The sequence below is a fragment of the Cheilinus undulatus genome, linkage group 3, assembly GCF_018320785.1.
Source record: "Cheilinus undulatus linkage group 3, ASM1832078v1, whole genome shotgun sequence".
In the NCBI taxonomy this organism is placed as follows: Eukaryota; Metazoa; Chordata; class Actinopteri; order Labriformes; family Labridae; genus Cheilinus; species Cheilinus undulatus.
Window position 1 is genome coordinate 39,310,364 of NC_054867.1, and position 246,820 is coordinate 39,557,183.

Consider the following 246,820-nt stretch of genomic DNA (forward strand, 5'->3'; position numbering starts at 1 on the left):
TGGCGGATTTCTTCTTTTAAACGCTGCAAAAACAAACGCTGTCCGTGGCGCTGAAATCCAAATCACGTCTTGCCTGTGAAATGATTTTCCCCTCTCTGCTTTTTTTAAAAAACGATTTGCACGAATCAGCTCGGCTCAGACGACACATAATCTCGCCGATAACACGGGCAGCGTGCTACCTGTGATTGTGATGCAAATGTTAATGGACTCTGAGGTCCTCTGATTAGCCTGATGTGGGCTAATTTCCCCTCCTCTCAGTCCCAGGAGAGGGCAGAGAGCCTTTTCACTGTCACTTATTAAGTGAGGAGTGTTGCTGCTGTTTTTCTGCCTCGCTGCGCACACAGACACCGGCCAATGAAGGGTTAAATGACAGATAATGTTGCACAGGACCGAAGCTGAGGTTTCAAGAGAAAAATATAGATACCTTGTATACCAAATATCGTTTAGCCCTCTCTTTCCGAATCATTCCTTTCTGTTGGCTCAGTCAGGGTCGTGCGTAAAACCATTCATGTTGCACTCTCCCTTCTCCCTGCACACTCGTCATTACCTTGTCTCTGAAAACATTTAATGGATGAGGTAATGATAGCCTCCAATGAAAGTCACTGTGGACCTACAGTACATAATTGCCTTCAGCACCATGGAAACAAGAAACCCAGTTTACCCTGCTTTGCACGGAATGATTATGATAATAAAAACACATTGCAGCAGCATAAAACATTAAAATCATACACTCACACGCAGATTTTATGACTTATTTTTGTTTAAAATAAAATAATCAGGTTTGAGACCAAGCTTTCCAGTTCTTTGTTCCTCCAAGGAGAGAGATTTCCCTCCTTCATGACTAAAATGATGCTTTTATTTTGATCATGACGAGAATAAAAAATTATGGGGGGGGGGGGGGGCTGGGTTGATGTAGTTGGAGGAGGAGGGGGGGGGGGGGGGGTTAACGGTGGGGGGGAACCTTGTGCCAGCTCACCCATGTGTGTAATGTGAAAACGGAGAGCCGGGGGTGAAATAGTGAGGAGTGAGAGTAGGAGGAGGAGGGAAAAGTGTGCGTGGGGGTGGGTGTGTACAATGGAGGAAAATGAGTTTGAGATCACAATGGCCGTTTTTGGATTTTCCTCTCCATCACTGTGCAGGTGAAAGATAAAAAACACTTTGCACAGATAAAGAGCTGTGATTGGCTATTTTCCGTATCGACAGAGAGCAGGAGCCTCCTGGGACGTGGCACCCTGACCCCCTGATGACTGTCAGGGTGGGTGATAAACGGAGAAAATCACTTTCCTGCTTTTGGGAGATGAATGATAATGTGCGGTTCCCACAGATCTGAGACACGTGCGTGCTTAGCTTAGACTGTAACAGGATGTTAAATCAAAAGACAATTTAGTGAAGAATTTGAAGATTTTAAGATTTAATCAGTTTTAGGCTGTTTTTACGTGAATGAGGGAAAATTCATGTTGAACCAAAAGCAACTACAAAGCTATTGCTTTGGGATTCCAGCAAACCACACCGAGAGCCATTACCCACAAATGGGGAAAATTTGAGAAAAGTGGTGAACCTTCCCAAGAGTGGCTGTTCTATCAAAATTACTTCAAGAGCACATTAACAAGTTATCGAGGAGGTCAGGAAAGCACCCAAAACAGTGTCTGAAAATCCGCAGGCTTCACTTTACCTCATTTGCAAGAATAATAGGGAAAATTCTACACCAGCGGTTCTCATGTGGAGGAGCCTCAGGATCCACTACCACCTTCTAAGAGAGATTTTTTTTCAAGCAAAATATACTAAGGATTGTTACAAAGTAAATTTATCTAATGAAAAATATTGCAAGTTGGACCTTAGATGGAATAAAACATACTGTAATAAAATAAAATGCTTTATAACGGAGGCCCTAAAAGGATGTGCGTGCTTAATGGTATGTTTAGTTTCACTCCAATTTCCTGACATTTTTAGGCTGTTTTCTAAAGATTTTAATAAATAAATCTGACAAAGGAAATCCTGCTTTACTGTTCCTATTAACAAGGATAAATACATAGGTAGAAATTTAAAGAAAAGATGCAAACTTTACTTATCATAGTAGAGTAATGATAACTATCTGGATCATAAATCAGACATTTTGCCTGATTTTCGTTCCAGATTCACATCTGTGACCCCCTAAAAACAGCTCCTCAACCCGCTTTTGGGTCCCGATCCACCAGCTGCTTTAAGCCATGTGGCAGAGGCCTGTGACAGTCTGTGAAGGGTTAAAGCCATGTCCTTGTGCTTTGGGACTCAGCTGAAACACCGTGAGAGCCGTTACCCACAAATGGAGAAAAACTGGAACAGTGGTGAACCTTCCCGGGAGCGGCCGGCTCACCAAAATCACTCCAAGAGTGCATCGATGACTCATCCAGGGGGTCGGGACAGAACCCAGAACGTCTAAAGACCTGCAGGCCACACTTGATTCATTTTAAAGAACAATAGGGGCGATTCACAGTTTTACACCAGAGGTCCTCACGTAGGGGAGCCTCAGGATCAAAAAATTTAGAAAAGGTAATTTATGTAATGAAAAATGTTGCAGGTTGGACCTTGGATGGAATTAAAGATATGGACTGGGCAAAACAAATTAAAACGCATTATTACAAAAGCCCTGAAGGACATGCATGCATATATTTTACTTTACATAAACTTCCTGATAATTTTAGGCTGTTTTCTAAAGATTTGAAGAAAAAAAACTGATGCAGGAAAATCCTGCTTTGTTTTTCCAGTTAAAGATAAATCAAATTGTTGAAATTTAAAGAAAAGATGACCTGTAATGGGAGAAATCATGAATTAAACATATGGATCATTAATGGTAGACTTTTTGTAATATTTTCTTTCCAGGTTCCAGATTTGTGACCCCCTAAAAAAAGCTCCCTGGCCCACTTTTGGGTCCCAGCCCACCAGCTGAGAACCATTTTTAAGCCAAGTGGCAGAGGCCTAGAACAAGTAGATCCTTCCTGTGATTATTTAAAAAGAACAGTCATGTCGTAGTCTCAGTGGGAATGCCTCCACGGTGCTGACAGGCTGACTGTCCTTTTATTATTGTTATTGTCGTGTGTACAGCAGGTCGCGAGAGGGTCTGCAGGCTGCCGGTGTCACGGCTGCTCTCTTCATCCTGCAGCAGCCTCCATCAGACAGCGCTGAGCGCAGATCAGAGCAGGGCTGCAGCGCGCTGATAACAGACTCTGTCATTAACTCTTTCAGTCAGGGCTGAGAGGGGAGAGAGAGCAGCCATTTTCGATCCCACGAATGAAAATTTAAAGAAGCTTTGGATGGAGCGATCCGTGTGGTGCGTATTTTTGTTCAAAACAGGCTGGAGATGCGCAGGCCTGATAGGCTACACCTCGGCCTCCATCTGCTTAAAACATTTCACTGTGACACAGCTTAGATTCACAAGTTAAAAATCAGGAAATTATGTAAACCTGAAAACCTTAAAATTAAAAAAAAAAATTAAATTTAAGCGGTCCTCTGTGTGTGTTAAAGGATGGATGCGCACTTGAGGGAAGCGCCAAATGCTGCTCTACATTCTTGAAATATTAGGGCTCTCATCCAGCTTTGGCACTGCTTTAAATCTCAGAAACTCACTCTTAAGCCTGTTATAAAAATAATAAACCTTTTCATGTGAGGTTGATCTTTCCAGCGTCTCCTATCAGGTTACAGCTCATTGAATAAAGCATGTTCAGCGCGTTTAAGAGGCCATGTGATTATTTGATCCCAGAGCAAACAGTCTGAGTGTTTGCAGCAGAGCAGGTTACAGTAAAGTGTTAGTGTTGTAGTTCAGACAGTGTTTGTAGGCCGCGGCTTTGTATCACATGATGGTGCAGTCTGCAGCCTGAGGAAACACTGCGCACGCTGGACATGGAGTACTACTGACAGAGCAATGTCAACAAACTGTTTGAGGCTGGTTTAGGCTTACAGTGATGCAAAGCAGAATCACCACTGCTTTATATGAATACAACAAGGAAAACTCAATCAAATGGCATTAAAGAAAATGCACCTGTTTTTTTCTTTTTGCATTCAGGCATAAAAGTCTACAAAGATTTTTTTTTCAGGTGTCAAACTGGGAAAATAATCCAAATACTCACGATTCCAAAGAATCAAAATCAAACATTTGCGCATTTTCACGAAACAAAACATGACTCACTTCCTCTCCGTCAAGGAAATTTTATTTCAAAATGCTTTCCCTGAGTTTTGGATGTACAAATGTAAAGGCATGCACATTTTTTCTCAACGGAAACTCCGCCATGTCTCAGACAGCATCTTTACTACCCACTGAATGAGTAAATGGATGAATGAGAGTCCTGAATGAAGACTTCACTGAAAACAGAGCCGGAGGGATAAAAGTAGACCCAACTAAATGCGCAATCTTATGTCAAAAACTGTAAATAATGCATTTCATTATAAAAATAATCCCTGCTGTTTCAAATTAAAACCTTACCATCTTTACGCACAGAAAAAAACGCACGGAAATATTTTTCCACAATAAGCGCATCATTTTGAAATCGATCCCTGTAATCCAGAGACAACATGAGGAACTATTTTGATGCTCCGCGTCCTCTCCTTGAATATAAATTCGATCGAGGTCAAATAAAAAAAAAGATTGATATTTTTGTTATTTTATAGGTTCCATAGAGTTTGTGTTTTCTCCAAATTCCAGCCCTCTTTTATACGCGTAAAGTTATGCAAGATTTGAGGCCCCCGGAATGTCATTGGATGTTTGGATGAGGTATTATAGATTATGGGTTGGGGAAGGGGTGGTGGGGGTACTACAAGCACCTCCCCTAGAAATGCAGCAAATCTCTCCCGTTTTCTCCTGGTGGGGCACTGGGAGGGCTGGAGACGTGCTTTGCATTGGCAGGCTGATGAGGACACGTGTCTCCTCCCTGCCTCCCCCCCCCCCCCAGGCTCCACGGTACCGCATTGGCATCAGTAAAGGCACCTGAAAGCCGACAACCGACTCCTAGAAACGCCGCCTGCCACCTTATAACCCGAAAGAAAGCGATCTTATAGCCCCTACAGAAACCTGTGGCTCGCCTTTTTTCGTGCGTAAAGCTTTTGCGCACACCGCCAAACTGCCTCAGAGACTGAAAAGGTGCGCTACTTGTCAAGCATCAGAGCGCAGTGCCAAGATGCAGAAACGGAGCAGCGACGTCTGAAGGTGACATGAACCTCGGGAAAATCAAAAGCAGCAGGCGTTCACTGAGCAAGAAGTGGAGATAGCAACTGAAAACCTTCAGTGTCTTCAAACTCAACTTGTGCTTTTTTTTTCGCCCCCCCCCCGCGTGGCTTTATCTGATGCAGAGAGTCCAGAGCTGCCACCCAAAGTAGCCTCACATTTCTACTGTCTGGAGGAGAAAAACACTTAATTAAACTGCGGACAGATCCAGGAGAGGAGCGAAAATGGCGACGTTAATCAAAAGCAAGCTTTCTAATAAACTGTCAAATGCAGCCACCGCGGTCAGCAACAAATCCCAGGCGAAGGTGAGCGGCATGTTCGCCAGGATGGGCTTCCAGGCCGCCACAGACGAGGAGGCTCTGGGCTTCGCCGCCTGCGATGACCTGGACTACGACCACCGGCAGGGCATGCAGATGGACATTTTGACAAGCGAAGAGATGGGAGGAGAGGGCGCCGGGGATGGAGACGCGCTGGAGGGGGACAGCCACTACCAGAGGGACGGCACCGGTCCGCCGCACTCTGCCTCTAAGGACGGAGGTCCGACGAACGAGCTGTCTGAAGTCAAACCAAAAATCACCGCTTGGGAGGCGGGCTGGAACGTCACGAACGCGATCCAGGTAAAGACGCCATGCACGGATTGTAACCGGGCGGGTCCGGTGCGCGGTTCTAATTGGCTGTGCGCCTCTGGAGGAGCTGTGAAATTCGACATAAACGCACACCTGCGCCAACAGTCTTAATAAAATATTCCCAACAAAACCCTTAAGATTTCCCCCTTTAAAGCAACTATTTTCATAATCTTGAGTAATACTAACATTTTATTAGTGCGTTTAATAGCAGAGTTTGACTTTTTATTCCAACATATTTCAGCAGTGTAAGGCAGAGATTTTAGAGCAGCTAAGGCGCTGGAAAAAAGGAGGTATTTGATGCCCTGTGCCCCCTTCCTGTTTTTTTTCTCCTCCTCCTCCTCTTCATCACACACATTCTTTGTCTGCAGGTGTAAGTCCAATGTCACAATGCCTGTGCCTGATAACAGCTCACCTAGTAATACGCATGGCAACGAATAAATGACACCAGATGAAGGGAAGCCTGCCTTTCCAATCATTTTGGATCATTTCGTGGCATCATAGACTCTCATATCACATGGGCCTACATTTTACGCATCGCATTATAAAGTGTACCGAGTCATGTTAACTCCAACTCTGTTTTATTATGTCTGTACAGAGACAAAAGCCGCAGAAAAGACTTTTACGCATGAAAAATTACGCACAGGGAGCCAACTTTGCGCACAGTGATTTTGTCCAAAGGTGAGAATCTGATGTGAAAATAGATCTGCCATAGTTAAAGGCGCAGATTTACTCGAGAGTGGAGTCCCTGGTGTGTGTAGGCTATGCGACAAAAATCCCTCGACGCAATCCTTTTCATGCCTTATCACGGCTGTGGTCACGGCAGTCACTGTGACGCAAGAGTGTGTCTCCTCCAGCTTTTGGTGACGTCAGAGGCGGGCGGATGTGCTGAAAGCGAAGTGGAAAACCCACAACATGAAAACGGGAGTGACATCCTCTGCTGAGGAGTCAAAGCCAAAATTTAATGATGATGCGATTTAAATAAAATGATCAGATATTTGGAAAAATAACTGAATGGTTGATGACTGCATTTTAACTCCTTTATGATGTGTTTCACCCTCTTTTTTAATGTTTCTAGGGGATGTTCGTTCTTGGGTTGCCCTACGCCATCCTGCATGGAGGATACCTCGGACTCTTTCTCATTATTTTCGCCGCCGTGGTATGCTGCTACACGGGGAAAATCCTCATTGCTTGCCTGTACGAGGAGGACGAAGACGGGCAGCTGGTCCGTGTGAGGGACTCCTATGTGGACATTGCCAACGCCTGTTGCCAGCCCAGGTTCCCGTCTTTAGGTGGCCATGTCGTGAATGTAGCCCAAATCATAGAGCTCGTGATGACTTGCATCCTGTATGTGGTGGTTAGTGGAAACCTCATGTACAACAGCTTCCCCAACATGCCCATCTCCCAGAAGTCCTGGGCCATCATCGCCACCGCCGCTCTGCTCCCCTGCGCCTTCCTCAAGAACCTGAAAGCCGTCTCCAAGTTCAGCTTGCTGTGCACGTTGGCTCACTTCGTCATCAACGTCCTGGTGATTGCGTACTGCCTCTCCAGAGCGCGGGACTGGGCCTGGGACAAGGTTAAGTTTTACATCGATGTCAAGAAGTTCCCCATCTCCATTGGGATTATCGTGTTCAGCTACACCTCGCAGATCTTCCTGCCGTCCCTGGAGGGGAACATGCAGAAACCGAGCGAGTTCCACTGCATGATGAACTGGACTCACATTGCTGCCTGCATCCTCAAGGGCCTGTTCGCCCTCGTGGCCTACCTGACCTGGGCTGACGAAACCAAGGAGGTCATCACAGACAACCTGCCCCCTGGCATCCGAGCCGTCGTTAACATCTTCCTCGTGGCCAAAGCTTTGCTGTCGTATCCGTTGCCGTTTTTCGCTGCCGTAGAGGTTTTAGAGAAAAGCTTTTTTCAGGAAGGGGGACGCGCGTACTTCCCAGATTGCTACGGAGGCGATGGACGCCTAAAATCCTGGGGACTCACTCTCCGATGTAGCCTTGTTGTGTTCACCTTGCTCATGGCTATCTATGTGCCACATTTCGCCCTCCTCATGGGTCTCACCGGCAGCCTGACGGGTGCAGGCCTGTGCTTTCTGCTTCCCAGTCTCTTCCACCTCAAGCTTTTATGGAGAAAGCTGCAGTGGCACCAGGTTTTCTTTGATGTCGCCATCTTTGTAATAGGAGGTATATGCAGCATATCCGGCTTTATCCACTCCATGGAGGGGCTCATAGAAGCTTTCAAATATAACATAGAAGAGTAGATCCAAGCCATTGCCGGGAATAGATGTTATTTGCAACTCCCCATTTAGTGAGAAAAATTAAGTCACGACTTTGCAGCAAGCGCAGCCCCCACCCCCTTCTGCTTAATCCATGCGTAAAAGCGCGCACAGACCACATTTACGCACACATACAGTCTTGCATCATTTAAGAAATAATGCGCGCGCACACAGAGAAGTAGACCCGGTGGCAGCGAGGGAATCTAATGCATCCACAACACACTATATGGACAGTTCATGTTGTATAAATATGCGAACAAACGTACATAGACATACTTTCCAGTGGAGTGAACGTTTACAATATCGACCTAAACAAAATTTGGAAGAAGGGCAGATTGTCTCCTCGTCGCTCTTGTGGTGCTTCCCCACATGAGACTTCACTTAGTGTAACGCTCCAGTTTGTGATGGATGGATATTTGACGACATAATGTGATTGAATGAGGATTAAGATATTTAAAACGGAAAATAAAACTCACAACGAAATGCCACCCTCTTCTTCTATAGGTTATTTTAAAGTGATTATGGGCAGTGAATGTGGCGTTAGGAGGGAATTAAACAAAACAAAGGCAATAACCAGCAGTTAAACACGTCAGTGCATCTTGACGTGTGTTAAATAGATAGAAATAAGGAAATTGGACCTTTCCCCGAGCAGTTTAAAATAGTAAAAATGCAAAATATCAAAGTAAACAGCAGCTATACAAACTATGCATTGAATGTATATTTCAGACACATAAAAGATATAAAAATGGGAAGTAAGAATTCAAGAGAATTTTCGATTCCTCTGTTTTAAAGTGTCAAAGCTTTGATATTTTTCTTTTTCCAAAGTGAAAATTTAATTTAAATCGGCAATACTGAAATTCACCTCCAAAAGAAACCCCCACATCTTGGCTCAAATTCAGCCATAGAGGGGAGGCTATTTGAAATCGTGCACACTCAATTTCCCACAATGCTTTCCGATACTGTAAAAGAAAAACACGGCCTGTTCAGAATTAATTTGAAAGACTATTGTGTCGCAATTTTGGTGTCTGAAAATCTGGGGGGGGGGGGGGGGGAAAAGATCATTAAAGAGGAAAATGTGCATACAGACATTTTTCATTCTGTGCAATGCAATGGGTCCTGTGGAAATGTTATAAAACCGTATGTGTAGTGTGTTATTGTGGTTTCAAAAAGATGGAATGTATATCTCAAAGTCGTTATCATATATCGTGAAATTAATATTAAAGAATAAAGACATAAGTGAAATTATATTGTAAAAATGTGTGTGGTTTTATGTAAAACGACAAACGGTCAGAACATGTATTTTTTTTTTCTCTCTATAATAAAAGACAGAAAATGTTGGAGACAATAGTTGCATTCAGATGTATTCTTTTAGTTAGAAACTGAGCTTAACTGACATCCTGGAAAGGCCTTGAGGATAAAAAAAAAGACATGAGTGTATGTTGGTGTCTGTGAGAAAGTGATTGGGGTCGATACAGGCCTTTTGTCTGTTCATAATCCCATTAGACATCACTCCGCACATTAGTGCAACCATATTGAGTTTTATTTTTAGAGCAAATTTAAGCATGCATATTGTCAGTTGGGCCTTGTGTTTCTACATGCTCTAATAAAGAGCACTTGGACAGATTTTCTGCTGCAGGCATGAGGCCTTATGCTCGACCTGTTCATCCACTGTGTTGATTTTTTTTTCATGCGCAACATCTGGACAATTCTGAGAGGGGCTAATGCAGCTGTTGAATCATCAAACTACACGGTGCGTAGTTAAACATTTCACCAAGAACAGGGTGTAACGAAATTATTATTAAGGGTCAGTTCACATGCTACGAAATGCGTTGGTTTCAAAGAGATAACCGGATAAACCGCTGAAAAAAAAAATAATAATAAGGAACTCACTGTTCGTACATCAATAATTTCGATGTGGCTTAACCCGAGCTTCAAACTAATTCAGTGTTAAAAATGAGTCGTTTTTAATCATACGCATAAAACACACGTATTTCATTAACAGGAAGTGTTGATAATTCATGCACAAAACGAAGTAAATAAAAAATAACTTACTGTAGGCAAAAATTAAAGTAAATTTATAAAGATACGAACACGTAAAAGACGTCTCCATTTAACTGAGCATTTCCCTGCCTGTAGAGCCCCCTAGTGGACAGGGGAATGATTAAAACACATCAGGCCCGCATACAACATAGGCAAGTTCAGTCATGTTAGTGTTTTTTTTTAATTCAAAATATGATAAGTTTTTGCTGCCTCAATATTGTGATCTCATATGCTATCATATTTGTTTTTGTAAGACAGATTTGTGCAAATCATGAGGGGATTCAAGTCCCTGCCTTGGGTTCAAACAGGTTTCTTTATCAAATTTGTAGACAGAGTTGCAAATGTCTTAGTTGTACTACATTATTTACTGAAAGCTCACTCCTGATAGTTCCTGTCCTGATTTGGAAAACCTATAAGCAGAGACAGACAAACCATCTGGACTGTGTGCAAATACCAAAAGGGCCACCCAACATTTGGCCACGCATAGTGGCTTACTGCTTCAGTAATTTAAAGACAATCCTGAAAAATACATTTTAAAAGTTGATACTACTAATCTTCTCACCAATGCTTGCCAAAAAAGGCATCAGATATTTGTTTCTCAAACAGAAATGTATTAAATGACAAGACAGACAAATAAATACCGCTGTTGAGACTGGATGATGTCATAATAGGGAGAGAGAAAAAGATATCTTGAAGAATTTTCTGTAAAATCTAAACAATATAGGGCCGAGGCTTTAACCATAAATTAAGCTATTTGCAAAATGCAGGCCATCCAGTTTTGCTTATTCCAAATTTTCAATCCAAATATTTGTTTTTCGATTTTATTTTATTTTATTTATTTTTAGTTGATCCAGTCTGTCACTGCCTATAAGTATGCTTTCCAGAAAATACCAACAGAAATATAATTTTTGAAAAATAAAAAGCAGCCCTCTGACGGTATCTTGTACATTAGAAGAGAAACCAAATATTAAGACATAATAACCTTACTGGAGTAACATTAATGTCTTCCATGTGTACCTTATGCAAAGACACACTGTTGCCCTCTATTAAAACTACAAATAGGTATCAAATTAAGAGGTTTTAAGGATAGTCCTCCATAGGATGGTTTGTTATATCTTATGACTGTATTCTTCCTATAGAATGCCATCATTAAAACCTTTAATTTTAAACTAAAACGCAGTTTTGACAAGGACAATGAGGAAGAAGTTATGTAGATCAGGGTGAATACGATGAGAAAGAAGTGGTAAGAAAAACCACAAAAATGTCAGCCTACATGTAATATATTTAAAACAAACTTTATAAAGTAGAAATTGTTTCTTTGTACAACACACAAATAAATACTTGTGTTAATTGAATAAAGTGGATATGTCTTAATACACAGGCTTACTTTGAACAATTTTGTATCTGTTGAGGCAGATGTTGGCAGAGTAGTCTTACTAGATAATTAAACCTTTTAAAAGTGTGCCAAATGACGTGGTGTTCTTACCATGTGCTGCAAGAATTTGTTTGAACATATAGTACTACTAAAACCGTACAACTAGAAATACTGTAACATGTTAAAGAGGCTATTTTGCGTAGACATCAATATGATGTGCCATGAGATTTTGGCCCGAGCTTAAGTATGCCTTGGGTAAAAGCTTGAAAACCACTGATCTAAAGCAGTAACTTGTGAGTTTATACACTTGAATTCCCTCTAAGAGCAACATAACTACTTTCAAATTTTTATTTAAGCAGAAATTGAATTTCATAACAATGAACAGAGTAATAATCAGTAACAGCAGGATTAATACTCCCTAAAATCTGCAATATGCTCCCAGCTCAGCTTGAATGGTACACTGGCGCCCCTTAGTGGCCAAACACCAGAAAGAGCGTCAGACCACAGTGTTCATCTCGCTCATTATTGGACATCAGTGCAAAGTCTCTCTTATCAAGATCATTTATCAATTAAGACAAAAATGGAGAGCTAAAGATTCAAATTGGACATAACATTAAAACACAACCACTGACAGGAAAACAGCTTGTTTCCAAAGTGACATACTCCACAAATGATAAATTATTTATTTCAAGTAATGGAATATTTGAAAAGTTCAATAAAACTTTCATAATTATACAACACAGTGAAATATTTACAGGCAAGAGACGCCATTGATAAGAAAAAGTTAAAAAGTAGATTAAGGATGAGAAAAAAAGATATCCAAGTGGCTCAAGATGTCTGCAGACAAGGACATCCTCATGAAGGTTTTTTTAGTCAGCAAAGTAGCACAAGCAGATTCCAATCTACAGCAGTACACTGATGCTAATGTTTTCACCTTTGAACTGATGGTGCTGTGCATGACTCCACACTCGCATGTAAAGCCCTCTGATGCAGGGTTGAAGCCAAAGACAAAGGCTTATTGGCCTGGCTCTTCGTTGACCAGGGCTGTGGGCGTCTTAGTGGACTTCTCAACCACCCAGGGGTGGGACAGGACCCCTTGAATGGGCAGTCTTTGCATGGGATTGTGCTTCAGCAGCCTGGCAACCAAGTCTTTGGCTCCATCACTGATATTAGATTGTGGCGGGTAAGTGTACTCCACCTAGAAGGAAAAGCCAGAAAGCCACTGGAAAGGTTAACCAAAGTCCAGGCTTAAGATCAAAGAACAGGTAACTATTCCTACTAAAGAAAACTAATCAGATTCTGCACTATAACATGAAAAAAATCATGACTTTTGAAGCCTAGTTATCCTTCACTTACCCTCGATATCCTACGGTAGGTCTCTTCATGAGATTTGGCCTCGAATGGAGGTTTTCCAACCAAAAACTCATAGCAAAGGACGCCCAGACTCCAAAGGTCGACCTTTTCATCATGAGTTTTCCCCTCAATCATCTCAGGAGGCAGGTAGTCTAGAGTTCCACACAGAGTGGATCTCCTGAATCAAATTAGAGAAATATAGGTAATTTTAAAGAAAATTAGAGAAATAGATGAAAAGACCTGTTAAACCATCAAGTATGATAGATGTCATGAGTGAAGTACATACATGAAAGCCAGACTAGCACAACGAAAATGCTGCCCAAAATCTTATTCTCATCAAAACATACCATAAAATCTGATTTACAAGGTACACCTTTTAATAATTTTTTTTGGTATGTTATGTTTTTATTAACTGAGGAGGACAGTAGATATAAACAATGATGAAAGGGTGAGATATGATATGCTGAAAGGGAGGCACAGGTCAGACCTGAACCCAGGCCCACATACATGGGGTGTGGCCTAACTGCTAAGCCATCGGTGCCCCAAAGGCTCATTTATACTCTACATTTGAAACACAGTACAGGAATGAAGCTTTCTGTCTGTACTCTGCGTTCCTTCAGTACACACAATTCTGCATTCTCTAAAAACTTACGGATATGGACTAAACGTTGTGATACCACTGCCAATCATGAGGGAAGTGTTGAGCAATGCAGCAAGCAGTTCAAGGCAAAGCAGCAAAAACTACTTAGAATCTTTTGAACAATGATCTGAGTCAAAGTCTGAGAAAATATGAGTAGATATTATGTGTGTTTCTATAAACTTCAAAGATAGACCCTTTCCCCACCAAGAAAGTTGCCAAGTCCTATATACTGATGCAGCCAATATTACAGATTAAAATGCAGAGACTTTTATGACCGTAAGTGTTCAGCTACACACTGTATGAGACCTAATGTGATAGAAAATATACCCCGTTTGTGTATTGCAAGAAGCTGCTTAATGTTCAGGACTTGCTGAAAGATATCACAACACTAACCAGACGGGAGGGGGTCGTGCCTCTTTTTCAACCACTTTTCTCCCATGTTCGATTATAATTCTTTACTTCAAGAAAATGGCGGGCATACTATTAAGTAAATAAAGCTCCTAGAGCACTAGTTTGGCTATAAAGACCCCTCAGAGGAGGACAAAGCAACTTCTGGGCCAGGAGGCACTCTCACAACAATCAGCTGACAGCTCAACAGCAGCACTAAGGCTTGTAGATATGCAAACTCCATTTGGCAAAAACAAAATGGTGCTATGAGAGCAATACAGCTGCACAGATAACTGCATGTTGTGGACTTTGCTGAACAAAATGGAAATTTTCACGCAGGAAGAGAGTTTAAAATGTTTTTCCATTAAAGAAACTCCAATAAACAGACTGTAAATCATATACTGGGGTAGCTTGCATTTCTAATTTTACAGTAATATTAGTCTGTTTCAGGCTCAATAGATAATACTTTACAAAAAAAGACTGGAAGCGACATGCAATTAATCAAGCATATGTGCATACCTGGAGGAAGGTGTGTGAACAGACCAGCCAAAATCTGCAATCTTGAGCTCCCCGTTGACCCCCAGTAACAGATTCTCTGGTTTGATGTCCCTGTGGATCACCTTCTTGGAGTGGCAATAGGTGAGGGCATCTGCCAGCTCCATGATGTACTAGTCAAGCAAATGAATCATCATCATTACTTAACACATCATTCATCAAGATTTATTTAAGAGTATCCTCTTCCATTTGAAATTCACCAAAAACTCAGTAAAAGGATTGTAAACCCCAATATGTTTGTGGAATTAAAACCCAGCTTTCCATCAAACACTTAATTTTAAAGCAAAGTTATAGTTGCAGAGAATCTAAAGCCAGCAGACTTACTGTTGCACTCCTCTCCTCAGAAAAATGTCCACAGCGCTGCAGCTCACCGTACAATTCACCTTTGGGTGCAAACTCAAGGATGAGATACACACGAGATGCATCGTGGAAGTAACCGTAGAGACGCAGGATATTGGGGTGCCTGCGGGTTGCCGATGCAGAAGTGTTCTGAGAAATTTTGTCAAAACTTAACTGACATTTAATGACAATAGAAAAGGCTGGAAACTATATGAACAATGGCACAGGCTAACACATCAGCTGATGTTTGGTACAACAGTCAAAGTCTGTGCATGAAGTTTTAATAACTGCAAAATGTAACCAAATTTGAGATTAGCTAAGAGAGGAGACATGCAAAGAACCAAAGATGACTCAAGCATGATTCTGTTGATTTATAAACTGCCTGGTTCAACAAGTTATCAAGAAACAAATTTTAGGATCTCCAGGCCTTACTGCTACTTGTCATGTGGCACATGAGCACAGCCAAATGAAGATCAAGAAGCATTCACAATTTCTGCCATACAGGTGAGATAAACTGGGAGAGTCTGACCTTTACTGGTCAGTGTTCTGCTCCATTTGGTATGCACTAAGAACTATATATACTCAATATTTATCCAAGCAGTCTGTTTTAGTTTGGCAAGCTTTTTTTCTTATTTTTTTTAAACAATTCAAATAATAAACTTCAGCAACAACTAGTTGCTAAAGTTATCCGACTGGTTAATTGAATCTCTTTTCCTGTCCCTTCAAATCAAAGCAACATCAGCTTTGGACTGGCTATCAAAAGTAAGAAGTCTTTTCTTTGGAATATCAGTAAAGAATCGACAGTAATAGACATCTACCATTCCTTATAACCTAACAATTTTGATGATCACTTTATCAAATCTTCATTTAGTTGATGAAGATAAAGTCAGGGCTTATATCATCTATCAGTTATGCAATTTACTTTACCTGAGATGAGACTGGATTTCTACTTCTCTCCTCAGCTGGTGCTCCACCCCAGCCTTCTCCAACTGCTTCTTGAAGAGCACCTTCAGGGCCAAGATAAATTTACTCTGTCGCTCTCTAGCCAGATACACATTGCCAAATTTACCCTTTCCTAAGGGGCGGCCAATGTCAAAGTTTTCCAAGCTCCATCGTTTGCTGTGTGAGCAGAAATGTACATGGTTACGAAATATGGCTACAAAGTCTTAAATTTTAAAGCTTATATTAAAGAAATTATTTAGAATCAAACAAACCTTGCTGCAGAAGTTTTTGCAGAATCAATCTTGGCTGGTTTGTCTGTAAAAAAAGATGATAGGCGAGGTTAAGCCACCCACTCCACAAAAGAACCACTTTTTTCATGTATAACTACATATTATTAAGCTTACCCTGTGGCTTGTCCTCCTTTGCTGGTTCTGATGGTGGTTTTGCCATCTCAGAGTTCACCTTAGGAACATCTGTCTTTGGCTGGTTTTGCTGTGGAGCACGTTTAGGCTGAGGTGCAGGATTTCCATTCTGAGTAGCAGGGTTCACATTCTGACTGGTGGGGTTTGAGGGCTTGGCAGTAGCAGAGACATGAGACGCTGATTTCTGATGGCTCACAGGCCGCTGAACGCGCTGCGGTCCATTTGACACACCTAGGACACGCTGATGTGCTATTGGTGTAACTACTGCCACCTGGGATTGTTGGGAGACTGGAATCCGTTTTGGCCCATTACTGATCGTCTGCAATTAAAGGAAAACAAACACTTAAAAAACAGTCTTTAATACGGTTTACTGATCATCACTGCAACAAGGATGCTGCATCCTTTTGTTTGTGAATGCTTTAGTTCAACAGCCAAACAATTTTCTAACCTCAACTCTTAGCTGTATGTTTGGAGTACTACCTGTATGTGCACATCTCCCACCTCAATGGTATGTCAGATATTTATGAAATAAGCATTCATCCATTTCTTAGTCCCCATGATAATTTGTGTGAATTCTGGCCTGGGTGTGACTGCAGTTGCCTTTTGTCAAACCTGCGTTTTCCATAAGTAATAAGATGCCTGATTATCAGAGCAATTCAAAGATTTTTTTTACATTAAACCTTGTCTGTTACACCTCAAACAGTATGATGTTATTATTTCTCTGCTCTTTACTGTTGAGGAATGAGAGGGCAATATGAAGAAATGACCTCAAATAATGCAGATAGCAAGTATATTAAGCTAACTTTGATAGCCATGCATCAGTATTTGCATTGTAATAATAATGATGATTGTGTTTTTTTAAAGGAGGCCTGAGACAACCTCATACTTTAAAGCAGATGCAGTGCCCATTCAGAGTCTTAATATTCCTCCCTTTAGTTTTTAGTTTATTATTTCACAAACTAGTCCCTCTTTTAGTATGCATTTTCAATAATCTCCATGATTTGCAGGGTCACCTCTTCATGTCTGTAAATCTGAAATTTGTTTTGAAGAATCCTTGATGCATTTAGACGGTAAACAGCATTTTAAAACACAGCTATTGAGGATACATATTTACCATTATCTGCTTGTTTGTATGACAAAGAAGAGAGCAACAAGTACCAGAACTCAGACATTTCAGAAAAATACAACGAATACTTGGAACTTTTAACAACTTACGGTTGGTTGTTTGATTCAAAAAAGGATGCAGTATTTGCTAAAAAGAGTTGGTATTCCTTTCAAAACAACTGCTGTTGGTGGTTTGCCACTGGGAGAAACATTTATTTATGCGTCCTCTTTATCACAGGAAGCTCCACCCATAATGGTATCTATTGTAGAGGCAACAGGAATATGGTGGACAGTGTGCTGTGCAGAGACATTTTGCATTTCTATTAACTCAAAAATAAATACATAAAGAAATAAGATGCGTCTGTCATACTGTGACAGCAATGGTTGTGCCATACTATGAGGGACGTGATTGGCAAATGGGGAGAAATAGAAGTTCCCCTCAACCACTCACACACAGAAGGAAAAAAAAAACAAAAAACAAAGCTACACCACAGATATACTATTAACAAAATAACATTTGACATTCCTGTTGGTCAATGCTATCAGATAAATATTTGCCATCTCTTCCTGCAGTCTGCTCAATGCACCATTGTGTGCTTTTCCTGAATCATTTTTATATTTAAAATCTAATCCTTCAGCCTTCTTTGATTGACCTCAGAGGTTACATTTTTAAACAAAGGTAGGGCTGTGATAAGTTTTATGATTTTGCTTATTTAAGCCCTATAGAATCACTAAAACTGCTGCTGAATACAAATAGCCTATGTGTAGTCCATATTAGGCATGCACAATATTAAGATTTTTGTTGATATTTGATATACCAGTATTTCCAAGTTCATTTTAGCTGATACTGATATACCTTTTTATTATTCAAAAAATAAAAACACTGTGTGTGCACAGTGTAAAGAGAGGCTGAGCCAAGCTGAGAGAGGAGCAATTTCTGTCGTTTTATGCTTAGGGATTCATTTAAAATGTTCAGGGCTCACGAAAGGCCACAATGATTGTATAGCACCCTAAGCAACCACCCATACCTGATGGCACACTTGTGCTGATCAGGATTGGAAATTAGCACCTGCCACCAGCTGGTGTTTATGTGCGGTGGAGGGTGGCAGGTGCTCAACCTACCAGCCACAGTGGCAGGTAAATAAAAGTCATGCAGCAGAGTGAAAAATAACAGAAAACCATGCAATTTAAATCCAGGTCTTTGTGGTTGTGGTTGAGGTTTGGTGACAGTATCAACCTTTGTAGACATAGTTGCAATTAAGACTCTAAAAAGCCTCAAATCTATAACACACAAGAAAAATAATGTCTTTTTCATTTTGAGCCAGTATTAGAGGATGGATTTCTATTATAGTTAACATTAATAAGATATCTACACTTTAAGCCTTAATTAAAATGTTATACACCATTACATATACAGCCAGTAAAAAATGTGGCTTGTTAAAACATGTGATTGGCTGATAATTTTTTACACATTCAGCAGCAGCAGTGGCAGGTAGACAAGGTGGTACCATGAACATATAATGTATGCTGTAAATATGCATGCCAATATATTGCCAGTAAATATTTGCAGAAATTATATATTGGCCCTACACATTACATTGGAACTAAAATATTCATATCAGTCTATTCCAATATCGTGCTGATAATGTGGGACATCCTTTGTCTGTTTGAAGTGGCATTACTGGGTTAGGGCTCAGGTTCTGGACTTCTTATGATGGTAAACGATTGGAAAATTCAAACATAATCCAGTGTAACATGTTCAACTTAATTCTCAGTGTATTATTGTGCATTACCTTTACTTCAGGCTTCTGAGGTTTTATGTCTTTTGTCATCTTGAGCCTGGCAGCAGAGTCCATACTCTGAGAGAAAGAAGAGTGTGAGTCGTTTCTTCAGTATTAACACTGATCAAAGTGTTGGGTCAAAATATAAGCTTCAGATCAAATACACCAGCATAAAAAGTGTATAATAGATTTAGCCGCTATTCAAGATGTCTCATCTGACATTGCGTTAAAATCAACATTGGCGCTTCACTCTAAAAAAGCTGTGTGACTGATCGTGGATGCTTCTTGGATATCTATAACATTTAATAAAAGAAAAAAAGAAGAAGAAACGTCAGACTTCATGCCCGCCAGCCTTAGAGGCTCAAACGTTAGCAATCTCTGTCGCGTGGATAACGTTGCCGTGGGTAACGTTTTCAACCAAGAGCGTTAAATTTACAACAAATGTTTGCTCCAGGGAGACCAAAACAGAGAAAATGCAATATACGAATAAAGTTCTGTAAGAAAATGCAACTTACCTTAAACTGTTGCCGGTATTGCACAAAGGCCGAGCGAAAACGTATCCCTAATTCAAACCAATATAAGCCCAGAGTCGCTAACGTTAGCTAGCAGCTACGTCGGCCCGTTGACAAGAGCTGGTGTTCGTGGCTAACTACATGAATATTCGTTATTACTGATGATACAAGACGAGGCTGTCGAAATATAATTCCTCCAAAAGCCGGTCCAATAATTTAAATGCGTAATAGCGCGTGAATGAGGATAAAAAGAGACCGCAAAGTAATGTAAATTCACAGCTACAATAGTTTCCTCACATTTCCTCCCTTCACTGCTTGTTTGATTTCAAACGTCCCTCCGTTTAAAACCTTTAAATATACCGTGGACTCCCATTGGCTCACGGGATGCTCGTGCTAGCCCACCATTGGCTGCGGCGAAACAGTGCAACGGCAAAGATAGTCCTCCTAAACGGTAGAGGGAAGCATCATGGCTGACAGGAGGAAACTCTTTCCGGTCCCAAGATGGGAGGAAGTGATGGGGGGGCATGTAGGCCTAATGCAAAGGTATAACCCAGAGAATGGATCATTTCTGGGCAAGGATTTACAGTTTAAGATGTAGTTTATACACTAGGACAAAGCGAAATATTTTTTAAAATTGAGAAGAAATTCGGTGCTCGGACTTCATCTTGCTTATCGAAAACGTTTTGAATTATGAAGGACAAAATAAACCAAAATTGGACAGATAATCCACATTCATATTCTCTCTGCCAGAGCGTTAGTAAAGAATATTTGGGTGGGTGACATTTTGGGTTGAAATTTTGATTGTTTTTTAAACTTTGAAATTTAGAAATGGAATTTTTGAGAAGTGTTGTACGAAAGCAGATTTTTTTCTGACAAATACATGAAATTTCCATTGGATTTTGAATTTATTTAGGAATTTGTAACTTAGGTACCCAAATTTGTCATGAGGTGTGACATGAATATTTGTGTGTATTAAACGTTATTCAGTTGGGTTTTCTTATTTGACCCATGCTGTCAGAATTATTTGCCATTACTTTCTTTAGATACAAAATTTCATTTTTCCATTTTTTTTGCATGATTGCACAAAATCCTGTCACACTACATGATATCTATTTTTGGATCAAATGTTTCTATTTTTTTTTATCACAAATGACACAAAATTTAAAGTTTTTTAAAATATCTGTTGTTTTGATATCCTGCACGAGGGAGATTTTTGCACGATTTTTGTTCGTTTAAATTAAGTTTGACATTTTTGAAACTTGCCTGGGGCAGTCACACTGAATGAGCTTTTCCATGTTTGGCTGAAAACTGTGCAAAAAGGGGTTTAGTAAATGGAGAATACATTAGTATACAGCGGCATGTCATGTACAGTTTTAGAACACTTTTGATAGTTGAATTTTTATTATTTTAAGATGGACACATGGAACCAAAAATAGCCATGTCACGTCACCCACCCATTTACATGTAAAGAAGTCTTGTTGAAAACACTCAAGGTTAGACCTGGCTGTGATAGACATGTAACATTTAATAAAATCTTGAACAGTTGTCCTGCACCTCAGATTGCATGTTTGGTGTTTGTCCACAGAGTGGCAGCATGTTGCTCTTGCATTTTAAACGCTCAGCATTCAGTCATAAATGAACAATGCAAAAAGAATGCAGCTGAACTAGTGCACGCCTACTGCAGGGGTTTCAGCTATGGAAGACTAAGCTCTCAGATCCACAAGTAAAAGTCATGATAATACTCGATAACAATTAAAGTCTGGCATTTCATATATATATATTTTTTAAAAGTACAAATATAAAAGCATCTAGAGGTATGTAGGGTACAAAAGAGAAAGCAGAAATCACATAGAAGTTTGAAATGATATAATGCAGATCACCTGAAGTGATAAATGATGCAATGCTATGTAAGCACCACCTCTATTGCATGTGGTAAAGATGGACCTAATCTATTTTGTATACAGCAGGATGGCTTAGTAATGAGTAAATGTTTTTGTTAATGAACAATAGAATACATTTTTGTGAAATAATGGTAGAGAACAAGAAATTCAAATCATAGCAGTGTAAGAAAAGAGAAACATTGAAATAAAATCTAAGAGATTAACACCTTCAAAATGTATTCAAATCCATTACTTTAGTAAGTTAAGTTACATAAAAACCTGTTAAAATATGAAAACTTTGACAGATGTTGAACTTAACCATTAAATGGAGTGAAACAATCTTCATGCCTTTTGAAAATTGCAAATTTCACATTCTACTCGTGTGTCAAGCAAGCTACTGTTGCATGTATGAATGTACTTCATGATCAGCCCTGTTGCATTTATAAATTATTTGGAGGAGTATAACTGTGTGGTAATGGCATTTTTTCTCATAGCTGTCATATTTCAAGAAAATGATGGAGAAGTCTTTTTGGAAGAGGTTAAAACACAAAACTTTATTACCACATTCTGCAGTTAGACATTTTTTTAACATAGGCACAAAATTCACAAAATCATATTTATTAACTAAGCATCTGATATCACATTTCTCAAGGGTTAACCAAAGCCATAACTTACTACTCCAAAACCAACAGTTTCTCTGAATAAATATTTCGTTTACATGTAAAAAAATAAATTAAAGAAACTAAACTTCCACCATCACCACGTTGCTGTCTGTTACATGAAGGAAACCTTGTCAAATGCTTAATGTAACTACGTTTTAAGGTCTCAAACAATGCTATCAAAATTTCAAAACTAAAGGCAGTCTCGACCAGCGCAGTAGCTTATCTTTGTTTGAATATAATTTCTTAAGTGTAAATATAAGCCTCAGCCTTTCATAGAGAGGACAGGTGAGGAGTTTTTGTTATAACTGAGGGACTACAGTGCTGTGTATTTTAACAATACTGTTTAAGCTAAGCAGACGTGATCAGGTATCAAGTGTAAAGCCTGATTTGTGTCAAATTTATGCAGCAGCAAATCCCATAGGTCCATGAAGTGTGGAGCCTGACATGCACGTCCTTAAGCTGTAAAAGTTCTAACTGGTCTACACATTGGATTGAATGTAACAGCATTTGACAAAGTGTCCTTCAAAAACATAAATACGGCATGTACCTTGATCCCTTCATTTCACTTAAATACCTTAATAGCAACATTTTTATCACGTAATAACAAAATACAGTTTACATTCAGGCTGACAAACTATGCCTGTTAGAGTGTCTTGTTATTACTGCGGTCCCACAAGAAAACACTGTTGAGGAGACAGCTCTCTTACAGTTCTGGTGCTAACCCAAGCTTCTACTGTCATCTGACACCACTCCCATGTGCGCTTTAACACGCAGCACATTTTACCCCTGCCTTTACACCACATTGTTGCTGTTAGAACAGAATCAATGTCATTATGTTCCTCTTGCAACGGCTGGTTTTATAACTTTGTTGTTGTTAGCACAAAGTACATGCTAGAGGAGACTTACAGGTGCTCTGATGAAAACATATTTGGCATAGGTGCTTGAAAGAGGCTGGATAAGAAGGGCAAGTGCTTTGGCACTTTGTTATTTTCAGTACACCCAGTGCTTCTGCTACCTTGTGCCAGTGCTACATGTTTCCAAACACACCATTCCAATGGTGTTTAAACTTGTCCCTGAGCTTGCCACCTACTTATCTTTGCCTCCCCAAGTCTCTTGATCGCTGCACTCCTGCGAGGCAGCATCCACTGAAAACATTCCACAGAATCCTTTTCTGTTGTAGTCTGCTGTTAAAAATATATCTAATGTAGATAGTAAAGTTTATGAGATGAATGAAGTTTACCCTCAAATAATACAAAAACTCCGGAGCACCAAAACAGCACCAGATTGTCACAAAGGGATGCTGGTTTAAATGGCGTGTAGTTTCTCTCTGTTTGAAAAGAGAGGTGGCTGTCATTTCTCTGTGACTGCAGCAGCCATTGGGGTGCGTATGGTCGTGCGTGCTGTTGCTGCCAACTCTTCGATTTCTTCATTCAGTCGCCTGATCACCCACTCCATGGCTTCACGGCCCTGAACAGAAAAACAAAAAGAATTAGACAACAGAAGGGGACATAAAATTATCCATACAAGATAAGACAAGAACTATCAAGACAGTGGTCCCAGCTACAGCAACTGGATCCTTCAAAAGGGTCAACATGGGGTGTAATTTCAGGGAAATTTTAAGGGATAATGAGGCAGGCTTAATAAATGGTACTGTCAAAAGCATATGAAACACCATCCTCTCACACTTTCCAGATATTGGATATTGAAGGGCCAAGTAAGACAGACAACCCAAAATGTTGATATACAAAAGTAATAGTTTATAACAAAACAGTCATGTACCCCTTTATAATGTCAGTCTCCTCTTCTGATGCCCACTCCTAGAGGCGTCAGCATATCCTGCATTTTAACTAGTTCACCCACTTGAATTTTAAGAGTTTTTCTGTGTGTCGTTTCGAGGACTACCCTTTCAGGTGACCTGTAATTGTAAATCTGTTTTATGCTTTAAACAATTACCTTGCTGAGGACAATGGATAGAATAAAGCTTTTGTGCTATTTCAGTCTCATTTACATTGATGTGCATTATGGATGTGTTGATTAATCTGCGCTGTCCTAATGCAATAAACTTAATAGATAAATAAGAACATCCATAAGGTAGTAACTGACCATTAGAGAGTTTAGAAGTATTCAGCCCAAAACACACCGGCGTCATCACACGTCCAGGAGATTGCCCTCATTACTTTCTATGAACAAACCCACACCAGTGGCAGCCAGACTTGTGTGTCTGCACCGTGGCACTTAACGCCACTGCTTAATTCCAAGTGCGACTGGTGGAGTGTTTCTCAAGAAAACAGCTTTTTTTTTTTTTTTTTTTACATCTTAGCTCGAGAGCACAGAAAAATATATTCAGTACCACCTTCTTTTCGAGATGTAGAATAATTGGGAGGCCTCGATAAGAGAAGTGGTGTTTTGGTGAAATACCACTTTTCTTATTTCTTTCCATTCAACCAATTCAGTGGGGAGATGAGCCCCGAGCAGGCTCTCCTTTCTGGTATCAAGGCCCTGGCCCATGAGTGGCTGGTGGGGAGTTTGACTGTTGACGCACTGCTACCAGCGTGTATTAGGGATGGCACTTAAGGTGTGTCATATGAAGCAACGAGGCGCTGCGGCATCAGTGTGTTTTAGGCTTTATAGCCAGGACAGTCTACACATTTTACAGTTTTTATAAAAATTTAAACAGACTTTTACCTAAAGATGTAAAGTAGACATTTTTGGTAACACGTCTGCGGCTACCCTGCTTTATAAATAAAGGTTATTATCATTATTATTATATTATTACCCATAATTTTAGAGCCATGTTGTAAATATTAACTGTAATATGAATGTATGTCACTAAATATTTGTATTTACATATATTATCTTTGATGAAAAAGCAAAAGCTTTCTCTTGAAGTATAACTTTATGCATATCTACCCTTTTGTCTCTTGGATTCCATTGGAGGTATACCTCCTCTCAGCGTTTAATGGTTCTTTTGTTGTAAATATGAATTTAAGTGACCTAACTACTGTGTAAAGTCAAAAAGTTTATTATAATTCCTGTAAAAATCCTAACAACTGGAGAAGTTTGTATGACATTTAGTGACATTACTCTTGTTTCACATGACCATGTAAAAATAGGGTATTGTAACATGTTTCTCATCTTTAATCCTAGTATTTATATAATTTTCTTGTGCAATATTTGCTACTTTTACTTCTTAAGGCCCAGAAAAATCAGTGATGGGAAACCTGACTTCACACAGCTTGATTCCACAAGAAAGGGGCCACAACTGGCTTGGTGTTGTAAATAAATACAGCACGGTTTGTTGTTTTACAAGCAGTAAGTTGGGATAAAGCCTAAACTATGGGATAATAAATTCTGATATATTTGAAACATCTCAATTGTTTTGTAAGTGAAGGGCCCAAGAAATGAGTTAAACGTGTTTAGATAAATATTATATTCATCATTAATGTCTGAAGACATTCCTGAGTGATTTCTTACCTTCCCAGCGTTGGCAGAGATAGTACTGGCCATAACTCCCTCCAGGTAACTGCTGAGACTGACTCCTTTCACAGAGATGATAGCTTCTTGAGTCAGTATTGTCCTAGAGTTTAGGAAGGTTAGAAACGTCCATTATAAAGCTTGATTCAGACATCAGTTCAACTTATCAACAATACATTTTCTAAATAAAGAATACTTACTTGTCTTTATCCTCAGGGTGTGGTTTGTATGTTAACTTCTCATCCACAGACACCATGTTTGTGAAAGTGATCTTTAGAGGAAATGAGACAGATATAGGAAATTAATTTTGAGGTATAGCCACGGTGAGAGCATAAAAACACAGCATTATTTTAACTGTTCATTGTTGAACTATAAGCTGTGACCCGTGGAGCAAGTACGACTACATTCCTGAGACAATTGAACGTTAGCACGCTAAGCTTTGTGTTCAGACAAACAGAACCCACAACACGTACTGGACAGGTAATGGTTGTTTGAGGTTGACACAGAATTTGATTGTTTCATAAACAGATGAAATGGTTTCATAAAGATCTGTACTATAAAAAGGTAGATAAAAATCTTGCAGTTATGTCATCAGTACTCACATTTGTTGACTGAAGTTCAAAAGTCTTCTCTTTGGGATCAACAACTGAGTGTTCCTGGACGTATGTGTATGTCCGTGCATTTCCAATGATCTGAAGACAAAGATGGCCACATTACAACAAACTGAAATAAAACCATACACAGATCATGCATTCTTGACTTTGGCTTGATTCCCCCATTAGGAACACTGACACTTTATGAAGTGGTTTCAATGGAAACGAAATAATGCAAGCTGAAATTGCAGATTAATCATATGGGGTAGTCCTGAATTTGTAGTATTTACCCAGATACACCACACACAGACATTTTCAAATTTTCTCTTGAACAATAAAAAGTTGCTTGTGGTAAATTTTAATCCCAGCTTGATTTGTGGAAAAGGCTCTTTGTTGCATTGTTTAACTAAATAACAGATTACAGTGCTTTATGAATAGCTGACGACGACAAAAACTTGGGTGTCCTTAAATTTAACAGAGCTTTTTTTGGAAGCATTTGTTTACAAAAGAACTATTTCAAGGAGTGACCCAGCATTCTTTGTTTTAATGTACAGGGAGGCATACAATAATCAGGTTAATTAAATAGATTAGCCTACTGACCTTTTATTTCGGAAGCATATCAACAGGAACCTGACGTCATAATACATCCAATTAATAGTCTGTGCACATAGGCTCAGGATTGATTTGATTAGAAACAATCTGATTAAGGATTGAGTTAATATGCTATCATTTACTGGGACACTATTTCATTGACGGCCTTGGTGTTATAGGGTCTAATCATAACTACGGCCACTGCCTACAGCCTTATCCTTAAACATTTAGCTGGACGTTTGTGCTAAAGAAGAGCCACTGATTGGCCAACATTTACACAGGTTCAAACTTGAATGAGAAGCTGTAGGTTATCTCCCTCTCCTTATCATTGCTGAGCTCAGAGAGCAAAAGAAGAAGGGGAAAAGTTCACGTGACAAGTTGCAGAAATTCAGAGGACTCCGTCACTACATTGCATTCCACTGACCTCTAGTTTAAACCAGAGTAGACAGCGATGGAAAGTTACATCACACACTGTCAGGGGTTACATCCCAGCAATGACAGAAATGGCACTACCATGTCCCGTACAACACGAGCCAAGGAACAGAGCAATAAACTGGCAAGGGGCTTCAGTCAGCCACTGGATCTGCTGCCCTCACCCCTGGACAGAAATAACCATGTGAGGTTAAGGTCTTATTCCCTGGCTGGAAAGCTTTAACCGCTATCACCGGTGCATAGCTAACTAAGGTCACACTGCTTTGATTTAACAGTCAAAGAGAAGCACCCAGACCACGAGCAGAGGCTTTCTGCTGCAGATCATGTGCTTCTCCATTTAGTGTCACATGCGTTCATTGTTAGCATGTCAAATGGCAAGGTGGCTGCAGCAAAGAATTTCACAGTGATGTCTGACGTCAGTCCTATACGGCTGAAAGAGTCTGAAACTCACCGATTTCACTATAGATGGAAGACCCCACTCTGTGCTCAGCAGTCTTGTACTGTGAAGGCGTCCCTGTTTATCTATGTCTCTGTCTAACACATCCACACCAATCACACTAGGGTTCATGGGGTTGGGGTATTTCTGCATGGCAGCTTTGGTCACCGTCTCCCAGGGATGGCTGCAGAGGAAAAGGAGAAGAAGAATTACATTATGGCATGAGCTAAGTCAATGGTGGCAAGTTACATTTGCAAGCATACAATAAGCCTTCAGGATACATTATTTACAATTACAAGACAGAAAATAGAAACTGAATAAATTTCTTCATTTCATGTTTCAATAAGGGGTGCACAATATTGGATTTTTGCACATATCAAATATGGGAAATGAATCGAACTTTAGATTAAGTTGCACTATGTCCTGCTGCAATTTTAAACTGCAGAATGTTCAATATTTCTGATATGAAATGTGTGTCAAACTACCAGTTTGATAATTTTTTGAGGCAGAGACATTATGCTCTGCACATAATGAAAACATTCAAGTGTCAATTTACTCTAGAGTAATATGCAAAAACATCCTATTTTCCTTGTCCTGCTGCATATTAAATCACATTCACATTATTGGAGGGTAAAAAAATCTCAATTATATTTTCCTAAATCGTTTTACCCTAGTTCAAAACTTCTGTCCTTAAAATACACAATTTAAAGTTTGAGGATGGACAAATTAACAAGTTCAGTCCTTTAAATGTACGTTAAAGTGTAAGGATGACTAAAGAAAAATATTTCAGCTTATATAGGTCTGTTGGTCCAGCCTTAAACTACACTAAAGTCTTGCTTGGTATGGCCAACTATTTACAGCTATAAAGGAAAGTTTATATTGCCAAAAGATTGGCAGTAAATGTCTGCAGAAATGTTAATATCTGCCAATGCTACTGTTTTCCTTTTTAAGTAAATATCTGCAAAAACCATATCATGCCAATAATATAGTACATCCCTAGTTTTAGAGGTACATTAGTCACAAAACAGGGCAGAAATATGGAAACAGAATATAAAATGGCTCTTTTTCATACAACCATGTTTACTCAAAGCTCAACATCCTTCATTCTTCATTTTCTTTCTTTGTAGAATTTACATGGCATATTGAAGTCATTTTAAAGTACTTTCACAATGTATTGGATTGGAAAGACCAACTTACATTGCAGACATGGCAAACAAAAAGGCTTGGTTGAACTTTGGCAGCCATAGAAAAAAATATTATAGAAGTTAGAAATGTTGGCTTCAGCTGAAAGGAAGTTAAAAAAAATGTAGGTATTTTGTTATGTTTTGAACATTTTTGAATTTTTTAAATTATTAATTTAAGCAAACATTTTTTTTTTAATTTAAAGGAACATGCAATTTTAGACTGAGTGTGCATGTATATGTATGAGTTTATACATCTGTATTGGTCATTTTGTGTTCTACGTTTTTGATTTCAAACTGTTCAGTACATGTAATATGCTTGGCAATAATAAAAAGTCAATAAATACATCTGAAAAAAATAGTAAGTATTGTTTTCTAAATTTATTTTATTACATTTTAAGTATTGATATGACTATAATATTCAATATTCCAACAACGGTGCTCACACTGGCTCTACTTTGACTACTTGGATGGAAAAAAAACAACCACCGGAAATATTTTTTGAAATATTCTCCACAGTGGGTTTTCTATGCAACTTTAAAATTGTCCAATAATTCAAAGTTAAATGCAAAATAAGGAGCTAAATTTTAATGAGTATTTTAATCGTTGTGTAACCTTTATTTAGGAAAAATCACATCCACGGAGCTAAATATTAATTAACTTTAAGCTCAAGCTGTTCTGTGAAAGGCGATTATAATGTCGGCAATTTTGACTCCCCTGTAACGGCATCCAGACGTTCTATGGATTTAATTAGCATCAACTTTGTCAGATTAAACTTTGATGAAGTATTTTTCATTGAAATAAAAGGCAAACGATGAAATCGAAGATAACGGTGGCCGGTTGCCACGGGGACGCGTGAATGCGCCATCTTTGTCCAGTGACGTAAGCACCACGGCGGCAAAATGTAGAGGAAAGGTCGCTAGCTGGGGGCTGGTCCTGACCGGCAGATTATGCAATATGGCAGCATTTTTTCTGCAACGACAAATTGAAGGGCTTGTATTAAACGTTAATAGTTTAAATTTCGAACATTAAAAAGATGTCCATCGTCGATATTGTGTATAACTTATTTCCTTGTAGTAACCGTTTCAAAAGTCCTCATACACGGTAAGTTTCGTAACGGTTAAAGCCATCATGGCGTACAGTGTCAGCAAATTTGACAGTTACAAAAGTCAGCCGCTTTCAAGCCTCGCTCTTCTGTCATAAACAATGTCCTGCAGATTAAATACGAAGCCAGCTGGCGTTACCTAACAGCCTGAACCAGACAGTGAACCTCCGACAGGCGGACTGCCCCTGAACACATGACCACGTTATAGTTTTAAAAGTGTTTACATTGTCAAACAACTTACTTGAATATGTGCTCTGACGTCCAGATCTTCATGTTTTACGTTGTTGGTTGACAGAGTTTGGTGATGAGGAGTGGATAAGCCGGTAGGCAGGCACAGTCACACTGAATGAAATCTATGAACCACGTTCAAAGACACCCGTCAGCCTCCTCCCACAGACTGAAGCACAGCAGTCACATGAGTAGTATTAGTGACGCACTTCCGCTAGTCAGTGTGTATGCCGCATGAGTGCTGCTGATACAGATGATAGCCGAAAAAAGTCATATTTTATTCATTTATCAACTGAAAAATATAACCCGAAATTGCACTATTTCTCACTTACATGTGTTTCCTGCATTCAAGTCAAATTCAGCTCCACAACCTTCAGTACAGAGATGTCGTTCATTTAACCTTGGTTGCACAATTCTGCTCAGCGAAGGTTGACAGATTTCTGCAACCTTGGCATAATGAGAGAAGACTCAAAATGAACGATTATGAACTTAGTTATTTATGCATAGTCATCGATATTGCACTTTACTATTTCTGTCTTGATAATTGTTTATTACAGCTATAACAGCTTACCAGATGATATGATTTATATTACATAATCAACCCTGGACGACTTTCAAAAAATGGTCTACCACAGGATGAGGCATGAATATGAGAGGCGTTCAGACGATTAATGCAACAAGAAAAAAAACCCAAACAGGTGTTCCTTTTACAGGTTTTGGCTAAAGTTCCTATTTCTCTTAATAATACAGGCTCCTTTTGAGTCCTGAAAGAAAGTTGTGATCCTTAGCCTACGACCTCTGGACTCTGGAATTAATTTAGATAAAAATTACCCTTAAGTCATGATATGCACCAACATGTCAGGTTCACTGTACAGTTTTGCACAACACAATGCTTCTTACAATTTTGGTTCTTTAGACACAAGACTGAAGTCAGCTTATGAATACCTCTAGCAAGTTCTCTGGCAATACAGTTGCAATACAAAACTTCATTTATTTAAAACGGTTAAAGTATTTTGAAATTTTGAGGTTCTATAGGTATTAACTAGTTAAACATTATTTGCAGCTGGTATTGCAATGTACACTTTTGTCACATTAATTCATAACGTCCATATCAGTACCAGTTTTGAATTTTGGCATGTTGCTGTGTCTTACCGTTATACTAAACTGTGCCAAAATGTAGCAGACTGAAAGCACTTCCTTTGTAGGTGAACTTTTGGATCTACTGCTCTACTGAAGTCTGCCTGTTGAGTAAGAGCATGCCTCTTGCCCTCATTGTGACCTTTGTAACTCTGAGCACATTGGCCTATTAGGCAACACTTCCTCCGCCACAATAACCTATATGCACATATGTGTGACATGTTTTATCTTCTCTTTTATCCCAGCTCATGAGTGTCTTTTAACTTCTTTGTCATAGTGCAGCTGAGGCAACACCATGTCGTGTGCTTATCTCGGCAAGGGAGCAGACACTCTGGCCGAGTAAAGTGTAATCTCTATGTCCCAGATTCTTAAGAACAGGAGGAAACTGTGACAGCCTTCAACTGTGTCACTGTGCTGTCAGAGATGTGTCCATCACTGCAGCTAAGTTTAGTTTTAGTCCTGTTTAACTTTAAATGATAAAACTGGATGAGAAGGAAGGTATTATTACTTTTATTATGGTGATCTTACACAAAACTGGCAATACAATATTTATTGTTGAAAAAGAGACAGTTTTACCTTCAAACTTTAATTAATATAGCTGTGAATACTTAAAGCTAGCATAACAGAACAGTTTTATATTTACATACATTTCCAAAATCTTCAAATACAAACTATAAAACCTCATGATAATCATATTTTAAACAAACATACAAGCCTTCATACTGAAAAAGAAACACAAAATACAAAAAGCACTTTTTAAAAAGTCACACTCCCTTTTAACAAGTAGAAGCTATTTAAACAGTTAGACATTGATTAAAATAAAAAAAGTTCCCTTTCTGTGCCATATTTTTCAGCATCCTATAAACTCCGTGCCAAATCAACACATCACTGTGCCTTTACATCCTATTAATCTACAGTTTCTTGGCTTGTTTCAGTCACTGTTTCCATTGGAACTCCCACCCTAGACTCCACCTTCGTTGTCACTTTTGATGAGGGTCCCTCCTCTTCTTCTTCCTCTACATCCCATTCTTGTTCAGCTGTGGCGTCTTGGTACTGCTGGTACTCCGAAACCAGGTCGTTAAGGTTGCTTTCGGCCTCTGTGAACTCCATTTCATCCATACCCTCGCCTGTGTACCAGTGGAGAAAAGCCTTTCGTCTGAACATCAATGAGAACTGCTCCCCTACACGGCGGAATATTTCCTGAATGGCTGTGTTATTGCCGATGAAGGTGGAGGCCATTTTCAGGCCTCGGGGTGGGATGTCGCACACAGCGACCTTGACATTATGAGGGATCCAGTCGACAAAGTAGTTGGTGTTTCTTTTCTGGATTGCAAGCATTTGCTCATCTACTTCTTTGGTGGACATCCGCCCACGGAAGATGCCAGCAACAGTGAGGTATCGCCCCCGTCTTGGGTCGCATGCCGTCATCATGTTGCGGGCATCAAACATCTGCTGGGTGAGCTCCGGCACTGTCAGGGCTCTATACTGTGTGCTTCTACGGGGCGTTAGAGGGGCAAAGCCTGGCATGAAGAAGTGTAGGCGAGGGAAAGGCACCATGTTGACAGCAAGCTTCCTCAGGTCTGCGTTGAGCTGTCCAGGGAATCTCAGGGAGGTCGTGACCCCGCTCATAGTCATGGAGACTAAGTGGTTGAGGTCCCCATAAGTTGGCGTGGTCAGTTTAAGAGTGCGGAAACAGATGTCGTAGAGGGCCTCATTGTCAATGCAGAAAGTCTCATCTGTGTTCTCCAGGAGCTGGTGGACTGACAGGGTGGCGTTGTACGGCTCCACCACAGTGTCAGAGACTTTAGGGGAGGGCATGATGCTGAAGCTGTTTATGATGCGGTCAGGGTACTCCTCCCGGATCTTGTTTATGAGGAGGGTTCCCATGCCAGAACCAGTGCCACCTCCTAAGGAGTGAACAAACTGGAAGCCCTGGAGGCAGTCACAGCTTTCACTCTCATTCCTCACTCGATCTATAACCTGCTCCACCAGTTCTGCTCCCTCCGTGTAGTGGCCCTTCGCCCAGTTATTACCAGCGCCTGAGTTACCTGGAACACCAAAATAAAACTATGTAGGTCAATCTAATTCTATAAGTTGACTGCAGAATAAGTGGGGGAGCCATACAAACACTGTTACAATGAAACAGCTCAACAGTTTTAGCATCACTTTACAGAGGGAACAATGAATTACATTCAGATTCTTAATAAGTAGTGCTAAGTATATTCATTTTGAAATGTTTTGACCTTTCTCTAGTTTCCTCTGCCAAGGAGGTTATGTGATCGGCAGGGTTTGTTAGTTAGTTAGTTAGTTTGTTAGCAACATAACTCAAAAAGTTCTGGACAGATTTTGATGAAATTTTCAGGAAATGTCAGAAATGGCATAAGGAAGAACTGATTAGATTTTGGGAGTGATCCAGATCACCGTCTGGATCCAGGAATTTTCTAAAAGATTCTGTACTATTGGGAGATATAGCTAATGGTGGAGGTCTGTGCTCTCCGAGTGCTTTTCTAGTTTTCTCATGCAACAAAGCCAGAGAACCACTGACAGGCACCCAAATTTGAAATATAAATACCCAACAGTAGTTGCTCATCACCTCATCATAACTCACATTATTGTAACATTTCTCCAGGCCTGATGTAACTTAAGAGGATATATGCAAACTATTGATGAAATATCACAAATAATATATATATATTTTAAAATATTTGTCTGCCATTTTAACTCATAGAAATCCACTGACTCATAGTTGAAATTCAATATTTCTATTGCGATCCAACTGTAATTTGCTTGATGTAAAGACATTTGGGCTTGGAGTTGGGCTCTATTTCATTCACTCCTGGCAACTCATTTGTATTCATAATACATGTTTTAATCACTGAAAGTAATTGTTGACGTTTACCTCATGTTCAGTGCAAATCTACAGAAAAAGGACTATGTATTAAGACTCCTTGGTGTAAATACAACTATTTCTTTTAACTTAAAGGCTGTAATTTACAACTTTTTCAAAGTATACTGCCATGATTCAACTTAAACCAGGGATTTATTCATACAGCAACTGGGTGCAGTTAGTAGCCAAAGCAAAGGTTATGTAGCTTTAACAATGGAATTATCAAGAACCTGCCTTACTAGCTGTGACAAATTTACCTGATTTATGTCAAACCAATCACAACCATTTATCTAAAACAGTGGTTTCCAACCCTTTTGCCTTAGAGTCCCCCTTACTTGTATCTAACCAAAGCTAAGCCCACCCAAGACCCACAGAAAAATAACATAGACATTGCCATCAAAAATGATAGTCAAAACTTAAAATTTTATCGATTATTTATTAAGATAAACTTTCTGTGCAAAAACTTTTGTTTCAACTAGCCACTAAATCTGCCACTAGTATTAGGAAGGCTAATGTGCAAATATAATTTCGACAACCTCAGACCAGACAAAGCCTCCAACCCCCCTGAGATTTCTGACATGACCCCAAGGGGCCCAGACCCCAGATTTGGTTGATATAAGAAGAAGCTTTTATTGCATCAGTTTTAAACAAACTGGATTGTAATTCTTGCAAGGTAAAAATGCAAGCATTTTTCCAAATGTTACGTTTTTAATGTCAAATGTGTTGAAAAAGAAGCCAGAATAAGTGGTTGTTAATCATTTGCCCATATATGAAGCCTACAGTTAAACCTTAAATCACCACCTGTTGATTACGCCTCTTGGATTCACATGTGTGAATTGGTCTGATGATTTCCTACTAATTGTTATTGCAGTGCCAGGTATGATTACAGTTTAAAAGTGTATAAATGACTCTAATTTTACCATAAAGAGGCAGGAAAACCATAGCAATTATTTTCTGATACAGCTCCTACGTCATCTGTCTCACCATGGATGAAGTTGTCCGGTCTGAAAAGAGGCCCAATGCGACTTCCTCTGACACTGTCCATCGTACCAGGCTCCAAGTCAACAAGCAGGGCCCTCGGGACATATTTACCACCTACACACAATAAAAATGTAACAATATGATAGATGCAAACAGCCATAACAAACATTTGAAAGCATTCAAACACTGTGAATGTGTTTGCAGTCAGTGCATTTTTACCATGTGCCTCATTGAAGTAGACGTTGACCCTCTCCAGTTGGAGGGCGCTGTCTCCTTCATAGAGGCCTGTTGCGTTGAGTCCATGTTCTTCACTGATCACTTCCCAAAACTTAGAGGAGAAAGACATTAACAAGACAGCAGGTGTTCACTGACAGATACATTGCAAACACTTCAAGAGTATATTTGTAGAAATGCAAGAATTCCTCTGAAAATGAAGACTCCAGCAGTTTTTCCATGTTCTTTTTGTCTTTCACATTAATGGGCACTTTCTTCATGGACATATCTGTGCGGAGTTTTCATGCAGTCTGATTGTTCATCCCTACTTATTCAGTTGTCTGATGGTCACCAGATAATAAATCTCTGCTATTAAAGATTAATTGGCAAAGATTATTAGGGGAATAGTCACTTAAATAAATGCTTGATTCATAAATAGATGTGTTTCTGGTGTCAAAAAAGCAACATTTGGCTTGATTATCTTGTAGCCGTCCTCGCTTGTTTTGTGGTTGCCATGATAAAAAAGACCCACCCATGCCAGTCTTGCTTTTGCGCCTTATCTTTTCCCTGAACACTTGACAGGGAACACCCTGAGTCACTCAACTGTCATTGGCACCATACAAATGAACAGAATGTGTCAAACTTTGCATCATTATTAAGAAAAAAAACAAACTTGAACAGAGTAGATGACTCATTTTCAGTCTAAACAATAACACTTAAAATGATTTGTCCAAACATTTCTCTATTTTACTCAAGTGAGTGGGACACAATTTGTTTTAAAAATCCCTTACATTATTCAGCAGATATGAGACAACTTGAACATATTTCTATAACTTCTCAAAAAACAATTGATTGGGACTAGGTGCAGGCAAAGAGAGAGGGTTATATCACATGTCACATAATATTTTCAAATGACTAAGTCCTAAAATGCCCAGATATTGACCAGAGGAAAAGGATTTTAATTGATTACCTTTGAGCCGATCTGGTTGCCACATTGTCCAATTTGCAGATGCACAATTTCACGCATGATGACCGTGGCTACAGTACACAGAGCAGCTGGGGGTCTCTGATAGGCTTCACTGTCCAGCTTGTCTTTTATACAGTGACAGAAATGATGTCATCAGTGATGTCAGGGAGTCATTAAGACAGAGTACACAAGGGCGGCCTAATACACCATGTCAAGGGTTGTTCAGACATAGACCAAAAAGATGTAAATATACCTGTCATCTAAATTTATAAAGACGACAGGGATGCTTTATATTCACAGTAAATTTGCCCGAGCAAATTCTACTCAAATTGAATAAAATTTGACTCTAAAAACTATAACATTTGGTCTCAGTCTATTTGGTGTAAAACTGACTCTGCTTGCAGAGTAATGTTTTCAGAGTTGTTTTTACTCTAAAAAGTGTTTTTATTTAACTCTAAATGACGATTATGTGCTCCATGATGAACAAAATAAAAACAACTCTGCAGCAACTGTACTCACTCCAGAGTAATACAGACCTTAGTTTACTCATTATAGAGCTTTTTTCTCAATATAAAGTGATATTTAGTCCTTTCAGAGTTGTTTTTCATTCCTTTTAGAAATGTTCTCCCCTCCTTATGGTACAATTTCTCCTCTATTTACAATCGGGTAACACTAATGTAGAACTGTATCTTATTCTAAACAAACTGATCTTCCTCTTTATAAAGAGCTACATTTTCCTCTTAATAGATCATTCTTCCTTTCCACCTATAAAGGGCATGACACAAAAGAGGGTTTTTTTGCTTATACATATTAGACATAATCTAATATTACAGAAACAACTGTGATGAACATATGACAAGGACCCAGGAGCAGAGCACAAGCTGAGGTAGTCAGGTTAAAGAAGTTTATTTGACAACAACATTGCAAATGATGGTGAGCTGGCTGGTGGTTGGTGGAATCACTGGCAGTGAGATGGAGACACTGCAAAAAAAAAAAAAAAAGAGGACAAAATGGAATTAGACAAGGCAAAAACTCACCTAAAATCACTAGATTATCAAAGGTTGAAGAGGAGCCACGTTACCTGATTAGAAGCTGTAGTACACAGGTGTCTGAAAGTTCATCACCAGGTGAGGAGGTCTTGATTGCAAAGGATTAGCTGCAGCAGGGACAGCTAACGAGCTGCAGCCGTGACCGGCCATGAGTGACACCAGGTGAGCTGGAACTTAAGTGGGTGTGGTTAAAGTTTTACTCCAGCAGAATTTACTCTGTGTTTTTTCTCCAACTCTGGCAGTGGCTGGTAATAAATACACTCAAAAAAGAGTAAATTTTTACTACTTTTGAGTAAAACATTTGTTACCCTGGGAAAGTTACTCCCCAGATTTTCCTGTGTAACTCATCCTTAGTGATCTGAAGATGGTAAAAACAATACAACTCAAGAGATATTCTAAGTTATTGAATAGAACAGCCAACATCAGTGTTTCTCATTAATATAAGATGAGGCAAATTGCCATTCATTTGGGGTGGTCAATCAGTCTGGGGGGGTTGGCTTTTGGGAGTTTTAATGCTTGAATGCTTTTAATGAGTTTTAATGTTTACTCCTAATGTTATATGCTATGTAAACTGGACCTTGAGGCAGAGCAGGTAGAAACAGATGATGCAATTCTTGTGCTGTTGTTCCTGTAATCGTTTTGTCTTGACTATCAGAGTATTATAAATTGAGATATCTTTATGATTTTGGTTGTCAGTCGTCCCTGTTTATATCCATCCATCCATCCATCCATCCATCTCCAAAAGAGGGTGCCTAGGAAGAATCCTAATAAGATGCCTGAACCACCTCAAGTGGCTTGTTTTGATGTGAAGGAGCAGCGACTCTACTGCTAGTTGAGGTGGTTCAGGCATCTTATTAGTGTCCTTAGTATCCTGTATCCTTTATGTTCTGCAAAGAAAGTCGTTTAATTGCCTTATAAATTAATTGGTAATGGTGGGAAAGTCACTTATCACAAGGCACTCATACCTAAACTTATTAACTTCTGTTTAATTGTAAATGTATTGAAGAATTCAACAGTTACATAATAAAACATCTAAAAAGATTACATTTTATAATTGCTCTGGAGTTATTCTATTCGATGATCTTAAGCAACAGTTTTAGGTGATCTGCGATGTGAAGTCAAACTTAATGGTCGTCTGCAAAAGAATACTGCAAGGATCCATTTCATTCTGGACCATTTAAGTTACAATACACATAAGCAGGGGCGTAGCCAGGGATTTAGGGCCCCCAGAAAGAATATTACACAGGGCCCCCCGTACCCGCTAGCCAAGCAACAAATGTGTCATTTTTTTTTTTACAAATATCTGTGCATTCTAATGTATTTTCAAGCCGTTATTTCTTATGAGCAATATTTTTACTATGGTTGAATTAAATTCACTTGCATTATTTCGCAGGTGTGGACTACAACATTTGGACATTTTGAAGGGAGGAGCAGGGGCCCCCCAGTATTTTATTTTATTCTATTTGATACAAATTTCAGTCTGTTGACTGATTCATTTAGTCGCTTTTGATCCAATTATGACACTAGTTACTCAGAAAACAAATAAAAACACTCTTTTCATTGCAGGCTTCTCAACGGCCCCTCCCTACTGTGGGCCTGGGTAATCAGTACCCCCCCCCCCCCCCCCCCCGTGTTACACCCATGCACATAAGTTAGACTGACACAACACAAAGTTATCAAAATGGCTCTTGATGCCTTTAAACTCTGCTGTAAGTCTTACCACCAACCACAAACAGAAAGGACATGTTGAGGAGATGAATGGAAGACATGTTTTTCTGTTCAGTGTCAGATAACAATACAATAGGATGATAAAGTTTTAATTTCATTCTTATGTAAACACACAAAACAGGCAATAAAAAAAAAACAAGGCATGTTAACATGCAAGAAAATATTGTTTTTAATATATTGCCTCAAAAGACCGAACTGCAGAGTTCTCACAACATATTCTAATTACACTGTTCTGAATGTGAAGATATTAAGAACTTAAATGTTTCTATCTCCAGCCTCAGTCATTGTGTTTGTAATAATAATTGTATTTGTAGTAATTCAGTAAAATGTGCAGCAGTGATGAGAGTCTGCATGACCGATGCTACCATCTAGAGGGCTTTAACAGACATAGCATGATATCTCTGAGGCAGCCATTGTTGTAGACCAGCAAGCTCATTGGATACTAGTAGTTATTTACCCCATATGAACTTAAAGCCTCTTATAAAAGCATGTGAAATAACAACATATAAACCTGTATAATAATAATCTTTTACTTTCATTGCACCAAATATCATGTTTAGTTGATGGGTTGTACTTTTAAGTTTTCGCTTAGTTTGATGATATCAGAGAAACCAAAAAATTCTAAAATTACATGCAGATTATTATCATTTTCCTTTTTACAACTTTTGATCCAGAAACTACATAAATACAGATCTTTTTGAATAACAAGCTGTTATGTGATTTTGCTTGACAAAAACAGACAAAATTCTGTTTTCCCAGCCACCAGCAGTGTGACAAAAAGGCAAACAAAAAACCATGAAGCAGTGATGGACTGATTATCTGGAATTTGGGCGAATCCCTAAGAGCCAACTATGGGCTGTTTGGACCGCTCAGAATTGCTCATAATTCCACTGATAAAAAGACATGAATAACATGTATAAAAATACCAAAATACAAATTGTATCAGTTTTTTTTTTAGTTAGAAAGTGTTATTGATGAAGCCAAAAACACAGACCCAACCTGCTGTCTTAACAATATTCTCACATCTTCTCCTCACAGTAGTGAGAGTGAAAAGGTCAAAATGTTTAAAGGAACAACAGAAAGCGAATGTTAACACGCAGAAAAAGATGCCAGTGGTATTAAGAGCAAAGACAAAAAAATCAAATAAAAATTGTGGTCATTAGGATAGCTGTTGCAGAAGAACTGGTGTAAACAGTGTTTTTAAGAAGGTGTCGCAAAGGTAATGAGAACTGAAAATGATCTTCTCATGTGTTGTTTGTGCTGAAGGTTTCCCTTTATGGGACCATAACACGTCATGTCTCCTTATTCTCTCTGATTGTGTTAAATCCTTGTCGGCATAGATCAACCACTGTAGTGATTATACTATATTTGATGTAATTTTTGTGTTCTTTGTCAGGCATTTTGTCTTTTTTGGTTAATTTTTAGGTTGGTGTTGGTTTTGAAAAAAACAGGACCCATCTATTGCAAATGCTAGGGCCTCTTTATGACCTCAGTCCATCAGTGCGACTAAGGAATTAAACCAAATTTGTCTGACACACCTATTTGACATTGTGGCCAATCTTTTCAATATGTTTAATATAGAGAGACCTCAGTAAAAGGTTGGTAAACAGAAGTTGAAAGAGAAGAAACTGTTTTCGAAAGCATGATGTCCCAGCAGAGAACGCCAAACCTACTGTGCCAAAATCAGTGGGTCATGTTTCACCGAGTCTTTTGACATTGTGGACATTGCAAATAATTCACTGTGAACCCCTTGGTAGCCTTATTCTAGATCATGAGGTCCTAAGTGTTCAGTTTGCTGATACGCTATATTAAAATGGCTGATTCCCACCGGTTCATTCTCAAGGTGGGAAATATGTTTTACTTCGGTGTGTTATAATTTAGCTGCTTCTAAAATGATCAAAAGACATGTGAAGATCATGCCATATTTTGAGCTAAATAACTTCTCTTATTCTTTAAAAGCTTCCAAAAGCTCGCAAAATTTGCACACCAGAGCACACCCCTGTTAAGAACTGCACATTTCTGCAAGGCCATCCATACAAGTGAAAAAAGTAAAGGCTTTCTGGGGCTCAGAATCATGGAGGTTAGCAATGGCATGTTCCATCCTGAATGCAAACAATAATTACATTTTATTTACTCCTAAATACCCAATTTACTTATTAAAGCAACAAAAATATACATTTTATATATTATTGCCTGTTTCAAAATGTTATCCCCCTCCTATTCATATAATATATTCTTTTGTACTATGAAAGCAATGGGTGGGCCCACCGGACTAGGACAACAGTGAAAGTGTGGGCCCATTTACAGAGTCTTTCAAGGATCCAGCCATTGTTTCTGGCAGGCCTGCATTTCTGTTGGCTTGATAACATCACTCCTAGATTGCTAAACTCACCGCTAGCTAGCTAAATCATGCTGATAGCAAGATAAGACTTAATGCTTATACTAACTGTTGTCTAGAACAGGTCAAGAATAAATACAGTCGCTAGAAAAAGTATGTGAACCCTTTGAGATTTCTTGGATTTCTGCATAAATTGGTCATCAAATGTGCTCCGATCTTCATCTAATTCACAACAATAGACAAACACAGTCTGCTTAAACTAATACTGCACAAAAAATGATATGTTTTCATGTTTTTATTGAACAAAACATGTAAACTTTCACAGTGCAGGGTGGAAAAAGTATGTGAACCCCTAGGCTAATGACTTCTCCAAGAGCTAATTGGAGCCAGGAGTCAGCCAACCTGGAGTCCAATCAATGTGATGAGATTGGATGTGTCGGTTAAAGCTGCCCTACCCTATAAAAACACACACCAGTTTTGAGTTTGCTGTTCTCAAGAAGCATTGCCTGATGTGAACCATGCCTGGCACAAAAGAGCTCAGAAGACCTACGATCAAGAATTGTTGATTCGCATGAAGTTGGAAAGGGTTACAAAAGTATCTCTAAAAGCCTTGATGTTCATGTGTCCACAGTAAGACAGACTGTCTACAAATGGAGAAGGTTCAGCACTGTTGCTACTCCCCCCAGGCGTGGTTGTCCTGTAAAGACGGCTGCAAGAACACAGCACAGAAAGCTCAGTGAGGCGAAGAAGAATCCTAGAGTGTCAGCTAAAGACTTACAGAAGTCTCTGGCACATGCCAACATTTGTGTTGACAAATCTACAATAAGTAAAACATTAAACAAGAATGGCGTTAATGGGAGGACACCACGGAGGAAGCCACTGCTGTCCAAAAAAAACATTGCTGCACATTTGAAGTTTACAAAAGAGCACCTGGATGTTCCACAGCACTACTGGCAAAATATTCTGTCCATAGATGAAACCAAAATTGAGTTGTTTGGAAGGAACACACAACGCTATGTGTGGAGAAAAAAAAGGCACAGCACACCAACATCAAAACCTCATCCCAACTGTGAAATATGGTGGAGGGGCCATCATGGTTTGGGGCTACTTTGCTGCCTCAGGGCCTGGACGGATTGCTGTCATTGATGGAAAAATGAATTCCGAATTTTATCAAAACATTTTACAGGAAGACTTAAGACCATCTGTCCGCCAACTGAAGCCCAACAGAGGATGGGTGATGCAACAGGACAACGACCCAAAGCATAGATGTAAATCAACAACAGAATGGCCTCAACAGAAGAAAATACGCCTTCTAGAGTGGCCCAGTCAGAGTCCTGACCTCAACTTGATTGAGATGCTGTGGCATGACCTCAAGAGAGCGATGCACACCAGACATCGGAATAATATTGCTGAACTGGAACAGTTTTGTAAAGAGGAATGGTCCAAAATTCCTCCTGACTGTTGTGCAGGTCTGATCTACAACTACAGGAAACGTTTGGTTGAGGTTATTGCTGCCAAAGGAGGGTCAACCCGTTATTACTTTTTCCACCCTGCACTGTGAAAGTTTACATGTTTTGTTCAATAAAAACATGAAAACATATCATTTTTTGTGCAGTATTAGTTTAAGCAGACTGTGTTTGTCTATTGTTGTGAATTAGATGAAGATCGGAGCACATTTGATGACCAATTTATGCAGAAATCCAAGAAATCTCAAAGGGTTCACATACTTTTTCTAGCGACTGTATGTCATTATTTCTTTAGAGGGGCAATGTTTCCTTTATTAGAGTTTTAGCATGACTTAACTGTTTGATAAAATTAACTTTTTTATCATTATAAGACAGTAGATTATCAGAAATAGGTGTACTGCCTTGTTATCCATACAGTGCTGTGGAAAATTTTGCCCTCTCCTTGTTTTTTTTTTTTTTTTTTTCATATTTGTTTGCATGATAATCAAAGTAAATACAAAATGCAGTTTTTAAACAGTTATTTCATTTATTAAGGGAAACAGTCATGCAAACCTACCTGGTCCTAAAAAAGTAATTACCCCTCAACCTAATAACTGGTTTGTGGAATTGCAGAACTGCTTTCATTTAGCCACATAAGAGGATTTTTGAGCATGAACAGCCTGTTTCAGCTCATGCCATATCATCTCAATCAAATCTAAGTCCAGACTTTGACTAGGCCACTCCAAAAATGTTATTTTCTTCTTCTTCTTCTTCTTCTTATTATTATTATTAAATTCATTCAGAGGTGGACTTGCTGTGGTGTTTTGGCTCAATGTCCCGCTGCGCTTAAGCTTGAGGCCACAAACTGATGGCCAGGCATCCTCCTTCAGGATTTTCTGGTAGAGAGCAGATTTCATGATTCCATCAATCACAGTGGTTTTGGCCTTGGAAATCTCTTATGGATGGCATTGTTGCCCAGTCTCTATTTTTTTTTAATTGTTGTATCATGAACACAGACCTTAACTGAGTTATGTAAGGCCTGCAGGTCTTGAGATGTTCTGGGTTCACCACTTTCCCAAGTCTCCCCCATTTGTGGTTAATGGCTCTCACAGTGGAGTCCTAAAGCCTCAGAAATGGCTTTGTAACCCTTTCCAAACTGATAGATGTCACTGACTTTCACATTGGTTCTTAAATTTCTTTAGATCGCTGCATGATGTGTTGCTTTTTGTTTTTGAAGATATATTTATGGGCTTTTTTAAAAGTTTATTAATGGGTTTTTTCATGCCTTTTATTCTATAGAGGAGGACAACAGAGTTTGAAACATAAGAGAGTGGGGAGAGACATGCGGCAAAGGGCCACAGGCAGTATTCGAACCCAGGGTGCCCGTGTACATGGGTAGCACCTTAGACTGCTAGGCTATCTGTATGCCTTTATTCGTAGAGTGACATGCTGGAAAGTAGCCACATGTTGGACTTGAACCCGGGCCACCTGCATACATGGGACGCGCCTCTAACCATGCGGCCATCTGCACCCAGATGTGTTGCTTTTTGAGCTCTTTCAGCCTACCTCACTTTGTCAGACAAGTTCTATTCAAATAATTTCTTGATTCAACATGCCTGGGGGGGGGGGGGGGTGACTGTCTAATATTAAAACTTGTTTGATGATCTGAAACATTTAAATGTAACAAATATACACAAAATAAGAAATCAGGAAGGAAGAGAACACTTTTTCCCAGAACTGTAAATGTAAATGTAAATGTACATTTTAAGGACAAGTAGAAGATGGCTCTTTGCCTCAGCACTAAATATCCTGTTCATTTTCATAAAAGTAAGGTAAGGGCAGACTAACTTCCTCATCTGTGACCAAATAACCCCACAGTTTTAGATGCTCATTTGTTAATCAGAGAGATTTAAACATCACCTTTAACCTGCCTTTTAGATTTCAATCATTACATCTTCCACTCATTCAGTTGTCTATTTGAGTTCATTAGAGAGTCACAGTAGCATTTAGTTGTCGTTGATGACCTTTACGTGTTTTGCCCCGAGCTTCTTTCCCCTGCCTTATGACGTATTTGTGGAGGAAGGTGTTTCCTTCTTTGTGTGTGTATGATTTTTCATGCACACAGTGTTTCTGTGCAGGCATGTAAGAGCTACAGTATAGGGTGAAAAGGCAGGGGGGCATTTCAAAATTCAGATCACCAGCTGATGAGTTACAGAACAAGCAGGTTGCATTGCATATATTCCCAAAATGATGGTGATCAGTGTAGCAATGTATTGAGTAAAATGGGATGAAAAGGGAATCAAAAGAGACACTTCTGCTTTTCAAAGGCAAACTAATATATTGTGCTATTATAAGAAAAAATAAAGGTTTACTATCTTTGAACCCAGGGGTCATCAACTACATTTTGGCAGAATGTTGATGCGTAAAAGCATAGGTTTAATCAAGTATGTACTAATAAGCATGTGTTTATCATGCCAGACTAATGAAATGTTAAACCTGTTTGCCTTGTTTGATAAGTTTGATAACCTGAAGGTTGTCATTTTGCCTTTATAAAAAAGTTTAACAATGCCATGATTAAAACAGTGCTAAATAGCAACAGCATGGGAAACTGAGAAAAATATATCAGAAAAGAATTGCCAGTTTATCTTCATTCTAGAGAGGATAAAGTACAAGCATTATTTCAGTCATAAAAGAGGAGGGTTTTTTAGCTTTACAGATTCTCTACTACTATTCACTGCACAATCGGCGCCCTGGAGGTTAGCAATGACACACTCATCCTAAATTCAAACAATTTAGTTTATGCCTAATATCCATTTTGCTTATCAAATCAACATAAATATAACTCTAATATATTATTGCCTGTTTCAAAATTTAAACCACCTCCTCTTTAACATAATATAAGCTTTTATTTTTGCAATATTAAGGGAGTGGGTGGGCCCACTGGACTAGGACAGTAATGTCCGTATTTTTTGTTTTTCCGATTCGTTCCTAAACTGTATGGAGCTAGGCCCAGGATGCTAATGTCAAACGGGGCTAGTGCTAACGCTTTCCAATGTTCATGCATTGATATTATTAAATAGTATCTAGGGAGAGCCCATTTACAGAGTCTTTTAGGGGTCCAGCCGTTGTTTCTGGCAGGGTTTCTGTACGCTTGATGACATCACTCCTAGCTAAACTTAAAGTGCTAGCTAGCCAAACATGCTGATAGCAGGATAAGATTTAATGGTTTTGTTAAAGGTTGTCTTCAGTTGGTCAAGAAAAAATATGTCACTGTTTCTTCAGAGGGGCAAAATTTCCTTCAGTGAAGTTTTAGCATGACCTGATTGTTTGATAAAATGCCAATTCTTTGTAATCCATACAGTGCTGTGATAAAAAGTATTCACCCCCTTTTTGTTTTTCTTTTGCTTATTGTTTGCATAATCAAGCCAGCAACTCTTTTTTGAGAGTGGTAGCTCACAGTCCTTGCTGAATAGTCACTAATAATAACTAATGAATTCTGTAAAAAACATGAAATGTCAAATCAATTGAATTGACTGATTAAACTGTTCCAATCTTAATGGGTTTTGCAGGTGCACACCTGAATGGGGCTTTATTTTACTGTGCAACAAGTGGATTTTGTTAGTACATTTTATTTTTATAGCATGACAGAATGTCACAAAGTGCTTCACAATAGTTAAAATCACTACAAATCAACAGCATCAAAAATATGAAACACCACAGATAAACTTGCAAATATCCATATTGATGTTCTAGATGTTCAAAAGCCAGTGTAAAAAGAGGTGTCTAAAGCATCTGCTGATGCAGCTGATCACAACTGAAGTGGAAGAGATTTCCAAAGAGTTGGCGCCACAAATTCAAAAGCAAGGTCACCTAAACGAACTCGAGGGACCTTAAGAAGATTCTGTTCAGAAGACCTGAGGGATCGACCAGGGATGTAGGGATGGAGCAGGCCTAAGATTTAACCAGGCTCCTGCCCATGAAGAGCTTTATAGACATAAACAAGGATCTTAAAATTAATTCAGATGTTAACTGGGAGCCAGTGTAAGGACAATAAAATTGGAGTGGTGTGAGTTGTCCAACAGGGATCCCAAACATTTTACAACATGAGAGGATATGTTCTTGGAGGCAATGATACGAGTCATATCAGTATTTAACTGAAGAAAGTTATCGCTCATCCAATCTTTAATGGCGGTCAAAAAAAATCAAGTAACATAATAATATATACAGATATATACAGTTGAATGTCATAGGCATACAAGTGGTATGACACTCTTTTGAAATTACCTGTAACACTGCTCAGGGGAAGCATGGAAAGGGAAAATAAAAAAAGGCCCCAAGACAGATCCTTGGGTTGGAGCACACCACAAGACAAGGCAGCACATTTGGATAAATATGGACCAACTGATAGAGAGAAGCTCCTATTTGACACGTAGCTGGAGAACCAGCACTGAACAGTGCTCCAGTGCTGTACAACAGTTTAACAAATTTGTTTTTAGATTTTAAAAATACCCTAAACCACATCATATTTTTTCCTCCTCACATATTTTGAATTTGATCACCTTTTAAGGGCCAGATGGGAAGCTGTTGCTGCCCTGATGTGGCATGCAGGCCGCTAATTGATGACCACTCTCATATGCGATATATGGCCCATGATGATATCACAGGACAACTATTCTGTAAATACTGGTATATTGCAAGACAATCATATTACGTTTAGGGCTGTCAAGATTGATCACAACTAGTTGAGATCCACAGTTAGTGGATTATTTCTTTTAAATCAGAATTGATTACATGCTTTCCCTTTCAGCCCACTTTGGTTAGGCTACTGCAGTGTCTTCCAGCAGTCACAGTGATGTAAAAGAAGTCATCCTGCTCCTTGTCTCATTTCACTCAGTGGACAAGTCAAAAGTCATAAAACATTTATAGTTTTACTGTAAGCTTATTTGCTTTTAATCCATGACAAGTTCTATTTTCCATGGGTAAGTTCATGTCATTATCTTTAATCTTTAAATAAATACAGGACTGTATCAAAAGAAATTTAAAAAAATGAAGTTTAGGATGAATGTATGTAGGCCTACCTGCACTTTGCTGTCAGTTTCATCATCCTCTAGCTCCCCCTCACAGTTATCTAAGATTACCCCACTGTCCTCTTCATCTTCTACTTTTATCCTACATCTTCTTCCTTGACTGTTCAAATCCGTTGCACTGCCTTGATTCATATCAGAAGTGCCACTACTGGGAGTCATGAAACCAGCCTAGTTTGCAGGGAAATCTGTTTAGAGAGTTATAAAGATATTTTTAATTAAATTGCAGACATTTGGCACTAGCAATATAATTATTGTATCACAATAGTCAGGGTGAGAGCATATTGTTGTTGAGTCAGTATTTTGTCAACCTTCTATTATTGGTTGTTTTCCATCTCATTCAAACAAAGCTGAAGATACAGTGGGTGTGATTTGTTTCCCCATAAAGGCCAAAGAGCTGAGACCCCACTCTAAAATAAGTCATAAATCTACAAAATAATCATTCCCATGTAATATGAAACACCCACATTAATGGAGTAAAGGCAGGGTAACAAAATAACCTTGGTGGAAGATAGACTGCATGAAAACACCAGAAATTGGCCTTGATTTGGTAGGACTTAGAAAGAACACAGTAACATTTTGGACTTAAAACACAGAGTTTGTTCCTCAACTTGGGACCAGCCCGGAGTCCTGACCTGAGACAAAGCAATGACTTTTTTCCATCTGTACCTGGCCCTCATCACCTGCATGGAACAACAAGACTGAAGAGGTTCACTGAAGAAGGCATCCTTCACTTTGTAATGTCACAAGTTTGAGTCTATGATTGCAGCTGAACGAATGTGCATCAACTGTGTGAGCATATGGGTACGGATAACTTCAGATAAATGTGCTCAGCGTTATTGATTAATGCTTTTCTTTGACGATCGGTTGATTACCATTTTGCTTCAAAGAGGGCGCCTCTCCCCTTCTGTACCTCTGCTTCATGACGCTCCGGGCAATCATGTGATCCGAGCCTGCTTCAGTCCAGATCAGTAAAGCGTCAGCAAAAAGGAAACCGGGAGTACAGTGCTCTGCACTTCAAAATAAAAGCACGACGTTATTCCGTCTTCACAGGTGGAAACACCTCGAAAGGCCTATTGTCTTGATATTCGTTGAATCATTCATTTTTGCAATACATTTTGTTCTGTTTATATGAACATGGGGATGTTCAAGCTTGACTCAGCTATGCTATGTAGGATATGGTGTCTTTTAAGGACGGTTTTGCTTTCATTTTTGTTGTAATGTTTTCTAACACCTGATGTAGCTATTCCATTGTTTCTTGTTGCTGAGTTTGTGTGATTGTGCTTCTATGTTTTATAGTTTTACCTGTCTGTGAAGGTGGTTGAGAATTTCCCTCAGGGGTTGTCGACAAAGTTGAAGCTATATATTATTATCAATTATGTCTGTGATGTCAGTGAACAGTTGATACATTTAAAATAGCTGTTAGCACAAAATAGCACAAAAGTGTCCTTTTTAATGCCATTTTGGCAGATACAAATGATGAAATAAAGTCTGGTGCCCTCTGAGTAGACAAAAGTTAATTAAGTGTCCTCTAAATAGAAAAAAAAATCGAAAAGTGTCCTTTTTGGTGTCCTATAAATCAGTGTTTCTGAACTGGTTGGACTCTAGGACCCACCACAACCTCCTTAAGAGAAATTGTGGCCCATTTTTTGAAAATATTCAACCACTCAAATGTATTTAATAATAATAGTTTGGAACTTAAATGATAAAAAAACACATATTGAACAAAGAGACGGGACAAAACAAACATGTTTAAAAGGGACATCATTACAAAAGGACACGCAAACAACTTACTTTACTCCATTTTCCTGAGACAGTGTGGCAATTTGGTAACTTTATTTGGATTAACTCAGTATCTTAGGGAAACCAGCTATTTCCAAAGAAAATGAGATACATAAGTAGACAGCTTGACAATAACTGAAATTTACTCAGAACCATAGGAAAAGCCCAAAGAATACTTGCATGAATTTACTGTATGTCCACTTAGGGCTTCCATACAGATCCTTTTCATCACATTGTTTTTTCCTGAACACATTTACAACCCAATGGAAAGAGCTTTGCCACCCATTTTTGAGTTGTGACTAACTAGTTGAGAACCACAGCTCTAAATGAACAGAACGTGACAAAGAGCCCCTTTAGTGTCCTGTAAATGGACAAAATTTGACAAAGTGCCCATTTGGCACATATCAAATAGTGGAGAAATGCAATAACGTGTCGTAAGTGCTTCTGTATTATGTTAACAGTAATACAACTTTGTATTACAACATTTTTCGTGTACAGCAGGTGCCCTTTTTATAATTTTCACCCCAGCCCCTCAAACATCCTTAGTCCACCCCTGTTGACCAGTTGGTTTTAAACCAATACATCAATTTTTAATCACAATTACAGCCTGTTTTCTTTTAACTTCCTTTCTCAATATATATGTTGTCTTCTTTCTACTATCTTCTTTTATTCATTTAATTTTTTTTTTTAATAGCGTTAATGTCTATTAGGAGTAAGTTGTAAGGAGAGACATGCTTATTTTTACTCTAAGATCATTTAAAAAATAACTAAACCCCCATGTAGGCTGCCATTGTTGTGAAATGTTCTCTGGGTAGTGATGTGTTATAGTTGCATTTTCGTCTTCCAGTGGAGTGTCATCTTTTACCGTTTTAATTTTAATGCGAGTGAAGTTTTTGTGAAGAGGATAAAGAGTTACTGTAATGTGAGTAAAATCAGTGAGATGTAAAAAGAACAATGCAGCCATATGACATGACTAGCCAGGGCGAATTACATAACAATGGCTGCCTACGTGTGACTGTTATTTAAATTTTCTCAGCGTGTAAAAAACTAGTGTGCTCCTTGTACGACATACATATAAAAGACGGTTATGTTAATCAAATAAGGTCAATATGTCGTAGTTGACAGAGCTCCTTTAATGCTGTGTCATTTTTTTCCCTGTTTAATAAACATTAATCTTTTCATCAAGCATAAACTCGGTAGTTAAAACAAGAAAAATGACATTTTAGCTTCGTTACAGAAATTAATTAGCTTGTGTTAGAAACATAGTTGGCCACCGGGGCTTTATTGTGAAAGTCCAAACAGGAAGTTTAAATTCTCGTCTCGAGGAGCTTGACCGCCTTTCTTCGTTCTCAGGGTTCCGTGAGAGCCGTTTGCCCCACCCCACCTCTTCAACGCTATCTATCTCAATGTACAATTCTGAGAGAAAAAAGGGGGCAAAAATAATTCAGAGTAACGCCGCAAAGAAACGATTCTCGTCCCCTCCGCCGGTTCAGTGGAGCAGACGCGGCCTCTCGGTGGTTAAAAACAAACGTCTCGCCGTTGGATCAGTGATTGAAAACACCGCGGTATGTTCATGTATCATGCACATGTAACCGTAATCTACCATACGGATTCAAAGGGAATACAAAAAGCTGAGGGACTTGACAGCGGGCTGTAACGTTACCTGCGCCAAACGGGGGAAATAACGGAGGAATTTCCACCAATATCACCTGGATATCGCGTTATATTCAAGGACATCCAACTGCCAAACACCGCCTTCGCTCGCCCAGAGAAGCTTCCCGATGTGAGGAGAAATACAAATTAACGTAACAGAGAGAAAAAGGACGGAGAAGGGGCCTTTTTGGGTCTGGGCAAACCCTCCGAAAAAGAAGCAAGCAACATCATCTGTTGACCGGGGGAGGAAATACATTTGACATCGACTAAAAAGAGGATATTATCGATAACAACGACAACCCCTCCTTCCTAAAAACGGTGTATAATGTGACGGATTTGTGATAGAGAAAGAAGCCCCGGTGTAGCCTGATGATTCACATGCCGTCATTTTAAGAGGAAATATTTATTTTTTATTTTTTTCACCCGCTCTCTGCTTCATGGTGGAAGGATTGCTAACATATCGTAGCTATTTAACCTAAAATATCTATTTAAAGGTGGCAGAAAAGAAGAAAAATAGGGCTTTGGTTGTGAGTGGAAATGAATTGAGAGGCAGTGTGAGATATCTGCCGAAGATGGGCTCCGGAGGAGACATTTGCTAAGAAATTTAAGCATAAAAGCGTGGAAATATATACGTTTTAGAAAGCAGCCGTGTCGATTTTAACGCCTGTAAGGAAATAGGACCACCATTCACGTACATCGCAAGGCTGGTAATCTCACATCCACTCTCATATCAATGTTGATGACTTCATTGCGGATTTACAGTGAAAAACACAAGAACCAAGCGTCTGAGAGGGCGGCATCGTTGCTCTGCTCCTTTCTGAGGGATCTCTTGTTGATAAATCGCCAGTAAATAGCCACATCCATCCTTACATTCACGTCTCCAAAAGCCTGGTGGAGCCTGACATTTTTGAAAATCTGTGTCAGCTGCATCTGGCAACATAAATGTCACCCATTTTGAGCCAGGTGTTCCTCTGCTGGTCCAGTCTAGGAATTTTGGATTGATTGATTTTTTTTTTTCTTCTGATCAACACCCTCCCTCCTTCCTCCTTCCCACCCTCCCTACACCCAGCCACCAAACATCCACCCACCCACCTACCCTCCTTGCCTGCCTGCCTGCCTGCCTGCTTGCCTGCCTCCCCCCCTTGAACCTATCACTGGGTTTTTGGGAAAAGATGGGCTGTCTTGGCAATAGTAAGACTGAAGACCAACGAAATGAGGAGAAGGCACAGAGGGAAGCCAACAAAAAGATAGAGAAGCAGCTCCAAAAAGACAAACAGATATACCGGGCCACTCACCGGCTACTACTATTAGGTAGGTCTTCTAAAATCCATCCTTTTAAATGTATATTTTCACCATTTTGAGCTTGAAAATTGTACAATGATTGCATCTGTTCAAACAAAATGTTCATATTCTGACACATCTCTGCTATTAATATCCATGTTTCACCACATAAAACAAGCATTGTATGATGTCACCATGCGACCATATTTACAGTGTTTTACACAGGCCTGTCTCCTGCACTCATGGCTCATTATAGAGCATTATTACAGAACATGTGAGCCACACAGGACAGCCCGTTTGTGCAGCATTGAGAGGCCACAAAAAGGCCTCTTTGCTTGCTTTTTCCGTTTCTCCACACAAGATGGTCAACATTTCGGATGTTTTTGTGAAGATCCCACACTGTTTTTAATTCAGTAAAGTCACTTCTGGCTTTATCATCCAGGCCTCCATGTCACGATACAAGTCTGAACCTCAAGGCCAGGGCTAGTATCCTGCTAAGCCTCTAAGAGCAAATTAGGATTACTATTAGGATTACTAGCTAGCTTCCCTTGAATCACTGTCCCGTTCATTCTAATCTGAAATTGATCCGAGATTTGAACACTTACACTCAGGCGTTATAAAGCAGGCCTGTAGCCCAGATCCTTGTGTCCAGGCTAAGAGACGTTATGGCCTGGTTTCTTCCATTTCTAGTCAGGTAGGTAGGGCATATGTAGACACAGATTTACCATGTCAGAATTATGGAAAATTAAACTGTATTGATTGATAATAGTGTTAATTAAGAACATTTTTGATTTGTCATCAACAATTTAATGCTAAGACAATATTGTAAGCATTTTGTAGCTATACCAAATCTTCCTTGATGCTGGAAGCCCTTCACTTATTCAGCAGCATTAAAGCTAAAATACTCATATTTCAGAAAAACATAGGACGTTGTAAAATTCTTTAGGTTGTTTAGTTTTTACTTGTTGGACTTACCTCTTCTGCTTTAGGGCAATTTTTTTTACCACCTTTATCATGCAGCAGTTATTTTGATGCCACCACCTGTGAATTTAAGCCGTTAACATTTCTTTTTGATGGAATCTCTTACAACTGAGACATCTTCAACATGACAAGGGACCTCATTTGCTTTTCCTGCATGGGTTCAGTGCAGAAAAGGCATGCAAACACTAGTTTAATCATCAAAATAGCTTTTATTTATCAGATTAGCATGTAAGACCTTTATGAATTGTAAGTGTAGCAGTCAGCTCAACACATTTTTTTCTTAAATTGGTCAGAGCAAAGCTATGAAAGTTCAGATATGGTATGGTGTCAGAAGAACTTTACGACTTCCTACCACTGAGTAGAATAAGCCAACAGGATGCAGACTCACCTGCACCTTTTGATCAGTCATTTTGTTCCCTTCATGTCTCTGTTTGTCCTTTAGTGTTGCATATAGCTTTAAATAGATATAAGAGTTGTAGGTGCAAGGACGATGCTGACAAAAAAAAAGCCTAAGGTTACAGTAACTCATGGATTATCTTCATGTTTTTTCTCTTTTACTTTGTCTTTAACCGGCCTGGTCTTCTATCAACATATAGATCCCCTAACATTGCTGGATCCTTTAATCAGTGACACACTTAAACCATTTCAACTAAATCCAGGATATTTGCTGGCACTATGTAAAGTCGCTCTATCAAGTTTTGATGCACATTTTCTGACTTACTTTATCTTTTGTCATCTCTCTCTGCTTTAAGGGGCCGGTGAATCCGGGAAAAGCACGATAGTCAAGCAGATGCGAATATTGCACGTAAATGGCTTCAATGCAGAGTAAGTGTTTCCTCCATGTTTTATTATGTATCTCTGTTATCAAGCACACATACACTTACAGCATTTTTAATCACTACACTTTTGAGTCTAATTAAGGATATCAAACAATATTTAGGTCTAGTGGCTGCTTACATCATCTGATATTAAAATATTTGTCGGAGAAATACCTGAAATGATGTTTTGGGGAAGATTATTGGAGTATAACAAATAGAAGGAATGACCTCAAGTGGTGCTAATGTCATGCAGGTAAAGGTCTGTTGGTCCACTTTACTTGGACATCAGGTAATTGAATAATAGCATATGTTTTAAAAGACACGAATATGATACATTCTATTGTTCCAATAAACACAAACAATACTTGGGTGGGCCACCCAGGTATACTTACAGACACCCATGCATATTTTTGGACTTTTTTTGTTTTACTTGTATGATATTATCTTCTTTGTGTGCCAGGGAGTCATCCACTAATACATTCCTCTTGTAAATGCACTGATCGAGGTGCCACATCTTATGTTAAAAATCTTAACTTTTTTCATCATGTTCTTGCTTCTGATACTATTCTGCACTCTAGGGTGATGGTTGCAATAGGCTGCCTCATCAACATTACGCCTTCACACATGCAGTTCATCTGCTATGATTGTGGACTACCACCAAGTGGAACCTTTCAAAAGGCTAGTGATGTTATCTGTGCATTTTTATATAACATACTGCTGATGAATATGCTCAAAAGACCAGACACATAAAAAATAAAAAGTACAGAATGAGGCATGTACGGGATGGTCATCCCTACTGTGGGAACCACTGTTGTATTGGACTTGAACTGCTGCATACACACAGCACTCACAAATGAAAAAAACATTATGTAATTTGCAAGAATTTGCAGGAAAACCAGGCAGCTTTATGTAAGATTTGGGCAGGAATTACCTCCTCTATATGCAAGTAAATTAAGTTGTACATGCAGCTTTTAGGTCTCAGCTAAATAACACAATACTAGAACTAAAATAAACATGAAGAAAATCATTTGACTGAAAAAGGTTTTAAAACTCCCAGAGTTATTAATGAAGCAAAAATGTTCAATTTCTCCGGTTTTGGCCTCTCAAATGTCAAGATTTTCCATTTTTAGAGTGTTTAAATCTCATATTGTCAAATGGTTTCACAGTAAATTAAGTTTCTTTGGGGTTTGAAGTTGTCATCAGACAAAATTAGACACTTGAAGAGCATGTGATGGGTAGTTTTTCTTCACTCCTTTTCCTCTTTTTATAGACTAACTAATCCAATCCATCAATCCAGTGATAGTTTTGGGATTAATCATCAAGCCTTGGTGATTGATGGGCTAAATCATAGGCCTTGTCCTCACATTATCCTACACAACAAATGCAGACAACCAATTAAGTATACAAGGGCAAGAAAAAAGAGAAAAATGCACAATTCTTGTAGTTAAGAATTGAATTTAGAATTAGTGTATTGTACATTTTTGATTTGCTTTGTGTGTAAATAATACAAGCAGCACTAGTACAAAGTAGAATATGAGTGTTTGTGCCTTGATCTGTAAAGCAGACTTTCAGGACGTCCAAAAGTAGGGCTTTTTTCTTCAACCAAAAAGAAAATTCACATTTTCTCTTGTTTTTTAACAAAAGAACTTATGTGAATTTGTGGACATGAAAGGATCTGAATTGGTTAAAAATGTTTGCTTGTTAGCTATAATCAAATGTTTCCTTATTCCACTGGCGTATCATTTATAAATAAAACTTTCAAATTAAAACGTATTGATATCTCTAGTGCAAGCTTTTGTGATGTTTTAGAGTAAATACTGAAAAGTTAGTGTGACACAAGAAGAGAGCTTTTATCTGTTTCAGGTTTTTCATGGAAACATTGCCCTGGGTGTTTTCAAACCACCCCGTCTTGTGAATGTCATAAAAGTCAATCCCAAATTGATGCAATGGAAACTAAAGTCACATTTTTCTCTTCTTAATCATGGGTTTCCTAAGAGGGATATTGGGGTAGGAGCATCATCATGTGCTTATTTTTGGGTCAGGTCAAACAGATGCTCCTCACAGACACAGACGCTGTGGTGTCAGGACAAACCCACTGTCAGCCGTCGCTCATTTAGATCTGAGGGTTTGTTTCTGTCTTTGTGCCGCAGAGATTCGCCCTGCTGGGCGTCCCCTCAGGGTGCAGGACAGTGCCAGTGTCAGTCAGTACAGGGTGGTAGGAAGTGATTAAAATCAGTTTTTATCAGAGTATCCAGATGTAAGGATTCTCTGTCTCTCTTTTTATTGTACTGTAGTTTCTGTGAATAAAATAAAGGATGAAGAGAAGTGGGAAGCTCTCTGTAGCTGTTTTATGAAGTTCAATCGCCTCTTACTGTCGAGGAAGTAATCAGATTGATGGGGTTTCGCTTCTTGTTTTTCAGGTAATTTAGATTTAAAAGTAAATCTTAAATGTGAGAACTATTTGTGATAGATCAGTTTGATCAAACTTATATCAATGAAACAAAGCTTTCTTTACTTTCTTTTTGTTTTTTGGCATTGATACCAACACTAATTATTTCCTTATGTAATCATTTGGTGTTTTAAATGTGAAAAAATCTTACAAGTGTCACAGTTACTCATAGCCAGAACTGGACACACATCGGTTGATTGATAATCATCACTTTTATTTATTTTTTTAATAATTTGTAATGTGAATTTGTAAAGTATAGAAGCATTTAATAGTTTATTGCTTCCTCTGCTTTAAATAACTTATTGTATACCCAACCAAAATGCTTGTCTCTGCCCCATGTGCTTTTATTCTGAAATTCTGCTTGTCATATATGAAGTTAGGTATTTCCAGAGCTCTGCTATGGACCATAAAATCTGAAAAAAAAGTTTTTATCATTTGTAGATTTGAAGTGATCTATGAGCTTGGATTGAGTTTCGCTGGATTTGGATTATGGGACCCCTTATCAATGCAGCAAGGCTCTTTTTGTTCAAATATTATGATCAAGAGAATACAGGTGAGCTTAAAATGGGAAGTGACATGGCTTGGCAGTTTGTCAGTAGTCTGGCGGATGCGTAAATTGTGGCTGCTGTCTTAGTTAGATCTTGACATGGTTTACAACTTCTAGTAATGTATGGCATAGTACTTATAGACCTTATAAGATACAGGGATACAGAGTGGATATCAGTTTTAAATGAATACTTTTTTACCCTATAATAGTAATATTTGTAGTGCACATTTTATACACAGAAAGTTTGAAATGCTTGAAATGTCACTAGTAGCCTGTAAATAATTTATAAAGCATTAAACAGCAGTTTTCCACAGTAATGTGTCATTTGTAACAGAAGCCCTGAATGTGCTAATGCTAGCGCTACTGGACACCGATTTACAGTTTAAAATGCTGCCCTGTTTATGGGTGACTTTCAACTGAACGAGGAGTTTAAAACAGAGTATGGCCCTTGAATGTGTTGTCTGATGAGCATATTTTGATATTTTAATGAAATGCTAAACAAAGTGATACTCATGTGGACAGCTACATGGACATCAAGGCTTTTGCTTTATGCTCCATTCAGTCTTTACAAGTCTCTCTTTTTTGTGAATGACTTAGCTTTTTGACAAATTTGCTGACGCTTGTGTCAAGGAAGTTAATTCTATTCTGTCCAAAATACACCTCAAATGTACTTACTGACTAAAATGCACAGTAGCCTAATGTCAACAGTGGCACTTCTGGTAATAATAATGATTATAAGGAGAAAACACAGATGCCAAGGTGGGGCCGTTTGACTTTCAACAATAACGTTAACTCTTGTTAAGTTTGAACAGAATTATACGACTTACAGCTTCCAAAGTTAACATCTTTGTCAATGGATAAATGGTTAACAGAGTGAAATTTTAATCGACTAAGCCCACCTTTTGTCATCGACCAATTAGACAACATTTGCCAGAACTGTGGTGAAAAAGGGAACTAACTGGACCAAAAAGTAACAACTTCAGTTTATCAATTTATGCAGAAGTAATGGGACCTCAGATAACTCAATCTTTCCTTTAAGCAAATTTTGTGCCTTTTTTGGTCTGAAAATATAGCTTAATGAAATTACTCAGTCTCTTATAAAAACAGTCATATTGTTTTCTTAATCAGTCTTTTTTAGGTATTCAGTTAAAATATTGAGCAAGTCCACATTGTGTCTTTCAAACCATAAAAAGACATTTAAATGTTCTCCAACTGTTAGCATTTAAAGGTTGAAAGTCCAAGAAACATCCCAGATTAGAGTTACTAGTATTCTTAGTTACAGCAGACTGCAGGGTAAAATAGTGTGTGTTTTTTTTAACAAATCTTTTAACTGGTATTCGTTTGTCAAGGCTGATCATGATACCAATTATTCCTAAGTTATTGGACAGATCCCTAGTATTATAATCTATAAGCATTAATATTAAAATGAGATTTTAGTAAGCCTTTAGTTTCAGTAGTTTAATTTCTTGATTTACAGCATTTGATAGAACATAAACCTGCCGTTGAATAATTCTAGGCTTCTTCATTACTCAAGACTAAAGATGGATGTTTACAACAGCAGTAGAGTGGAGGTTTTGTCTCTAAAGATGGCTCAATTTTTACACCTCAAATTTTTATTAACAATTACAGCTCAGATTTTTCTCTTTCGTAGGTGGAGCAATACCACAGCATAGAAATACTAATACAAGTATAAGTCTTACATTCAAAACCTTACTCATGTAATTATGACAAACAAAATACACTTTTTACAAAATTGACTTTCATCATAACACAGGATTATATCTACTGTTGCATTAATGTGTTCATCATGTAATTGTTCTAGATAGTGAAGACTGAGCTTCGTTAGATTGATTCAGATTGTGACTGTGGAGAGTAAAAACAGCCAGAGGGTAGGAGACACCTCACAGGGGAGCTTAGGTTGCAGACTTTTTAATTAATTGATTTTATCGGGTATTGGCTAATCAAAATGCCAATAATTGGTCAACCCCAAGAAGAACAACTCCTTCATCAAAAAATATATTCATACATGCTTTAAATTCAAACTCCTCCTACTCTTTTGAGCTCAAGTCTTCAATCACCCTTGATTGGGATTCTGTATTGGCCTAAATCTCTCAATATATCACGGTACATAGAGTAGGATTCTTTCTGTTGTGATTAAACTTGAAACATTTTTAAAACTTTTACTCTCCCATTCCATTAAAGAAAAGTTACAATCTCTATTATTTTAACAGAATGATAGACTAGTCTCCATATCTGCTGTCATATTAAATACTTGAAAGCCTGCCAGACCCCATCAACCATGGCACATTTAAAGTCACTTAAATCACCTTTCATCCCCATTCTGGTGCTTGGTTTGAACTTCACCACATCGTCTTGACTGTACCCACAAAGGCTGAGCAGCTGATCGAAATCAAGATTAAATCGCAAATTTTCAGATTGCAGAAGGTGCAATACTTCTTTGACCTGAAATGTGTCAAAATACGAGTTTATTAAAATGTTTTTACAGCTGAGAAAAAAATATTGCACTTCATAACATGCAGACTTTCAAGTGTCATTTTTTCTAGAATACGTTGTAAAAAATCCTACTTTCCTTACTTTGTATTTTTATTTATTTTTCTAAATAAAAATGAGATGCTATAAAAAATATCATTCCCTTCAATGCAATAATTCATATTGCATTTGCCATAATAATTGATCAATTGAATGGGTGTACCTAATGAATTGATCAGTGAAACTTTGCCATCATATTTAGGCAGTTGGGCAGAGTGCAGGGGTTTGAGTTTGAGAACAGAAATGTCCCAAAACGGTGTGACTTGGATGTCTATTTTTTGGTTGCTGTGGTATAAAACAGGTACATATATATCATTTGGTTATTACTAGTATCATTTTGAAGTAAAATACTCTAGTATCATGACAGCATTAGTTTTGATAAAGTCAGTACTGTCTGCAAAGGGATATTAAGTTGTTTTTTTTTTAACTAGCAATTGTTAAAACTGTGTGAATAACAAAGCAACATGTGTAAGAAATGTGACTGTAATATTAATGCAGTCTAAAAAGTCCAAATATCTACATTTGTCTTTAACACAGCCCCTTTTACATCCCACGTCATAGCTCAGCTTTTTGAGCTATAAGTTTGAAGGATTAAACTTTGATGAATAGATGTCTAAAACCAAACCTCGGCACGTAAACTGTCATTAAGATATTGCAGCAGTATCACCCATTAAACTAAAGTTTCTAAAGGGATGTATAGATGGTGCTGATTAGAGCCTCTACTGCTGTAATGTGAGCACATATGCTGCACAGGGAACTCAAACATGAACCATGTGGGTTTGTAAAAGCTCAGTATTGTTCTGATAAACAAAGATATTTTTCCACTGGTCATTCACAAGAAATCACACCATGCAGGTACCTGATTGTGTAAGCAGCACTTAACCTCAGGTTGATTCATTTTGGGGAATTTCAGTATCAAATCTGACATTTCACTTGTCACATTTTTTAAAGAATTTCACTCTCACTTTGGCTGGTTTCTGAAATACCTGCATGACTCTAAGACTTTTACTATTGCTATCAGTGACAGCAACAAACTGAAGAAAACAGGGCCATGCTAGGGCTGGGCGATAAAAACCAATAATCCTATCTTTATATATGTGTTTTTTTTTTTCTTTTGCTAAATGGCATTACACTGTATATATGCTCATATTTTTTTTCTGTAAACAAGCTACTAAAACTAAGTTTGTTCTAAAGGAAATCCACATTGGCCAAATGCTACGTGTCACACAGGTTCTCACATTACCAGCCAGCTGCATAATATTAACACACGTGAAAATGACACAAGATAAAGATGACATAAATGCTCCTTTTAATAGCATTTAAAAAAACCAAGAATCAACATTTAGATAGACATTTAAAATAGATAATCTCATAGTATGAGTTTTCTTAAAGTGAACCTTTTTTAGTGAGAGTTGGGCTGTGTGCTACTTAGTATTATATTGATATCGGCTGATATGAACATTTCTGCAGTTATTTACAACCAATAAATCGCCTGTTAATATCGGCCTTTATCCACTGAAAATACTGGCCTCCACAACTTTGTGGAGTTTTATGCAGGACCAAGAGAGCCATATCAGATGAGGTCTTTTTCTTTGTTTATCCTCATTTTTAATCTTAAAGTGTTTTTTAAGGACCATAGTTCTTCATAGTTCTTCTTCACGTATTACGATATGTTTTAGGTCTGAACTATGTATTTAAATATTAGTATCAATATAAATAATCAGCATATCAGCTATTGGCAAAATCCAATATTGTTCTTCCCTAGCTGAGAGCCACCTCGTTTATCCTCATTTACCATATCAGTTTTATCTAGAGATGCACAATATTTGCTTATATTCCTGAACTTGATTTTACCGATACCAGTTGATTTCAATCTGGACAAGGTTCTGCCTTAAAGTCCTTAAAATTAATGCTTGTCTTATAAGGTAAGGTAAAGGACGGGCAGTGTTTTTCAAATATACAGTCATTAGTATTAATACGTTGGCTGTAGTGTATCTGAAAACTGCTTGCTAACCACCATTAAATGACAAAAGAAGAAGAAAGCAGTGATGTCTGGTGACATAACCGAAGTGCTAAGAAACGAAATTCCATCTTTTAACTCAAGAAACAATGTGTTTTCCTGAATATTACCAATATAAGTTAAAAATAAATCCATTTGGTTCCAATCTGGGGTCTGTGACCCCAAACCCAAGGTAAGAACCAAACCGTGAACTCTGTGAACCCGTTACACCCCTGATGTTTTGTTCCTCCATGTGGGTTCTGGTGGGCTTAGCTTTTCTGAGAGGGGAACCACTGAGTTAAATTATCTATTTACTCTTGGTGTTTTTAGGTAAAAAAAAAAAAAAAAGATCATTTCTTGTGTTAAAATTAGCACAAAGGAATTCTCAATCTATCAGCCTGTTAACGGAAATTTCCATTATGTGTTAGCATCAAGCTAACATACATAGGTGCATCTCCCAGTCCAATCTTTTGTATTCAATCTTTCTTAAAAGTGACTTTCAAATAGTAATTTTCTCTGAAGTGCAGAACCTTTACTGCAGGTCTGTTCAGCCTGTAAATCTGCTGTGTTTTATATCTGCCAATAATCTACTTTTTAAGCTATAATCTGCTGATACTAATATTATTCTCATAATAGGGTGCATCTGTAATATCAATGATTCTTTTGCACAATACATCTTGGTTGAAGATACACTTAATATGTCTTAAAAACGTGATGTATTACCCAGCACCAGGCCATTCTGAAACTATGACTTAACCAAAAATGTAAGCATTAGGGAGAATTTCATGCTGTTTGCTAATAGTTTGGATTCATTTTTTACACATATGGAAAGTCTTAGTCAAAACTGAACACTAAACACATCTTGTGAATGTGTACAAGTTACATTTTTCTTTTTATAAATGTGTTAACAAAGAAATGCCACATAACAATCTTAAACCAAAGCCACTGGTGCTAACACAAAATATACTTTTTTTTAAACACATATTGTCCAATAATACATTTATCTTTCAACTTTACTTGATAAAAATATCTTCAAAAAATACAGCTATGTGTATTGAATTTAGGCTTTTTCAGTTCGTCACTGAATTGTTTTCTTTCTTTGAATAAAGTTTATTTGAAATGTCCTAACTGAAGTTGGTGATGCTCCTTTTATTTCCGATCTGCCTTTGTGTGAGCTAAAAAAACTCAACATGACCCTGTCTTTGTTCTTTACAGGGAGAAAAAGCAGAAAATCAATGATATTAAAAACAACATTAAAGAGGCTATAGAGGTGAGTAACCAACCTTTCCACTTGCTTTGACCCAGTTCTTCATCAGTAATCTTTGGCATGTTGTGGGTTGAGATTAGTTGCAGTGTGACTGCAAACCAATGTTAGGAGAATTTTTACCTCTACATTTTTCATATCAGAGTTAAGTATCTCAGTATCGAAGCTGAAATGATCATTAACTATTACTACCATACTACAAGGCAATACAAGGACTTTGCTATAAGTTTGATTAAATTCTTTGATAGGATTTTAAAGCTACATTTTTCTTTTCAAAATCAATGTCTTGCATTCAAATAAATCTATTGATTTGATGAAGATTCAAAGATCACATTGTTGTGCAGTATTGTTTATAGTTTTCTTCTTCTGTGCTCTCCATCCAGACGATCGTGGCTGCGATGGCGGTGCTCACACCACCATGCCAGTTAGCCTGCCCTGCAAACCAATGCCGAATCGATTATGTCCTGAACCAAGTCAACCAGAAGGACTTTGAGTTTCCTTCAGTAAGTTCTCCCTCGTCTCTTTATTTCTGATTATCATGTTGTTGACTTGATTTTTCTCCTCTTCTAACCATGCAACCGAGCAAGCTCTCAGTCAAGACATTATCTGAGGTTAACAAAATATAACGCCAGTGAATGGAATACATTGGCGGACCCTAACAGTTCTCTGAAAATATCTTAAAGCGAATGATTGGGTACTTAAAGTTATAGATAATTTATGTTTTCTTAAGGTAATTCTACGCTGACACCGTCCATAGCACTTCTTGTGACGGGGTTGTCTCAGAAACACTTTTGAGTAACTCAAGTATAAATGCCCTAATTATTAGACATATTCCCCAAAATGTCTTGTAGGATAAAATGGTAAGATTTTATGTTTTTCTTACCCCAATGATCAACTTTAATGTAAGATGAAACAACAGATATCAACAAATTTGGTAAACACTTCCACTAACTTGTAAGCTTGACCTGAGTTGATTTGTTTTCCGGGGTCAAAGATCGAGATGATTATGACCAAACATCTGTCTTGTCTGGGTAAATGAAAATATCACAGCGATGCAGTGAGGTAAATCTATGACATCTGGGTTAATTACACAATTATTTCAGCAGAGAGAGTGGCAACTGTAGCATGCAATAGTACTCTTCTTTCAACATCGTTTTTTTTTTGTACTAGATAAGATCTAAAGCAATTAGTTTATTCTTTTCACAATGAAGTACAGGAAAGTGTTTGGCAAAAAGTAAAAAAATAATGAAATTCCTTAAACAACTGGCTTAAGCTACTAGGCTGTCGGATTTAAGGCATTAAGCGGGACACGGTTAAGGTCTGAAATTTAAGCTTTGTCTGTTTTGATCACATTGATGTTGTGTCATTCTGTTGTTGTAGGTACACCTTAGTTAAGCTGCTGTAGCATGGCAGCAATTGGATACTACTTCCCGTAGCACCTCCCCTATGTTAACAGCTATGAAAAATAAGGACAGTAGGAGCATTCAGCAGAAATATGCACCTTGTCAATCAATCAGTTTTACTTTTTACTATTCTCTTTAGCTATTGTTATTTTACAAGTTATTTTGTTCCATATCATACCTGCACTCCTGCATACTTTTTAAAGTATAACAGAGTCAAACTGTATTTTTCAGAATTAGCCCTTTGAAGCTGTTCCTACCTTTTAGTCTAGGTTTCAGACTACACTGATACAGCAGTGAAGCACTTATTTAAATAGTAAATCTAAAAATATTTGTTCCATTTATTTAATTTACAAATAAAGATACTGATAAGAATCACATCAACATGGAGTTCAACATTTTTAAAAAGCAAAACAACTTGATTTTAGACATAAAGTTAATAATATAATTAGTTGTAGTTAGCTATTGAAATTCAGCGATTAATCACGGTTTTGATCAAGTTTTATTAATCATTTAACAGCCCTTGTATTATCATATGATGTGCTAGTGCTGGGCAATTATTTAAGTTTCAATTTCAATCAGAAATTTTGGTTCCAGTGATTAAAAAAACAAAATATTGTGAGTGAACAGTTTAGGATTTGTCTTGTGGTGAAAGTTTCAGTGTCTGTTGTTCTACTTTGGCCATAAAAGTAGTAGTTTTTGTTGATGAGTTGTTATTATATCATTATTTGATATATTTGTTTTTTTCTCTTTCTTATTTAGTTTCATTTATCGCTTTTTTTTTTTCAGAGTAAGTTTGAACAATGCATGTGTTGCAGATGTTGTGAAATCAACAAGAAATCCTCATCATAATTTACAATCATGATGTTAATACCAGTCAAAATAATTGCGATTTTTATTTTTGCCATAATCGAGCAGTCTGTGAGATGTTTGAATGTCAGGCATGTTGCTTATCAAAACAAGAATAGAATAGATAGAATAGATAGTAGGATAGATTGACAGTGAAAATTATTATGAAATATTTCCATTATAAACTTTTTTAAAATCAAGAATTAAAAATGCTGCAAATCTTAGTCCTAGCTTGTTTTGTTTGTCTAATGTTTGGAAGTGATTAAGCTTCAGTTTCTAAATATCTAGATTTTTTTTAGATGTCTTGTCATCTGTCAAAACTGTTCTCAGATTCTTATTCTAAGTGCTCGTCTCCGTCATAGAGGATCAGATGTAGCTGCTGAATGCTGCAGATCTCCTGGTTAGTAGCTCTGGAGGTGAGTTAGTTCCTCGTACAGTGGCTCGGCGTGTTCGCTCGCTGATTCAGTAATTAGCAGGTGTGCCTCTGCTCGGGAGGCAGTGAATTGAATGAGCCTCTCACCTGAGAGATCCACACCGCCTATTAGCACTGATTGTCTGTAATAACCCTAAATGTGTCCGGAGGGACCTGTCCTCCAGAAACACACAGACTCAGGGGGTTCCTACCTGCGCTGCAGTCTGCTCCCATCGGCCTGTTAGGCACTCAGTGCAGGTCCTGCTGCTGGGTCACATATCTGTTTACTCAAGGCCTTAGGATGTATTTTTTTAATATCATAGATTAGTTTATCTAAAATGTGTGATAGTATGCTCACTTGATAGCAAATAATATTCATCCTAACACTGCAAGATGTTTACATGTAATGCTTGAGATCTGGTATCTCCAAGTGATAAAAATCAAGGTTGAAATATCCATGCACCAAAATTGTCTTGAATTTTAATCATGTATAACACTCAGTCCCTTGGTTCCATTGGTTATCCAGTTGGCCACTTATCAAAACAGGTAATAAGACAAAGTAATGCTGTACTTTTTGTTCATATATCATCAAAAATCTTCGAATCAAATTAGCATATTTCAGTTTGATTAGGCTTAAATGTGTGATGTATGGCAAAAATTCAACAGTATAAATTTGATTAATTATTGATATTTTCAGTCATTTTTTAATTCAATCTTTATTTAACAAAAACATTTTAAAAACTTTGTTGAGAGGAAAAATCTTTTTTTCAAGAGTCTCCTCTTGCAGGCAGCAACAGTTAGTTGCCAAAAAGTGAGCAGCCATACTCAGAAAACATAATACAAGATGAATAATCAAAAATTCAATAAGAGATACAAGATAACAAATTTAAACAGCAAATACTTAGGCAATTTGTAAATTAACCAGAGCATCTGCAGCCAAATGTGTATACCTCAGACTCCACACCAAGGGAGCAGCAAACTTAGTGACTGTAATGTATTTGCATTCCTTCAAATGTTAAATTTACAGCATACCCACTTAATTCATGTCAGATCATCCCTCTGAAAAAAAGAGGAATAATACAAGAATGTCCTTTTTATGCCAGCTTAATAGCTCTTTGGCTGTTTGCTGATATGGAAAAGTTTCATGTAGAGGAAGAAGAAGAACACCGTGTCTTCCCTGTTTTTTTTCCCAGCATGATCACTTCAGTGTTTATACTGGTTGTTTCCAGTGACGAGTGTGTGTATTTGTGTGTAAGCAAAAAGAAGTCTCCTGATATTGTCTCTGTTACTTCACGGCAAATTTATCATGAGGGCCGGTCTGCAGCTGACCCTGCCCTCAGGCTGTGGGTCGGTCTGTAGACTTCCACTGAAGACCTGCAGGGTCTTTGTGGAGGGAGAGCCCAGAGCCCAGTTCTGACTCTGCTATGTATCACTGAGTCTGGTTATTTCCGTGTTGGCTGTCATGTGGTGTCAGAGTCTTCGGAGCATAATTAGTATTTAAAAAAACGTTTTAAAAAAAAAAGCATTTGGCTTTGTTTTCACTGATTCTTCCTATTCAATCAAACTCGTGGTTAAGATTCAGTCAACTATCTGAAGCTCGGCCTCTTCTCCAGCTCCTCCTCCTCCTCCTCCTGTGCTCTCCCCCCGCCTGCCCTCAGGGCCGACTGGAAACCAGTCAGACTGGTTGACTCTGCCTTTAGCAGAGGAGGAAGAGAGAGAGAAAGAGAGAACAAGCACAAGGCTTCAATCAAAGCTCTGTGCTTGTTTCTTGATTTCCTTTCAAGCGTCATATCTGATCAGTATCAATCTGTCAATCAATTAAACTTTATTTACATAGCACTTATTGGACAAATTCAGCTGCAGTTCAAAATGCTCTACGTGAGAACAGAAAAGGGGATTGACAGAAGGTAAGATGTTAAAAAATGATTTTGAGGCTAGTGCAGACTAATAGAATTCAATGAAATGTCACTAAAACAAAATATAATTAATAAAAATATTAATAAATGACAAATATAAGAGCTACCATGAAACATTAAAAACTTTATTGAATATGATGAAAAAATATTAAAAAGGTAAAAAAGTCTAAAATAATAGTAGGTTAGACTGAGGTTTTCATGATGTTAAGAAGTAAATAAAACTACTATAAAGTTTAAACGTTAGAATGTGAATTTCAAAGTAGAGTAGGGAAAAATTATGTAATTTTGGAGAAAATTCCTGAATTGTTAATGGACAACATGTGTCTGATTTAAGGCCTTTCATTTCTTGGTTAAGTCGGTTTTATTCAATCACAAATTTACCTCCACTGGAAGTTTGAGACAAGGAAGGATTTTGTTAAATAACTTGAATCTCTTAAAACATTTTGACCTGTTGTACTTTTTATTGCTATGCACATGAAGGACATGTAAAAATGTATATAGTCCCAGAAATTGATGTAGAGTCATAGTTTCCACTCAGAATAGTTCAAAATTTGTAAAAATGTTCCAATATTTCAATGTCAAATATGTAAAAACCATCACATGTGAAACCAACTGCTGATATGTCACATACATTTCTGATGTATCTTTTTCTCAGTTGAGTTCTTTAAAGTCAAACTGAAATTAAAGTAAATCTTCAGATTATACTCCACGCCCTAAGTGCATGGCTTGAAGTTATTCTGAACTCAGAGCTGTTCCTATTCTTAAACTTCCACTGAGCTGCACAATAACTGCAAAGTACATGAAATAGCTTTCTTCTTCTTCCTCCATCAGACTTTTGGAGTTACACATTTAACTTTATGAACAAAAACATTTCCTTTTGATTGAAGAGGATACAAAAAAACAGATGAAGGTGACCTCATTGACCTCTGGAAACAGGAACACAAACTAAATGTTTATCTGGCAATTCATTTTATTTTCTGAGTTTATAATCGTGAAGTTTTTACAGTGTGCATTCTTGATACCGTGATGATGAGCATATGACAGAGTTTCACTTTTACAGCTCTTCATTGAGCTAAATTTACTCTCTGTCTTTGATATTCTTTTACAATGAAGTGATTCAATTTACTGATTGAATTCAGCCAATTACAAAATATATATCTTTTTTTAAATTTCTCATTGGTGTTATTTTAAAAATATATCGTTTAACCGTACCAGAACAAGAAGCATATAACACATCCTTGTTTTCAGTTTTTAAATGAGTAATTTTATTACAGTATCCATATTTGTTAATCCTTGTTATTAAATGATTCGATTATGGAGCTCAGTCTGGAATAAATGCCTTTAATTCTTCTTTTTTCTCAGTAAAATTAGTACTGAACCAAGAGTTCAGCTCTGTGATTTATATGTCAACACAATATTTAAACTAAATGAAAACTAAACGTTCACAGGCTCTGCTACATCTGCTTTCTTTTATAGGCTGCTGAATGAAAAAAAAATGCTTTACAATGTGTTAAAAAGATATTTTTCTTTATTTTCTCACTCATTCACATACACAAACACTTCAAGATCATACTGATAACAATACGGGCACACTTTGAATAAAGGTCTTTACGGAGGCCTATAATGGGATACTGTCACTGCATAAGTCTGAGAGTACTTTAACTACTACCCTGGATAATAGCAACAGATTTAACCAATCAATTGACTTTTATACACGTTTATGAAGGTAAGCCTGTCTTCTTTTTTTTCCCATGAGAAAGACTTGACTCAGACTAGCCAAAGATAGATCTTTGATTACTAAATCTAAATAAAAGTAAGTTTAGTTTTCATCAAGATTACAAAAATGAGACTAAAATATAATTTGGTTTTTCGTCATACATTCGAAACCAACGATATCTCTCCACTGTGAGTAAATCTGTCAAAATACAAAACATCTGCATCTCTTTTGCTTCTCAGCTGTAGAAAGCAGGGACCCCAGGCCTGGCAGGGTGCATAGAACACAATACCATGACTTAGTACCAGATTTGAAATTAAAGACTACAATGTGAGGAGTTTTTATGGACTAAAACTAGACTAAAATGTTTTTGAGTTTATTTTACCTAAAACTATAAAGGGAGAAATGACAAAAATGTAACTAAAAGTTAAAGACATTTCATTTAAAGACTAAGACTGAGACTAAAGTTAAACATAGCTGTCAAAATTAACTCTGTGGCCAAGCTATCGTTAGATGTTTCTAATATTCCCCAGTTTTTGCACACTGCACCTTTAAGATCCGTCTTCATACTACAGATATCTATTTTTAGGTCAGTCACTTGTCTCCGTTGTAGTGAAGCAGTAATAGATGAACATTTACATCATAATGGTCCGGCCTGTGGCTACTTTCCCGCATGTCTCTCCCCCACTCTCCCTGTTTCTAACTCGGTCCTCCTCAATGAATGAAGGCAGAAAAAGCCCCAAAAATAAATCTTTCCAAAATAATTTTAATAATCTTTAAACTTTGCTCCAAATCCATTCTGACTCAAGGATAAAGTGACTAGATATTAGAGGTCAAAAGTCAGGGTCATTGGGCTTCATCTTCACCCCTTGATTATGAATAAAATATGTAACAAAGGCTTTGAGGCGTTGTTTGATAGAACTTGGCAAAAATGTCCACCCAGACTGAAGGATGAACTGATGGTTCATTACAGCAGAAACCACCCCCGCCCTTCTGCTTGACCCACCGCTGTACTTACACCGTCTAGGAATAGTATACTTCATAGAGATATTTTAACACCAGGCATTAGTTCTAGCTGTGACATTGAACTTTGATGCTTGATTTTCTACTGCTGGCAAAGATGGCTGAAAATGGTAAAACTGTGAGTGACAGATGTCTTATCTTGTTACCTGTTGTAGCTTTTCAGTTGCAGCACTGATTGTTAATAATAACATAATCATTTTTTAAATTAAAGTATGATAGTATACTTACTTCTACTTCAGTTTGGTTCTTTTTCTTTTCCTGTTGTGAAAGTTAAAGGACAACAAAGAGAACAAAATGCCTTCCCCCACTCGTGTCTCCTTTTTAAAACTTCAGTTTGAAATCTGAGGGTTTCCTTCCCAGCAGCATAAGGACAGTCTCCATCGCTGCTCGGAGAAACTGGAAAAAACTAACATTCTTCATGGTGTCGTTGAGCATGAGTGACTCCGCATGTTTGAAAACTTTGTGTTGGAAAAATAAGTGACTGCTTCTTCTAAACAAGTGTCACCTTGCCTCCTATGTCCACAGCTTCCAAATTTCTGCTCCTGCAAAACCTGTTCCCTTTAAACACTCCAAATGAAATAATTTTAAGGGTTAACAGCGCTCTCGTTGCTCATAATGGCTTATTTGTGTTTGATCGCTGTGTATGTGACCGACTGAAGATCGTACTGAAGAGATAGGCCCCTGCACAGTGACAGCCAGGCCTTGTGTCAGTACAAAGCTGTCCATTTCTTCATGAACTCGGTGAACTGTTCTGTTTCCGGCCTCAGTCAGAGTCCGCTCATCTGCTGCTGCCGCTGCCGCTCTTGGAGCCAGCCTTTAACTCCAAGCTGCAGGCCGGGGAGTCTCTGTGCCTCTAAACAATCTCTCCTTAACAATTCCACAATAGGATGAGAAATCTGGTTCTAAACATGCGACATATATCATCCAAAGACACCAGCAAACCATAGATGTTTCTTTTTCAATCATCAATGTGCTCTTGATTTTTGTTTTATGCTTCTTTCAGAGTAGTTTATGTCTGATCAGGGACAACTTTTTAACATTCTTTATCTTTCATCTTTATGTTTATTAGGGGTGCACCAATTGCAATTTTTTGGCCGATCACTGATCACTGATCTTTAAAAAGCCTGACCTGCTGATTCCGATTTTGGCCAATACTGATTTTTTTATAACTGACAGCATACACCTTCAATGTTCCAATATTATTTCATTGAATAACATTAAACAATACCCGTGAAACAATACAAACTTATTGTTTTAACTACACATGAGGTAGTTCTCTCAAATATAAATGAAAAGTTTAAAGCATTTCTGTCCAAACTACTAAATTATATCAGTTCCTTTAGTCTTTCATTTTTCACATTTTAGTAGGTAGAGGCATATGAAACCGATCTTATCCACCGATCTTATTTACAAGGATCGGCCGATCGCTGATCTCCTAATATTAAGGAAATCGGCACCGATACCGATTTTGGCCAATCAGTCGGTGCACCCCTAATGTTTATGCTGCAACTAAAGATGATTTTACTGTCATTTAATCTTTTGTCTATAAAATCTCATAAAGCAGCGGGAAAGTGATTCTTATTGGTTCCCATAGCCCAGGATATTTTCCTAAAATAAGTTTTGTTTCAACCAACAGAAAAAAGTAAAACATTTTCAATTAATTATTCAAGAACATTCCTGAAAGACCTTATGGACAACCAAAAGACCAAAGCTTGACTTAAAACCAAAACATCTTAATTTATTTGACTTTTGAACAGCAATGTATGATTAGATATTTTGACTTTAGGGAATTTAACTGTGTTTTATTGCAAAAGTAATTTTACCCTCTCAGGGTCCCCTTGTCCAAGGATTCATGGCAACTCAGTGTTTTTTCGATTAGGACAAAGCAACACATTTGATCAGATTTGAGGTCCAATTGTTATTACTATTATTTATTTTAACTGGTTTAACTGGTCAAAAAGGAAAAGGAAAAGAAATGATTAATCAAAACATTATTTCCAACGCATAATTCATAAGTCTAACAAAGGTCAACTTGAACATTTGTAAATAAAAAATAGAACCTTAACAAACACAGACTTGATAGAATATCAACAATTTAAATGCTGCTGTCATTTTGAACTCAAAGAAACTTGCAGTTATAGCACTCAGTTAAAGCAGCAGCAAGCGATGAGGCATCCACATGCAGTCAGCCAGCTCCATGTCCACAAAGAGTTCTCAGCAGGTGAGCTGGCTGATCTGGAGCTCCACCCATCCAGGAAACAAGAGGCCAGGTAGAGGGGAATAAGAGGAGTTGTAAAACATTAGTTTTTCAAGTATATAAACAAGTTTGCCTGAAGTAGGAAAGTTATGGTCAGCTAAATGAGTTAGAAACAGACTCTCTATGAGGTAGTTAACAACAAAAAGAGTGTAGAGTAAATAAATGGAAAGTATTAGCCCTAATGATGCAGAAGTGCTGACTGAAATCTAGCCTCTAATTGCAAAATGATGCCAAAACACAGAGGATGAAGTTTTTGTCCAGCTGGTGGTATTCTGCATTATGTTGTGATAATTCTCAGTGATATTGACACTGATTTTTTTTTCATTAACCTCATTTAACTTTCTTATGGAAAAACACAAGAGATAAAAATCTGCTGATCATCTGACATCCCAGTCTACTCCAACACAAGCAATCTTAACTTGCACAGCAACCTACTGTCCATAGGCATTTGTGTACATGCACTCCTGAAGTTTAAGGGTAACCCTCTCAGAAAATCTCCTGACATGTTTGTTCACTCCTGTCCCTCACAGATGGAAGTTTTCCTGCGGTTTGCCTTGGTGGGGGAAGGGGAAAATACTAGGGGGGGCTAACAGGAAAATTCAGGGTTAACCGTGCAGTGATGAACCACTCAGCTCTACCCATCTCAAATGCTGACTTGCTCTTTCAAATTGAAGAATCTTCTCAATAAAAAATCACTTTATAAGGGACATTTACCAAACATTCAACCATAAACTCTGTTTCATGGATGAATTTCACATATTGAAAGAGAAAAAATACTTAAAAGTGGTGCTGCCTTACAACCTTATGCTGGTGCGCACTCCCAAAATGCTTTGCATGTAGTAGCGCTGCACAATTTGGTGATGATGTGTGATCCTCATTAAACTGGATAATATTGTGATTTGCAGTTGTGATACGATATAATTCTTTGTGCCATGAGTCTACTTATGAAGGGAAATGCAGGGAATAATGATAGTTTTGAAGTGTGTTTCTACTGAAAACAAACACATTTTAAGTGGCATAAAGATAATGTAAAATCTTAAGTTTTTAATGTACTTCTTTCAAAATAACTTAATATTTCCGACAAATGCAGTAGTGAACCTATTGTCAACATAAAGGCCTTTCTGCAGGCATCTTTGCCAACCTTTCAAGTACTACATAATACAAAAGTAATTGCACTCTTTGATGCACAGCCTGAATGAGTGATTGTGATTCGATTATTTATACAGGACTAGCATGTAGCTCTCACTGCAAAAACAAAATGTGCCGCCACTTTTAAAATGGCTTTTCTCCCTTTAGGTGTGACTTTCATCCATGAATTGATAATGGTGGTATCATGATGAGTCATGATGAGTTAATACACATCACTTAGTGCAGTTTTTATAGAAAAGACACCTCGATTCCAAAAAGCAAGTAAGATGGAGGCAGGCAGCGCTGAGTGTTTTACTGTAGATGCCAAGATCCATTCAGAGGGCTGTACTGATAGTCTGAGTGAAAAATGTTTCTGTTTGCATTCAATAATACAATCATTAAAGGGATGGAAAACCAAAACACTCACCTCTTCCACAGGAAAAGAAAGCAGGGAGAGGGGAAAATGAATGGATAGAGATGATACCAGAATTGGCGGATATTAGCATAAAGGTGCAGTGAGTGCTATTTAGCTTTGTAGCATTTAACAAGGCCAACTTTGTAAAAATGGAACATAATATTTCTGATTAAGCCTCTCTTAATGAGTGTTTAAACACCTAGATGTATAAAATAGTTTTATCTTTATTTACCTAGAATAAACCTTTTATTTATACATGGGGAGGGTCCCCTCCATGGACTCTGCTGTCTTGAAATTTTTGCATCTTGAATCTCTCTACAGTACAACAGAAGGGACCAAACCATAATATAAGAATTTATTTATTCATTTATTTATTTTAATTTATTTAACCAGGAAAACCTCATTGAGATCAAAAATCTCATCTACAAGACTGTCCTGGACAAGAAGGGCAGCAGCACAATGAACAGAGTTACAGACATGAAATATAACAGTTAAAAACACAGGTAAAAATGGCAAATCCCACAGCACAAAGTCATTGGTCAAAACATCTTAATTTGTTATTACTTATTATGTTCAGGTGATTAAACAATGGTTTAGACATGCCTACTTATAAATGTTAAGTTCTAGTTTTGAAAAGTTTGTTCCAATAAATGCTACTAGGGTGATTATTAAACATTGCACCTTTAAAGAGTGAATTATCAGTACTGACAGATAAGAAAATTTCTGCTGATAAATCTGCCAATATCAGCTGTAAATACTGGGCATTGAACACGAGTTAGTGGAGTTTGAGGCTGAACCAACAGAACTACATCAGCTGAAGTTTTTTCTTTATTCATCATCATTCCTTACACTTTAAAGTCCGCTTGAAGGGCGGACATTTGTACATTTGTTCAGCTTTAATCTTGAAATTTTGTGTTTAAAGGGCTGAAGTTTTAGGTCTGAATTATATTTAGAATATTGGTGTTAATATCTGTACCGGCTAAAATTAATTTGTAAGTATCAGCATAATGGATATCAGCAAAAATCCAGTATTATTCATTCCTTGTAGCCACAGAAGAAGAAACCAGCGTTTATTGCGTTGAAAATGTTCAAAACTCCTCAGTACTTTTCACCTACATAAAGGTGAACTCCTTTATTCAGAAGGCCTTTGCTTTAACACTTCTTTCCTTTTAATCCATAATCCTGAAAAAACCCCAGAGAAGTATAGGAGACGAAGGACAAAAATGGCATTGTTTTGAGGATGTCACTCTCAGCTGCTATTTCTTGGAAAGATTCTTATTTTCCTCACACATTCACTTTCCTTTAGCTCTGTTTGGACTATCATATCTTTATTTCAGAGAACCGTAAACAGGAGTCTGACTTGCAGTTATTTCTAGTGGAGGTATGTTGTTAATCCAGACCCCTCTTTCTCTTTCCAGGAGTTTTACGACCATTCAAAGATCCTCTGGCAGGACGAGGGTGTGCGGGCCTGCTGGGAAAGATCCAACGAATATCAGCTCATCGACTGCGCACAGTAGTAAGTTTCTTTTTGTTTTTAATTAATTTTCTTTTTTACCTAATACACAGCTGCTGTTAGACATACTAATAATTCACAGCACAGCGGCACACTGTAGGGTGTTTTGGTGTGTGTTTGATGTGACCTAAAACAGATAAGGTTCATGAGGTCACATTGATTCCTGTACTACCTACACTGATTGTGTAATTGCTCTAAATAGTACATATTGGTGGTTGGTTTGTAGGAAGATGCCAAGAAAATACTTTTCAGGATCTACTAACAGTTAAGTCTGTTTCATCTAAAATGGCTCTGTAGAGCAGCGTTTGTAGTCGTGATATTCCAGGTTTTGGTTGATGTCAGTAGCTCCAGTGAAAATACCAAATCAAATTTTCTTGCCATCCCAAGCTCCTCAGTAAAAGTTACATACTGTATTGCCATGTTGATGTCTTTATCCTTATATTTTTAACATGTTAGCATGTTGATGACTAGTCCTAGCTTAAAGCACCACTGTACCAAAGAAAAGCTTCACAAAGCTGTTAGCGATCGTTGCATAGTCATGATGAACGGTAGAAGAGGTTCATGGTGAATTTATTAGGTTTCTGCTGGAAAGGTAATAATTATTTTTTGGATACGTTATTTTTTATGTGGCATTAGAAAATCAGAGAAACATATTACCATTACCATCATGTAATTTTTATGCATATGAATGTATGAATGTTTGTCCAACAGGGCCATCCTTGATGAACTGATTAGATTTTAGGACTGCAGTAATAGATTCTTTTTTCAATCGAGTACTCTATCGATTCTTCTGATGATTAATTGAGTACTCTGATAAGAAATATTGCATTTTTTTTAATCAGTCAGTTTTGCTTTTTCAAGAGAAGTAGTTCTAGAGAAATGCGAAAAGTAGCTGGGCCCTTTAAATGAACAACTTCTTTATTAAAAATTGGTATTGACAGATTCTCTAGAGAAAATATATTTTAAAAATTGCTATAAAGTCCTGATGACAATTTACATTTCTTAAAGTTACAAGAACATGAAGTTAAATAATGACATTAGATTATGCCATATTTAGTGTTTTAGGGATCCTCTCCCAGGAAATTTTGGGTGCTTACACTTTATTTCTTCTATAAAAGTTTATTTTTATTTTCCAATTTGTCATTAAAGTAAAGGGACACTTAATCATTTTAACATCCTCTATTTTATGCATAAATCTAATACTTCACATTATAGCAACGAAAAAAGTTCCATCATTCACACAGTGGTCTGATGATGTCTGAAAGGTCAACCTTTAGATTACATGAATATGGTCTATTTTTTCAAAGGCTGTTCACTTTTAATGTTTTGCACATTTTTGTTTGTGAGTTCATCCACCATAAAAATCTGACCTTTTCAGACCATCCACTGACATGGAGAACACATTTAAGGGATAAAGCTGCCTCTGTGGCCTGTTGAATCCTGACTATATGGTGATGAACTTTGACCTATTTAGTCTCAGTCACTGTATGTGGCAATAGTGTGTCTCTATTTTATTGGTGTCAATTCATCATCAATGTAAGTCTTATCAAATTATTCGGGATGCTGAAGCTTTTTGAAAAATACGCTACAATCAAGGCGTCAGTGCGCTGAATTTAAATAATTTATAATTGAATGTATTACGTGTGCACACAGAAGAGAGAGAGAGGGGGGGAAAGCACCAAAACAGGACTTGAAACATGTAGCCTGTCTTCTGTGAAACCTTCAGGTCAATCAGAGAAGTTTATGAAATTCCCTGAAGTCGGCAGACGCAAACTGAGCGCTGTCTCACACCAGCGAGTCATGCAGGCAGCGCGTGAACTCGGAGATCTGCGTAGGTTCACCTGTGCAGGCATAGTGCCATATTTACTATAAAACCATGGCCAGTGGCTGCGTAAAAACGCAGGACAAGTGCCTGTAAACATCAGTGCATCAACTTCTCTTCCCTTGTGATTTTCACACCTCAAGTCATGCATGTTACATCACAGTAACAGCGAAAATGAGTACATTGTGCTTAGGGATGGGTCCCGAATTGGTTACTTTTATAGGCACCGACCGAATTCTGTCAATACTACTGAGTACCGATTCACATAAAATCAAACAGTACCATGTTTTGGTACCTAAACGCATCCTTGTGACTGCAAGAGAGTGGAAGAGTAGTCAATTTTCCATGCCGGATGCAAACGCAGCATTGCACGCACGAGAGTGATGACGTCGGTAGCAGCTAACTGAATCAACAAAACAAGCATGGCTGATCAGCTCCCGCTGTTTCCTGCTCATTCGCCTCCCTCCCTCTCTCTCTCTCTCATACCAAATCCTCACTTTCAACCATGGAAATATAGTAGATAAAGGGATACGTTTGTTCGCTCAGTCACCAAGGCACGGTGTGGACTGCCTAGAGTGAGTGCGTCCTAAAAGTAGCTCTCCTTCTCTCTAACTTGGCGCAGCTGGCGCCGTATGAAGCGCTCTGTTAGGATGGATGGATTCAGAGTGATTTTGAAGGAGTGACAGAGCCACAGGCTCATCCTCACTGCTTATTTCATCGCAGAATGAAACAATTTGCCACTCTCTGTTAACTTTTTGCAATAAATACAAATATAACGTAACAGACCCTGTGCGTGACGTTTATGCTTCTGCTTGGACGAGCGCATGATTATTTGATGAGTGAGGAACAGACTCTGCTCCTACCAGGGAAAAATGACATCTTAGTTTTGTTGAAAACAGACCTGCATGAGGAAAGAAGATATGCAGTATATGTAGTTCCTGGTAGCGGAAGTTGTTTTCTTTACTACTTAATACCAATTAATACTTTAATTGGTAAAATTTTATACCTTTTATTTATTTATTGAGTTATTTTGACTCCATACTCTATTGTTCATTTGTTTTAAACTTATTCGCCCTCTATGGACCTCAACACACAATTTTCCAAGAGGGGAAATCAGAAGACTAGGAGGTAGTGGGTTAGGTTTTAATTTGTGCAATATAAAGAAAAGCACTAGGTAGTTATAGTAGTTTAGGTTTTCCATGTTGGATTAATTTTTTAAAAACACTTTTTTTTTTAAACACTGATATTTGATAGTGTTTTGATATTGAAAATTCAGAAGTTTTGAGGTTATATAACATTTATTATTGCATATTATTCACACTTGAAAGTACCAAAAATGGGTACCACTGTGTACCAGTATCCTTTCACAGGTACCGGGAATCGGTATCGTACCGGTTCAAATGTGAAAGGTAGCCATTCCTAATTGTGCCACACATATAGCTGTCCGTGTGAAACACAGCCTGCTTTGCAACACACGGCGTTACGTCCAAGCTCACAGCATGGGCGTATATGGACACATATCGGGGTCACGTGATTACACAATAGTGCTACTTTTGCACTTTGCAGACTTTCCTTGATTTGCAAAACAGGAAAAACTTATTTTTCTGAAAATATTATATGCTATATGTCACATACTGAAAGTAGCATTGAGAAAATACACCCTTCAGAGCAATCATTGTCAGCATTTTCCTTGATAACCAAACAAGTAGACTCATGATACCAATTTTGTATTATATTGTAATTGCAAATTTCAGTATTGTCCAATATAAGTGCAATAGTACATTATTACCAAATCCTGCAGCGCTAGTCTAAAGGCACCGCAAATAGATCTCAAAGTAAATGAACTCACTTTAGAGCACATGTGAGTGTGGGAGCAAAGAAAAAAAAATGAACAAGATTTTTCTCAGATCTTTTCTGTGAAATCTTTACTTTAGCCAGGGATGAACAATATGATTGGCACAATAATGATAACGACAGATAATAGCTCAAGAACTCAATCATCTGTTTTGGCAGGTCTAGAAATTTCTGCTCATATTTACAGCAGATAAATTGGAAAAATGTACAAATGAATTAACGTAAAATAAGATAAGATAAGAGAAGATATTCCTTTATGAGTCCCAGGAGGGGAAATTCCAATTGAAAAAAAATCAAGAATTTATGCAGTTAAAGCAGAATGAATAGACCTATATCAGCTGAAGTCTGTTATTTTATTTATTACGTATTTGTTATACCTTAAAGGTTGATCTAAGGATTGAAGTTTTATCTTTGAACTTTATCTAGTTTTATTTTTGAGCTTGAGAAGAATGTATTTTTGTGTTATTTCAAATGCTTTGTCAGGAATGCCTCAGGGAACCACCATGCCTATCTTCTGTTATATTCAGAGAAGTGATTTTAATAGCAAGTCGGTTGTACCCGGTGTTTTTTTTCCAATAAAAAAGTTTTCTGTGTACCCATAACAATAATGGTAATGGTTAAAATGAGCCTGGAATATCTGCTAATCAGATATTGGCAGAATCCAATGTTATACATCCCTTACTTCTTAAAGTCCCAATCAAATACTTTATCTAAAACAGACTTTGGCCATCAGTCTTTGGTGAATCTGCGTACTGATAGACATCTAAAAGCAGGACTGTCATGATATGCAAATTAAAACTTTGATCTTATAAGGTCAAAATCAGAAATACCTATACCTCAGCACTAAAATACAAATCCTTGGATTATTTCTTGTTTATAGCAATGAAAAATTGCTATTGTACTCCAGCATGCTGGTTACGTTGCATAACTTGATTGGTAAAAAAAAATACAATGACACAGTTATTTGTACAATTTATTGAGTTAAAGAGTTTGCATGCAACTTGCAGTGGACTCATTCTGCTCCTGCACACCTGTCATATGAAAGTGGGATGCATAGTATTTGTCTACTTAGTTTTTAATGAGCAACTTACACATTTTTTTACACATTGCTGCAACTTAACTGTAGCTTTTTTAGATTAAAAAAGGACTTTAGAAAGGTCGGTATTAGCTGATAAGTTATGTCTTTCACTTTGAGCAGCCTCTGGTTAAAAACATGACTGAAAATGTGATTGAAACTCGAAACTGTACTTTTTAATACCTCCTATCCTTAAAATACATGTATTACATAATTTGAAAAATAAATAAAAAGAGTAACACTACATAGTCCAGTATTGAAAATTTTGACAACCTTGCATAAAATGACATTTCTACTTTTTGTAAAAGTTCTTAGACATAAAGACTGAAGACCCTCAGAGTAATCTTGAGCAGTTCAAATGATCTTAATGTAACTCTTAATGTGCTCATAACACTTACACAGTGCACCCAATACAACATGTATTATGCTGCTTTTCCTTTCCTTTAAACATGTCTTTGTGATAAACTGGAAATAGATTAAATTAAAGCCACCCTTGTAAGATGTGATTGTGGATATTGCATGCTAACGGTGAGACAGACCAACTAAAAAAGAGAAAGGCTTGAAGAGACAGACGGAAATAGAGAAAAAGAGGGCTTCCCTGCATTGCGGGACCTCTCCTCTCCTCTCCTCTCCTCTCCTCTCCTCTCCTCTCTTCTTCTCTCCTCTCCTCTCCTCTCCCACACCCAGCAGCTCCAGTGTTATGGATCAGATGCTGGGCTGGGTGGCCAGACCGGAAGTGCTCCCCTCCCCCCTCTGTGTGCTTATGTAAACGGAGAAGCAGAGAAAGAGAGAGGGGAGAGCTATTTTTAACCCAGGCGGGCTGCAGAAGGAGAAAGAATGAGCGAGTGTGTTAGCAGAGAGACAACTTCAGCATTATTGATGAAGGTTGTTAGCATTAAATGAAAATGTCAGGCTGGGATCAGCGCAGGAAAGTCAGGGCCACCCCACACATCCACGCCTCTCCCTTTTTGTGTAAAACACCAATTATATCATCTGATTCGTGTGGTGATAAAATACAAAAGAGAAGAAGAAGTTGATGGGCGGTGATGCTTTGCTGTCTTTGTCTGATGAAGAGGAAGTCACAGGAGCTTCCCTCGCTGTGTTTCTGCTCTGTCATGATTCTCTATGATGGGTTTTGTTGTAGTTGTTCATATATCTTAACACTTCCTGGCTCCTTATACAGTCACACACGTTAGTGTTAGTGAGGATGTTTTGGTTGATTTGACCTTTGATTACATGTTGTGTTCAGTTTTTTGGTGTTGTGTTGGTTACTTTGACTGTAGAGTTTTATTTTGTCCTACAACAGGACAAAAGCAAAGGAGTTTGAGATTGCCATAGAAGTGTGATTTTTATTTTTTCCTTTTCCATAGAGACAAAACCTGAAATATTTAGGCATTTTCAACTTAAAGATTACTTTTAAGGAGGGATCCATGATTTTTCTGTTAACTTTCCAAAGGATAAACACATTTTATCAAGAAGTGTTAAAAAAACTTGTGTTTTTACATCACCATGATTAAGTTGGGTAGCTAACCTTATCTGGAGAACTGTAAGCTCATTGGCTAGTTAACTGATGTCACAAAATCAAAACACTTAAACTTAAAACTGACCCAAGCTCTTGTTTTTACAACAAAGCAAGCTCTAGAGCGAGGGCACACCTCATTGCGACGTCCTAATTTTTGTGACAAGTATATGAAAAAAAAAGGAAAAAAGAAATATATAAAAGAATTTATTGCAGTATATGAAAATATTTAATGTAAAAAATACTGCTCTTTCACTCTTGATTAAATTTAACCTGTTGGATAAAGGCCTGGGCATTATGACCATTCTTTTCCACCATTTCAGTGCAGCTAAATGATCAGGGTGTCTGCAGGGTCTTAAAGTTGATAAATCAATTTAGCAAAAATTTTGGTTTCTAAAAAGTAAAGAAAGTCTTAAATGCACAACTATAAGGTTGTAAATTTTGTGTCTGATTTCAGTTTTTGATATTTGTCAAAATAAGTTGTTGGCTAGATACTCTGCTTTTGTTTTGAAATTTAGTTTTAAGATTCAGAGCCTCGTTACAGTGACAACAAAACCTTCCCTATGAAAGGGCAGGACTGTCGAGCAGACCAGACTCATGTCGACAGCCCTCTGCCAAAGCTGAGCTTGGGTTGGAAAGAGCTAGTAGGAGGGGTAGAAGTGGGAGAAAAGCAGGAAGAGGAGAGGGACAAGAGAAACAACAAAACATCAAAAGACAAATTCATGGCCGTTGTGGCCATAAACGTATCTCCTAGTTTACAGGAAATTACTTTAACTTTTGATGCCAGCAATATGTGGAAAATTAGCACAACTGTGATTGAAACAAAACAGCACAATGCAGTATGCAGTATTGTAAGCAGCTTGGGTGGTAATGAAATGTTGAAAACTATTATTAATAATTATAACAGTAAAGTAGTTTTGCCCTTGGATTCAATTAAACTGATCTAGTAATGATAATAAAAGTAAGGATGATGTTAATAGGTGAAGCAATGATCTCTGTAATACTAGCATTTGCAAAAATAATGGCAGTGAAGAGAAAAAATATGTGTAATATATGCATTTCTTGACTATCTTGTCACATTTTTTTCTTACAGTTTTCACAAAATTGCACATAATTTTTACTGATGTAACTGATTAGAATTTAAAGATGCAGTGGAGTCTTACAATATATTTAGAGGTCCCTGAAAAAGGTCTCAACAAGTATTTAATTTGATGACAGATTTTCTGTATATACCGTGATGAAGCTCAAGCTAACTACCAGATACCCTCAGACTATTAAGGGCCAATTGCATTATGGGTAAAAAAAAAAAAAAAGCTTTATTTATTTAGAAGGTCTGAGAGAAAGTCTTTGTCTACACTGCATAACAGCTTTGTGGGAGCGCAAAAACGCACAGCACAGGGGGAGCTCCACATATGCAGCACTGCACTCCCCAACTGGCTCTGCTGATCCTGTTTTTAAATTCTTTTTTTTTTTTTTTTTTTTTCACCTCTGCGATATCCTCTGAGAAATCTGTCTCTTTTAGAGATCTGGATAATGTGGCTCAGCTCAATAATAAGAAAAGCCAAACAGCTCTTCATGTGTAAGCAGTTTGGCTTTTTAATTGTGTATTAAATAACATCAAAAATGGAGGAAAGGAAATTATCCGTCAAATGGGAGCTGTGGTTTAGGTAAAAGAGCTGGCTTGTACATCAGGCTTGTTTGTGAACAACACAGTCATTTAACCAAAGGTTTATTGGGCAAATAGTACACAACTATTTCTTTTAAAATTATGTTAATGACAAAAAGGAGGAAAAGCTGTTAAATGGGTGCAGCTAGCCTCTTAGCTCAGTACAAGACTCCTCAAGACTCATGTCTCCCTTCATCTGAATAGACTTGTAAGCAGGACAAAGTCATTTGTGGTATGGATGCCAGGAAAATTGGTCAACCTGTGGGATGTGGGCATTTTCTAATGATAATTGCAGCGTCCAGGTCTCCGTTCCTGGTGGTTCCTAAGTGGTGTTTTTTACTTCCTGCCCCCCCATCTGGCTTTCATGTCATCGTGATCACATGACTGTAACAACATATTTCAAAGGCTATTTGAAGGTTTGAAAGCTTATTGTACTCACTTGAAAAAATACAATACTAACTGTTTTGTATATTTTCCTTAATTAATAATAGTAATAATGGAATAAGGGAAGAGAAAAACCCACAGATCTTCATATTTCTGACCAAAAGCTCCTGTACGTTCAAAAACGAAACTCTACTTAAACACTGGAAAAGTTTATATTACATTAAAGCTGTAGAAGTTCACCTCCAACAGCTATTGCTTCAGAGAATTGTAGCGTTTTAGATTTTTTCCTTAAGGCCTTCTTGTAACTCTGAGCTTCATTCTCGATAACTTAACTCACTTAAGTGAGTTATATATATTTTATGGTGGACAGACCTCCCTCTGTCATTGACTTGCATTTATTTTGAGCTCAAAATGGCGCCAACATGTGTTAGAAGCTTAAGATTGGCATCTATGGCGGACACAGTAAGACGGTAGAAACATTTAAATATTTAAAATCAAACCATGCCTGAAACACATACCAAAGTAAACACAAACCCACCAAAATGATGTAAATGTCTGGGTTTTTTCACATAAGGAAAAGTGCAGATTTTCAGTTTTTTTCTGTTTCAGTGATGAACACTGTAGTTGTAATCCACTGATTATTTAAGTTTCATCCCAGGGATAGTTTGCGTCCGAGTAGCCCTCATTTACTTCTCCAGCATCCTCCCCTAAGCCTCTTTTTCCTCTCTCCCCTCTTCCTCCTCCTCCTCCTCTTCTCTCTCTTTCTCCTTCTCCTCCACTCTCTCTCTTTCTCACCCCCCCTTCTCCCCCTCTCTCCCTCTGATTTGTGGCGCTGTGTCTGCAGACAGAAAATGGCTCAGATTGAGTCTCTGACTCATCGCAAAGAGAGGGAGTGAAGAGGGGATGAGGATAGAAGACAAACTGGTTATTTTTTGGGTGGGTGGGGGTGTTGTAGTGTTAATACTTGGTCTAATGTGAGTCTGGATGTGTTTACATGTTGAACGTGCTCTTGATGTGCATCATGACTCAGGTCTGTTTTAAAGTTGGGAGCTGCTGTAATCTGATCGTGATGTGATTTTGTGAAAGCGTCGTGTATTCCACGTTTGTGCGTCTGATCCCGACATTCAGATGCTGTTTAACAGGCCAGAGTTCCTATTATGAAGACGACTCCTTTCTCTCCACATCTGCTTTTCAATACTGTCTCTTTTGGTCTTTTTACTCTTCGTAAAATGGTATTTCATTATTTCCTGGATTTGTGCAATTATAACCTTTGCCTGTGTATTTTATTTAAAGTATGTATGTTCATTATCTCTGTTTTTTTCTTATTATTCCTTTATGCTTTGTTTCAGTCTTTTATAAGTTTATCCATTTTCAGACTTTTGTCCAGGTGTATTTTTTATTTATATATTTTTTTGCCCCTTTTCTTTACTCTGATATTGTTATTCCCCTAATTTTTGTCTTTTATTGCTTTTCCCGACTTTTTTCTGCATTTAATCCAATATTAATTAAAATCATAAAAAACTGCTCTCTATGTTTATTTATTTATTTTTTTGCTTTATGAAACTTATCATATTTTTTTTTTCTTTACACATTTCATTCATCAATCATTTTAAGATGATAACAGTACATTTCAGTCAATCTGTCTTTTGTTTTTTGATTTATTGAGTCTTTATTTCTTTGTTGCTCTTATTTTTTTCTGTTTTTGTTTTCTATTTTGTTTATATCTCCATTATTCTAGTCCTCTACAGTTTTTTGTTCGTTATATTTTTTTCTTTTATTTCTTGTTCTTTTTTTATTACATTTCGTGTCTTTGTTGCTCTTTTTCTATTTTGTTCTTTCTACTTTGATTATTTTTCCACTCTTCTAGTCATATCATGTTCTTTTTTCATTTTGTTGTTTTTCTTTTTCTATTTTACTTTATTTTTGTTTTTCTCTTTTATTACATTTTCTTTCTTTCTATTTTGCTCTTTTTTCATTTTCCCTTTTCTTTTGTTTTCATATTTCCCTTTCTTTGTAAATATTTCTCAGTTTCATCTCTTGTCTCTTTTTCTATTTTTCCCCCTCTTCTAGTCCTCTCCAGTTCTTTGTCAATTTTTGTAATCTTTTTCCTTTTTTCCTTGTTGTGTTTTAATATTTCTTTCTTTGTGAATCTTTCTTTTTAAAGTTTTTCTATTCTTGTTTTCTATTTTGTTTATTTTTCACCTCTTCTAGTCATCTTCACTTCTTTGTTCATTTTATTCATTTCTGTCTTTCTCTGTCTTGCACGTCTTCCTCTGTTCTCTCTTTCCCACTCCATTCCCTGCATTTCTCTCTCTCTGAATCTCTTTGTTCGCTCGTTCTTTTTTCTCTTCTTTCTATCTGTCGCTCATTGTTTCTTCCTTTCCCTCACCCTCTTTCTTTCTTTCTCTTTCTCTCTTTTTCTCCTCCCTCTCCCGTCTGTCTCTCCCTCTTTCTGGCCTCTCTCCAGTCGCACAAGATTTGGAGCCGATTGTCTATTTATAGCGCCTGTGGTTCTGTCACCATGACAACCAAGCTGGAGGCCAGGGCGCCAGGGAGCTATTTTTGGAGCAGCGCTGTAATGTCAGACACAGCCTTCTCTCTCTTTTCTTTCTCTTCCTCTCTCTCTCTCTCTCATTGGATGTGAGTCTGTATGTTTGATTAAGGATCGGCTCCCGAAGCTTCAGGTTTAGTCGGCCTGCAGAGTCAAATGTGGAAAGGAGCTGTTAAACCGCCTCCAATCGTCCCATTCGCGATCTTTCTCTTCTTTTAGAGGCATCAGAGATTGTTTTCTGAGCTGATCAATTTTTGCAGGCTTATGTAGCCCAGGGTTTTCTCAATCATACAGATGTTGAATCTGAATAACAAAATCAAACAACAAAATGAATTATCTTTTGGGTTTTCTTTTATTTCTTTAAATTTTGTTTTACAACATAGCTCTTGTACCCTCTGAATAAACGTCCTCATAATGACTCAGTTTACTGTTGAATAGTGAACTTGTTGTACAAGATCCACCTTATGTAACTTGACTCTTTATAGATAAGGGAAAATCTTTACGGCACATATCTAAAGTGTTGGGAACGTTTGCACAAAATTCTTTTCTTGTTTTAATCACGCTTGCAACTCTTTTAATATTTCTTAAACAAAAACAAATTTCAGATCTTTTATTGTACATTTCTTTAAGATTTCTAATTTGTCCTTTTTGTTTATTTTTCTTCTCTGTTGTGTCCAAAAACACACAAATTAAATGCCTTGAATTTGAAATAAAATAACTTCTAGGTAATAAATGTAATTCTTATTCTGGGAAGGATTACATATAATCTGATTTTAGCTCATTTTGTTAGATTTTTTATTATTTGTCTTGCTGATTACACAAGTTTAGCACTGGTGCTTAAAATCTTTGAAAATGCTTGTTTATGTTCACCTTTATAAGGTTTGGAAAGTGCTTGTATTTTGGATAAAGTGCTTGAAATTGTCTCTTGTGATAAAAGTAGCCATCTGACTGAACTCTTTGCTGGCTATATTGAGTAATTAAATAAATCTAAGGGTCTTCCACAAAAAATAATGAAATAAGAAGGAGAATAATTCTGGGAAAAATCCAGTTTCACTTAAGAAACTGTAACCTAGTAAACTTGAGTTAACAGCCATGATTTTTCATGGGTCATGACATTCACATTTTCATAAAGAACTTCTCGAAAATTGTGTTTTTTTTGGGGGGGGGCAGATGCTTTATATCTTCTCAGCTGTGTTTGCCATTGAAGTGTCATGAAATCGATAGCATCTGTTGAATACTAAAACCCTACGAAGTTTTTTCATTCATAGCCAGATATCTGTTTTAGATGACAGGGAAGTGAAATATTTTCAAGTTTACATGCATTCATATAAATAAAGACTAACAGCTGTACGGTTGTGAAAATGCATCTTGAAAGTGCTTGAATTTGGCTTTAGAGAAACCCTGATTATAACCTCCACAAGGTTGAACACTGTTTGAAATAATTGCATTGTAATCCCACATCTTACCTCCATATTAACAATGTACGAGAACGAGTAACATCAATAGTAAACTATTTTTAACTGGGCTGTGACTCATCACAGATTTATGTAGGAGATCCTCTTTTTAACCCTCCTACCTGTTGCCTGCTTTTATTTATGTAACATGAACAGCTGCTCCTTTTCAGGCGGAGCTTTATTGAGGTAAATTTACTCATCTCTCAGTTTGACAGAAAGATAAAATTAGCTTTTCTGTTAATGTTAAAGTCTTTTTTGAGATCATCTTGAATAGTGATGATTTAAAATCCTGTTATGCTTTTTGGAGATCTGTGGGACGTGAGTGGACGATAGGGAAAGGGGCACTTTCTGGGGAGGTGATCCTGCTGGTCAGCGTGAACGTGTTTGTGTGAGTGTGTCACAGCAGCGGTCAGCAGACTCTGTTGGATTCAGGGCAAAGGTTCCCAGATGTTATGTATGCATGTTTCACATTTAAACCTAAACTAACAGCATTTTTTAAAATTTTCTTTTTAATAGAGTAATTAAAAACAGATCAGACAGGGTCAGTCATTTTAAGTATCAAGATAGAAACCAGAAAATACAAATTGAGTGATTTTATGTTGTTCAAAGTCATGTTATTTCATATATAAAGTTAAGTGTGTTTTGAATCTCAGTAAATGAAGTTTGTAATAATCTGTAATCCAACCCAGATGAGTTGGTGCAGCTCTCAGTAACCTAATCCCACGTAGAGCTGAAGATGTGTACAGGACTAGCTCATAATCTGGGTAATCCTTTGTCCGTAATGCTGCCACTTTAACAAGATGAATGCATTATGGGAGTGTTAGTAGATTTGTATGACCAGATGTTGGTGCTGACGCCTCTCATGTCCGTACAAGTGAACGTCTAAGATTAATTTCTGAAGTTAGAAGAAATGCTAGGATATAAGAGGAAAGAAGTAGTGATCAGTATCAACTGATATAAAAGTAATGGTGATGCTTACAGCTAATGCATTAGCAGGGCATATCAGATAAATGTATGAATGTATTTGTGGATTTTTTTTTAGCAGACCTAGCAGCTAAACCTCAGCTCAAGTTGTTGCAGTTTTTTCCATCCTCATTACTTAAAGTGTGCCATAAGGACTGGAGTTTTAGGTTTGGACTACAGCTACTTTGATTTTTGACACTTGAGCAGAATGTGTTTTTGTGTCATTTCAAGCACCTTGTCAGGATCGTCTTACTGAAGCACCTTGCTGTTAAACCTGTTCTTTAATTAAGAGAAGTAATTTAGTTGTAACGTTCAGCTCTATAAAAAGGGTCACATGTTTATTTAGTGCTCTACAGATCTCACTGTCAGGTTGTTATAGTGCTGCCTGTAGGTCTCAAAAAGACAGATGAATCTTTTTTATTGTTAAAATGCATTTATATGTAATGCACAAGCTATCCAAAGCTGGCGTGTTTGTCTTGTTTTCTTTCTGTTTCAAAAACTAATAGACTTTCAAAGTAAGAGGAACGTGCATCCTTACTACAGGAGGGACTTTGTGTTCTTAATTATTTATCTATTTTACCTTCATTTAAATGGAAGAGAATAGAAGATAGAGTCGATACACCAATCGTAGAAATTAGAGCTAATGTGGATATGGATATATCAGATAAGGATCTATCTCGTGTCAAATCTTTTGGTGCTAACATTTTCCCTAATGTTTGAACATGACAACAGAGGGTTTGTCCAACAGGTCACAACTTCTGGCCAATAAGAAATCACCTCTCTGAATCAGCCATTAGGTGTGCTAAATGTTAGCATTAAATTGACCTGACACAACAGATAAACATCTGCTGCTGACGTCAGTTATACACACATTATTTGCCAATGATTTTTGATGATGATGTTTTTACTGATGCATCTTTGCATCCCTAAAACAAACAAAAAAACATCTTCATATATCTGTGCACCACTAATTGGCAAAAAAACTACACTGGGCATTCCTAACTAAAGCTCTACTCTTACTTACACAGCTGCTGACATTTTACTGAATTTACTAGGATGAGCTGCAGGTTTGAATGCAGACAGATTTTTTTCAACCTGATGTAGCGCTGAAGTCTTCTGCCTGACCCTCCCCCTCCCCTCCATTGACTGACAAGAGACCTGCAGGTAACATCCTGCTGTGACGAACAAGTGTAACAGTGCAAGTCAGGAAATTTTCAGAAAAATTTCAGGATTTTCACATAAGAAAAGGGCTTTAAACCAGCTTTTAAGCTAAAGCTATTTTACAAATGTATCTTTATTGTTTAATTAATTTAAAAGTTGCTGTCTTTGACTAGAATTTTTTTTAGATAAAAAATGCTTTAAATTTGACAAGATAAAATGAGACTAAATCACAAGTTTAAACTTCTATTTTTTACCATTTAAACTCAAAATGAAGCATTAAAATCAGTTATAACTTTGTTTTGAAACTCATGTGGAGAGTGTCTAATGTTTTAGTCACATTTCTGTGGCACAGAAATTATTGGATAATTACATTGAAGGGAATAAAAGGAACTCCATGTTGTTCAGATGATTCATGATGACTTTCGTTTGTTCATCTTGCCAACTTGCAAAGCTCATACTAACTTAAAATAATCCAGTCAGAAGTTAAAAATACACTTTATCTTTTCTTATAAATACTGTGTTATTTTCACTCACCAGACGAGAGCGATGTGTGTATTTCCAGAGTTGAAGTCAGCGTGTCTGCAGCCCCAGAATAACCCTGACAGGTTAAACATAACACCGCAGCCCTCTCTGTTACCGGGGCAGCCACTATTATTTAGTTCAACTTACTCTGTGAGGTTATTATTGGCACTTCTCCTATTAATAGGGAGAACTGCTAAAAATTGAGCCCTGTGTGTTTGTCCTGGGCGTGTCGTCGCCTCAGACCGGCGCTGTAGATAAACAAGAGTTTGGCCTCGGCAGATGTCGGCGTCGGCCATGTTAACTCTGTCACTGTAGATCTGTGGGTTTAGATTCTGTCACTTCAGGTTATTTATGAGTTTGGGGGATCAGTGGGGATGTTTTTGGGGGGGGCGGAGTAAGACGATTGCAGAGTCGGAGCTGTGGATTCAGGGCTGGACTTTTTCGCTGCTTAATTGCCTCAGTGTGTTTTTTTTCTATGAATATCTGTGTCAGATACGCTCGTGGGCGTCTCTTTGTTCCCCAAAATGTTTCTCCTCTTCTGGTTCTCTTTCTGCCGCACACCCACTGCCTTTCCCCCCTAATTCAGAGCCATTTCCCTCTCTTTCTACCCCGTCTTCTGTCTGTTCAGCCCCCTCTTCCTCACTCTCTGTGCGTGTTACCTGCAGCCCTCCTGTCACATTTCACCCCTGCCTGCCACATTCCTGGTTATCTCACAGGGGGTTACATACCTCTGCCCTGAGAGGCCGAACCAGCCAGCGTAATCTCTTTCTGCTTGTAAGTGTGGAGGGTGGATGATCAGTAAAAACATAACACTACAGGAATCAAGCCACTGACCAGCCAGGTAACCTTTCAAATAAAGGGGACAAACTTTTTATTCACATGATCAAATAAGTCACCAGTCGACCCTAAAAGGGATTAATTTACTCATCTTATAAGCATCTTCTCTCTGTGGGATAAGTTAGATTTTTTAACGAAAAACACAAGAAGAACCTGTAGTAGAAACCTGTTCATTGAAATTAGAAATAAATTCATTTGGAGCTATTTTATTTTTCAAACATTGCCATCTAGCTTTAAGCAGGGAAGAAATCAATTCAAGATGTAAATCGGGTTTGGTTTGGAAAATCTGAGATTTAATATTTAGGCCATATCACCCAGCCCCAATAGCAAAAAATATAAACACCAAAGTTATCTGAACAAAATGAAAATCAACACAATAAAATGAAATAACAACTGAAATATAGAGTAGTTAATAATGAGACCTGGAAACGAGCAAGCATTTTAGCTTTTCTGATTCTGTTATCAAAGTCTATGGTTTAAAAAAATCGTAGGTCTTTGGTAAACACAAGAGATTTAAAGGTATTTTTGTATAGAACATGAATACATCTAGAAGTGCCCCACTTATTAACTTTGAAACTTTTTTACATCTTATAGAAAGCGTTTGCTAACAGGTGGATTTGCCTTCTTCATCAGATGTTCCTCATCCCTCCACTTGATAATTTATCAGTGCATAGTTGTAATCCTCCTCTACTTCTGTCATCCTCATTTATGTAAAGATAGCACCAAAATGCTGACATGGATCCAATTTTGACTAAATACTCACATAATGAGAGGCTATTATCCTGCTTAAAAATGATCCTGAGTACAGCACTGGTAGTGTTTTATGAGTACATCTAGTCAGCATCCTTGCACCTTTGCATCTTGCAACCATACTTTAAATGCTCAGGGACTTTTGTTTGGTAAAAATAATACCTACCAGAGCTTGTACATATACTGTACTTTTTTATACCTGTGTCGGTTTGTTCATTTATATATTTAATGTTTAATTCCTGTACACTGAGAGCAAAGCTAACCAGAGTCAAATTCCTGTTGTGTAAGCAGTCTTGGCCAATAAAGCTGATTTTGATTCTGAGTACGAGCAAGGCCACACATAAGGGGGGAAAAAGGGGAGAGCTTTCAAGGGCCCATCTGCGGGGGGGGGGGGGCATGGAGGTTAACAAAAACATGTCCTGTTGAAAATTAAGCTCCGACAACCATATTTTATTTTGAACCTAAGTAGTAGCCATTCTCATCAAAGCAACTAAATTAAACAATTAGTTTATTGGTGCAACGGTAAGGTGTAAAACCCATTTTCTTAGAATTTAATGAGCCTTTTCCCTTTCTATTTTAGAAATGTTTACAATATAAGAGGATTTATAAACCAAACCATTTTGCTTGTGATGTCAGACTTCATAGCTAAGCCATGGTCTGCAAAGAAGTCAGAAACAAAAGAAGAAACTGAAGCAATGTCAAACCCAGTGATGATTTGTTAGTGTACTTTTCAGTTCCAAAAGAGGTGATATTCATAAATCACACCTGTGGGGGTCCTTTTACTTGACTTTTCAACTGCCCAGCCATTTTTACGGGCAGGCCTAAGTACGAGTACTTCGGCTTGGTATAGAAACCGGTACCCTCTACTTAAAATTGTCTGTGCATCCCAGCAGTCACACATGACAACTGTGAAACAGACCCTAGATTCCTTTTTATTATCAACCTCTATACCACAGATGTACACCGTATTAAGATATTCAGGGGATGTACAATATTATTGATATCAGCAGAAAATATCCTAAAATGTAACGTAACATACATTCAGCTTATAGATCATACATATCAGCAGTGTACAATGTGTACCACAATGAAAGGTGAAAGTTTTAGTTGGAATGAACAGACCTAACTGAGTTGAAGTTGGTTTCATTTTTTATCCTCATTCCCTAAATTTTAAAGTGTGGTCAAAGTCTGAAGTTTAAGGTCTGAACTTCAGCTAGTTAAATATTTCATACTTGTAAACAATGTGTTTTTCCATCATGCCAAGCACTATGTCAGGGAACCACCCTGCTTTTAAGTCTGTTGTGTACCTCAGAGAATTAATTTATAATTGCAGTATAAGCTGAGTTAAAGGGTCACATTTTTATTTAAATCTCTGTGTTGCCTACTCTGTCTGCTGGTTATTACAGGGCTGTTTGTAGATCCCAGCAAGGGACATGAAGTTTGGTTAGATACTTTAAAAAATATATTTCACATATATGATACATGTAATTCCGAGATATTAATTTCTGTTTTTCCTTACTGTATTTGTATTTGAAAAGAGTACGTTAACTGTCTGTAGTTAGACGAAAGTATGTATTGTTTTTTTGGGCCATCTTTTTTTTTTGTTTTTTGAGGGCGATTAATCCCAGAATCTCTGGATTTTTTTTATTTTTCTACTGTTTTAAACTTAGGGGTAATTGATGTCCTGTTTGAATACATATCTTTTTTAAAGGTATATTTTAACATGAATTTAAATACAGAAGAAGGAACTTGTTATGGATTTTAAAGAAATTAATGGAACAGTAGTAAAACGAGACAGTAAGGACTCATTTTATATCACTGTTGCTGCTGACGTAGTTTAACACAAGTGAGCTTTAAGGGACAATGAAGCACGCAGTTAATCGTGGTTTTAAAAAATTAGCGCACTAATTGTGGACCTTGATTAATCATATTTAATGACAGGAATCTGGAAAGCCCTATGTGTTTTAATATAAACTGTCAGAAAAAGAGAGACAGTTCAATTCTACCACAGGACAGACTTAATCTGTATAAAGGTGCATTTATGTCATTACCAGCTAGAATGAGTTTGGAAATACAGGCATAATGTATATTGGCAAAAAAAAAAAAAAAAAAAAAAAATTGAGCATCCCTATGATATTCATTTGCACTTGACCTAAGACACTATAAACAAAATAAAAATAAAAGTACACAAACATTTATTTGGTACATATTGTCAAGATTACTGTGATTGATAATGGGATTAATTTGTCATTAATTTGTCCACTCTTTATTCTTATAATTCTGAACTCTTGGAAAATAAGGACATAAGTAAATAAATAAGTCAGAAATCAATTTATAAAAATGGTCATACAAGTAATTTTGATGCATATATAAAATAAACTGTGTTTTTGTTAGTGGGGATTTTCTCCTATGGCCAAAATATAACATCAAACCCTTTTATTGTAACAATTCTTCAAAACAAAATCTGTGGACCAAATCTTCAAATTAAATTTCGGTTAATTGGCCATGACTAACATATACACGTTTGCTAAAACGAGGTTCAGTAAAAGGAATAAGATATAATGTCACTGATTTGGATTTGAGCTTTTCCTGCTTTTATCTTAACCATTTAAAAATGTGTTAAAATATTAGATTACGTTTTTCTTTTCTCCCCTAAGTAAATTTGAAGATTACAAAACTGCTTCAAAAATGTTTTTATTTTGTGAAATTTGGTCGTATGTTTCTATTCTTTTTTTTTTTTTTTCAAGGGTGTGTCAAAAAATCTGTTCTTTATTTTATTCTACTAAATAATTTTTCAATTAAATAATAAAGTGAATTAATTATTTGGTGGGTTAAACATTGAATAAATGTAGCTCCAAGAATCCACCATGACCTCCCAGTTTCATTTCACTGCTGTCTGCTGTAGTTTAATTTCCTGTTTGTAACCAAACTGACGTCAGATTGAACTCTTGACGCTGATAGAAAACAAAATACAGCCAGACAGGTAGTTTACACAGAATGATGAGATAGTTTTATCTCCTAATGTTTAATGTTAGTGTCATGATGTTGTATCTTACGGTAGTGTGGCCTACTTTCTTAAATCTGGGGGTGGTACTAACAACCAAATGAAACCTGTTCATAGAGGCCTTAGAAGTTTAACTGCTGATGTTTTGTTGCCTTGTTCGGTGGAATTGTCGAAGGAAAATCTGTGTTGTTTCTGATCAATGCAGGTTAGTAGAACACTTAATCAGCTTTTCCTCTCTGAGACCGTTTAGTTCAACCCGATCCTCTTTCCACTGTCAGAGCAGGGCAGCTCCTGCTTTTCTCCTACATAGAAAAACAGTCTTTACATTGGAGAGCTTGTCAGGACAGGAGGAGTGTTTAAATTTCTGTCTTTAAGTCCTGTAACATCATCTAGCCGTTCACTGTTTTTCAGAGTTTTTGCACCGGTTTTCTGTTCAGAAGAGGAGGAATTTTTGGGTTGATTTTTCTTTAATAAACATATAATTTTTCATCTTGAGGAACACAAGAGAATGTAGTTTTTCTGTTTGTAAACAGATGCCTGTATATATGGGACAGAGGTCTTTCTTGAGCTCTGACTTGTTGCATCAGACACCTCCAGCAGGTCACCCTCAAACAGTCATCATGAAACCATCAGCGTGGCTCACACACCTTAAAAAAAGCAGCAGCAACAATGTAGGCCACTTCTCCGGAACAATTAACATGCATTCAGGCCGGCGCCGTGCAAAGCTGAACTCACTGTAGGCCTGCATACCCACCCACGCACACACCCTCTGCCACCGCGCACAGATGTGCACGCACGCTCACACTCTCACAGCGCTCCTCCTGTGCACAGTACTACTACAGCAGCTCCATTGACGAGACTCCTCCGGTCTGACAGAGCAAACGGCTGCTGGTGACTCAGACCGGCTGCCTCTGATCTCTCTGTGAATTAAAACACACGCCCCCTGGTGGCTGACAGGAGAGCAGCATCCTCTATCTTTCTTCTGCAACCATTAATGTATCAGGATGCCTGGTGTGTCTGTGTGGGTTAGGATGCCATACTCTTTTAACCCCATATGTACTGTTTATAATAGCACATATGAATTTAAATAGTATGATGGGATTTTTAGATGTTGCTGTAAATTTACACTGTCATGTAAAATTCTGTGACTCTAAAAATAATATTTACATTGTGTAATTATTATGTGATCATAATAAGCTTTAACTGTCTGTTTTTATTTGTTCTTTTTGTAGTTTCCTGGACAGGATTGATGTTGTCAGGCAGAGTGACTACACACCCACTGATCAGGTGAGACGTTCACCACACAAACACAATCTCCATGCTAACACAGTGAGCATTTTAGGACATGCAAACATGAGATAAAAATCAGGGATTTTTGTAAGTACAACCCCAAATCCCAAAAAGTTTGGGCTCTGTACAAAATATAAATAAAAACAGAATCTTAATCATGAATAGAAAAATGGGATCTCATAATCCCATTTTCTATTCATAATAGAACATAAATAACATATCAGGTGTTGAAACTAAGACATTTTTTGATTTCATGAAAAATATTAGCTCATTTTTTTATTTAATAGCAGGCACACATCTCATAAAAGGGAAGACAAGGAACAAGACAACAAAAGGCAAGAAAATTAAGTAGTACGAATAGAAAAACAGCCAGAGAAGCATTTTGCAACTAATTAGGTTAATCTCTCAGAAGTAAAGATGGGCAGAGGTTCACCAATCTGCAATAAACTGTGTAATATTTTGGAGCAGTTTCAAAAGATTTAGAGAATCTGGAGAAATATCTATGATCAAGGGACAAGGCAAAAGCCCAATACTGACTGATCATGACCACTAGGTGGCACTGCATTAAAAACAGGCATGATTCTATACAGGAAATCACTGCATGGGCTCAGGAAGAAGTCCAGAAATCACTGTCTGACAACATAGTTTGCTGTGGCATCCACAACGCAAGTTAAAGCTGTATCATGCAAAGAAGAATCTGAGTCTTCTCTGGGTAAAAGATCATCTAAAATGGACTGAGGCAAAATGGAAAACTGTTCTGTGGTCACATGAATCAGAGTTTGAATTTATTTTTGGAGACCATGAATGTTGTGCCCTTTGAACTAAAGAGGAGAGGGACCATCCAGCTTGTTATCAGCATACTGTCCGGCCTGCATCTGTGATGGTTTGGGGGTTGCATTAGTGCCTTTGGCGTAGTCTCCTCACTTCACAGCGGTTCACGGACTGTTGTTAGATGAAGAGGGCTGCTACACAATGGGAAGTGTTGCCCTACTTTCTCAAGATGTGTTGCTGCCATCAAATTCATAATTAGCTAATATTTTTCATGAAATGGTCAAATGTCTCAGTTCAAATGTCTGATATGTTGTTTATGTCTATTGTGAATGAAATATTGGTTTATTAGATGTGCAAATCATTGCTTCTTTTACACAGCCCCAACATTTTTGGGAATTAGGGTTGCATGTTGTGCAAAGCAACAAACTATAGATGACTACATTCTGAGAGTATTTAAGACAACACATTCATATGTAGGCTGCCATTGTTGGCACCAATGCATTCTGAGTAGTGATTTGAAATGGCTGCATTGTTCTTCCGATAGAGTGTCATCCATACTCTTTAATTATACCAGAGTGTAGTAAGAGAACAACAAGGAAGAAGTTAGGGTAATGTAGACTCAGATAAGTACGACCACTAAGACATGGGAAGAAGAACAATGCAACCACTTGACATGAATACCAAGAATCGATTGCAGAATAATTGCAGACTACATGTGAGTCTTTTTATTACATTTTCTCAAAATGGAGAAGTCTAGTGTTTTTCAGGATAGTGGTGTTGTGTACAGTGCCTCAGTGTTATAGCTGATATTCCAACAGACTGGAGTCACTGGGCCTCACCTACCAACCATTTTTGAGGAGGAAATCTGATCTTAAAATAAAATTGTGCAGTTTTTAAGAAGATTCTTACATTCCCTAATGTTTCCTTATGTAAGATTTGGTTTTCCTTGTTAAAAACAAAATCTACACACTCTGGAGAGTACTCCATATTTCATATGCTAGGGAACAGCAAAATGTTAATGTAATGTCTGATTTTAGCACATATGTAATAGCATAAATAAATATATAGCTTATATTTTACTTATACAGTGTTATATACTTGTTAAACAACACATTTAAACTAAGCACTGAGGTATTTTTTTAAACATATGTTGAAAAGAGCACTTTCATTCACAACATGATAACCTACTGTCTGTCAGTGTCCCCAGATCTACAAGTCTGTCACTTCATTCATTGTTTTAGAATACTAGCTTTAAAATGAACAAACCATCAAATCCTAATAATTCTGAAAAATATGAGAAAAGCTTGTTTCTTATCTATTTTTAGGATTTTTTTTCTGCCTTAATTTAAACAATACAGTTTATAGAGTAAGATACCAGGGAGAGAGATTGGGGTCTCACATGCAGGAAAGGAGCCAAAAGCTGGGCTTGAGTCCAAGCCATCTGCATGGAGGAATATAGCCCTTGAATGTAGGCCATGGCCTAAACATAGGGACATACTGTATGTGCTTCCTCTTTTAATTGCAGCCTGATGTACCTCATTTCTGAGGACAACGCTGTTGAAATAGTGATACCATTCAAAATGTTTTTATGTTTCATATTCACTGCTGGTGCTAAATATCACATCATTAAATCAACCTGTACTTCCTCTTTAGATCTATTCAAGTGTTTGTTATGATTGGAGTGCATTTGTGTTTATAGCCCACTATTAGTTTTGGTAACATTTCCCTATTTCTGTTCTTGATACCATATGACTTCTGTATGCACACAGCAATGCAGTCTTATGCCCTTATATGGGCATTAAAGTGGGTGTTTCTCTATGCTCATTAAGGGATCTAGCATTCACTAATTGAAGAACACTGGTGCAAACAATTCTGCAGTGACATAAATTTGTCTGAGACTCTTCCTATGATCTTTTTATGAACAGATTGAAGGTAATTACTAGGAAGGTATTGGTAAATAAGGCCCATTGTTTATGTAATTTGTAACTCTGTTTAAACCCATGATGAAAAAATAAATCCCCTTGAATTTTGCTACATAGCATAGGCCACTTTGCATTATGGGATAAACACATTCATATATATTTGAATGCACCACAGATTTTGTACATTTTCCAGGTAAAGTTTAGACCTTTCATTTAATGGTAGAGTTTAAAAAATTGTACAATAAAGGAACTAAAGAGTGAATGAAACAGTTGTAAAAGGTTGATCAAATGTGGCTCTATTAATAGATGTTTGATAAACTGTAATGTTCAACAATTAGTAGCATTCCTTATTATTTATCAATAATGATCAGAAATAATGGGAAGTTTAATGTGTTAGTATGCTCTCTAGCAGCTTAACTCTCTTTAAGTTGGATATTATCCAAAGCCTAATCATGTGAGTGTGAGCCTGATTATTATGTTTAATCAAAAATGTTGTCCGTCCATTTTGTTTTTCTTTCATTTTATTGATCCAAATTTATCCTGCTCTTATGTAAAAACACGCTTTAAAGTCTTATTTTTCCATTATCCTCCTCTCTTTTATGTTTGTCTATATGCCGTGCCCCTTTCTGTGTTTTATCTTCAACTAGTTCTCATTCTGTTGGTTTTCAGGACCTGTTGAGATGCAGAGTACTGACATCTGGGATCTTCGAGACAAGATTTCAAATAGACAAAGTCAATTTCCAGTGAGTAAACATAAAGTATTCACTGAGCTGTGAGGAATTCAGTATTTTAAAAATAAAGTAAATGGAAAAAACAAGACGTTCCCGGCATGTCTCAAAAATGTAGAAATATAAGACAATAACAGTTTTAATTTGTAATTTAAACGCATATCCTCATTTACCTGTGATAGCTGTTAAATGTGTTAACCCCACTTTAATGAAACTTTCAACTTCTCTCTCACAGTATGTTTGATGTTGGAGGTCAGAGGGATGAACGTCGGAAATGGATCCAGTGTTTCAACGGTATGACACGTGTTAACTGGACTGTTATTCTTTCTTTGGTCATGTATACATTTGGGTGCTAAATTCCCAGATGTATGACTCCAGTTTGTTTATTTAAATCACCAAGATGAACAAGACTGCATGAGTTTTCTGGCACTTTCATCCATCTGTGGTGTGTTAAACCTTGGCTCTGATGTGTGTTTGTGTGTGACAGATGTGACAGCTATCATCTTTGTGGTGGCAAGTAGCAGCTACAACATGGTGATCAGAGAAGACAATCAGACCAACAGACTACAGGAAGCCCTCAACCTTTTCAAGAACATCTGGAACAACAGGTAAGCAACAACTCAGCTTTCATTTAACATAAAATTAGTAGAAATTCTCCTTTTTACCATCAGTTACAGTTCAGTATTGGACAAGAGATGAAAAGAGATTCAAAAGATGTACTTGGCACAAAAGAGTAACTACAGTACCTAAACTTTTAAACATGTAATTAGTGGTCTATGCTCTGTGCTCCTCTTTACACAAAAAAGCAAACCCAGGTTTCATTAGAATTTAAACACACATACATACTAATACCAGTCTGTACTGTGCCCTATTAGTTGACTTATCAGCGATTTGAGATCTTGTTTCTTATTTTAGCTCTTATATATAAAGTATTTTGATGGTTTGACCCTCTGCTTATGTCTTTTATGTACAACTTGCTTCAAAACAATTCATGTTTGCAGGATTTCATAAATTAGCTAATTGAATGTAAATGGATTTGCGAAATGGAAATTATTGCATAGATAAAGTAAAGAGGCTGTAAGGCCTGACTTACTACACAACACAACTCTTTTTGAAATCATAACAGTTTTATCTGGTACAATACTCACTCAGAAGTCAACGTTCATGTCGCTGTGGTCATTTTGGGAACATTGACATGCAGACAGCAGAGGGGGCTACCCAAGGCAAGATAATAATAGCAGGTTTTTACACACGAATCAAATTCTGCACTCTCTGTCTGATAAATCCAGCCCAGTCACCGCTCAGTAACAGAGGAGCTTTTTTTGGGTGCTAAATGGAAGTTAAGAAAAGTGATGCTCTGAGCTCATTCTTGGTTTCCTTCTCACAGGTGGCTACGGACCATATCTGTAATCCTCTTCCTGAACAAGCAGGACCTGCTCGCTGAGAAAGTTTTGGCAGGAAAATCAAAAATTGAGGATTACTTCCCGGAGTTTGCTCGCTACACTACACCAGATGATGGTAAGAATTTGATACTGATGACTTTCAGGGATAGTCAAAATCTACTCATCCCTTTTGCTTGTAATAAGTGATGATGTCAGACCTTGATATTGTAATGCTGCTATTTTTCAAGGTCTTCACCTTTTAGCAAACTGATCCACACTATAGTTAGCATTAGGAAAGTGAGTATCCAAACCTGGAAAATGCATTTTCCTTTTTTGAAGGAAGCCATTCAAGATAATATTCCATTAAGTGCCATCATTAGCATTAAGGATGTACCACATTATCGGCCTTTTATTGGTATTGGGAGATATTAGCTTAAAGAGGCTGTTATCACTCTTAGCAGATATCAACATTTCTTCTGATATTTACAACTAGTATTTTGGTTGTTGAATATAGGCATGTATTGACTGTAAATTTTGGGCATATGTACTAAAAGTTTGTGGAATTCTAGGCTGAACCAACAGACCTGTCATTTTTCTTTTCATTGCTCATCATGATTCTTAGCACTTAAAGTGTGTTTTAAGGACTCTGGTTTGTTTCTTTCTTCATCCTTACACATTAAAATGTGTTAAAAGGACTGAAAATTCAGATCTGAAAAAACAACATTAAAGTATTGGAATCAATCCATATCAGCTTATATGAATCTGTAAATATGGTAAGATATACAATTTCATATATCCCTAATTTTCATCTTTAGCAGCTCTAAGCCCTCAGGTTAATGTCGCTGTTCAGTAGGAGCGCTTGGTGGTACAGAGCAGAAGTCATTTAATGTTTTTTTTCCTCTCTCTCTCTCTCTGACAGCAATACCGGAGCCCGGCGAGGATCCACGCGTCACAAGGGCAAAGTATTTCATCAGAGATGAGTTTCTGGTATGTTCAAAGCTCCATTTTTACCCATTTGTATGTGTATTTAAAATGATTGTTTATAAACAGTTTACTTTTGGGTGTGATTTATTTATATCATCAGTGGCTTACATAGAAGTGTTTACACCTTTAATCCATTTCACTTCTCCCTATGAATACTGAACAATGGAACAATAACTGTCAGAGATCATTGGTTTGCGTTCAATATGTTGTAGCGTAAGGCCAGCGGCATTAACAAACCTCATACGAAGCAACCTTTTAACTAAAAATCTGTCTGTCTTTGATTTTTATAAATTTGTTTCACATGAATCTCACCTTCAGGCAAAGAGAAGTTAAGACAGAAATATTGTTCAGTTTTACACAATGATTTGTTTTGATGTAATTAAAAATGTTGCTGCATGTGTTAATGCGTGCTTTGTAGGTAATTCAAGAAGCAGCAACAGTTAACAGAAAATCCAAATTGGAGACATCAGTTACTGTACATCCAAACTGTGCGACTGGAAAATGCTTTTCTTCTGACAATGTGACGAAACAAATGTCACCAAAATCAATTTTATGTTTAATATAATGTCTTTGTAAGGGATATTTAACAATATATTCTTAATAATTAAGTTTGAGATAACGTATAAAGTTTAATAAAGGTACAATATATCCTTAAGTAGTTTAAATAGTTACCAGTAGCTAAAAGGGTTAGATTATGGTTTAAATTGTTCACTGAAAGCAGTACAAAGAACAAACAAAGATGTAGTACGCTAAAGCTTTTTGACAAATAGTTGAATAAGATAGCTTAAAGTAATGAGCAAGAGTAGTTTCCTAAGAATAATTGTTGAAATAGTCAGCTTGGATTAATTGTAAATTAAGTTTTTGCTGGTAATAAAAAAAACACTGAAATTAATACTGATTATCACTGTATGCTATAAATGCCTACAGGTCTTCGGTGAGAAGTTCAAATTATTTCAGTTCTTTATTTTATTTATTTTAAAATGGCGCGGGGATAGGACAGACGATAGAGTCGGAAACAGGGATAGGGGGAGAGACATGCAGGAAAGGAGCTGCAGGCTGGACTTGAACCCAACCCACCCATGTACATGGGGCTTCACGTGACCATCTGCACCCCCAAAGATTCATGTTTACTTACATGTGAGATATTAAAATGGGTCAAATGATTTTTGTTAGAAAACTCTAACCTACTCATGCACAGGTTAAGATCGCCATGGATGCTAAAATACCTCCAGAAAGTTTCTCATAGCTCACTTAAACAGTTTGATAAATAGTTTAAATAGCTAGCATTAAGATATTTGTGACGGTTCAGATACTTAGCTTAAATGAACTGATAAATGGCAAAGCAGGAAAAAATGGTTAAAATAGTAAAAGTAATGGCTACATAATTTTGGATAACTTTATGTAAGCTACTTAAACTGTAAATGTAATATAAACTGAATCAAACTTTAATTGTTTAAATAAAAAGTGGTCGCCAGTCCTATTATTAAGTCACTGAACACTTTTCTGTTTTTCTTTTTTCAGAGGATCAGCACAGCCAGCGGAGACGGACGACATTACTGCTACCCCCACTTCACCTGCGCTGTTGACACAGAAAACATCCGCCGCGTCTTCAATGACTGTCGGGACATCATACAGAGGATGCACCTACGGCAGTATGAGCTCTTGTGATGGGCAACGGCGTCTGGCCTACTTATCTACCTACCAACCTACCTATCTACGACCCCACGACCAGTTAGCCAATCTACCCCTCCACTTTGACCCAAACTCCACCAAACAACCGAGAGAGTGACTGACAGACGGCCTGCCCTCCCTCCCCTCCAACCCAATAGAACCTTTCGGATTTCAAAGAGACACAACAATGGGACAGCTTTCTTTTTTTTTAAAGGAAACACTTACTAATACAACATCATCATGTTTAGCCTGGACAAACTGCTGTATTCAGCTACATTTTGACCCAGGATTAAGGGTCAGGACTGGAATCCCTCAGTGCAGGCTTTCCCTCCTTTAAGCGATCTTTGTCTCTCAGATTTATGAACACAAACACACTCGCAGGTACACACACACACTACACATTAAGACATTCAGAGCCCATCGGTGGGTTTTAATGTCTCATATCAAGCCACACACCAACACACAGACCCTTTTAACATCTAAGTCCTGCTTTAAACAGATGGCAGAGGCTGAGTTAAATAATGTATTCTGAGAGAGAGTGGAGTTTATTCACCACGTGCTGAAGAAGGAGCCGAAGGAGGAGGAGGAGAAGAAGAAAACGATGGACACGGAGGGCGGCGAACTGATACAGAGGAGGGCTGTGAGCCTTTTTGTGCCAGAACAGACAAACTAATTGACTAACGGCTGCCTGTGGACGTGAGCGTGACTCGAACTTTACACCACGCAGCTCACATATCCTGCTCTTAAAACTAATCGAGAAGGAATGGCAGAAACCAACTTAAAAAAATAGAAAAGGAAAAAAAATAAGAAAAATATCATACAATGCATAAATTCATGCATACCAGTGAACTTCATGCAGTGCAAAAAATCCAAGCTATATATATAGATATTTATATATGTGTGTATATAAATATGTATATATATAAATATAAATATTATATATTCCTGTAATAACACGATTCAACTTCTACGTTTTTGTTAGTTTTTACCCCATGTTGTGTGTCGGTGTACACTGTGTGTGTGATCTGCCTTTGTGCACCATTTAAACCCCGCTACCTACACACACAAACACATATTTACACAAACGCATACATCTTTGCGCCCCCTGCCCCTGCTGCTATTTGAAATCTATTCAACATATGGGAAATAAAGAAGAGGCTTTATTTAATGAGGAAAAATATCAACACAAAAGGAAAGCATGAAGTGAAAGAAATGACATTATCAAGACTGGATGCAACATTTTACCTTGGAATACCCACACTGACACGTACATACACGCTCAAGCCCTCATCAGCCCCCGACGTCCTTCCCATCCATAACTTTCGTCTTACTCTCTCACCTCTCCCAGTCCCACGTTCCTCCCCTCCTCCAGGCTTTAAGTACGTCTGTCTTTATTTTACTGCTGGACTATTATTCTTGTACAGACTGTAAAATGTATTATTTTGTACAACTTTATTGAAGAAAAAAATAACTTGTAGAAGATCCCTGTGCCTTGATCACGACTGTACGTGTAAAAATGAGCTAATATGTAAGTTATGTTTCACTGCGCTGTACAGCTGGACGGGTCTGTCCCACCTCGTCCGTGCTAGCTCGTCCCCCCTGCAGGATGGAGGCTGGGGGGGAAGGGCATCGGATCGGGGCGGAGGCCTTTTGTCTGTTGCTTAGTCCCCCCCCCCCCCCCCCCCCCCACATTTGTTTGTTCGTTGATTCATTTGTTTTGCTTTGACTCTCCTCTGATTCTGATTTATATAATAGGATTTGAAAAAAATGAAGAAAAAAAAGATAATCAGACACACCACCTTAATGATGTGTAGTGAAAGATACTGAACCCTAACACGATTTAATATATATAAAATATATTTCAGATTTTATATTTTATATATATGTACTGTACACTTATATCTATGTCCCCTATGTGAGCTGTCCCCCAGGTTTCCTTTGCCTTTTGTCAGTAACATCTGCATACATTTCAGGAAGGTGGCGATTCTGGGAGCAACGGGATGGGTATACATTTCCTTATTTTTTATTTTTAGCTTTAACTCTTTTGAAGGAGACGGGAATATCCAGTTGCAAAACATTGCTTGTTTCTACATAAACCAAATTCTTTTTGCTTAAAGAAGAAGAAACAGTTGTTTAAGTGTTTGGGTCGTTTTTAGGCTGGGTACACAAGCTCCTCTCATGAGAGGTCTACATCACACGCTCACTTTATAAGGTACACATCTTGTGCAGTAAATGCAGCTTCATACAGTAGTCTTGCATGGATCCTCACTTAATGGAGGTAATAATGGGCTGTGACATCAGTTGCCTTCATCCTTCAACAACTGAGCTGTAACATCTGCAAACATAAAAACTCCTAGCAAATATAATAAACCACAAATGTACAGATCTGCAGCTTTTAATGTAATAATCCCACAAACAAAATATATTTCCCACAAATGTAATAGCACTTTCCTACTGCAGACGTTGTAACTTTTACATTTGCAGGAATTTATTACGTTTGTGGGAAGGTAAAAATCAGCGTTCTCAAATTGTATTAACTTCCCATAAATGCAATGTGAACATGAAAAATGAAAGTTGTGGTCATTGTTTGCTATAGCCTTTTTATTACTGCTGGTGGATTCAAGTCAGCTTAAGCATCAAAAGTCATGGTGATTTTTGTTCACTATAAAGCACGAAGTTGTTTCCAGAGTCTTAAAACCAGAGCCATGAATCTTAGCACAACATTTTTGAATGAGAAAAGGAAAGGTTTCATATCAATTTTTGAAAATTCTGCAATATCCAAGGGCTTCTTCTTGAATTAAGTCTTGAGGGAGGGTTTATCTGATCCAAATATAAGTAATTTCAAAGTTCATAGAGAGCTGACAAGAACAAACTTTTCTTTCTGCACGAGAACAAAACTCACAGGGCAAGGCTGTGCTTATTAAAGCAAGCCACTGTGTGTTAAACATACAGGGTACAAACGTCCTGAGACTTAAAATGAATTTTGTAAAACAGTGGCTGGGTGAACAGTGTTCCTGTACGTTATACATCGTTTCATCAGAGCACTGTTTTGACACATCTTAATCCACTCTAAGATTCATTCATACCAGTGTTTTAAGACTCTGACAAACTACATCCTGCTTCTTGGTGAACAACTAAATTGCCATAACTATGTTTTTATGATGTGACCCAAACTTAAGCTGACTTGAGCCCTGGCTACTGCAAACAGTGACCACAACTTTCATTTTTCTTGTTTACACTACATTTTTGTGAAATAATTACAAATTGGAAAGCTGGAGATTTTTACCTTCCCACAAATGTAATAAATCCCTGCAACTGTAAGTTATTACGTTAGTGGGAAAATTTGTTTGTACATCTGCTGTAGGCAACAGCTAATATATTTGTGGGAAATGTATTGTGTTTGTGGGATTATTATGTTAAAAACAGCAGATTTGTATTACATTTGTGGGGAGATAATACATTTGCGGGTGCAGCACTGAGCTTACTAAAATTTGTTGCACCTTGCATAAGGTAAAAAAATTAGGTAAAAAATTCTGGCATAAAGCAAAGTGCACCAAACAGAAATAAGGAAGAAATGTTTATACAAAATCATTTCTAACATTGGAAATGAAGGCTGTAAAAATTAATTCAATCCATTACGTAAAAAGGTGAACCAACAATGTTGGTATATGCACATGTGAGAAATATGAAAACAAAGCCTTTGGATTCACTTTAACCCTCTGGTTTTATTTTAATGTTCAAAGCATTAAGGTCATTAAGGACATAAATGTCCGCTTTGAAAACGGCTCTTATGATGTTGCACAATAAAAATATTTTTCATGTTTTTGGTTAAAATGTTTTAATCAGCATCAGTCCAATCAAAACTGAGAACATTTTTAATATTGTGGTGATAATGACCCTTGAAATGCCAGTTTGATTACATTTCTAAATAACACATAAAAGGTTACTTTCTATGTGTTAATAATGGGCATTTTTAAGATTTTGTTTTCTGACAGTATTTTATCCCAGTCGAGATAAGCGTTAATAGTTAAGTGCATCATTATGTTTAAAATTTACAACTTTTTAAGGTCATTTGATGATAAATGTTTCATTTAGAAAAATTAAAACCACATTTTTAAATCTCACAGCCATCACTGATTTTAATCATGCAAATAAGAGGAAAAGAAATGTAGACATTATATAAAATCCTATTTGTATGAATGATTTTGTAAGTGAACATATTTTGTTCTCAATGGCCTCAATGCGTTGTAAATTTGTTCACGATGTATCATAGACTAATTTACAAAAGTAAAATCTGAATTCCAAAATTTATTTAGAATAATACCTCCTTACAGAAAATCATGCTTACATCGAAAGTGATGGGCAAATAAAAGTGTAAACCATGCCACTGTGGACCAAAATGTCTAGAATGATCCCAGAGGGTTAAAACAGGGTACTGTACAATGTTGCCACAAACTACAGCCTCCAAAATGAAATATGTTAATCAAACTGTAACTGCACATTGTAGTTTAGGATTTACAGCAGACCTGTTGTCAGACTGCATGACTTTTAACTATTAACATGACTGTCAGTTTATTGATAAACTGCCAACTAAGTGTAAGCTAGTGTGTGTCACTGACAACAATCCCCTTTGAGTCTGATTCACACCGAGTACAACTTGCTTTTCAAACAAAGGGATTTCATTTTCTGGTATCACACAGAACCTTTCTGATGAGGATGACTTTGCCAGAATACAGATATGACCTTGCCACCATGACATCACCACATATTTCCCTTATTTTGGATTACACATTTATCTTTCAGTATTACCAAAAGGCTTGCAGCCAGATCCAGACAATATAAAGGTATTTGCCAGTCAAGAAGATAAATTATGGCATATGCAAGAGATTATCAGAACAAGCTCTACATATGACACGTTTATTACAAAACTGGGTTTCCTGAACATGCCATTGCAGCATCTAGTTTATGTTGATACCAACTTCTACCAGAGAAAAAAATCCTGGCTTTACTTCTACGGCTTTATCTCTTAGATCTTCAGCATTATGATGTGAAAGACAGGATTATATTCACTGTTTATTTTATGTAACTCTTGGCATGAATGATCCTAAATACCACACAGGTTGCAGCAATAACCAACTTAAATTTGAGCTCAAAACAGAGACACCTTAACAGGGTTTCTTCTCTGTTCTGGCATCATCAGTCTTATTTGTACAACTGTTGATTTTGGTACATAAAAAGGATGCAAGGTCACAGGTTAAATTTTAGCATGTAGCAGAGTTTTTAAAAATTGGAGACAGGCACTCTGAGAGGTATATAATTTTTACATATTGATGGGTCTAAATTAGGGTTTTCTCATTTGTTTGAGGTGAAAATGTATCATCAGAAATCAAACATCATGTTGCAGGCACACCCCTCTTCTCACCAGACTTCTGAAAATATATTGAAAATGTTCTTAAAGCCATCCAAACTTTGCCAGAGTTCTTCTACCATCATCTGCCTGACTCCTGAATGAAGAAGTTGACCATCTAAGAAGACTGAAGCTCATCAACCAAGATTAAAATGTAAGAAATTAAACTTGGATGCACATATATGCAGCTCACAAAACAGGGATGCAGAAAAATCATGGTCATGAGTTCAAAAGGATCCATGCACCGAATATTTCCTTCTTGGAGCAACAGAATTATGAGGTTTAGCTAGTTATTCCTGTGTCAGAAACAAAACCCAACAGTTAAAGTGTCAGCAGATTGCCAGTCATGCCTCGGTGATAATGACTCCATTGTTTTCCCTCACATCGGTTCAGTTCAGGGTTGCTCTTGTCTTAGAAGAATGGAGGAAAGGAGTGAAATCAAAGTTCAAGCTCATGGTAAACTGAAAAGTGAGACTGCATCTATTGATATGAGGAGGGTGAAGCCTGTAGCTGACAAGAACTCTGCGGAAACAAGTTAATTTGTTGAGATTTGTACCTGATGATTCCAGGAAGTGACGAGTAGTCAACCAGGACTGAATTACACACTGTAGCAAAAGACATACCAAAATTTGAGCACCAGTGCATTATAGCACTCACATTTTTAACCTTATCCATTTGAATTTGTCTGAGTCTCAAAATCTTGGTTACATTTGACTATTCAAAAATGGCATTTCCTCAGCAAGAACTGGGGCCTGAGTAGAGTACCTGGGACTTTTTTTGTCTTCCAGAAGGTCCCTGCACCTGGAGCAGTACTTTCCAGGCGACTTCAGAAGTGGGTCTTGCAGCACTGAGCTTTTTGGATTGGTGCTGTACTTGTAGCGTAAATAGCAGATGGTTGAACTATGTGGTTATTTTGCCAATTGATTTCAAAGTATCAGCATTGCTATGTGGATGTCAGGACTGGCAGTTACTGCCTTGTTGTTGAGGTAGGTGTCACATCTGTTGGCATATATAAAAAGGGTGTTAAGTTTCATTGGTGTGTAGATTCATTTGACTAATCATGGCGTTTGGACCAAGCTTGAAACAGAAATCAGTCCAGGAGGAAACGTTAAGCCTCTTGAAATGTATCAACTGGAACTAGGGTAATCAAGATACAAGAATTTAAAACTTCAGCATGATAATGACATTAATCATATTAATACCCTTTCAGATACTAGAGTAACAAAATGATGTATTTAAATACAGCCAATATTGATTCAATTTTTTGTCAGTTATTAAAATTTGTAGGCAAACTCCGTTGAACAATTTAGACTGTGCATGAGTTTCCCTGCAAGTTTTGAGGGGTTCATTTCTAAAATGCACCTGTTTTATCATGTAGATTTAGTTTTTTAACTTTTTGATACTTTAATGCACACTATAATTTTTTTTTAACTCATGCAAAGGATCAAATAATTAAAACGCTGGGTCATTAGGTGTAAATGTAGGTACAGTTTCAGGATATGATCTCAGATAATAGTCGAAGGCCTCATTTCCCCCGATCCACAAGAGGGAGACAGAGGTTGCAAACAAAACACATACAAAGAAAAAAACACGTGGGCAGAGCATAGGGGCAGAACCGGACGACAAAATGTGCTTCCTCCCGAAAAACCCCGCCTTCACGTTTCCATGCATTGGCGCGCTTCGCCTCTGTGCTCGCTGTGGCTCCTGCTCCTCCCCGGTTGGTGGTTGGTGGCGGCGGTTGAACGACTCGGTAGCAGGCTGCGGGTGCACAAACAGCAGGCATGAGTGCGGCGGGTAGTGCTCGGTCCGGTTCGGCCGCCGGTCCGGTTCAGCAGGGACTTAAAGAGGCTCTGATCGAGACGCTGACGGCCATCCTGTCCCCGGTTCAAGAAGTGCGCACCGCCGCGGAGGAGCAGATCAAAGTGCTGGAAGTGACAGAGGGTGAGTGGTAGCCTGTTTCTTTACGCTAGTTTCAGGGTGTTCAAGGAGGTTATCTCCCCGTGCCTCTCACTCATGTACGGCGTGGGCCTCTGCGGGAACAACCTCCATGTGGGGACAGCTGCCTGCTGCGTCTATCAGTGCTAACTTTGGCTGCAGAAATAGCTAACCATTAAATGTTAGCGATGGGAATGTCTTGGCTACATCCAGTTAGCGTTAGGCCATCTTTACAGAAGTTAGTCATGACCAAGTTAGCTAAAAACCTCATAAAATATGTTAACCTTACCTCGGGTTTGGGGATGATTTCCTATCTGACAGATGTTGGTAGCTCAGCGCTAACTGCATCTGAAATAAAAACACTAACGTTAGCTCTTAAGTTATATCAAGCACATGTGAAGCGTGTGGACCCCGGCTCCAGCGACCCAGCAGCAGGGTGGGACACTGGCTTACTGTTCTTGAAAAGTCAAAACATTTACGAAGCGTAAATTTCTGTTTATATGTGCTGGAAGCTAGCTAATGTGACGCTCGAGCTACACACTTAACGTTTCTGGTCTCGAGCGCATTGGAATCAAAGAACGTCACTTAACGGCTGTTTGACAGCGACAGTTGTTAGCTAACAGAGCCAACTGTTGTTTCAGTGTTTGTTTACATGAAAAAAAAGAAAGTACTTATGATGTGGAGCGACTCCCATAATGATCCTCCACTGTTTGAAATCTCAATTTAATTCTGTGGCAGCCACCGGTTTCCCGGTGACAGACTTTCCCGCGAAGTTGTCTCCCGGGGGCTTCTCCCTCCTCAGATCCCGCCTTAAATTCTGCCAGCATTCATCATCATCATCACCATCATCACCACCAACAGCATCATCATCACTTAAACCTGCACATGAAAGAGGGGAAGACAAAGATGACCAAGAGTCCAGCTCTCTATCTGGTCACTGTCAGGAAAAGCAAAAGCGCCGGTTTATTCTCCGGTATTACATTGATAAGGAAGTTTTATTTGTTATCATAATATCTTTTTGGGTTATCAGCATCCCATTTGTCCATAAGAAAGTAAATATTACACAGTTATACATTATTATATAAACTTACAAACATGCCAAGCAGGATGAGCCCCCCACCCCCTGTTATAAAGATCATTCCCATTTATACTAAATAGTAATAGTAACAAAAGAAGAAAGAAATAGTAGAAATAAATAAATTCAACTAGATTGTAAATCTGGAAAAGGGGTTAATGCCTTGCATTGCACAAACTGTCGACTTTGAATTAAAATGTTAAGACCACTCTATCTATGTGTGGAAATAATCTAACTTGCTCTGTGAAACCATCATTTCAATAGTCATCCAAAGACTGACTAGAGTCAACAAAGGACAGACAAGTGAAGCAAATACATTAGATCTCACTGCCAAGAATAAGAAGACGGAGGTTTTAGATTTTTACAATTAAGTAAAATACACCTGAGGGCCACATGAGAAGCAAAAGCAATGATATTCCTCTCCTTGATAGGAAAACAAGTAAAATCCTCAGGAATACCAAAAATAGAGATTTTAGGGACCCACAAGTCATACAATGGCCTTCAGTAATGTGTCATAGAAGGATCCATGTCAGACAAGGGGAAAACGTGTGTTAGGGCCCTTTGCCACCCCACAAACAGAAAGGTAGTGTGCCAAGCTCCATTTCCCAGCTGAAGCTGGTATAATTAATTTACTCACAGTTGAGATGAATTCACGGCCTGAAGTATAACAAACTAGGGTTGTCAAAAGATTTCAGTTTTAATCACTATTGATCTCAGGGCTTCTTTAGTTAATCCTAATTGATCATAATGTATTTGTCACATTCAAAATGACATCATTTTGCATTCAAAACAGTATTTTGTGTCGTTGTGGATTTTTCTACTGTCTTAAACTAAGCGCAATTGACTTCCTGTTTGGATACAGACCTGCTCTTACAAGTAATCACAGATTATGACATGAACTTAATCACAGAAAGAAGAAACTTATTGTAGATTAAAGTAAAGGAAATAGGGGAACAGTAAGAGGGTAAATGCTTGATGGGATAAGATGCAGATGGTTTTTGACTTGCCCACTGAGCTGAAACGAGACATTAAGCGGCAGCGAAGGACTTGTTTTACATCACTGTGGCTGCAGGGAGATGCTGTTGTGGCTTTACCAAAGTGTGCTCAAAGAGACAATAAATCCTGCATTCAATCAAGATTTAAGAAAATTAGTGCACTTATTGTGGATCTTAATCACAATAAATGTTGATAGCCCGACAAGAGACATCATAAGATGGGCACGTCTCTAACAATAACATTATGATTATGCAATGAAGCATTACATTTGTGCATACACTTACTGGTAAGTTTGGAATGAAAATCTGTTCAATCTATCCACTACTTGTCAAGCTGGAAAACTTACAGTGTTGGAGGACTTGTGGGATTGATTATTTAGGGAGAAAGAATCTAGAAATCTGTTGCTGCCTATTTTTTTAAGAGTACCAGCCCATTGGGTCCTGGGTACCAAGTATCTAGTAGCTGAATCAGGCCCAGGACAGTGCTCCAGGTGCCCATTGAAGCACAGGTGCTGCTCCCCTATTCAGTAACTGAGCCTTCGCTTCCCATCCCAGCTCTCCTGAGTACGTCAGCATGAAACACGTGGTCTTGCCAAAGATACCAAAAAAGGACAGAAGAGAAGTGACTAGTAGAATGATTTTCTAATAAAGCTGTGTCTCAATCTAGGATAGTGGCAACTCAACTGTTATGCCATGCTGTTCAGCTTCATTATCACATAAAAGACTGCAATAGTTTTTTTTTTGAATGGTACTTAAAAGGTTTAAAAATTGACTACAGAAAGGGATTTAAGTTTACTATGGTGCCACACACTGCATTTGCATTTTGTCAAAGTACCTTTTCCAAAAATAGGGAAAAATGTTAACATTGTGTAAAATATTATTTTCATTACTCTGTGCATTTCTTAACTCAAAACATAAATACACTAAGTAGCATAAAACAACTTCAAAATCAGATGTTTTTACAGTTCTGCTTTCAAAATAACTCAGTATTTTACAAAAAATTGATTATTTTCCCTGTATGAAATAAAAAAAAACTTCTGCAGAGTGCAAATGTGGCCCTGTTGTGCCTTACAGTCTCATGATTCAATTTATGTATTACTGTATATCGTTCTCGCAAATCACAACATTGTCCAGTATAACTGCAATCACAGCTGTAGGTTTTAATGTATTACTGAATATCAGCACAGCTGTGATTAGTTTTGACAGCGGGCTTTTCAGCTTTGTTTTTTACATCCACGGTCATGATATTATTCAGTGCCACAGAATTCTCTGTTCTATGACATTGCTTCATTAAATATTTGGTTAATTTGGAAATTATTCCCATAAAAGGAGTTAAATGTTGTTCTCTCAAAGAAAGATGGATATAGTTGCAGTGGAAAAGCTGACCATCCATCAGTCCTTGCTTTGTCTCTCGTGCTATCCTCTCCCCCGGTGCTATTTGTGCAGGCAGCGGGTCGACTGTAGCGCAGCGGTGCAGAGAAGCCGACCCTTTCCGCTGGCCCCTCTCTCTCTAAGGCAGCCACTTTGTAGGATTGTCAGCACTAACATTGTCTTCTGGCGCCTGATGTCACTCTTGGTAAAACCCAGTGAGAGAGAGCTGGTTCACAGCTGAGGTTGATGCTGATCCTGAACTGTGTGTTAATCTCTGCTTGCCTGTCATGCCAGGTTCAAAGCACAGAGCTTTATAGCTCATTTATTATTGCTATGTTTTGTCGCTTTATTTTTATCATGGAACACCTTAAACCCACTATTTTGTGTCATACTGTGCTTTCTAGTCATGTTGCTGCACCCAGTTATATCATAGTACCAAATGAAAGAAACAAACACATCTTAATTTTTATCAGCTTTGAGCATTTGTGCATTTATGCAAAAAGTTTTGTGTTTTGAAAACAAAAAGCTCTCATAGTCTTGCTATCCCTGATTTCTTTTACGCTCTCAGCCTGTGACTTGATCTTAATCTTAGTCCTCTCTACTTTAAGTATAAATTTGAGTTCTTAGTTGTTTATGTTTTACTCTTGTAGAATTTGGCGTCCACCTGGCAGAGCTCACAGTCGACCCTCAGGGAGCGCTTGCAATCCGTCAGGTAAGAAAAACATTTTTGAACATACTTTTGAACATGATATGCTAAATGCTGTCTTGATTATGACTCACTTTATCACTTGTGTGCAATATGGCAGACACCACTGTGCTGCACTTGCTGGGTTTTATTGTTATCTTTTAGAGCAAACCTTTACCATTACTTGTGGTGTACTTTAAGGTCCAGTTTTCTTCTGATGCCTCTTGGATAAATCTATGCAGACAACATAGACATATATCTTCCCTTGAGACCCAAGGACCCTAAAAGCATAGCTGCTATCAAAGATTCTTTATGAAATATTAGCTGTCACATGGCACTAAGCTTTATATAAGTTGATAGTTCCAAATCTGAAACAAGGTGTTCACATAACATAACAAAACTCCACCCATATAATTTGGCGAAGCTATGGTTTTATCTGTAAAAATTAAACCCACATCAGTAAAGTTACACAGTGCCACACAAACTGATTCTCATCAGCACCCGTGTCGTTTGTTTGCAGTTAGCATCAGTCATCCTAAAGCAGTATGTTGAGACTCACTGGTGTTCTCAGTCAGAGAAATTCAGACCTCCAGAAACTACAGATCAGGTAAATCATTTTTACATTATCACCTTTCTTTTGTCTTTAACGTATTGGCTAAAAATGGTGTGTCCAAAGTAAAGCTGTATTTATATTTGGAACCAAACTCCTTTTGTCCTCCCCCAGGCTAAAGCTGCCATCAGGGAGCTACTGCCAAACGGTCTGCGGGAGGCTATCAGCAAAGTCCGCTCCAGTGTTGCGTACGCCGTGTCGGCCATCGCTCACTGGGATTGGCCCGAGGCCTGGCCTCAGCTTTTCACTCTCCTGATGGAGATGCTGGTCAGCGGAGATGTTAATGCTGTTCACGGGGCCATGAGGGTCCTCACAGGTTTGTTATAAACAAAAACAGCACATAAACACTACAGGATATGTCAAGTCTCTTAATGTAGACCGCAGACTCACAAAACAAACCTACAGTTTAACATCTATTACATCGAAGTATTAATGAGAATAAGTTATTTCTTTTTAGCAGTTTTTAAAATGAGGTGTACATTCTCTCCAAGGCAAAAAAACATCTAAGTTGCCTGCATTTGATGCTTTTTCTTTTTTGGATGCATCATAAAGTATTACAGCCAACTCCTGGCAAAATATTTTATAAACGCTCTGGTCAGATATCTCATTAAACTCATCCTAAACATGTCAACTGGCGTTTCCACTTAGAGTTAAGCAACCAGAGGTCAGCATAGACAATTGAAAATGTAATTTATGTTGTATCTCTGCTCAGAATTAATGAAGTTAATGTCAATATTAAGTCAGATTATCTTTTCATTATCATAATTACTGAGACCTGTACTCTCTTTTTTTGTAATAATCGAACAAGAAGCTTCAAATACATTATATCTATAAAGTTCCACGGATTGTTTCAATTCTTGAAATAATAAAAACTTTGTTGATTTACTCTAGCAGAGCTCCAAAAGTATGTAACACCATGTAGGTTAAGCTGCATTTCACAATAAAAGCACCTGGAGAATTTGGCTGTTTATTTTAGAAGTTCTATCAAATAAAGGAGGTTGTTTGTCCTTGGTTTGAAAATAATGTAAATGGAAACCAAATTGACAATGGTTAAAGGTTTCAGTCATTGTTTTAAAATGAATGTCCATTCTCTAGGTTAACTGAAAAAATATGGCCATTAATGATTAATGGACAGATGCCCAGCTATGTAAAATAACCAGTAATCCATGCTGCTTTGCACATTATCAGGGCCGCCCCTGGCCAAAGTGAGGCCCTAAGCAGACTCTGCAGGGCCCTAAGCAGAGGCACCCCAACATTGATTTTTGTAAAACAAGACTTGACAAGAAGTAAACTCTTGAGACACAGAGTTTTGCCCCCTGAAAAAAAAACATGCACATTTAAAATATTCTGTCTTGTGCTCTTTGCAGAGTTTACCCGGGAGGTGACAGATACTCAGATGCCCCTGGTGGCTCCTGTCATCTTACCTGAAATGTACAAAATCTTCACCATGGCTGAGGTATTTCTTCAACTCTTAACTCTCTCTACAGCTGCTTTAATCCTTTTTTAGTCCTGTATGATTAATCTAACTTTGAAAACCTCCCTCATATATGACATCTCAGTTTGCTCAGAAAACTTCATGAATACCAGAACATTTGGTATTCCCTCCCTGATAAATATCTGTAGAAATTGTCAGTATTTATAACACTTTATTTTCAGTAGCTGTATTGTGTAATGTTGCTGATGCTTCCTCTAATTCTCTGCACCGTGCTTTCATTGTGTAAAACTTAAACTCCCTCTGATGTTGCTTGTGTCAGGTGTACAGTATTCGTACCCGATCCAGAGCTGTGGAAATTTTCACCACCTGTGCCAACCTCATCTGTGCAATTGAAGAGCTTGAGAAGGTGAGATAGTCACAATAAGATGCGTGCAGTTTCTTTCATTTGTTTTTTGATCAGTTACGTTAAAGATTATCTATATCAATTAAAAATTTGACCATTGATAAACTTTTATTCTGTTAATCTGTGTGTGTGTACATATAGGGAGCAGCCAAAGCATTGATCTTCCCTGTGGTGCAGCAGTTCACAGAAGCATTTGTACAGGCTCTGCAGATGCCTGATGGACCCTCGTCTGACAGTGGGCTTAAGATGGAGGTTCTCAAGGTGAGAGGGACTACATATACAGATAGATTAGAGGCTCAGCGTCAACGTAATTTAGCCCACACTGTGACAGGTATTTTTCAGTTAAGCTATGTAAGAGAGAACAAAAAAAGTTTGGGTAAAAGTGGTTTTTAAAGATTAATCAATCAAATTTAAGCTGCCACCCTTTTATTATTACTATAAATTGTAAGGTAATCATGGCATGCAGCTAAATTCTGTTTGATTCAAGTACCTTGATAACAGGAGTTATTTGTGAAACATCTACAGTTCATGTTTTACATCTGTAAATCTTCTCTTTCTTGCTCATTTAGGCTGTAACAGCACTGGTGAAGAACTTCCCCAAACCCATGGTGTCCTCCATGCAGCAGATTTTACCCATCGTGTGGAATACATTGACAGAAAGTGCAGCTTTATATCCTTAAAAATGTTTTTTTTTATGATTTTTATGTATTAGTTTTCTGAGGTATCCACTGGTGCCTGACTTTTAATAATAATATAGTGTTACACTTTCTGTGAAGCTTTTAAAGGTTATGAAGCATGATTTGCATAACTAGTTGAACATACTGTCCTCTTTTCATGACAAAAAACACCACTATTACCAAAAGTTTTGCTTCCTTCTGGGTGAACACTTCATACTATAGCAGCTAATGTTTCATTTGTATTTATCTGCTGCTTCAGCACAGCAGAATACTTCCCCATGGTGACTGAAAAGCAAAGAAACATCCAAATTTCTTGCTTTGAACTCAGTTTTTAAGCAAACAATGAGCATGATATATTACTGCCAAATTCCTCATACTGTTTTCGCAGTGTTTCATTCACGCCTCACACTCGAGTGCAAATTGCTCCATTTCTAGTCAGTCTTTAAAATTCTTCTTTCAGAATCTTCACCCTTCTTCACTTGAGCTGCGTGTTGCAGAACCCATTTCCACCATGTACTGATCCATGTAGAGCAGATTGACCCGAACGAGAAGGCACAGGGACGTTCAGACAATCGAGTCAATTTCAAAATAAAACACCAGGTTCAGACTTCTGATTCTTTATCCCGTCATATCAACACATTAAACAGGAAGCACACGAACAACAGATCAGTATACAGCGGGCAAATTAACGTGCTGCTTGTGTGTTTTTTCTCTTTACTCTCGTGTGAACTTAAGATCTTGTCATCTATCTGCTCTGTGCCAAGTGAAGCAGTGTTGAGAACTGACCCAGTGGGCGAGCCAGTCAGAGCTAAACCACAGCATGAAAGAAATGCTGCAGACACAGAAACGCTGTAGGCACAGGCTTTAAAATTTGTGTGTTAGGCAAGATGTTACTGGTGATACTACCATGGTGAAGCAGAAGTAAATAAGCTGCGAGTATTCCTTAACCTTTAGTTCACTTATGTGCGAACAGAAGTTAACTACACAGAGGAAGTGGACGACCCAGTAGATTCAGACGGTGAGAAACTTCACAAATCCATCAGCTTTCATCTCTATAGATTGCATAAATTGGATTTTTTTAATTCTTAAAACACATTTTTCCAGTCTTAGTGTCCATTTCTCTTTTTGCAGGTGAGGTTTTGGGTTTTGAGAATCTGGTGTTCAGCATCTTTGAGTTTGTCCACACGCTGCTGGAGAACAACAAGTTCAAGAGCACAGTGAAAAAAGCTCTGCCTGAGCTCATCTACTACATCATCCTGTACATGCAGATCACAGAAGACCAGGTGAGGATGAAAGTGACTGAAATGCATTTATAACCTCAACAAGGAGAGGACATTGATTAAGAGATCTAATTGTTTTGCCTCCTGTTTCTTCAGATTAAAGTATGGACGGCTAACCCTCAGCAGTTTGTGGAGGATGAGGATGATGACACCTTCTCATACTCGGTTAGGATTTCAGCTCAGGACCTGCTGCTGGTGAGTAAAAAACATCTAAAACTACACAAAATCTAATATTGTCTTCCTCAAAAGCAGCCTCTGCAAACATTCATGGTGTCTGTTAAACCTTGTTGACCTAATCTTTGAGAAGGTCTTGAATTTTTCTTTATGAAGCTGATTTTCTGTGCGGTGTTTAAGCACAGAAATGCTTAGCAGAGCTTTTCTTTGCAAAACTGAGGCCAGAAATGTCTGGTATTTATAAGTCACAGAGCTTTCATAGCAGCCCATAGCACATCATCAGCTCAGTTTTTAGTCTTTATTTTTACCCTGAGAGCATGTATAACGATGCTAACCATTGACCTCTGCTTACAGGCCGTAGCTGCAGAGTTTCAGAACGAGAGCGCGGCAGCTCTGGCTGCAGCAGCGACCAGACACCTCCAGGAGGCCGAGCAGGCCAAAAACAGCGGCAACGAGCACTGGTGAGCGAAGGCAACACACTGACAACACTCTCTGACAAATCAGTGTGTCCAGTTAAGCTTAATTCCTCTTATTAAGGACAATATCCAGCTTACTGCAAAATGTTTTATCCATGATAAACTATTTATATTAATTCCGGCACAGGTTGGACACTTAAACATTAATATCCCGTTGTTTAAAAATAATATTTCACTTGTGTTTTTGTTGAATTGTTGTGTAGTCTGGAAAACGGCATCTTGTTGATTCACTTTTCCAAATAAAAGAAGTTGGGAGAAATGTTTTATACGATTAAACAAATACCATTCATTTCATTCTAAAAACTACCTATAAATAGAGGAACAAAAGAGAAGCATATTACAGTGTCATCTTTTTTTTCTTGAAGCTGTATTAGTGAATAAAGTCCTCCTGTATTGTATGCATGACAAATCCAGACAGCTTTATATTCACAGTTGTTATGTGACTTGTTTTGTTTCAGTTTTTAAGTCAGTAAGTGATATTTGTTTGGACCAGGTGGAAGATCCATGAGGCCTGTATGCTGGCTCTCGGCTCTGTCAAAACCATCATCACAGAGAACGTGAAGAACGGTCGGATCCAGTTTGACATGCATGGTTTCCTGGCCAGCGTGATCCTTGCTGATCTCAACCTGGCTGGTGAGTCATAAACTGATTGTCTGGGTTTGAATGAAGCCATAAACTCACAATGGATTGTGGGTTAAAGTGTGATAGAATAGTGTTTATCAAGGCAGGTAACAAAGGTGAACCCCAAAGTAAAGCCAGAGGTCAGACCCACACTTTGGAAACAACTGAAATACTTTGGTTAGAAATATATAAAAGTATTTGATTGATATGACACATTGTTAAAGCCTTGTGAAAAAAATTTTGTTCATTTCAAATTCCCTCTCTCCACTTTTTTTCTCCTGTGTTTGTTTCCCCGTGACTAGCGGCATCTCCGTTCTTGCTTGGCCGAGCTCTGTGGGCGGCCAGTCGCTTCACAGCAGCCATGTCTCCTGAGCTCATCCAGCAGTTCCTCCAGGCCACCGTCAGCGGCCTCCATGACAGCCAGCCGCCCTCCGTCCGCATCTCAGCAGTCAGGGCTATCTGGGGGTGAGAGAGATGTTTAGTAACTGCTGAAAGAGCTAATTTAATATTTTGGAATACAATCATTTGCTATTGTAGTTGATGATGCCTATATGCCAAATCTGAAGGTACTGCCTGTAAAGCATTGCTTCAAGATTCATAGCATAAAAATGTTTATTACTGAGTTTTGCAGGGTGCTTGCGGACAGATTCTCTTACATTTTGACACACAAAGCTAGCTTTTTTCAGACTTTGTCATGAAAAAATTGGGTATTGTACTGATATGTCAGGATTTCTGTTTACCTTTATATTCTTTGAACTTAAACTGTAGTTCGTGCAAACTGGAAAACATCTAAAATTGTTATCAAAGATACACAAACTTAACATTTAAACCTTAAGTAACCCTTTTGAAGGTGGCACTTGGTGACAGTAAAGATGTGAAAATAATTTATTGATATTGTTTAAGTCTTACAGTCCATGTGATTCTCAGGTATTGTGATCAGCTGAAGCTGTCAGAGAGCACCCATGTCCTTCAGCCTTTCCTTCCCAGCATCCTGGAGGGACTGGTCCAGCTGGCAGCCCAGTTCAGCTCCGAGGTGCTTACCCTCGTCATGGAGACTCTGTGCATCGTCTGCACCGTCGACCCCGCCTTCACCACAAGCGCAGAGAACAAGATCTGCCCTCTCACCATCGCTATTTTCCTCAAATATAACAATGGTATGGATTTTTTTTCTCTGTATGTGTCCTTTAATTTTCACAGTCAAATAAGGAAACAATTTCAAGATTTGAGGCTTTCCATTTTTTGTTGTTCTTTGAGATAACAAACATTAAAAAAAATCACTATGCACTTTTGAGGAAATACTTAAAAGTGTTAGGTGAGGTAATTTTTCTCATTTGGTGTCCTTTCGCCTTAGACCCTGTGGTGGCATCTCTGGCTCAGGACATCTTCAAGGAACTGGCACAGATCGAGGGCTGCCAGGTCCCCATGCAGATGCGTCTCATCCCCACCCTGGTCAGCATCATGCAGGCCCCTCCTGACAAGATTCCCTCTGGACTTTGTGCTGTAAGTAAATAGTGGCATACAAAGAAGCACAAGAGGCACAATGATTGTTCCAAAAGGCTCCTTTGGCCTTCTGCCTCTTGTCTTTATCATGTCAAACTTTTCCCCTGACCAATACCTGGGTCCAACCATAAGGAACTAACCAATAAAAAGTTCCAGATTGAAAATTAAAGGCTAGTCTTCGGAAATGTTTTCCATAAAAAGTCTTTCATTTAAATACTTTCTCCAAGCCAGTATCTTTACCAAACTGCTCAACTCCTGGGTACTTTGTCTTGCTTTACTTTGCTGTGCTCTCCTTTTTTCCAGTCCCAAGGTTGACTGTCAGTCCTACAGGTTATGTAAAAAGTGTCAGAATTTAGAAAAGACAGGCACAGTTATTTGCTTTTAACTCCATAAATTTAATCGCTATCGACAACTTACATATTGAAACTTGCAATAATAATCTTTGGGTCCTGGTAAATACCATGCAACTGGACAGAAAATGAGAAACTGACAAATGATGAATAATTGGATGTGATGCAACTTTCCCAAATCTGACATGGCAATGTCGTATTTAAATGAACAGATAGTTTAAAAGGGGGCATAAATATGAAAACCTACTTTTAAGTATTTATGCACATGATATCTCCCCTTATTACCATTAAAGCAGACCATTGAGCTTGAGTCACAACTAGGAAGGGAGGTGTGGCGAAGCTTATTTGTATTTAAAGAGACACATCAGAAACAAGCATTCTGAGGATGCTGCTAAGAATGGTTTATACAGGGTCAGAACCTACTCTAGTGCCTGATCATGTTATATTTTCACTAAGCATGGTGAAAATAAAAGCTAAAACCTAATGGGTCAGTAGGTATGTTGACAGAGCAGCTGCTACAAAGTTATTGAAGTCACAGAGGGAGACAAGAATTAATTGGTAGATAAAATGTGTAATCCTACCTGTGTTTGAACCCTGAGTTTAATGTTGGTAACATAATTGAGTGATTGAGATAAATTATGTTGCATGATTTACGGTTAGAAATAATCTGGTTAGATTATTTCAGTGATGAGCTCTCAGTAGATGAGCACTCATCTGGACAGACACAGGAAGTGACTAATTTCCTAATGTCCTCCTTACTCAGTGTCTCTCTAATCCTGTGATTAAATGACTCAGCCCCCTGACATTGTTAATCTAAAGCTTTAACTTGTCCACTTGTTAACTTTTTATTTGCCACAGACGTCCATAGACATCCTGACCACAGTCGTCCGAAACACTAAACCTCCTCTGTCAGAGATGCTGGTGTGTCAGGCGTTCCCTGTGGTGGCTCAGTGTACTCTACGCACTGACGACAACACGATAATGCAGGTGAGTTTTATTTGAGTGCATCTGTTCAGATCTTGATAGGAACACATGGAAAAAATCATAATAATGATAATGTTGTTTAGCAAATTTTTAAGAAATAGTTTCAGATAAAACACCATCATTTTAAACTGTGTTTCTTTACATTTTTTTAGGGCTTTTTGACTAAAAATTGAAGAATCAATTCCACAACAGCAATGATGAGAAACATCAGTATTTAGCCCCTGATTAACCCAGTCACCCCTTTAAAGTCTTAATAAGTAGTTTGTCTTGGAATTTCATCCCTCCTCCAGAACGGCGGTGAGTGTCTGCGTGCATACGTCTCCGTCGCCCTGGAGCAGATCGCTCAGTGGAGAGACGAGCAGGGAAACAGCGGCCTCTGGTACGTCATGCAGGTGGTCAATCAACTCTTGGACCCCCGGACGTCCGAGTTCACAGCCGCCTTCGTAGGCAGGTTGGTGTCCACTCTGATCTCTCGGGCAGGGACAGAGCTCGGGGAACAGCTGGACCAGATCCTCCGAGCAATTCTGAGCAAAATGCAGCAGGCAGAGACCCTGAGTGTCATGCAGGTAAAGAGAGTACAGATACAGATTTGACATACTTAAACTGTGCCTGTGCTGCAGTTGTCATCATTCTTCTCTTCCCTCTGTTTGTAGTCTCTGATCATGGTGTTCGCTCACCTGGTTCACTCCCAGCTGGATCCTCTGTTGGAGTTCCTGTGCAGTCTGCCCGGTCCAACAGGGAAACCTGCTCTGGAGTTCGTCATGACTGAGTGGATGAGCAGGCAGCACCTCTTCTATGGACAGTACGAGGGTAAAGTCAGGTCAGACCTCTTTGTTTATCATTTAAGTTATACATTTAAGCATTTTTAAGTCAACATGAAAAGTTGAGTTTAATCTACAGGCAAAGGGTTTTTAAAGCATAGCTTGTTCCAACAGCCGTGAAGCTCTTCCTGTTGACCACAGATGCTAGCCTGCACTGTCAGCAGTAACAGCAGCTGCAGCTCAGATTCATGGTCAGTGTTAATATTGAAGGCAAGGAAAAGCTGGTGCAAGTTTAGCACATTTTTCTGCTGCTTTGCACCTGCTCCTCAATCCTAACTTGTCTGTACAGTATCCTTTATATACTCTCAATTATTTCAAATCTTGTTTTTTTCGCTTTTGGCTACAAAATAAACAAATCCATGGAAGGTCAACCCTGCAGTGATTTATGGTCTGTTGTCAAAACTGCTGCTGCCTGTAGATGGCGACATCCATACATGTATGCCTATGTATCTTCTTTGATCACTTTATTAGGTACATCTGTTCAACTTCTCATCCAAACAAATATGTATTGTCATACAGTAGCAACTGCTGCATTAAGGCATATAGACATGGTTGAGGCGATGTGCCTAAGCTCAAACCAAGCATGGAGAAGAAAGGTGATTTAAGTGACTTCGACATCATGTGACAGCAACTTTTAGTATGTATACCTAATGAAGTGGTCAAAGGATGTACATAGTTGTCAAAAGGTGCTATTATGCTTAATTAAAACATTTTATTAGTTAAATTTGCAGCTTTTTTAGTTGATTATTGCTTATATTTTAATATTTTGTCAACATGAATGTGTCTTATATAGTACGTCTTTGGCTCAGCACAAATCTGAGCTTTCCTGTCCTGGGGCGACAGGTTGTGGGAGTTTTGTGCACCGAACAAGCCCTGATTTGTTACTGTCCTCAATTTTCCTCAGTAGAACAAGAAGGAAGATGAAGAAATGAGAAAACAGACAATCAACAGTCAGGAGTTTTATATTTAACAGCTACCTTAATCGTAGAAAGACTTTTGCATGCAACTTTTTCTGCGGCTTTTCATGCTCATAAAATAACCAGGCAGACATTGAGAACAAAGTCTGATACTACAGTACTGCGGAAAAACAACAAACAGGATCACAAGGCTGATGCTAATACTGCTAAACAGTTGAAAAAATGGTATAGATGGCAATATATGGTGTCACAATACTGAGTGTATTGCAAAACATTTAAAATACCAATAATATTGAATTGAAAAGTGTAAGGGCTGAACGATTTGGGGAAATAATCTAATTGCAATTTTTTTTGGACCCAGTTTTGCAATTGTGATTTAATATGCAATTGTTTCTTAAGTTCCTCATCTCATGTATTTTCCAACAAAAACAAGCAATAATTCATTATATATCATAGCCAACACAATATTAGATGGATTAAACTAGGGCTGAACAATTGTGTAAAAATATCTAATTGTGATGATTTTGACTCATTTTGCAAACTGGATTTGAATTGTTGTATTAAAGGGAATGATACTTTTTATATAATTGTCATATTTTGCAAGAAAAACATACAACAATGAAGAAAACAGGATTTTTTTGTACGCTATTCTAAAATTATGCCACTAGAATGATTGCATGATATGTAATGTATCACATCACTGCTGCAAAAAAGTTACAAACTGGTATTTTGACACAAATTTCAGGTGAAAGAAATACTGCACCTTCTGCGATTTGAAAATTGCAGCAGGCTATATTGCAATTTAATCTAATTTGGGATTAACTGCCCAGCCCTACTAAGTATCGTGATAACATTGCATTGCGGGGTCACTACTGATTACAACCTCTACCTTCCAGCATGTCTCTCCCCCTCCCTCTCATCCTTGTTTCTGGCTCTATCCACCGTCCTCCTCTCTGGATATAAAGGCAGAAAAAGCCCAAATATATAGCAGAAATGAAGAGATGCCAGTGAAAATGTGGTCTCAACTAGAGAGAAGACCACCCAGCCTTTCTATATAGAATACAATGATGTGTGTTGTATGGATCACCAGTGATAAATATTACTGCACAATGTTAAACATTATGAAGACGTTTGAACCCTATGACCTAAACAAGTTATTTATGACTAAACAAAGAGAAAGGATCAAACAAACATGTTTAAAAAGTGCATAATTACAGAATGACAAGCCTGAAAACATTTAGTTTTCAATCAATTTTCCTTATTATTTTGGGAAAACCAGCTTTGTTATGTGGGGAAAAGACTGAATAAGTTGAAAATGTACGCAGCACCACTGGAAAACTTAGAAAATATTTATGGATGTACTGTTTACCCACAGCCTCATACATCACAGATGTTTGGACATTTTTTTTCCTTGCACTCATTCACGGCCCACTGGAAACAGCTTTGCATCCCCTTTTGGGTCCCGACCCACCCAGTGAGAAGCACTGCTTTAGATGTTCTGGTACAGTCTGACATTTCTTTGTTGTAGGAGCTAGTTCTTTTTGAGCATTTGTTATAACTGCTGGCACTTTCACTGGATGATGCTGCCTGGTAATAAGTGTCAAATCTGGAGTAGTTTTTGTTACATAATAGATAATAATACATCTCTTTTAAAACATTGTTGACAGATTCTACTTCCAGTGTGGCATTAGAACAGATTTGCTTTCAGGAGGCACTAAATGGCTCAATTTCTGAATTGTCATTAAAAAATTTCCTCCTGTATTTTCAGCTTTTTCAAAGGTCCTATTCACATTTCTCACAACTACTGTCTTCTTTTCTTTGCTCTGCAGCACGGTGGCTCTCTGTAAGCTGCTACAGCACGGTCTGAATACAGACGACAAACGTCTCCAGGACATCGTGGTGAAAGGAGAGGAGATTTACAGCCCTGAAGATGGCATTCGCACTCGCTCCAAATCTGCAAAGAGTAAGACATCCTGGCATAAATAAATTTCAGTAAATATCTGACAAAAAGCACCAGAAAGATGCTGAAGTTGCAGCAGCTGAATTACATGCACACAGCAAAATGAGATGTAGTAAAGGACAGAGGGTTTCTGGTAACATTTCTTTATTCTCCTCAGATCCAGAGCGATGGACGAACATTCCTTTGCTAGTGAAGATCTTTAAATTGATCATCAATGAGCTGTCAACGGTGGTGGAGGCGAACGCCAGCAGAGCGAACGCAGGAGACTGGAGCCAAGGTGGATAGAAATTAACAAGCTTCTGTTTGGCATTGTCAGTTGAAACATCCTCTTTGGGTTTAACTATGCCTTCAGGGCTTTACTCAGGACATAGATATGGTTGAGGGAAACAAATGGAAACTTTTCAAGGATCCAGTCCTTTTATTCTACAAAATTTTCTGGCTTTATAAGGAAAAAGAAGTGTGCTAGCTACTTGTGCTGACAGGGTGGTAGATTTTAATAATTGCAACAGCTGCAGTAAGCAACTGATGTATTATTTTATATTGCTTAGAAAACAAGTACCTTTCACCTGCAATCAGCTGTATTTATTTAAGTTTCCCACCAGACATTTCATTTGCAGGATTTGGTACAGAGTTGTTGGGTTTTAACGTGGCTGACTTAAGTGAACCAGAATGATGATGGCCTGTTGCTGCAGCAGACTTGCTGACAGTGTTTTTTTTTATATCAAGATTATTTTGTAAGGATAGAGCTGAAAGTGCTGTATTCACTTTATTTAAATCTTGATGCTGATGTACTCATTGGCAGTCACTCAAATTAGCCTACATATTTACACTACATCACACTCACAGTGCTTTTTCAGCTACAGACACCAAAGTATTGATCACATATGATTGCGTTTGGTTACTTTTTGACTAATTCTAATCCATCAGTTATGTATTTTTAAAGAAAATTGGCTGGCAGGTGAAAGCCATGACTGGCTAAAAGACTTGTTCCACAATTTTCACAGTTTTTCATGTTTAGTTTGTGAGTGTAGACTAAAGAACGTGACAGTGACCAGCTGTTGTTTGTCTCAGATTCGAGTGGTATGTGGGAGGACAATGCTGAAGATGAGGGGGAGGATGATGATGAGGAGGATGAAGGGCTCGCAGGGCAGCTGCTTTCTGATCTCATCGCCTCCAACAAATACGGTATGTGAATCTCCCCGGTGTCTCAGCTATTTCTGCCGTTCGTCTTCAACTTCTTACTCCTAACGTTACTTTAGAAGTAGAAGTCTCCATGTCCTTATGTGCTCTGTTGTTTTAGATGATGACTATTATGAGGATGACGAGGAGGATGATCCTGATGCCTTGAAAGACCCCATTTATCAGATTGACCTGCAGGTACAGTGGCTCTAAACGTTTTGTTATTCATGGCTATATCAGTAAGCGACTTGAACGACTACACAGATTAGCTAGGATGCTTACTTAAAGAAGTTGATGAAAACCACCATTTTATATTTCAGTTATTTTGCTGTATTATGATGTAATTAATACCTCAAAGAAATAAATCACTTATAGCCATGGTAACTTTTATTATGTTAGTGAAAGTTAGTTAGTTGGATTTCTCTTAACAGTTGCCATTTGGTTGCTGAAGGGGGGGGGGCTTTTGAAGCCAATCTGTGTGGATCGCCACTTAGGGTTGACCTGCATTCAGGGCTGACGTTGATACTGCTCACACACACTATTAATAATCAGTATCAACATCAGGGCTGATGTTGATACTGATTATTAATAGTGTGTGTGAGCAATAACCAATATTTGGAAACGATATGCATTTGCTAAAGCCTTGGAAATGGCTTTGAAACCTTTTCCAATCACTTTGTTTTTCATTTTTTCTTGAATTTCTTTGGATCGTGGCATGATGCATTTCTTTTTGAGATCTTGTAGCCTACTTCACTTTGTCTCACAGCTTCTGTTTAAGTGATTTCTATATTCAACAAATCCGGCAGTAATCAGGCCTGGGTGTGGCCAGTGAAGTTGAACTCCGCTTTCCAAAAACTGTGGTTAATCACAGTTTACTCATGATTTACCAAGGGGGGCAATTACTTTTTATACACAGGGCCAGATGGGTTTGGATTTTTTCCCCTAATAAATAAAATCATCATTTAGAAACCGCATTTTGTGTTGACTTGGGTTGTCTTTGTGAGGTATCAAAATTGGTTTGATGATCTGAAATATTTAAGTGTGATTAAATATGCAAAAAAGGGGGAAAATACTTTTTCACAGCACTGTGTATACCAGAAATGGGGGATTGTAAAATTTAGAATTTTTTAACATTATTACAAACAGATGAATGTTACTGAAGTAACTTGAGGGTCTTGAAAAAAAGCTCTAAATGCTTTTAATAAGCATCACATGCTCCACATATTTGAATAAGATCAGAAGATGCTCTAATTAAAACAAGGCTTTAGGCAGATGTGCTGCCAGTCTTGGTGGGAAAGGAAGAAGCAGGCATGCAACTTCTAACCACTGTTGATTAACCGTTACTTAATGAAACATGTGAGAACTAAAAATGTAAACTTCAGCCATCATAAGGAGGATATAGCACAGAAAAACAAGCAATATAAATTTTCAGTCAATCAGTTTTAATCAGTCATACTTTAATTTTACTATTTGTTGGTCTTATTTTTGCACTCTAATTTTGAAGCAGTCTGGCTTTATAATTTCCTCCAGAATTGCTGTCATTTTTAAATTTTATCTTAATTCTATATGCTCTGATCCTCCAGGCTTACCTGACGGATTTCCTGACACAGTTCGCCCAGCAGCCGTGTTACAGCATGTTCTCAGGCCACCTCAACAACACAGAGAGACAAACACTGCAGTCTATAGGCCTTTAACCCCACCGTCTGCTGCTCCAACATCTCTTCCATCTATAAGGCCCTTAAAACTCTCTTCGATCGCCGCACCACTTCAGCTATCATGAATTTCTACTAATGCGAGGAAAGGATGATGTTGATCGTGGCAGAAGAAAAAGAATTGGGTTAGAGAGATGGACATGTACTTACAAATAACTCTCCTGTTTCTGTATTTTCATGATGGGATGAAGGACTTTGAGTGATGAAGATGAGGAGGTGAGAGACCAAAGACGGTCAGAGGACTCATCATTTTAGACCGGACAAGAGGGTTAAGTTTGCAGCTCCGTGTCAGGACAGGTGAACTATGAAATATGAGCGGACTATTTTGCCATGTCCTATTTGTAACTTAGCCCGTTATTTTTGTGTTTCCGTATAAACAGAAGAAAAATGCAACATTGAAAACACTTCCAAGAGACTACAATGATTTAAGGAAGGTCAAGAAAAAAAATGCAAACATCATGATATTTGTACTTGGAGGGGAGTATTTGGTGGCCTTATATTCCAGAAAGCATTGACTGTTTGACAGCAAATGAAAAGCTCTTAGACCATCATGTCTCGGGGAATGGTGGGTATTTGGGAATTCACACTGATGCCATGGTGTTTCGCAGCCCTGTCATTTCCTTGTACCCCGAAAATTTGGGATGGAAAGATTTCTAAATAAAAAGTCCAGAAGGACATCATTTCCAGATTGATTTCCAGGTTCTTTTCTTGTCTTCTCAAGGTGGGAATAAAACATGTTGGGTTTCAATCATTGAGTTTTTCTTATTCCAAAGCACACATCCACAGCCCACCAGATGAGAACCATGACTCTTAGGGCCCCCAACCTCACTTTGGTAACCACTGACCCGCTGTGCCTGTCTTTTAATTTATTAACATAGGGCAAGCTGCAGATTGTCCAGAGAGGGATGGTGTTTTTCATTAAGTTTTATTCATTAGTTCCTCCAGTTGTTTGGAATTAATATCTTAAATAGCAGTCCTATTATACCCTTTGGTCATGATGAAATTGTGTATAAAATACAACCCCAATTTCAAAAAAAAAAGTTGGGGTGCTCTATAAAATTTAACTAAAAACAGAATGTGAAGATGTCCAAATCTCATATACCCATATTTGTTTCACAACAGAGCATCAAAAATTTCAGATGTAACTGAGGCATTCTTTGACAGAGATGTCTGGATGGGAGCATATGTTGCTTTATAGCCTCAGTGTACTTCTCAGCATTGATAGTGCCTTCCAGATGTGTAAACTGCTCACGCCATAGACATAAATACAACCCCATACCATTAAAGATGCAGGCTTTTGCACTGTGCACTGACAACAAGCTGGACGATCCCTCTCCTCTCCTCTTTAGTTTGCAGGACATGGCATCTGCAGTCTCCCAAAAGAATTTTTTTTTTAATCCGACCACAGAACAGTTGTCCATTTTATTTTGACCCAGTCCATTTTAATTGAGCTTTGGCCCAGAGAAGATGATGGTGTTTCTGGTTCAACTTTAATTTGTAGATGGCGCAATTAACTGTGTTGACTGATAATGATTTCTGGAAGTGTTCCTGAGCCCATGCAGTGATTTCCAGTACAGAATCATGTCTGTTTTTAATGCACTGCCGCCTCATGGCCCAACAATCACAAGCATCCAATACTGACATTCGGCCTTTTCGGCACACAGAGATTTCTCCAGATTTACTGAATTTTTTGATGATATATACTGTAGATGATGATATTCAAATTCCTCACAGTTTTATGCTAAGGGACATTTTTCTGAAATTGTTCCATGATTTTTACAAATTTGTGAACATCTCCCTATCTTTACTCCTGAGACACTCTGCTTCTCTAAAATGCTCCTTTTATACCCAGTCATGTTACTGACCTGTTTCCAGTTAACCTCATTTGTTGCTAAATGCTCTTCTAGCTGTTTATCATTTGTATACAAGTTACTTTCCCAGCCTTTTGCCCTGTTCCTACTTTTTCAAGATGTGTCTCTGCTGTCAAATAAAAAATCAGCGAATATTTTTTTTGAATGATATGAGATTCACAGATCATTGCATTCTCTTTTTAATTACATTTTACACTGTCTAACTTTTTTATGGAGGTTTTTTTTTTTTCTTCTTCTTAAGAGTTGAACCAATTGGCGTCTGGACAGTGGTGGCCCTCTATTGTTTTTTTTTTTTTCTTTCTTTCTTTTTATTTATTTATTTTTATCGTATTTTTATTGCCGTTGCTGCTTCATTTCTGTGTCACCGTGGGGAGCCGCTCTGCATCAAGTGTTTGCTAACATCTAGGCTGTGACAGTTCTTTCTCTCCTTACCAGGGCGGATTGGAGCCGAGAAAGGGGGGTGGGTACTCTGACCTCCAAAGGTGCGTTCAGGGCAGCTCGTAAATACCTCTACTATGTAAACGTCGCAAGAGAACGGTTTATAAAAGCGCCTCTCATCTGGTGGGTCGGAACCCAAAAGTGGGTCACGAAGCTTTTTCCAGTGGGTCGTGTATGTACGCTAAGAGGAAAAAAACAGGAAAAAAGTCAATGGACGTAAGCCAAAAGTGAACTAATACAGCTTATTTTTTTTTAATTTTCCCTATAATGATGAGTATATTTATTACCTTTTCTCAAGATTTCTACTCTAATCTCTGTTCTTCTGATAACAAAACTGTTTTCTCAAGCTAAGGGGAAATTTCCTTAAGTAATTTCTAAATTGACGAGAATAATAACAGCAATTATAATCTAAATTTTGCAAATTTAACTTCATACCACTGAATATACTAATGTAGGAAGTTTGCTATAATATTCCCTTGTGGATGTTGATTTGTTATGTGGAATTTAAAACAGGCCACAGCCATAGAAAAAAATAAACAGGTCATTTACTTAAAAGGTGATTCAACATCACTGTAATACTCTTACAAATTAACATTTTATTTGTTTTATTTTGGTGGAATCATAGAAGTATATAAAAAATGGTCAGTTATGTAGAAATGGCCTGCTTGTTGTGGTGTGACATCGCATTTTTTGGGTTATACAGAGTAAAAGTTGTTTTATTTCCGAAAACAAAAGAACACCTTTAAAAGTTTGTATATAATAGTTCAATCAATGACACCCCTTTGAGAGACATTTTAAACATTTTAGCCAGATTTTAACATAGACTGTTTTAAACATGTTTGAGTCAGTGTATACAAAAATGTTGTGTAAATATGAAGTTTATGTAAATCCTTTATTTTACCTTTGACTAGGTTGACTAGGACTAAGAAATGGTACAACCGCTAAACTCCTTTTGTACATTAGAAGAGACTAAACCCAGTGCTCTGTCTGTGAATGAGTAATATGTTACTACAATATCACCCTTTGTGGGACTTCGACCTCGCAGCCCATTGATACTGGTGCGCGTTTTCCTACAGAGTCAGATTGTCTGTGAAGGCACCACCTGTCGTCGTCCGAGTTGAGCGTCGTCACAGCCTCGATGTGTCATTTCAGCGGATAAATTACCGAGCGTCGCAGCCGTCCCGTCTCCTGTGCTGCTCCCGACCTGGATAATGGCTGACAGCGACCGTTAGAGCGGTTGTTCTTGCTTATTGCCATCGATGAAAACACACCCATCTTTAAACCAGCCTTGCTTGATTTGAATTGAGGATGGGGATGATTTCTCCAGCGGGCGGCATGTCCCTCTCCGCGCTGACTTTGGCGCTGCTCACCATCGTCCTCTGCACTTCTCACGGTAAGATTAGAGCTCGCAAATCCAGGCCGCGCGACGCGAGCTAACCGTTGTCTGCATGCGTGACCGTTGTGATTTCCAGCAGCCTGAACCCGCATCGTCCCGCAACCTCAGAGCACGGCACAGCACGGCAGTTAGCATGATCTCATACCTCCTGACTGAGCCCGTCACCCCAGTGTTTCTGTAGGCCTGGGAAACCGTTACTAAACCTCTCATCAACAACACTGATTTCATTTGCTCAGTCGTCTGTGAACTAGTTTCACAACTTGTAACGTTTTCTGACCAATGACTAGCAAACTGCACGTTTCCAGTCAAACGTCTGTTTTTCACTGTTTTCAAGAAATACGTCACAGTTATTCGTCGAGTTTCCCTAAACTGCTCGATTAGTTTACACAGTTCAGCTCTGTTAAATTAGCAAATGATGCTTCATTTTTATTGTTGACCAAATTCATCCAGCTTTTTGGTATTCCAAGTGATTTACTTTTATAAAGAATAATTAGCTTAGTGAATGCACACAAAATAAGTTACTAAGTACTGTCATTAAGAATAGTGCCATGAAGTGATATTTCAGCACAGGCCTTACTGCCAGAGAGACAGATTTGTACAATTATTACAAACAAAAGGAGCAAATATAAACTCAGATGTTAATAGTTATGCAATTTAAAGAGCTAAATCCAAGCCAACTAATGCTATATTTAATTCAGCGAACAGTATTTAATGGTTACCTAATTTAATTTTTCTCTTTTTTTTTTTTTTTTTACTAAGTTTGTCAATATAAATCGCGATTAACTACAATCCTTAAGTATTTTCATTTTTTTCCTCGATTAACTGCATGCTTTATTTTGCTTTCCAGAAACATGGCCAAGCCACTGCAGGATTTCCCTGCATCCACAGTGATGTTAACTGCTCCTTTAGGTCTCATTTGAATTTAAAAGACAGCTCAGTGGCCAAGTCAAAAATCACCTGAACCTTGTGTTATCAAACAATGATCTTTTTTTACTGTTCACATTCCTTTTCAGTACATAACAAGTCCCTTATCTGTGGTTTCGCTCAGGTGAAAACCTTCGGTCTACCTATATAGACAGGTCTTTATTAAAACTGGAAGACAGAAAAATCCAAAATGACATAAAAACAGTTATAAATCCAAAACAGTGGAGCTTTGGAATGCAATAAAAAGAAACTAAAAAGTGTAATTAATGGCAATAAACTACAGAGATCCTGTGATTAAACGGGATTCAAAAATTGAATCTGTTGACAGCCCTACTTTTTAGGGATGCACGATATTATCAGTCTGGAATTGGTATCAGCAGATAGTAGCTTAAAAAGGCAAACATCGATATTGGCAGATATCAAAATTTCTGCCGATACTTTTACATCCGATGTTTTGCCTGTGTATTTCAGCATACATCGACTGTAAATTTTGTCCATATATACCAATAAATTAGTCGGGTTTTAGGCTGAACCAACAGACCTATGTCAGTTGAGGTCATTTTCACTATTTATCCACATTCTTTAAACTTTGAAGTGTTTTTAAAGACTAAAGTTTGTTTCCTTGGTCATCCTCAAACCTTAAAGTGTGTCCAAAAGGACTGAAATTTCTTGTCTGAAAAGCATATTTAAATATTGGTATCGGTATCAGCTAAAATGAATCTGTAATTATCAGCATATTGGATATCGGCAAAAATCCAATATCGTGCATCCCTACTAATTTTTACAAATGCTTTCATGGATATTAATGAATTTACAGAAATAAATACATCCATCTATATCTGTTATTTCATGCAAAGAACTAAACGTATACTAGGAATCAAAGATTATTACAGTAATATTTGTATGATTCATTTTTTTCTGGCAGAGTTTATCCTCTTTTTGCTCATGTTTGCAATTTGTTGATATTTTGATTTGCAAATCAAATCAAATTTATTTATATAGCACATTTTTTAAAAACAGCACGAGCTGACTAAAGTGCTTCACATAGAGAGGCAAGATACAAATAACAATATATAAGCTACACAACAGCAAAGAACAATAGACAATAAACACAAAGAGTGAAGAGACGTTAATGTGTTGGTTTAACAGAAAAGGGATATGAGGGAGCGATCTAATTAAGTCAAAGGCCAAGGAAAAAAGATGTGATTTTAGCTGTGATTTGAAGGAACATAGCGAGGTGGCAGATCTAATGTGAGAGGGGGCAGTTGATTCCATAGACGAGGGCCTGCAACTGAAAAAGACCGGTCACCTCTGAGTTTTCTCAGAGTCTGAGGGATGACCAGGAGAGACTGGTCAGAAGAACGGAGTGAATGTGTTGGAGCGTAGGGGGTTGAAAGGTCAAATAAACAGGAAGGAGCCGAGCCATAGAGTGATTTAAAAACAAGCAATACAATTTTAAAATGGATTCTAAAATGGACAGGGAGCCAGTGGAGGAAAGAGAGTACGGGGGAGATGTGTTCGCGTTTTTTAGTACCTGTTAAAAATCTGGCAGCAGCGTTCTGGACATACTGTAAGGGATTGGCTGACTCTTAAGTACAGTGAGTTCCAGTAATCTAATCTTGGTGAAATAACAGTGTGAATCACTTTCTCAGTGCCATTAAAACTTTTAAACAGTTTTACTTTGGCCAAGGTTCTTAATTGAAAGAAACAGCGTCTCGCCACCGAGTTTATTTGTTTTTCAAAGGTAAAAGAAGAATCAAAAATCACGCCCAGGTTTTTGGCAGAGGGTTTGACACAGGCTGACAAAGGGCCAAGATGATTTTGAATTTGGGTGGTGAGGGCAGGGGGGCCAAAGAGAATTGTTTCGTTTTTTTTGTTGATTAAGTTTTAAGAAATGTTGTGCCATCCAATCATTGATTTCTTGGAAACAGTTGAGTAGTGGTTGTAGGGACTGAGGGCTGTGAGGTTTCAGGGGGAGATATATTTGTGTATCATCAGCAAAGCAATGGGATGAGACGTTGTGTTTCTTTATAATGCTACCGAGTGGCAACATGTAAATGGAAAATAAAAGAGGAGCTAAAACTGATCCTTGAGGGATGCCACAGGTAAAGCTGCATAAAGTGACAAACGGAGCCACATGTGGCAAACAGGACGTCAGTTGCCAACCCCTGATTTATGTGTGTATGACTTTGTAAATCTCCCTAAACTTTCCTTGGGGTCAGTCAGATACCTATCAACTTTTAGGTCATTTGAGGCTTGTAATACAAAACTAAGGTTTTCTGTAGGGATACACAGTATCAGATTTTTATCAATATCTGGTATTCCTTTATTCACAAATTAATTGTTACTGATAACAATATAATACAGAAATGTATTTAAATGACCTAAAACTTAGTTCTTAAAACACACAAATTTAAGGTTAAGGGTGAACAAATTAACAAATTTCAGTCCTCAAAACTAGGGGTGGACTGAATAATACTGAGATCGATATTTGGCATTTGGCCGATTATCAGCAATTTACTTTACTGATAATCTAGGCTATAAAGTTAATCAGTCAAAAAGTGTGCTATTTTGGTTCCACTGCAAAATGCTTATTTTCTGGTGTCTACAGGATGAAAAAGCCCCGAAGAAACAAAAAGCTCCAGTAACACTTGTAGTTCTGTGAACAACTCAATATCCAACAAAGGATCATATAGCTTTAAAGTTCTGATTAATATAAAATTTTGAAATTAAGAGTTTGACAAGTTGTGACTGTACAAGAAAAAAAAGTTTTACAATAACTGTTTTTTGAGAAAAATATGAAGTTTGAAAAGTTATACATGTATAAAAAAATATAAAGTTTATAGGATTTATACATTTATGAGAAGGAACTCAAAACAATTTTAAGTTAAAGTTGAAATTTTTGATCTGAAAAAATGTCCAAGAAGTCGGGAATTTAAGAGAAAAACAAATTTAAATGAAAGAATGAATTTTAGAGTTTATCAAGTCATAAATTTATGAGGGAAAATTGCCTGATAAAGTTGTTCTTAAAACTGCAAGTGCAGCTGGAGCTTCTGTTTTCTTCATAGTTTAGAGGCTTGTCAGAGACTGTCACACGTGTCTATGAGCAGTTCCAGGACAATAATACTACTCAGTAGATGACAAAATACTACACAAACCTAATGGAAGACAAAATGTTTTTATGGCCAGCTCTCAAAGATCTTCATCCAAAATTAGTCAAAGCCACTTCCCAAGTCTATAAACGTCTTAGCTTAACTCTCTTAATAGTCTTTCCATTTGTTTAATTGACTCTAAACTCTTTTGTTCTGCGAGGACAGGCAGGGCTTGTGGAAAAGTCTGTTGTGTAACAAACAGTTTCCAGGCAGATTGTGTTGTCAGATACTTGATACAGTTTTCCCATGGCCTTCAGAACATTTTGGGGTGGGCTGGGAAATGGCTGTTGTGACCATTTTCTTTGAGAACTTTATCATACAAGTTTGCACAATCCTATATTGATTGAATTTAGATTTTTTTTCAGTATTTTTTCAGGATAAGTGAAATATTGGTTGGTCTAGGTTTTCAAATGTGACAGTTTTATTGCTAACACGATAGTTCATTCAGTTTTGGGCTTTTGGACGTTTGGTTCAACAAAAAAAGACTTTGACAACAAAGACAATCATTATGAATGATGTTTGATTGGTGGAAAAACAATGTCTCTTTTTGATTTAAAACATATTTACTTGTGCTACAAGAATTAGAAAATACTCTCCTGTTTGTTTCAGATACACAAGTCCCCCTTATCTATCTCTTGGGTACCTTACCTAAGCCCTGATCTGTTTTCAACCTGTGCCACAGGGAACTATTGAATAATGTATTATGACTGTGTTTGGTCTGGAATGAGAAATATGTAAAGATAGTAAAGTGAGCGCCTGTTTAGAATAAATATTTTTTCCCTCCTCAAGGCAAAACAAAGGCGTATCTGTAAGAGAAGAGTTGAGAATTTTCTCAGCTTGAAAAACGTGTGATAAAACTGAAACAACAGTTTGTTTGTAAAAATATCCTCAAGAGGAAAGTGAATCTCTCTAGAGAACAAACCAAGTCCAACCATTCTCTCTTTGCCTCCTCTTTTTCTTCTTTACTCTGTCTCACCACCTTCCCTCTAGTGCCATCCAGCCTAACTCTTTGTAATGTCTTTGTTTTGCAGTCAGTGGGAACGAGGACTGTCTGTGGTATGTGGATAAAAACGGCACCTGGCACAATGGCTTTGACTGCCCTCTCATCACGTTCTGCTGTGGAAACTGCCACCGGCGCTACTGCTGCCTGGACGCCTTCAAGATGATCACAGAGAGGGAGCAGAAACGCTGCATGCTCTTCCAGTTCAGGTGAGGACAGAAGGAGCAGAATTTTAGTTTAATCACTTCTTTACTCACCCACTTGACACCAGAGTCTGTGGTTGTGTTCACATTAAAGTATCACTGCACAATCAGATATCCTTCATCTACAAATACTGAACTGAAGCATTCTGGAGGACACTTGTTGGTATAAACTCCTCAAAAACAAATCAACCCATCAGAGAAGACACATCTATCCATCCATACAAGGTAGACTCATTGATAGTTATTGATTAAATTGTGTTAGTTATTTAGAATATTGAGCAGTCCTAAACTATCAAACACAAAATAAAAATGTATAGTGAAGCTAAAAATTAGTTAATTGAATTATGAGTCCAACAAAAATGCCAAAGATGTTAAGGTTTTAGCCTCTTACAGGATTGTTGTTGTTGATAATATTTGTATTTTGGTCTGTTGGCTTAAAAACACATTTGGACCAAATGTTGCCAAATTATTTCAGTGGTTGATAGACTGAAAGCTAAACTAAAAAACTGAATCACAAATTACTGGTAAGTGGTCGATAAATAGCTGATGTCAAATAGGATATTGGAACATTAGATTTTTTTTAAGTATTGCAAAAGATGTTTGATATGGTATAACTCTATGAAAAATGTTTAGTTGTAGCTCTGACAACATTTAAATTCTGAAACATTTTGCTTTACTAAAAGCATTTTCAATGCCAAAGATCTGTTTTCTGGAGTTTAAACCACCTACACAGTCTTCATTAATATCTCAAACATCTCAAGGACTGTTATGCAATCAAAAGTGAACTTCATGCCATAACAACTGCTCATGTTGCACCTGAGCATGCATTTAAATGTGTAATCCTTGTTAACAATGCAATGAGGTACTGTTACTGCAAAGAGCAAAGCAGATATCACAGTGAGATATATATGTCTGGTCATATTGTCTAGTTCCAGTCCACTGTAACCTTGCATTCTGCTGGCTATTTCCTCTTGAAGTTCGATTCTTCATACTGTTGAACTGTCCTGCTGCCAGACTTCATTTGGCTGCGATTGACTTAATGACCCTGCTTTGGTCCCTGCAGTGTAATACATTCTCATTACTTGTTCTATTTCATCAGCTATTTGTGCTCTCAGTGATGTTTGATGCCACAGTCCCCTGTGAGGGATCATGATAGTGCACAACTAAGCAAGCGTGTACCTGAGAGACTGCAGCACGGCAGTGTTCCTGGAAAGCATCCATCACTATCTAGCAGTGAGCAGACAACCTGCAGCTTATTAATCCCGATGGGAGATCAGATCTGTGGGTGGCGGGGGCTGAGCTGAAACGGATGGTTTTGTTGAGACTACGAGGTGATGGAATCTGGTAGAAAAACAGAGAGATGCAGGGCAGCGTGTTATTGACTCTGTTGTTATTTCACTGTGAGTGTGTGGTGAACAGTTTGAATCAAAAGATTCTCCTCACGAATCAGCTCTGATAAAATTCACTTGTGAGTGAGTCCATATCAGTAGAGTGTGGGGGGAAATAATACAACATACTACTATAATGCATTGTAGTGTACACAAATGCCAGGAATAGATCCTTTGTAGTATAATTTAAAATACAAATTCAATTATTTCTTTTACAAAAGAGAAACAATTGCTTCCTGATAACACTGGTTAAAGTATGTGTAGTATGAGAAAATATGGGATGTATGTAGGACTGCAAAACTTAACCTATTTTCTCACAATCTTTAACTGCTGAGTGGTTGACGGAGTAACTCTGGTACTGTTAAGAGTTCATCAGAGTAGTAACCTGGGGGAAAAAAAACATTTCTGTGTTGGGTTGTTTTGGTGTGCAGTGCCCTGTAACAGGAGTTTATGGGCATAGTCCTCAGTTGAAATAGGTACAATATGCTATTGTAATACCAGCATTTTGCACACTATTTAACCATCTCACTAACATTGTATCACAATTAAAGTATCTTGATAATATTGTATTATTGAGCCTTTGGTGACCCACACTTACTTGGAAAAAGTGAGGATTCATCAATAGAGGATCAGAGTAAGAAAGTAGTCTTTGTAATTTAAATCCCATTCTTCCTCTTTTTTCAGCCCCACCACATTAGCTGGCATTGCCTCCTCCATCCTCCTGTTTGTGGCTATCATAGCCACCATGGTCTGCTGCTTCATGTGCTCCTGCTGCTACCTCTACCAAAGACGGCAACAGAGGGGACGGACACCTTATGACAGTGAGACCCTCTTCTTTTTTATCCCTGTTTACACATCAGCAGTTACAGTTAGTCTTAATAACAGTCTCCATTTCTTGATTCACAGCCCAGCAGATCCCCATGGCCAGCTATCCAGTGGAGCCCATGTATGATGCTTATGGTAAACCACTGGGACCCTCTGACTATCCACATCCAGGTTATCCAATGGCACCCCAGTACCCTGGCATGCCCCCACAGTACCCGATGATGCACCATGGACCTTATCCCCCACACATGATGGATCCTGCATACAGCCAGGGTAAGTGTAGCATAAGAGAGTAAGTCCATATTTTGTTGATTAACAGTATGATGTTCATATTTGCTCTGACATTAAAATGTAGCCTAAAAACAGGGTTTTGCACATAAAACAATGCCAATTCCAAAAAAAGATACACTGTATGAAAATACAAATTGTGCAAGCAAGACTTTTGAAAATCAGTCTTGAAATACCTCTTGCAAATGGCAAGAACAAGGGTGCAGATGTTTTCTTAGATCCTCTGGAAAATATATTTTCCATACATACTCTTTCTTTCAGCATTTTTACATCATATTGTGACATTGCCATAAATTCTGGCGTTTATAAGCCGCGATTTTAACACCTATTTTTTATCCAAAAAGTTGGCTGCAGCTTATTTACCAGTGTGAAGTGCCAAGACATGGGACATCATTACCACAAGTGTGTGCAGCTGCCATTATTCTGCATGAGACCTAACAATGATTGAAAATTCGCACTTTTCTCTGCTTTTTACAAACTCAGCACATGCTGGAATGCATGGTGACACAGACCAGACCAGTGGGATTTGGTGCCACTTTTTAACTGCTTTTCTTCTTTGTTAGCTCATTATCGTGCATTTAAGGGAAGCAGAAAGTATACAGTTAAAGTCATCATTCCCATGGAGTGCTGGTTTGACTGGAAACACTCTTCAGTAAGGACAACAAGAGACAGGTAGATGAAGGCAGAACAAGTCATCGGTTACTGAGAGCTCAACTACCGCACTGTAGCTAGTAGATGTGCAAGTCCATACAGTAAAAACACATGGTACAAAAAGAGCAACTCCGCTGCACAGAAACTGCATGTTGTGGACTTAGCTGAGTGAAATGGAAATCATCATGCAGGAGGATGGTTTTGACCTTTTTCCCTATATATTATTATTGTATTATGGATTTTATGGTAATAAGGCAAATTCACATAAAATCTGGTGACTTTTTCAATATTTTCCATGCTTCCAGGGGCATATTCCAATTGAATTACAATGATTGCTAATGCGTACATTATAGTAGAGAAAAATGATACCTTTTTATTTTCTTCTAGTCAGTGATGGGGATCGAAACCATAAAGACCCTGTTGTGTATTTTTCAAATACCTGAAAATCAATGAACAATGTAGCTCATCGATACTGCTACCATTACACAGACTCTGTGATGTAATGTCATTTTATGAGGAATGTATTCTATATTTTCATGATGTGTTCAAAATGTCACATAAAAAGATTGACAAGAAACTTCAAAGAATTAAGTTAAGAAGGTGGGGAATGTTTTTATGTCTGGATATATATATATTTTTTCATTTTGATGTTGTTTTGAATTGTCTTGTTGCTCGTTTCTGCTTTTATTGATTTTGCTGTCTGTTCTTTGTGAAGCACTTTGGGCTGCGTGTTTTTATGTATGAAAGGTGCTGACTTGATTAGATATAGCAGACTGAATCATAACATTTTAACTCAGGTTTTACTCAGCTTAGACCAGTTCTGTTGTAAATTTATTGTCATCATTTTGTCTTTCCAACAAACCATAGAAAAGTATCCATAGTAAGATTGGTAAGGAGTACCGAGAAGGGTATCAGTATCAATAGGATGAACAATCTTCATTCCTACTTCTAGTGATAGAAATGTTTGTTTGTTTGTTGGTCAGACCCTTTGGCCCAAGTCTCAGGCATTCTAGGAGTAACTCTGCTGGCATAGGTACTTTTTCAGTACGTTTTTCCCTACCAGAGCAGAGTGTCAGACTTAGAATTGTCTGGAGATGACATCCCAGCCTGAGAGGCTTGTTGTTAATTTTTTAAATTTATTTACGTACTTATTTATTCAGAATGCAGTTAGACATATTGGTGCAGAATCTTTGGATCTTTCGAGTTTAGAAACATGGCAGACCACAGAAATGAGGACAGTTTAAACTGAATTTTTTAACATTACAATCCTCCAAACCCACACACTAAACAATCTATCCAGGTGCAAAACCACACTCATGCCTTTTACAGTTTCAAAGTGGCGATTCCACAGACACAAGATCTCACAAAAACTTGCATGATTGAAAGTGGCTTCAGAAGAAAAACAAATATGGAGGAAGATAAACATCAGATGACTGTAAGCTCTATTGTGATGAGATGTTAGAAAGGCAGGAAAAAGTTACCTTGATATTACAGAACCTTTAACGTATTCATCGTTCAATATTAGATTTTAGTTTTAATTTTGTGTCTCTGTTTTTTTTTTTTTTTTAATTTTCAGCCCCTCCACCTTACTCTCCACCTCAGTATCCTGGTCATTGATGGTCTGGTCTACAAACACAGAGTAAGGAAGAACATCACCTGAGGGAAATGACTGTTTCAAATAAAGAAGGCAGCAATGCTCTCTCAAACACGCACTAAAATAACCGCTACAGCTCGACTAGCAGTGGTTTACCCATGAAGGAGAACAGAAGGCACTTTAAGGGTTTTTTGTTTGCTTGCTTTGTTTATTTACTATGTTGTCCTACTTCACTGGAGTAATTGTGTGAAATTTTGTTCTACAACCTGATGCCTGATTGCTCCCTGTCTTTCTCACTGAGGGCACCACAACTATGTGTCCCCGAAGAGAGGAGGTATCCAGCTGGTGTTTGGATTCTGTGCTGCTCCGACACACACCTCAATGACAGGGTGTTACTTAAAGACAAACACCAAACAAAAAGAGGGTCTTCTGAAGGGATTTACAAAATTATCAATGCACTTTCCCTTTATTCACTGAAGGGAAAATACTTAATTCCTCAGTTTTTAAATTTAAATAACTGCCGGAGACTACATTCCAGATCATTTCCACGTTTTCAAATATTTGTCTTTAACTTTGTATTTACAGTTTTTGTAATACTGTCTTAAATATTCTCAGAAGACCCTGATGGATTTCAGAGTAATCCCTAATTCTTAGTCGCCTGTTTGTTTCAATTTTGTGTCTCCTTTTTCGATGTCTGACCTGACTGCTTTACTTCATGATAGTATATTAGCTGCACCATTGTAATGTAACATCTCAGTGTCAGCATGCTACTCCCAGTCAAAGTTATCTGTCCTCCCATGATTCTTTTCTGGTTCTAAATGAATAACACACATGTTTTATATTGATTCAGTAATGCCAGGTAGGATGTTTTACAGTGAAATTCATGTTAAGTGTTTATTTGTTGTAACATATCAGGTCATGGGAGCTGCAGGTCAAGCTTTTGATTAAAATGAAATATCCCGCCTTACAATAATTAACCAAGGGATGGAGAAGAGATTAACTGTTTAAATACATATTTGTAAATCTGTTTTCTTTTTGGGCTGCATAATTTATGAAATTATAACAGAAGTTATTTTAAAGTATTGTTATTGTAACTTACGATATGATCTTTTAGCATTTTGCTATCATTCATAAGGTGTTTATTAATGTATTTACAATGAAGGGTACCTCTTACTGTGAATTTGTTCTCAGCTTCTGAAGAAGCTCCAAGCCAAAAAAAAAACAAAACAAAAAACAACAACAACAAAAAAAAAAATCTATACCGTTAAACTGACAGATTCCCTTCATCTCATTGGAGCAATATGAAGCTAAGCTAGCTAGCTGTTAGATGGAGGTGTTTCGGTTTAACTGGCGACTCAGAGGTGATTGCATCTGTTGTCATAGCTGCAACATATGTGGAGAATACCCCTTTCTTTTGTTTTTTTTTCTCAAAATACATATTTGATAATTTTTTTGACATGAAAAGAAGTAAAAAACTAAGAAAAGTAGTATCCGTGAGGAGTCACCTCCAGTTGACGATGGCACTTGTTAAACTGCAACACCAGTTAGCTTAGTTTAGCAGAGCAGTGATGGAAAGTAAACAGGGGAACTGCCTGCCTGATTCCAGTGTAAGGTATCAGTAAAAGTCACAATTTAGATTTATATCCCTTTTTTTCTACCTGTATATAAAATCTACGTGAAATACAGAGGTAGAAAAAGTACACAGCTGTTGTACTCAAGTGAAAGTTCTGTTACTCTGATTAATTACCTCCCGTAAAAATACTGGTCTATAAATCTACTCAGTACTGAGTAGCTTTACACAAAAATAAGATATTTCCTTATTGGCAAGATCAACAAGAAAATAGATCTCCAATTTTTTTTTTCAGGTAGAGTCACACCTCTATAATAAATAAAATACACAGCAACATTGACAGTTTGGATTTTACTGATATAGTTAAATTCAAGGCTTTAAAAGTATCTATGTTGGCCCACACTACATTTAGTTACTCTCTACTTTTTAGGTGTTAAATATTTTACAGTATGACAGAGCTGCAATAACTCTTGAAAACTGGTGGCACGGTGGGTCTCCTTTGTCAAGAACAAGCCAAGTGAACTCTAATTTAAACTCAGTGGATATTTTCACTCAGATTTAACTCTAGTTTCTGCTGTGTACAACAGCTGTTCTGGAGTCCTTCTCTTGCATTGTGCTACTGTGTAGTATACAGAGATGGAAGAAGTACAGTTACTCTGGTTAAAACCTAGTTAAGTAGAGGTAAAAGTACTGATTTTAAAATAAACTCAAAAAACTACAAGTACAGAAAAAACTACCAAATTACAGCAGTTTTAGTAAATGTAATTAGTTGCTTTAGACCCCTGGTGAAATGGCTGTCCTATTGGATCTTAACTGACCTGAGTTGCCACCACCATAAGCCGTAGCTTGTCAATGAGTAGAAACACCAGGGATAGTCCAGCATTTATCCTCTCTAAATCAATTAAAAGTGCCCAGGTCACCTGTTCACCCTGTTTTCAGTCCTGACCAAGCTAACTAGCTGTAGCTCCAACTGCCAGCTAGCTTCATGTATCTTCAGAAGCAACACCAATATTCTCTTCTAGCTACTTTGCTAGAAAGCAGAAAGCCTAGGTGTACATTTCCAAAACTGTTTTAATACTCTTTAAAATCTACAATAATCAGGAACAGGTTTGTGCTCTAGTTGGGTCAGAGCCTTAAATCTGTAATAGCCCCTTCTCAAGTGCATGAAGTATAAACCTAGCAACTGACGCATGTGTTTTAAAGTAAGAAGGCAGCTTACAGGTGATATATTGGTTATTTTTTTCAGGTGTAATTAATCTCAAATTTGAAAACTAACAAGACGAAAACTGAAATTCAATATTCTTATTATTCTGATCAGGGAAGAATTGTAAAATAATTTTCTTGAGCCTTACTGCTGTATGTTATCTAATTGATCAACCATACAATGAATAATTTAACATTTGTTGTAGGCATTTTACAGATTAAATTATTTCTAATGGCGAGGTCCATGTGTACAGATTTTTTGAGCCTTTGTAAAGCACAGAGAACACAGGACTTTACTTTGTAAGATGCTTTCATATGTAGTTTAACATGTTCAGTGATGTTTCTGTTTATTTGTGCTTCTAAACTCCATGAGTGTGTTCAATGAAACTGACATCAGCTGGCAAAATAACGTGGTAGATATGGCTGTTTTATCTGTCGTCATATGGATGGTATGACACTGTAATATAAAGTGGGTGAAAAATTTTTATTTCTATTGACATAAAATTTAACTTTGGAATGTAAAGCAAAACTGTCTGCTGTCTTTTTGTTTCCAAGAAATATAAAAAAAGGAATGTTAGTGGTGATGTACTGTTGGCAAGACAACTGAACAAGCCAGCTTTTTATTCTTTCCCCCTTTCTTAATGTGATTTAATACAAGACCGACCAAAGGATAATCTTTTCCCCATACCCCTGGCACACCCATTGCCCTGTTATAACATAATTTTATGTTTTATACCACAGTGTTTCCTACAGAATAATATAATACTTGGGTGACAGTCTTCATCAGCAGTATTTTTATAAAGATGTTCAAGTAACATCACTCACCTTTAAAATGTCTTTAAAATTATTGCAGGTGAGCGGTATGTGGAAATGCTTATTGTTGATGTGATAATGTATTGAAACCATCATCCTAGAGCAGTGGTTCTCAACGGGTGTAACCTCAGGACCCACCATGACATCCTCAATGAGAATAGAGACCCAAATTACCAAAAAACTTCAAACTCTCAAATTTATTTCATGAAAAATGTTTCAAACTTAAATGGAAAAAACACACATGATTAAACAAGAGCCAGGACAAAACAAAGACCTAAAAAGACTACAATCATGTATTCATTTAGCCATGTCATTTTTGGTCATTTTCTCAAGGAATTAACTTGTTATTGGAAAATCAGCTTTGAAAAGAGAGTATTTAAGTTAAAAGCTTGAGAAAAACAACCAAAATGTATTTATGACAGGAAAACAGACTTTATGCCACATCATACATGAATTTTTAAGGAAAAAATGGTCAAAAAATATACGGGGGGGGGGGGGGGGGGTTTTAAACATACCTAAGTGGCCCACCCAAGTATCATTTGTCTGTGGAAAACTCTTAAACATCAAATAAATTAGTGAATATTCTAGGAATTATACTGTTATATGCACTGCTGTGAAAAGTATTTTCACCATGCCTGATTTCTTTTTTATTATTTTTTTGCACATTGGTCACACTAAAATGTTTTGGGTCAATCACAAGTAATTACAAAATGCAGTTTTAAATGCTGATTTTCATTTATTATGGGAAAAAAGCTATCTAAACTGCCCCCAAATCTAATAACTGGTTGTACCACACTTGGCAGCAACAACTGCAAGGAGTCATTTGTGATAACTTACAATGAGTCTTTCACATCACTGTGGAGGAATTTTGGCTAACTCTTCTCTGGGGTATTGTTTTAATTCAGCTACACTGGGTATTTTTGAGCATGATTAAAATTAAATGCCATAGCATCCCATTTGGATTTACCTCTGGACTTTGACTCCGCTTCAAAATCTTTGTTTTTTTAACCCATTCATAGGTGGACTTGCTGATGTGTTTCCCCCAAATGTGCTTGAGCATTAGGTCATAGACTTATGGCCGGACATTCTCTTCAGGATTTTGTTGTAGAGAGCAGAATTCATGGTCCCATCAGTTACGGCAACCTGTCCAGGTCCTGAAGCAGCAAAGCAGCCACAGACCATCAAACTACCATCACTATGTTTGACTGCTGGCATGATGTTCTATTTATTAAATCCTGTTTTTGTTTTATGCCAGGTATAACAGGAAACACACCTTCCAAATAGTTCAGCTTTTGTCCCATCAGTCTACAGAATATTTTCCCAAAACTCTCCCATGGATGTCATTTTGGCCTGGTCCCCTTCTCATTGTTGAATTATGAACACTGACCATAACTGAGTCAAGTGAGGCTTGCAGGTCTTTAGATGTTGTTCTGGGTACTTCTGTGACCTCCTGGATGAGTGGTTCCCTGGAGTCCCAAAGCCTTAGAAATGGTTTTGTTACCGTTTCCAGACTAATAGATGTCAGTGACTTTGTTTCTCAGGTGTTCTTGAATTTCTTTAGATCGCAGCATAATGAGATTGTTTTTGAGCCTACTCACTTTGTCGAACAGGTTATGTTTGAGGGATTTCTTGATTCAACAGGTCTGGCTGTTGTAAGAAAAGAGCAATTGGGGAACAGATGGAGCTCTTATAACTAAGCCAAATGATCCAGATCTCCAAAAAGAGGCATAATTCTCATCAATTTGTACATGTAAACATAATTTTGACCACTAGATGTCCACATTGATCTCCTAACAATATAAGAGTTAGTCATTTTTGGTATAACTGATTATTTTTACTGTCATCAAACATCTAATCCTTTTTTTCTTAACTCATGAGTCCTTATAAAAAGATGTATTGATATATTGAAAGGTTAGAAAGGACACTATTATAAAATCTGCTGTATATCTGGGTGCATATACACCATGAGTGGAAATGCATTAAAACATGTATTTTCTATTAAAGTAAGGATGAAGTTATTGCCCTAAAGCATTCTATTGTATTCTATTCTATTCTGTGCATTTTTGTCTTTTTTCATAATTCAAACATAAATATAAGAAAGAAAACCTCCACACATAAATAATAGGAGCTTGTCTTAATCTAAACATGGATTGTGTAATAGGAAGTCTGTGTAACTCTGCTCTGCATCTTTGTAAACTTCAGCCCTTCCCATTACCTTTAAAGGAGTGTGTACCCTGAACTAAATATGGACATGCACTTTCAGAGGATTTCAAAGAATGTCCCAGCCTCACAGTCCACTTTGATGATGCGAGGCTCTTGTAGTCCATCACTGGTACCCCCTCGCTGCGGGACTGTGAGTCCAGCCTCTTTGCAGCAGGATTGATGTCTCTGGTGGCTTTTTGGTGAGCGGGACGCGACGGGACAGCAGGACTCCAGCTTTGACCTATGCAATGTCCAACTTCTCATCATAGGAAAGATTCACAGAAGACTCAAAGCCAACAGAAAAACTCTTCTACAATCATTGACGCCTCTGTGGAGAAAAAAAATCAGCCATCTACCTAAGAGTCTCATAAAGCAACCATGTCCAGGAGAAAGGTGAGAGGCCTGACCCGCATGGGCCGTCAGGTCAGCGAGGACCCTGACCTGGACAACCTGCTGTCAACCCTGTCCCCAGAGGAGGTGGAGGAGCTCCAGGATATGATAGAGGTGCCAGATCTTAAACCAGAGGATGGGAAGAATGTCGTCCAAGGGGAGAACCAGACTCCTGTGAGCAATAACAAAGGGGATCCTAAAAAGAGGCTCAGTCAGAGAGAACAGTCTTTTGAGGTTTGTGAAGAACATGATTCTAATCATTTATAGTGACTTTTTGTGTTGGATTTTTACTAAAGGGACACACCCTTCAGGATTAAAGCATGCTAAAGTAGCTTTAAAGTCCCAGTGTTTTTTAAGTCCATTTGTATTTGAGCAGATTTTGGTTAATATAACCGCCAGATTGGTTGATTTGATCCCAACATCATTTAATATCCACTGTAGCAGGAGTATTCAAATGATAACTTTTCATTTTGCTTGAGGCAAACCACGAACTGGACCACATTGGCTCCAGAGCTCATAAAAAGTGTAGAGATGGAAAAACAAAGTTTTACCATCCATATCAAATTTTTAATTATCTCTTCACAAGTAAAGAAATAGCCTTAAAAAGCAAAAGTACAATTTCATTTCCTTCTGTGAAATGCAAGAAAAGAGTGGCTGTCAGAGTCTCTGGGAGAGCAGAGACTGTGTTTAAATGAGAGACACTTGAGTGGAGCGGCGGCCCTGTGGAGCTTCTTAATCCCAGCCTGATGGAATTCTTTGGTTGATTGCTCCTACGCTCACTGCCTTTTAAGGATGCATCTGCCAGGGCCGAGGCCTCGCTCAGCAAAACAGATGGAGACTCACAAATCAAACACTTTACAAAAGCAACTCAGTGCAAATGTATCCATCCTGCAATATAAAAAAAATCAGTTGCTGACTGTAAACACACATGCCGATGGTGACAGGGAGGGTGTAGCTATGTGTTTACTCTGAGCAGATGGATGTGGAGCTGTTTGACAGGGAAGCAGCATGGCATTTGCATCGGTATTCAGTTGGTTAGATGTTATATCGCACTCCACATGAGTGCATTATGAAAATTACTATACAAGTTAGTAGAATTATGTAATTTTAAAGACTTCAAGTCACTGAAGAAGACGGCTTAGGTTTGCATTTTGTTAGGGCTCGAGCACTGACCGAGGACTCTATTGTATCTGTTGTTTTTCCTTCAGAAGAATTTGGGGCTTTAACAAAAAAAAAAAAAAAAAAAAACTTTAATGAAAATGGGGCCCTTTGGATATTTTACTATTTTGGTGGTATTGTGCAACACCATCAAGCAGGGGCCACACAGAGGCCCCAAAAGGGAGATAGGGGACTTTTCTCCTTGGGCCATCCTCTAAAATGTACAGGAAACACACGACAAACACTTCAGATTTAGGCGTTTTGGGGCGGTTCACAAGAACTAGTCTGAAGGATTTATCTGATTGAATCTACAATTTTTTTGCTCATACTAGACAACCTGAAGATCTGAAGTTGTGCAGACTGTGTCTTCACCATAGGGTGGGGCCTTGACCGGAACCCAGACTAAACTATTTTTTTTGTATATTTTATGCAGTGAAAATACACCAGTAATGTCATAAAACCTTTTAGTACTTAAATCAATCATCACCAAACTTCACAGAGATGATTACACACTGATCCTGAATACATTCATACATCAATTTCTTTAATTTGCCACAGCGCCTTCTTCTGGAAATTTTACATATCCACTTCTGATTTTTCAAAATTTTGCCTTTAAATATCCAGCCCCCATACACCATTCAGAGTAGGCTTGTGATTTCTGTTCTGCATATGGGTCATCATAAGACCTACAATAAAATCTTGTAGAGCCATGCTCAAATCCCAACAGCAAGTTGACCAGCTTTATCTCAGTTTCAAAATAAGGCATTTCTAAGGTGCCAAATGACTTTAATCAATCTGAACTTTAGTAAACAATATTCTGTGATCATCTGCTCTTCTTGCAAGACAACAGTATCATACTGAACACACTTGTGTGCAAACATCTAACCATTGTGCCAGAACCGGCAACAGGAAGTAACACAAATGGGTCACATCTCCATTCTCCTGCTTAACCTATTGAGCTCTGATTTTGAAAGAAAGGCCTCAATAACTGGCCACAACACAGACATGTTTCATTGAAGGACGTCTCACTGGCGATGGTGAGCATTTTAGTATCTTGCCAGTTTGACAGGAAGTATGTGCAACTCTCATACCAAACATCTGACTGCCTTCAAATTTCACATGTAGGATCAAGGTCTATAGCACCCCTACTGCCAATAGAAAGTGACACAATTGGACCATTTCTATTTTGCTAAAAGTTTGAAACTTCCTATTTGCATTAAATCTCACATGATTAGGGTCTGCCCTTCCACACTGTAAGAAAGCAGAAGCATCCCTAACATATACTGTTCCCTTGTTTTCTCATTTTACATGATAAATAATAGTCCTAGGAGGATGGACATGCTTTCTGTGCTCTGCTGCAGCACACAGCACAGGTTGCTTACACCCATAATTCCCACACTTTTGTGGTTGTGACACACCCAACATGTGCTGGGGTGCGAGAGCCCTTCAGTGCTTCTTGCAGCCCTAGTTTGTTCAGTTCAGGACACTGCAGTTTTAAAAACCTGCGTACAATGATTTTTCATTGGAATTCTACAATTTTCCACCTCATGCTCCTCGTATTCTTTCTTTTGCAGGAGCCAAAGAAAGAGAGCCGTAAGCAGGAATACTTGAGGAAAATGGGCCTGAGCCAAGAGGGGAAAGATGACGTGAACGTAGGGTTGCGAAAACAATCTAGTGTCTCAAGTGATAAAGATGCAAAGGTGGAAGAGAGAAGCCGCAGAGGTCTTGAAAGTCCAACAGAGGAGAGAAGTCGACTTTCAGGGAGATACAGGAAGCTGGACAGCAAGGATGGCGATGCAAAAGAGGAGACCAAAGAGAAACTAGAGGACAATAGGGTAAGAGATAGGAGAGAAAACAGAGAGAGCGCAGGGAGCAAAACTAAGGATATGATCTCTAAGTTGCAGGAAAAGAAGGATGACAGCAAAGAGAAGGACAGGAAAGAAGACTGCAGGAGAAAAGATGACAGCAAAACCAAGGATATTATCTCAAAGCTGCGAGAAAAACAAGAAAAGGATGCTGGCAAGGAAAAGGAGAGAAAATCAGAGACTGTCAGGACACAGGGACTTGTTTCCAAGATGGTGGAGAAGCAGAGCAAAGTGCAAGAAACCCCAGGTCCAGAGGGCAAGTCAGAAGAGAGGAAGGCTAAGACAGAGGAGAAAAAGGCTGATGAGAAAAGCAAGCCTGATGTCAAACTCCAAAGACAGCCATCTGAGAAAGATGAAGTGCAGGTGAAGAATGATAAAGCAGAGAAAAGAACAGATCGAGAGGAGCTTGTTAACCACAGTGACCATGTGAAAGAGAAAGAGAAGTTAGAGAAGAATGACAAAGAGGATGGTAAAGGAAAGGCTAAGAAAGTAGCAGAAGCAGGAAAAGTTGGCAACTGTGTTGCTAAAAACAGCCCAAACAGCAAGCCTGAAGAGGAGGAGGACGAAGACTCCAGCATGTTCGATGAGCTGATGGAGCAGGTTCGAAGTGACGACCCCTCCCTCACTGAACTCAACGTGAACAACTCGGAGGTCATCAAGACGAAGACGCTTATTGAGTTTGCTGTAGCTTTGCAAAAGAACACCCATGTTAAAGAGTTTGCTCTGGCTAATTGTCGTGCAGATGACCATGTAGCAGACGCCATTGCAGGAACCCTACGCAAAAACAAAACAATCACTAGCATCAACGTCGACTCCAACCACCTCACCGGCAAGGGCATCCTGGCTCTGATTCAGTCACTGCAGTACAACTCCACACTGACAGAGCTTCGCTTTCAAAATCAGCGACACATCTGTGGCGGGAAAACTGAGATGGAGATGGTCAAGATCCTGAAGGAGAACACCACCCTCCTCAAACTGGGCTACCACTTTGAGTTAGCCGGTCCTAGGATGACTTCGACGAACATCCTGAGTCGAAACATGGACCGGCAGAGGCAGAAGCGCTTACAGGAGCAGAAACAGGCCCAGGCCAATGGGGAGAAGAAAGGTGGAGCACTGGACGTACCAAAGACAGGCAGTGGCGGAGGATCTCTGAGAAACTCACCAAAAGCTTCTCCCAAGCCTTCACCCATACCTTCACCCATGCCATCGCCAAAGCTGATGCCGAAAAAAGGTGCTGGAGGTCCACCACCACCTCCACCTCCTCCTGGAGGTGGACCCCCACCTCCACCGCCTCCCATGCTGGATGTAGACTCCCTGAGGAACTCGTTGACGCCAGTGTCGCAGAGGAAGCTGGATGGGAAAAGTCCGGGCGGTAGTCAGAACTCAAGGGACCAACTGCTTGCCTCGATCAGAGGTAGCAACATTAAACAACTCAAGAAGGTTGGTAACATGGGTTTATCAACAAATGATGTAGCTCTTTTTATGCTTTCCAACATACTTACAATTATTTTTAATCCACAGGTACCAGTGCCAAAGTGGTTGCAGTAATATCATCTGTTTGAATGTAAAATGAAAAAGAGGGAGATAAAGGACATCTCACCAAAGTTTTTTAAAGACATGAACTCTACATTCCCCTAATTTCAGCCGGAGAATCGAGCTGTGGGATTGATGGAGCAAGTGACACATGAGATGCCCATCAGTTGGCTAACGAGTCCTCACTATGAGTTCTCCCTCAAACACTGGACCAAAAGGACTATACGGAGAAGGAGTGACGCAGGGCTCTCTCTATTAGCCGTCTGCAGTGGTTGTGTTGTCTTAAGATCATAAAGACGCTTTGCTGGTTATTTGCACTAGTTAATATGAAGCTGATCATGTAACATGTTGGCCGGTGTATGCGTCTGAATGTGAGTGTGGTGAATAAGAGGTTCATATAGCTAAAAATTCTAATATACAAGAGTTTATCATAGCGGATATTAAACTGACCTTTTATTTATTTGTGGAGAAGGAATCCACCTTGTTCTTTTAAGTTTAAAAACTGCTCTAACTGGGAAACCTTAAATGGCGGAAATATCAGGGAATAAAAAAACATGGCGCCCCTACTTTAGAAAATCTGGGTATTAAAGACAAAAGGTCAGGGCAGTCTTTGAATGTGTGTCTCTTTGCCAAATCTCAAACATCTCAGGCAGGGTTTAAAGGATTGGACAGCAGCCCAGTGGAGTCCTGGTGCATGACAACAGAGCTTTAGCATGGAAATAATGACATCATGTATTTTTAAACCAGGAAGCACAAACGGCTGCCCTTCAATGAGAGGCTTAATTTTGTACAGAATCATTCTAGCCTGCTTGTTTGAATACCTTCCATAACTTGTAGTGTAACACATCCCCGTATCTTAACCTTAAGAGGATGTTAAAAACATTACTGGCTTATATCAACCCTACTGCTTAAGTGAATGTCATTTTTAAGGAATTTAATGTGATAAACAACAACAACAACAAAATAATCCAGAGTGGCACTCACATGTGCACTGTGTAATGAAGACTTCTCTGTCATATCTGATTACACATGCCTTTCTTATGGAGCCTGTATGTCAAAAATAAAAGATTCTGGTATGTTTGCAATGATGGTAAAACTGGCTGTTATGGTTAATGAGTATCTGGAGCTTAAGTGTATGGAAAGTAAAATACAGAAGCTTTTTGAGTTATGTTTGCATTTGACAAACTTCTGAGTAGTATGTATCAGTTTTAATTTATCTTTGCCTGAACCTGGTGCAAATCATGCCTGTGTTCTATGCACCCTGGTATTCCTGCCTCTACAGCTGGAAGAAGAAACCTACCTAACAGCATGTGCTCTCTCATATCATGGATTTTTAATGTCTGACAAAAACTAGATTACATTTTTGTCTTGTTTTAGTCTCCTTGACAAAAAAAATCTTACTTTTCATCAGAATTTTTTTCATGAAGCTTTACAGCACTGATCATCAACTGGCGGCCTGATGGTTACAACGCTTTTTTTGCACTGGCAGTTCTCACAACCTCTGTTTTTTATTATTGCTAGCCTGTAACAGTTGACTTCAGTTTCTCTTGGTAGTATCCGAAATACTTATAAATAGCTCTCTGCTCTTAACATTTTCCTATATTCAAGGAAAATAAAGGGGAAATATGAAAAATATGTAGGCTACAGGGGAGAAGTTGCATTGATGGCATTGGTTTCAAAAGTTAAATTGGGACCTGCGACATAGACTAGTTGACACTGAGGGTGTTTTAGCACCCAAGGCGATTGTCTGGCACTGATCTTGTTTACAAAATGAGTGTACAGATATTGTACTGTTAGCATGCTAGCGCACTAGCTAGCGTTGGCATCCGGTAGCGTTAGCATCCGCTAGCCAGCTAATGTGTTAGTAGCAACAGCAGCAGGTTTCAATCAAAGGGCATTAAAGGCAAAATGCGTTCTTTTTCTTTAAGAGAATATTGTAAACATTAAGTAAATGTCACATAAATCTAACAGTGAGTAAAAATAGCTGTTAAAAAGACGCAGAAGAAGACCGGCAGACAAACTGTCGTTACTTACTGTTAGCATCAGTGCGAGATTTGAGACGGTAACCTGCTGTTATTTGTGCTCTGTACTATTTAAGTGTGCGTTAATATAGAGTACTAACAGAAGTATACAGTTTGACACCCCTAAAGTCTGCAGTTTTGCTAGCTAGCTTTCTCCTCAATCCCAGAGTGCATCTTTCCTGAATGCAAGAATTTGTAGGACTAAAAGGCTTATGTTTTCTGTGCGTCCATTCAATTTTAAATGTTACAGTTGCCGGGCAGATTTCCACAGGATCTTTAGAGCCATATATAGTTATAGATACACAGTCAACATTAGACATGCTTCTAAATAATGTACTTTTAATTAAAATAGAAAAATGGAGTATCTCTGGGTAATGCACATATACAGACCTGTGCCACCAGAAATAAAACAATTATATGCCTGTTACCCCTTACGTTACATGTTTAAACCTGCAGGAAAATAGTGGGAGCTGTGGAGTCGCTACTATGCTGTTCATCAGAGGAGAGAAAGAGAACAGCAGCAACATTAAGCAGCAGCAGGTCAGTTTATGTCTCCATCTCCCTGCCTCAACGTCTCTATCCATGAAATGCCTATATTTGGGCATTTCTCAATGAAAGCTTGCTCTGCAACTCATTCCTTTCTCGTTCCTAATAATGGGCTTCAGGCCAGTGGTCTCTCTCAGCTGAAGCTGCAGCCCTGACCAACAGTACTGATCCCAGATGGAGGAAAAAAAGAGGGGGAATGGAATGAAAATGTTAAGATTACGGGTTGTTAAAGCCAACCCAAGGGTTAGAAGGGGAATTGGTAATCATTTAAATGTAGAGCATACCTCAGTAGACACTTTAATGTGTCCAGATTCCTTTATTGATAATTACATAACTTAAAAGTATACAATTTTTTAGTTCTCAAATTAACTGTACATTTACATTCCATCTTAAATGCAACACAGTAAAAGTAACCTGTTACGGGGTCCAAGGACAAAATTTAACCGAGGAGCTCTGGTTAGGCCTCCTTACCTGGAACCAGAGGTGGAAAAGGATAAGATAAGATATACTTTATACTTTATACAATACTTAAGTCTTGCTCTCAAGCAAAGGTACAGGCACTCTGGTTAAGATTTACTTAAGTAAAAGTAAAAGTACTGATCTATAACTCTACACAAGTAAAATTAATAAGTACTTAATTTAAAGTTTACTTTAAATACTGAGTAGCTGGGGAAACTATCTAATTGCCGTTTTTTCTCCAATATTGCATTTTTGAATTGGCATGCAATTGTTTAAAGTTCCTCATCTTATGTATTTTTCAACAAACACAAGCAATAAATCATTCTGCATTATAACCAGCACACTATTTGGTAGATTCAACATAAACTGTTCTTTCCCAGAGAATATATGCAAGGATGACATAATACAATGCATAAATCAGTATGAATTCTATATCTTTCCTTTATCTATTTCAGTCACAGTAGTATTTTTTTTACTTAAAGCCTTGTAACAATCATAATGAAAACTAGGGCTGAACAATTTTGAGAATAAATTTGACTTTTTAAATCATATTGGAGAAACATGTTAATTGTTGTATTAAGGTGAATTATCATTTCTATGTCATTCTAATTTTAAATAAGAAAAAAAATTACAAAAATAAAAGTAAGATTTTTTGTTGGTGCAAAAATGATTCACCTGTGTTTGCATGATGTGTAAAGCAACATCTGTTGCTGCAAAAAAAGAAAAAAAAAAACTGTTGGAAACTTCTTTTGACACATATTTCAGGTCAAAGAAATATTGCAGCCTTTGCGATTTGTTTTCTATGGCCTTTCTTGGTTCAAAAAAAAAAACTGGTACTAAATGTGCTGCAGCTCTAATATTTTGTCTCCCCCATATTTTCTTCTCTTCTTAATTGGGTTGCCATACGAAATCTGTCTTATTAAGTTCCTGCTTTGTTTAAAAATGCCTCGTTTAAAGTCCTGTTCATCCCCTTCAGCCGAGCACATTTATTATGGGCCTCGTGATTAACTGTCAACAGGGGAGCCAACTGTCAACAGAAGAACCTTCACTTGGTAAATAATTACTGCTGCAGACTACGGAGTCCCAGAAGTCCAAAATTCCTGCCTGAACACTCATACTCAGGGGACAATATACAGCGTATTTTGGAGGTTTTTCCCTATTTTGGTGTCTGTCTATACCCAGGTTTATTTTTAAAAGTGTTACAAAATTGTTCATGTTTCTCTTTTTACTCATTTTCTAATTTGAAAAACACACGGAGTGCTCCTTTAAGATGTCACGTTGTGTCGTCAGATCGTTGTCGATGACTGTTACGTCAGAAGGAACAGCGAAAGAACAAAATGGAGGAGTATGCCAGAGAACCATGGTGAGTCTTTAAACCAAATTAATAATATTTCTGCCCCGCGTGAAGCCCACCCATGTTGTTGTCTCATTTTTTGTTTTACTTCCGCGACAATTATGTGTAATTTTTTGACGATTCAGCATGTGGAAGAACATGAAACATCTCAAACCCGGCTAGTTACCTTGTGTTAGCAGGGATGCTAACGATACATAGAATACTATTGGCATTCAGGGCTAGCATTATACCATCTTGGCTACATCACGTTGCTAGTGACCTTGTCAGTTTGATAGCCACATGTTACAACACTGATATCTCTCACGCAACCACTGAGTCTCAGTGTATTACTATATTATCCCATATGAAAGTCAAGAGGCACGCCGAAATTTATCTTTGTTTCTCACGGCAGTTAAGTTCCGTTTGTGGATGTTAGCATACTGGTACGCTAGGTAGGGTTAGCCTCTTCTGTGCTAGCGTTATCTGTTGGGGGCAAACTGGGGGTTGTACAACCCACACATACCTCGAGAATAGTCTAATTTAATAGAAAATAATTTAACTGTTGTGGACACCGACGACGAACATGATTTTCTAAAACGAACATCGGGGATATGTGATAATAAATCTGTTTTGTGTTGTCATGCAACCTGATGGTACTGTATCATGTGCTACTGTCGGACCCACAGGTACATCATGCAGTAACTAAGAAACAAATACATTCAGTTGTGAATTCCTTTAATTTACAGGGAGCCTGGGTCTAAAGTGTGTCTACAGGAATTAAAGACAGGCAAACATCTATTACGTCGATTTTACTGCGTATCTGCGTTATCTGTTGTGGCTAAAACAAGCACATGGGAGGTCATAATAAGCAATGTCATGTTTTATATTTATATTCCTAAGATCTGGTTAAGTTGATATATAACTGAAGAAAGCTTTCAGTTCCCTTTAGCCAAATACTGACATCTTTATTAATACAGAGGGGAAAATATTAGGAACACTTTCAGTTGAACCTAATCCAGTCTGTTCAGTTCAGTTAAGAGCTTTATTGTGAAATTTGGTTCACAGATGGTCGTACAAGGACAGATTCTGAATAAACACAAGATACTTGTGCCCTATAAAGAGGGCCCGCTCTCAGTGAATACATCCCTAATTCATTACTAGTTGCCTCCTTGGCTGGTGTTTCGTCTAGTTAGTTCCAAGACACCAGAGGGCTGAACAGTGTTCTCCAGCATCCCAGAGCCACTCCCCTCCATGCTAGCTCTCACCGCCCACCATGCCAACACGGAGACATCTCTTTCTTACCTATCTTTACACATGGCCAGTCAGCATTGCCACCCTCAGCAGACACAGGCTAAGCAAGGTGGGAGAATCAGAGCTCGAGTGAGGTGCCCTGACTAGGGCTGCACTCTACTTTCCCCTTCTACCTACCCTAGCATGACTCCTAATTACACCGTCAACAGACCCAGGCTTAGTAAGAAGGTGGGGGAAGCAGAGCTAGGGTGATGTGCCCTGACTGGGATATGTCAGAAGGTTAAACATTATCACAACCAACTCTATGTATGACTTCAAGAACAAAATGACCATTATTAGAATAATTAAAAACAAAGTTGAATTATCAAATTTGAACCATATCAACAAAGAATAAAAATGCTGAAGCTTTGAAAAAGAGGGATTTATAGTAGAACCATTGTATTTAGGGATGCATGATGTTGTATCAGTATATATTATATAATTTCAGTCTTTAAAACACACTTAAAAGTGTAAGGAATGGTGATGAATAAAGAATAATACTGCAAAATACAAAGGTCTGTTGGTCCATCCTAAAACTAAACTGCTTATATAGGCAGATTTTTATAGCCTAAATATGAGTGAGCAGTTTTATATCTGCTGATATATGTTGATATATTCGCCGTACATATTGGCAGTTTATATCATAAACCCACCTCAATTATCAGTAAAGTATAGCTACAAGTATACCATTAAGTATAGGCAGTTGCTAGAGCACCTTGCACTCAAGGAGGCCCATCTTGAGCCCTGATTATTTTGAATGAAGCTCCAAACATCTACTACTCCTCCACTCCTCTCTCAGCTCAGCTTTACTCAGCCTCTCTGTGCACTGGAGAAACTCTGTTCTTTGCAGTAAAAACGGTGTGTGTGTGTCTGTGTGTGTGTGTAAAATTAGTATCAGTATTGGCATCGGCTAGGGAAGTCAGTATTACTGACAGAATATCAGTACTGGCAGATATCAGCTTTCAAATTTAATATGTGTCAGCAGATAGGAAAATTTCTGTCAAAATTACAGCCGGTGTAATGGCTGTATATTTTGGCAGTATATATCATATATTGGCCTTAAATTTTAGCAAAATGTATGTACAACTGTATCACCAGCTATACTGTAAGCCCTGAAAATTCTGAATGAAGCCCCAAACATAAAACAACTACCAGACTGTCTACTTACCAGCTCTAGTACTTTTGTGTGTTTTTATTTTTTTTATGTCAGAACTTAATCTGCAACTAGGCTGGGACAGAATGCAAGTCAAATTATGGCATTATCTGGTGGTTGTAAATCCAGCCTCCTAGTATGTACTAGTTGTGAGATTATCCTTTTATAACCTTTTACTAATGTATGCTTTCAGCCCCTGGAGAATTGTGGACGACTGTGGGGGAGCCTTCACCATGGGGGCAATCGGTGGAGGAATATTCCAGGCAGTAAAAGGATTCAGGAATGCTCCCTCAGTAAGTTCTGTTATGTAGCCTAACACTACTTATTAATGCATAAGTAATTAATGACATTGTTACATCTAACATGCTGAAATACACGAGTTGGGCACCTGCTCTGTTAATGCAATGTTTTGTTGCTGTCAAATAACTAATAGCACAGCTAACTATCTATTCTGAACTGCTACTGTTGTGCACACTTGTTCAGTCTTCTGCTTTTATTTTATGGTAGAATATGCATGCTTTGACAGTGCACTAGATAAGCAATGACTTCTATTGACCTGTACTGCCAGAAAGTGTTTTTATAGTTTCATTACATAGGTTTTAATACATGGCTCTTTTTCCTTTTGATCAGTCTTAAAGTTTCTTCCTAAAATTTGTAGATTATGAAGATGTAATAACCACACACACGAGTATTTATAATTGTTTGTTCTGCTATTTACAATTTATTTGTGAACATAATTCTCTGTCTTAAATTGTCATAATTTGTCATGCACTGTAGTCATTTGGACCTTACTGAGATTGTAAATGTTCTGAGTCGAAAAGCAGTTTCCATTTATTTATTTTTGTTGTTTTCCTATAGGGGATGAGTCACAGAATGAGGGGTAGCATGACTGCCATCAAAACCAGAGCCCCACAGCTTGGAGGTAAGCCTTAGTGGACTTTTATTGTGAATTTGTGGTTTTGTAGAGAAAAGAAATGCAGATGAATCAATGATGCAGGCTGCTAACTTTGCAACAGAGTAACTTCAACATTAACTGATAGATATTTGTTAAACATATTTGGATCTTTGTATTGCAGGAAGCTTTGCAGTATGGGGAGGCCTCTTCTCCATGATTGACTGTGGTTTAGTAAAAGTACGAGGGAAGGAAGATCCCTGGAACTCAATCACCAGCGGGGCCATGACGGGAGCCATCCTCGCTGCAAGAAGTGAGTGAACCCTGTAGAAGCTGGCTGTGAACAGACCACACACATCTGCCTCATACACAAGGCTGATGCTGCTGTTGCTCACTGAACTGAATTAAATTAACAGAATTATCAAATTTACAGAGTGTGCTTGAAGGTACCATAAAACTATGTAGGGTGCAACTGCACTATTGGCAAACTGCCATGCACGTTTGGCCCCTTAAGTTCAGTTTGTTATACTAGTGTGAGTACTCTGCTGTGCTCAAGCATGATGCACCTTCTAGAATAGGTGGTTTTCAGCATAGTAGGGTTGCTCATGCATGCTCTTGAACGAACCCCCCCCCCCGCACGCACACACACACACACACACACACACAAAGTCAGTTAAGTTTCAGTCAGTTGTGCTAACTGGTATGTTCTTCTTGTGAACAAAATTCTGTGTGTATCATATTAGGAAGAGGTGATGTACTTACAAGAGGTAACCAGGCTCAGGCCCAGAATAATGAGTTCAGTCTAGAAGGGGAATAGGTAGGAAGGGGAAAAACTGTGCTTAGTACGGTACAGAGCAACTGGGCTGAGTGTGAGTGTGCCCTTAATATGTGTCTTCAAAAAATAACTTCAAGCAAAAGTAGAACAATGTAAACATATCTGCACTGTGTGAGAGCTTAACACCCAAATCATAAAATGTTTGTATGACATATTGAAAAAAAAGCCTGGATATCTAGCATATACGATTTTTAGTACTTCATAGTATTCATGCTGAAAGTTTTGCAGGATTTATGTCTGAGATAAATAACATAATTGTATTGAGTAAATTCTGTTTTTCAGTATTGTGGCTGAGATCCATTTCAGACTGCATACTGTACTGACAATACACTATATATCTGTTGTCAATTCAAAGGTGCTTTCCCTTCTTTTTGGAAGAAATCTCTTATTTTTTGGGGTATATACAGACGAGACTTAATTGAAATCCTTATTTCAGCTTGTGTCTCTTGATTAGTGTTTACATTTGTTGAGGTATTCTGCATTAGATTGCAGAAAGATTACAACTGCTTAAAGTGGGATTATTTTTCTTGGTGCCAGTAACATTTAACATAAAACATGTTAGCTAGTTATTGACTGATATAATTCTTAGATTAGTTTAGTTTAGTTTATTTGACATGGGGCATGTAAAACACAACTGTTGAGCCAGAGTTAGCTATAAAGCTAATTTACATCTGTGGTCCCTGGGTGAGAAGATGTAAAAATCTACAATACAAATGATAAAAACAAAGAGGGAGCAATTAAAACAATACAAGCTCAGCAACATTCTAGGTCTTGCAGTGCTGGCTTAATGCAGTCAGATCGATGGGGCATTTGTAAGCATTTTTGCCTTGATGCATGCTTTTTACACAAAATAACGTGCACTTACAGATTTTGTTGAAAACATCATAATGCACCAAACATGCAACTGTATGTTCACATATGAACACATAAGCCAGTGTTCCAGAAAATCATCTCAGTTTGCAGGTGCTTTAAAAAAACCCTCAGTGTTAAAGGACTCTGGTTCCTTTGTTTGAGGCTCTTAACTTGATTAGTTAAAAAGAGACATACACAATCACATGCAGTGTTTTAAATATTAACTTCTTAAAGGAAATGGACATTTTTACAAATAGCTAAAGCTTTGTATTTGTGAGCATAGTGGTGAAAATGCAGGTATTATTCCATGGTTATTTGGTTTCAGTAGACTGATGTCCTGTGTGTAATTTATTGACATTCTCTGTTCCTCTGTAGATGGACCAGTAGCCATGGTTGGCTCTGCTGCCATGGGAGGTATCCTGCTAGCTTTGATAGAGGGGGCTGGCATCTTGCTCACTAGATTTGCCTCTTCACAGTTCCCAACTGGTAAGTAAAATATCTTACACTGGAAGTCTGTGCCATTTAATGACTAGACTTTTTCAACATGATCCCTTTCATTTTATATTCAACACATATAAGAATCTTGTTTTGTGAACATTATATTACTGTTGTTTATGACTTTATTTTTGCTAATCTTTGCACTGTTCCATTCCAGTAGCTTTTATTTTTCTTATTTCCCTATAAGTATCTAAATGGACCGTGGTGCAGTGCTTTTTCATGTTTTACTGTACAAGTTGTTTGTAATGGACTTTGTGAGTCTGCTTTAAAAAATTCTCTAAAAATAAAGGAGCTATTATTAAAGATGAGGGAGGTATAAAGGAAATTGCACCGTCAAAGAAAAGACTTCTGATTTCATAAGTAATAAACAATCTTTTCTCAGCAGCTTCTGTAATCTAACTGAAGGTTGCCTTTTTCTCTCCAGGGCCACAGTTTGCAGAGGAACCGGCCCCTGCTTCCATGCCCTCCCCTTCATTCGGAGACTACAGACAATATCAGTGAGAGAGGACTCCACGGTGCTCAATCATTAGCCTTTTTTTGAATTCCTTGCTGAGGTTGTGAAGAAGAAATGGAGATGTTAAAAACCACACATAAAACGATAGCAACTGCACCAACCTTCATGGACTAAGTCAGAGAAGCAAAGGACAAACTCATCTTCATTTTCCTTCTTTCAGGAGCCATGTACGGATCTGCCTTTTTGCCATTCTCAGCCTTGTCATGTGCATCTCTTCCACCTAACACTGGTTAAATACAGACATGTGGTGAGATCTGTAATAGAACATTTGTAGGGACGAGATGTGTTTATATATATATATTTTCTGCTACTTCATGTAGCCCAAACAAGAGGGAGTTTAAGTCTGACCATGTCTGGATAGTGTTGAATATAAGAAATACATGTCACAGATGGATTCTATAGAGGTATAACATATGTGTAAATACAGTAAAGGCTTTCTTCTTGTATCCACTCAGTCTGTCTTTGCTTTGAATAAGTCACATGCTTGGGCTGGCCATTGACTGCTCTCTGGCCTGTTTATTCTATTCAGAGTTATGAAGGCAAACCCCAAAACAAACAATGCTATTTCTAGGTTATTAGTCTCTTTTAAAGTGATTTATTTATTTAAGGATGTAAAGAATATGTTCTATTTTATGTGACAGTGCTTTTACATTCAACACAAATGGGTGGAAATGGCTGTTAGTGACAAAGGATGGCATAGGCACGACAAATGAATGGAGAAACTCAAGCAAGGGATTGATACATACTGTTTTAAATCTGTTTGACAGATTGTACTATGATAAAAAATAAAGAAACAAATTGTAAAGTGTGCCTGATTAAGTCTTATAATTGCAAATACTGTAGTAGCTCTGGGTCAGATTGTAAAACAGAAAGGCAATGAGATGATGAAACTGTTTTATATTGTATTCCAGTCACATTACCCACGATTCTTGCTGCCTGGGCAGGATTGTCCATTCTCCACTAGAGGGTACTCATCACCAATATATCCAGACCAGACCAGTGCACCTCTTTCATGTTCTGCCAAATTTGAGTCACTGATTGTATTAGGATGCTTTGTAGCAGTCACATAAGGGAGCACTTTTCTCTCACATTCTTGGCAGTTTATGTCACCTGTTATCTGTTTAAAGCCCGCTGTGTGTAGTTACAAGTGAAGGACGCTGCAGGGATAGAGTCCTTGATGCAACTGTAAACGTCACCAGTTTAATATGTGGGGTCAGGGATTGTGCACTGGTGACAAAGCTGGTTTTGTCATAAAATGATAACTATTGATGTCTGTTTTAGAGAAACTTCGAAGCTTCGACATGTGACATCCAGTAGCACAGAACAAGAAAATGATACTGTCCAAAACAGTTGTTTCATTTCACCTTTTGTAGAGATGTGCCTAGCATGTATTCAAGATTTGATATCCTCTGTTATTGCACATCAAGGAGTGATACTGACTGTACAAAGAGTAAACTTTAAATTAATTACTTTTACTTCTACTTGAGTACATTTATAGGCCAGATCTTCTACCTAGGTAAATCACAGCCAAAATAAAAGTACTTTGACTTGAGTACAATAGTCCTGTAAACTTTTCACCCCTGAGTATAGATAATTGTAAATTCAGGATGTCAGCAATTTTGTCTGTAATTCGCAACTGGACAACTCTCAATCAATCAATCAACCATTTTTATATAGTAATTTTCATACAAGCAATGTAGCGCAAAGTGCTTTACAAACAAAAGGAAACATGACATTAAACCCAACAATATTATTAAGTAGTTTGGCAAAACTATATCATAAATAAAAAACTGTAAGGACGGGAACTTAGGTACTTGCTATCATTGGCGTTAGGTAAAAGTGTAGAAATAAAATATTAAATCAAATAAAGTAGAATTAAAAAGGTGCTAGGAAGGAGAAAAAAAAACACTTGAGGATAACTCTGTAAAATATAATAAGAGGATGCACTAAAGATAATTTTGAAATAAAGAGAAGAAAAAAAGATTGATCTCTAAAACAAATTAAGACAGTATAAAATTCAGTTAAAAGACAGACTAAAAAGGTAGGGCTAGATTTATGTAAAACTGTATGAATTCAGTATTTAAATCATAATTGGTGCTATTTGTCTAGAAAAAACATAAAAAGCTAAATATGTGGTTCAAGATGTAGATTTATCTACAAAAATGCAGAAATTGATCATTTTTAGTGCAATGTATCATTTATGCTGTGGTATACAGAAGGTGTTATAAGTTATATAGGTGGCTATAGAAGTAGAAGTGATATTGTCAGACTGCCAGAATAAAATGTTCATGTTGTGATTAGCAGGGTCTATTTGTTTATCTACTTAATACCAACCGTTTCAGGGCTTTTGAGTAAACATTCGGGGCTTAAGCCCTGCAAGCCACCCCCTCACTCCACCTACAGTAATGATACTTTGTCTTATTTGGGATTCTGCTTATGGTCAAAGCATTTTGTAAACCTCTTTTTTAAATGTGCCATACAAATAAAGTTGTAATTAAGTTGTTTATGACTTGGACTGACTCATAAAACTTCCACTTTGGTAATTATTTGAAACTAGTTTTAATGTTCAAAAACATAAAACTGCTATATCTTCATGAACTTCTATTCTGTAAAGTTTTCATCTGATGACGTGATAATTAGTAATAGCAGTTCTTGCAATGTAGCTTAAAAGTTGAATAGAAAGTACATCTCATGCTTAAAGAATGTACCACGTTAAAGCCTAGTATGACAATTCTTGTAAGCAAAGTATGACTGGTAAGATTTTCCTAACTCAGAATTAAAAAAGGGCGTGCAATGTTATGTACATCTCTGTAAACTCATCATTACGGTGCAGCCCGTTATCATGCAAATGATGCGGGTCGAGTGGCCGATGTGTCATGCCCTTTTAAGAAAAATGAGAAATAGTCGGAGTGACGTCTGCTGCGCACACAGGCCGGAGGCAAACTGACACTTGCGGAGCGGCGAAAGACAGCGAGCGAGAAACGGTGAGTGGAAATGCCAAACTTTACTACATGCTAAACGCGGTCAAATAAGTCGTTTGTGTATGAGCATTTCTCGTCAACATATTCGGGATAATAAGGAGACACAACAGGCTGCATAGCTTTTATTATAAACGTTGGATAAATGTGAAGAATTGTCCGCAAGTACAAAACGGAGTATGTGAGCACTCCCATTTTAGTCAAGGCCAGGCGGAAGGGCAGGTAACGTTAGCAATCTGCTGTGTCTTTCTCCGGGTAAATCCACCTTTTGTGCATTTTAATTTAAATACTGACAGGTATAGTTGACGTTTGAGCTTTGTTATGCGCTTGGTTGTATTGTGTTTCTGACAGCTTAGCGGTGTTTTGGTTGAACGCCGAGGAAAGGAATGTGTCGGCTAGCTAGCTGGCATGCTAACGAGCCGCAGCTAGCGGTTGTGAAGTGTCGGCGGCCCAGCGCAGGCAGTTAAAGCTAGCTAGTTAGCGGCATTTTGCTAACAAGCTTGATAACGGGACTTAGCGTTGTTGCTATCGTGAACCTAGATTGTTTATGGACAGACGCGGATCTCAGTTGGTTGGCTGGATTAAAGATTATGGTATTTTCAGCGGATTTATCAGTAAGCGGGTTTATGATTTGAACGGAATTTGATTAATGTTATGGGAGCTAACGTTTCACTAATCATATATCGACAGAGCGGTAGTTACAGCTCTGTGGTACAGTCACTGCCACAGATTGCAGGGACTTAGCATGACCTGGAGTGATAAGCATATGCTACCGCCGTAAGCAAATTAGGTAGATCCACAGTGAGATAACCCAGGAGCTGCAATGACTTTCTCTCGCCCGGGTCCAAGCCTTTCTGTCAGCTGGTAGTAAAGTTATTTCTGCTGCAGGGGGGAGTGTTGTGAGACAGGAAAGGTGTGTACTCCATCCTCATATTATAAACACTTAGTTTATTAATTATAGATCAGGATAGTCTCCAAGTGAAGGAGTGATTTCTCATTAAAGTTCCCTTATTTTTTAACACGTAGATACTGTTTGATATCACGACTCATTTTCTGCTATTTTGATTATTGATAGTATCCAAAAGTATTGAAGCTTCAAAAACTAAATGTATTTCACAAGACTGGTGCTTAAGAGAGGAATGCATCATCAAATATTGCAAACAAACTCCTCCACACTGCCTGAATTGGAACATTTGGCAATGTTTCAGTATTAAAATGTTGCCAAATAATTTATGATTAAAGTAAGAAATTGCCCATTATTTAGCGCCAAGCACTTTTATTTTTGTCTCCATGGTATTGAAACAAGTATTCAGGTGTTTGGATTCTTGCTTATGTCAGATTTTAAGTTTAAAATCCTCAGACAATCCTATACCTCATCATTTGAGTCCCACATTTGATGGTTATTTACAAGCTATAAAACCCACTTCTCCCCCACCCCACCCCTCTTCAGCAAGCCTGCAGTCTGGAGTCTTGAACAGGAACAGTGACTGGAAGAGACTATTTTAGTATGGTGGCTACTCCTTTTCCATCCTATCAGCATGAGGCCTTCTTGCACTTTGGAAAGAGGATGTGGTTACAGCAGGTCAAGGCCCCGGCAGCAGATGCAAAGAGCTGATGGTATTTGTCAGTTACAAATCTTTGTCACAATCAAGTCACAGCAAAAGTTTAGTGTGCTGGGCTGCACTTTTGTTCTGACTCACAGGGGCATTCAGGGTTGTAGTCAGTAGGTGTGAGACTAAACAACTAGATAGGAAGACATTTTTGAAACCATAAGCCCTTTTTCTTCTTTAGATTTAATTTGGATAGAGAAGATAAAAAGATCATTTTGTCAGGATGTTTTATCTTAAGTGGTTGATGATATAGAAAAATCCTTAATGCTCACTAGTCTTGATTTGATCAGTTAGCTTAATGGAGTTTATCCATCACACATAAAGGTCACCTTATAAAAAACCAACAGAGCAGTAGGTGCCACTGAAAAGCACTGGTGGTAAACTGTTTATTTTACAGGCTTGTAAATTCCTTATTTCTTCAGAAGTTTCCCTTTAAAGAACTTTGTTACTTGGCACTAATTATAGTTTTCCAAAGAGATGGGGTTAAATTGGTATGCTTCCAATTAATTTACTCTGATGAACTCAACTGCTGGCTAGTCTTTGGATCACGACACAGTACTGTGTACAGTGAATATGCACAATTGATAAATATGGCTTTGAGCAGTCATTCATTTAAGTTTACATGAAGTAAGATTTGCAATATTTATGAAACCACATGCTTTAAACCATACAATCTCAGTCATGTGATTGTGGAGATGCATTGGTTTATCATTGGTATCTGCCAATATTGACCCTTTTGACAAGCGATGGCTGTTGGCAAATAGTTTGATGAGAGCAGCGGATGTGTAATTGTTGTGTCTAAACAATTTAATGCTGGCATTTAGCACTCCTAACTGCTGATTTAGAGAAGGGATTTTTCAGTGTTTGTTATTGAACAAAAGATATGGCCAGTTTGACAAACTAGTCTATTTTCATGGTCAACGATCAAAGAAAAAGTTGGCATTATCAGAGTTTTACACCAAAAGAAGTTAAGGTAAAAAATATTTGCATTGGTATAGGCTAGGCCTGGGCAATATGGCCTTAATATCATATCACAAAAAAGCATTTGACTGTATACTCAATCAATGTCCAAGCATAGAAGCACAGGCTTTTTTTTTAAGTCTCTCTACTTTTACTTCTTTACAACTGCACTAAAATTTTTACGGTTCATCTCTGTCCTGCTTAGGTATGTTAAGCTGCTAATGGCTTGAGCACATTTCCTGATGAAAGCGTTTGCAATAAAATGGTTTCATAAATAAAACAGCTTCAGACTTTTATTGTGAAGAGCTTGAAGGAAGTAGTGTGTTTATCATTGGTTTAGCTTAGCTTTGGCTGCCGCACAGGTGAATATGTGCAGGTAGTTTACAGCTGCTTCTCTGACCTCATCTAACTTAGCAGCCTGGATCTTTGACTCAGTGTGGACTTAGAAAAGAAAGTCATAAGTTAAAACTAGGCCTGGGCCATATTGCCTAAGAATCATAACACGGTATTTTTCTTGCCTTTGACAATAACAGTATTATATCACGGTATTACAAAATTGAAATGAGATAATGCTTTTTAATCCAAATTCAAGTTTTATTAACCCCCTTCTCCCCTTAAAACAAGCCTTTGATGACATACTCAATTTATGTCTAAGTATAGGAACACAGAAAATATGTTGTTTTGTTTTGTTTTGTTTTTTTAAGTCTCTCTAGGTTTACTATATCTAACTGCACTCCAAGTTTCGCACTTCATCTCTGACCTGATGAGGTGTGTTAAGCTGCTAATGACTTGAACACGCTTCCTGGTGAAGGTGTTCACAATACAAGTGTTTCAGAAAAATAACAGCCGCGGACTTTTATTTTGAAGAGCTTGACGGATGTATTGCGTTTAGCATTGAGTTAGCTTAGCTTTGGCTGCTGTACCTGAGAATACGGCTAGTTTACAGCTGCTTTTCTGACCTCATTTAACATCGCAGCCTGGATCTTTGACTCAGTGTGGACTTAGAAAAGAAAGTCATGAGTTAAAATAGACTTTTAAACGTTTGTTTAAGCCATTGTAATAGGAAGGGCTGCGGCGCTGGGCTCTGAGACCAGCCAAAGCAGCATGTAGCTTGTGTTAAAGTCCCAGGCAGGCTGACAGAGATGGCACACTAGCTTTGTTGCGGTATAGCTGTCAGACTTTGAGAGGAAAAAACACGTATTTTTGCCTGCTAACTGTGCCTAGTTACAGCAGCAAGAGTCCTTGACATTCAGTTAGTTACCTGGCTACATGTAATGCTAGAGCTAAACGTGCTGTTGACTAGACTCAGCCTGAGCTGTGTGTCACAACTCAATCTCTGCACCAGCTGTGGGAGAGGATATGCCTCGTGCGTGCATCACAGCACAACGTGGGCTTTAACCGTTGATACGGTGTTGCAGAAATCCATTTCGTGGCAAAAACGGTGATGGTATTAATACCGGTTTACCGCCCACCTCTAGTTAAAGCACACCTTTAGTTGTTTTTTAAGCTGTCGTAAGATGAAAAGCTGCAGCATTGGACTGAAGACAGACTGAGACAAGCCAAAGCAGTGCGCAGCTTTCATTGAAGCCCCAGGCAGACTGACAGAGACGGCCAGCCGACTTTGTTACGGTATAGCCATCAAACTTTGAGAGGAAAAACACATGTTTTGCTTGTTAACTGTGCTTAGTTACAGCAGCAAGAGTGAGTTACATTTGGTAAGTTACATGTAATACTAGATACAAACATGCTAATGGCTGGACTCAGCCTGAGCTGTCCATCACAAATCATCCACCCCGCCAGCTGTGGGAGCGGATGCCTAGCGAGTGCTTCACAGCAAAATGTAGGCATTTAAACTGGGGATGACTGTGTTGCAAAAATCCATTCCATGGCAGAAATCTTACTGGTGACTGTATTAATACTGGTTTACCGCCCACCACTACAGCTTCACATCTGCAGGGATACCGACGACTTTATGCAGCTTCGGTGTTTACAGCCAACCTTCTGAATTTAACGCCACAGCTCACTTCTTGGACACAACATGGACTTACATTAAGTGAGTCACGAATTTAAACACACTTCTAAAATCTTGTTTAAGTCGAATCACTGCAGTGTTTGGCTAAAAACAAACTGAGATGACCCAGTGTGTGTTAAAGCCACAACCAGATACGCTCTGAACACAGTCGCTTCTGTTCATCAAACTTGGAGAGGCCCCTGTTTACTGTATTGCAAATTAAGTACAGTTCAGTTACCTGGCTGCCTGTAATGCTAGAGCAAAACATACTGCTGACTGGACTCAGACTAAGCTGTTTTTCCACGACTTTACTATGCTAGCATCAGTTATGCCAAAAATGCAGAAATCTATTCTGTGGCAGAAATTTTACTGGTAACTGTACTGCTACTGGTTTACTGCCCACCACTAGAATAGGCTAAAATGTTATTTTAGATGTCTGTATTGATATTGGCACCATTTTTACAGTCTGCGCATATCTAATTATTAGTATCCAAAAGTACATTAAACATTCAGATCTCAGTCACATTTATAACCAACATCTGCTGACAGTTAAGAAGAAGTGCACAGTGTTTAAAATGTACAAACATATTGGTGCTGCAGATGTATTTTATGAATTTGAACACTGTGAAGGGGTTTCCCTGCAGTATTCAGAAACAAGAAACAACCCAACATAGGCAGTCAGGACTTCTGTTTTTATTTCTGCAGTGTCGAAACAAGTACTTAACTAGTTTCTTCTGGACTAGTTTCATATCTATATTTAATATTCCTGCATCCTGACAACTTTTCAGATGAAGAAGAGCAATTTTAGCAGTTAAACATATGGGTTGTCTGAATCAAGAAGTCTTTCAATTCTCCTACAAAATTAAAGTGTCAAAAATGGCCATGGAGAGCTAAAGTGGCATCATCTCAGCTGTGCATAAAATAGTTTTTTGTGTTCAAAATGTCCTGTGCTAAGCATATTTTTGAAAGCGGAAACACTAATCATCTGCATATTTGCAGATCTCACATTGACTTGCATTGAGTCATGAACATATTAACTTGAGTTAAGATTTAAAAGTAAGACCTTCACATTCATGATGAAGGAATTTGTACTTGTTTTTATGTTCAATCCATTTCTTGTTAGAAACCTATGTTAAGATTTTATTTGTTACTTTGAACTGATTCATATCTAATATTTATTTTCAATATTTTGCTTGGCTCAAGCATCATCCTACTGTCCTATCTTTATGGAAATCTAGCCAGTTGGATCAACAAACATACAGTGGGCACCCAAACATAACGCCCTTGGTGGAACTAATGAATTTACAAATTCATTGAAATGAAAGATAAATAGATATATAATTTCCTTGGCTGGAAGAGCTGTGTTATAAACAGCCATTCTCAAACCCAACTCAACCAAGCTAACTAAATAGTAAGAATTCTCCAGGAAATTTTCAAGACATTAGGACAAATATGTTTTTTAAAAGTGCTTTAGCTCTTCTTGTCTTGTGTACTTGAGCTGTTTTCTTGACATGGTTTGTGCTCTCGGTAGTTTCTGGGTTATTCCCTCTGAAGTTAGTGGTTTTCTTGCTTTGATCAGTATGAAGACGTTATGTGAGTTTGTGGTGGTGGTGGTGGAGGTAATGAATGGCCAGGCACAACTATTATCTCACCCTGCTGTTTTTTTTCTACCCTTAAACCTCAAATGGTTGATTTTCTTATCACAGCAGGGCCGGTAATCATTGTGTGGGTCAACAAGCAGGCATATGAGAGGAAAATAGTACGAGAGTCAGTAGCATGCTGCCAGCTTAACTAGCGGATGTGTGCAATTTTTTTAAGCATCTGCACTGGTTGGAAGATATGGAGGGTAGCTGTCAATCAAACTGTCCTGCTGAGTCAGGCATTTTGACAGCTTCACTGCTGTCAGATTAGCCTCACTAGACCAGGAAATAGAGGATCCTGTGTGTTGTAGTTCAGCTGCTCTCTAATTTCAGTGCCCCTGAGTGTGAGATGTTTAGACACTTTGGCTGCATATTCAAGCAAACATTAAGCACCTCTTCCAACTTCCAGCCCTAGATGGATACATACCTTTGGCTGTAGAGGGTGAGTGATGCAGTGATGTCATGGTGAAGCATGTTTTCTGCGGCATGTGGCTTTCCCTCGCTCCTTATTTGCTGGGGTTACTACGAGAGCAGAGTAACAGCAGCGGAGTGTTTGTTTTGTTGGGAATGACAGTGTGTTGTTGAGGGAAGTGGAGACAGGGAGAGAAGTTTAGTTTTAAAGAGAAATGACCTTAAATGGCCTTGCAAGTGTGTATTTTTATGCAACCTGTGAGTGTGTAGACAACCAAAAAGGAGCATTATTTGTTTTTTTCTGGAATGAAAGTTTGTAGATAAAAAGCAATGATAACACAAGAATCCTCTTTCAAATGCTGCTACTTCTGTACTGCTATTTAAAGAGAGTGGGTTGCATTCATGAGTATCATTTGGGGTTTTTCATACCAGTTTTAAAGTGATGCCTGGACTGAATCATATTTTTAGGCGAAAAAATCAGTGTGTTAAAAGTCAGCGAGTAAATAAAAGCTGTCTCAGTATTGTAGATGATTCAGAGAAATATCTCACAAAGATGTCAATAGAACATGGGATATGAGACCGAAATTAGTATAACTTCTTAACATAAGAGGCTAAGCAAATTTCATATACTGGTGTTGTATCCGAGACAAACGATAAAGTAAATATGTCAGTCAGTGTGACCGTGTCCTCGGTAGGAAGATGTGGGCACAGCACAGACATTGCTCCAGACAGCAAAATGATTCAGAGACGTTCAGTGCTCTGCTGAAATAAAGCGAGTGCACATAAGATGCAAAAATTCTATTGCCTATGTGTTTGCCTTTTGTTTGGAGTGGCAGAGGGGTGCTTCGGGGTGGCAGCATTCCGAAACGAAGCATTGAAATTAGTCTTTTATTGGGTCCGCTTGGATGCAAGTACCTGAATTCAATACTCATCCCAATTCATGAGATGTCAGTAAGAAGGCAGCTGAAAACAGGTGTGCTCTTATTGAATGATGCTAAATTAGCTTTATCAGTAAGGTGCAATGATTTGGAGAATGTCATATTTGTATTCTGGCAAGCATAAAGCACAATTTCTACTTCTCAGTGCAAAAATAATTTGCACACAGAAGCTCCACAGTAGTTGTTCTGCAACATATAGCAACGCCAAAATTTTCTCAGCATGTCTTCCAGTCATAATGAAACACTTCTTGTGTAATTGTTTGGCAGTAGTAAGGTTTTAGGATACTGTATTGATTCTCAAAAGCACTGTTGAGTTTTACCTTCGTAGTACATACATCAAGATTTGTGACTTTTTTTAACTTTTAAATGATGTTGACACCTGCCTGAAGCGTTTTAACCTTTTAAACATGCTGACAAACTAGGACAGGAAGTGGTGCATATGTTGCCTGAGTAAACTCAAAGAACACATCTTTCTCTAAAACAGACTGGGTCACACAGGGACAGGTAAGTAAATTTCTCTGTAATATCTGCAATATTTCGCAGTTTGTAGAATTCATATGGCCCTTACAAAGTGGGGGATTGACCATATTCCACATCTGTCGTCAGGCAGATCCATTTTGTGAAGTTTAAAGCTAGAACATTTGTTCCAGATCAGAGAATGACTTGATCAATCAGCAAGACAAAGCAGTGGAAACTATGGGTGTGGTTTAGTTGTAGCATGTCAGTATTGGCAGCCAGTGAAGAGGTTTGCTCAGATGTAGCTCTCGCAGCAGTTTCATCAGAACTAAGGACAAGATTTCATTATTCATAGAGGAGCAAAGAAACATACTGAAACTTCTTCATGGAGAGTTTTCTTCTTACCAGCTTTTGCTAGACTTTAATTTATGGTCCAGCACCACTGATAGTGACTTATAATAATGGATGCCTGTTGAGCTTGCATGATGTAGTTTACTCCTTTGTATCCCACTATGTTGTATGTTTTGTTGCTCTGATTGGTCCTTAATGAATATGACAGACATAATGTTTGTTCAGTCATCCTTAGAGTTTCTTTTCAAAGGTTCTGCCCAAACACCGTTTGGGGGCTGTTTTCCAGATGGACATGAGGCAGTCTATCCTGCATGTCAGGTTAGAGCTGAATCCATAAACCACTTACATCTGAATGTGTCATGCTTGATATCTTGTTGCCATATTCCAGCCAAAATTCTCAAATTTAGTATTCTTTCAAGTTAAAGCAAATACATCTTACAGGGATGATGTAACTATGTGGACATTGAGAAAAAAAACCTGATAATTTAAATCATCATGGACAACTACTAAACTAAATTACAAAACAACACTTACTAAAACTCAGATTTGTACTGTGTGTAAGCATTCATTTCCCAAATGAGTGCATCCCTAGTATTAGTGAGGATTTGTCAAAGGAAGGCCATCAGATCATGTGTCTGCTACTTGGGTGGCTCTTGCCAGTATTTCGGTTTAATCTTGCCAATGCTGCTGTGGTCAGAGCTCAGTATTACATGCATTAAAAATAAATACAAGTTCTCTTTCTTTTATTGAGTTAGTTGGTTGCCAGTCTTGCCAGTCCTTAATATCAAATAAACTTTGTGCACACCACCATCATATGCTATACACATTAAGCTCTAATTAAGCCCACACTGTACCTTAAATACTGAGCAGTTAAACTTGCACTGCACTTTTAATAATTCAGCAGTAAAAACATAGTTTCAAAATGCAAAAATACAAAATTATCACACCCTCATCATCAGATATTGCAGGTTTGATCCATTTTCTCCTAACCTGCAAAAAACTTCAGATATCTTGAACTATTTTTCTACAAAAGGACTCTATTTTCAGGTATTCTGGTGTGATATCACTGCAGCAGGAAACTAAGATACATTTAGAAATGCTTGAAACTTTTTATATCCCTTTACTTGTTGGCTAAAATAAAGAAAAAAGAAATTATAAATCTGCTACCTAATTACCTGCAATGCAAAACACTTTGCCTAAATGTATGCAATGCTTATTTTTCGGTTTTTGATTGGCATTAAGACATACTTTTTCACTTGGCTGTAACACTTCAATCAGAACCAGATACTCAGGTGAATATCTCACTGTGGCTGTGGTTTTTTGCCTGTCCTTCAAGGATTTTCAGGAAGGGAAAAATCTGTATGTACACTTTCTGGCAGAGCAGACATCCCCCATGAGGACTCCTGAATCTGTCACATAATGATAAGCAAACAGCCGCTGTCGCTGAGCGTTTTCTGACATCTTTGTCTTAGCAGGGGTCAGCCCACAGTGTCCATACTCGAACCATGATGTGTGGATAGCTGACAAGTGAGCTGTAGCCTAAATCTAAGTGTGACATTGTCTGTGTGACATCTATTTGACACTGTATGTACTTGACTCTGGACTTGGCTGTTTACATGGGAGCTGCAGCAGGGACTGTTTGCACACCCTCGTTCAGTCCTGTTCTTTTATTTTCCCTCCCATTGGGTTCCTTTCTGATCGAGCAAGGAGAACTTCTCTTTCTGTGTGTAGAGGATTAGTGAGTATAAATTATTCACACTCAAGGCTTCATATCCCACATGGTCACTGCTTGTGATTGAAGTTGGAGGTCTTTAGTCCAGTTCTCCCCCTTCTGAGTATTTGGATGCTGTGTGCTGTAAAAAGAACAGTGTAGGAGGGGAGCGTTTGCCTCCCTGAATGGCTGCCAATTGGCTTTTGATGGTTTGCTAAAAAGATTGATCATCAAGCAGAGCGATGCAGTCTTTCTCGAGACTTCCCTACTTTCTCACTTTGTGTTGATGCAGAATGATGCACTTTTCAACCCATGACTTAAAAAGTTGAATCTCCTGGTTTCCAGTTCTCACTCCTCTGATGTTTAAAGTTTTACTGTCTCTGTTTTTTCTCTTGAATCAAGATTGGATATAAGTATTACTGCTAGGTTTACTGATGGGGACAGCCATGCATTGGAGATAATGTAGTGTAACCTCAGCTTTGTCTATGTTGGGATGCTGTGTTTCACTCTGTTGGGATTTTGATCTGATTGTCCTTTACCTACTGCAGAAGATGTTAAAAAGAAAATCATAGTTACAAGTGGGGAATGATCCAAACAAACATATGAAAATAAAATGAAAAATGGTGAGAGTTCAGTTATGTAATTTTGATAAGAAGAACAGAGCATGGCTGCAAGACAGTTCATTTCAACATAAATTGGTGTAATCACTTTCTGAATGACCCATCAAAGGTCAAAAGGTATCATGGGGCTTTTACTACATATGAGCCACTGATGATGTATGTGCACCGTTGTACATCTTTGCTTGTACCGTATAATCCAAATCCAAATATGCTTGTTTTAATTGATGGCCAATGCTGTGTCCAAACCACCAAGTATTTAGTTTCAAAATGCATAAACCATGACCATAAAGGGTCAAATCATTGAGTTTTAAAACGACAGGGTTGGCATTAGTTTGAAAACTCTTTTTCAAGGGCCTCTTGCAAACTGGAGATGTGTGGTCTGTAGATACAACCGTGGCAAAAGTTATGTATTAAAAAACAAACACATTTTGGACATAACCTAAGGAAACCAGATGTTTATATTCAAGTAAAAGAGTAACTCAATAACTTTGGCATTTTTCAAAATTCATCAATATTCTTGCCCTGTAATCTTTTTCCCCAGCTAAGCCCCATCACATATGCACTTAAGAGAATCTCATGAAATTTTCTGTAGGGATGCATGCTAGTATCAGCTTGATATCTGTATTGGCAGATATGAACATTCCCGCCAATACATTGGCTGCACATTTAGGCAGTATATATCATATATTGGCCCTAAAAAAAATGCAAAATGTGCAACCATGCTGTTTTGTATAGGTGCATGCCTGGGGCGCCACACACTCAAGGAAGCCCACTGTGAACATTTTGAATGGAGCTCCAAACATAAAACAATTACCAGGCTTTCTACCTCCCGGCTCCTCTCCCAGCACTTGACTCCTCCTCTCTTTGCGACACTTTGTGTTCTTTACAGGATATGTTGTGTATTTATCATTATTGGCTAAAATAAGATCGGAAATATCAGAATTCAGCAAAAATCCAATATGGTGGCTGTTTTTGTCTTTTTATCAAGTCACTGAGTAATTAAATCTAATCACAGTAACAATAAAAGAGCGGAAAAGAATCTGGAAAGAGTAGCAACCTGCTTCATTACCTGCACAGAGACTGAGGTGGTCATACAGTGATTACATGATAAAATGTCACCATCTGCACTCACTTGCTTGTTGTAAATGTTCCTGAATATAGCCTGCTAATTTCACACCCTGTCTCACTCAGTTTTCTTGTGGAAATTTTAGTTGGGGGCTGAATGAGAATGGGGTCAAATTTTTGTTGTGTTTGCATGTATCTCTCCATGGAAATTTATTTTTTGTCACAAGTTTATTGCTTGGGTTAAAAGACTGTAATTGATTTATTGACTAATCTTTGGAGCTCCAAACTGAGGGGCATTTTGTCCCTCTTTTGCCTTGGAGTGTCACTTATCTTAAAGTGTAGAAATTATTAAAATCTTACCTCTTGATACATTTTGAGTTTCTGGTTTTCACAAGAAAGTTCCCTGTAAGACATCTTTTACAAAAATGTAAATTTGATTCAAAGCCAGAGAGTAGTGAGAGAAGCAGAAATCCCCTACTACACCCAGCTAGAGTTAAATCTCAGTGTAGCCGTCTCATCATCTCTGTAGCCCAACTTGTAGTGACCCAGTTGGCTAACCCAACAGACTTTACGCCACATAGTGTGTGCCAGGGCTTCGAAGCCTCCATGTCCCTTAAAGGGATATTCCAGTGATTTCACAATATCCTCCTCATTGCAGTTTCCACTTCCCTCAGCTGTTTTCTGTTATTAGTTGAAAAAGACTGACTCCATCTCTCTGTTTTACAACAACAGTAATGAGTGAGTGACTGAAACTTCTGACAGCAGGGTGTGTTTCGGTGTGTGAAGGCCAGATGATTGTGTCATTAGGAGGAAAATCTGCCAGCTCCATGCATCCTCTCCTCCTCAGTTCCCCCTACAATTGTACACATACACCACAGCTGGTTTGTGTTAGAGAGGGGTCACATACTCTTCACCTCCTCCACCCTGAAGCAGCTCCACTTATGGGTGTTCCCTCCATTGTTGTGCTTCTTCTTGTCCATAACCTCCAGGAATGACTAGAATCCTTCCTTTCTGGAGTGGAAAATCTCAGAGAGCAGACTGGGAAAATACCTTTTGTTTAGCCTGGGAAAAAAGCAAGATATTGTTTGTTTTCCTTGACTTGATTTTTGAACTCTTCTCATTTTGTCTTTCACATTTCATCCCCCCCCTCCCCTCCTCTTCCCATTTGTCCTGCGCAGATTGTTGGGCTGTCCGGTGAAGCAAACCCGCCATGCGTGAATACAAGCTAGTGGTGTTAGGCTCTGGAGGTGTGGGCAAATCCGCTCTGGTGAGTATTCCCTCCTGAACTGAACTCCTTCCTGACCCCCCACCTAAAGACTGTTTAACACCTCTGCAGTTTGTTTCCTCAACACTTTGTTAGACTGTCAGTTAAACAGCAAGAAACCCAATTTGCTTCAAAGTTTTTAGAGAAAATTGATGTTCATTTATGTCACAGGGAGCTACAAGAGCTGCAGATTTAAATTTCCCTTTTCTCATTTATCACTGGAACTCTTTCTGTTTTGGCTTTGACTACTTAAAGGCAACATGCTTCTGTTTCTCTGCAAGTGTTTACACCTTCTAGCCTAGTATTATAATTTATTGTTCTTTAAGACCATCGCTAAAAGATTGTTTATTTCAGTCTCACTGCATGGATTATGATATTGATCGCATTTTCTTTAGGCTGATAAAGAACAGGAAGAAAATGCTAAACTTCTTAGTATTATGTTGTTCTGACAATGTTGTGAGGGAGTCATGAATGTCTATGTGATGGTTCGTGCCTGCTAAGCTAACTTCTACCAGGTGTCAGGTTAATCCCTCAAACTGGCAGGCTGACATGTTTACACCTCGAAGATTCAGTCGGTTGAACTCATCTGCCCCTAATGTAGACCTCCATGAGCCCAGTCCTTGAAATAGCAAAGTCCTCTCTTCGACTCTTTATTTTCTTTTTGTCATGTGCTGAGAAAAAGATTTCTTTTTCCTGCATCCTGAATGGCAAAACCATCAACATCTTTAATATCCCTCAGGGCTGCAGTGCTTCCACATCAAGGAAACATGGCACTTCAGCCATATTTGCCACTCAGGATGTTTGTGTTCTTATGACACAGGGGTCACATTGAGCTGACGTGCGCTTGCTCTGTGTCTTCTCTTACAGACAGTTCAGTTTGTACAGGGAATCTTTGTGGAAAAATATGACCCAACAATAGAAGACTCGTACAGAAAGGTGAGTGTCCCTGGAGGGGGGAGAGAGGGAGACGGAGTGGGGGAGAGGAATGAGCTGATTGTTAGCAGCTGCTCTGCAGGTTCACGTCATGATATTGTGCTCTTTTTTTTCCCCTCATCTGTCCCCCTCTCTTTGTGTTACTTTCTTTGTCTTCCATTTCTCTCTTTACATCTATTCTTGTCTTCTAATCTCACCTCTCTGTCTTTGTTTTTCTTTTTTTAATTGTCTGCACCGTTTTAAATATAATGTGCTTTCTGACCTGATATGAAGCCTTTTATTATCTGAATCTCATGCCCTTTTCTTCCTTTCACAGCAAGTGGAGGTAGACGGGCAGCAATGTATGCTTGAAATTCTTGACACAGCGGGCACAGTAAGTGAACTGGACACCACTGACATCTCTGTTGATACCCTGTTAGACTGTATATAAGGACCCCTGAGTTGCTGTATTGAACACTGACATTTTGACTGTAAGGCTGGTTGGTCGGCCAGTTTGAATAGTCTCAATAAATAACTTCCTCTATGAGGTTGGCATTTGTGTCTATAAATAAAATGTCTAGACAGCTATCAGATTCACTTCTATGATGTGCTGTGCAGATATTTTAGCTATTATTAAAGGATAGTCCATCTGATCCCTCAAAAATTGTTGTATTGTCACTATTTGTGAAAACAAAGATCAGGTTTGTGTGTCACTTAGCTAAAATGGTGAGGACGAGACTGTCCATTTGCAGATAAATCTATCAGTATTCTGTTAATTTGATAAAGCATGTTGGGCTCTTTGATTTTCTAGAATCTCAGCTCTCATGGCGTCACAGCTGAGGAGATGTTGGTCCATTGGTACTTGAACTGGCTGACAGCATTTAATGATTGCCCTGTTTACATTTGAAATCAATGATCCGTCTTGGGCATTCAGATAAGATTTTGTTTCATTAACGCTGAAATATTTAGTATGGTGTCCTCCATATCAACAATATTTATGTTCCACATACTTTACACATCAACCCCAAAGATCCTGTATGAGCTGGACATTTTTTAATTGAGCAGAAGCTGGTTTGTCATATTTTTTTAGTCTCAAATGTACATGTAATGCTTTTGGTAAAGGGTTAATTTGGCTGATCTAATATGGTAAATATTATTTATACCTTCCTAACACCACTGCTAAAGGATTTTACTCCAAACACAGTGCTCAAAGTCTTTCCTTTAGGTGTAGCTTGCCTTTTGCTGGTAGAAGCATACCATAGAGTGTTTGTGTTGTTTATATGTTGCTGGTGAAGAAGCAACATACATGTTCACATTTGTCTCTAGTGGATACATCAAAGTGTGCTGACAGTCTACTTGCACTTTACAGAGAGGTGTGAGGGCTTTTGAAGCTATAGCCATAGATCCTGATATTCCTCTGCACTTAAACCACATATCAATCCTGGAGGAGGTCACACTAATATGACTTCTGTTACATGCTTTGGTCTTTAAGAATAAATGTGCAACAGTTATAGAACTCCAGAGAGCATATGACTGAGCCTTTTGTTGTTTCTTCTGCTGTGTAGGAGCAGTTCACAGCAATGAGGGACTTGTACATGAAGAACGGCCAAGGCTTCGCCCTGGTATACTCTATCACAGCACAGTCCACCTTCAATGACCTCCAGGACCTGAGAGAACAGATTCTACGAGTAAAGGACACAGAGGATGTAAGTAAACGGCGTGCACACAAAAGTTGAATTCATGATTTTTATTCTTCATCATGGCTGAATGGGTTGTAGAGACAGAAAGTAGTACAGATAGGTTATAACCAGCAGCACCACCACTTCTCAGCCGCCTACATTGTTCTCAACCAGATTGCACTGTTGCTATGGATACCATTCAACACCGTTCACTGGATCTTGTTCTACAAAATAGTAATAGCTTGACATAATGCAGATAGTGTCACATTATTGTGCTTGTGTTGTCTGTAGAGTAAAAACAATGAGAAAGCACTTAGTGAGATTTGTTTACTCTGTGTAGCCTAGCATTAGCTGTTATTAGCGTCACTTAGGTCCCTGCGGTTTGATTACTTCATCTGTGTTTATCACGGACAAGGAGCCACAGCCCAAACTTAACTAAGAGTCCAGTAAAAGAAAAAGAATGGTCTATATCTGACCAGCTAAATTTCCAACCCTGAGTTTTTCATTTTATTCATACAATATAATTTTTTTTCCCTTGTGGTCTGGCTGTCAGTTTGGATCTGTGACTGTGCACATAAAAAGAGGATGTGTCATCTCATTAGTTTGCTGTTTGTCAAAAGCACATTTCCATATTTCTGTATCTCTGGTCAGATTGTGAGGCTGTTGAGTGAGAAAGCCCTCCATCCCCTCTCTGGTTGGGGCTGATAGTGCGTCAGCAGGATTTGAGATGCCCTTTTTTGGTGATCTCTGGAGAGAATGAACGTTACCATAACCCTCTCTCTCTCTCACTCCTTAATTCTTACTCCCTCTTTCTGTTCCCTGTCAACTATCTCCATAGCCTTTCTGCAGCCTGGCATAGATGAGTTTTCTCTCTGTGTTTCTTCTGGTCGATCTCTTGGCCTCCTTTCTTCTCTATCTGTGCCAGTATTCTCCTGTGCCTTTTGTTTTGACTGGCTTTTTCATCACCTTTTGCTCCCTCCTCTCTTCTAAGGCCAGCCCTGTGGTCTTACTGTGGTCTGGCACTCTGTGTGGGTGATTGGACTGTCAGGGATGATGTGCAAGGAAAGCCTCAGCTCATCAAAAGCACACAGGATTGTGAGGCTGTGGTACTTCATTAGAGCCTCCGCGGTTAGAGAGCTGAGGTTAGCCTCAGGCTAACAGATGGATCGCAGGATCAGTGGCTCCTTTAACATGCAAGGAAACAGTTATTGCTCTTTTCTTCTCAAACTGTGCTCCCTTTAAACATCTTAACATTTGTGATTATCTTGTTATTACCTGTACTCTGTCTGGTATCAGACTTAAGTGATTCAGGTTTTTACCTCTGATGGCTGTGACATCTGTTTATCTTTCTTTGCCCCGTGCAGGAATGCACAACCAAAGGAAATGCTTAAAATGTCTTTGTTTTTCCATCCACATGGACTTATTTATTATTCCGAGAAAGCTTTTTAAGCATTTTCAGAGCGAAAACAGGCATTGTCGTTGCAGCTACAGCTGTTCTTCTTCTCAGCTTGTCCACGCACCATTTGCTGCAAAGCTGGCAAAATGCACAGACCTACTTACTATTGCCAAGCTCATTTAAAAAAACCCTTTAATGACTATGCATTAGGCACAGTAGGGCCAAAATTCCACAGCTCTTAAAAATGTCATTATGAGTGAAGAACAATGTAAGTGAGCAGTCAGCGATATATTAAAGCCCACTTCCCGTACTTCCTTCCCCATTTTTTTATGTAAAAGAGGTCTTGTGACTTTTCTGGGCCATCTACGTCTCTTCTTGTGTGACTTGGATGCTACTAATGCTTGACTCCATGTTTGTGACTCACTGCTCCATTTGCAACGACTGGCTCCATTCATTTACTCCCCCTGTTCTGTGCTCCCAACAATCCAGTCTGTAGCATGCCAGTGTGGGCGGGACAGGACCTGTCTGTAGCATGTTAACAACGTCTGAACAGATTCTCTGTGGGCTGCGTGGATTCTTCAAGTAGGCTAATGCTGCCTCATGTGCTGCTGACACTGAACATTTTTCTTTCCCTTGCATACCTCTCGTCCTACCATCCCTCTCTCTGTCCCTCTCTCTCTCCATCTTTTCATCCCAGCTTGGCTCAGAGTTTGTGTTAGGAGGGCATACCACCAATTCTCCCAGGACCCCTTGGGAGAAATGTCGTTCAGCAGTCCAGAGTGAGGGCTTGTTTGGATATCAAACATCAAGCAGCAACCTCCATGGGGTTAATCTAAACATCGCAGCTTCCTGTCGTCTGCCCCTCAGCCCAGATAGAGCCAAGAGAGAAAAGAGCCTGCAGTGATCACTTTGGGCCTTCAAACATTTTACATTTTCTGGAGCCCTTACTGCTGTCAAAAAAATCAGCCTTTGAACAGTAGTATTGCGGGTGGGATGGGGTAGTTTGGGGCAAGTTTGTGCATGTCAGGATTCTAGCATATTTCTAACAAATATCCAGTTTTGCCAGATCACCTCTGGGGGCTGTTTCTAGACAAGAAGAAGTCAGGATTTCCCATGCACTGATTTATAACTTGCAAGCCCACTCTAAATAGATCCGTACTTCCAGATATATTATTTGTGCTTGTTGTGCTGCATGCAGAATTTCCCACTACTTGATTGTGTATCTTGCTTGCTAAGCTTTCCCACAAACTCAAATATCCTGCAAGCCTCTCAAAACCTGAGACATAAAAACACAAAAACTCCTCCTCAAATTTGAGCCCTTTTCTGTTGTCAATACTGTTAAAATGTGGGTGGTATAGTAAAGCCAAGCTTAAATGTGAAAGAACACTGCATGCTGAGTGAAGGCAAGCACCCACACACGGACACACAAACAAACAGTCTCACACTATCATGTAATTCCAGAGAGCAGCCGGAGCGTGGAATCCAGCTGAAACGTTCGAAAACATTCAGGAAGGAAAGCGATGTTATCCCGGCTGGGCGGGGCTGCCATCACTTCCTCCGGGCCAGCGTGCTCCCTAGATAGCCGGTCAGGAAACAGCAGGCAGGATGAGACGCATCCCGACACCCTGACTGCCCCCGTCTTTGCCCGCTGTGACAGTTAGAGCTGAAGTTTTTACCCAGAATATTCTCTCTTCCTCAGAAAGTTTTTTGTTTTGACCTTGGCTGTTGAAACATCTGACTCAGGGCCCAGAAAGCAGAAGTGTTGGCAGTTTGGGAGATTCCAAAACCATCTGCACTTCTTGTCAGTGACAGTTTTTTTCTGTAGTGTTCTTTTACATTTCAAATGATTTCCTATTCCAGAAAATAAAACTGAAAACTGCAGTCATTGCTAGTTTCTATTGATTCTTTAATCTCCTCTGCCACTGTTGTGTAACCTCAATGACTTTCCTTCCTTCCCACAGGGATCAATTGATTTCATTGATTGTCTTTGTGACAATCTAATCTAGCCTTCAAATTAGAACTAATAGACTGGTAGTTGTTTGTAATTATGTGTCCACTCTCCTACTGTGAGGATGCACATGAATAGAGCCTTTGTTGAAAAGTATTGTACTGCTATCACTTACATGTACACCCCTAGTGCTGAATACTTTAATGTCTCCTTTGTTCCATTTTTGGAGGATAAACACAGAATTCACTACAACAGCTGTTTTTTATTGTACTCTCTTGGATCTTTTTTCAGATCCAAGAGAGTAAAGAAAAAATCCATTAAGTAAAATTGAATATTCTGTTTAGAATCACTGAACTATTAATAAATGCAAATACAATATTATCAAATTTTCTTAACCTGTAACAGCCCTCTCTTTTGTCTCTCTTACTGTTATTTTTATGATTTGGCTTTTCATCTGCATAAAACTGCAGTTTCTGTAATATACAAGTGGGGTTCAAACGGCATTACTCACACTTAGTAGTAAGCAGCTGCCTGAAGCCTTCATTCTCCGCAACGCTGAACGATTTAAGTCTTTGCAAATAAAGCATAAAGTTCTGCTTATGACCTTCTGATCCTTTTTTGGGGGGGGGGGGATTTAAACTTAAAGCATCATTCAGTGCTGGATGTGAAAGCACAAAATGGCTGGGTCTAACAGCCTAGCTGCTGATGCCAACTCCTGATATGCATGGTTTCCTGTCATGTGTAGATGAAGATTGCTGCAGTATTTTACCTTGTTTTTGCATAGCTTGCATACAACATTACTCATGACTAACCCACAACTTTCTGGTGTTTGAAGAAGCTTGACATAATCCTGTATCTTTGCATTTAGTCGTGCCGACAGCAGAGGGACTTCATCATCTATGATACTGATTGAGGTGTGCCTTGCATCAAGTAGTTTAGTGTCTGCTGCCACCCAATAAGTGTTTGTTAACTGCATTGCAGGGGATGTGCATTTTAAATCTGCAGTCACTGCATTTAAGGCCATTTCAGTTTTGTAACATCTGTATTGATAGGCGTATAGGGGAGTGGCTTGGGATGTCCATACTGATTTTCTCAAAGCAGGCATGATGCACTGTCAGACCAGGGCTAAAGGGTTAAAATTAGTATTGTATTTAGAAATGGATGACAGCAAACTAAATGAAGTGATAAATTTATCAGGCATTTATTTATACTGATTGATCTTGTTTTCCGTCACATGCATTGCATATAAAAATAAATCGGAACAAGATGCTTTTAAAGCTTTGTGTACTAAAATAAACACTGCAACATCTGTGTAAAAATCTGTTCCATCAGTTTGTCTTGAGGATTATTTCATATTAGATTTTTATTGAAGCCACAAGTGTTCAAAATTATTGCTTCATCTGGAAAGTACCATTTTTTGCACCTCCATTGTTACTTTTATGTGCACAACTTCAGTGGCCATCAAAGCAGGTCAAGCCAGCTATGTACATCGGCTAGTTTTGGATCGTCAGTTGATAAGGATGAACATTTTTCTGGAATTCGTAGTTCCAATTGTTCTCACTGAAAGATCAGTATTTCACCTAGTAGTTAACATCGTTCTCATCTCATCCTTAGTTTCCTTCTAATTTCTACTCTAAAACAATTTTTTCTTGATTTTCATCTCTTTCAGTGCTTCTTTGCTTGCAATGCTTCTTTTACATTTATTTCCTCCTGCTCTCCGATCTTTGTGTTATTTTTACTTACCTATTTTCTTGTCACTTCTAACTAATAGACACATGTGTTGAAAACTTTTTTATTAACACATAAAATATGTTGTATTTGTCTCCACGGGGTAGAAGTGAGCATCTTGCCTCCAAGTTAGAATATATACCTGTTTCCTCAGGTGCCGATGATCCTGGTGGGGAACAAGTGCGACTTGGAGGATGAGCGTGTGGTCGGGAAGGAGCAGGGCCAGAATCTGGCCAGACAGTGGAACCACTGTGCCTTTTTAGAGTCCTCTGCTAAGTCAAAGATCAACGTCCTCGATGTAAGTATGCACAAAGACAGCAGTGTTTCCCAATAAAGAAAATACATTTGCAAACCCCCAGGTATGTTTACAGCCACTCAGCTACAATTGCAGAGCATTTTTTTCTTTTTTTTTTAATTTTTGGTATCCCACATGTGAGACACATTGGCTAGCATGTCCCTCCTGAAAATGGTGATTCAGGTGTAATGTATCGCAGCTTCTTGTGCCATCATTTTAACACTTTTTTTCAGCTTCTTGCAGCTAGTATTAAAATACATGCCTGCAGTCAAGGGTGATGGTCATGATATGCTGCCTCTTCAATAATAAGTCTCCTGCTATGAAAATAGAATGTTGAGTAAAAATATTAAAAAGCTGAGCGATGTTATTTGGGCCTGATAATACATTATGCATACTGCTGATAAATATACATTGTAAAAAATCTCTTCTCCTTAATAGCCAACATTATATTACCTTTACGTGTGAACCAGTAAATTCATCAGTTTTGTGTTGGGTTAACAAAAGATCTGTGTTGTTTACCTGAGATGCAGAAAGTAGTAGGCTAAACTGGATTAAACCTACCTGCCCGTGCTTCATTATCAAACTTATTGTGAACGGCACAAATCCATTTAGTGATGCAGCTTTGTTGAAAGCTGCCACACTGTGTTAGGACCTGCCTGAAAGGAATCGATGGTTCTACCTCTGACAATAACAAATCTTTTTTCTTTTTGTTGTGCCTTTTCTCAGATCTTCTATGACCTGGTCAGACAGATAAATAGGAAAACGCCAGTGGAAAAGAAGAAGGCGAAAAAGAAATCCAACTGTGTCCTGCTTTAAAGTCCCCCTCCAGCCCCTGCAGCAGCTCTGAGCCAGGTGTGTGAGCGTGCGTGTAAAATTTCATAACACAGTGTTAGTCATAAAGGCCAGTGGCTGACATATTTCTCTCGTCACTATGCATGTCCACAAGTACGGTTGATTAGTGTTACGTAATAACTTTGATCTTTTTATGTCACTTTAGATAAATCTGCTTACATCAACTGGAGTTTATTACCAGTTTTTTTGCCTGCAGCAAAGCTGAGTTAGATTTATCTGCATAGCAACACCAAGTCGACAGTCCTAAATAGGAAGAACCTAACCACACAGAGACATTTAAAACAACTAGTGAGGGTGAAATTTAGAGGGAGAGCCCCCCCTCCAGGCAGATATGGGTCCAACAAGATACCATAGGAAGAAAATTTAGAAATATGAGTCCTTGGAGAAGCGAAAGTTTACTCTGAGTACCTTACTCTATATGAAATAGTTATATGTGAAAAGGTTTTTGTGTATATTCTCTGTACAGCATCTTGGTGTCTGGGGCATTTTATATTAAGTCTGTATCACGAGTTTAAAATAGTCCAATAAGGAAGTTCTTTATTTGTCAACCAGTAAGTCAAACAGCTTTTTTGTGAATTGCATGTGTGGGACTAAATGTCTTCTCGCTCTCTATAAATACCAGCAGTTGCCATCCTGAGAGACATTGTTGATGCCATTCAGTTTCAGAACCAGTAAACAATTCTGGACAGGCTACCGTCCCCTGAGTCAGCCTTCAAAAGTGAGATGAGCTGTCGTTAACGTGTTCTTTTTATAATCTCAATCCTGTTAAGAGAATAAATGAGTCACTGAATGAGAGCTTAATTAAGATACAGACCTTTGCAGACTGTAACAGCTGGTTATGTTGGAGGAAGGCCTGATCAGTCATCAGGTTGTTTCCTTGGAAAAATCAGTTTCGTTTCTTCTTTCAGAGCATTTTTTTTACATTTTTGGCCGGATACTAGTGATGAGGAAGTCTGAAAACAGGCACGAAAACGAGATTTCCAAAGCCTGAGAAGCCTTCTAAACTGAGAAGAAAGTTATTTATTTTTCAAACCAGCTTTTACTGGTACTTACCAAAGACTATGTCATAGATCATTATAAAAACTACATATCTGATTACAGCTTGACACTATTTTAAAGCTGCTATGAGACATTTTTTCCTTTTTTGTTTAAATGTAAAGCAGACATTTCCATTTGGCCAAATTTCAGAATTAAACCATTATATAGATATGACTAGTTTATCTTTGTTTGAAACATCAATGATGTATTAACTTTGAGCACCTGTACGGAGTTTTTAGCTGGCATTAAATTAATATGGATCTTTTTGAATGACTTAGAAAAGCAAATGAGATCATCAGTAACAAAGTAGATCTTTTCCATAAAGTAATTTTGATGCCTGTGACTGCTGCTGTGGAGTAGGTGTCAGAAGAAGTGTTTACAGCAAGCTGCTAAACAACTGTTTCTTTATATTTCCCTTGAGGATTTTTGCCTTTAATAGAGGATTGGATAGTGAATAGAGTTGTGAAAGTTGAGAGAGAGAGTGGGAAATGATTAGTGAGAAAGGAGCCACAGGCCAGAATAAAACCAGGGCCGCTCGCTTCGAGGACAACAGTCTCTGTACTTGGCGTGTGTGGACATTACCAAAAGGCTTTCAGCCCCCTTGAACAGCCCTTTTTAGCTTTTCCATAGCAGAAGGCTTTTTCTTAAATGTTCCTTACACATTAAGACAAAATCAGTTAAGGTGGCCTTGAGTTGCTGAAATCAAATCATACTATACAGGTGCATCTTAAAGAATTAGAATATTATGAAAAAGTTCAATATATTTTGTCACTCTTTTCTGAAAGTGAAACTGTGGAAACTTCACACTGGACTTCAAGCAACGTGGATTCTGAGCCTCTCCACTCCTCCTCCAGACTCTGGGACCTTGAAGAGTGGAGAGGCACAGAATCCATGTTGCTTGTAGTCCAGTGTGAATTTTCTACAGACAGTGATGATTTGGGCTGCCATGGCATCTGCTGGTGTTGGTCCACTGTTTTCTGAAGTCCACAGTCAACGCAGCTATCTACCAGGACATTTTCGAGCACTTCATGCTTCCTTCTGCTGACAAGCGCCATGGAGATGCTGATTTCATTTTCCAGCACCCGCCCACACTGCCAAAGGTACCAAAATCGGGTTCAATGACCATGGTGTTACTGTGCTTGACTGGCCAGCAAACTGGCCTGACCTGAACCCCATAGAGAATCTAGGGGGTATTGTCAAGAGGAAGATGAGAGACACCAGACCCAACAATGCAGATGACCTTAAGCCTGCTATCAAAGCAACCTGGGCTTCCATTACACCTGAGCAGTGTCACAAGCTGATCGCCTCCATGCCACGCTGCATTGATGCAGTATTTCATGCAAAAGGAGGCCCAACCAAGTATTGAAGCACAGAAATGACCATACTTTTCTGAAGCCTGACATTTCTGTTTAAAACATCCTTTTTTATTGATCTTATGTAATATTCAAATTTTTTGAGACACTGAATTTTGGGTTTTCTTATCTGTAAGCCATAATCATCAACATTTCAAGAAATAAAGGTTTGAAATATTTCACTCTATGTGTAACAAGTCTATATAATACATGGGTTTCACTTTCAGAAAAGAGTGACAAAAAATATTGAACTTTTTCATGATATTCTAATTTTTGAGATGCACCTGTAAGTTCCTTTAAGGGACTTAAAATGAATCACAAAGCAATTTTTTATGTAACAGTGAATCATAAAGTTACTATAACATTATCATGCTTATTAACAGCTTATAATGCCTATTAGCAAAGTCCTCGCAGGGTAAATCTCTGTCATCTAGCAGTATATACATCACCATATTGCCCACTTCTAATTTTAGTATCTCACCACATTGACCCACTGTAGGCCATATGTCACATTTGTGCCCCTGAGATTTAACCCCAGTTAACCCCTGGCTCTTAGACTCAGAGTTACAGACAGACTTTTTCCAGCCTGATGTGGAAACTTTCCTTTGAAAGATGAGTTCAGGTTCAGTCAGTTGGGTAAATCATCTGAGAGCTCATGATGTGTATTCAGCCTCACATGGAGTTTCTAGGCCAAATTGGCCAGGGAGAAAAAAGGCCAGAGTTACTTCTCAGAGGAATCCAAGCTGTTGTACTCACAACTTCAAGCTTAAAGTAAAACGAGTGCTACTACTACTAAGTGAGTGGTTTTCAGTAGCAGTGCTAGAAATGAAATAAATGAATGTAGACAGAGAGGTTCTAGCCCTTCATGTGGATTTGATTGATTGTGAGTTTTAAGATAGGAATGATTTGAACTGAGGTCTCAACATTGCTTTTTTAATGTTAGTTGGTGTTTCTTGCTCCTGCAGGAGTTTCTGTACACACTATAACTGCCTTAAGGTTAAGAAAATTTGATTTGACCCTCACCGCTTTTGTCATGGATACAAATGGGCCGCAGGCTTTTTCAAAATGAGCAGTGACACTTTGTCCTTAAACTGAAGGACTTTTGTTCATGCTGTCATTTCTGTAGGTGTCGACCACGCTGAAATGTCCTTGGGCGACACTCTCTTTGCAATGTTCAGTGGGTCTGTCCCGTAGCTGACCTTTTTATCTAAACAAAAAATAACTCCTTTGATAGCAATAAATACATTTTTCACTTATACCACCATGCAGAAGATCATATACTTCATTAATCCCTGAAGAGGAAATATATTACTTACACTCAGCTCTTGAGCATGTTGCACACACAGACTGTCATACATGCACAAACAGGATCTACTTCAAACGCATTAATGGAGGAAGTAAAGCAGTACCTCTCCAGCTACCAGACCAATCTTTGGTCTGACTTGGGTTTGAGCCCATGACCCTCTGGTTCCTGCTCTAAGCCCTTACAGGCTGAGCTACTTTACAAAGTCATATTTTACTACTGAATCTTTTTTAATAGTTTCCTAGCATACCACCGCTACATGAAGCTACTTTGCTCTCTTTCTTAGCATCTCTACATTGACTTAGAAGGCTATAATGTATAGCCTTGGTTCTCAACCGGTGGTTCAGGACTCAAAAATGGGTTGCAGATGTAGCCTTGGAACAAAAATGTGGCAAAAAAAGTCACTGATGTGCTCTTATTTTGAAGGACACGTCTCCATCTCTTTGTTCAGGTTTCCCGCAGATCCTTAAAGGGTCTTGAATTGCACATTTGAAATAAAAAGCTATAAAATGTCTTAAAAAGTATGATTTTTACCAGTGAGAGGTCTTAAATTGTAGAATGCACTTTAAATAAGACATATCCTTATCTAATCTTTGTTTTCTAGCCAGCCTTGTAAGATTTTGATCATCTTCCTCCACACGTTGTTTCATGAATATTCTCCATTATTCAGGGAATTCAGTGTTGGATGTTCTTAATTTCCTGAGGGATGATTCATAGACCCTCTCTGATTTCATCTGACTCACTATGATTTAATAAACTATGTTCTGTTGTAAAACACTAGTCCCTTTGTTTAACATCTGGGCTACCAGATTGCCCAAGAAAAATCATTGAAGTCCACCTGTATTGACAGGTCTTCCCTGACAAAAAGCCTAATTCTGCTTTTGAATAGTTAAACTGTTTAAGATCAGCTCAGCACACCTGTAAAATGTGTTATGAAAAATATCACCATACAACATACTGGTAGAATAGGGGCATTCGTGTGCCAGAAATCATCAAATTTGAACATTTATGACAAAAAATGTATTTTGCCCTATACTTTTTGACATTTCATAAACAGTTCATTAAATCAGAAAATTCAGCCCTGGTCTGATCTACTGAGAAATCTGATTCCTTTCATTTTTGACTGTTTACCCTGCAAAACCTGGTATTCATTTTGCTCAGTTTAGTTCTTAAAAAGGTCTTATGAAGTCTTAAATTTGATTTTTAAAAGTGTGCAGGAACTATGTTTGTTCTGTCACATTTTGTTCTATTTAAAGTCCAAGTTACCCCAGTTTTCATTAAAAAAAAACATTTGGTTATGATTGAAAAATGTTAGAAATTTGGGTTGGAATTTCTCATTAAAGAGGTGGTGATGAGTCCTGATGCTAGACCAGTTAAGATCCACTGATCTATAGAGTATGACTTAAAGAAAAAAAGACTTATTTTCTTGATAAAGTGCTTTGTTTGCTGTCAGCATCACTTGGAAAGTTATTTGTATGAGAAAAAAGAAGACAACTTGCACTTTTTACATGCAAAATAAACATTAAAAGGTTTAGTTTGCTGCAAATTTAGTGCAGTGAAGGGTGAAAATATGCAGTTGTAATGTTACTGTTAAAAAAAACAGTTGTAGCATAAAATGTGCATGTCTGGTGTCAGTAAATAGACTCTTTGTTGTTGACAAATTAAAATGGGTGTAGCTGAACAACCCTCATTTTACAAGCACAGTCCCTCAGAAGCCTTAACAAGCACTGTTAACGCTTAGGGCCATGTTGAATGAACAAAACTTGAGTGCTGCCAAATCAGTGAACCTCAGCAACTTGTAGAGATCTTATTTCTACCTACTTCAGTCACTTTTATCTTCTAGTGGGGAAATAAAAGTGTGATATTGCTTCTAACACAGGATTAGTCAAACAGACAGAACCATTGTGCTGGCCCAGACATCAGGGTCACTAAACCACCCACTGCGTTCCCTGTATGAATCCATCTGTGTTGGTCAGTTACTGGTCCAGTGTGAGAGAGTGGGGCCTCTGTCAGCAGGCCCTGGGGCGTTGTCTACCCTCCTGAAACCCCCCCGTTCACACGCTGGCCAGGCCAATGAACCAACACTAATGGGATTACAGCCCCACTGTTCTACTGCACCCAACACACCACTTGTACACTGCAAAGAGAGAGAGAGAGGGAGAGGTTATGGTGCTAGCCTGGGACAGCACTGAGAGAGAGAGAGTTAATGGGACTTTTCTCTTTATACAACATGGTCATTTTCTAGTTTACTGACCTACTGAGACATCAGTCATTGTAGTGGCTGTCACTGTTCACTGGGGCAGGTAGTAACTGTGCCCTGATACCTGTAAGGAAGGTGTACATGAGGTGCAGACTATTATTTTTAAATTTGTAAATAATTTACTCCAACATTTTTAAAACATCTAAGACTGGGTCAAAATGCAGCAGGTGGGCTATTTCCACCTCAGTGTTTAAACTCAGAATAATGTTTGGTTGGAAACTGAGCTTTTTTCCTTAAACTTTTTAAGTCCAGACTTCAGTTTGGAAGTTTTTTGTACTTTTATTTTATTTTTTTCTTTTGAATTGGACATTCTTGATTCCCCCAGAGGGCAATCTGGTTCACAACAGAGGCTATACACATCATAAAACCTGGTCAAAGTCATAAATACATATAATACATAACTCCCATGGGAGTCATCATGATGGATGGGCAGTGAGATGTTATTTCCAACAGTCCATAATATACATTTAATGGCCACAATACCTACAGCTTACTTTAAAACCTAACTGCCGGTGGAACAAATGACCTCATGTTTCTGTTTGATTTGGCTCTCTTTGCATAAGTAAACCTCCTTCCTATTGTCTAAACTCTGCATGCAGAGGGTGAAGAGAATCTCCCAGTGCAGTCTTTGCCTTCTGAGTGGATCTTACTAGAAAAACATGGCTGAGATCTTAATGTCAGCAATCTTTCAGCAGTGTTTGACAACATTTCCCAGCCAGTTTTTGTTCACTGTCCATTTTTGCTGTTAAATACTTTATAATTGCCTTCTTTTAAATCAGTTGTTTATCTTGTCAAAGCAGCAAAAGCAGTGGCTCATGTTAAGGATCATTTTGCTGTAGTATTAGGTAGCATGTGTAACATCATTTACCTTGACGTAGAACATCTAAATATAAAAATAAACTGTGCACCTTAAAAGAAATGCCTGTCAGTGGACTACTACAGAATCCTAATGTGTCCAGAATGTATGAGTCATTCAGCTTTCAGCTTCAGGACTTAGCTGTAGTTTCTTGTGAATTTAATAATATAATTTGCTTAGTGTGAAAACCTCAGTCCATCAGAGATTTTACTAAACAGAACTGTATCAATGGTTCCCAGTGCTCAGCCACACAAAGATTCAGTATGTTTGCATGTAGTAAGAAAAAGTCAGATCATGTTAATGTGATTGAAACTGGATTCTAAAATGCACATGAACTTGTTAGTTTGACTCAAAGCATACAAAATGAAACTTTTAAAAGTTAAACTGATGTCTACATAATGTGGTTGCTTCAACACTTCTGGGAAGGCTTTCCACAAGGTTTAGGAGTGTGTTTCTGGGAATTTTTGACCATTCTTCCAGAAGCGCATTTGTGGGATCACACACTGATGTTTGCCGAGAAGGCCTGGCTCTCAGTCTCCACTCTAATTCATCCCAAAGGTGTTCTATGGGGTTGAGGTCAGGACTCTGTGCAGGCCAGTCAAGTTCATCCACACCAAACTCTCTCATCCATGTCTTTATGGTCCTTGCTTTGTGCACTGGTGCACGTCCATGCTGGAACAGGAAGGGGCCATCCCCAAACTGTTCCCACAAAGTTGGGAGCATGGAATTGTCAAAAATCTCATGGTATACTGAAGCATTTAGAGTTCCTTTCACTGGAACTAAAGGGGCCAAACCCAGCTCCTGAAAAACAACCCCACACTATAATCCCCCCTCCACCAAACTTTACACTTGGCACAATGCAGTCAGACAAGTACCATTCTCCTGGCAACCGCCAAACCCAGACTCGCCTATCAGATTGCCAGATGGACAAGCGCAATTCATCACTCCAGAGAACGCGTCTCCACTGCTCTAGAGTCCAGTGGCGGTGTGCTTTACATGACTGCATCCGATGCTTTGCATTACGCTTGGTGATGTATGGCTTGGATGCAGCTGCTCGGCCATGGAAACCCATTCCATGAAGCTCTCTACGCACTGTTCTTGAGCTAATCTAAAGGCCACATGAAGTTTGGAGGCCCTCAGATTCCCAGATAGGAATATTTCCTTGATTTTCTTTGACTTTCCTCACTCAACATAACTTGTTTACTGGCTTTACAAAGCAGAGATAGTTGTGCATGAATATCATATCCATGTTTAAATGTTGTTATGGTGTGACTTGGCTGTCAAAGGCTTGTCTAAAGAAAGCACCACACGTCTGTTTATATGCATTTGAAATAAAAGCAAAGATGCCTTATTTTTTCAAGGAGAAACTGAAATTCACAGGGCAGATAATTTAATTTTTTAAAGGTTGCAGTGTGGACACCGAGTGTGCGATGCAGCGTTACATCTGACGCATGTTGTGTGGACATGGTATTAATCAAACCAAAACTGGACTTAGTGTTTCCATGCCTGCCTTTAGGCTGAGGTTGATTAGCATTAATGCTTAGATTATCAGAAGTTAATTTACAGTCTGCAATCAGATATCACTGTAAGTTAGAGGGATACAGTGCATTGCATTTGCATGCATTTTGTATACAGTTTATACAAAAATGTAAAGAGCTGTAGAATGTGTCCATGTTTTCACCATTTATCTGAACAAACAGCAGCTTTGCTTACTCTGTTAGCTGACTCTTTTGTCGGCTGTTAGGCAGAATTGTGGTTGTTACATGTTTCCAAATTGTGTCTTTAAATCAGTTTCAGAGTATGATTTTTCACTGGGGTAGTCATTTTTTTGTAAGCTCTGATAATGACGCTGTTGCCAAAACAAACAACTGGACCAAGTTTAACAGATATGGTATTCTCCTGTAGGTACGCATTATTTAAATCCTACCCTATTAAACTCTGTTATCATAACACCATCTCTATTATTGTGAATACCTGCAAATCATTATCCTGGGAATCTTTCCCAAGCATCTCATAAGAATGTGGTTTGACCACAGAATAAACCTGGAAAATGAGTCACAGCTGGGAGATCTTTCCTTGCTCTGGGGGTCCACCAAAGAGGTGGACAGATCTCTTCCACCTTTCCACCTGTGCTCTCTTTAAGCATCCCCTGAGGAGCTTAGCAGACTGTCTCATGCAGCTCAGAGGGAGGGATCAGTGGACTGTGTGAACCCCGGCAGCTGGTCTCAAGTAAGGAGCAGAATCGAAGAAAAGATTTCACTCAGAGCTATCTTTAACTTTAGCCTTAAACACCACTGAGTCTCCAGGGAGGAGAGAGGAGTTGTAAGTGAACATTGCATCTTCCCTGCAGGTCTTACCTCCTGATCTTAGACTGATCTCTACAAGACATTAAGTGATGTATAGAAAAAGATAACCTCTATCAAAATGAGGAGCATGTTTCTTCAAAATACAAGGTGTAGATCAGATGATCTGTTTTAAGGGTCCTTGGTTGATCCTGAACTTTGACTCATGAGCCAAAAAACTTAAGGACAAAAAGTACACATAATAAATAAAAGCATTTAGCATTTTGTTTTTCAGATTGAAATAGCAAGGGTAAAGGTTATGTGCCAGCGATCCCAGGATGCTTTGTGAATAACAGTGCAAACCAGGAAGGCCACTTCTTTATCCTAAATTCATTCATGAAACGTTAATAGTGGTTTACTGTTTAGTAAATACACCTCATAGAGGGCAGTTAGTATTGAACAGAGTAAGTAAAAAGTAAGCAGTGCCAGTGGGCAGAGCTGAGCAATGCTATGCGTCATCTTCTTTTATTGTTTTGGTTACTGTGTAATTTAGATAAGATTTGTATAGTTGAAACAGTATTGGAAAAAACAACTGTGTGTTGTGCAATGTGTACAGTACAGCAGAGACCTACATTCACCATACTAGCATGTGTTTTGAAGGACAACAACAGAACAGTGACATTTTCAGACTATGGCTACAGTAAAAACTCTTGCCTCCCAGTATTTTCAGTACAGTGGGCTTAATTTGTTTTTCCCTCCAGTTTTCCTCTTAAATATGTAATGTCATTGGTTGGCCACTAGAGGGCATCAACAGCCAATGATGCTCTGATAATACTGTGGGGAAAAATATTTAAATATATGTATCCTTTAGTTCATTTATTAATTTTCATTGTTGTTTATTTGTTTTGAAGGGGGCCGATAATTCTAACTTTTGTCATGGTTTCTGCCTCTGAACTTTATTTCTTCACTGCTTCTTTCTTTTTTTTGCCTTCCGTTAAAATAAATCAGAAAGTAGAATTATGCATTGGTAAAGAATGGGGGGTGGAAATGGATTGTTAAAACATCACAATTCAATATTCAAGTTGTTTTTAGTTGGACACAAGTAGCTTTATTTCTCCCCCTTATGTATCGCCCTTACTTTGAACACAAACTCATTCAGATCATAAATCACAAATGGATATTTATATCTACATCACAAGCATTAAAATGTGTGCACAAACACTCTTTAGAAACAAAATATGCCAACTTAAACTTTTGTAAATTCAGTTACTCTACATTATCTTTCACCTACTTGATCTTGTTTTCCCCCACATTTTCCCTACTTTCTCACATACAGCAGTCAGTGCAAACTTTGTTTGTATCCTGCTTCTCTGTACAACTTCTCTCTTTATACAAATTGTGTTTTTATTTGTTTGATTTTCTGCTTTAAAAAATGCTGACTATGCCCCGAACAACACATTCTGTCACTATTAAAATTTAATATGGCGTGACATTGAGTAGGTAGTACATTTCAGATATGCAGTCTGTATATGGGGGAAATCCCCAGATGTATACTAGATTTTTAAATTATGTTAAGGGAGCACACTGGCCAACCCACATAAAATCTTGATAAATTACACTCAAACTGCTGCATAGCTGATTAAATATTAGAAACATTCTTATTGTTATTTAATTCTATTTACAGACCAATGGTTATGCAAAATTGTTTCTAGCTTAGCCACTGGAGCTCAGACCAGAAATACATCGGCAATTACGTCACATGGTGTAGAGATGATGGGCCTCTAGTATGGTGGAATGGCATACTAACTACTAACTGTAACTTAGTAAGCAGTAATCATTTGCACAAGTTTTGGGCATTTCGTGTGCTAAGGATTCATCACAGGTTTGTTACTCGGCAGCCAAGGTGAAACTCAGTGGCTTCTCCTTTGTCCTGGGCTTTTCCCCCCTTGTTAATCGCCTAGAGACTGTTAGTGGTTTTTAGGCCCTTGGGACATCCACAGCATGACCAGGGGCTCATGGCAAGCCTACCCAAGCCATGCTTACTCACCACATCCACCCCTTACTCCACCCTAAAGATGTGGACTTTGTTAGTTTTTCAACAGAATATTTTCCCATGCCCCTGGTAATATTCAAGGACATCCAGCGCATGGCCTGGGTTGTGTTGATCCTCCTTCCTGCCTGTCGTTGCCCTCAGGCGGGCCTACTCACTTCTACACACCTTACTTCAGCCTCAGTTTTGGCCAAAACATGCCTTAAAGTTCTGCAAAGTACTGTGTATGTTAAAGTCATAGTAAAAGTAGTAGTTGTAGTGTGCAGTATGTGGTTTCAGACCTGGCCAGTGTTCTGTGAATAGTGCATAAACTAAAAGATAAAGTCTTGAAATGGTTGTCATCTCTTCCAGAAATGCTGTAATGAAGAACTGTTGCCCTGATTGGAACGTGCCAGCATTCCAACAGCCCCCCTCCCCCAACCCCCCCGACCTCCATCAGCCATAAACGGTGAATCAGCTGACTGAACTGCTCCTATCAAAGACGAGGACGACCTACACAAGAGAGAGAGAGAGATGGAGAGAGTAAAGAGAGAGAAAGACAGTAAGCGAGAGAGAAGACTCTCGCCTCCGAGGACCTTCCTCTGTGTCTCAGTTTCAGTGTGAACCCTGAATGGACAGTCTCCATTTCTGCACCAACAAACAAACACAAACTTATGATGATAAAAGCCTCTGAAGTAAAGAAAAAAGTGTCCAAGAGCCACCACCAAGGCCAGAGAGCAGCCCCTTGTATTTTCATTGATGACAGTTAAACAAAAAGAAAAATAACGTTTAAAGAAGGAAAAACAGAGCTAGAACTTCAGTATTTTTCATCTTTTTTCAATATCAATATCGTATTTGAACGACATGGAAGTTGACCTCTTTAGTTGTATGATTATAAATATTCTTCAAAAACGAGCATGAAAAAATGCATCAGTTATTAAGTGTAGATGTTTTCAAGTGAAATCAAGTGGAAAAGTGAGAAATTTTTTATAGCCATACACCTATTCTCCATGCCTGTCATGTCAGTGATGATAGATCAAGGTCTATGATATGTATTATTATTATTTTTATTATATATATTTTTTTCTTTGTTCGCCCTGTTGTTCATGGACTTCTCTTCTGCAAATATCTCTCTCTGATGTGACTTAATTTTATACTCAGTCACTGGGATTTCATAGCTCCCATAATATATTCTAATGCCATTTTTTGCATAATAATGCTTCAGAAAAAAATGGGTCTTTTATAGAAGAAATATGGGGAAAAATAAGGATTGATTTCTATGTCTCTTGAAGCTGAAATATATTATACTAAACCAACTCTAATAATGCTTCTTGTGTTTTTCTGTCAATGATGTTCCAGCTTTTATGGATTATTAAAGTACATTTTAGTACATTTTCATTATATTGGTCAATGTATTTTTGTGAATTAAACTTTTATCCAAAGCTCATTTGACTTATTTGACAAGAGTGAAATTTAAAACTTCATGTTGATCAAAAAGAAGGATTGCATTGGAACAGTTTGTTAGCTGTTAATTAACTATTGATTGTATACAGTAAAACCAGCCGGTTCACTGATCAATAGAAGGTGAAGGACAGTATACTTTCACAGTATAGGCTCTGTTTAAATGGCCTGTTAAGTGCATGATGCCCTATTTTACTCATTTGTCCTTTACTTAAAATGACCACTAGGTGTCACTGTCTGAACAGAAATAGTTCACCTTCAGTTGGAAGCAGGCAAAGAGAAATGATTCAAAGGCCCAGCACTGGATTATATAATGAGACTTAATTACACAATCAATACAGTGTAATTAGTGCCTCCTATTCATGAATAGTTTTTTCTAAGCAAATTGCTCTGCGTGTTGAGAGAAGGTTTGATTGTGCAGAGAGTTTCTGGTGTCTTGTACTTTTATCTCCTGCAGCCTGGATTAAGTTTCTCACCTTAAAGACAGGATTTTTGGTAATCTTCTCTCACTGACGTCCATTACAAAGGGGGAATATAAGAATCAGGAAAAAAATTGAGGTTAAAAGCTAAATTCCAGGGATTAAAGTTTAATTGTTAGATAAAACAAGACTACAATCATTGGGTGAACAAAATATTTGTCTCCTTGATTTTTTTTTTTTTGCATCTTTGTCACATTTAAATGTTGCAGATCATCAAACATTTTTTTATATTAGACAAAGATAACATAAGTAAATCTAAAGTGCAGTTTTTAAATAATTATTTCATGTATTAATGGAAAAAAAGCCAACCTTAGCTACCTGATCCTATGCAAAATTGTAAACTGTGATTAACAGTCAAGTTTTTTGGAAAACTGAGTTCAGTTTTAACGAGCCACACACAATCCTGATTCCTACCAGACCTATTGAATCAAGAAGCCCCTTAAAAAGATCCTGTCTGACAGAGTGAAGTAGGCTGAGAGAGCTCAAAAAGCAGCACATCATGCCACAGTTTCAAGAAATTCAAGAACAGATGAGAAACGTAACGAAAATCATTGACCTCTATCAGCTTGGGTAAGGCGACAAAGCCATTTCCAAGGCTTTGGTACTCCAAAGAACCATTGTGAGAGCCATTATCCACAAATGGAGAAAACTTGGAACAGTGGGGAACCTTCCCAGGATTGGCTGGTCTACCAAGATTACTCCAAGAGCGCATGGATGACTCATCCAGGAGGTCACAAAAGAACCAGAACAAATGAAATCTGATTGAGATGCCGTGGCGTGACCTTGAACAGGCTGTTCATAAAAACCCTCTACTGTGGCTGAATTAAAACATTTCTGCAGAGAAGAGTGGGGAAAGATTCCTCCACAGGGATATGAAAGACCCATTGGCAGTTATCGCTAACACTTGGATTTGTCGCTGCCAAGGCTGGCACAATCAGTTACTGGCTTTAGGAGCAAATTACTTTTTCACATAGGGCCAGGTAACTTAATATCATCATCATTTAAACTTCATTTTTTATTCACGTAGGTTATCTTTGTCCAACATTAAAATTTGTTTGATGATCTAAAATATTTAAGTGTGACAAATATGCCAAAACAAACAAACAACAACAACAAAAAAAAAAAAAACATCAGAAAGAAAAAAACGTTATTCAGCATTAAGACCTTAAGTGTTACCAAGTAGAGACAGTGCTGCTGTTTATATATTTAGCAACATACAAGTAACAAGTAACAAGTTTCTGGAAAATGTTCAACTAGAATATTAAAAAATCATTTTACATTCAATCTGAAAATTCAAAAAATGATTTCAAAATCTTTTTTCCTTGCTACAGCTTCATTCAAATCTGTAAATTCAGGGTTAACAAACCCAAAACAAAGCAATCACCTGCCCTCATCGCCCTTGTATGTTCTCTGTCAATAAAGGCATAAAAAGCAGAAAATTTAATTCTTAAAAAAAGAAGGTAAAGTTTATCTGTTCCTCAAGGGGAAATTCATGCTGTTGCACTGAGTTTCTGAACGTGCACCACACAAAAAGGATCCTATGGACACGCACTGATGGAGTGAGGGGCTTCTGCCCATAAAGAAACACCTGCCCAGAGCCATTGAAGGTTTAGTACCTTGCTAAAGGGCACCTGAACAATATTCAGGAAGTAAACTCCAGCTCCAGTTAGCAGACTAATTTCCAGACATTTTTTGCCTGGGACTTGAACTGGTGACCCTCTGGTTTCCAGGCAAAGTCCTTACAGACTGAACTTTTGCCACCCCAAGGGGGGGCCAAAGCCAAGGAAATAGATTTACCAGATTTGCTCTTGCACTGTGAAATAGTAATATTGATGCCATAACTCAATTTTTTAACCATTCTTTGAATGAACTTGTATATCAAAGCTTCTAAAACAAAAAACATGTTTAAATAAAACTGAAATTACATCAATAAAATGACAATAAAGTAATAAAACTGTACATATTAAAGGAAATTCACCCTTACTTTTAATGTCAGACAGTTTTTTTTATCATCATCGCAGATATGTAAACAGAAGTCCTCCTGAAAGTCGCCTTCTGTCAGAGTTTATTTTGTCAAGAGTCAACAACTCACAAGGCCACGAGCACCACCTCGAGATTTTGAACATGAAAATAAAATGCTGCATCATCTAAGCTCCTTACGTCTGAGGCGTACGTGTCGAGCAGAGGAGGATGCTAAATGTCTGCTGCTGAGAGCGCTGTAGAGGGGATTAAAGCGTGACTCACTTCTTCTTGTTTTTGACTCTTATCACCTACACTGCAGCCTTGATCGGGCCCTTAATCCCTTTAGTGGTTGAGAAGCGGAGTAATACCAAAACACTTCTGCATCTTTTATCCATGTCTGTGAAATAATGCTGCTGTCGTCCTGCACATTCCCCCGGTCTGAGCTCTCTGAAGCTTCTCCAGGTCCCCTCGGAGAGAGAGTGGGAGGATGGTTTGGTACCAGGTGGGCTTCAGTCACATCAAAGCACTCTCTATCTGAGTCTTACTGTGATTCATACAAGCATAAACATGAAGCTACAAGCTTAATAATTTTTATAATTCTTTTTTAACTGTGAATTACACTTTTAACATTTCGTAGAAAGCACTGGGATGAAGACTGAATAAGAGACTGAATGCAGTGTCATATCACCAACTGGTTCTGTTTAATTTCTAAGCACTGAGTTCAGGTTTTAGGCTGTAGTCATCGTATTTATCTGACATCTATGACAATGGTTGTAAGGGGGGTGTAGAAATTGTACCTTCTCCATCATGATTGAGAGGTCACACTAGTAAATGACCTGTAAGTCACAGAGAGCAATCCATTAAAACATACCTTACCTTTTAAACATTTTAAAGCTCCTGTGAGGGATTTTTAATCCGTTACTAAACTGACAGAAATTTATATTCTTGGCTCAATGTGACCTATATGAGACCAGCACTGTGTCTTCAGGTACATTTCAATCCTCACTCTGACTCAAGGATGAACCCAATAGTTTCTGGAGGTCAAAGGTGAAGGTCATTGGACCTCATGTTCACAACTTGCTTGTGAACACAATATCTCCAGAACGCTTTTAGGGATCTTCCTATGGCAGTGTGCTAGCTGTCCAAGCTGCTAATTGGATAACGGGCTAATACAAGTCATTTATTTGCTTGACCCTATATGCAGTCAGGTTTACAACTTCGATATGAAATATGTGAGCATTTATCAGTCGATATCAAGTGCTGTAAGATGGTTTTGGTAGTGTCAGATATTCAAACATTAGTGAAAATTTAGGAAAGGGTGATAAGATGAAAAACAAGTTGTTTAACATACAAACAACTGAATAGCTGAAGAAGTTAACTTAGCTCGGCCTATTCATCCGTTCATATGTCCGTATGTGAAATATACACTGCTTTCCTCGTCCGCCGACTTCATTAAATATTTCTTGACATGCAATATTAGTCCTGTTTTATCTCTGTAATTCCAGTTACACATTCCAACTGTTTAATGGAAAAAATGGACTATATCGTCTTCTCCATATGTATATTTAAAGATACACGGATATCACCCACATACTTATGTTTAACAAGCATAGACTGTAAAAAGAATTGGACAAAGCCTGTGTGACATCAGCCGTTTGATTACAATAGGTTGACTCAAACAGTTTTTAAAGCCAATCCGTGGCGGCCTCCATATCGCTGTCTCATTTGAAATTTGGATCAACCTGACGACAGACAAGAGCCCGCCCACTGATCATGACTTCCTGTCAGCTAAGTTATCACTAAAGCTAGCCTTCTGGTTGTCAGATAGGTAGCATCTGCTTTTCAAGCTATCTGTCAATCAAATGAGTCAGCCAATCAGTGCACAGTGAGGTTTATCCTAAATATAATCTAAACGATTGCTGCTTCTGTATGCCTCTGTACCAGAGTGGCACTGCGGATCTTTGGTTGTGGGCCATGTTCTATGTTTTCCTGCTTCTCTGCTGGTTGATTTTGTTGCATTTGAGGGTAAATAAAGTTGTTTATTTTGCTTTGAATATTAAATACACACACACAAGACACAAAAAATGGGTCTGCGGCAGTTCATAAAAATAATCCCAAATCCGCAGGAAAACCGCAGACCTGTCAACCCTGCTAATGAGACACGTTTCGTTTTTTGAACCAGCCTGTAAACCAGTGTATTTCTTGTGTAAAAAAATGCTTTAACATGTGTTGTGTACGGGACTTCAGGTGTTCCTGCAGCCAGCCTCAAGTGAACGCTTGTTGTATTGCAATTTTTTGCACTCCACATTGGCTTCATTTTCAAGGGCCGGAGGTTGCCGCTTGGGATCAAGGTGTAAGGTCATGTACGTATGTGACCGATGTTCGTAAATGGATGGTGCCTCCTATTCTCCAGCGCATGGAAGTGCACCTTTTTATGGACGATAGAAAACTGATAAAAACTACCTGTAGACATGGGGGAGAGGATAATATTGTCAGTATTTTGCCATGCAGTACTTTGAATATTTGTCAGGGGAATTACTGAGACAAAAACAGGACTGATATTGCATGTGAAGAAAATAAGTGAAAAACTAGGCCTGCTGGAACATGGAAGTAAAAACACGTATAAATGGCCAAACATGCTAGCTAAGCTAAGTTAAGCTAAGCATGCTTTCGAACTTTTCCCTTGAATGTCTAAATGTCTTTGCTAAGATGATGTGACAGCACTTTATACTGACTGATAAATCTTGCTTTATTTCATATCAAAGTGATTAAACTGACTGTATTTCATATCAAGTTTATAGAAATATATCACCTCTTAGCAAGTTAGCTGGCGTTTGCTAATCTATCAGACTGCTTTGGTCTTCTGAAATGCACTGCAAAAGTTTGTTTTTTCAATGTATTTGCAGCACATTCTGGACAAAAATATTAGGGAGGTGAGGGGCTCTGAGGCATCACTAGGAATAGGAATGAATGGACTTCAGCTGACTTGCTTCAGGAATTGTACACAAGCGGAAAAGACAACTTAGGTATTAATAGGCATGAACACTGTAGTAGCAGGGGACCATGATGAGAGCTGAAGTGAGATCTGTAGCTCCTCTCTTTCTGGGATGATGTGCCCTCAGAGATTCAAAAACATTCTTACGCAGAAACATCTTTCTTTACTTAAAACGGTAAAGAAATTCCCCTTTTAGTAGCTGAATCATATCCTCCACATAGTTTGAGATCTTTATGACACCCACAATACCAGCATGAACTGCTCTCAAAGATTGCCACTGATAAAGGTGAATAGATGAATTCTTAAAGAGCCTCTCCAAACAACAGCGAGTTTTCATCTGCCCAAGGTCCCTGAACCCATTATAAAAGATTATATATTTCATCAGCAATGTCATCCCTTCAATTCTCCTACACGCACTCACACACCCGCCTTCTCCCCTTCCCCTCACCAGATCAATTAACAGATTAGAGGTTGCGTGGGGTGGATTGAAGGCACGGGCTAAGGATATCGTCTGAGTCTAATGCATTTTCTGGAGGGGGAGTGAACATGAGCTTCGCTGTCAGAGGGGGTATCGACAGTTTGGAGTGCAAGGTTACATTCGCCCTCCAAGGATCCATCATCTGCCATTTCCTGTCTGTAATTTATTTATTTTGATGACGTACGTGAGTGCTGTATTGATTCTCATGAAATATTTTGTGTTTTCTAACGCCAGATTTTCCCTTTGGTAGCAGTTTTCTTCTTCATACTGTGTTTAGGGTTCACAGTATGAAGCTACACAGTATATTGATTAAAATTCACCTCCCATAGCAGGCATTCTCATATTTACTGCCATTTTTTTGTTTACACGGTGAGGATATTACAGTCTGTGGTTAAGAGCAAGTATATTGCAGGTTTTTATGTTTTATTAGGTTAAGTCTGGTTTCTCTTGGCAATATAATTCTTTTCCTTATATTAACATTATTTTATACAACTTTTTAATATAATTTTCTACAACTCTGTAGTCAACAGATCTTTTTTAAACCAAAGAAATGTTTGCAATGTAATCTAAAGCAGATTATCATGCATGTCCTTGTTTGAAAATGCTTTCCACATCCTTGTTTCCCCCTCCATCCTCTGTTGAAAGTCTAATTTTTCTATTAACATGGGTAGTCTGCTCTGCCTGCCTGTGATTGCGATCGCTCAGTTTTGTAATTAAAATGAAGGGCTTCACTTCTCATTAGCCGTGGCACCTAATTGAAAATGGAGCATGCTTTCTCCCTCTGGTGCTCCATTATGTTTGAATAAGGAATAAGATGCAATTTGTCCACAGCCGATTCCTCCAGTATTTACACAGGCAGCTGTGCAGAACAGTGCGTCTCTGTTTACACTCCTTCATATAGCTGCACAGGTTTGTAGCTTTACTGTTTGCACACCAAACAGCCAGGGCTTTTCTTTAGTCCAGAGCACTGAATTTAAGGCTCAGTAGTTTAATGATTGAAGCTTGTTAGTCATCAATATATATTAACACCTGCAGTTTCAGTAATTAGTTCCTTGTTTTCAAGTAGGAATAAATATTTTGTGCTGCTGCTTCTTTTGTTTTTAAAAGATTTATTTTTGGGCTTTTTATGCCTTTATTGATAGCAAAGGACAGCTGATAGAATCGGAAACAGGGATGAGAGAGCCGGAGAGAGACGTGGGAAAGTGCTACGCTACAGGATAGCTTTGAACCCAGGCTGAACGCATACATGTGTGATATGCTTACAAGAAATGTTTATATCGCCATCAAAACCGATTGCACCCTCCGTGTTTATTATTTACCATTTCGCCCTTTTCACTTCGCTTTTATGGTGTTTGCTAGCAGGCTTCCCCAGGGAATCCCTGTCATAAATCACAATGCTTTGAACTGTGGGTAATTCCCTCACCCTAAGTCTGCAGATATGCCAACTCACGGAAGGGAGGGAAGAAGAACTCTAAAAGTTAGTGAGAAATACGTCACGCACTTTGCGATTTGACAGTGGGACAGCCCTAGGCCCTTATAGACTTAGCTGAAATATGCCTCAAAGTCAGTGAGTGAGTGAGTGTGGACATTCGGACTGGGCCACGGACTTCTTGAGACCTCCCCCTCTGGCAGGCAGTGTTAACTTTGACAGCTATTTTTTAAATTTTAGTCTTAGTTTCAGTCTTTAAATAAAATGGATTTTAGTTTAGTCCCATTTTTTTCATTTCTATCCTTTTTACTTTAACTTTTTACTTTTAGTTGATGAAATCTCAAAACATTTTAGTCTAGTTTTAGTCCATAAAAAGTCCTCACATTTTAGTCTTTACTTTTAGTCCAAGCATTTATTCTCTTGCCTAAATCTGGTACCAGATCATGGTAGTGTGTTCTATGCACCCTGCCAAACCTGCGGTCCCTGCTTTCTACAGCTGAGAGGCAGAATAGATACAGATACATTGTTTTTTGACAGATTCGCCCACAGTGGAGAAATATCACCAATTCTGAATGTCCAACGAAAACTACATGCCATTTTAGTCTAGTTTTAGTCATCTTGACAAAAACTAAACTTAGTTTTTGTCACTTTTAGTCATCACAGATCTATTTTTTTTTTTTGTTTTAGTTTAGTTTTTGTCATGGAGAAAGAGGCTGTCATTGAGCCTTTTTAGTCAGAGATTCAGTCAACAAAATTAACACTACTGTCAGGAGGCTGAGATCCATTTGGTCCAAAACCTCACAAGAACAGTTTCTCCCCCTCTGCTGTCAGTCTAATGAACAGTACTCCTGCCCTCACCCCATAGTTTCAATGAATCTTTTAACCTGCAGAAAAGTTTCACTTTACAACTTAATTTTTCAATAATAATCTGTTTAAGTTTCTTGTCTTTTAATATTTCAGTTATCCCTTTGCTACAAACACCAAGTCATATTCCTTGCATTTGAAAATTTACTGGGCAACTTAACTTGATTCTGATTTAAAAACTTCATTATGACTTGTATTCGTTCTGTTTAGTCACTCAAATGTAATGAATGCTTATGTCCTCCAGTATCTTTGTAAGAGCTTTATCTTTCTGCTGTTATTGGGCAGGACAGCTAAATAAAGACAGGAAAGTGTAAGAAGACATTCATGAAAAAGCTCTAGGGTTCACATTCAATCCTGTGACATGCATCAAAGACTGTAGCTTCAGTATTTGGGCACCTACTTGCATATTTATTCTAACTCCTACATTTTATTACTCTTTAGCCTTAATTGGTGAGAGGCTCTTGTACCTTTTATAATGCTGCTTACTCCTTTAAATCTATTCCTCATGATGAGATTTTCCATGTCTTTGTTCACTAAAGTCGTCTATGTCCTGCATGGCTTCCTGATTCATGGCCTGTACAGTTGTGATGACAAGGGAACACAGAAAAATCAATGGTAATGTATTTAAGAGCCAAATTGGCAGCCGTTCTTCAAGGAGCTTCTTGGCTTGAGCTCCAGTCAATTAGTCTGTGAGATGTGTCTCAGCAACACTGTGTCTGTCTGCAGATCGAGCTGATGCATCAGAGCCTCTCACTGTGTGTGGAAACGTCTCCCGTCATCTAACCTTTAGCAAAAGGTTTCATCTTGTTGTCAGTAGAAAGGAAGTCGCTTTTGTTTAGGGGAAGATGGGTGTATGTTGACATGTCTCTTTTAAAATACAGGGAAAAATGCAAAGTTCATAAAGTGATGTCTACAAATTCAACTATTTCGGAAAAAAACATCAAAATTTAATTGGTGTTCTTGTCAAGAAAGATGTATCGACTTCTTTAACTTCAAAAAGAGCCGTATTTCAATATTTTTAACAGGATTTTGAATGTAGATTATCAATGCCATGTGATATCAGTGAAATCTGTCGATGTGAGCTGAGTTTGGATTGCCTTGTTAAACATTTTGATGACTAATGTAAAAAATATTGGATATTTCCCGCAAAAACAAGCTTGAATGAACTAAAAGATGCATTGACAGCATTAGGCAGAGCGAAATAACTCAGACCACAAATGTCTGTGGTTGTGACTGCACGCTGAACTCATAACATGACTGAGAGAACCCACAGCAATGCTACCATCTCTGATAGGCTGTAATTTGGTACAGCAGTGCTTTGAGCTGAATGCGTGCCAGTTTAAAAACCCATCAGCTATTCTTTAACGAGGATGGAGGCTCCGAGCAGCGGACAACTTTTTGGGGCTTTTATTGTGGCAAGTTCTTAGTAATACAGGACATACAGGCCGAGTTCCTGTGTCTATGCATTGCCTCGTTTTTTTTATAGTTCCACTAGCAACAAGAGAGGTGAGAATGAAGTTGTGGTTCTGAGATGGTTCATTCTAGAAAAAACATCTTCACATGACCACTGATTGGCTCTGGGATTGCATTTCAGCCGATGTGTTCCACTTCTTTCGCTCTCCACATGAGCTGTTCTCCTTCATATGACTACGACCCTCTGAAACATCAGTAATATTATTTGAATTACAACTTGAACCCAGAATGTTTAACCCCAAAAGTCTCATCTCAGGTTGCCAGTAACCTTTGGTGATGTATGTGCAACCCATGTACAGAGGATGTAGTCCTCCGAGCATGCAGCCTGGTTTCAAATTCAGCCAGTAGCTCCTTTCCTGCTTCTTCCCTCTCTTTTCTCAGTGTCTGCCTCTAGTCACTGTCCTATATAAGTAAAGGCATTCAAGCCCAAGAGCAAATCTCAAAAAAACTAAAGGCTGAAGATGTACTTAATTTCCTTGAAAGCAGAGTCAGAGGATATGAATGAGTGAAATGTGCCAATATATGTTTGACAACGGAAATGAGGCGCGTTTGAGGTGTGGTCTTTGCTCCTGAATCAAACTTTAAAAATCAGCTTTAAAAGACGGTTAATAGATGGGACTCACAATGTTACAAGTCCAAAGTGACCATTTCTGCAGAAAATCCTTCCCTTTGGATTTTTTGTATGCTGCATTTCCTTTAATAAAACCAGTAGTCAACCTGCGGCCCGGCCCCATATAAAGGCTGAGGTCGTTTTACGTACGAACAAATAAGGGCTGGCCCCCCTTTGTAGACCAGGGTATAGTAAAGGATTAACATGCAATTCAGAAGTTTTCATTTGAAACAGTGCAGCTTTTACTGCTTTCGAATGTGGGTCTGTTTTAAACGGCTCAGCTTTTCTTGACTAGATCGTCACATGTGATGCTACTTGGCAAATCAAATCCTTTGCACGTGGAGAGGAGAGTTTACCGAGGGACAGACAGCGCGAGTCAGTGACAGAGATGGTTTTGTCATTAAAAGAAGACCAGATAAACAAACGGCTTCATCCAAAATGGATGCACTGTAACATGTTCATTCTTATTTATGCAATATACAGTTGAACCAGTAAGTCTCGTATGTTTCAGCACTGTTGCAGTGATTAATACGGTTTGTCAAACATCACTGTTTGCTAAAGCAAACTTAGCAAAATTGGCTTATGTAATTATGTTAATGACATAGCTAGTGTAGCTTTGTTAGCTTTAGCCAAAGCCATGAAGCTAAAGTGAGCCACCATTCGTGTATCTACTTCTTAAAGGGGACATATTATGCAAAAATACACTTTTTCAGGCTTTTTTAAAAAAAATATGTGCATCTGGCCTGTCCAAAATCCCCCCAAGAACCAGAAAAATCCATTTCCTGCCCCCCTCTCTTTCTCCACCTTTCAGAAAATTTGTGTTGAAATAAGCTGCTCTTAGATTTTCCCCTCATGATGTCATGAGGGGAGTTAGCACCACCCCCAGGTTTGGTTGACCCTCCCCACTTGGAAGAAAGTTTCGCCCTCCTCCCCTGATCAGGAGAGCCACATCCATTTCATGAGAGGGGCGTGGCCAGGGGCGGAGTCAGACAGCTCAGTAATATTTAAAGCCACAGACACAGAAACAGCTCATTCTGAGCAGGGCTGAAACAGAGGAAGTTTTTAAACATGCAAAAATTCAATACTGGAGTGTTTTTTCAGCAACAAACTTCACAGGCATGTTTTGGGGATCTCTGAGACCAATATAAACTTGTCCTAAAATGGTAACATATGTCCCCTTTAAACAGATCAATTCATTATTTAACCTCATTTTAGGCCTCTGACCTTTTACTCTGTCTTATTTAAGGTTTGTAATGTTTGCAATGTGATTGTGTCAAGAGTGTAACTGCCAGATTCTGTTTATGAATAAAGTTGAATATTGAACAAAAATATCTGAAACTTGAAATACATACCAGCAAATTATGGTACTTCCTTTCTGAGCGATACGGCGTCTCAGATGAACGTGGTCGTCAGACGCCTTTCAAACTATGACCCTTCCCTTTATTTCAGTGCATGATTTTTTCATCGGTAAAGATTTTTTTTCAACCCTATCTTCTGCTTTTGTTATCTTGTCATCTTTCTTTTTCTCATTCCTTTCATCTATAATGTCTGAGGTTTTTCAGACATTTCATAAAATTAAAACACAATGACTTCTGTTCTGCTGTATTTGTATGCAAATGTTTTAATCATAATTTAATTTCTTTTTTTTCTGGGTAAATGAGATTCTCATGCCTTTCAATCCCTCCTGTCTCCTCTGACTTCTCTCTGAAAATGTCAATAGCTCATTAGCAGAGGCTTTTCTCTCTAGTTGTCTCTGCTAAGGGACTTTTTTTTCATCATTACCTCATTCTCCCTGCTGGTTAGACACTCCCACAGGCCTGTCACACACCACAATGGGTGTGTGTGTGTGGCGCTGATGGCTGCAGCTGCATTAGTGATGTTTCAATATCACTCCTCTCCCAGGCCTGACTCTCTGCTGCTCCTCTCTCTTTAATGTAACCTCGTCCTCGCCCCCCTGTGATGCAGCAGCAGGTCATCGGCCTGGGCAGTTATTCATGGACGAGGACAGGGTGATGATCAGGAGGCTTAATGTACTTCCTCTGACAACACATTTATTCAGGGAGTAACTCAGTGGCCTTTTCCTTCTGAATTTTAATGGCGTGGAGTTATCTTTATCAGTAAATGGCAGGAATTAGGCTCAGATCTGTTTTATGGTCTCTTTTTATGTCTGGGATTAAAATAATGAGGGTGGGGGTTAGGCAGTCATGGTGGAGTGAGGCCTAAATGGAATAATGTGAGTGAAGATACATAAAATATAAGGGGGGTTTATATTAGAGACCCTGGATCTGAGTACACTCAGACCAGAAGGTCAACCATCACTGCAGCTCTCCACTGATCTGGGTTCTCTATAATACTAGTGGTGCATTTATGCAAAAACAATAGGCACCATACTGATGGATATCAAAGCAATGCTGACTGTATTTTGTCTTGCTGATCCCTTATAACTAGCCAGGTTATACATGTTTTTACTCTGAGACGGCCATCAAACTCTGTAGCATCATTTCTATGAATAGATACTGTTATCAGAGCTGCTGCAGACTGAGCATGAAGCTTCATGCCAGTACAAATTGAACATCCTTCCCTCATATCAGTCAGACAGTCATACATGGAGATCTCAGTCATTAAACCTTCATGCAGTATGAACAAATCAGAATGGAAATTCAAGTGACACACGCTCTAATGAATAAAGAACAGTGTATGTTACCGGGAAATTTATAGATAGCTGACTGCATTCGTAGAGCCTTGGTGCTATTATTCACCTTGACATGGAGTCAGGGATGCTGCGCTCTTGCACTGATCTAAAGCCTGAACAAATGATCAGAGGGGACCACGTATCATTACTCTGCTTTATATCATAGACGTACAGGAGCAATTCTCTCACGGATGGACCTGCATTAAGGGCAAACTGAGCTCTTCCTAGGTGATGAAATCTCTTTCCTCTTGCAGCTCATGGAGGAGAGAGCTTAATCTGACTGTGATTGTGATGGCCACTTTGTGCATGCAGTCACGTTTGTGGGCCGACAATGGAAAAACAAGGGTGGGGGGGGGGTTGGGTTGGATTTGTTTCCGTGGCCGGGGAAAATAAAGCTTGGAGTATGAAATCAGAGCCACTGGAGATGGCCGCTCTCTGCTTCTGCTGACTTGGAGGTTTGTGGCTGTAATGAATATCTTGCCGGGGATTGTGGTGGCTTCCCCAGGCTGATCGGTATTCAGCCGAAGCTCAACACAAGGTAGACTCTGTGACTCTACGGATGGATGGTTGGGTCTTTTTTTCCCTACTCTCCTGCTCTACTTCTTGATGAAATTCATTGCTTGTGTAATAAGGGTTTTATTTTGCACTGGCTGGGGTTTTTCGTAATCCGCTCTCAGTGCACGCTGGAGATAAATCAGCCCCCAGAAAATCATTGTGAGGTATAATTGCCAGTCAGGCAGTACTCACCTGGGGTTTGCCATTTAGCTACACTGTGCCCTTTGGTGAAATGAGAACAATAACACCAGCAAAGGTGCGCCATAATGAAACTTATCTGTTCACATTATTGGAAATTCATTTGAGAGTTTTTGCCCTTCAGATTATAAAGTATAATTTCAAAGCTGAATGCTTTTTTTTTTTTTACAATGAAAATCAGTTTATTATCCAGCATAGCTTCTATTAGTCACACTTTTTAATCCAAGATATTCAGATTATTTACTTTTACCTCATTTTACCTTCTCTGTTAAGATCCCATCAAAATATTCCTGTTTTATAACGCTAATATTATCCAATTGCCAAGAGATTATTTATTATTTTACAGTTTATACCTTTATATCAACGAGAGGTCAAGAACACTGCAAGCAGTAAAGAGTATGAAGCAGCTTCACTGCAACTATTGCACTGGTTCCTCACCAGTCATGACTCATACGCAGTGAATGTCAGAAATTCTGAAATTATTGGCTTTGTTCGCAGATCACCTTACCATGACTTTACTTCCTGAGGGGTTTAAAATGGATTTAAAAGTCAGTTTCTTCTTTCTCACATGAAGCTTACCAATAAGATGTTTTGGTCAAAGTTTGAGTGATGTCAGCCATTCGGCTATCAAACCCTTCTTTAAAGACAATCCATGGCATTTTCATTGAAGATGCTGCCCCACACTAACCTTCAGCTACCATAGCAAGAGACAAAGAGGCATAGAGTTTAGACAGGCCTTAAGCCTCCTAACAAACCCCTACAATGCACTGGCACAGTCATATCAGACATGCCCCTAATTATGCATACCCCAATCCTTTTAAAAACCAAAACAGACTATAGTTCTAAAAAATCACCTCTGCACAAAGACATAAACTATTCCTACTAGAACTGCGGTAGCACTTTACTTTAGTGGGCCATAATCATGTTATAACTTTATAGTTAAAGGTGGTAATATCCAGTAATTTCTCAAGAAGAAGGTGGTGAACATAGCAATAAGGCATTTACCAGTGAAAACTTGGAAATATGATAATACTGAGTAAGTTTTTACCTATGAATAATGTATTCATTAACAAGTAATTCCCTGTAATACTGTGGCAATTAAGGGGGTATTTTAACTATTGCTGTTACTAGATTAAAAAAAATAATCAAGTTAATCACATCACTACATTGTGATTAGTCATGATTAATCACTATTATTCTTTAAAGTTTAAGTATATTTTTATGTTTATAGATTTTTAAAGGTTTTTATTGTCAAGTGTTTTATTTTTATTCTTTGAATTCATTGAAAGTGCTGATCTAAGTCCTTATCAATACCACTATCAATTCTTTCTATAGTTTGGTGGACAGACAAAATAACTTGTAGTTTCAAATATTTAAACTACAAGTGTTCTTAGCTGAGTGAAAGCTATGATTCAGTCCGTCTCATCTATTGTGTATCCCTCAAAAATAAACACAAGTTTGACGTTACTCATTATAAACTACATTTTCTCATTTTTTGTGACATTTGAACAGATCATAACATAAGGAATACAGTCGTCTAATTTACTGAGGTTACCTGAATGCATCATATTTTCCATCTTCAGAGTTTGCAAATTAACTTCAATTTTGCCGATTCCACCACACATGACTACACTGGACTAATATTGTTAACAAACAGGACTTGCTACAAGTTATGGAGCACTTTTCAGCATTTATCTGAGCAGCTGAAGAAGAAAACTGTCCTGAAGCAGCTGAACAGAGTGGTATGACCATGGCTTGATCCTGTGTTGTTGTTAGCGTCTCTGCTAACATTAGCAAAGATGTGCTTAAGACAATTCATCACTGCAGTATGTACCCACAGCTTTGGTTTTATTTTAACTGACATTCGCCAGCTTTTTTAAAAGAAAGACCTGGGTCTGTCTCCTCACTCATCACTGCTGGCTGTGTCTGACCCGCCTCTCATCTCTTCGCTCCCAGGCACGTAAACATTGGTGCTGGAGGGAGCAAGTCATGATCAAACTTAGTCGTATGATTACTGATTTAAAGTGATTTCAAGTCATTTTTAGGGTTAGGTTATTAGGGGATTAGGGTTAGGGTGAAAACCACCTAATCACCAAAGAATTGCCAAAATATCACAGATTAATTATACATTATTAATAGGTAGAAAAAACTTCCTAAAATGACCATATTTCTGAGTTATAAATTGGTCAACTGCCAACTTATTACCAGGTATTTACCATCTTATTTTTGGAAAAATTACAAAATAATTACCACATATTACTACAAAATACTATGTAATCAGCCCTAAGCCCAGTGAAGTAAAGTCCTACCAATTTTTTTAACAGGATGGAAATTTACTAAATTCCAATGTATAAATCAGCGTTTTAACGTTCTTCACCTGCAGCCAGTCTCAAGTGGAAACTTGAAGAACTGCACTTCTTGGCCTTCCAGTTGGCTTCATTTGTAATACTGGAGGTTTCCACAGGAGCTCACCATGAAACTTTCAGGAAACTTTCTAGAGTTGCAGATAAATCACTTTTTTTCAGACTTCTCCTTCTGTTTCTTAGATCTGTCAGCATCATACTCAGTTTTAAGCACAACATCATGTACTAAGCCAGCAAATGAGTATTTTAAATTGAAAATGAATGCCAGGGAAACAGCATTTTAACCAACTAAGCCTATGATATATATTTAGAGCTCTAAGACTGTGCAGACAAAAATAAAGACTGTTTTTGTATAACTAGAGACAATCTTAGTATTGAATTGCAACTATCCACTATCCACCTCCATCCCATCCCAGTTGTCCCTGTTAAGTTATTCAAGTTTCATCATAATTCATGCCAAACCCATACGTATTCTCCCTTCCTGTTGCTGCCTCTGTGCTGGTGATAGCCTGTGCTGGAGGCATGTCTGCAGGTTTTCAGCTCCTCATCGACATATATGTCAGTCAGGGCCATTCTTGTGAACATGCATATTACAAGAATGTGTTCAGGGATTTTCTTCAAATTTTGCACAAATTTCCGTTCTAAGTCAAAAATGAAATAAATACAATTTGAAGCTGCAAGGTCAAAAACCAAACTAGCCTTTCTTCTTTACTGGCAGTGGGTCTAGTTTAGAAGAAAACAAAGAAGCAGTGAAAACAAGTTTAGATTTAGAAACTATGACGAAAGTTATCATCTTTCTTCTGCAAAACAGTAAAAGTCACATGCACTACATCAGAAATCAGACTTTTATGACAAAGTGACACTCAGACAATAACAGCGAGGCTTGATTGTTTTTCTGTTCTGCTGAAGTCAGACGGAGGAAATCCGCTTGTGTGAAATCCACCACCGGACTCTAGTGTCTCTGATGTCTGTCTGAGGGTGGGAGGAGGAAGAGGAGGAAGATTTTGGCCGACTGGCTCCTCATCACAGAGCTCAGCCTCCATCAGCACTCCTCCTCACACACATGCAGAGCTGCACACACACAAACACAATAACTAGAACATCATCATCTCCTCGTCCCCCGTGTGGTTCTCGTCTACACAACCCGAGACGACTGAACTGAACCCTGAGCTGCTTATAGGAGCATGATTACACAGCAAAGGACCCACAGCTAAATATCACCCAGATGAGCAGCCATTTCTCCACAACAATAACTAATTGAACACAGCACGCCACCTCTCATGTTAGAGCGTATTGCAATTCTGCAGGTTGATATTTTTCAATAGGGGCCCTTAAGATCTGAGTGTCACAGCTGCTGTCTGAGTGAGGGGGTCTGAGAGGCTCTGATTTCCTGCAGAGTAACAAAGACTGAGTAAATGCTGCTGGATGCTTAGCCAAAAGGGTGATCACTGGATGTGATTGAGAGGGGCCATCCTGCAGTGTCACATAACAAGGATGCACAGTAATGTTTGTGATCTTTAAAATGATGTTTAAAGGCTTTTGTTGCTAAAAAACAAATACGTATATCAGGGTTTGTTAATGAGAAAGGGTAGAATGACTATGAGATGGACAGGCAGGTTGATTCAGCGTTGGCAGTATTGCACAAATCTACTTGGTTATCGTGATGAAGAGGAAACATGGCAGGAATGAAAAGCTTTAAATTTACCGGTTGATCCTCGTTCAAACCCTCAGCAATGATCATAAACTCTGTGTAGTGACTGAAAGAATGAAATTGCAGATACAAGCAGTCAAAATTCATTTCCTTGGGAAAATGGGCCGGACTTAGCCCCAGAGATAGAGGGAGAAGCTTGGACATCTGGCTGGAATGTGAAGTAGAGATGCTTCTCTGTCGCATCAAAAGGAACCAGTTAAAGGGTCCAGGCATCTGATCAGGATGCCCCTTGCCTCCTTCCCTTCGCAAGTCATCTGAACATGTTCAACAGGTTGAAAACATCAAGGCAGACCCAGAACTTGCAGGAGGAATTATATATATTATGCCCCAGGAGAAGCTGGAAAATGATGCTGGATAGAGGGATGGTAAAGTTGACTTGTTTAGCCTGCTGCATGGATGGATGGGTGAAAAAATTGGTAAATTGATGGATAGATGGACAGATGAATTTATTAATGGACATTAAATGGGTAAATTGACAGATGTATATCAGTGGAAGTGCTGGATTGATGACTGGCTGGAGGGATGGGTGAATTAATTGGTAACTGGATGGATGCAAAGATGGGGACAGATAAATGAATGAAAGCGTGAATGGATGGCTGTCTGGATGGATACATGGATGGATGCAAAGATGGATGGAGGATGGATGTTCTTTCTATGGACTGATGGATGGAATCATAACAATTATAGACACGGTTTATCAACTGTTTCTAAAAAGGTTGTAAATAAGGAAAAAAAATATAAATAATCATTTCAAAAATGTGTCTTTAATTGTTAATGTGTTTACTTGTGTGTTTGATTTGAAGAGGCACTGTGAACACTATAGACACATGCTAAGGATTTATACCTCAGGGCTGGACTGAACTTAAATCAGTTTTTAAAAACATGATTGATACGTTTAGAATAATTACAATTTCATGTTTGAAATTAATAATAATGGGAAAACACAATAAGGTTGGAAACTCAACAATAAAGTTATCTTTTAACTTGTGACTACATACCTAAAATTATGTTTTACTCCTAAAATATTAATCCCACAACAGTGTAACAGTGCACTGGACCAGAAGGGCTTTTGAGCAATAACAGTGCAGTCTGAGCTAAGTGAGCTAGAAAGAAAGTGGCCTAAACACATCACTGGGCAATAGGAGCATTGTTTATTTCTAGACATGGATAAATCAGGCAGCTATTGCCTGAAAACAAAGTCTTTGACCTCCTGTTTAATTTACTCTGACAGAAACATCTGATTCCCGTCCTGTAAGATGATTAAATCATTTGACCTGATGAAGGACAGGCTTATCATAGTTGTTGATCTTATGGTTTTTCAGGCAAAGGGGGTTAACACGTCCTCTTTAAAGGGGCATTGCACACTGAAATCTCTAGAGGCTAAGGTAATTATTACTGCTGAGTTCCTGATATATAACCTAACTTCAAAAACACCAAAATATCCCTTTAAGATAAAAATCCTCTACCTATGTTTTGAGCTGATTCTGATGAAAAAAACAGTCTCTGCTGCAATGAGAAAAATAAATTGAAGGTTTTCCAAACAGAGTGGGCTGAAAATCTCAGCACCTGGCAAAGTAATCACTGGTCTGAGTCACTGGACTTGATCAACAAAACCTTTTAAAAAAAGCATGTTCCTGCAGATCTACTGCAGCAAATACAGTGCTTTTAATCAGTCAAACTTTAAAAACAGGAATAACTACACAACAAGGCCCACAATCAGTGTTTTAAAATTAACCACAGAGATGTACCAAATCCTCTCTGACACAGGAAACATCCATGATAAACCACTCAGCCAAAAACATGTTGCAGGAGTGTTGCACTGGGTTGCGTAACACGTATTAGTAGTTATTGTATTTCTGTGTTCCTCTGGAGCTCTCAGTTACTAACCCAGGCCTCGCTGTGATGTCAGAGCTAGAAGTGCCGCTTGAATGTTTGGACACATCGCATTAAAGTGCAAAAAATCGGATTCCACTGGAGCTAACCTGCCAACATCAGGCTGGCTCTGTGGGTGTGTAATAACTCTGGAGATCCCTGCTGTGCAGAGTGTGAGCATGTTTGTGAGTGCATACACAACCACACAAATACATGCAGAGTGAATGCACAACAATGATGATAGATAGATAGATAGATAGAGATATATAGATAGATGTTGGTGTGTTATCAGGTGAGTTTGCTGCTCTTACTGTGTGGCTTAAAGGTCGATACAGTCTGATTTGAGCCTTCAGGGCTGCCTGTCAATCTGTCCTCTCCCATCAAATCCTCTTTTTTTAATGATGAGCTGAGATCAGGGCTGAAGCTGAAGGTGCATTCACTCTATCTGGCAGGCAGATGTACTTGTAATGATGTTTAAGCTTTGATTCACTCTTTACCTTGATGACATATATCTTGTAAGCATTCTAAATAGGGATGTACCATATCCGATATCAGATACTATCAGAATCAGAATCCGAATGTCTTCATTGTCACGTGAAGGGAAATTAGTGTTGCAGCAGGAGTACACAAAAGACAAGGTACACGAAGACAACAATTACCATCACCAATACTGATACATACACTCATTTTTAAGTAACAGAAACACCAAGTGTCTCTCATGCAAAGAGAGGCTGAGTCAAGTGAAGCTGAGAGAAGAGGGGGAAATACACAGCCTGGTAGTTGTTTAACATTTGGGCTCCTGTACCTGATTGCACATTTGTAGTTTTTGCCAATGTTTCAGGCCAGTATAGAATTTATACTGCTGGTATGTACAGCTGATTTATCAGCTGGAAATATCAGCTGGAATTTTCATATCTGCTAAAATCTAATATAAACTTGTTCAACTAGGATAGGATAAGATAGTATATGATGAGATATATAGACAGAATATGACAGGATATGATATGACACACTGAATTATGATAAGATATGATACAATGCAGTATAATAAGATACAATACAATAAGAAGTGATACAATATAATGCTACACTGTATGATACAATATGGTATGATACAATACAGTAGGATATGATAGGTATCATTTTATAAGATTTGCTGTGATATGATAGGACACCACAAGATACGACACAACTGGATATGATTGTGATAGGAGATGTGAAACCATATGATACCATATGTTGAAAAAGTCATGATAAGTTGCATTACAATGCGTTGGGTACTGAGGTGTTGCTTTATAAAGTAATGCATTTCAATGTGATGAGTTTCAGTGCAATGTGTTTCATTGTGATGCATTTTTGACACGATGAGTCTGATATAATGCGTTATGATGCGACGTGTTACCATACACTGGGTTTCTATACATTGTGAAATATGATGAATATTTACAATATAATATGTTATGATATGATATATAACAATACGATATGTTACGAAATATTTTAATTTACGATCAGCTATGCTACGACATGATACCTTACAATATGATACATTATATGTTACAATATATACAATATATGATATGATTTATAAATATTTTAAAATTTACGATATGATACATTATGATATGTTATGTTATGATATGAATAGTTATATATGTACGATACAGTAAAATACCATACCATACAATGTGATGCACCACTGCCTACTTAAGAAAATGAGTCTTTTTCTCCATGTCGCTAACAGTTTGGAGCCCAAAGATGAATTTTACTTTGATTATTGGATAAAACAACCATCCAATCATTGTTCTTAGTTCAGTTTCAGTTTTATCACAATGTTCAGCCTTGTAATAGCTCTAAGGAAGAGTGTATTAACATTGATGCTGGATCTAATTTTGCATGACTCTATCAATCGCAGTACGTTCAAAATCCCGCCGTCTCATCAGACTCAAATTAGACTCTTTTAACTTCAGTTTTAGTTTTGAGGATAACTTTGTATCTTTAACTGACAGAACGAATCACGTTTTAGTCTGAGGAATCATCAGCACATTTTTCCTTCAGTTGAATGTCAGACTCGCTTAAAAATTGAGAACTTTGCTGCTTGACAGTATTCATTAGTTAGATTTAATGAGGACAGTGGACGTGCTGAGGGCGATTTTAAGAGGAATCTGACATTTGCTGGGTCAGACATTTCTGTAACAAGCATAACTCATGTGGATGTTGGAGCCTAAAGATGTCTCTAGCTCTGCTGGGGGAAAACCATGATACAGTAAGTGCCAGTGTTCTCTGGTCACACAACATCCGAATTAGCTATGATAGCGATGAAAGAAGAAACTTGATTTCCTCGTTATTTAGGGGGCTAGTGGTGGCCCACTTATGCATATGAATGCCTCTTTGCCTTTCAGTGTGAGCACGTGCTGAAGATGCACTGATGTTTAAAACTGTGTCATCTGCTGAAATCATCAGAGCAAAAAGGAGCGCTGCAGGGACCATCAGCAAACACAAACTCCCTGCTTGAAAAGAAAGCAACGCACTAACCAGTCCCCAATAAAATAACAAAGTCTCTGACTGAACTGGCATCCCTGTTTCTTCTTTGTCAATTAACAGCACAAGAGTTTTAGAGAGGTTTGGATGAAAAACAAGGAGGAACACAGACTCATCATCGTTTCATGGAGCCTTTGGGCCTGGAGTTTATGGCCTATGTTCCTGCTTTGTAAATAAACACCAAACAGCCTTTGCTCTGCTTTTTTTTTTTACCCTGGAGGAAATATCTCAGCGTGTGTGTTTAATGAATGTGAATCAGGGCATGTTTGTCGGCATGAACAAGGAGTTTGGGACTTCTTTTGTGGGTCTAATTAATGTTTTAGTTGACGTACGTGCCTATTAGTGTGTTTACGTGTGTGCAAGCTTTTTTTTTTGGTTTGTTTTATGTGTTTTTGAGTGTGGAATAATGCAATTATTTTCAAAGACAAACCAAAAACACTCCAGTCACTTCTCATGCTTAGCAAAACACAAAACGTTCCGAGAGTATTACATTTATTAACATGTCAGCTACTTTGATTAGTCTGGAAATGTCACTTTTTTTTTTTGCAAAAAGGGAGCCCATAGGGTGAAGAACAATGTGTTCCTGTGCTTGGTTTTGTGGTGTTACAGCTCAGCTACAGCTGTGAGGAAGAGGACAGGCTCCATTTAATTGAGATGGAGCGGCTGAAGGAGGGGGGAGGGGAGACACTAGGGGTCTTTACACACTGTCACATGTCTTCTCTGCACCGTTTGCTGCGACCGTTTTCGTCTCCTCCAGCGTTGCTGGTGACAGGATGAGTGCAGGCGGGCTGCCTGACACCTCGTCCAAATAGGATGTTTTGAAATATTCCAGACAGCTTTATCAATGATGGATTCAGATTTGAATAATATATGGCAAGCTGTGAGGATGGAGAGCAAACAAAAGCATCAACAGTCATAAATTAGGTCAGCTTTGTTTTTATCATCCAGGTGTGCCAATTAGTGTGTATGTGAGATAATGATGAGAAGTAGAGCAGTGGAAAGAAAGCCTCCTTACTAAAAGATTAGATGTGCAACATGGCTCTGTACATATAAAAATATTATTTTGCATTATGTAATATCAGCATGATTTTTATAAAATCACTTTTTCAGGAACTGATGCCTCAACACTAACGCAGCATCAAAATCCATCCATCCATGCATCCATCTGTCCATCCATACATCCATGGTGCATTCAGGCTCCATTATCTTTTTTCATTTTTGTTATGTTGGTCATTTCAATTATTTTTTTCTCTCATAAATCTAGATTCAGATTGAGTTTGAGAAATTTTTGCAAATATCACACTGACATGAGCATTCAGACCCTTTATTCAGTACTTAGTTGAAGCACCTTTGGCAACAATTACAGTGTTGAGTCTTTTTGATTATGATGCAACAGCTTTGCACACCTGCATTTGGGGATTTTCTGCCATTCTTCTTTGCGAGTCCTCTCAAGCTCACTCAGGTGAACAGCCTTTTTCAGGTGTCTCCAGAGATGTTTAATAGGGCCCAAGCCCCTGGCTTGGCCTCTCCAGGACATTCACAGAGTTGTCCTAGTCCTGTGTTGTCATGGTTGTCTTGTCTGTATGCTTAGGGTCATTGTTATCTTGGAAGGTGAACCTTTATCCCAGTCTGAGGTCCTGAGTGCTGCAGAATAGGTGTTCATTGAGGATATCTCTGCCTCATTCAGCTTTCCCTCAATCCTGACCAGTCTCCCGGTCCCTGTTGCTGAAAAGCACCCCCACAGCATGATGCTGCCACCAAAATGCTTCACTGTTGGGATGGTATTGGGTAGGTGATGAGTGGTTCCTGTTTTTTTCCAGACATAATGTTTAGAATTGAGACCAAACAGTTCAATCTGGATTGCATCAGACTAGAGAATCTTGTTTCTCACAGTCTGAGAGTCTAATAGGTGCTTTTTTGAAAACTCCACACCCGCTTTCATGTCGTTTGCACTGAGCGGTTTCCATCTAGCCCCTCTGCCATAAAGCCCAGATCAGTGGACAGCTGCAGTGATGGATGTCCTTCTAGAACTTTGTCCAATCTCCACACAGGATCTCTGGAGCTCAGTCAGAGTGATGATCAGTTTCTTGGTCACCTCGAGATAGATAGATAGACCTCACCTCTCAGGCCTTTCACCCCTGATTGCTCAGTTTGGCCAGAAGAGTCCTATATGCAGAGAAAAGCAGCACAATCTTTATTTCATAAGAAGGAATCAGGAAATGTTTGGTGATTTATTTTGTTTTAGAGACTGATCTTATGTTATTTGTGTAAAATTTGAGTCTGCCTAGTAACCAAAACCTAAAGATTCAAAAAGATGTACTTCAGCAGATTATGGAGGTCTTCACTAATAAGAGAAGGTCTTTAAAACGTACCAATTTACAGCAATAATGTCTTTATATCACTAAAGGCTGGTACATACAATTTTGTATATAATCTAATTTAAAAAATGATGTAAATAATGTACCTTTGTTGACTTTTGGCCTGAAAGATTTGATGTGATGAGGCCCCCGAGAGCTGGACGTCAGCGACACTGTGACGCTCTGTCTGCTGGAAACAAGCTGATCTGTGTTTTCACGAGGCTCTGAGGAGCAACTGGTTAATAAAAGCACCGGGAGAGTCTGCAACATTACGAGTCCCCTGAGGACACGCTGAGTCCTCTCATACATGTGAACATGGGCATGCAGCGGACGTACACTTAGACACAAATGGTCATGTGCTTTCACATTCATAAGGTCACACAGCCAGAGGGGAATGCAGACAAACAAATAAATAAAGCTCGCCCTCTTTCTCTCTATTATACACAGAAATGCAAAAACACAGAAACAAGCTGCAGCTCTGGAGCATCTGAGGCCAGGTAAATGTTTCTAATTTTGTGCACAAAAGGACGCAGATAAAACCTGGCTTACAGTGATGTACAGAGAAAAAGACACCTGGAAGGGGTTTTAACTTGAAAACCAACATGTTTGACTTCTCCGAGGCTCCCTCCAGCTCCTGAGACACTAAAATGCCTGTGAGGTTTTTTCATCCCATAATACATGAGCTACACGGTGGCCTGAAGTTGCTATTTTTAGCACCCAAAGAGTCTTAGTGCAGCACACAAGTATCTCTCTAAAACGAGAATTTAGGTCTGATTTAAATATTATTAAGAACCTATTTGCTTGAAAAAGAGGAGTGTCCAGACCCAGAAGCAGCTCTGTGAGGCCAAACTCAACTGTGACTTAGCTAATGGCTAAAGTGAGCATGCTTGAATTCTCACAAATAGATTTTGATCTAAACTTGCCCAAAATTTAAATAGATTTTTGAAGAAATCAGCTAGCGAAACTGCAAGTAATGCATGATGTATGGTTTTTTTTCATTTTGTTGTTGCAAATATTAGGAGCTGGATGAGAAAAAGGTGTAGACTGGGATTAATTTGCTAAGGCTGTTCCCTCTACTTTTAAATGGGACATATTTTACCCTTTTAAGACAAGTTTATATTGGTCTCAGAGGTCCCCAAAACGTGCCTGTGAGGTTTGTTGCTGAAAAAACACTCCAGTATGGGATTTTTGTATGTCTAAAACCCCTCTGTTTCAGCCCTGCTCAGAATGTGCTATTTCTTTGTCTGTGGCTTTAAATGTGACTGAGCTGTCTGACTCCGCCCCTGACCACGCCCCTCTCAGGAAATGAATGTGGCTCTGCTGATATTCCCCTCATCTGGCAGCTGGCAGCAGATCAGGAGAGGAGGGCGAAACTTTCTTCCAAGCGGGGAGAGCCAAATGGAACTTGGGGGCAGGGCTAACTCCCCACATGACATCATGAGGGGAAAATCTGAGGAAGGCTTGTTTTGGCTCACATTTTCTGAAAGGTGGAGAAAGAGAGGGGAGGGAATGGATTTTTCCAGTACTTGAGGGGATTGTAGACAGGCCAGGGGCACACATTTATGTTAGAAAAGCCTGAGAAATCAATTTTTGCATGATATATCCCCTTTAAAATCTTTTTTAATTAAAAAAAAAAGTGCCAAGGTTAATCATTCAGATAACAACAAATACCACCAATGGATCAGGAAGGTCATCGAGATATGGAAAACGGCTCTTGGGACCATTGACCCCAAGAGGGGGCTCATATATTACCCCACAAACTATGCAGATTATCATCTGGGACAGCATCTCAGATGCCCCGCTATTACCACTAATCTGTACGGTTATCATCCAATAACAAACGAGGTTTTAGGGTTTAGACACTCTAAGTTTAAATATGTTCACACAACACCACTGACATTTCTCAGTGAAAGTCCATTCTTCATTAGCATGCTGACACCAGATCAATAAATACTTAAAAATCCTGATCCAGGATGATGGATAAGCCTTCATAACATCTGGCCACAAACACAAGTATTTAACCATAAAACATTACCATTATGACGTGACATGCTAAAATGCTAACCCACTGTGACAGTACCAGTTTGAATAATGTAGCTGTGATTTAATTTGTGACATTAAGCAGAGTTTGCCATCATGCAGCTCTTTGCTGGTGGCAGCCACACACAGCACTTTTCGTCTTATATATTTAATTAAATTCAGCTACAAGCAAAAGCACAAATTTCCTGACTCTTTATTTTGTGCAAATAGGCCAACATGAGCCTACAGGTTAGACACATTTGTGCCAACTGGTAAAAACTGAGGGAGTGTATGAATGAGTAATGATATCTCATAGGGGATACTGCTGCAGTGCCTTTGAGCAAGTCACACAGCAAGAGCACTGGGATGTTACCGGGCAGATTTCAGCTGATGTTTGTGACTGATTGTTATTTGTCCTGAGGAGTCATTTGATTTCTTTGTCATTTGAAATTCTAATAGCGTAGCACAATGACGCTTTACTGCATCTCCTGACAGCTCACGGCTGATTGATTCATTAGTTTGTTTGTTAAGCACCATAGCTCAGATACTGATCATGTGACACACTGAGACTGCAAATATGTTGATTATGCTTTTTACAGCACTGGATGTCATCAGTCAAGAATAAATTTAAAAAATAATGAATATAACTCAAGCACGAACTCCATATGGCAAAGTCAGTGAGTCCATCATTACTGTGATGATCGAAAATAACTACACATAAACAGCACAAGATTTAAGACCACCCTTAATGGAGCTGACATGATGTATTTTTTTTATTGCTTTGGTGAATCTACGGCCTTTTCTCTTGTGCCACAGTAAAGCTGAATGTTGTGATTTTGAGGGAGATTTCCAATGAAAATAACTGAATTATTTATTATAAAACATCCATGTTCTCTTTAAGGTAAATGTAGTTACTTTAAGTGTTGCTTAGCCATGTTTAAATGTGTATATTGTATCTCTCAGTGCATTTACATACACTCTTCTTTTCATAGTTGCTTCAATTCAGCCACATTGTGGGGTCTTTGAGCATGAACTGCATGTTTAGGGTCATGCCACAGCATCTCAATCAGATTTTAATCCAGACTTTGACAAGACCACTCCAAAACTGTCATTTTTTTTTCAAGCCATTCAGAGGTAGTGATAACCCAAGGGCATGAGTTTGAAGTCAATGCCTGGAGATTCTCTTTCAGGATTTTCTAGTAGAGAGCAGAATTCATGGTTCCATCAATTATGACAAGTCATCTCACTACCACCACGTACTAAATGCCGTTAGTTTTCTGCCAGATGTAGCGGGAAGCTCACCTTCCAAAATGTTCAGCTTTTGTCTTGTTATTCCACAGAATATTTTCCAGATAGTCTTGGGGATCATCTTGATGTTCCTTGGCAAATGTGAGACGAGCCTTTGTGTTCTTTTGGTGGTTTTGGCCTTGGAACTCTCCCATGATGCTATTTTTTCCCCAGTCTCTTTCTTATTGTTGAATCATGAAGACTGACCTTAGCTGAGTCAAGTGAGGCCTGCAGGTCTTTAGATGTTGTTCTGGGTTCTTTTGTGACCACTTGAGCCACTCCTGGGAAGGTTAACCACTGTTCCAAGTTTTTCCCATTTGTGGCTAATGGCTCTCCCCATGGTTTGCTGGAGTCCCAAAGCCTAAGAATTAGCTTTCTAGCCCTTTTAGAATGATAGATGTCTATGACTTTGTTTCTCATCTGTTCTTGAATGTCTTTTGTTCACGACATGATGTGGTGTTTTTGAGCCTACTTCACTGTCAGACAGGTTCTCTGCAGGTCAAGGAGCATTTAAAGCGTACATCTATATTGTCCAAGACTCATTTAGATCGATTCAAAGGGAACTAATACTTTAACATTGATCTCAGAAAACATAACAAGCTAAGACACTATTTGAATAAGATGTTCAGCTGTCAGACATGTTTAGGAACTCTCGCCCTGTTTCTGATTGTTGAAATCCATCATAGTGACAGACTTTAACGTCTACAGAGATTCTTGGCTCTGAGGGCAAACCACATGCATTTCAGCTGTGATGACACAGAAAGGAAGCCGTGACACAGATAAAAATCAAGCAGAGATTGTAGCCTAATGGGTTACTGTTCCAGTGGTGTGTCTTTCTGCACCAGATGATGATGTGATGTAAGGCTACACTACAGCGACTTTCAGCCGGCAGTGTAATCGTGCCCTGGTCTGCCTTCGTATCTCTCATGCTTTGACAGAGGCTCCTTGCATATTCATGCGCTGAGGGAAAAGGATTTCGTTGCTCTGAGGAACTAGTAAAAGTCAGCCATTAAATGTTTAATGGCGTCTGCTGTGCTGAACTTTCAGGATGAAGGATGAAGAGATGAAGGGACAGACGAAAGGGTAAGATTTAAGAGGCTGAAGAGGAGACGTGATGAAAGATTTGCAAGAGGAAGAGCTGTATGCTTGATGTCCAAAACCAGCGCAGTTTTCTGCACAATATGCAAAGAAAAATGAGTCTGCACAAATGAATGAATCTAGATTTTGTGGCAGCAATAGGAAAGTTAATCTCACACATGACAAGCTCAAAAGTTTTCTGAAATCTGAATCTTTTCTCTCCATGGATCATTTCCTATAACACTGCTTAAAGGGAAGTAAGCTTAAATACTGTTAAAGTCATTTTGCTGGCTTGGTTGTATAAAATTAGGAAATAATTTCACACTTTTAGATTAATCATGAACTAAACTGACAATAAAAAGTGAAAATCTTTACTGAGATGTGGCCCACTTTCTGTTTATGAATATGAATTTATATAGTTTGAAAGTGTTTTTTTAATTGTGCTTTTGCATTAATATTGTCTAATAGTGATGGGTGATAGTGATATTTTTTGCTTAAACTGTTTTAGTTTGATATATAGAAAATAATGTGTCTTCCACTGTAAATGTTGTGCATGTCATTGAGCTGTTGGAATGTAAAGTTAATATGGTCAAAGACAGGATGGAGGTGTGTGACGACTTTTGTCATTCCATGTACCAAAGTCGAGAGGGTTCTGGTTACAGACCGTTGGTCTCTGAAAGCCACTATCATTGGTCTGTTTTCTGAGAAACTGTATATCTCAGAAAGAAAGTGTCGCATTTTAAACATAACAGACTAGGCAACAATTTATAAATAAAACAAAGAAAAAGATCAGAAGTCTAATCTGGGATTAAATTAAGTTGCAATCTGTTTCAGAAGTAGATACATGAACGTGGCTAGTTTAGCTCCTTTATCTTAAGCTACAATTGCTATGCTAGCTATATAACATTACAATGTAGCTAAGTTAGCTTTAGCAATGTGAACTTTAGAAAATTTAGCTAAAGCTAATGTAGCTATGTAGATAATGTATCTATTTTGTGCTTTATGAACTTACCTTTAGCCTAATTAGCTATGTAGCTTCTTTATCTATAGCAAAGTTAGCTTTAGCAATGTCAGCATTTGCAAATTAGCTAAGGTTAACTTACCTATGTAGATAATGTATCTACTTTGTGCTTTGTGAGCTTAGCTTTAGCTCCATAAACCATGTAGCTCCATAGTTAGCTTTAGTATCGTGAGCTTTAGCAAATGTCACTAAAGTTAACTTACCTATGTAGATAATGTATCTACTCTGTGCTCTGTGAGCTTAGCTTTAGCTAAATTAGCTATGTAGCTCCATTTTCTATAGCTGTTAGCTTTAGCATCATGAGTTTTAGCAAATGTAACTGAAGCTAATGTATCTATAAAGATAATGTATCTACTTTGTGCTTTGTGAACTTAGCTTTAGCCCCATGAACTATGTAGCTCTATTATATATAGCCATGCTATCTTAAGCAATGTATTAGCAAATGTAGCTTAAGCTTAAGTTGCTGTGTAAATAATGTATCTACTCTGCGCTTTGTGAGCACAGCTTTAGCTCCATTAGCTATGTAGCTCCATATTACTCTATCTATAGCTAAGTTAGCTTTAGCATTGTGGGCTTTAGCAAACCTAGCTGTGACATAGATAACCTAGATGCTTTGTGAGCTTTACTTTAGCTACATTTGGTATGTATCTCCATTATCTCTAGCTTAATTAGCTTTAGCATACATAGCTGAAGATTACTTAGATTACTGGTTTTCAGTACTGATTGTCTTTTTAATTACTCTTAAAAAAGCAGTGATATGGTTACAGTTGGATAATCTTCCATTCTGTTTTTAAGGCAAATGTTTAACAAATCTCTATGTATTGTTACCACAACTGCTTCCTAAATAATCTTGTTTGATTATTTCTGTGTTACAAAAAGGCATCAACATATTACTTTGTAGGTTTATAGGCAGGTGGCTGTAAGATTGCAGTTTTCATGAGCTTTTATGACTTATTCCCTACTTGGATGAGGTCTGATGCCAGTCAAAAACGCTCAAAGAAGAAACATTGTGCTTTTAGAATATATGAGTAAACTCGACAATTATGACAAGATGAGGAAAAACAGTTTAGTCACTTGCACCTGAAGAGCTGAGCACCAGTGATATGATTTCTGTATAATTTAGTAATCACACAGCGCTGGCTGACAGTTGGTTGTTTTACATTTAGGCATGCACACAAATTAAAAATACATTTCCCTCAAGATGCCTTCATGTTTTAAGCATTTCACTGACGTTTCTTTTTTCAACCTCAAGTAAGTAGCATGGCTTTTTACTTTGACTAGATTCATTCCTGTGAGTGGACACAGGCAGGCTGTTGTGGAGATTGAAAGAAGATTATCTAGATATTTCCTTAACATATTAACATCTAAGTTTGCAATCAAAAAAATGTAGATTCTTTAAAAAAAGACGTCACACACAACAGCTTTCAACTTTGCAAGCTGCAGCCTTTTATGTTTTCATGTGCCTCATTATTTTTCCTTGGCTGTATGTGATTACTAAATTAAATTAATAAATGCAGTTTTCTCATTATCATACAGCAATTCCTTTGAGTTTCCGAGTTGGATGAAGTGTCCGACTGGTATGCCAGAATATCTAAGTTCAACTGGAACACACCATTAGTCTTTATAAGTCCATTACTTCCTGCAATCTAAGTTTTGACATGAGGATTCTTTAAAAAAACATAATATTATCGAATAATGCCACTTTTTTCAAACAGTGCAATGCAAAAACCATATTGCCAGAATGCAACTTCTTTCCGCAATTTCCAAAGGTATGTATATTTACAATGCAAACTACAAACAAAGATAGATTTTTGATTTGAAAACCAACACAGGATTATTTGAACAATTTTCAATGAGGCTTTGACAAAAAACTGATTGAAACACCTGAATACAATTGTTAACAGATGTAGCCAAATGCTTTTGTCCATATAAATATTTTCTGTTGTTTAGGGGTGTACTGAATATTTACAAAAATGTTGATGTCACTTTATCATTAAGAGCTGAGAACCCCGACAGTTCTGGTTCTTTGATAGCCTCTGTTTTTCATCCAGTTAAATCTCATGAATAAAACAAAACACAACCTTATTTCTTCTTTACGACTCACCAGTATTTCCTCCACTGCCAATAAAACAAGGGATCCAATTATATGAACATCATTTATACACCTACAAACAGACTGTATAAAACATCTGTCACCTTCATATTGTCTTGTCTGTGAGAACTTTTCTGTTTACTCCAGAGAAGATTTTGAGTCTGAATGTAAGAACAATATTCTGACCACAGCTCTGCTGTAAACAGCATCCAGTCCTTTCCACAGGGAGGGTCACCATGACTGAACAGTGATATTTTTGGGGGTCTTCGTGCAGCTGTATCCTTCTCTCACTTTATTCTCAACCTCACCACACTGGGTTTGTCCTGGACCATATCAGAGTGCCTTCTAATCGCCAAGCCACAACAGCTGCCCTCGGCTGTGGGCGGGACCATGGCGTGCCCAGCCGAACCGCTCCATGGGGGTTAAAGTAGAAACCCACATCTGTAATTTGGGATATATCAGGGGTGCATAATCACAGAGCTCAGAGAGGTTGAGGTAAGTGTGGGTCATTCGTTTCCCTACTCTCTGCACTCGCATGAACAACACACCCCCAGAAAACATAAACATGCACACTTACTGTATGTGCACATATGTGACTGATGTTCTGCATTTTGCAAACATGCATGGGTGTAAAGGTTTGCAGAAAAGTGGACATGCATCCTACATGTAGGCATCTTTGTGTGCATGAATCTTATAAAAATCATGCACATGCAATAAAAGACAGACTCACAGACTCTGGCCTCCTCTTCTAATCAGCCGTCTCTACCGCTGCTGTTTCTCCTCAGGGCAGGAGAAGTCTCATCTCATTTCTGTTCCTGTTGCTTTTTCCTCTGTTCTTGTTTCACTTTAAAAAAAGGCAATAAGTCTTTTCCTCTTTTTACCTCTCCTCTGTACCTTTAGCTCTGCGTGCAACTGTTAGAAAATCTCTACAAAAGACAGGAAAAGATGTTAAAAAAAAAGGCTGGCATGTCAAAAGCTGTGATTAATTTTGAGCCAGCAGTTTGTCCAGTGTTCACGGCATTATTGCAGAAGATTGCTCACCTTCTGAACTGATGCAACACAAAGGTTGAGTTAGCAACACCTCAGTCACAGCCAAGCCTTCTGTCCAGTCAGTACAGTGTTTGCTCTGAGTGTAATGAAGTCTTCAAAATGACAGAGTGAAGAGTTGGCTGTAACAATTTTTAACAAACAGTGAATTCAAGTTCCATGTATCACTGATGCATCTTTGGTTTGAGTGAGCAAAAATGATCAACTGTTTCCATCAGAATAACCAGAGTGTTTGGTGATGGCCGAGGCCAGATGAATTTCATCAGGTCAGTTAGGTTGTTCCTCCTTCTGTTTGCTGAGACATTCTTGTGACTTTGATATCCATAGATCACCTTGAATCACTTTCTTCAAATTTTTGCACTAATGTCCACTGACTAACAGATGAACTTGGGCGTCTGTGTCTCAGGAGGTAGAGTTGGTCCTCCTGCTATCAGAGAGTCAACTGCAGGCTGCCGTATTTGAAAGGCTGGGGACCAATGACAGACAGCACATTCACTCACAAGCACATGGGATGAACAAAGCTGTACGACCAAACAGATGACTCACTCTCATACAAAAACAGAAAACAAACAAAATCCACGCAACAACAGAGCACTCACTCAGACAGAAAAGCAAAAAAAATACAAAGCACAACAGCAATTAGGGATGCAACAATTCTTTGCTATTGTTGACAATAATCAATGATGACCTCCGTCGCTGAACACCTTTTTTTCATGCAGTGTGTTGCTATTGTTTGCAAAATGTTGTTTTCTCAAGCTGAGATACTTGGGAGTGAGATATCTGTCATTCATTCTATCTCTGTCGAGAGTTGCGCATGCTCCACGGTGATTGACAGGAAAAAAACACAGAAATAAAATGCAACAGAAATAAAACATCCGCATGTCCTAAAACATCAAAAATCTGGGAATATTTCACTCTCAGTGGTTTAAAAAGAAAGATTACTTCTACCTCTGATGTTAACACGTTACATAGGGAGAGATGTACGCCATCTCTTTCACGACTTGTCAACACTTAAACAGCTGAGAGTACTCTAACCAACATACAATAATTAGGCTCTATATTTGTGAAAGAAAATCATTCAGCCTTACTTCAACACTAATTATGTTAAATGCAAGACAAAAATATTGCTTGAATGAAAGTTTAATAGTATAAGCAATACAGTGTTATTAATAACATTTTTTGAATGAAGAACTCTGACTTATTGTCTTTATTTTTAGTTCATACATGTTTGTAAGTACATTAAAGATCTTTTTCTCAGCTGTTACTGAAAAAAACAAAAAACAAAATGGTGCCGTTAAAGCCATCAGCTATGCCACAGCGCACCACCTGACTATAGTTGACGTTTCAGCAGTTGGTGATTGTAGTCGACTACAGGAATAGCCATAAGTTGCATCCCTAAAAGAATACAATAATAGAATACAGTATGGCTAGAGCTGAAACACCCCCATTCCTACAGAACAAACATTACCCCCATAGTGCTTGTAAGTGTAGGCATGCAGAGTATCAGCTAGATTGTTTTCTTTCCCCTTTTATGATGCATGTCAGTACTGAAATCTTGTACAAGCAGAGACAATCTCATCAGTCTATGATTAGTGTTACGCATCTGTGCAAGGAACACAAGAGGACTGTGGTCTGTGAAGACAGCAACTTCAAAATGTTGCATGGCGAGCAACAATGACAGCACCTCTTTTTTAGTTGTGCTGTACTTAGGTTGATGTTGGTTAAACTTTTTGAAGGAATGTGCAACTGGGTGGTCAATGTCGTTATCATGCTACAGCTTCAGCACCATGAGTGCTGGCGTCAATCTCCAGTTAAAAGGGGCGTGCAGATTCATGATTGCACAAGTGTGCTGCAGAGGAGCACTTTGGTCCAGGAAACCGTCTCTGTCATGTCTAAATATCCCCAGTTACGGCTGATCTTGGTCTGTTTTTCTCCTGTTTTCATTTACTCCTCTTGCAGAGCAGACAGTTGTGTTGTGCAGCCAGACAGAGCAGTCGTGTTGCACACCAAGAGTAATATTATTGTGTGTGTAGCTCCACCTTTTTGGGATGGATAGGTAAGCTTGTTACCCCCATTGAAGAGTGCCAAAAAAGTGGGACCATATAGGTCAGTTATTTGGGTCCCATTTCAGCTCAAATTTTGCAGCTCCTATATATTTTATAATTAAACACTAATGGGCTTTTATGGTCATTTATATATAAGAGTATCTGCTTCAGCATGAAGAAGTGAGAATAGTTCTGTCATATTTAAAGCATTTTTATCCATAGTCAGCTTTTTACACTAAGCCTTTCTAATTCATCTTAAAGCTCAAATATAACAGAGCCAGAAGTTGACACAGCAATCTTCACACTTCACTGGTTTGTGTTTTAGCAGTATTTGTCTTTTCCATTGAAGTGTGGAAGAATAAATGTGCAGAGATTTAACATCAGCTGCTCCTGACATTTCATCTGTGACTATCAGCGTTCATCAAACTACAGAGGGGACGCTCTGTGTGGAGTGTTCTGACTTAAGGCGACAGTGTTCCCAAGCACAATGGCCTGTCACTTTACTGAAAAAAGGAGGAGATAGTGAAGGGAAAAAAGGCAAGAACAAACGGCGAGGAGGGGCTGTAACAGTTTGAGGAAATAAACTGGTGGATGGGTGCGATCTGAACGATGGAGGCACGAAAGTAAAAGATTAGTGCTGACAGAAAAATGTTTAAGGTGAAGAGCTGAAGGGCAGGAAAAATGCAAACAAAACAGCTGAAGACGAGTGGACATTTTGTCTCATTCAAAATTTGTCAACTTATGAATTATTGAGAAAGACAGAACTTTAAAAATATGATTCAGGCCTCCTCCTTCATAAATAAATAACCCAACAGTTGGCCCTGAAGTAGAGGGCAGAGGGGATGAACATGTTTGTTTCAGTAGGTTTAGGATCTGGGTTACAGGGAAACAAAGGACTCTGTGATAAAGACTGTCGAGGAGACAAAAAATGGGACGAATTCTGAACCAATTCATGACATTTCAGCTGATTTAAACAAAAGTTTAATATGTTAAAACACCTTCTATTTGTTGACTTATTACCTGGAATCACATAGTAGCTTATCCTAGCTCCTCTCCTCTTCTTTTCTCCTCCTCTGCCTCTCTGAGGAGACTCAGTGATGCAGAAACAATGTCTGAGCATGCACGATGAGGAAGACTTTGGGTTTTGTGGGCCATGTTTCCTTGGGAGAAGGATGTGGTTGTGGTTCTATGTAGAATTAAGGCCATGATGACTGAGTCCTTCCTTTGAGGTCCCGATGGAAATAAAAGATGAAAAAGCAATGAAAATTTGAATTCAGTTGAACAAAAATTAATTTATACTCATTACTAAATGAAATTTACTAATAAGGCAGATTCATCTAATGTAAATACTGTTGGTTATCTGTAATTTACATTTTTCTATTTCAGATTTAGTTTTTTTTTTAATTTTCTTTGACTGCATGTTTTTGTTTACTCTGTTTTACATGAGTAACTTCAATCCCAGCAGCATTTTGGGTGGGTTTCTATTCAAAGTTTTGGAGTTTATCGAGTTTGAAAGATGCACGCCTGGTTGAGGAGACAAGTCAGAGCGTAACAGAGAGAAAGACAGCGAATTGTAGCGAGAATACTCACAATGCTGGGAGGAATAGAGGACTATTCACTCTCTGCCATGACTTCCAGTCGGCCAGTGAGACCATGGGTGAGACTGTCAGTGCATCTGTTGGCACCAGCAGGGAATGCTTCCACCATGACAGTACATCTGTGTTTCCACCCCACCGAGGAGGGAGTAATCGGTGAATGCTGTGGTGGGCGGCACATGAGGACGCATCCAGGAATTTTTTTAAGGATTCTTCACTATTGGGAGATAGGGCTAACGGCGGAGGTCTGTGCTCTCCGAGTGCTTTTCTAGTTAGGTACTGGCGTTGTTCATTTGAGTGTGCATTTATGTAAATCAGGTTCATTGCTGTAACTTTAATCAGCTAAAAGTCTATGCAATCAAAGAAATCCCTCAAAAATAACCCTATTCAAATATGTTATGGAATAGATGTCACAAATATGAAATGTTTTTGTAGTCAAAAGAAATAAAATGCATGATCACCAAATGGAAACAGCACTGGTTTTCCCTCTGCAGCACTTTACTACAGCCTGAAAATGCATTAACTCAAGGAGCACTTAGCCACAATATACATTCCTGTCTTCAAAAAAATCTCCCCTGGCATTAAAACGGACGTGGAGGATAATGTGGGGAGACAGCATGGACACTCTGGTTAGTTTGGTTTGTGGATGATGTTTCAAAATGTCAGAAAGCAGAGATCAACTCAGGGCTGAATAGTTGAGGGGAGGCAGGCTTCACGTTGTGGAAAAGGGCTTTTAAAAAGCGGCTGATGTATAACATGTACGTAGACGATGTTGAGTAACAGGCAGCAGCGTTAAATAAATGTCTGGGTGTGAGTCAGAACTGCAGATTTGTGTTTAATCTGGATTAATGATGACGAAGAGCCCCCATTGGCCCGCAGTTGATGATTTAATGAAAGACGGAGAGAGGCAGACCCCCTGCGGCAACGTGTGTGTGTAGGAATGACAGAGGGAGAAATTAATAGAGCAAAGGGTGGAGGGATGGGTAGGTACGATTGGTGTTTGGCCAGCCACTTTATGAGAGCGACACCCTGCAGAGATAAGACCGGCTCAGTACAAGGCTCAATTATTTACTGTTTGAAGGCTTTAGGAGAATTGAAGAGGATTGGAAAGGCTTCATGAAAATTGATGCTTTTGTTGTAGAGGGGGAGGGGGAGCTTAAACGATGGCCACTGAGCCATTAGCAGGGGTCACCTCTGATCCAACTGTGTGTTGGTCATGGTGGTGTCGACGACCACAGCCGGCAGGAGGAAACCTGCTCTGGTTAATGATGACGGACGATCTGACGGTCCTGGGGAGGGACAGAGGGGAAGAGATGGCTGCATGCTGTGGCTCTGCAGGCACTCAGATCTGGAGCTGTGGAGATGACATGATCTCCTAAATTATCCCTGGATGAGAACGGTTCTTAATGATATGTTGTGGTGTTGTCAGTGTGGGAAGCAGCAGGCTTCAGGCTGCCTGTGGTGACAGAAAATAGAATAAACAGACACAAATTAGTCCCCGTCTTTTCTCTCATTGTTTCTGCATCTATTGTGATGTGAGATGGTTGCTCTTTGTTTTATAGGGCTGCAAATAATGATTGTTACAATGCAGTAATCCCATAAAAAGACTGATATCAGGGGTGGAGCCTGAAGTGTTAGACATCTGAGGCTTAGTCCAAACTTAGGAGGGTCTGGGAACATGCTCACCCAGATATTTTTTTCTTCATCAGACAGTGATGTGCAACATGAACTCCCCAATCACATGTATTACTTTTATCTTACTTGCACTGACAGTCTCGGAAAAAATAATAATTATATGCAAATGAATTGCTTTAAAAATAGAATCTGGTGTGCAAGGGCCATAAGGCTAACTTTTCTTATATGTCTTTTACTGTATCTAAACCATCTTCTTCACTTAGTGTTTAATAGCAGTTAGCAACAGCTGCAAGCATTGCTGCACCTAGATTGGCATGTAAACCTGACATGTGGGATTGCTTATTTCTCCATTCAGACATACACTTTATTGCCAAAAGTATTCACTCACCCATCCAAATAATTGAATTTAGGTGTTCCAATCACTTCCATGGCCACAGGTGTATACTGTGCACCAGTGCACGAAGCAAGGACCATAAAGACATGGATGAGAGAGTTTGGTGTGGATGAACTTGACTGGCCTGCACAGAGTCCTGACCTCAACCCGATAAAACACCTTTAGGATGAATTAGAGCAGAGACTGAGAGCCAGGCCTTCTCGTCCAACATCAGTGTGTGACCTCAGAAATGAGCTTCTAGAGGAATGGTCAAAAATTCCCATAAACACACTCCTAAACCTTGTGGAAAGCCTTTCCAGAACAGTTGAAGCTGTTATACCTGCAAAGGGTGGACCAACATCAAATTAAACCCTATGGATTACAAATGGGATGTCACTTAAGTTCATATGTGAGTTAAGGCAGGTGAGCGAATACTTTTGGCAATATAGTGTATTTGTCATGTGACTTTGTGCACAAAAACATAACCCACAAGTAGAAATACCCAAGTCTACTGTGAATGTTCACACTGCAAGATCAATATGACTAATAGTCCAAATGTAAAGCTTTAGTTGAACAATGACATGAAACAGAGAAACATAGATAAGCAGTAAAATATGAGACACTGTAACCAGTTATTGTCAGTATCTATTTATTTTATTACATGATGAGAAAATCTGAATTTCTGTTTCTAGGCTAGGAGAAAATCAATCAACTGTGTGAGGTTGGGGAGGACTGCAGACTCAGCACCAGGATCAAACCGTCTCTGTGTCTGATTCTACCCCCCATGAAGCTCACACAGCAGGAGTCAGAGAGCAGACAGCACCCTGAAACGGCAGAAACAACAGCACCCACAGCACTTCTGCGGCGGAACTGCTGCAGCGTCAGACTACATTTGTACAAATACACATTGAATTCCTCGGATTCACAAAAGACCAGCAGGCAGAGAGGGGATCAAAGCATGGAAACATTCCTGTGTGCTGGGTTCACCTGTCGGAGCACCTCCAGACATCAATCAGAGCTTCAGAGGAGGGTGGTCTGCTGGGAGCATCATGTTGCAGGCTGAACAATAAAAAGTTTCTGCTCTGTCTGTCAAGCTGAAATATTCAGCTCTGAGGGGATTCATCTGCAAACTTCTGAGTTCACAGACTTCTCTTCCTGTCTCAGTGCATTTGTCACATCTACATGTGAATTCTCTAGCAGGAGCCTGGCAAGTCTTTAGATCTACTGCTATGTTAATGGTATTATCAGAAGTATTGATTATATTGCCTTTATTTGAAATGCAACTCTTCAAGCTGATTAAAGAAGGAGAAAAAATGCCAATATTCATTTCTAGTCACAAAGTCAGCCTTGCGACTCACTGATGACCAGTCCAGGACGTACCTCAGCTCTTGCCGAGTTTATTCACCAAATGTTTAGAGGAGGCTGTTGAATTTTTGCTTTCTCAAACACAGAAAGCAAAGAAAAGATGTTGGATATAGATAATAGTGTGAAAGACTGCATGAACAGTGGCAGCAATTTAGCTTAGCAAGAAGTGGGCTAACAAACACACAATGAAAGCTGAATCAAAATTAGCATTAAATTGAAAATTTTTACTCACCCAGTTGCCAGGACAAGGCCACAGCCATCATTTTTTTTTGTTTCAAATTACAAACTTTGCAGTTTTGACACCATGTTTCTATGAAATTAAAGCAGTGTGCAGGAGGTTATCTGCAATGATTGATGAGTCATCCATCTTCTGCATGCCTGTCTAACACCGAAATTCCACTCCTTCTTTGCAGAGATCTGCAATCAAGGCGAAATGCGTAGCAAATTGCTCCCTTTCCAGTCAATCTGTGCAATTCCAAGGCAGCTTTGTCTATTGCATGTTCTAGAAGTGCCTGCTCTAGATACCCAGGATGCCTATTTTCGGTGCCGTGCCCCACCAAAACATGTAAATCCACATAGAGCAGATTGATTTAAACATGAAGGAGAACACACAAAGCATCCATTCCATTTCAAAATACAGCACAATGCATTGACTCCCAGCTCTCTCGTCACTTTATGTCTCACGGTACAGCCCCACTAATTCCATCTATCTAGCAATCATGTCATGATTGCCAGACCCTGCTCCACAGGGTTGATGTTTTACAAACTTTTTTAGACAAAAAGTCCAGATGAGACACAATGGTTTAAATAGTTAAGCCAAGACAAGCATGCTGGTATCCAAGATTAAAGACAGTTTGGCTACATACTAAAGATTTGTCAATAAAGCTGCAGTTAAGGGGGGACATTCAGTGCTAATTTCTGAGAAGCAAGTTAACAAGAAAACGCCAAAAAACTTCAAGACATACACCAAAATAATCTTGGCATTAATCACTGTTTTATAAAGCTCTTGTCTTGAGCTTTGAACCAGCTAATGTTGTATCTTTACTTTCATTTTTCAGTTTATCTGATTCATAAAATTACCCCCATGACTTATATTTCTGCAGGGGTTTTCACTTCCACGTGCAAAAATGAAATGCAACCATATGCAAATGCAGTGAAGCTTCTCTGAAGTGTTATTAGTGGATTTTTCAGCGTAAAGCCGTGCCCCCTTTCACCTCATACACCCTGTGTTAATAATGTTTAATGCAACATCCTTTCATGTCTGTGAATTTCCACTTTGCATGCATTAGCACAAGAGGAGGGTGTGAGACTTATCTTGTATGATAAGCACTGCACTGTAAAGCAGCCAGATGTTAAATCCCAAATAATTCGCCCTAGATTTAACTCTTGCATTTATCTCTCTGCCAAATCTGGCTTCGCTTTGTGGCTTTAAGATGTAGTCTCTCATTTCCCCAAAACGTGGGGGTGTTTATGTGCTACTACAGATGACCTACGGTTTCTGCTAGCTTTAGCATGTGTGAGAGCTTCTCGTGTTTCTGGTGGGAACTCCTCGCAGAAAGCCACACTGAGCGACGATTCTGGACTTTTAGCTGCTGACGATTATAAAAAGTGAAACGTGAGCGCATTCCTGAGGGCCGAGAGCAGCTCCACAGCTGAGGGCTTACTGAAAGATGAACGTTAGCAGGAAATTAGCCTACAGTCAGATAAGACGGGGTCACAGAAACATGCACACACATGAATGCATGTGCAATCCATATTCACCTCCTCCAGCTAATGATGATCCATTTTTCATATAGTGCCATAACATGCATGCCATCATTATGTTGAGGCGATAAATCACATTACACCGCTGAGTGGAAACCTGACCCACTCTTTGTGTGCAGACTCTCAGTGGACGTGAAGTTGTGCAAACGTGCTGCACTCATGGACTTCGTGCCCCAGATTTGGGGTGGGAGTAGAGTTGTGAGGCTGTGAGAGAGCGACAGCTGACTAGCTGGGACCAGAAACGAGGAGGGGAGCAGGGCAGGAGGAGGGGGGTGGAGGAGGCGGTGGTGGTCGGACAGTCAGTGGTCGGACTGTTGGGATCCCGGGGGAAGCTGAGCCAGGAGAGAAGAGACAACAGTTGCAGCTGTTGTCACTCAGGCACTCACACATACATTCACAGACTCACGCACAGATTATTCTTAGCCACTCTAAATGAACCCGCTGTCGTTTTTAATCTGGAATGCTCACTGACCCGTTGGCACGGTGTTATGTAAAGTTTTAATGTGTTCCTGTGAGATGGCATTTTAACTGAGAGAATATTGATCAAAGCACATTTGGCAGCAGATTAATGATGCATTACTGTCAGGAAAGTGTTAGACTTCACTTTAAGGGTTTCCTAAACATGATGCATTAATGCAAATACAACTTTAAGCCTTTTATTCTTGAATTTTAGCTCCAGAAAATCAACATTTTCAAAATCTATTTCTTATTCTGATGTTTTTGCAGCAGTGGATGTATTATGTAATCTAAAATAAAGTCACGAAAGCCCAAAACCCTGTAAACATCGTCTTAATGCTTGTTATTTTTATTGTGACGTCTTGCCCTCGCTGCCTGCGTAGAAATCAGTGAAATGAGGACTAAACTACAGTGCTGTGGAAAAGCATTTGCTTAAATGTTTCAGGTCATGAAACAAATATAAATATGACACAAGAATAATTTAAAAAAGGCAGTTTATGAATGATACTTTCATTTATTAAGGAAAAAACATCCAAACCTTCGTGGCCCTAGGCTTAAAGATATCAAGAAGCAACACATCATGCTGCAATCTAAAGAAATTCAGCAACAGATGAGAAACAAAGTCATCTATCAGTTTGGAAAGTGAAACAAAGCCATTTCTGAGGTATAGGAACACCAGCAAACCAGAGTGAGAGCCATTATGCACAAATGCTGAAAACTTCGAACAGTAGTAAACCTTCCCAGGAGTGGCCGGCCTACCAAATTACCAAGAGCACACTGATGACTCAAACAGGAGGTCGCAAGAGAACCCAGAACAACATCAAAAGACCTGCAGGCCTCACTTGACTCAGTTAAGACTAATGTTCAGGATTCAACCATAAGAAAGAAACTGAGTAAAATGTCATCCATGGGGGAGATCCAAGGCCAAAACCACTGCTGACCAAAAGAACACAAAGGCTCGTCTCACATTAGTCAAAAAAACACTGATGATCCCCAAGACTTTTGGGAGAATATTCTGTGGACTGTTGAGAAAAAAGTTGAACTCTTTTGGAGGGAGTGCGTCTCGTTACATCTGGTGCAAATCTAACATAGTATTTCATAAAAAGAACATCAGACCAACAGTCAAACATGGTGATAGTGTGATGGTCTGAGGCAACTCTGTTGCCACTTGCTGTCACTGACAGAACCATGAATTCTGATGTCTACCAGAAATTTCTGGAGGAGAATGTGTGGCCATCAGTTCCCGTCCCTTGTCAGCAGAATAATGATCCCAAACACACCAGTGAGTCCACCAATCCTCCAATGGTTAAAAAACAAGACAAAATGAAGGTTTTAGAGTGGCCTTGTCAAAGACTAGGCTTAAATCTGACAGAGATGCTGTGGTATGGCCTTAAACAGGCTGTTCAATGTGGCTG

The 246,820-nt window shown here is 38.5% G+C and overlaps 10 protein-coding genes and 1 long non-coding RNA gene across 14 annotated transcripts; 7 read left to right on the forward strand and 4 right to left on the reverse strand.

Moving 5' to 3' along the window:
- The first annotated feature begins 4,958 nt into the window (after positions 1–4,958).
- slc32a1 (solute carrier family 32 member 1) lies at positions 4,959–9,074 on the forward strand. The gene is made up of 2 exons (XM_041783363.1): positions 4,959–5,811; positions 6,896–9,074. Exons 1-2 carry the CDS (start codon positions 5,419–5,421, stop codon positions 8,081–8,083), a joined length of 1,581 nt encoding a protein of 526 aa, XP_041639297.1. The 5' UTR covers positions 4,959–5,418; the 3' UTR covers positions 8,084–9,074.
- A 3,067-nt stretch (positions 9,075–12,141) lies between these two features.
- On the reverse strand, positions 12,142–19,873 carry aurka (aurora kinase A). Its single transcript, XM_041816287.1, has 9 exons — positions 19,552–19,873; positions 19,049–19,114; positions 16,134–16,470; positions 16,002–16,044; positions 15,715–15,906; positions 14,773–14,911; positions 14,413–14,561; positions 12,870–13,044; positions 12,142–12,711 (listed from the first exon to the last, which is right to left on the reverse strand). Exons 2-9 carry the CDS (start codon positions 19,109–19,111, stop codon positions 12,529–12,531), a joined length of 1,281 nt encoding a protein of 426 aa, XP_041672221.1. The 5' UTR covers positions 19,112–19,114; positions 19,552–19,873; the 3' UTR covers positions 12,142–12,528.
- A 2,081-nt stretch (positions 19,874–21,954) lies between these two features.
- prelid3b (PRELI domain containing 3) lies at positions 21,955–30,300 on the reverse strand. The gene is made up of 6 exons (XM_041782814.1): positions 30,144–30,300; positions 27,632–27,800; positions 26,167–26,256; positions 25,765–25,835; positions 25,565–25,667; positions 21,955–23,557 (listed from the first exon to the last, which is right to left on the reverse strand). The coding sequence occupies exons 1-6, from the start codon at positions 30,173–30,175 to the stop codon at positions 23,441–23,443; spliced, it is 582 nt and encodes a 193-aa protein (XP_041638748.1). The 5' UTR covers positions 30,176–30,300; the 3' UTR covers positions 21,955–23,440.
- Positions 30,301–31,761: 1,461 nt separating this feature from the next.
- Positions 31,762–36,428, reverse strand: tubb1 (tubulin, beta 1 class VI). Its single transcript, XM_041782910.1, has 4 exons — positions 36,319–36,428; positions 35,355–35,463; positions 35,139–35,249; positions 31,762–33,315 (listed from the first exon to the last, which is right to left on the reverse strand). Exons 1-4 carry the CDS (start codon positions 36,373–36,375, stop codon positions 32,174–32,176), a joined length of 1,419 nt encoding a protein of 472 aa, XP_041638844.1. The 5' UTR covers positions 36,376–36,428; the 3' UTR covers positions 31,762–32,173.
- Positions 36,429–37,205: 777 nt separating this feature from the next.
- LOC121506897 lies at positions 37,206–37,491 on the reverse strand. The gene is made up of 2 exons (XR_005991694.1): positions 37,397–37,491; positions 37,206–37,296 (listed from the first exon to the last, which is right to left on the reverse strand). It is a non-coding gene; the product is annotated as an uncharacterized LOC121506897 (long non-coding RNA).
- Positions 37,492–51,101: 13,610 nt separating this feature from the next.
- gnas (GNAS complex locus) lies at positions 51,102–106,351 on the forward strand. Its single transcript, XM_041782829.1, has 12 exons — positions 51,102–52,705; positions 54,409–54,481; positions 63,235–63,289; positions 63,667–63,786; positions 75,816–75,913; positions 96,705–96,759; positions 100,125–100,198; positions 100,419–100,477; positions 100,671–100,791; positions 101,571–101,701; positions 102,485–102,552; positions 104,071–106,351. Exons 1-12 carry the CDS (start codon positions 52,567–52,569, stop codon positions 104,215–104,217), a joined length of 1,140 nt encoding a protein of 379 aa, XP_041638763.1. The 5' UTR covers positions 51,102–52,566; the 3' UTR covers positions 104,218–106,351.
- A 4,940-nt stretch (positions 106,352–111,291) lies between these two features.
- On the forward strand, positions 111,292–131,479 carry ipo9 (importin 9). The gene is made up of 24 exons (XM_041783716.1): positions 111,292–111,568; positions 115,654–115,715; positions 116,209–116,295; positions 116,413–116,614; positions 117,666–117,754; positions 118,053–118,139; positions 118,278–118,397; positions 118,706–118,806; positions 119,773–119,831; positions 119,945–120,096; positions 120,190–120,288; positions 120,622–120,728; positions 121,237–121,376; positions 121,667–121,829; positions 122,292–122,518; positions 122,716–122,864; positions 124,073–124,201; positions 124,489–124,764; positions 124,852–125,018; positions 127,766–127,899; positions 128,054–128,173; positions 128,968–129,081; positions 129,197–129,273; positions 130,659–131,479. The coding sequence occupies exons 1-24, from the start codon at positions 111,409–111,411 to the stop codon at positions 130,767–130,769; spliced, it is 3,132 nt and encodes a 1,043-aa protein (XP_041639650.1). The 5' UTR covers positions 111,292–111,408; the 3' UTR covers positions 130,770–131,479.
- A 2,578-nt stretch (positions 131,480–134,057) lies between these two features.
- On the forward strand, positions 134,058–147,812 carry shisa4 (shisa family member 4). Its single transcript, XM_041783040.1, has 5 exons — positions 134,058–134,489; positions 139,600–139,777; positions 141,844–141,980; positions 142,066–142,257; positions 144,500–147,812. The coding sequence occupies exons 1-5, from the start codon at positions 134,405–134,407 to the stop codon at positions 144,538–144,540; spliced, it is 633 nt and encodes a 210-aa protein (XP_041638974.1). The 5' UTR covers positions 134,058–134,404; the 3' UTR covers positions 144,541–147,812.
- A 2,579-nt stretch (positions 147,813–150,391) lies between these two features.
- Positions 150,392–156,336, forward strand: lmod1b (leiomodin 1b (smooth muscle)). The gene is made up of 3 exons (XM_041779971.1): positions 150,392–150,929; positions 153,428–155,158; positions 155,240–156,336. The coding sequence occupies exons 1-3, from the start codon at positions 150,684–150,686 to the stop codon at positions 155,264–155,266; spliced, it is 2,004 nt and encodes a 667-aa protein (XP_041635905.1). The 5' UTR covers positions 150,392–150,683; the 3' UTR covers positions 155,267–156,336.
- A 3,225-nt stretch (positions 156,337–159,561) lies between these two features.
- Positions 159,562–166,452, forward strand: timm17a (translocase of inner mitochondrial membrane 17 homolog A (yeast)). Its single transcript, XM_041779983.1, has 6 exons — positions 159,562–159,640; positions 162,247–162,346; positions 162,912–162,975; positions 163,130–163,258; positions 165,008–165,118; positions 165,555–166,452. Exons 1-6 carry the CDS (start codon positions 159,615–159,617, stop codon positions 165,629–165,631), a joined length of 507 nt encoding a protein of 168 aa, XP_041635917.1. The 5' UTR covers positions 159,562–159,614; the 3' UTR covers positions 165,632–166,452.
- A 2,031-nt stretch (positions 166,453–168,483) lies between these two features.
- Positions 168,484–202,990, forward strand: LOC121528659 (ras-related protein Rap-1A-like). Of its 4 annotated transcripts, none has more exons than XM_041816198.1 (8): positions 168,484–168,628; positions 181,574–181,662; positions 182,527–182,595; positions 182,909–182,965; positions 184,137–184,277; positions 189,477–189,620; positions 190,344–190,469; positions 201,962–202,990. In XM_041816198.1, exons 2-7 carry the CDS (start codon positions 181,606–181,608, stop codon positions 190,431–190,433), a joined length of 558 nt encoding a protein of 185 aa, XP_041672132.1. In that variant the 5' UTR covers positions 168,484–168,628; positions 181,574–181,605; the 3' UTR covers positions 190,434–190,469; positions 201,962–202,990. The 4 variants fall into 4 exon arrangements, with proteins under 4 accessions (XP_041672132.1, XP_041672140.1, XP_041672156.1 ...); XM_041816206.1 differs by lacking the exon at positions 168,484–168,628 and adding an exon at positions 175,134–175,285; XM_041816222.1 differs by lacking the exon at positions 168,484–168,628 and adding an exon at positions 177,296–177,317.
- The last annotated feature ends 43,830 nt before the right edge of the window (positions 202,991–246,820 follow it).

Coding starts and splice junctions, on each gene's coding strand:
- shisa4 (XM_041783040.1), top strand. CDS start 134,405: ATGGGGATGATTTCTCCAGCGGGCGGCATGTCCCTCTCCGCGCTGACT. Junction 134,490..139,599: donor CGTCCTCTGCACTTCTCACG/GTAAGATTAGAG, acceptor TTTGTTTTGCAG/TCAGTGGGAACGAGGACTGT. Junction 141,981..142,065: donor GGGACGGACACCTTATGACA/GTGAGACCCTCT, acceptor CTTGATTCACAG/CCCAGCAGATCCCCATGGCC.
- gnas (XM_041782829.1), top strand. CDS start 52,567: ATGGGCTGTCTTGGCAATAGTAAGACTGAAGACCAACGAAATGAGGAG. Junction 100,199..100,418: donor ATAGACAAAGTCAATTTCCA/GTGAGTAAACAT, acceptor TCTCTCTCACAG/TATGTTTGATGTTGGAGGTC. Junction 102,553..104,070: donor TCATCAGAGATGAGTTTCTG/GTATGTTCAAAG, acceptor TTCTTTTTTCAG/AGGATCAGCACAGCCAGCGG.
- ipo9 (XM_041783716.1), top strand. CDS start 111,409: ATGAGTGCGGCGGGTAGTGCTCGGTCCGGTTCGGCCGCCGGTCCGGTT. Junction 111,569..115,653: donor AGTGCTGGAAGTGACAGAGG/GTGAGTGGTAGC, acceptor TTACTCTTGTAG/AATTTGGCGTCCACCTGGCA. Junction 118,140..118,277: donor CAATTGAAGAGCTTGAGAAG/GTGAGATAGTCA, acceptor GTGTACATATAG/GGAGCAGCCAAAGCATTGAT.
- lmod1b (XM_041779971.1), top strand. CDS start 150,684: ATGTCCAGGAGAAAGGTGAGAGGCCTGACCCGCATGGGCCGTCAGGTC. Junction 150,930..153,427: donor AGAGAGAACAGTCTTTTGAG/GTTTGTGAAGAA, acceptor TTTCTTTTGCAG/GAGCCAAAGAAAGAGAGCCG. Junction 155,159..155,239: donor ACATTAAACAACTCAAGAAG/GTTGGTAACATG, acceptor TTTAATCCACAG/GTACCAGTGCCAAAGTGGTT.
- timm17a (XM_041779983.1), top strand. CDS start 159,615: ATGGAGGAGTATGCCAGAGAACCATG. Junction 163,259..165,007: donor AGCCATCCTCGCTGCAAGAA/GTGAGTGAACCC, acceptor GTTCCTCTGTAG/ATGGACCAGTAGCCATGGTT. Junction 165,119..165,554: donor CTCTTCACAGTTCCCAACTG/GTAAGTAAAATA, acceptor TTTTCTCTCCAG/GGCCACAGTTTGCAGAGGAA.
- tubb1 (XM_041782910.1), bottom strand. CDS start 36,375: ATGCGTGAAATTGTGCATCTGCAAATTGGACAATGTGGCAACCAGATC. Junction 35,464..36,318: donor GCAACCAGATCGGCTCAAAG/GTAATCAATTAA, acceptor TTCTCCTCTAAG/TTTTGGGAAGTGATCAGTGA. Junction 33,316..35,138: donor ACCGGACAACTTCATCCATG/GTGAGACAGATG, acceptor TTGGTGTTCCAG/GTAACTCAGGCGCTGGTAAT.
- slc32a1 (XM_041783363.1), top strand. CDS start 5,419: ATGGCGACGTTAATCAAAAGCAAGCTTTCTAATAAACTGTCAAATGCA. Junction 5,812..6,895: donor ACGTCACGAACGCGATCCAG/GTAAAGACGCCA, acceptor TAATGTTTCTAG/GGGATGTTCGTTCTTGGGTT.
- prelid3b (XM_041782814.1), bottom strand. CDS start 30,175: ATGAAGATCTGGACGTCAGAGCACATATTCAA. Junction 27,801..30,143: donor ACGTCAGAGCACATATTCAA/GTAAGTTGTTTG, acceptor TTTCCTCTGCAG/CCATCCCTGGGAGACGGTGA. Junction 26,257..27,631: donor TTCCATCTATAGTGAAATCG/GTGAGTTTCAGA, acceptor CTTTGTCTTCAG/ATCATTGGAAATGCACGGAC.
- aurka (XM_041816287.1), bottom strand. CDS start 19,111: ATGGACTCTGCTGCCAGGCTCAAGATGACAAAAGACATAAAACCTCAG. Junction 16,471..19,048: donor CTCAGAAGCCTGAAGTAAAG/GTAATGCACAAT, acceptor CTTTAATTGCAG/ACGATCAGTAATGGGCCAAA. Junction 14,912..15,714: donor GAAATCCAGTCTCATCTCAG/GTAAAGTAAATT, acceptor GGCAACCCGCAG/GCACCCCAATATCCTGCGTC.
- LOC121528659 (XM_041816198.1), top strand. CDS start 181,606: ATGCGTGAATACAAGCTAGTGGTGTTAGGCTCTGGAGGTGTGGGCAAA. Junction 181,663..182,526: donor GTGTGGGCAAATCCGCTCTG/GTGAGTATTCCC, acceptor CTTCTCTTACAG/ACAGTTCAGTTTGTACAGGG. Junction 182,966..184,136: donor TTCTTGACACAGCGGGCACA/GTAAGTGAACTG, acceptor TCTGCTGTGTAG/GAGCAGTTCACAGCAATGAG.